The sequence below is a fragment of the Clarias gariepinus genome, chromosome 8, assembly GCF_024256425.1.
Source record: "Clarias gariepinus isolate MV-2021 ecotype Netherlands chromosome 8, CGAR_prim_01v2, whole genome shotgun sequence".
Taxonomy (NCBI): domain Eukaryota; kingdom Metazoa; phylum Chordata; class Actinopteri; order Siluriformes; family Clariidae; genus Clarias; species Clarias gariepinus.
The window spans coordinates 32351568-32639925 of record NC_071107.1 but is presented as its reverse complement, the minus strand read 5'-3'; the positions used below and the strand labels follow the sequence as shown (position 1 = coordinate 32639925).

General features: G+C 40.0%; 1 protein-coding gene across 2 annotated transcripts; it reads right to left on the bottom strand.

Moving 5' to 3' along the window:
- Nucleotides 1-65359: 65359 nt before the first annotated feature.
- On the bottom strand, nt 65360-265428 carry LOC128528989 (MAM domain-containing glycosylphosphatidylinositol anchor protein 1). 2 transcript variants are annotated; one of them, XM_053502259.1, is made up of 18 exons: nt 265344-265428; nt 264576-264665; nt 214910-215049; nt 190235-190409; nt 157611-157807; nt 155336-155468; nt 134381-134650; nt 133516-133845; nt 129486-129782; nt 124021-124287; nt 120850-120998; nt 103975-104149; nt 101782-101805; nt 100880-101032; nt 98804-98965; nt 86910-87040; nt 74499-74604; nt 65360-67102 (listed from the first exon to the last, which is right to left on the bottom strand). In XM_053502259.1, the coding sequence occupies exons 2-18, from the start codon at nt 264640-264642 to the stop codon at nt 67005-67007; spliced, it is 2874 nt and encodes a 957-aa protein (XP_053358234.1). In that variant the 5' UTR covers nt 264643-264665; nt 265344-265428; the 3' UTR covers nt 65360-67004. The 2 variants fall into 2 exon arrangements, with proteins under 2 accessions (XP_053358234.1, XP_053358235.1); XM_053502260.1 differs by lacking the exon at nt 265344-265428 and having other exon boundaries at nt 264576-264717.
- Nucleotides 265429-288358: the final 22930 nt, after the last annotated feature.

Here is a 288358-nt window from a genome sequence, read left to right as displayed (position 1 = left end):
ATCAGAGCGCAATGAGTGCAAATGAGTCATGTTTGAGGAATCGGTGATAATAGAGTCATTATGCAGACCACTAGGCATGAGAAACAATGTCATGAAAGTGAAGTAAGGAAAGAATAAAGCACCTGAGAGTGCTGTTATAGGAAATAACAGCGGTAGGGTGAAGTTACTGTTACTACCCCAAAGTTTATTAATCTATAATTAGCACAAGGTGTTTTTTTTCCTCCTTTTATACAGCAGTTCGCTCACCTTTTGGTGATTTTCCAGTAAGTATATTATATCCCAATTTACAGCCTTCATTATTTCATTGCTGATGTTTCATGTGTTTGATAAAATAATTCCTGATCATCCACTGCCTGAATAAACGGCACACAATTCATCAGGGAAGTAAAACTCCATAGTTGTGATACCCTGGTCATTCAGTACTTTCAGTTCGTCAGCTGACTTGATTTTATTGCCTCATAAGGTTGCTGAGTCCACACCTGAGCAACTAAAGCAACCCCAGATCATAACACTGCCTCCAGAGGTGTGAACAGTGGCCACTACTCTTGATGAATGCATCTCTTCATGTGCTTTTTTTCTCACCCTGATGCATTAGTTGCTCTGGATTATGTGGTTTCTTTCATCAGACAACATGACCATTTTTTTGGTCACCTGAAAAATCCTAATGTGAGATGCTGTCTCAGAGTTGCCACTAGGGGTGCTATAGCTTGAAGCAACATGAGAAAGCCGGCCCCTTCTTTCTGGGTTAACATCCTTAACTCTGATCACAGTTGTTCATTACATTTGTCTTCACAGTCGTCTGACTTCTTAAGAAAGGACAACATCTGAACCATAGATTTAAAGAACTTAAAGAATCAAAAGTCACATTTTAATATATAAAAGGAATATTTCTTATCTGGAGGGTGTTTTGAAAAGAATTCGTACTAACCTAGTTTTAAATCACTGTATGTCACATTGGCAGTTAAGGCAGGATGCAACTACAGTTGGAGCTTTAAATTGAGTTTTACCATTATAAACACAAATGCTAAAAGTAAACCTGAAAATGAAAACTATATATTTGTTTGTACATGTTTATTTTTACTGATTTTTATGAAAAGGGAAATCCTATTGCTATTGATTCACTTTTAGAGCCTGCCTAGTGGTCATTATGAGGAACTGCACATTTTGGCACCTCTGCATTGGATTAATTTTCCGAAGGACGTGAGTGATGAAGTGCATACTGGGAACTGATATCTGGGACAAGTTCCCACATAAGAGTCCTAATGAACACAGAAGGCAAAAACAAAAATCCGGCACGATCATGACAGACACTATTAGTTTTGGGTGAGTTGTAACAGTGTGACCAATTAAAATGATACCATTTATTACTTAAGTTGTTTCCTGTGTGGAAAACGGCATAAACATAGCACAAACGCTGAGTGTTTTAAGTGTGATGGATGTGTTTTTGCATCAACATTTGTATTACAAATTTACTTTGATATTAACATAATTCACTGGGATACTGTGACTCCATTCAGCTCCTTTATCTAACTCTGGATTAGCAATTGTTATAAACATAATTTATGTCCATGTTGTATATAATATACATCCAATCATTTTATATTGAACCTTTAAATAATGATTATCATATAATCATCATGGTAATAATCATCATATAAAGGTTCGATATAAAATCAGCATATATTTGGTTTTTGCACCAGCCTGATGTCGCAGCCCACAATTTTGGGAGAAATTTGATTTTATTTTCATCTTGCATCATGTGTATTGCATCACACATCTATCTCCCAAGGGTATCCTCTTCCACCACAGAAATGTCAATGAACAGTACAGTCTACACTTTCGCTGCCCTACTTAAAATTACAGGCCATATTTATCCAGTTTTGCTCATTTACAATTCCTTTATTAATAACTTTTCTTGTACAATCTGTCTTCTTCTTTCTCTCTTACTGTCCTGAGTGTCCTGTCAAACTCTCACAGTTGCTATGTGTTCATAAAGAAAACACTTTATGCAAGTAAACGAAAAGAAACAAAAAGAAATACCAGTTTGTCTTTTTTTAGGTTGTGTTCAAATATTAAATTTGTAATCATTGTATTAAATTGTCCTTGTTGTCCTGTTTCAGGTTTTTTTTTTATGTAAGGCACTGGTGTGTTATGGTCCTAATTAGTGCGTGCATGTACAGTACGAACACATTTCTAATTATAATTAACAGGCAGATAAAATAAATGTTTTCAGGCATAAGCATTAATTGAGAATCAATTAATTTACACTGTGGACACACTTTCTGGGAATAAGAGGATCAGATCAACACAAAAAACATTAAGGTATATATTTGATATAATGTGACTGCAAAAAATAAAGAGCTCTATATCTTTACACCAGCAATATTACTCAGGAGTCAGGAAATTACTTTTGACTTTGGCTCACTTCTGAATTGAGCTTAGCAGATGAGAGTTAATGGTCTTCCTCACCAGGCACTAGTAGGATATGAACTCACAACCTTGCAATCAGAGCTCCAGGATTCTAATCGCTAATTTACCACTTACAGTAGGTAGCAGATACTGAATAACAAATCAAATCTGCCCTGATGGTGCGGTGGGGTCAGTCAGCTGGTTCATCTGGAAGATATGAGGTAAATTTAAAATCTAGTTTCGAAAATAAACTATTTAAATAAATGCATTTTAAAAATATGGGTAAAGATATGGGATCAAGTGTGGGATAAGTGTGAATGCCTGATATAGTTTTAGCTATAGCAATGTTACCTGCTTGATACTGAAAAGACATTTAAATATAAATATCCAGACTATGATCCATAATTTATAATATATAAATATATAATCCCATTTGAACCTACATTAATTTAATTTTGAATTACAACCCTACCTAACCCGATTCCATTCTTACGGTATGACCGCAACCCGACCTGTCATGACCCTCCCTGACCTTACAGTCCTACCATACCCAACCTGAATCATACCTGACTACATTTTTTATGTATTGGGTTTTACATCGAACTTGTATCTTCCATTTTTTTTCCCTTTTTTTGGGTTGGATAGTTACTTTAGTAATATCACACGAGAGGGAGTGCTGTTGTGCTCATTATCAGCATACAGTAGATGTGATGAGGCATGAGGGAGCAGCCAGAGTGCAGAAGATATCACACCTGTGCTGATATCTATCACAACAGCACAACCTCAAGTGTGATATTGCTTTTATTCAAACACTATTTAAAATCAACAGATTATTATTTATTTTATTTAATTCTTTAACTCATTGTTTATTAACAGGGGTGAAAATCCTGTTATTTAAATTCTTAGCGGTACCATGTAACCAAAAGATGAGGAGAATAAACCACGGAGGTGGTAGACAGTCCTGTAAGACAGTCTTGTATGTTTCTCTTTATACAATATTTCCACCTATTCCCTTTAGAATATGTTAATTTCCAGGTTCTGGAGTTAAATCCCAAATACCGTTAAATGGATTTGAGATTCAGCCTTGTTTTAAAAGCTAGTTAGTTTTGTAGGTCACCGTAAGCATGAATGAAACAACCTAAAGCCAATTCGGAACGACTGACCAGCAATTACTTTGGAGACAAAGTGTTGCTTAAGATGCCATAACGGTATCAGATGTGTTTTCCTGCTAAAAGTGCTTCTTCCATGACTAGTTTTAAATGTGCAGTTGCTCTCTCCTTAGTACTGCAAACTGTACCGACCTACTTTCCTCCATGCTGCAACTGACAGTTAGTGTAATTAATGATTGGAAAACTCCTGAGACGTGATACATATAGTTAAATGCCCCTTTTCCTATAAGATCACTTTATCAGAACTGACCGTTGTATAAACTGCTTTAACACACATATTACGGTCATCTCCACCAGAAGAGGATGTATCCCCTTTTCAGTCTAGTTCCTCTAAATTTCTTTATGTGGTCACTTACACAGTCTTTAATAAAATCATCATAACTCATAACATACGATGTGAAAGCTGGGTGTGGCAGAGAAAGTTTAAGGATTAAGACTGTGGGCTTCTAACAAGCCAGACAAGAGTTTAAATCCCAGCACTACCATCCTGCCACAATTTATTAAGATCAGGTTTAAACTTTAAATAAAAAAAAAAAGTTACTGAATATTCTCTGGTGTGTCTGCCTAGTTTGTAATTTCTACTAGTTTGACAGTAAGTATTATGTAGGGAGAGCGCTGTGAGAATTTGGGCAGGATGAAACAGAGTCACTGGCCAAAACAGACTGAGAACCTCTGCACTACACGTCTCTTTGCTTGTAGACAGAGTTGCCAGGTCTGAGCTAAATTTACACGCCCAACTACCAGTAAAAAAACACACACTACATTGTTTTTAGACAAACAGATGGCGGAACTAGATTTGGGGGTTTCTGATGGACACTGGTTGGTTTTTGCTTATTGGAGCGACACACTAAGAGCTACACACTTTACATATGTATATGATTTGTTAACCAAGCTAGAGGGGTTTTATTATCATGGGTGGACAATAAACGAGTGCTTCACTACTATAATTACAATATTATTTGTGTATTTTACTTTACTTAAGCATTACTGAAATAAAATATTTGTGTTTCTTGAGAAAGCTGATTAGACAAGCAATGGAAGGCACTAAGTGCTTTTACCTTAATCATGAGGCTACTGTCAATCATGGACTATTCTCTATAGCTAACCACAGCTCGTGCAAGCGTAAGCCCCCCCCACCCCACCCCCCCCACACACACACACACAAAAAAAGACTTTATAATATTTATAATAGAATTGTGTTATATTACTCATATTTTAAATCATATCTCATTAAAAAGCACAAAGGTTTGAACTTCTTCCCCCAACCAGCGAATAACTATGCTCCAGGCCTGTAATGGTAAAAAAAAAAAAAGAGAGGGGAAAACTATGAATTATGTGATCAAGGTAAGGCAGACCATGACATACCTACTGTACAGTATAATTTCTTTTTAGGAATATTACTTGGTAAAATAAAAAAAAATTCAATGAATTGAATCTGAAATGTACAGTATTGTTAAACAACAGCATAAGGAATAAACATAGCCCAAGACTAGTTATCAATCACCATTAAGAGCATAAAACAATGAAAGATAGTATGGAAGACTTTTTAACACCATGCAAATTCAAATTTTATTTGTCACATACACAGTCATACACAGTACGATATGCAGTGAAATGCTTATACGACTGCCAGTGACCTTAAAAAAAATAGTAAAAGCTTATACATAAGAAATAATAGGAATAAAAAAAATACTTAAAAAAATAAAATTAACTAGTAAAATATACTGTAATAAGAGAAATACGTTAGAAAAATAACGTTGGAAAAATAATTTGCGCCATTCAAAGAACTATACAATCCATCATACACTCCAATAAAATATTTTAAATAATATAAATCACAGCACTACCTGGTTAGCTCTATAATAATATAAAAGATTATTTAAAACATGCTTATGTTGTTGTTGTTGTTTTTTTGACAGCTACTGGGCCCCCAACTGTGATGAGACCAACCGTTACCATAGCATTTTTATGGGCCCTTGGAATCATCCTTACTTTTCCTCTCAGTGGCACCCTGGTTCAAGGTCTTTTACTGACATTTTTAGAATGAGCCAGACTCTGGGTTCGATTCCCATCTTTGTGTGCATGGAGTTTGCATGTTCTCCCTGTGCTTGGTGGGCTTCCACCGGGTACTCCGCTTTCCTCTCACAGACTTGTAGGATAGGTTAATTGGCATTTCCAAATTGCCCGTTAAGTGTAAATGAGTGTAGGTATATGTGTATGCCCTGTCCATGGTATACCCCGCCTCGTGCCCTAAGTCTCCTAGGTCCGTGACCCTGAATACAGGATTAAGCGGTATACAGTACAATAGATGATAAGTGAGTGAGTGAGTGAGTGATTGAGCGGTAGGATATCTTCAGATATCCATGTCAAATTTTAACTGATCAACTGGCTGACACAAGAGATGACGTACTGTAATTAGTCACAGTAGACAATCGGGTTCCATAAATGCTGATCAAGCAGCACGATATACTGTAGAACACACAACGGTTTCATCTCACAAAACAATATGATTAACTTGAGTTGTTGAGTGCACATACTAGAAACAAATTAAGCAAGTCAGAGGTGTGTAGATGCTAGTCAGAGGTGTAAAATTGATATTTTAGAAATTTAGGCGGTGCATTATGAATGTTTATGTGCATTTAGCCTTTAGCTAACAGTTAATATTAGGGCTAAATCATGTTTTCAGGCAAAACAGTGACTTAAAAACTTTTTTTAAGTTAAAAAAAATACTTTTCCATGTGTGATTCACATTTCGTACATTTTTTTTAGTTCACCTTTTGTTCACCTTCAATCAAGTTGAATTTTTTAAGTATAATTTCGCATTCTGGTTTTAGATCCCAAGTTAGTCGCCAAATTAGATCCTTTTACCTTAAAATTTTTTCAGTGTTCTCTTACGAACATCATTTACACCTAGAATGTATGGCTTGTAGTTTTTAAGTTTCTCATCACAGCACTAGTCTCAAAGCTATCAAGACATTCACTGTACACGTTACAAGATGCAAATGCTTAATTAGTTACATTAGGATTCATTTTCATTTAGCCTATTTTCAGCTAAAGTGTATGTACGTTTCTTATATAGAGTTTTGAATGTAAGACTACTTTTTAGATTATTGCTGGGAGTTCAACCAAAACAAAAATAATAATAATGCAAAGTATTCGAGAAAAAAAACAACTTTTGAGTGGCAGTGTATAAATGTGTCTAGACAAAACTAATAGGCACCTGTGTGTGCCCACTTAGGCATGCATTTAGGAGTGTAAACTAATTTCTGTGTGTGTGAGCATATATCTCGACAGGTAGTAAAGCAAGTTTTATTTTATTGGTGTGTCTGTGTCTTTGTGTTGGAGCATGCTATTATGTTTTAAGTTACCACAGCTAGGCTCAAGCAGACAGCTTGAGACTCAGTCATCCAGGTGAATTAATGACACACACACACACACGCACGCACAAACACACATGCACATCCATCTGCCCCTTGCATCAGAGGGAGGCCAGTGGACAGTGGAAGGGGCTGTGAGGTGCTAACAAGGTGCTAATAAGGTGTGAACATGATATGCCTCTTGTCAATGTTAGGGGTGCTCGTGCAGGAGGTGGTAGAACATGCTGAATCCTGAATGTGATATTTTCTGACAGAAATCAGAACCAGCACAGTAAGCTAGGATGTTTTCAGGAAAAAAAAAAAAAAAAAAGAGTCAGTCGAAAAAAAAAATGTATACGCTTCAGGAAAAGAAAAAATTGCATACCTATTTAATACTAGGTTTATTGCTATACATGACATATTGGCATAAATGATAAAATAATGAGAATAATATGATACCATTAATTATATTATATTAATATAATATACATCATACTATTTTATATAAAATTTAGGTATAGAATATAGTGTTAATGTTATTATTTTTTAAAATTACATAGCACAAAATCAAAATCATTAAGGGAATATTTAATCCCGGTTTGACTTGAACAGGCCCGCATATATGTACATGTAACAGTAATTAATGAAACAAACTCAGTATTTGGTGTGACCATGCTTTAAGGACCCTTTAGTCCAAGGTCTAAGGTACAATTTGTGCAGTTTTATAAGATAATTAGCTATTGCACCCTTTTTTTTTGCATGCAAACCCAGCAGCTTGCTTTTTTTTTTTTTTTAATTGTATCACTTCAACTTTACTTAAGCATTACTGAAATTAAAATATTTGTGTTTTTAGAGAGAGCTGATTGGACAAGCAATGGAAGGCACTTAGGCTACGTTTACACGGTTAAAACGGAGGAGGAGAAAAAAACGGCATAATTGCAGCCTGCGCAAATGCGTCATACACCAAATACTGATTTCTTAATTTTATTTAGCCCTAATAAGCATTAAACAAAAAAGCGGGGGACGGGGCTTTTCCCTTTCCATGTCACCTGCGATGTTATAATTCCACACCGGAGAATAACGTTACGTCATTAAAACGCGAAAAAGTCGCAGTTTTAATGACGTACAGAACGCAATGACTCAGGAAATCCGATCTGTCCGTTTACACGACAATCACATTAGCACATATCTGATTTACTGTATATCTGATTTATTTCCACATATGAAGGAGGCCTGAAACCGATCGTGAAATATCGGAATGCATGCGTTTTTTTCCTGTTTACACGGACATAGAACATATCCGATATGTGTCACATATGAGCAAAAAATCAGAATTGGGTCACATTTACCTGACAGTGTAAACGTAGCCTTAGTGCTTTTACATCAATCATGAGTCTACAGCCAATCACGCACCAATCTCCACAGCTAATCACAGCTTGTGCAAGTGTAAGGAGAGCATATCGTTGTTCACCGAGTGGGTTATGCTGCTCTCTACCTCCCATAAAAAAAAAAATTTTGGTAATATTTATAATATGTAGATATGTCACTTATATAATATGCTGCTTTCTTTTCTGGCTTATAAATGTTTTTCTGCAACTTTTAATTTTGTTGTGAAAGACTGATGTTTGAAAATCATAGAAACCGTATTAAACAACCCAGTTAAACCGGGTCTAATACACACAAACTGTGACGGAGACGTCCTTTTACATGCTGTAAGTGTATTTTGGCATGTTATCATACCTTAGTAGGAGGTGTAGTTTTGTGTGTACATATACTATCAGTTAGCTGCAATAATAATTATGTCAATGTAAGACAAACGTGTATGTGTGTGCGCGAAACCCAGCTATGGTTCTCACACTATGCTTCAGTGCTCTGGGCCTCTGTAGGGTCTTTCCACACTCACAAACCATCCATCATCACCACAACAACACAAGAATACACAAAAGCCTCAGCCCAGAGGGATCAGAAGAGCATTATTACATTAAATATACATCAAGGCAAGCACTTGCTTTACTCCAAAAACATGGAACAAAACAAGCACAGATCTTCCCGTAAATGGATGACTTTAATACAGATGCCCGAATGGAAGAATTGCGTTTTTAATATCTGGGATGACTGTTATTGCGAAAGCAATACAGGCACGGTTATGAAAAGATGCCATATCTTTAGACAATGTCACTCCTAAATGAAGCCTTGAAAGTGTTTCCAAGATTATTTTGTCGTGTTCAAAGAGATGTCATTCGTCTCATCTGGAGATCAAAGATGGTGGAGGATGATTGTATAGCCTGTTTGTACTTCATTATGTGTATGGTGCAGAAACACCCAAGCTGATTTTGAAAAGCAAAAAAAAAATGTTTTTTTTGTTATTTTTGCAAGAAAAAATATGAAAGGTTTAAAAGGATGTAGCATTAATTAAAGCATAAATGCACTGTAATGTAGCAACAGACAAAATGTGCAATCGATCAAGGCAAACCATTTTTCTTTTAGAAATATTGGATCGCACCATATCATAGAGTTTTTTATTCCGCTTTTTGGAACATTATTATTATTATATATTATTATATAGGGATTATACATCACCTTTCACTGAGTAAAATATGTTTTACATCTTTCGTGCATCACATTCAGCTTATCACACAACGCAAAGACCTCTTCTTTCTTAACTTCATGTTTCAATTGTCACTTTAGATGCTCTGTTATATTACCCTGGCGGGGTCAGCATCTGGGGATAAGGATGAAAAGGGGTTGAAGCAAAAAGCAAGAAAGTGAACCAGACTCTTGTCAGAGACAGACACATTAAAGGCCACTTCTCTCCCTGGTGTCACTTACCTGATTGTTGGAGGGAAAAAGAAGAACTGCTCTCAGACTTCAATTGTATATGACAACATCTAGTATGAGTGCTTCAGGGAAATAGGCTATGCGTACTTTAGAAACACGGAAATATCTTTTTTTCTTTTCTTTTTTAAAAGGGGTGACTGCAGTTTTGCTAGAATGATAAGGTGTCACCCTCTGAGACTCACCAACCCTGCTTTACTCCGCATACATATATTTTCCATAAAGTGATCTTGCACAGTTTTAACTGATACATTTAAAACTTATACATTTAATAATTCAACTTATATATTTAAAACACTATTTTAGTACATTTGTCAGTGAAACTATGAGAAAATTTACAATTACTAGCTTAATTTCCCTCATATTAGTTGAGTCATTAGTTTGCAAAGTTTTACGAAAAACACAATGTTTTATTTATTACAAAAGACCTTCAGTGGAAAATTTCTTTCTCTCTCTCTCTTTCTCTCTCTCTATGTATGATTTTTTTTAGATAGTAGAACCTTGGATTGCGAGTATAATTTGTTCCGGAATCGTGCTTGTATATCAAACCACTCGTATATCAAAACGAATTTCCCCCATAAGAAATATGATTCGTTCCACAACCTAATAATATTCATATAAAAATAATAATATAAAATATAAAGTAAAAATAAAACAAATTAATCTGCAATTTACTTTTAAAAAATCCGGACAGAGTAGTTTCCATGTGTGAAGTAAGACGAGAGAGAAAAAGGGCTGCTGTGTAGGACGACTTACACACACACACACACAAACACACACACACACAACACTGTTCTGTCGAGAAACTTCTTTAACAAGGATCCTTGGACTGTGAGCATTTTGTAAAACGAGCACATTTTTAAAAAAAATAAATAAATAATGCTTATGGAACATCACAAGGTGGCGGAGTACCATCTATCCCAGTGTAACATGAGAGATAACAAGGCAAGACAAAGTTTGAAACTTTACATTTACATTAGGTTTACATTAGGATTATCCAGGACATATAATTTTCATTATGGGGCCAATGAACAGGCAGTGAAAGTCATCATGGGAACATCAGGAATAGTAACACAGGTAAGGGTACCAAATCTGAGCATATGTCATAAATCTAAATTCTGAATAGAATAAATTAGGACTTTTTTAAACAATTTTATTAAATTTTAATTGTATAGAGTTTTTTACAATTGTCAGCATCATTTACGCTCCCAGAGTGCATGGACTTATGGAATTTCAATGTAGCATTATTGTGGCTCTAAGGTACAATAGTCTAATATGCCCAATGAACCATGTCCAAGTCCAGTAGAAATAATAAAAAAAATAATAATAATAATAATTCATAATTCAAATTACATTCAGATGTTAAACTATCTATCCCAGGTCAAAAAAACCTACATTCAACGACATGGAACAAAAAAATGTTACATGTTACATGCACACAATGTGTTACATTTACAAAACGTGTTGCACAATTGCAAAGTATATACATTTTGCACTATTTTAGCCTTTCTGTTTTGTGCACAATATTTGTGACATTTTTTTTTTTCCAAACAAACAAACACAAACCAAGTGATGACTCCACCCACAGCAAAGGGCTCAACATTTTTGCTCATTTTATCATGAACAAAATAGAACAGACCACAAGACCTTCAGACTCCTCATGTGACACTTTTCAGTGTGAACTGTCAGGACCTAGCCAAATTCAAATCTAACACTGATGGGCCGTATGGCTGAGCTGGCAGATGTCTTCACCAGATGTGTCATAGGCTACTGTCCCTAAATGTTTCAATACCGTATCAGTGCCAATAAAAATAACAGTCAAAAAACCAATGACTTTTGGGCCAATTGTTCACATCCAAATTGTCAAGAAGTGCTCTGAAAAACTGGTACAGGCACATTATACAATAAAAGCACCATGCCAGAAACCCTGGACAAATACACTACAGACATACCAAATAACCAAAACAAATCTGCAGAGGATGATCTTAAGATAATCTCAAGGAAGATGGTCTCCAATCTCCAATACCTAGGCTTCCACCAGTATCTCAGTTGGTGCATCTTGTACTTTCTATCTGTCAGAAACATGCCACTCATTCTTTCTTAAACTTAACAGCAGTGCCTCTAATGGCTATTACGTCCTGTACTAACATTTCCCACATGACTGCATTCCTGAAAACAACACAAACACAACTATAGAACAATTGAAAATATACAGATGATACAACCATGATAGGATCTGTTTGTCACCTTCTATATAGAAAGATAGCACACTCACCTACTTCATCAGCACATCTGGAATATCAGCTGCACTGTCACAGAGAGACATGCCATGCAGCACATGTGCAGTACTGTATGTGCACTTTATTTTGTCTTGTACTGTCTTGTATAATACTTATATAGTGTTTTGTTTGCTCTCATTGGATCCTTTGTGGGCTGTAGAATGTGAGATTGGGGGTCTGTTGGCTCAAGCATGTTTGTCTGGAGAATCCCATGGGTGCTTGATTAGATTGGGACCTTGGGAGTTTGACGGGACCAGGTTGGCAGTCTTGGGCCTTTCTACTCCACAGGCAGTTCCCATGCATATAGCATGTTTTATAGTATGTTTTCTTATTCACTTCATTAGCCTGAATTGACATGTGTTAAATGTTTCTGCTGAATAAAAATCACCTTGTATTTATTTGCAGTCTTTTTCACTTGAACCGAATACTGTACCAGTGTACAAAAAAAGAAGAAAACAAGATCTCCAAAGCCTCTTCTTTTACTCTGATAACAGCTCAAACATATCCACTTGCTGTGATTGGACAGGTTTGTGTCACCTCCATCACCGTTGCCCATCTGTCAGCACTAATTCCTCCTTCTCACTTCACCCCGTTTCTCCTGCCTTTACACAAGCTTTGCTGTCAGTGGGGACTTGTAAAAAGAAACGATCTTCTATCTCTATCTCAGCTGGTGACAGCACTCCCAGACTGGAGCTTTGACAGGTGTTACCATGGAAGCCTCACAACCGAGCAGTGTGAGAAGCCCCACCTCCCGGCCTGTGATTGGCAGGCTGGAATCAGTCCACTTTCACAGACCACACAAGTCTATTTTTTACCCACCATAACCTCTCTTACGGGACATATTAGTAAAATCCTTCGAGATGTCACTGATGTCGATTAATTTGGTTAAGCAAGAAAGTGTACAGCTGCATTCTCAGGTCCTCTTGGGAGGTTCAGTAAGGAGTAAGTTACAGAGGTCAAATCTTGAGATGACCAAGGACTGAAACATCTACAGTAAATGGCCTTGGCGGAGACAAATCTCCAAGTTACAGCAAGTGGCAATGCCGCCACACAGCTCCTGGAACTGTTGATTGATCCTGCGCTAGGGGTACTATGTTTGGGCATTTTGTATATTGTACCTGGATTTTGTGTGCCCTACAATGTCCTGGGATAAACTCTGGATCCACTGGGACATGACCATGATAACAAGGTTACTGAGGATAAATGAATGTCTTCAGGGGGCTGTTGCTGATTCCTGCACTCTGTATTGCCAGAGGTATATTTCACTAAATAAAAAGGGCAGAGGAAACAAGAAGGCCAGCAGTTTACACAATCACTGATCTGTTTGTTCTCACAAATTCACCCTGCCCAAGAGCAGTCATGTGGGAAATTGTTGTGGGTTTATTCAAATATGTATTTGTGTTTGTATCACAATACAGAGTTGTTTGTGGACAATGAACAGCACCAGAATTTGCAAATTAGCCTCCACGTAATGTATAATATGAGATCATTTGCTTGCCCTGCCACAGGATCATCATATGATAGTATGGAACCATATTTAGAACATTAATTGCATCAAATTTATAATGAAGCACCTTGTGGCCTTCAAGAGGAGGTGATGGTTACCAAACTGTAACACACCCTATCAAATTAGAAAAAAGAAATATTTTATTAAGCAGCACTTAAACATAAGCCATAACATTAACACCACTGCCAGGTTAATTGAATATTATCAATGATAATGGACCATCTACGCCCACAAGGACCAACGTCCTCTCAATGCCAAAGGCCTCCCAATCACTAATCCCATGGAAAAATCCAATGCAGCATAAACTGCCAAAATAAGTCAATGCTGGCCATAAGAGAAAGGTTTCACAATACCCAGTGCAACATAGCAAAGAGTTCAAGGCTGCCGACCCGACCTCCAAACTCCTCAGATTCCAATTCAATTGAAAATCTATGCGATGCACCAGAAAAACAAGTCTAATCCACTAAAGCCCCACCTTGCAACCCAAAGCACCCAAACGTTCCACTACTAATGTCTGAGTGCCAGACACCAGGAGGTTGGCTGTGGAGCCATGCCCTGAGGAGCCAGCTCTGCCCGAAGCACAAGGGAAACCTAAAGCCTAGATGGTTTTAATGTTAACGGTCTTAAAGTGATGGCTGATTTGTGTTAACGAAAGTAAAGTTTTACAAGATTAGCTGTTTGCCTGAAGTCATCCTGAGATTATTACCTGCATGTGAAGGAATAACAGTGTTCGGAGGTGAATTAAAAGATCAGCCCTGTTTTAAATAACTAGCAGAAGCAAGATAACTTATGATATCTTTAAAAAAAAGCTGTTTTAGGCAGGAGAACATAGGAAGCATATGTTGGGTATTATGACAGATGTGAAGACCAGACTAGGGAAAATGTTCAAGTTCTGCAAGTAACTCCTGCCTAATAAAATGCTTTTTGTATTCACTCCTCAAACCACCAATGATGATTAAAGGTATGCACTGTGGAATCTGACTGTTTCAGGTAATTAGAACAGCCCTACATCCTGAGGTGGTGTTGGTTCACTAATTAGTTTCCTCTGAGAGCAGTTGACTCAAAGGCAAGACAGTTCACTCAAACACCCTAACACCAGGGCTGTAGGTATTTGGGAAAGCACTTCTTTGTTTTGTACACTACCATAGTGGATTTCTGATGAAGCAATGAATATGAGCTCAAAGTGAAGACTATCAGCTTTAATTTACTGAATAGTAGCAAACTCATGACGTGTTTTAACCCAGATGGTGTGAGCAAAGATTTATAGATGTACATACGCATGGTGTACTGTATGTGGTCACAGAGTCAGATCATAATCACTTATAATTATGAATATGAACTGTCATAATATGCAAATCTGATATGAGCAAAAAAGCTAAATTAAGCAATATGGTTTGTAATGTGAATGTAGCTTATGTTCAGATTTTTTTAATGCAACATTTACTTACTCACAACAATCGCCCTGCTAATATGATAAAGGGTTGTGGGTTTAATTTACCCAGACAGTATCTAATTTATTACTGACTTACCACTATGCATAATAATTTTTCACCATATTAAAGCCATATCTCATATAGCCTGACCTAACATATTTTATAGAGGTTTGTTTGCTAACAAAGAGACTTTCATTGCCAAGACCCTTTAAAGTTTCCCAATTTTTATTTTTGACACTCATCTTAAAAAAACGTATAAAAAGAAAATTCCCTCATCTTACACACAATACTCCACAATGAAAAACTAGTTAATTTATTTAAAAAAATAAAGTCTGAAATATCCAATTTCCAGACTTAAAGTATACAGACCCATGTTATGACACTTGCAATTGTGTTCTGGCACATCCTGCTCCTATCAGTGGTCCTCCTTCTGCAACTTTTTTAGAGACTATTTGTGCCTAATTGACTTCATTGGGCATAATTAGGAAAGGCACGCTCCTGTCTATAAAAGGTCTCACAGTAGATGGTGTATACCAGAGTGAAATAAATCCAAGAGGTTGAGAGAATTATCTGTAGACCTGCGAGACAGGATTGTGTCAAGACACTGGTCTGGAATAGAATACAAGAACTTTCTGCAGCATAGAAACACCCAAAACCACGATAGCCTGAAATTTTTTTTTTTAAACCAACAGTTTTTTCCGAGCTGGCTGCCCAGCCAAACTGAGTAATCAGATATAAAGGGCCTTGGTCAGACAGGTAACCAAGAACCCAAGGGTCTCTACACTGTAAATGATATCCTGAATTCCCTAGTGAAGATAGTAGAAACTGTCCGTATGAAACAGTGACCAGAAAGAAGCCATTTCTCAGTTAAAGAGACCTGACAGCCTGCCTGGGGTTTGCCAAAAAGCATCTGATGGACTCTCAGACTATAAGAAATAAAATATTCTGGTCTGATGACACAAAGATTAAAATACATTACCTTATTAAAACCATCCTCACAGTCAAACAGGGTAGTGCAGCATCATGTTGTGGAGATGTTTGTCAGTGACTGAGTCTGGGAGATTAGTCAGTACAGAGGGAAAAATTTATGCAGACAAAATAGAGAAGAGCTATCCTGAGAGAAAAACTTTTTCAGGATCTCAGACTGGGAGTTCAACAAAACCATGACGTAAAGCAGAGATTGGACCTGAACCCCATAGTAGATCTCTGAAGGCCTTGAAAATGGCTGGGCACTAAATCTGCTTGTTTTAACCTGGATGAGCGTGAAAGACTCCTTGTTTTGCATGGAAGAAACTTCCAAAAAATAAAAGTCTTCCAAGCTTATAGCATCATTTACAAGAAGACTTACAGGCCGTCATTGATGCCAACAACATGGGTGTTCCTGTAACTGTAAGAACTGATGTGATGCTAGTGTGGTTTAAATAGTGCCAGTGTGGTCAGGAATTATTTAAATGCATTATAATACTTTACAATATACATACGAAAGGCAAAAGTTGTGTTTCAGATAATGGCGACTATAACATCTCGCCAACCTGTGAATGTGGAAGATCTCAATAATGAGAAAATGACCTTTCAGTTTAAGGTTTTTCATAAATCCTGCAGGTTTTAGGAGATTGCTTTTAAATAATGCTTAGAACAGATATTGTGTATGTAAACGCAGTGTTAAATTGCTGTTCAGCAATCCCACTGCATAAATAAAAGAACAGCATTCAAGTGCTTTTACACTGATTGTGCATGTGCTTCGGAGACCACCCTGCTCCCAAAACAATACACCCAAAGGAAATTATCAACAATTACAAATAAAAGTAAGGTTAATGGGCTGTAATGAGCCACTCTGTAACTTTAAGGAATGCACACAGAATCATAAAGGCCTTTTTTAAACAAGTGTAGGCATAAGAGCTAATTATAAAAATGCCAGCTTGAATAACCAATAATTATTATATGCTTTTAAATGCATCTATATTAATTTTTGATTTATTCACCCACATCATCATTTTATAAATAGTCAATATTGCTGGTCCAAAAGTCTTTTAAACTCCTTTAATATGGTGATAATGTACACAATTTATGAGGGCCGTTCAATTCAAACCAAGACAAAAATATTTGCTCGCCTATACCTGCACATGCATATGAATTTGAGTAACATACTTAATCCATAGGGTTTAATATAATGTTGGCCCACCCTTTATAGCTATAACAGCTTCAACTCTTCTGGGAAGACTTTCCACAGGGTTTAGGAGTGTGTTTATGGGACTTTTTGACCATTCTTCCAGATGCACATCAGACACTGATGATGGACAAGAAGGCCTGGCTCGCAGTCTTCAGGCTAATTCATCCCAAAGGTGTTCTATCTGGTTTAGGTCAGGACTCTGTGCTTTGTGCACTGGTACGCAGTCACGTTGGACCAAGAAGGGGACATCCCCAAACTGTTCCCACAAACTTAAGAGCGTGAAATGCCCAGTTATGCTGAGGCATTAGAAGTTCCTTTAACTGTTAGGGGCCAAGCTCAACACCTGCAAAACAACCCCCGCATCATAAATTCCCTCAGCAAACTTCAGACTCGGCACAATGAAGTAACCTGTCCATCAGATTAAACCCAAGCTTGTCCATCAGATTGCCAGACAGAGAAGTGTGATTCTTCACTCCAGAGAACATGTCTTTACTGCTCTAGAGACCAGTGGCAGCGTGCTCTACATCACAGCATCTGATGCTTTGCATTGCACTTGGTGATGTTCGGCTTGGATGCCGCTGCTCGGGCATTGAAACCAATTCCATGAATTTCTCTACACACTATTCTTGAGCTAATCTAAAGTTTGGAGGTCTGTAGCTATTGACACTTCAGAAAGTTGGTGACCTCTGTGCACTATGCATCTCTCATGCATACCACTTTGTAAGGTGTTGAGTCATTCCCAATCGCTTCTACTTTGTTGTAATACTACTAAAAGTTGACTGTGGAATATTTAGTAGCAAGGACATTTGACGACTAGCCTTATTGCACAGGTGGCATCCTATCACGGTACCGTTTCACTAATGTTTGGATACCATCAGGGTAGAAAGTTTTCTCAGAATGCTAGAGCCATAATCAGAATGCCTCCTTCACATCTACAGTAAAACGCTGGCCTCCCAAGAACCTTTTTACACCTTCATTCAAAAACTTCTACAAATCTTAGTTTTTTGCATTATTTTGAACATCCCATGTTTGCTGTATTGAGAAATCTGCTTTGAAAAAACCAACTCACATCAAGTAAGATTTGATAAATTCATGCAGTTACGTTAGTGACATCATGCACTGTGACTAATTGCTTCTCATAGAAGACAGAAGCTAAAAGGTGTCTAATTGGAGGGAAAGAGGCCATAAAGTGGCAAATTAGAGGGCATAATTACCCACTTCAGCTCCCTCAAGCATCTTTGAACATGACTGTTTATTTTACAAGCCAAGCAGAGTTGACTCGACATTTTCAGTACATATTCAGTACATATTCCACAAGGGCATCAATTCAGTTTTATTTGTATAGCATTTTTTTATAGCACACAGCTGCACTATAATCTGGATAAACTGTGGATTTAGATCGCTAACCGACAAACCAGAGGAAGCAAGGAAAAAATTTCGGCCTGAGATGACGAGTGGAAGAAACACACCAGATAGGCTGACACGAGATTGTGATATTATACATCAGAACAGTTTTAGAACTGGAGAGATAAAAAATCAGAAGCGCAGGATGGTCTATATGATTACATCCACAGTTCCCAGGTACCAATCAAGAGTGCGCGAATGAGATCAACCACTGAGGCACTCAGACTCTTTACAGCTTGTGTGTGTATGTAAGTGTGTGTGTGTGTGTGTGTGTGTGTGTGCGATTAGAAATTACTTGAAATACAGACTAAAATCAAATGGGCATAAATGCAGCAGATATCAGATATAGCTCCAATTATGACAAAACTGTAGAAAAGATGTAGTGCCGTCATCCCAGCCATCTGTTCTGAGATCTGTTCAGCTGTATTGCTAACACAGGTATTTGTGCAGATAATACATTCCAACCACCCAAAACTAATAACAGTATTACCAATTTCCAATACTTGAATCATATTTTTGCAAATTAAAACAAAGACAAGTAAATAGAGTAAAATCTGAAATAAGTAGACGTTAAACCTCACTTAACCTTAAATTATGATTTTTCTTGGCAGCAGCTGCTTTAAAAATTGAACTGAAGGTGTCCCTCTTTTCTTCTTGCTACCGTCCTTGCCAACATTCCTGGGACTATTGGTGCTATGTCTTCACTAAATCTTGCACAAAAAGCAAAAAATCCACAGTTTTTTTTTTTTTTACTTGCTTCGCTTGGCTTTCCACTGATGCAAACAAGTTTTGTGCGGCTTCCAGACATACACGCAACTTAGCCAGCTGAAGTGTAGCGTACAACTACTGACACTGATATACTGAAACTATGGTTTTACATTACCGTCAGTCAAACTTTGCCTCTAAATTTGTGACAGGAAAAGTCATGCATTCATCTTCAAATTGAGCTTTGAGAGTGTAGGGGATGCTGACTGATGTCTCCGCTCCTTTGATTGGTCACTATAAATGCCCATAATCTTCTCCCTCTGATCCCTTGTTTGGCGGCAGAATCGTCAACAAGACTGAGACGTAACGTTAAGATGATAACTACTTATGTCGAATCTTACATATTAATGTTTTTTAAAAGATCATAATTTTATATTGTTAAAAGGTACTGATACGGTTTGCCACATGCACACAATTATATGTAATACACAACAAAATATGGCTACTTGCGAAAAAGTACAATAATAAACCGAACAGAAAGAACAAACCAGGAAAAATCTAAGAAGCACCAGATCAGATAACCCCGGCCTATTTAGTAACTCTTTCTACTGTGAACTAAATGTACATGTGTAGTCTTGCGCATCACTGTATAAAAAAAAGGCAAAAAAGAAGAGGGGATAAATTTACAGTAAACCCACTCTCCAGGCTTGGCTCCACCACTGACTGCATGCATTACAATGCTGCCATTTGATGGGTTGATTGGATACTTGGCATAAATTCACAGTAATAACATCAACCTGAGACAAGGAGTGTTGGTAGAGCAAAAGAAAAAGTACCAGTTGAGGCTCATTTAAGAGCTTAGTGTAAAGATAAGACAGTGACTCAGCTTCAGCAGTTTCTATAGCCAGGGGGAGTTTATTCCATCTCCTGGTTGTCAGTGCAGAAAAAAAGTCTTGAAACATATCTTCCTTGAGGCTGTATGCTGCCTAGTTGGAGAACGAATCTCTACTTCCAAGACCTTTCTGTTTAAAGCACTGGACATCACCTTGATTGGTGATTTTTGATTGCATTTCTTTCCCCAGTATAACCATATAAAAGGATCTGCATGGGTGTTTTTGTTTTCTCTACCTTAAGCGAGATGAGTTAAGGTAGAGTGGTGATTGTGGACAGCCAGAGGAGCAAGTCAATGAATAAGATGAGTCAATCTGACAGAGAGGCACGGAAACGAAGAAAGGTAATGGTGGTCTCTGGAGAGCACAGCATTCCGCTTTCACCGCAGTTTTCTGCCTTGCTGTTTAACTTGCAGCTCGCCTCTGTCTCACTGAGATCAGATTTCTTCATAATCAAAAGAGATTCCTGGGGTTCATTGATTTTGGAGAAGTGGAGTGCACCATCCCATTCTTTGCTACTTGGACACTAGAAAGCGCCCTTTTACGTGTTTTCGAAAAACGTGTCTACTGCCATGATTGAACCATCAACCACCCAAAGGCTTAGACAGAAGCATTTCTAACGCCCTTTTTTGGTTTCCATGAAAACAAATGATACAACTATTTGAACAAGTAGTCAAGAAGAAAAATAGCGAACAATTAGAAGGAAAAGGTTACAATTAAAGAGCTTGAGTAATGAGATTCGGTTACATTTTAAACAGATAGAAGAAGTCCTCATCACAGTTTGCAGTAACATTGATCTAAAATAGGATTTTGTGAGACAGGAGTAAGTACAAGTCTGTTTGTCAGCATGCCCGCCTGGAGTTAGTGTTCAGTTAAGCGCTTGGCATTGACGTGAGACTTCAGATGCTCTTTGAAGACAGTCAGGGCCTGCTTGGACAGCCAGGAAAAGTTCACCACCTGGGTGCCATTACAAAGAAAAGCCTCGAGGCATGTCTTCCTTTTACCTTAAGAGAACGCTGAGCATTGTGGTGTTCGAAGGGAACAAAGTGTCTGCTTCGACAAGTGCTTTTGGGTAGGTGGTCCGAGTGAGTGTGAATGTGTGTCACAAAGTTTTTTATTGGTCTGATCAATGTTGTGCAAATTTTGATTTCAAATCAATGCCTTTTTTAAATCCCGAGCATGTTTATGGCCAGAAACAAGAATGTAAATTGGCTGTACTCTCTGGTTGAGAAGGATAGCATCCTGTCTTTCTTAGCCAATCACAGCGAAACTAGGCAATCATGGGTGAGTGAGAGCTCGTGCATAAGAAAGAGGGTAGTTAGCGCTTTCCTCCGAATGTGTTATGCTGCCCTGTGGTGCAGCACAAGAAGCACTTGCCTCATTTCACGTGTCTGGAGGAAGCGCGTTAGCCTTTACCATCTCCAGTTGGTAGCAGTTGTATGATAAAGGAAAGCTGCCTGCTGAGTGGCACCAGACACGGACGACCAATTTGGGAAGGAAATGTGACGGGGGAAATAGTAATCATTATCATAAAAAGCATGTTGACACCCCAACCTTAACTGGTACTTATCCTGTACTTGTTGTTATGGTTACAGTACATGGTACCTCGGCATACGACGCCCCCCACCACATTTTTGCCTTAAAGCAATTTCTCCATTTGAGCCGAACTGAAACTCGGCTTGATTGTGCATAAACGTAAGTTGTGCATACCCGGGAACCGTTTAAAACTTGTTTGCGTCTGTGGAAAGCCAAGTTAAGCGAGTTTAAATATTTAAGTTTTTTTTTTTTTTTTTGCATTTTGTGCAGGAACTAAGGACAGTTTCATTTCGTTTTTAAAGCAGCAGGTGCCAAGATGAATCATAAATTAAGCCTAAGTGAGGGTTAATGTTTATTTATTTCAGATTTTACCTTATTTACTTGTCTTTGCTAAAATCTGTATGCTGAGGTTCCACCATGCATTCAACCAGCTCTAGTTTTAAAGAAAAGTCTTAGCTCGCCTGCCAAACCCCTCAGAAATAAGCAGCCACACTTCACAAACAGAACGTTCCTTTTGTAGAATGACCCTTTCTTTTTTGGCACGCATCGCTTTCTGTTTGTGTGGATTCACTCCAGGCATATGCAGACATCCTGGCCCTGTCAGAAATTATGCAGTTAGCAGCTTGCTCTTTATTCATTTAAACAGGAAGAAGGCAGCTGAAGGGTCTTCTCTTGTGGCAACACACATTTCTGTTTAGTCTGGCCATGCGAGTGTAAAGAAGAATGGTTTAATATCCACTTGGCATAACGAGTAAGAGCAATTTAGAGATTAATAAATACGCTCGGAACACGGATGCCGAGCAGGAAGGCATATCTCCGCGCTGGGTCGCACTGTCAGCTTGAGTAATTATCACCAGTGAAGACTGCCAGACTGGAGAGGCTCACCGAAGCAGAGCAGTGTGTCAGAGAGAGAGAGAGACAGAGAGAGAGACAGAGAGAGAGAGAGAGAGTAGACTGGATAGAAAGTACTTAATCTATCTGATCTCGTTTTGTAAAATCTCTAACCTGATTTTGGACTTTTAGAAATAGATTTTTATTTATATTTACACGCCTGGGTAACGATTTAAAACACTAAGCAAATTATAGTTTATACATTTCCCCCCCCCCCCCCCCCGTGAATGCCTGGGAGAGGAAAAGATAACTTGATAGCACATGTTTTCAGAAGAGGATTTAATATCGACTAAAAACAGCTTAACTCTACTGACAGAAATTCATGAAACAAGTGTAGTATCAAGATCTTAAAGCAATATCATGAAGCGGGACAAATCCCGATTTAAACCCAATATCATTCCTCCTTTATCACTGCCTCATCATCTCTGCCTGCCACAATGTAAGGGTCCCGAACGCACAAACACACGAGGTCATTCCTTTGCAGAAATTATACTATTGACCATCATTAGTTAATATCTCTTAAAAGAAGTATTTTAAACATCGGGAAAGGAAACGTGGGATTAAAAAATAAATAAGATCTGTACGTCAATAGTCTATGTGCACCATGATGATGGCTGTGTCCCAAATAAAAGCTGAAAAGAAACACTCTAAACAAGTGGGTGCTGTCAACTTTGAAGTGTGAACAGTATTTACAAGACGTGTTCAGGTTAAACCAGGAGTTCTAACTGATCACAGTTATGAGAGTAAAAACTCCCTTTATTTCTCTACATGATCCCCTGCGACACTAATGCACTTATCCCAGTGTTTCACTGGTGCTTGCTTACCATCAAGGTAGAAATATTCCTCGGTACGCCAGAGATATGATCGGACTGCCTGCTTCACATCTAAAACGCCGGCCTCCCGGGAATTCCTTTAATGGCCCAAATATGTGGAAATGGCTTGGTCAGGACCGGGTGTTGACGAGTTCCTGTGATGTCCAAATGGTGTTGTCCCACTAAAGTCCGATTTGGATTTGAACACTCTCATAATAAACACACATTTTATCCTTATGCAGAAAATGTATTTCTGACCATGTATATAAAGATGACATCTTTAGCTACTGACTAAGTGTGTGTGTATGTGTGTGTGTGTGTGTGTGTGTGTGTGTGTGAGAGAGGAAGGAAGAGGGACAGAAAAAGAGAGAGACTTGAGACACCAATAACTTGTATAGCACAGCATGATTCTTCAACACACTTCACAGGTTTGGACTTATTCGTTATTTGAATAGAGGTTCCCTACTATGATAAAAAAAAAAAAAAACAGATGAAAGGAATAAACTAAAGAAAGAAAAAAGAAGCAGGAAATAAGAGCGTAGGAGGACATTGTGTTCTTGAATAAGCACGCCATTCCATATACTGTAAATGACCCCAGTGTTAATGTCAAACACAAAGCCAATGCATTAGACAGTATATAAAAATAATGAAAAAAAAAACAAAAAAGTAAAATATGTGCAGTTCATTCACTGGTTACTATTTAAATATTTTGTTTTATATCAACACTTCATGTGTCCTCAGCTGTGGAAATGAAATGCATAACTACTGTATGCATGCTATGAAAGACTGCTTATTATTCAGGACGCTTAAATGATAATTATAACCTGATCTACAGTACATCATAATTTAAATCTAAATCTGATTCACTAGATTTAATTCGTGCTGGTAATATGGTCCAATATTAAAGATATGTATATATAAAAGCTTAATGATATATGAAATGATAATGCTATAATGGTGGAGACTTTTATGTTTCATTGTTGTAATATAGACTACTGTGTATTCTGAATACAAAAGTACTCTAGGTGGAAATCTTATCACCATATCCATACAGTATGTTGTTCACCATCAAATATAGCACGAGTCTTGGTTTACGAGCACAGAGTATCACGTATTATGTATGCGCTTCTTGTTTTGACGCAGAGTGTCCTGTTTATTATAACGTGTGTGTGCGCGTGTAAAGCAAAATAAAGTCTCGTTACTGAGGTTAAAGATCTATTTTCTCTCTTCCTCTCTGTATCAGCCTGCACTTTGTCACTGGACGCACACACCACCACTCACCTTCACGCACACACCCCTCCTCCCCTCACTTTCACACACACACACACTCTCTCTCTCTAATAGAAACACTGCTCTGTCATGATTCTTTGCAAAGGTAAAGTGCAGGTTAATTTGTTTTATTTTTACTTCACAGCAGTGATTCGGTCAGTAAGACCGCTCACGCAAATGTCATTAATGATGTTCCTTGTTAATTTTTCCAATAAAACAGTCTTTCCGTTAATATGTGTGTGAAAAACTCAAATAAGAGAGGAAGAAGGTTTACTGTGTAAGATAAAAAAAAGGGGAAGGGGGGTCTAAATCCTCCTATCCTCTTACTTTAACTTCACACACACACACACACACACACACACATACACACACACACACACACACACACACACACAGCGCCTGCGCGCATAAACGGAAACACTTATCTGTCTGTCTTATCTGTCACTTATCTGTTTTTTTTTTTTTTGGTCTGTGGAACAAATAATTTGAGTTTTCATTATTTTTTATGGGAAATTCGCTTTGGTTTAATGCTAAAATACAAGCCCACTTCCGGAACGAATTATGCTCGTAATCCAAGGTGTCACTTTTAATGACTTTGTGTGCTGTAGCATTGCAGTTTTCCCTTCCTTGAAGTAAGAGACTTGGTTCCTGGAAACACGTGTTCCTGGTCAAGGTTTTCCAGTGATGGAGTGGAGGAACTCCAGTGAACTGAGCACCTTTGGAATTAACTGGAATTATGCACCCCAGGCCCTTTCGTCTGACATCAGTGCCTGATCTTACAGCCGCTTTTTGTTTGTTTTTGGCTGAATTAGCCCATCTAGTATAGAGCCTTCCCAGAAGAGTGGACATTATTATGACGAAGTGGGACTAAATCTGAAATTCAACAAAGACATAACGGTGTCTTTCCCCCCCGATCCTCCAACACTATTTGACAGATTGAAGAAGACATGCATCCCTTCTAGACTGTTTTCTGTTCTAGCACCAACAGTGTTTGACTGATGGTACTTACAGTAGTTAGTAACCAGTGTAAGGATCTATCGAATGCAAGAAGCTTTAAAGCACTTTTGTAATTCGCTCTGGATAAGAGTCTTCCAAATGGCTAAATATAAATGTAAAAGTGATTGTAACAAATTTAAATGTCTACAAATGATTTGTTCATATAGTGCAACACATTCATCCAGAATGATTAGGCATAATATATGCTTTTTATTTTCACTCGTCCCATGCTGATGGGTTGTCCTTGAAACCTTTTTTTTTTTTTTTGTGAGAAACTAGGCCTCTACATTGAATCGTTAATGCTTCTGAAGAATCCTCTAGAGTGATAAATGGACCATTTTTGTACTATACTATTATATGAACTATATTAGATACACTTTCCAGGTCATTTAAAAGTCTCTCTCTCTCTCTCTCTCTCTCTCTCTCAACCTCCTTAATACACTGCTTGTTCCACATCCATTTACATTTGTACGGTTTAATTTTCTTGGCGCCCTGCTCCGACTTTGCTTGTTGTTTTGTGTTGCTTCAGTGTTAATGGTTTGTGACAAGGCGCTAGGGTGCCGAGTGGAAGGAATTTCAATGGGGAGAGAGAGAGAGAGGTAAAGGAAAGGCAAACCTTTTAGTGATGGAGATCTCTGTGGTGCATCTGTCTACAAAAAGGAAGAGTGCTTTTGTGCATAATAGTGTCTTGGTCATTTTTTCCTATAAAGTCTGCTTTAATACATCATTATAACTATGAATCAATTTCTTCCTAATGCGCTTACAATAAGTCATGATCTTGAGTCAGCCAACACCGACGTAGCTGAATCCAGAGGAGTCATCCTGATAACATGTTATGAATAAGATTAATGCGCAAAGCAATTTTGTTTGACATGTACATTACTCCGATCAGCCATAACATCTAACCACCTGTTTAGTATTGTGTAGATTCTCTGGTGCTGCCGGAACAGCTTTGAACTGTCAGGACATGAATTTCACAAGACCTCACGTTGGTGCTATTTGACACGAGACATTATCTGCAGATCCTTCAAATCCTGTAAGTTGCAAGATGGGGCTTCCACTGATCTGGCGTGCTTGTCCAGCACATCCCAGAGATGCTTGAGTGGATGGAGATCTGGGGAATTTTCAGGCCACGTCAACACCCTGAAATCTTTTTTGTGTTCTTTAAAATCACTGTTCCTAACCATTTTTTGTAGCATAGTAGGTAGCATTCTCTTGTTGAACAAGGCCACTGCTATTGTGAAATAGTGCAATGAAGGGCTATACGTGGTCTGCAACAGTGTTTAAGTAGATGATACTGTACATGCCAGAGTAACATCCACATAAATGGCAGGACCTATGGATCCAGAACATTGCTTGGAGAATCACGTCACTTCTGCCGGCTTACTTTCATTTCATGGTGTATTCTGGTGCCATCTCTTTCCCAGGTGATTGATGTACACATACTATGCTATACTCATGATTCACTTTGAGGCATGCTTCACTTTGTCAGCCAGATTATATTTAATTGATTTTTTGATTCAACAGGTCTGTCAGTAATTAGGTGAGAGAAATTTGTTTCTGATTTCATTAACAATTTAGCAGGGGGTGGAGGGGCGTTTACTTTTTCACATAGCGCCAGGCAGGTTTGGACAGCTTTTTCCCCTTAATACAGTAAATAAAATCATGATTTAAAAATGCATTGTGTATTTACTAAGGTTATCTTTGTATAATATTAAAATTTGGTATATTAAAACTCAATTATTTAAGTGTTACAAATATGCAAAAAAAATCAGGCACTGTAAATGGTTCAGTTCAGATGCTAAAGTGCTCTTTATAGGTGCTTTCAGCAATGGACAAGGTTCAGAATGGGCACCTTTATATAGCATAGCATGTGCTGTAGCTCTTCACTGGGATTGGACCAGACAAGATAGCCTTCACTCTCCAGGCAGATCAATGATTCATAGGCACCCATGAACCTACTGCCAGTTCACTAGTTGTCCTTCCTTGCTCCACTTTTGATAGGTACTAACTACGAGTACCCTACAAGACCTGATGTTTTGATATCTGCCCATTTTAATACATGCCACCCTCTGCCACTTGCCCATGTAACAGGATAATCACTGATAATTCACTTCACCTGTCAGTGGTTCTAATGCTAAGGCTGATTGGGTGTATATAATGAGCTAGGCTAAATATGTGGTTATAAGATAAGAATAAGCAACTGTTAGGCAGTTCTGCAAAGACAAACCCCTTAAAGAATGTCCCTGCCATTTGGTAAGGCCTTGGACAATCATGTGTGCAAAGTCCTGCAGCCATCCGTGTTTTACAACTGTAGTGTGAGCAAATGTTCTACAGAAGGTTATAAAGGGTATGCGAGAAAAGTGATGAAGTAGAGAAGAAAAAGAAAGGACAAAGATATCGCAGTGATGGATTCGTTGAGGGGGCTCTGTCTTTCACGTTGTTCCTTAATTACCTTGTGACGGATACTGTTTTTGTAGGGAAAAGTAAGGGATGGAAAAGGACAGGAAGTGGCAAGAGACTGATGTTGGCTAATAGGTGTCTGGGAAATCAGCAGCAAGTCATCTGTTATCTACAGTATGTCCCACTCAGTCCTGACTCGCATTTAAATTGCTCAGAGACTCGCGAGTTTCTCAGCTCGCGTTCTCACCTGGGACATGAATCTACCTCTGCTTTAACTCTCACCGACTATTTAAGTCTATCCACTTTATTCTTTCTAAACCTAAAAGTGGAACACCACAAACCTCATTTGTCCAATGCAAAGCTCTAAACAGTCCTCCTCTCTAAACTCAAATTGGGTATTAAACAGAAACCGAAGCTCAAACTAGCTTTATAGAGCTTAACTGTGAATTGATTTATTAACAAAGCCAGAGAAAGTTTGTGCTTCTCAACAAACCCAAACAGACCCATGCTTGGAAGACAGTACAACCAAAATATATTCCAATTAAAATGCAAAAACTTTTTTTTTTTTTTGTTAAGTACAGTACTTCACCATGGACATCCCTGATTAAGGTAGGTCTGCTATACTTCAAGTAAATTTCATTATACTGTATATTTCCCTGTGCATCATAGGATAAATATGATTACAATTCAATTATTTGTCACATATCCAAGTTAGGAAGCTGAGGTCAAAGCACAGGGTCAGTCAGGAAAATTGGGATCTGGAGAGTTTTAAGACTGGGTCCCGTGTGCAGCAGGCTGTGGTGCACTGCGGGTTCGGATGCCTTTCGATCATGGCCCCACAAATTGTGCTGCATTGGCCTTCCTGTGGAATTTGGTTCCCCCGGTTCCCTGTGGCATGAATAAGTCATGGTTGTCCATGATTCTGTCCCCATTTACTGTTAAAGTTGTGGCTGATAGGTGTATTTCGATGTTGAAGTTATGACTGATCGGTTATGGCCAAGGTTTTATTTTGTACAACAGAATTGTGTTGTAGTACTGCCAAATAAAAATGAAAATTGGAACCCAAATGCAACACTCTTACCCTTTTACACACCATTTATTTCATTAGAAATGTAATTAGTTATTTATTCTTGCAATTTTCCAATAATCTCTATGCAGTTTAGTGCATAAAATCAGATAAGCAGTTCAGGAGCTTCAATAAAGATTCACACCAAACACTTTTTTTTATTATTTTAACAGTCATATACAGTAGTTGCTGGGGCTAACCAGGATGCTGCAAATATTTTAGAGTCCTTGGAATTGTGCAAACAGCAGCAGAAAAAACAACATTCAGTAAGAAGGAGAATAGAAAGTCAGAAAGAAATGGCTAGAGTGAAAAGACTAAGGTAACTCCATAAAACTCTACAACTTTGCAGAAGGCACAACATGAGGCGGATGGGCCCCAACAGCAGTCGGCCATATTGTGGAATCCTTAACACAAAGAACTGTACTTTGTAAACACAATATATGGTTGTGCTCTTTGTATATTGTCTTGTCGATATTTTCAACAGCATTGCAATACTTGGAGTCGTTCGTGCTTTTGACCAAAGTAAGTGCAGAAGAAGAAATATTGAAGACCGCTTTAGGAGGATTTTAAATTACTTTCTATTTCTCACCCTGTTCTTCAGCGCGCCCCGAGTGCTCTCTGTTACACGAGCTCTGAGCTTTCCACATCTCTCCTCTTATAAAACTTTCACCATGGATAATGATAGGAGTTTTGCATATTAAACAAAAAACGTAGGAGGAAAAATAATCTGCATGCAGTGTGTGTGTGTGCAACATGATCCGATGTTCAATATCATTACACACTCAAGTTAACATGTCAATAATAACATCTCTGATAACACAAGTTTGACAAGAGAATTCGGGCCCAAACTTCTAGCAAATTACCCATGTCAACCGCTCCTGCTCCGGAGGGAGTCTCTAGGGCTTTGCGAGGCCAAGTGCCTGAATGAGGAAGTTGAAACTAGAGCTCTGTTTTTTATTGCTGCTAATTTATTTATGACAGCTTTACTTATTTATGCTTTCCTGCTCAAGAGATCATGTGCTCTATTTTCCAGACTCCGAAAAGTCTATTGGCTGTAACGTGATGATTTTTTCAAATGTACATTTGTCATTGCTGTGCATTATGTAACAGAGAGAGGAGGTTTAGCCCAACAAAGTAAACAGGATGTTAAGCCTTCACGAAGCAGTGTGTCACAAGTAAAGAACACCATCAGTGTTCTCATGCTGGAATAAAACTTATGAACCATTTAAAACAGGTGGTTTGCTTTATATTACATGCATTTAATACTAAACACATAAGTATATGTTATCATAACATCGTGAACATTGCGGTTTATTTCAAAGGAAACCTTATTAAGTGTTGATTTTGATATGAATGAGCTTCATGTCCAGATTTCACTAAATAACTTGATACCAATTTAATAATAGTTGGTAGCAGCTGGTGCTCATTACAAGGCTACAACCTAGGAACACCTAATTGGTTTGCGGACTCAGACACTTAACTAGGAAGTTTGGAAAAATATAATTGCAAATATACCTAAAGTACTACAAAAAACATTTTTCTCTACTGATTACTAAGAGACAACATAGTCAAGACTGCCTTTGTCTAGGACCAGGACAAGCTTAGATTATATCATGATCAAGTCTTAGGGAGGTCAAGGCAAAGACGAGATTGAATAAGAATACCGTCATTCTTTTTAAGGCCAGTCCTTTACGGATCTACAGCCCCTTTATGGATCGCTGCCTTGTCATGGTAAAGGGGCTTGCGTAGTTCAATGAAGCTAGGGCTACCCAAGACGGACAGGTCATAGCAGAGAGCTCTGACAAAATGTGATCCACTGGAGAAGGAAATGGCAACCCACTCCAGTATCTTTGCCATGAAAACTCCATGAACAGTACCAAAAGGCAAAAAGATATGACGCTGGATTGGATGATGAGCCCCTCAGGTCAGAAGGTGTCCAATATGCTACTGGGGAAGAGCAGAAGACTAGTACTAGTAGCGCCAGAAAGAATGAAGCGACTGGGCCAAAGCCGAAAGGACGCTCAGCTGTGGATGTATCTGGTGGTAAAAGGAAAGTCTGATGCTGTAAAGAGTTTTACTCCATAGGAACCTGGAATGTAAGATCCATGAATCAAGGCAAGCTGGACGTGGTCAAACAAGAGATGACAAGACTGAACATCGACATCTTAGGAATCAGCGAACTAAAATGGACAGGAATGGGTGAATTTAATTCAGATGATCATCGGGTATACTACTGTGGGCAAGAACCCCTCTGAAGAAATGCAGTAGCCTTCATAGTCAATAAAAGAGTAGGAAAATGTCAAGAACTAACCTGAGATGACCAGAAGACGTAGCTTTAGCGGTTAGCCCTTTGTAGCGTGAATGGTAAACCCAAACGCGGATGAAACACGAGTAGGCAGGATAATCACGCTTTTAGTCTAAGGACTCTCACAGATGGGGAGTAAGGGAAAGACACAATCTAACCCGCGTCCTATAAATACACACTCGATCAGGAATGGAAACCAGAAAGGTGAGTACTCACAGTTGTGAGTACTCACAGAAGCAGGAATCAGACGTGGCATCGGCAAAACTCAATGACTGAGCGAGGTGCTATGGTTTGTTTACCTCTTTTATACTTCCTGGTTTGCGACCGCTTAACTTCCGGGTCCTAGTGCCGGTCGCGTTCCGAGTGTGCATGACAGTACCCCCCTGTCCAGGACCGGCTCCAGACGGTCCTGAGGTGGAGGATACCCTGTGACGGTAGTCCCGGATGAGCTCAGGATTGAGGATGAACCGTGCTGGGACCCAAGATCGCTCCTCGGGGCCGTAGCCTTCCCAATCGACCAGGTACTGGGTGCCCCTGCCCCGAGGTCGCGAATCGAGGATTCGTCGCACGGTGTAAGCGGGACCGCCGTCAATGATTCGGGGAGGAGGAGCAGGGGGGGTGGGTGGAACCAGAGGTGAAGTGATGAAGGGTTTTAGCTGTGATGTATGGAAGACTGGGTGGATCCGGAGCGCCGCAGGCAGCTGGAGCCGGTAGGTGACAGGGTTAATCCGTAACGTGATGCGGTATGGTCCGATGAACCTTGGTGATAGTTTTCTTGATTCGGTGTGCAGATGGAGGTTTTTTGTTGATAGCCATACCTTGTCACCTACGTGGTACAACCATCCCGGTGGGTGTCGGCGGCGATGCTGGGCGACGTAGCTGGTGTTGGCTTGCTGGATGGTGCGATTCGCTTGATTCCATATCCGCCGACACCTGCGGACCAACTGTTGGGCCGATGGTACGTCAACCTCCGGTTCTTGATGGTCGAACATGGGAGGATGGAAACCATGGCACACCTCAAATGGGCTCAGGTTGGTGGCTGAGGAGACGTGTATGTTGTGTGACAGTTCGGCCCATTTGAGGTAGCGGGACCAGGAGCGCTGGCGATCGGACACGAAACATCTCAGGTAGCGCTCCAGTTGTTGGTTGGTCCGTTCCGTCTGACCATTAGTCTGGGGATGGTAACCGGACGACAGACTACAGGTGAAATTGATCAGACGGCAGAAGGCCTTCCAGAACCGGGCTGTGAACTGGGGCCCTCTGTCCGAGACGATGTCCTTTGGGAACCCATGCAGTCGGACTACGTGTTCCAAAATCAATTCTGCGGTGTCTTTAGCTGATGGGAGTCCGGCTAGGGCCACCAGGTGCACGGCCTTGGAGAACCGATCAACGATGGTTAAAATGGTGTCCTTACCCTCTGAAACCGGCAGGCCCGTGATGAAATCCAGGGCGATGTGCGTCCAGGGCCGTCGAGGAACTGGGAGTGGTTGGAGTTCTCCTGGAGTTGGTTGGTTTGTGTCTTTTGCCCTGGCGCACACCGGGCACGCCTGAACGAACTCGAGGACGTCTCTCCTCAAGGAGGGCCACCAGAACGCTCGTTGGATAAATGATAAGGTTCGTCGCGCCCCAGAATGTCCGGCGATGGTGGACGAATGCCCCCATTGGAGAACCTCTGCTCGCAGCTGTTGGGGTACGTAGAGTCGTCCAGGCGGCACACCTGCCGGTTCGGTCTCCGCCGCCTGTGCCTGGCGGACCCTGGTCTCCAAATCCAGTGGAGGGGTGCGAGGATTCGGGATGGGTGGATGACAGGCACGGGTTCCGCCCGGGGGAGGTCGTCCTCATACTGGCGTGATAGGGCGTCGGCTTTGGTGTTCTTCGACCCCGGACGGTAAGAAAGATGGAAATTATATTGTTCGAAAAATAGTGCCCACCGTGCCTGTCGTGGATTGAGCTGCTTGAGGTTCTTGATGGTGATCAGGTTTTGGTGATCGGTCCAGACGATAAATGGCTCACTGGCGCCCTGGAGCCAGTGACGCCATTCCTCCAAAGCCCACTTTATGCCCAACAGCTCGCGGTCCCCTACCCCGTATCGCTGCTGAGTGGGGTCAAATTTTTTGGAGAAGAAACTGCAAGGGTGCAGTTTCTGGTCTGGACCTCGCTGGGAGAGAACCGCGCCGGCGCCCACATCCGACGCGTCCACCTCCACAACGAAGGGTTTATTGGCATCCGGATGAAGAAGAATCGGGGCGGTGGTGAAGCGATGGCAGAGTTCCTTGAAGGCTGAGATGGCGGTAGGATTGAGCTGAAATGGGTGAGGTGAGGGCCTGGTCAATGTGGTCAATGGTGCTGCAACTGTACTGTAGCCCCGGATAAAGCGACGATAGAAGTTCGCAAACCCGAGAAACCGCTGAAGCTGTTTGAGTGTCCTGGGTAGGGGCCAGTGACGTACAGCTTCTAGCTTCTGCGGGTCCATGGCCACACCCTGGGGCGAGATGACAAAACCCAGGAACGTGGCGGAGTGCTGGTGAAAAGCACATTTTTCCAGCTTGCAGTACAGTTGGTGAGCGAGCAATCTCTTTAAAACTGCACGTACGTGTTGGGTATGTTCTTCCAGGTGGCGGGAGTAGATGAGGATGTCGTCCAGGTAGACGAACACCCATCGCCCCAGCATGTCTCGGAGGACGTCATTTATGAATTGTTGGAAGGCCGAGGGTGCGTTGCAGAGTCCAAATGGTATGACCAGGCTCTCATAATGTCCGGTGGGTGTGATGAATGCCGTCTTCCACTCATCACCCTCTCTGATGCGCACCAAGTTGTAGGCGCTCCGGAGGTCCAACTTGGTGAATATGGTGGCACCAGAGAGGGCGTCCAGGGCTGAGTTGGTGAGTGGTAGTGGATGTCTGTTCTTAATGGTGATGTTGTTTAGCCCCCGATAGTCGACACATGGGCGAAGTTCGCCCCCTTTCTTCTTGACGAAGAAGAACCCCGCGGCGGCAGGCGAGGTGGAGGGCCGGATGGTTCCCTGACGGAGGGCGTTGGTGACGTATTCCTCCATCGCCTGCGTCTCCGAGGTGGATAGTGAATAGAGATGGCCGCGGGGAGGGACGGAGCCCGGTTGAAGTTCTATCGCCAGGTCGTAAGGGCGATGAGGCGGGAGATGGGTGGCTCGTTTCTTACAAAAAACTTCAGCCAGGTCTCGATAGGCGATAGGGATGGCGTTGGTGTCGACGTCGGGGGCCTCGGACTCCCTGGAACACGTCCCAGTCCGTGCCTGTAGGCAGAGTTCGGTGCAGGTCGGCCCCCACTGGAGAATCCGGTTCCGGGTCCACGAAATGATCGGGTCATGCTGTAACAGCCAGGGATAGCCGAGGATGATGGGCGGTGATGAGATGGTGGTAAGGTGAAATTGGATCTGCTCCTGGTGTTGGTCTATGGCGAGCGTGATGGGTTGGGTCTGATGGGTGATAGGGCTGGATGATAAGGGCCGACCGTCGACCGAAGTGATGTTTATTGGCTGGGATAACGCCTCAGTCCTCACCCCCAAATCTTTGGCATAATTAGAGTCAATGAAGTTACCCGCGGCACCGGAGTCGATGAACGCGGCGCTTCGAACTCGTTTGTGGCCAATTTGGAGGTTTACCTGAACCGTGAAACGTGAGATGGTGGCGTCGATTGTGGAGGAGAGGTGGAGGGGGCCCGGTGAGTCTCTCCTTCCACTCACCGGGGCTGCGCGTTTCCCGGGCGAATTGGACAAACAGCTCGGTGGTGCGCCGCCGACCCACAGTAGGCACACAGCCCCTCTCGATACCGTCGTTCGCGTTCTGCCACGGTCAGGGAGGCGCGTCCTAATTGCATGGGTTCCCCGGCTCCGGTGTCAACCACGGCAGGAGGTGGAGATCCGACAGGTCCAGTAGTGGAGGTGGTGAGAGCAGTAGGTGGTCGTGGCGTGGTGTAGGAGAAGGTGGGTGCAGGCGGCAGGGTCCTAGGGGCTGGCTTCGGGCGAGAGAGGATGCGTTGATCGATACGGAGGGAGAGCTGGATCATCCCCTCCAGGGTAGCAGGAAGCTCTCGCCCGGCGAGCTCGTCTTTGATACGTGGAGCCAGTCCCTCGTAGAAGGATGTCCGGAGCGCGGCATCTCCCCAGTCGGTCTGCAAAGCGAGGGTCCGGAACTCTGCAGCGTACCGGCTCACGGACGATCCTCCCTGCCGCAGATGGTAGAGCTTGGTGTCGGTCTCCACCTCGCCCGCTGGGTGTTCGAATGTGAGTCTGAGTTGGCGGGTGAACTCGTTATATGAGTGCGCGGTGTCTGAATCCGCCCGGAGAACTGCCGTGGCCCACTCAGCTGCCTGCCCGGATAGCAACGAGACCAGAAGCGCGATGCGTAGCCGATCGGTGGAGTACCTGGTGGCATTGAACTCAAACACCAGATCAAGCGCTGTTAGAAACACATTACACTTCCCGTCCGTGCCGTCCCATTTATCCGGAAGTGCCAAAAATACATCAGAAGGAGGGGGGGGGGGGTGGGGGGGATTGTGCGGCGCCGCAGCCGCCGCGACGGGAGACCGGCTAGCCGCGCTATCCACAGCCGCCCGGAGATCCGCGTTCTCCCGCCGGAGCTCCGCGACCTCGCGGCGCAAGGCCGCGACGTCTTGGAGGTCCCGGCGCAGATTAGCGATCTCCCCGGTTAGCGTGTTGATGAGCTTGGCATGCTGATCAACCACATCGCAGAGGTGCGCGTAATCCGCTGGGTTCACCGCGGAAGGCTCAGTCATTCTGTCAAGAACTAACCTGAGATGACCAGAAGACGTAGCTTTAGCGGTTAGCCCTTTGTAGCGTGAATGGTAAACCCAAACGCGGATGAAACACGAGTAGGCAGGATAATCACGCTTTTAGTCTAAGGACTCTCACAGATGGGGAGTAAGGGAAAGACACAATCTAACCCGCGTCCTATAAATACACACTCGATCAGGAATGGAAACCAAAAAGGTGAGTACTCACAGTTAGAAGCAGGAATCAGACGTGGCATCGGCAAAACTCAATGACTGAGCGAGGTGCTATGGTTTGTTTACCTCTTTTATACTTTCTGGTTTGCGACCGCTTAACTTCCGGGTCCTAGTGCCGGTCGCGTTCCGAGTGTGCATGACAGAAAAGGAGTACAAAATGAAGGCCTTGGAGTACAAAATGAAGCAGGGCACAGGCTGGTAGAATTTTGTAAAGAGAATAGGATGGTCTTAGCAAACACTCTTTTCCAACAACCCAAGAGACGACTCTACACATGGACAACTCCAGACGGTCAACACAGGAATCAGATTGACTATGTGCTCTGCAGCCAAAGATGGAGAAGCTCTATACAGTCAGTAAAAACAAGACCAGGAGCTGACTGTGGCTTAGATCATAAACTTCTCATTGCAAAATTTAGGCTTAAACTGAAGAAAGTAGGGAAAAGCACTAGGCCACTCAGGTATGAACTAAATCATATCCCTGATAAATATACAGTAAAGGTGGCAAATAGATTTAAGGAATTAGATCTGATAGACAAAGTGCCTGAAGAATTATGGACGGAGGTTCGCAACATTGTACAAAAGGTAGCAACTAAAACCATACCTAAGAAAAAGAAATGCAAAAAAAGCAAAATGGCTGTCTAAGGAAGCTTTACAAATAGTTGAGGATAGAAGGGAAGCAAAAGGCAAGGGAGAAAGAGAAAGATACACCCAATTGAATGCAGAACTCCAGAGACTAGCTAAAAGACATAAGAATGCCTTCTAAAATGAACAGTGCAAACAAATAGAAGAAAACAATAGAATAGGGAGGACCAGAGATCCCTTCAAGAAAATTGGAGATATGAAGGGAACGTTTTATGCAAAGGTGGGCATGATAAAGGACCAAAATGGCAGGGACCTAACAGAGGCAGAAGACATTAAGAAGAGGTGGAAAAATTATACAGAAGAACTCTACAAGAATGAGCTTAACATCCCTGATAACCACAATGGGGTGGTCACTGACCTAGAGCCAGACATCCTGGAATGTGAAGTCAAATGGGCCTTAGGAAGTCTAAGCAACAAGGCTAGTGGAGGTGACAGTATTCTGCCTGAACTATTTAAAATCTTAAAAGATGATGCAAGCTAGACTCCAGCAATATGTGGACCGAGAACTTCCAGAAGTACAGGCAGGATTTTGAAGAGGCAGAGGAACTAGAGATCAAATTGCCAACATACGCTGGATCATGGAGAAAGGTAGGGACTTCCAGAAAAACATCTATTTCTGCTTCATTGACTATGCCAAAGCCCTTGATTGTGTGGATCACAACAAATTGTGGCAAGTTCTTTAAGAGATGGGAATACCAGACCATCCTATTTGTCTCTTGAGAAACCTATATGCGGGTCAAGAAGCAACAGTGAGAACTGGACACGGAATTACAACATTGGTCCAAAATTGAGAAAGGAGTTCGGCAAGGCTGTATACTGTCCCCTTGCCTATTTAACTTATATGCAGAGCACATCATGAGAAAGGTGGAGCTAGATAAATCACAAATTGGAATTAAGATTGCAGGGAGAAATGTCAACAACCTTAAATATGCAGATGATACCACTCTAATGGCAGAAAATAAAGAGGAACTAAAGAGCCTCTTGATGCGGGTTAAGGAGGAGAGTGCAAAAGTTGGTTTGAAACTCAACATTAAGAAAACTAAGATCATGGCATTCAGCCCTCTTAATTCTTGGCAAATAGATGGGGAATAAATGGAGGTAGTGACAGGTTTTCTTTTCCTGGGCTCCAAGATCACTGCAGATGGGGACTGCAGCCAAGAAATTAAAAGACGTTTCCTCCTGGGGAGGAAAGCGATGGCAAATCTAGACAGCACACTAAAAAGCAGAGAGATCACCCTGCCAACAAAAGTGCGTATAGTCAAGGCTATGGTTTTCCCTGTTGCAATGTCTTCTTTGTCTTTCGGCTGTTCCCTTTCAGGGGTCGCCACAGCGAATCATCTGCCTCCATCTAACCCTATGCTCTGCATCCTCTTCTCTCACACCAACTAACTTCATGTCCTCTCTCACTGCATCCATAAATCTCCTCTTTGGTCTTCCTCTAGACCTCCTGGCAGTTCCAACCTCAGCATCCTTCTACCGATATATTCACAATCTCTCCTCTGAACATGCCCAAACCACCTCAATCTGGCCTTTCTGACTTTATCTCCAAAACATCTAACGTGGGTTGTCCCTCTGATAAACTCATTCTTAATCCTATCCATCCTTGTCACTCCCAAAGAGAACCTCAACATCTTCAGCTCTGCTACCTCGAACTCTGCCTCCTGTCTTTTCTTCAGCGCCACTGTCTCTAAGCCGTAGAGCATCGCTGGTCTCACCACTGTCCTGTACACCTTTCCTTTAATTCTCGCTGATACTCTTTTATCGCACAACACACCTGACACTTTTCTCCACCCATTCCAACCTGCCTGTACCCGCCTCTTCACCTCCTTTTCACACTCTCCGTTGCTCTGGACCGTTGACCCTAAGTACTTAAAATCCTGCACCTTCTTTACCTCTGCTCCCTGTAGCCTCACCGATCCTCCTGGGTCCCTCTCATTTACACACATGTATTCCGTCTTGCTGCGGCTAACCTTCATTCCTCTGCTTTCCAGAGCATACCTCCACCTCTCCAAATTTTCCTCCACCTGTTCCCTGCTCTCGCTACAGAGCACAATGTCATCTGCAAACATCATAGTCCATGGGGACTCCTGTCTTACCTCATCTGTCATCCTGTCCATCACCAGAGCAAACAAAAAGGGGCTTAGAGCCGATCCTTGATGCAGACCCACCTCCACCTTAAACTCTTCTGTCACACCTACAGCACATCTTACCACTGTCTTACAGCTCTCATACATGTCCTGCACCACTCTAACATACTTCTCTGCCACTCCAGACTTCCTCATACAATACCACAGCTCCTCTCTTGGCACCCTGTCATACGCTTTCTCTAAATCTAAAAAGACACAATGCAACTCCCTGTTACCTTCTCTGTACTTCTCCGCCAGCATCCTCAAAGCAAATACTGCATCTGATGTACTCTTTCTAGGCATAAAACCATATTGCTGCTCACAAATGCTCACGTCTGCCCTTAACCTAGCTTCCACTACTCTTTCCCACAGCTTCATTGTCTGGCTCATTAGCTTTATACCTCTATAATTGCCACAGCTTTGCACATCTCCCTTGTTCTTAAAAATTGGCACCAATACACTTCTCCTCCATTCCTCTGGAATCCTCTCACTCTCCAAGATCTTGTTAAACAAACTTGTTAAAAACTCTACTGCCACCTCTCCTAAGCACTTCCATACCTCCACCGGTATGTCATCAGGACCAACAGCCTTTCCACTCTTCATCCTCTTCAATGCCCTTCTCACCTCACTTCTACCAATATTTGCTACTTCCTGTTCCACAACAGTCACCTCTTCTACTCTTTTTTCTCTTTCGTTTTCCTCATTCATCAACTCCTTAAAGTACTCCTTCCATCTTCCCATCACCCTCCTGGCATCTGTCAGTACATTTCCATCTCTATCTTTAATCACTCTAACCTGCTGCACATCCTTCCCATCTCTATCTCTCTGCCTTGCCAACCTGTACAGATCCACCTCTCCCTCCTTACTGTCAAGCCTAGCATACAAGTCCTCGTATGCTCTTTGTTTGGCCTTTGCCACCTCTACCTTCACCTTACTCTGCATCTCCCTGTACTTCTGTCTACTCTCTTCAGTCCTCTCAGTGTCCCACTTCTTCTTAGCTAGCCTCTTTCCCTGTATACACTCCTGGACTTCCTCATTCCACCACCAAGTCTCCTTGTCCACTTTCCCCTTACCTGATGATACACCAAGTACCCTCCTACCTGTCTCCCTGATCACATTGGCTGTAGTTGTCCAGTCAACTGAAAGCACCTCCTGACCACCCATAGCCTGTCTCAACTCCTCCCTAAAGACTTCACAATATTCTTCCTTTCTCAGCTTCCACCACTTTGTCCTCTGCTCTGCCTTTGTCCTCTTCGCCTTCCTCACCACCAGGGTTATTTTACACACCACCATTCTGTGTTGTCTGGCTACACTCTCCCCTACCAACACTTTGCAGTCACTGATCTCTTTCAGGTTACAACGTCGACACAAGATGTAGTCGACCTGAGTGCTTCTGCCTCCACTCTTATATGTCACCCTATGTTCCTGCCTCTTCTGGAAGAAAGTATTTACTACTGCCATTTCCATCCTCTTTGCAAAGTCCACCACCATCTGTCCTTCTACATTCCTGTCCTGAAGACCAAACCTGCCCATCACATTTTCATCACCTCTGTTCCCTTCCCCAACATGTCCATTGAAGTCTGCACCAATCACCACTCTCTCACCTCTGGGGATGCTCTGCATTACTTCATCTAACTCAATCCAGAATTTCTCCTTCTCTTTTAACTCACATTTCCCTGTTGCAATGTATGGCTGTGAAAGTTGGACCATAAGAAAGGCTGAGCGCCAAAAAATTGAGGCCTTTGAACTCTGGTGCTGGAGAAAACTCCTGCGAGTCCCTTGGACTGCAAAGAGATCAAACCGGTCAGTGCTAAAGGAGATCAACCCCAACTGCTCTTTAGAGGGTCAGATTCTGAAGATGAAACTTAAATACTTTGGCCACCAAATGAGAAGGAATGACTCACTGGAGAAGAGCCTAATGCTTGGAAAGATTGAGGGTAAAAGAAGAAGAGGACGACAGAGAATGAGGTGGCTGGATGGAGTCTCTAAAGCAGTCGGTGTGAGTTTAAATGGACTCCGGGGGATGGTAGAGGACAGGAAGGCCTGGAGGAACATGGTCCATGGGGTCGCGATGGGTTGAACACGACTTCGCAAACTAACATAACATTACATCGACTAATTGCCAGTAGCTGCTTTGACTATTTGTTTAGGCTGTTTTCCATGAGAAGGAATTACTTAATGCCACACTTTGTGCATTGAAAAGAACTTAACACACAGTACATTATTTTTCAAACCACCTATTATTGTGTAGGTCCCTTTTTTGCCACCAAAACAGCTCTGGCTGTTGAAGCACTGACTGCAGAAGACCTCTGATGGTGGTATCTTTCACTAAGCAGACGTTAACAGCAGATCCCCAAAATCCTGTGAAGTGTGAGTTGGGGAGTCCATGGATTGGACTGGTTTGTCCAGCACATCTCACAGATGCTTGATTAGATGGAGATCTGAGAATTCAGAGGCCAAAACAACCCTTTGATCTTTTTCCTGGACAGTGCGTAAGGGCAGATAATTCTGCTGAAAGAGGCCACTGCTACAGTATTAAAAAACACTACTGCCATGAAGTGGTGTATAGCTTGGTCTGCAACAATGTATAGATAGGTGGTACATTTCAGAGTAACATTCACATGAATGCCAGAACGCGAGGTTTCCAGGCAGAACATTGCCTAGAGCATAAACCAGCTCGCCATCGCATATTTTTTAATGTTTTAGCTGATATATGTAACAAGACCAATGCCCAAGACCAAGAAAAGTACAAAAAGCATTAAGTCCAAAACAAGTTCAAATCAATACAGTCTCAAGTTCAAAATCAAGTCTAACAGCAACATGAACAGAACTGGAACCAGTCTGTTGGCTCTCATTTTCAGTCCAGCCCCTGTACCTAAGCAGATTCAGTTGTTTCCAGGCTGTGAACATTATTTTAGCTCTCCTTTCTACAAGAGTTATGAAGTTTGATGGCCACAGGAATGAAAGACCCCCTGTGGCATTCTGTAGTGCTTCTCAGTGGTCTAAATCTATGAAATAGGAATTTATTATAAAGAAATGAGACATGCACAGTAATTAAATTCAATTAAATTCTACTTATGTGGCGCTTTTAACAATGGTCATTGTCTCAAAGCAGCTTCACAAAAATGAAAGAATTTTTTTTTTTTAAGAAAATTTTTGGAAGTGTGTTTGTGTAAGACAAATGTGTCTAAATAATAATGAGATGAATGAATGAATAATGAATGAAATGTCTCTGATGAGCAAGCCAAGGGTGACGACGACAGTGGCAAGGAAAAACTCCCTGAGATGTCAATAGAAAGAAACCTTGAGAGGAACCAGACTTAACAGGCAACCCATCCTCATTTGGGTGATAACAGATAGAAATGATATAACATCTAGTTCAGCATAGGGATGAGTCAGTAGTTGCAGAGGGCAGATGGGTCTGAATCATTGGAAACACAGGGGCAGCATGTGTAGCTCCAACCATCATAAAGCAGAATCCAGCTGGAGTTGGTCCTTCTCTGGATGCCTCAGGATCCTCGCAGGGCCAGCCTTTGTCTACTGAAGCTGGTACAATCTCCAGATGCCTGGATGGGTAGAAAAATGCAGAACAGATGGAGAGAATTAGCGTAGTTGCCATTCAGGTTAGGTGTACAGGAGTATGAGGTTATGGGATGCGTATGCCAGATTAAAGAGATGCGTCTTGAGTCTACTTTTAAACTGGAAAACTGTGTCTGAGCCCCAAACACTGCCTGAAAGGCTATTCCAAAGCTTTGGAGCTAAATATGAAAACGCCCTACCCCCTTTTGTAGATTTTTAAATTTTGGGAACTACCAGAAGTCCAGAGTTTTGTGATCTTAAGGAGCATGGTGAATTATAGCGTATCAGAAGGCTGGTTAGGTATGTGAGAGCTAAACCATTTAACTAATTGTATGCAAGTAATACCTTTTTGTAATTAATTCTAAACTGAACAGGTAGCCAGTGCAGGGATGATAAAATTGGGGTTATATGATCATATTTTCTGGATCTAGTGAGAACCCTGGCGGCTGCATTTTGGACTAACTGCAGCTTGTTTAATAAGGATGCAGGACAACCACCTAGTAATGCATTACAATAGTCCAGTCTGGAGGTCATGAATGCATGAACTAGCTTTTCTGCATCAGATACGGATAAGATGCTCATAAGCTTGGCAATATTTCTAAGATGTAAAAAGGCTGTTTTTGTGATACTGGAAATATGATTTTCAGGACAAGTTACTGTATAATATTACAGTACGCTCAGGTCTTTTACTGTCGAGCTAGTAGTAACAGTACATGCTTTTGAATGCAGGCTAATTTGTGAAAGCTGTTGTGTGCTGGTTTTTGGGACGATAAGTAATATCTCTGTCTTATCTAAGTTTATTAAAAGAAAGTTATTAATCATCCGATCTTTTATGTCCTGGACACGTTTAGTTAATCTGGACTACATAGGTATTTCGTCTGGTTTAGTTAAGATATACAGTATAACGATATTACTGTATCAGCATAACAATGGAAACTAATCCGATGTGTTCTAATGATGTTACCAAAGTAAAGCATGTATATTAAGAACAGCAGAGGTTCTAAAACTGACCCTTGTGGGACCCCATATTTCACTGGCATTACATAATACACCATACCATTTAGATCTACAAAATGGTATCGACTAGACAAGTATGATCTAAACCATTTTAATGCCTGTCCCTAAATACCCATGTGATTTTGTAAGCGATCTATGAGAATATTATGATCTGTAGTGTCGAATGCAGAACTAAGATCAAGTACAGTTAAACTAGTATTGAGATGTATATAAGTAATGTATGTATATAAGAAGAGGAATATAAATATGTATATATCTCAATATTAGATACAGCTTCATGACAAATGAAATGAGGTTGATGACATGAAAAAATATTAATCACCATGGATTAAATTTCTATGCACGTTCCACTTTTAACAAAGACATTTAATGCATTGCTCTTAAAGGTGACTTCTTGATAAATTTGTCTCTAACACATCCAACCTAACGAATCAATATATAATATGATGGAAAGGCAAGGGAAGAACACACTTTTGCATAAATAACACTGATATTGCATTTCTTTCTCTAATGCTTGCTGCGACTTACACACTCCGCCCCTACATCAGGTGCTCTCCTTGACACTCCACGGGAGCTCATGATGAAAACAGATGCAATCACATACCAGCGATTCATTAAATGTGTGGATCCAGCCTGAAGGAGCAAAAACAAGTCAGTGTGACAATCTACAACACTTCTTTGTTTTTATTAGGACAGTTTAGTGCCTCACTTTTTTGCCCCACTTGCAAGACCAAATCCATTCACAGATAATTCAGTCATTGCTGTGTAATGGCCTTAAGCATTTAGAGAATAGAAGAGTCGTGTCTGTCACACCTAATGTGGTGTACACAGAGTGTCACACCCACACAGACACCATGACAGCCAGCAGACAAGAAAAACAGGAGGCAAATGTAGACACTAATGACTGAAGGTGTTGAATGGGTGCAAATAAGACCAGCATGCACATGTTACTTTCGTGATTACGAGTGTTTTTATACTCCGTATCTACAGTTTTGTGACTTCTGAGGCATCGTGCTGTACCTGAAAACATTAAAATATCACACATGCTGCATAGATTGTGTGTAAAAAAACAAAACATTATGCTGTTTTATTTATATCGTTTTAATTACTTGGTTCAGTCCTTATGTTATTGTATGAATGCTGTATAAAGTACCAAATGTCATATCAGTGTCATTTGCCTTAGTCATATTAGTGTCATGTTACATAACACGTTTTAAATTAATGTTTTTTTTTTTTTTATCTGTACTATACACCAATCAGCAATAACATTAACACCTCATAAAATTAACATGACCGAGATCATCAAAATTTCAATAATAATAATAAAAGCAAACTAGTTACCCACGCCGCAGGGACCAAGGCCAGTCCTTCTGGTCTGATCCCACAGAAAGTCAATCCTGGCCATGATAGAAAGGCACCAGAACACCCAGTACACCACAGCCCTTTGTACAAAGGGACCAGCATAGAGGCCAAGGCTGGCAACCGGGCCTCCAAACTCCAACTGAGTGTCCATGGACCACCAAAGCTTTTTTTAAAAACTTATTATAAGTTTTAATATGTGTAGTACATGATATTCTCCAATTCTCCCCATGCCATAAAGGTTTAACCCCTACAACCCAGAGCATTTTTAGCCATTTCTATATGTTTATTAATATAGGAGTCAGGGTTGCACAATATAAAGTGACGTACTGTATCCTTTTGTCAGCACAATCTAGGCAATATGGTTAAATACTGTAGATTTCATTTCATTTAGACAACAGTGTTCAAAAAAGTGACCTTGACAATGAGCGCAGATGCAATATATTATATATATATATAACCCATTTTTTTTAAGGGTTGTTTCCAGTTGTTTTGTCAATTATACATCATTAAAACGTCATATACATTTTAAAATTAATGCTATCTTTGGTTTTACATGACATATCCAACACACTAGAAGAATTAGCATATACAGTGGAACCTTGGATTACGAGTAACGCGGTTTACGAGTTTGTCTCTCTTTGGCGCTGCGGGTATTTATCTCCCCTGCTGGATCTTAGTGCTCGTCTCTTACTGGTATAATCAAGATCCGTGTGTGTGTGTGCCCAATCTTGTGTTTCCCGCACAAATCCGTTCCCATTGTGTTTAAAGTTTTTCATTTTCTATGGTTATAGAAGCAAGGAACATTTTTGCTTTTTTTTTTTTTACTATTTAGTCCTTAAAAAAAGACATTCTTTAGCACTGTTGTTCATAAAAAAGTTTCTAATTAACTTTTTATTTTAAAATGTGCAGAGGATCTTACTGGCCCTGGAAACATGTGATAAAAATAACTTAGGGTGGTTATCTTTCTTAAGCTCTTCCGAACAATTCTTGAATCACAGATTCTCTAAACAAAGACCATGGTCAAGGAAATAAGTCCATTGTCCACTTAAATCAAAGACATTGAGGTCCGAAACAGTATTGAGATGCATGCTTACTGCAGATGTTGAATGCAATTTCTATTTGAACTCGATTTCACCAGTTCCGTGTCACAAAAGATCACTAGGGAGCATGTGGGATCACTAAGGAGGATGCAGGACTCTTGACCTTTGTCTCTGCCTCTGGCACTGCCTCTTCAACACCCACCATATTTAATACTGAGAGTGACTGAGTACACATCACCTCCTGCTTATATAAGTCAAACACTGTGTACAGAGTTTATAATGTGAAAAAACTTTTTCTTTAAAGAAAAGCATGTATGTGCGCTAGGTAAACAATAGGTGTAGTGGAGATTATATAACATTTTTACTTTCAGAAATTTGTTCTGTTCCCGGTTTGCCTTGAACACATTCTTGTCTATCTGTCTGTCTGTTCAATGCGTTCTCGGTCTATGATGGTATATAATGTTTGATCGGCATGTGAATGCTCAACAACTGTTTTATAGGCCTGGAATCCTGGCTTCTTTCAGGCAATGATTTTGAATCTATTTATAATCCAGTATCATTGCCGAATGAAACTGAAGGGTATTATTGTGTGCGGCATTGATTACACATGAACCAGGAAAATATATGAGTGTTGTATGAGAGAGACCTGGAGGGGAGCGGAGAATCGATCAACGACTTTTGTGTAATTAAAGCCGTCCTTCTCAGCTGCCTGTGCATTTCACTGCATATATAAAATAGAAGTGCTATTTTAGTGAAACCTTGGCAGACAAGTCAGTCCCTTTGTTATGGTTCCTAGCCATTTGGATGGTATAGGGCCGGAACATTGCCAGCGTAGTCTGTGGATTTTGGCTCTGATGGTTCCTCTACTTCACCCTGACTAGGCAGTTCAAGACAAACTGGGACTTGTGGTTAAATTACCTTGTGAATGAAGGTGTAAAAGCGATTTCTTCACAGCAGACTTCAAGCTTAGTACAGTGATAAGACTCTTTAATTTTTTTAGTTTCAAAAAAAGATTATACATCCATGAATCATGATCCTTTGGCTCTGAGCCCACGGTCGTTCCCATTAACATTTAGTTAGTGGAACGCCTGATCCTTGAAAATCAATGTATAACCTGTCATTAACTTATGGGAGATAGTCTGTGGAAACTGTACACACAATCATTCACCAACATCCTGTACAGTACAGGAACTCAGCTTGCCACACCCCCCTCACCTGTCCCGACCTCACTCCAAGCCATTTCCACATGTTCAGGCCATTAAAGGAGTTCCTGGGAGGCCAGCATTTCAGATGTGAAGCAGGCAGTCTAATCAGTGATCCAGCATATTGAGAAAACTTTCTACCCTGATAGTATTTAAGCTATAGTAAAATTCTGGGATAAGTGCACTATTGTAGCAGGGGATTATATAGAGAAATAAATGAAGCTTTTCATCATACAGCTGTGTTCTGCACAATTAAAGGTCCCAGTTTGACTTGAACGCCATATAGGTTCATATATGAGCATTTTTGAAAACACATTATAATATTTAATTAATTGTGAAAAAATATCATTTGCTTACATAGCTACTGCAGTTAATTGTTCTGCATAGCTAAAATTATTATTTTTTTAAACTTATTAGCGTTAGAAAAGGTCCATCAGAAATACATGGTTAAACGTTTCTATTTCCATCATAATGTAACCCGGTTATTTCGGAGAGACAATAGCAATCCAGCGTCTTTTGAAATAGAGTTCGTATTGAAACTCGAAGCTTAGCTGAATAAATCCCATCGACAAATCATGGGAAAGTCATTTAAGCTCTAACGCAAAACCTCTTGGCCAATCTAGGAAGCTGTGATGAAAATACCAAATCATTAATTAACCAAAGTTATCTCAGCATTGATTTTGGAATAAGTGCTAATATAGTCCTGAAAGCAATTAAGCGACTCTGTGATGGTAAAACAAATCATAACAGAAGGTTAATTGGAAGGGAATTAAAAGAAAGATTATGCTGATTAGACTGCCGTATGGTCAGAGAGCGATGAAGTGCGGAAATGTGCGAAATATAGAAAGTCGTATGGCGACAGAAAAATAACAGGGAATATGAAGATAATAAAGTCTGTTCTAAAAGACTGGGGTTAAAGAATGTTAAATGCACGTTCATGCCAAAGCTTTAGAATAAAGCGTATTTTAATAGTGTCAGTTGTTTGCTCTGGAAAGTGTACAAAATATTTTCTATTCACTCTGGTCCCAATGTCGGGAACTTATGCTTGTTATATGTTCTCTATTTCCAAATGTACCTCTAGCCCAAGTGTTAAACAGATAGAGAGGGCATCACCATATCAACCATTCTGCATTTTCTGATTAGGTACTGATCGTAGAAAAAGTAGTGAAGCTTTGACGTGATTCCATTCAATAGGAGTCTTCAGTGTCAGTGCTTTGGAGGTTTTCCACCATGGGAAAGTCTTCACGATACAGTAGGTAAAAGTTTGCGCTTTTTGAATTCAAGGTAACGTGACAAGCCGTGTGGTTTTATTCATCCTATTTGGGTCGAGAGACTGTTGAAAGCATGGCTGGTCAAACATGATTAGAGCTAATGTGTCTCAGACATTACAAAGGTTTAAACTGCTCTATTAGCACTTCATCTTGTCATTGATTATTTCCCCACAGCTGGCCTGTTTTCATGCACATACATGAGAAAAAAGCTTTTCTTCAAACACCCTGCTACGGGTTTATGACATCATTATTTTCAGCGGAGCAGTAAATTCTAAAACGCCCGATGTATTTTGAGTTTAAAAGGCTTTCCATGTTAAATAAATGCAATATGCACTTGCTGAGCAAGTCTGTAAAGTGCTATTATTCCAAAGTCATTCCCTAATTAAAGGACTAATTACACGTGCACCTGAAGAGCATGATTAGTAATTATATAAAGTCTGCGTTCTATTTAATTGGCCCTAAAATTATTAAGTAAAGCGTTTAATGTTTCCTAGGAAACATTGGTATCCAAGGACTAGTGAATTGCCGGGATTAGTGCAGGGGATAGAGAGAAAGAGGGTTTTACTTCCATAACTGCTCTGATATTCTGCACAATCAAAAGTCCCGGTTTGACCAGAACGCCTCATATCATACAGTCTCCTTATTACTATGACTTTTAATAAACTTCTTGACCTTTAAACTAAACTTGACCTTTATTACACCTCTGCCCAAGACACTAATCTGATGACGTTTCCCTCTGTTTATTCTTCCATTTAAAATAATACAGTTGCTGTTTCCCATGTAAATCTGCATGTAATCTCTTTAATATCCTGAGGTTGTTTTTTTTTTTTATCCTCATGTGTCTGATTGTTGTAACACAACCTGGGACATTCTGCACATACATTATTCTACAATTCGAACAGCTTAGCAAAGTGCAGATGCTCTTGTGGAAACGCACGGAGGAAACTTGCTGTAATACCTGCAGGTTTTAAGAATCTGCCCGAGCCAGTTGGTTGGTACGAGTGGGTAAGGTTAGTGCCAGGGCAGGATCTGCAGCTATAGCTGTATGCAACCCAGTGAAATTGCTCATTAGAAATCCAATGAATTTTGCATGAGAGCAGGTTTATAGAAGAGCTGCCCTGCAACACCGGGAAAACATGTCCATTGAAGCATCTAAAATACAGAAATAGATATTTGCTAGTCAAGCTTATTATACACATTTGTGTATAAAAATCTGTTATAGCGTGCACGGGGTTTTTCAAGCATGCTACTCTTTGTGATGTAGTTGCATGCATTGTTACTGTACCTGTCTGCAAGCATAGTTATATATTCCATATTGCACAAACATTCTGTTCTCATTTAATCAAATCATTAGGGATAACACCACAAAATTCACGTTTTATGTGTGTACAGTATTATAAAATATTATCCTCATTAGAAGACTTTCCCTTGGCACTACAGACACACAATTTACATAAAGCGATGCATGTGACAGGCGGTGACCTTTTGACCCACCCCTATGTAAGACGACACACACACACACACACACACACACACACACACCACATGCATATAGAGGTGCTCTGTGCTGAACACACTGCTGTGATTTTGGTGTTATGAGTTCCAGTGCGGCGTCTCTGTTGCTCCGACCCTGCAGAGCTGGCACCTGTGTCTGGGAAAAGGGTGCCAACCTTTCCTGCTCCAAATCCCTAACCTGCTCTTTTCCTGTTTTGCACTAGCACTCTTCTACTGTATATGCAGGTTAGCCATGATTGTGTTTAACATTTAGGAAGCTGTGGAAAGGAATTAGAAAATAAACAATGATTAGGACCGTTTCTGATGAATTTTCTTTATTACACATAATGTAAAAGCGCTATCCATCACCTTAACCATAGTCGAACATTCACTGTGTGATAAATCGAGTTGAAACTGTTTCTTTCACAAAGAGCAAACCCCCACATACAGTACTGTACAGAAGTCTCGAGCCACTCATTTCTTCATAATACATTTAATTTCTAAAATACAATATAAAAAATTGGTTGTTTATATAACAACTTCAGCAGCAACCTCATCTGTTCCAAGAACTCAGCCTCCAGCATCGCCAGGATACTAATCACCTGATCATCTGATCATCTGTCCTTAACTTGTTTTTCACTGGCTCATACCTTAAGTTAGATCTTTTTTAATGCTTGAACTATTCCACAAGACTACATTAAACATACAAGAAAGCCTGGCTTTTTCGAAGAGTGGCTCGAGACTTTTGCACAGTGCCGTACAGTATATGGGTTTCTCATTATGTAGTAAAAATGCTTTATACCCATAAGTGGGTAAATATTGGGTTACTATATAATTATTCTAAAAAAACAAACAAAAAAAGTCTTAATATTTATATAATGTTAAGATTTTTGAATTATCCAGTACAAAATGCATTTCTCTCATTAGTAAGTTTAAAATGTAAAAAGTACTTAGAGCATATCATATGCTTTATCACTACAATGCCTTTTTGTGAAACACATTTAAATAGAGAATCGTTTTCTTTTTATCAAGTAGCACAAAGAAAACCAATTTTGTTCCTAATGTAATCTATTCTTAATGTACCTTGTCTTTCTTGTCTTTTCCTGTGTAAGTGCATTTGCCTGTAGGCACGTCTACATAAAAAGTAAGTAACATAATAACATTCATTATAATACACTAATTATTCATATTTTCAATTCAACTATTCAATTTAGACCATTCCTGAGAACGAATATAGCACCTCATGTGAGATCACACAATCTTTCCAAGCTTTTTCATTATTGAGTCTCACAGTAGGTGAGATTGGTTCTCAGAATCAGCCTGGGTAGTTAAACTGGAAATTATTATGGCCATGATACTACAACATGGTGAAAATTACTTCCCTTCTATCCATCTAGGGTCCTCTGTTGTCAGACCAGGGACTGTGGGGGCCAATGTTTACTGTATTTGTTCTTATGCTGTACATCTGTGGTAGAACCTCCAGGCAACATTCACACTCCAACCAGGCTAATCTGCATGTCTCTGGACTGTATGAGGAAACCAGAGAAACCGGAGGAACCCATTAAGCACCCATTGTGCACAACATGCAAACTCCATGCACACGGACCTGACGTCGGAATCGAACCCAGGACCTGAAAACCGCTTAACCACTAAGCCACTAATCATTAAATTACAGTGACACTTCAGTGAATAACTAATTGCTAAGAATTATCACTCCAGAATTATTACTGCTATTATTTATACCATATAATGGTGTGAAACATTTATGGTATATAATTCATGGATATCTATCTAGAAAAGATGACTGATAAGTCCAGTAATCTTTAAAATTACCAGTTACCCAGTAAATATTATAATCTATCCTTGACCGCTGTGAATTTCTGTAAATAAGTGTGGCATGTAGAGCTCGGCGATTTAATCGATTATGCAGTGTGATCAATGTTTGCTTAATCAGTCAGTTTTTGATTCAAAATCAAATCACATTTTTTAAATCATTTAGATAAACTTAAATATACTAAATGGACAAAAGTACTTGGCCAAAGCTGCAATGACATTGTACCCAAACACACATCCTTCCCCAAGATCCACAAGATTTTGGAGTGTTTGTGTGCGAATTTGTTCCTACTCATTCTGTGGAGCGTTTTTGAGCTCAGGCGCTGATGTTGGATGAGAAGGTCAGGCCCGCAATCTCCGTTCCAGTTTATCCCAAAAGAGCTCGATGGGGTTGAGGTCAGGGTTCTGTGTTAGGGCCAGTCAAGTTCTTCCACCCTGACATTATCAAACCATGTCTTTACTGCATAGCTGGGGCCCAGTCATGTTGGAATAGAAAAGGGTCTTTTCGAAACTGTTGCCACAAATAAGCATAGCATTGTCCAAGATGTCTTGGTATGCTAAAGCATTAAGATTGCCCTTCATTGGGTATAAGGGGCCTGATTGATTGAAACACCTGAAATCAGTTATTAACAGGTTTGCCCAATACTTTTGTACATAAAGTGCATGTTTAACGGACAAAATCTTTTGCAGAAAATACCAACCACTTTCATCTTTCATCTATACCCACATCTTGCAAACATGTCATTATCTTTTAAGTTTAGAGGCATTTGGTGCTTTACTGACACCTAATGGTCTGGAGTGTAGTGCACGCGATTGGCAAGGAAAAGAAGCAGCGCTTTGTACGAGACATAACAATCAACACAGATTACACAGCATTTCAGTGCATATCAGAAATATATCCACTTGAGACAAATCAGTAATCAGCAGACATTAGTGCTATTGAATGTAATTGACAGTCTACAGTACCTGTGATTTACAGCTCTAGTGGCATGGTCGTCGATGTCAGATTTTATTGCTGATGGACGACGTCAGACAAGAATACGTGCCTGGTTTGAGAAGACAGAACAGCTACAGTAACTCAAGATCAGAAGATGACATCGGGTTTTCGTCCCGTCAGCCAAGAACAGGGAGTCAAGGCTACAATGGGCACAGAATGGCCATAACTGGATAAATAAATATAGGGAAAAGACTAGGTCATGTTTTTTCCGATCTTGGCAAACCTGTGCTCACTTTATCCTATCCTGTTAATGATGCTGATGCGTGTAAAATTCTCATAAATATTTAAATACCTGGGAGAACTGTTAGCAGTCATTAGGCATCAGGAGGGTTTTAATGAGAGCCTTGAAAGACACTTGAATCCTTTTCATTCCAGCTTCTGTAGTCATTATCACTCGTGATTATAAAGAGAAGAAATGGCAATTAAAGGCTTTTGAACAGAACAACCATAACGATGGAGAAAAAATGATGGAAAGTATTGCATGTTTCAATTACACACATTAAATTGCACAGATTTTTTATGCGTCAGTTTTGTTTTTTACAAAAATAAAAACAAGAAAACCATGATATTGTGACAATCATATGTATGAATAATTATGACTGGGTATTTTTTTTTCATTATATTTTGTTCTGATTAGTATTTTTGTATATACTGTATATACTGTACATATATGCATACTGTATGGTAAGGGTCACTAAGGCTTTGCCGCCATCAGGGGGATTTCACTTAGCAAACTGATGAAGCATGGATGGATTAAATGCAAATTACTGTAGTATGGGATATGTAATACAGAGTAGTGGTTGATTAGATGGTGAATGTTGTAGTTATGTATGAACACCGTCCGTTCATAGAGGAGAACATGGGGGGGGGGGGGGATGAGAAGAAGAGGAGGAGCAAGATGAAGGTCACCTGAGACTACTGAGATTAATTGTATTTTTGCAATCACTTGATGGGAAGGCAGTCCTCAGAGAACTCAAACAAAAAAGGGGGCTGCTTAATCTTTTAATGCATTAACTTTCCCTTTAAAAAAAAAAAATCTTTTGTTAAAATTAATCGATTTCAGTAATTCAGTGCATAATAAAAAAAGCAGTGTTGGCAGACATGTTTATCAAAAACGTGACAAGGACACCACTTGGATTTTCTGACTCATATTAAAATATGATAGTTTGGATTTGGAAAATTTCAGCCATACAATCACTGGTCACTTTATTAGGAACATCTGTGCATTTGCTCACCTGTGGTTGCTGGTGCCAGATCGTTGGTTGGAGTTTTTCAGTAATGCCTGATCATCTGAGGTTGGCACACTCTCTATCCAATTGGATCTTACAAGACACAACATTATACTGTAAGTGAATCTTGAGGTGGATGGACTGCAAGAGCAGAAGACCTCATCAGACGTTCACTCCTGGCAACCAAGAAAGGGAATCTGAGAATCGGCACAAGTTTCTCTGAACTTTACTGTGTACTGGACAAACCCTCTCTGACATCACACATGAGTTTTCTGAAGCTCAACTGTGGGAGCTCTGATCATCTTGGCATGAGCTACACCACCTAAAACCATAAATGGGAAAATTGGTTGGAACAATGTACTGTAGTAGCTAGTTTAGCCTTAGTTTAGCTAAAGGACTAAGTTGGCTAATATTAACTTATATTATATAAAGATTATTTGAATTGGATTGAACTCTGTCAGGGCGGCACTGTGATGCACTGTTGCTTTGCACCTCAAGGGTCCAGGTTCGATTCCCATCCAGGCTCGATTCCTGTCTCTGTGTGCATGGAGTTTGCGTGTTCTCCCTGTGCTTGGAGGGTTTTCTCCGGGTACTCCGGTTTCCTCCCACAGTCCAAAGATATGCAGGTTAAGCTAACTGACGTTCCCAAATTGCCCATAGTGTGTGAACAAGTGTGTATGTGTGTGTGCCCTGCGATGGATTGGCACCCTGTCCAGGGTGTATCCTGCGTCGTGCCCTAAGCCTCCTGGAAAAGGCTCCAGGTCCAGCGACCCTGAATACAGGATAAAGTGGTGTAGAAGACGAGTGAGTGAGTGAGTGAGTGAGTAAGTGAACTCTGTCATCCACAGCCTACACGTTGTTCTATGTCAAGTCCTACCCTTCCTGTGGTGAGTGCAACTACAGTACAATGATTTCAGTTAGCTGATTAGCCAAAGTGATGTATGGCAGACAGCTAACAGTTTGTCACCTTCAATGCAGCTGTCACTCAAATCAGCCACATGCCTTATTATGCATATCTCATGGCTTAATATAATATAATATAATATAATATAATATAATATAATATAATATAATATAATATAATATAATATAATATAATATAATATATAATATAATATAATCATATTAATGATATGATAAATTACATAAAAATCCCCCTTTCATAATTGTTATGAATGGAGGCCATTGGTAGCTCAATGGTAAGTCTGTCGCCTGCCAAGGAGAATTCCTGGGTTTAATTCCCACCGCATGCCCAAACCCCAGGCACTGGATGCAGCGCCAGTCCCAAGCCTGGATAAAATGGGAGGGTTGCGTCAGGAAGGGCATCTGGCATAAAACCTGTGCCAAGTTGTTGTGCAAATCAACAATAGTTGTTATGAAAAGAAAATCTAGCTATTAAGACCAAAACCTCGTAAATTTATACCAACAGACTGGAAACATATATTTCTGTTGTATAGTTGGGTATTTTGACATGACGCACTATAGAGATTAACTCACATGTGGAGTCTGTGCTCTTTAAAACAGCCACTTGTCCTGCACTAATACCCATGTCAAGTCACAGAGATATACAGTATTTTTCCCCATTGTGATGTTCGATGTGAAGAGAAACATAAGAGACACTTTTATTCTGTATCTGAATTATTTTATGTTTTGCATCTTTTACAGATGACGGGCTGATATGATGATAATTGCTATTGAGTGTATAATTAGATGCATGTTGTTGCTAATTTAAAATATTTTTACGTACACAGTATTTTCTCACATAAATGCCTAAGCTAGCTGGAGAATTATGATGTTATATTATAATATTCTATTGTAATAATGTTGAATTGCCTGACAGTGCTTATGTTCTGTTCAGACAATCTTATAATCAAAGACCGTATACAGAACAGATGAAAAGGTGGCATCACTTTAACTGAATCATTTTCAAACAGAAAAAAGATCGCTACAACTTGGCCGTGCACACTTATGAAGTGAATTGCAATATGGACTAAAATTACTTCACAGTTATGTCATTTTTGTCACACTTTTGCACAAACAGATTTCTGATTTAAAAGCAGAACAACAATGTACCACTTTAAATGCAATTAAACCTACCAAGTCAAGAAATATCAGAGTTTGTATTGCAACACAAACCGTCTAGACGAAATGCAATCCGGTAAAAGACAGAGTGAGATTGTTAAAGTTACCAAATAAGGTATACGGCGCAGTGAGAAATTAGCAAGAGCAGGACCAACAGTTTTGCTCGGCATGAAAATCTACTGTAACTGAGGGGGGAGAAAAGCAAACGCGACAACAGAGAATGTTCCAGACAGATTCATTTCTAATCTCTGCTGCGTGTGAAGCTCTCTTGAGAAGAACCGAGAGCAATTTAGATCGGGGTGGTGGGCCACACAGGGTTTTAATGGTTGTGTTTTTAAAATAGCTTGTCAATGCTGGACAGAGCTCCGGAGTCTTGTTAGAAACTCAATTGCTCTTCAATTTGGGTGCGCGACTGGCCGGGTGAGCCAAACCGCGTGGCGTTTAGAGGCATTCGCTTTGTGAAAATTGAGCTGTAGCGTGGGTGGTTAAGGTGTGAAGCAGGACAGACAGAGCAAATCTCTGTTAATAAAGTGAGAACAGAGCTGTGCAATGAGTTTGTACACTATTACGCCAATACAAGTGTAAATTACAAAAAGAGAAGTTAGCCCAGGAGGATTTTTTTTAACTTATTTATTATATATTAGTTATTATAGTTATGGTTATTATAACTTCTATAAATTCAACTGCCATCACCAACATATACGTGTTCGGTACTAGGGTGCAAGGGGCGTTCAAGTCAAACTAGGACCTGCGATAGAAATTTCTCATGTATTCAAGACTGTATATCCATTAATGTTGATCCTGGCTGATGTGGCTCGGAGCTCACTGCAACGAGAGGAACGACTGATCCTTTAAAATCTACATATAACTTGCAAAGAGACGCAGCAGTCTGTAAACACAATCATTCACCAACACCACCTGAAATTATTGCCACATCCCCCATACAGTCCTAACTTACAGTCCTGATCATTTCCACATATTTGCGCCATTAATGGAGTTCCTGGGAGGCCAGAATTTCAGACCTGAAGCAGGCAGTCCCATCATGCTTTCCACCTTGATGGTATCCAAGCACTAGTGAGATGCTGGGATAAGTGCATTAGTGTAGTAGGGGATTACTGTTTATAGAGGAATAAAGGACGTTTTGATGCCCATAACTATGTTTTGTCATGCTGTGCATTTAAAAGTCCCAGTTTGACTTGTATTCCTAAGACATTTCCTACTTTTGTCTGCAAACACTTTGTCTATTATATTTCTCAAGGTAAAATATAACCTTTTATAGTTAAGTTAAAATAAAGTTGACAAATTACCTATGCAACCTGATGTCATGCTTTTCATATATTATGCTACAGTATTTTGCTTACAACCTAATGACGTGCAGAAATTAATTATTTTGATACATGTGGTAAAACCTGCTGCATAATCACTAGGGGGAAGATGAACTTATTTAAAAGTCTTGGGATTCCCATTAGGGAAATTCAGCTTGTTAGGGAAACGCTTTTGAGCTGTCATTTATCACGGACGGCACAAGAAGGAATGAGAGCGTAGGCTGTTAAAACGGTAAGACATTAAAATATGCACAAGAACACAGCACAGGAGAATAAAACAGTACTTGGGTAGAAATAGGCACGTGGCTGCAGCTACAAATACTGGACTATATCCATGTATTAAACTATAGGAGATATGAGACCAGGCCTTTTCTACACTCCTAAGAGCCTATGCTTCGAGTTGGAGAGCACTGGATAACCTGGAGGAAACCAAGAGGCCATCAGGTAACAACTGCTACTTGGATTTGTTTTTTAATGATAAACCAATCAGGATGGGAAGAAGAACTGATTAAAATCATTAAACATAATTTGATAAAACTTTGTGGTTGGTGAGAAAGTAAGTCTTTGCATGTTCATCATAAGGCTACTGGGGGGTATATATATTATTGCTGTGCATACAAATCAGTTAGGAACAGATAGCGGACCAGTCAGCCATGGCTAGAACCACAGCTCGTGAATTTCCCTACAAAAGCAGTCATTAGTGCACTCATGTTCATCATGCATTTCTGAGAGCATAACGACAGAGCTTGAGATAATCGCCTAATTAAAGTTTTCAATCACAACTCAATCAGGCAGAACTAGAAAAGTCTAATTAGTGTTGAGTCTGAGCGAGAGGCACTTACAGCTGAAGCTGTGTGCAGCTATTTCTTCTTCTAAAGCAAGAAAAGTCATTGATGCTTTTAAAAACAGCTGTAGATTCGAAGGATTTCTGAGATGGAATCAGTGGAAGCGGGTTCCAAAATTAAAATCGGCAGCAAAGCGCTGAAAAGGGTTTGGCAAGGTGGAAGGAGAGGTTTTCACCAGTAGCAACTCAAGACATTTAAATGAAACTTTATGTCATTTTGTAGCTTTAAGAAGCCCAAGCAGGACGGTGGTGGTGGTGGTGGTGGTGGTGGTATCCACCACTGCTCTTCCTAATGGTCAGAATATCCAACTTGGAGGAGAAGTCGTATTTTATATCTCGCTCTTCAGTCTGAAGGACCAACAGAGGACTCGGACCTTGTCCAGGCAACACTGCTGACTGCAAAAGTCTCTAGCGCATAAGCCTTAAGGATGCTGTTCACTTCATTCACTAGAACCTCTTCACTGCCGGCTTCTTGATTCTTCTTCAGAGACATAAAATCCCCATCAAGTCCCAACATGCCAGCCATCTCAGCACCATAGGTGGTATTTCTCAAGGGACTCATAGGCTTGTTGCCACATTTCTAAAATGAACACGGCACCTGCATCCATCACAAACAAACATTAGGGGGTTTGTAGAGCCTCCTGCTTGAGCTGGATTCCCCTAAGGGCCCCACCTATGCAGGATGCCAAATTAAAATGGATAACGTTGAAAATTGTGTTTCACTCTGGCATGTAGTATTTGTCTTGAAGACACTGGTTTTTCAAACAGGGATTTCTCACCAGGGTCATTTCACTCGACTTTGCGAACTGATATTACATCTTATAATGAGCAGGAGCCTGTGGAATGTTCCCGTCTGTGAACGGTACGGGCCCTGTGGTGCTATTTTTGACCGAATGGCAGCTATACTAACTTCAGATCAACTGTCCATCCGCCAACAAGGAAAGCCACATGTGGTGGCCTTTGTCTATATAAAGGTTTGTGGGTGGACTTCATCACCTCGGCCTGTAGCTGGGCATGACATCCAGCCCCTGTTCTGACATGACACTCTACAAGAAGCATCTCTTCCTCCCACACCAAGTTCTCAAAATTTTATTTATCCATCTATTTATTTATTTATTTATTACTATTATTATTATTATTTTGGAACGTTATAGCAAAAGCCATTACATTTAACCAAAGCATAAAAACAAAGAAATATAATCTGACTAGTATTATACAGATGTAAGGGTTTAGGCAAGAGTTAAAACAGGAATTATTGTGTCCTCCTCGAAACTGTTCAGGACTTCCACCCCCTCCTAGGGTTGCTTTCTGCTTCTTTCTTTTTTCAGTTCCCATGTGGTGAAGTTGTGCAAATTGGAAACCCTAGGCATTCAAGGAACACCTGATGGCACAGGATTAAACAAAGCACACGGCCACAGTGGTTGATGTAGTACTATTTCATGTGATGTGAAATGAGACTTATTAAAGAATATTACTATGCTCGGCAATTAGTAAACATTATATAAAGGAAATTTTCAGACGAATGTTCAACTGATAATGAAAATGTACATCGGCCAAAACATGCTATTGGTGCTTAAAAGTGTCTCACCTACTGTAGGTGAGGGTGAATTTTCAGATAGGATTATAATGCATATTTTTTCATAATACAAGTATATCCAGATCCATGCTTTGTTTTTTATTGTAAATATGCATACACATTTATATTTGTATTAGATAAAAAGAAACACATTTGCTAAATACAATTTTATGCCATAGACTTTATGGATTTAAATCTTTAATTGATTTTAATTGTCATTTAGTTGAAAGTTGGCCAATTTTTAAGCTTTTTTTTTTTTTTTTTTACCAAAAAACAATTTATGCAAAACAATTTATGGGCTAAAAGTTTACACCAATTTTAGCAGCAATACTTATATATATAATAAATAAGTATAAAAATGTTTACATGTGAGACAGTGTAATGCTGAAAAATTGCCATTTTTGGGGAAAAATTCAATAATCTCTTCAAAACAGCTCAAGTTAACAACTTTAAATTTTTAGGAAAGCAGGATTGGTCACTTAAACGTTGCATAAACTTCAGAAGGAGCTACTTTGGCACACGCATGTTCTGTATTATACATATAACGTAAATAAAAAAATAAAACATACAGTAAAAAAATCTGCACCAATACTGTGTTTTGGTCAATTGTGTATGTTAACACAGCTTTAAAAATGTGAAGATTTTTGTTGCCTTCTGCTTTTGCATCTGCAGTTAATACAAGGACTGTACCAAAAGTAATGCAAAATAAGCATATTTGCAAGATTTGCATCATTGTTAACTCATTTTAAAAAATGGCCTTTTTCACAGTTGATGGCGCAAATGCATGGCTTGTGATGGAGACTATGCTGAGTAGTATCTTCAGATAGAGGAAGAATTACATAACCAATATCTGAACAACGTGTATTTGTTTATTTAAAAAAAGTGTTGCACTACTTTTGGTACAGTATCTGAATGCATAACATCTGAATGCATAACATGCATAGTAAGATATATTTTTTTAAATACTGTTTTTGTTTTCACCACACTAGCACTTGTAATTCTTTTTTAAAAGGTCCCTATTCATCTTGTTAATGAAACTTTTTTTGAAATTTAGAACTGTTTTCTTTTTAACTGATCCAGACTAGTAGTACTGGAACTGGGTAAAACAACCCAGAAGATGGTGCTGAACTGTCAACTTTGTGGAAGAAATACGGTCGAAAAAAAGTTATGAATGGAGACTAATTAAACTCTTGATGTTGCATGGTAAAAACAGAATCAACAGTAAAAACTAATAGCTATGTTGCCGTACGCACACTATGTGGACATGAGTACATTATCAAATTTTGATGCACAAAGCAAGATTAAAGTGCATTTTCTGTGCTGAATTCAATTGCATTACAAAAAAAAAAAAAAAAGACTTTACCTGTTAGTGTGCGCTGAGACAGGTTTGTGGCAGCAATTACAGACAGTTCTTACCAGCTTCATAAACACAAGCATTTAAGAAATGATTTTCCGTTGCTAACTGCTCATGGCATGTGTTTCTTCAACTTGTTTTTAAAGTCAGCGTTAATAATGTCAAAGCAGGGTGTGAATTAGGCAGCGATTAACAAATGCAGTGTGAACCCATGGGATTCCGTGTTTGTGCTTCATTTATTTATTCTGATTGTTTTCTCGTTTATTTGTGTGTGATACTTGATTGTAATGACATTACCGAATACCAAAGCTGTATTTGGAGAAAAGGAGATGATAAGAAATGAGCTAATGCGATGTTGTTTTGCTGCATATGACTGAAGTGGGGAAAAAGGCGAAAAAGCGTTTGCTCTTTTATGATTATTTATTTATTATTTGGGTTCATATTTCAAATATATTTGCTTCTAAAATAGTTTATTACATGACAGAGAATATACAACGGCCAGCACTACAAGCTTCTCAAGCACTTGTGCACCGGAACATCTTTAAAAAAATAAAAAAAGAAGACAATAACCAAAAGAAAATATCATTCTCACTCAGGCTCTGAGACACACTCTGACCAATCTAATATAAGGACATACGGTACAACCATGGTGTGATTGCTTCATTTTCATGTGTGTGAAGAACCAGGAAGTTTCACTACAGGATTTCACAGATTTTTTTTTATTTTTCTTTCTTTCTTTCTTTGTCTTTTTTGCGGTTGACACAATGAGCATGGCCATGATCTGAAATGTTTTTTCAGCACTCACAGTACAAAAATGGATGAAAGTCACAAAGGATGTGACAGCCTGTGTATGTTAATTTAAAATGTGTTTTTTCGCTCTGTTTCTTTTGCAAATTTTAATTTATGATGCAAATGACAAACTGTGACTTTTTTTTTTAATTATTATTACTAATATTATTTTAGGGCTCTACACTAGGACATGATGAACATAATGAAATTAAACAAACTACTGAACGGATACGGCATGTTTCAGATATACACTAACAGTCCATTTTAGACTTTACATTCAGGAACGCATCCTTATCATATCCTTACCTAAAGCGGTGCAATGCATAAAATCGTTCTGACATACAGTTCTGTGCAAAAGTCTTAAGCACCGTGTTATTTTTTAAACCATTTTTTGTTTTATATATATATATATATATATATATATATATATATATATATATATATATATATATATATATATATATATTCATAATTTCTTCATTAGTATGTAGACATGATCAGCCTTTAGATAAAAACCAAAAAACCTAATGTAGGCTCATGGGTTTTACATGAAAATAGAAAGAAGCAATTGTGAAGGTCTCTGGAATATTCTCCATGCCTTGATGATTCACAAATTTCAAATTATGAGCAGAATTTAAGTAACCATGCTTTACAACTGTGAGGAGCAGAAAAGCATCTCAAAAAATGAAACTCTGCAGCACATGGGCTACTGTACATTAGCTGAAGACCAAATCACGTTGCACACAGAACAGGAATCTGAGGCTACAGTGGGCACGGCCTCCCCAAAATGGACAGCTGAACAAGAGAAAAAGACTAAGCATTGTTTTATGTAAATATTAATATGAAACACTTGACCTGTATCTGCATGATTTTATGCACTGCACTGCTGTCACATCATTGGCTGATTGTGCATGCGTACTGGTGTTTCCAAGTAAAAAAAAAAAAAAAAAAAAAAAAAGCCAAGTCTAATGCTTGTTTGTCAATAAAATTGTCATTTTTATACAATTTTTTTTAACAACCACCAACTGAAGTTGTGTTTCAAAAAAGGTGCATGTTGATGCCTTTTAAAACACGCTCACAACTGTTCCAATGCAAAGATGTAGAGTAGGCTGCAGACTGTACCATTGTGTGTCTGCGAAATAACCAAAATAATTCAACTTTTCAGGTAGTGTGTGGATCAAACGGCTCTGTGTTTGTAACAGGAAATCGATCTCAGCTTGGAAGTGCAAGTCGTAAAAAACACCCAATCATTTAAAGGGAGTTTGTCAGTGCTGATTTTTCAGATTTTACATGACTTAAGGTCATTTAGAGGTTGTGTGCGTACATTTTTGTGCGTTTGCTGTACAAAGCGAAACTCATTCTCCATACTCCATGCAACAGCCATTTGAGGGCGAATGACGGTGCATTTTTCCGAGCCCCATTTACTCATTTACCTCAATGGGACAAAATTGACCTTCTGTAACCATGAGAGACGTTTCAGTAGGAGGGGAAGAACCGATGCAAAACAGAAATGCAGATAAAAGAAAGGAAAGTGCAATTAGCAATGAACCAAGGATAAGATACAGTACACTCTCTCTAACCCACTTATCCAACTCTTTACAGTGGTGTAATGATCATTTCCACCCCTTGTTATTTTAATGCACCAGCCTCAAAGATGTATTTCTTTCTCACACATGCACACACCGTGTTACGACGTGATGTGACATGACATGCAATCATTGCACATGCACAGAGTTCCTCGAATACAGCATGACGATATGAATAATAATCATACACAAATACAAACTGAATGTTAACCTATGTAAAATCTTGAGATAAAAAGGATGTGTTAATGTATTCCTTCACTTTAATACACATTATATGTGTAATCTGGACTCTCAGTGCTAGCCTAACATCTACTGAGGTACATGAAATGTCTAGATGATGCTTGGTATAAGCTTTACATGAAGCGGTTGATATTTGGAATGCATGAAAAATGAGTATTGGAAAAATACTGTAAATTAATAAGCAGTACAAACACAACTCAGAGCGCAAACCCGGAGCACTCTGGGTCAGCGGTGAAGATCTAAGGAAAAGACGGGTGAGGAATCGAAATTCCATTGCAAAAAGTGAGAGGGGTGACTTATATTTGGTTATTAACTAGACTTTAGGACTTCTTTCATTCTCTTAATAGCCACTAATGACAAACGGTATGCCACCTGAATTTATTTGAAAGGAATTTATTTATATGTGAAAAACTGGCTTATTGGCTTCATACGTTTAAAGAATATTATTTAAGATTTGAATTCTTATACACTTAAATTAACTGCAAAATTTGGACTCCTGCATAATCTTTAACATTACTTTAAGCTACTTTATTTTTGTGATATTATTGGCTAGTACTGATTAATATTAAGTCATTTTTTTCTGAACAGAAAAATTTAAAAGCAACACTTGCAGGGCATCCAAATTATCCCAAATTTTCTAATATTTAGTTTAGATTTATTTATTTTATTTTTTTTTACATCACAGAGTAATCCAGCACAAATCCTTTTAATCATTTTCTTTTTCAAGTCCAGTTATTCTGCTCCAGAAGCGTTTCATTTATTAAGATTAATGGCCGAGAGTAAGCACGAATAGTAACACACATGCCTAAAAACCTGTGACGTTCAGTCGGCCGAACCAGAAGCAAAAGAGAAATCTCAAAGGCTCTGTACTTGCTACGTAATTGTAAAAATAAAATAATAATAATAATAAAAAAAACAATGACCTGAGATGCGAGTCAACACCTTAACCGGAATGTAGCAGATATAAGAAATACAGCATCTTAAGATAAATATGCATTGATTGAATATGAGTGTGAGCGAATTTTACAAGCAAAGGCTGAAGAATGAGGAAATCCATGTGACGAAACATGTCGTCAAAAATCTAATCTCACGCTAGAAGCTCAGTGATTAGACACTGCGTAATGATCATGAATAATACTGGGTCAAAAAATAAATGAATATATGATTGTTTCATAGCATATAATATAATGATGACCAGTTTGCCCATAATGTGTATACTCTGACAGAGGCACACCTGGTTTTTATCATGTGTGTGTGTATTTTATATATATATATATATATATATATATATATATATATATATATATATATATATATATATTTGTGCTCCTTAAAAAGTCCACAAAAATCGGCATTCATGGTCATTTGATTAATAAATTGTGAGTAAATGCCATTCACAGAGGACCAAATAGAGAACCCTGATGCACTCCCTGGGACCTTAGACTTGACAAATCAGAAGAAATGGTTCACAGTTAAAGTTTGAAATGTACGAGTTGTCGGAATAAGCATATGATACATTTGACTCAAAGCGTAAACTACGATGGCACATTTCGCTAAACATGTGCTCAGCTTCAAAGAATCATTATTATGCTGTATTGCTTAATATGAAATGTGGATGTGCATTATTTATTAATGTCTAGTTCCTTTGTGCCAAAACTAGATGTCTCCTCGCTTGCTGGCAGCATGGTCCGCTTCCTTTTTGAATGTCCGCACTTTAAGGTGTAAAGTCGGAAAATGGCACTCATTTTCAGCAGCTCTTTAAATGCCTGGATGGACCTTCATTACAGAGATCCTGTTCCACAACTTGGCTTATTCTCTGAAGGATCGTCAGGTCAGACATACGGAGTGCGGAGACCTTCTGGGAAGGCTGCATTTGGAGTTCTTATGGACGTAATCCTCCTGGGGAAATCAGTTGATTCTGATGTCCGTTAGTCCGTCACTGATTGGCCAATGCTCAGGCATGCGGTTTAAATGTGTAGATAATACGGGTTTGCCGTTGTCTTGGAGGATAGTTGTCTTGGAGGATAGTTGGACAAGGGGTAGACATGTCCAGTATAGGGTTACTGATAAGAAGTTCAGTCCACCATTCTGATCAGCAGCAAGGCAGGAAATGTCATTTATAATAAGGGACAAGGCATACAGCAAATTTGTAGCTGGACAAAATACCACATGGGGAAACCAAAGTGATTAAAAAAAGCATATAAATTTGTGCTTCTTTAGTTTAGTTTAACTTTATCATAGTCTGAGTCGTCATTAGTCTCAGAAGTAATAGTCACTGTCCATGTGTTGATACTTAGGTAATATATCATATACACTGTACAGGTTCTTTTCTATTCAGCTTATCCAAATAGACAGCATGAGGTTAAGTCTCGTTTCATTTGGCCATCCTCGCTTTCACTTTCTCCACCCTACATTCTGCTAATCCATCACGAGAATCACATTTCTGCGCAGGACAGTCTTAGGGGTGAGAGACAGGCATTCACAAGGGCATTTGAACCCAGGTTTGCTCCCGAACTTCGCCTCGTCTGAAGAACCGCCATCATCTTTGGTAGCATAATTGACACTTTGGTGTGTCAGCAACACAGAGAGGGTGGAGAGGAAGGGAAGGGAAGGGAAGGGAAGGGAGGAAAGAAATAACGAACACACATATACGTGAACATTCATTGATGCGTTGTAAATGTTAGGAATATTATGAATGTGGTTTCGACTTGTAGCAGTCGTAGCAAAGGGGTTGAGGTATGATGGTAAGCCATTGAGAATGCAGGGCTAAATTTAGAGACTGCACAGGGAGACAATGGCAAGTGCAGGAGAAGCGTAGTCAGGCCAAGCATGATGAAATATGGCCAGGTGAGGAAGAGCAAGGGAAGTATGAAAGGAAAGGAGGGAAGAGGGAAGGAACATATCTGGGCAGTGTTGGTTGATGCCACAAGGGAGGGGGTGGCGGTGGGAGCGAGGGGATGAATTGATGTATCGTCCATCATCTGGAGAAGAGCAGGACGTAGAGGCACATAGAGCTAACTAGCAGCTCGGTCAGTGTAACAGGCTGAAGGCTTCGGGCTGTTCCTGGAAGCACCGCTGCAGAGAGGGGGACAAAAAAAGAGAATAAGTCATTTCAGCATGTTCTAGTTAACGTAAAAAAAATAATCTAAGTAAATTTCTTAAAAAACTATAGATTCCAGGAACAAACCTTGTTAAAACTGATAATCAGACATTACCGTAAAATGTACTGGACACTGCAGATTGCCGTTGAGATCATACAGATTAAATAAGACTGCAAAGCACTGATTATTATAAAAAAGTGGTCTTCAGCCTGGTGGTGCAAAGATTCATACTACCCCTAGATCTGGTGTTGCCATGCATGAATTATTAAACTCTTGATACTTCATGACAATATGTCACTTTTTAAAAGCAATACATAAATGAAATTGAAGTTAATTGATTATACTGTATGGTAATTTAAATGCCTTTTTTTAAAGCCAAAAAGCAGCTTTCTGTTCAAGCTTTTCAAGGAATCTATATTAAAACTATTGATTTTCCTTTTTGGTTTGTTTGTTTGTAGTGTTCGTTTAATTCGCAGTAGTCAGATTTGACTGCAGTCAGGCATTTAGCAAGATTTTGTTTGTTCAGATTAAGACACAGTGAACTCGACTCATTAAAGTATTGATTTAATAATCTGTTATATGAACTATAATTACTGTATATCGTATCACTGGTATAGAAAAACACTGTAAATAAGTGATATACTGTATTTTTCTCCGGGGGGGGGGGAGGTTTAAATGCTTAAATGTTATCCGGTAGGACAAACATTACAGTTATTATTATTATAATTATCATTGTTATCAATGTATGCTTATATAAGAGCGAGCGAGTGCGAGAGAATTTGAGCAAAATGCTAACTTAAATTGTGTACAATTTTTTACTTTGTCCCAAGTACATATAACGGTATACAGTAGTAGTAAAATTATATATTTCACACTATAATGGTTAAACATACATTATATATGCAATAACACCACATTTATATACTGTATGCAATAACACCACATGTGCACCACATGTGCATTAATTCACGGATCAACTATGATCCATTTGACCATAAAATTTAAAATTTTTTACATCCATTCTTATTCCTGTGCTGTTATGACTCCTTCATTTCCCGATCTAGAATAAAGCCTTTCTAAAGTACTCCACTACACTATAACCTTAATCATTCACTAAATGACCTATTTTTAGGTAATGCATGAAAGGAGACAAAGGTTTTTAAGTGTATAACATATATCGTCTTGACTTTGATCAGGAAATATGAACTTAATTTGGAGATTGAATAAAAGAAGAGAAACTCTGCTTCCTCAATTGTACTTGTGTCGCATAGCTAAAAGCGTACTGTATATACTGTATGTACTGTATGACCTTATTGATTAAAAGTGTCACAGGAGAAAAACTGAAAATTAATACACCCTACATCATATGTTCTGTTGAGTAACGTTACATAAAACTCACACTAGCTCTACATGATGTACTATACAAACAAAGCACTAACGTATGTTGGTACTGAAATATAAGTTAAGCATGCGCACAAACGCACACCAAGTGCATTATGCATGCATGCCACCAACAAAACAGGTTTAATACATAAAGAGCAGCTTTCTATTGAAGAGATCAATATTATTTATATAAAAGGTTTTCTAGTGCTGGCAGTAAATCAATACATTTTTAATAATGTTCCTTATTCTTCCGTTTCACTGAAGTACGACTGAAACGCCTGTCGCTTCTCAAGGACTTTTGAAGGAGTTGGCAAGTTTCGAGAAGCGGGTCAGTAATGGAAGAGCACTTTAAGTGTGTTTTCTGGACGTGTGCCGTGTTCTAGCTAACTATAAGTGCACGTGTGTACACGCAGGCCGATCCTGGGCCTGTCAGAATGAACTTAATATTCAATTAGACCTTTCACGAAGATGATGTGTTTGAGAAAGGAAATCGGATTTCTTGAATGTTTCATTACAGTCCTGTGACACAAATGCCTACTCCCCATGTCTATTCACTTTGTGGCAGTGCAAAACAAAACAAAACAAAAAAAGATTCTCATTACTATTCGAATGCATTAACATACTGAATGCTTTCACTAATTAAAATGTAAATGGAAAATATTAAGACGTCTTAGAGCCGCGATCCACCCTGGGATTTAAAAGCAGGCAAAAGCAATATGGTTGCTCTTATGACAAAGGAAATATCTACTGTTTGAAATATACAAGCCTTAGAAGATCAAATCTTTCCACTCTCTTCTGTCTTAGGGGGAGAAACGTATTCCTCAAACACAACAAAAAGGCAAAAGCACAAAAAAAACAAGAGACGTATAGAACATGAGCGTAAGTAAATAGTGCCCTACATCCGAGATGAGGATCAAAGCAGAAGCACCACACCCACATACACACACGCGCACACACACACACACACACACACACACACACACACACACACACACCCAAACACGCGCACACACACACAATTCTGCCACTGCTACCAGTTATTTTTCATCTCACAGAGTACAGGGGGGAAAAGACACAAGCCATCGGCAGCTCCTGATATGATTGCCACCCACGGAGAGGCGACTAGAGAAAAGTGACACAGCAAATAAAACAAGAAATAAAAACAGAGGAAATAAAATGGGCCTAGGAGGAGGTGGGGAGAATAGAACAGAATAGAACGATATATAGTGAACTAGAAATAAAACAGAACATAATGGAAAAAAGAATAGACTGTAATAAAACCGACTTGGGCAGAATATAATCGAAAAAAAAAATAAAGACACATGGAAAAGATACATCTGTGTAGAACTGGCACGAGGCTGAATATACCCGGTGTATCGCAGAGCACGTGCACTCACACACTACGATTAGCCTAATCTGCATGTCAGCGGAAACCCAGTGTTATCGGGGGCGGGGCTTGTATGACAACTTTCACACACACTCACACACTACGATTACACTAACAGATTGGAAATGACTGCTGTCTGGCTCACAGATTACATAAATTGTCCAAATAAAGAATTACACTTTTGAAAAAAAAAAACACTAAATAACTGAGTACTTTAATGGCGGATCAAACCCGGAACCTGGAGGTGCAAGGTTTCAGTGCTAACCACTAAGCCAAAGAGTAGTGCTAAGACTAAAACATTTTGAAAGGTAAATGTTTGTTCATTTATGCAACATAAAAGCTTTTGGTGGGACACTGCCTTTGCAGATCGCTTCACTTTTATATCAAGAAATAAATAAAAAGAAGATTAAAACCAAACAGTAACATAAATTAATTAATTAATTAACTATTAAGAATGTGATGTTTTAACCCCCACACTGTTACTAAAATGGACATTATTTCATTATTTTAGACATTATTTTAAGTATCAACAATCTGCAACAGTTCCCAGAGTCTCTCTTTAGCTTTAGACTTGAGTGGCTTTAAAAAAAAAAAAAAAAAAAACTTCTAATAAACGTGGGTTTAGATTTCCATCTCTGATTGATTTGAGGTCACAGACTTTACTACAAGCAATAAATAAAGACTCGTACAGTAAAAAATGCATTTGGCTAATAATCTAAACGTTTGCTATTCCCCAGGTTCCTGTCTGGATTGCATTTAAGTGCTTATAATGTATTGTACAAAATATCTCTAATAGCACTTAGGTATTATTAAAATTAAAAGTTGAATTAAAATCATTGTTGATTATTAAAATTTTATTGTATTTATCAAATAATAGTTTGCAGTTCACCCCTCCTAAAAAAATAAATATTAGCAAATAAGGACAAAAAAGATGACTCAAAAACAGTAAATAAACAGGAGATTTCATTGACCTCCAATTGAGGTTCACAATGTGGAGGCAAATCTATGTAGGAAAGTGTTTCCTCATGCTCCTCACTCTAGGGCGGTGGTAGCACAAAGGGCTTGGGCACTGAGCGAGTGATCAGAAGGGCGGCGGTTCGAGCCTCCACTGTGTTGCCACTGTTGGGCCCTTGAGCGAGGCCCCTAAACTCTATCTGCCCCTGGGGCGCTGCATCCTGGCTGAGTCTGCGCTCTGACCCCAATTAAGAAGGAAAATACGAAGAAAGAACTTCACTGTGCAGTAATTTATATGTGAAAGTCTACTAAAATTAATTCTTGTACAGAATAAATCCTGAAATATGCCTCTTTATATGTGATAAACTGTTTATTCAGTAATTTAGGTCATCAGATTTATTGCCACATAACATTACTGAGCTTAGACCTGATCAGCTGAAGCAACAGCAGTTTACACTCCAGCTGTTTAGTCCCAATCCTGTGAGTTCTTTACCCAAGTCCAGTCATTTCAAATCCTCTTAACTGGTTTGAGTGCTTAATAATTTGGCCTTTCTGAAAAGGAGACTTTTTTCTCGCCAGGCAATGGAAAATATTTCTCTGAGTGTGGATTCTTTTGATTTAATTAACATTTAAATCAATATGTGGTAAATAAAATCTAAGTTTGACTTTTTTTTTTGTAGTATCTGCCTGATGAGATCTTTTAAAAAACTTACAGAATATTATAACAAATAAGTAAAACTTCATGTAAAAATTATTCATGTAATTGAATCTTAATTGATTCATGTAATTGGGCAAAATATATTTTATCATAATAAACATAATTTTTTTTAAATTTGAGATGCCAGTATATAGGTATGAAAGCAACTGTAGTCAAAAGCACATTTTTTCTGGAGACATTGCCATTCGACATGTTTTTTAAGAATCCTAGATATATACGATTTATACAAACAAAACCAGGACTTGAAATGAAATTTGGGTTGAATGAAGGCAAAAGACTGATTGATATTTAAAATACTTTAAACGCAGTAAGACTCTTAGCCGTAGTAAAATATTTAAATGGTGCAAACGTTTTTAAAAAGGCGATTACGTCTTTAAATGCTGATTATATAGAGAAATCAAACGAGTTATAACTGTTCTGTTTAAAAAAGATCTGGTTTGATTTAAACACTGGTTTTGTATGAACACAAGCGGTACATTTAATGAAAAAAGCTTAATTCTGTCCCTTTAACAGCCACATGGCAGCACTGTGATCTATTTCCACTGGCAGCTCGATTTCATGTCAATGCTAACAGGCAGTGGGTTAAAGATATCACCATCAGGCTCATTCAAAAATCCAAAGACATAAAGAAGAAAGCAGGCAAAAGGTCAATGATGAATATAGACAGAATGATGGAGGACACGTCTACAGTATCAATACTGTACAAACACTTCGCTCCACAGGTACAAGCTGTATATTGATTTTAAACTACACATCATCCACAGTGAGAGGGGGATGAGCTGAATGGATTTCGACAGCGCGTATATTCTGCTCACGCATCCAAGTCAAGACACTTGATGCAAACAAATCCTGCAAAGACGGGGGTTACCTTTTTTCCGCATGTCTCCCTGAGCTCCCTAAGCCAATGAAAGTTCTGTCTGATGTTAAAACAGGATCTTGGAAACAAACTAAAGATAGAGAAGCAGATACTTTAACTTACTAAAAAAAAAAAAAAATGGGGGGGGTGGATGGGGGTAGATAAATTTTACAACAGTGGAGTGTTTTGCTGATGCTGGTCTTTGACAGCAAAATATTCTGTGTTCGTGTATGGACAGATAAAAAAAAATGTATGCTTAGAACTATAGATACATTCTAAGGAATAAATTCATGTTGCTTGTCATGCTACCGCTTTGTTCCTCACTGATGTGGCTGAATTTATAATCTGCATTAAAATTTAAAACGCAACTTTTATTCCAAATGCAACTTTGTGATGTAACCAGAAAAGATTCCCTTTTGATTCGGGTTTCTCTCTAAATAGTATTTTAGAACACAAGATCAAATCTAAAGGTGCTATACAAATGTAAATGCGATTAATATAATAATAAAAAAAAAAATGAAATTATTCCTAATAGTGTGCATGCAAAACTTTGGACAATTTGAGCCTTTTGAAGGCCCAGTGGATCAATGCAAGTCCATTTATCTCCGCACATTAATGTGCATTTACTGTATATCATCTTCATCTCAGCTTCGTATGAGGAGCATAACAGGAGACAATGGCGATCTGGACTGTCGCCTGCCTTCTTTCAGCGTTTTGGCGCAGGATTTTTCCTGTCACGCTGCCCGTATATGCTCAGGACGGGCACTCGTCCTCCGCTGTGCCACAGGAGCATAACTGGAAGGAAGGAAAGGACAGAGACAAGAGTGCTGCGCCAGGCTTGAGCGCTGGTAGTTTCCACTGGATTGGCTGGCACAGACATGGGCACAGATTTTTTCCCAAAAGAAGAATTTCCTGGAAAGAAGTTTTGGTCTCTTTAGACCACTTAATTCTGTCTGTCATCAAAAGCCAGTCCTGTGATGTTCCAACTTAGGAACCAGTAGGACAAGTAGGAAAAGTTTAGAGTTACTTTGATTTAATGTCCTCAAGTCTTGTTTTAAATACCATCTCTGGTTTACTTAATATACTAAATGTGCTGTCACTGTTGTTCTAGCCCTCATCTAATCCTTTCTAATTGAGGGCTAGCAAAACTCTGAATACTTTAAAAACAGTTTAGAAAAAGGCCTGCTGGGAAATGGATCCAAGTATTCACTTAATGATATATATATATATGTGCATAATATCATTAAGGATATAAATATTCCAATTCATCACACGAACACAGTTTCATCGGAGAGAGTACAGGGGAAAAACCATACCCGCACTGCAGTCAAAAGTCTGGACACACCTTTTAATTCCATGGTCTTTCCTGATTTTTATTTCTTCCTACACTGTAAAACAATACTGAAGGCGTCCAAAATATGCAATAACCTCCTTTGAACAGTAGATATTGAGATGTATCTGCTACTTCTGCTCTGTAAAGCCTTCGTAACAGCTTTAATCCAAGGTGCTGGTTGTTAATTGGTGGTTTCTGAGGCTGGTGACTCTAAATGAACTTCTCCTCTGCAGCAGAGGTAGGTTTTGGTCTCGCTTTCCTGGGAAGGTCTTCATGAGAGACAGTTTCATCATGGTGCTTAATGGGTTTTACAAATGGACTTGACACAAACCATAAAGGTAATGCCATATAGGAATTACAGCCATTTTTATATCCGCCATTTTTGGTGGTTTTAACACAATGGAACAAGGCAGCTGATGGTCAGGTGAAAGCCAGGTGTAGCCTGTTCCCTCGTTCCCCTATAACTGATGAAGCAGATGAAAGGCCTGGTTGTGTTTCTGAGTGTAACATTCGCATTTGGTAGCTGTTTACTCAAACCCTTAACATAAGGTCCAACGAATTAAGTTTGGCAACATTAATAACTACGAGTTTGATAAGTTTACAGTTTTAATTAACGTTACTTTTATAAAGAGCTTACACGGGAAGCTCATGAATTTTTAGAGCTTTCGCAAAAAAAAGGATGTATATTTTACTAACTCTATGAGCAACGAATTATAATCTCACTGGCTGCTGGACCAACCTGTGGCAGGTGGCATCTCTTGCTTGCATTTCCCTTTTGTGACGGAGACATCATCAATGGCGATGTCGCCCTCGAACCCATCGCCTCGGATGCCCTCAAACACCACCTGGGAAAAATAAAAATAAAAATAATAATAATTATTATGTATATATTGAAAAGTTTTTAATTTTTTGTAGTGACAATTTTGCATTTCTAATTAATTATTCAGGGGAAAAAATTATTCAATGTTACACCTGCTTTAGAGAAACATGGTTACAGAAGTTTGTTGAAATGATATTTATTTATTATTCATTCATACAGTAAATATACCATGTATTTTTATTAAAATTGTTTTGTGTAATGCATAAAATCTATTTTTTTTTTTTTACATTTCTTTTAATCAGGGATATGAATAGATGTTTCTTCATTATAATATAATAATCATTTTGTCCAAAACGAGCTTAAAAATACGTTTTTTAAAAACACTTTTAGCTTCGCGCGCTCCCTTCGCTCAACTGTCTGTCGCTCTGTCATCAATTTTCTCTCCTCTTCTACGCACGTTGAACACGTTACGACTCTTTACACGGCAAGCACATACACACACACACACACACACGCAGCTTTGGCTTTGACTGACAGCTTAATTATGTTCGCACTGAAGCTGCCTATACACACCTAATCGCACACCTAATCACACACACACATACACAGGCCTAATTCGGTTCCACGCTAACACACTGCATTACTCACTAGCTGGATGCTCGTGCAAAACAAATGAATCGATAAAAAAGGAAAGACAGCTTTGTACACTTTCGATTAACCCGAGACAGTTTATCAGTGGAATTACATCCGTTCGCTACTTAAGATCCTGTGACGGTTTTAGTGCTGAGGAGATAGCGCCGAGCGTTGTTAACAAGAATTACTAAAACTCTTTCTGTCTCGCATCATGTCTTATTATATTTCTGTCCGAGTCTTCACTAGTATAAATGATGATAATGATAAATATTAACCTATTTACTCTTATCTTTACGTGGAAGCACAAACAACGTTAGCCGGAGATGCAATCTTAAAACACTGGTGCAGGAAGTTACTGGGCCGAAACCTAACACAGGCTACACAAGAATAAAAGATGCTCGTATTTAAAACATTACCACTAACGAATAAAAAGAAGCTTAAAGTTAATGAAACAAAAACAGGACAAACTGAAGCAGTTTTAAACTAAACGATACGACGATAAAGTCCTCAGTACTGAATGCATTACAGTATGAGCATGGCGGCGCGGCGGCTTAGGGGTTAGCACCTTAGCCTCGCACCTCTAGGGTTAAGGGTTCGATTCCCATCACAGGTCTGTGTGCATGTTCTCCCTGTTTTTGGTGGGTTTCCTCTGGGTAAGCAGGGTCCCATGTAATTAGGGTCCTAGATTTCCCGGGTCCTTTACTCCCTCGGTCTATGTATCATATAACAAAAACCAGAAAATGATGTTCCCCAGCTCTCCGTTTGCTTAATTATTATTCGGGTTATTGTGGGAACACACTGAAGCCAGCGCCTTCTTAAAGAAATACAAGATAATTTAAAGCTAAAGATGAGGTTTTAGGACGTTTTTGACTGATGAGATTCATTCTAGAGACCTCGAAAGCACATAACCACTGATACTAATTAGTTCGGTCATGTTTAAATAGTTTTAAAGCCTTGTTCCAATAAGATAAACCGGATAATATTCAAGGAGAATTTTATCGTGAAATAGATCACGTTTGTCTCGACCAGAACAGGAAGGCTAATGTGTGTGTTAACAGAAAAAAAAAACTAGGGCCATAGGACCCTGGGGACACGGGGACACACTCACGCTTGGGTTACTGTGCAGGGTGTTGTGTGTTTCTCACATGTCCCTGTGGGTCTCCTCTGGTCAAATCCCTGCTATCGAAAACAAACTGGCGGGTGGTTTAACTACTCTAAAGTGTCTTGGAATGGGTGGTGTGTGTGTGTGTGTGTGTGCTGACTGACTGCTCTCCTGTCTGCACCTACTGTCACTGGGAGAGTCTGCAGATGCCAAAGAAAAGGTTGTGGCTAAAAATGACTACTATTATTATGATTATTATTTTGATTATTATTATTATTATTTTATTATCAACTTAAAACCTCGACTTGGACATTTGATAATTAAGATTATTAAGTTCTTGCTTGTCTTTTTATAATAATATTAATAATAATAATAATAATAATAGTAATAATAATAGTAATAATAATAATAATCACGTTTTCAGTACGTCTACAAAGGAAATTTGTTGGATTTTTGATATATTTGTATTCATAAGACAAAGTGAACTGTCAGGCTGTTTGAGACTTTGTGTTGTTAAGAGCTCTTCATGCCAGACAGAGAAAGAGAAACAAGTGCAAGGTCAAGCCTCCTGACTACAGGAAACTCTCAACCAAAACACTTTGACTTCTGATTTACCCAGCCAGTCCAATTAAACACACACACACACACACACACACACACACACACACACACACACACAATATTATTCTGACCCTTAACTTAATCCTTGCCTAAGTCTCTTTGAACAGGATGATGTTGTGGATAAGTGAGGGAGAAGAATATCGAATGAGGGAGAGAGAGAACCTCGTACCTCTAATTCTAATTCATGAGCTCGGCAATAGACTCCTCTGCTCATTTCTAAGGTGGGCTAATTTGATTTCTATTGCTAGCATGTCTGTGGCACTAATCCTAACCCTCTCTCACTTTCTTTTTCTCTTTCTTTTCTCTGTACTAATTGGCTACCGGGTCACAGGAAAAGGATGAGAGACAGGAACATGGGTATAATGTCGAACACAAATGTAATGTCACCTGATGTTAGAAGAGCGTTTTGTTTTTTTCTTCTCGCTATTTCTTTTTTTCTCACATCCACAGACACTATTCTCAAGATTGCTTTCTGTACAACTGTTTGCTATAAATGTCATCTAAACCTGGTTGGCTTGTTAAATCAGGCGGCACGGTGGCTTAGTCGTTAGCACTGTGACCTCGCACCTCCAGAGTCGAGGGTACGACTCCCACCCCAGGGTCTGTGTGTGTTGAGTTCGCATGTTGTCCCAGTGCTCGGTGGGTTTCTTTCGGGTACTCCAGTTTCCTCCCACAGTCCAAAGACATAAAGATTAGGCTAGCTTATCCTGACCCATAGTTTTCCAGGCTGTCCAGGGACACCCTGTGACCGTGTGCAGGATAAGTGGGATAAAAGACGAATGAATGAATGAACAAAACATATCAATACATACCCCGATCAGCCCCCGTTAAGTCTGGCCACTGACAAGTCAACTAAACACCAATTATACACCAGTGAACTTATAACAGGATCACAGGACCAAGGGACGCCGTGAAATGTTCCCACCAGTGTACCACAGATTGCCCAAAAAAGACAAAAAGACAACGCTGGCTTTGATGTAATGGTACCAGAATACCCAGTTCACCACAGCCCACTCCAGAAGGAAAAGAGCCCAGTGTTGCTGACTGAGCACCCCAGATCCTGTTCTGATCGAGCGACCATGGAATTTATCGGACAAACACGTCTGATTCACAAAGGCTCCAAAGGACCCAAAGAAACTCCTGCCAACATCCTGGTACAGGACACCACGGAACTGGGAACTCCCAGGGGCCAGCGCTATCTCGATGGCACAAAGAAGAACCTTATGGGAATGCCTATCATGCCTGTGTGCTGCCTATCACAACTGAACATCGATAATTCACATTACTAAATATAAGCTACTGACCAATAAAGTATAAAGATACTTATGCCAAGGTATAAAGGTACCTTGGCATAATCATTCCGCACGCGAGTTCTTAAAGTGAAATTTCCTATTTCGAAAATATTGTAAATCCAGACAATCTGTTCCAGCCACCTGATATTACCAATTTCCAACACTACAATCATACTTTTCGCATCAAAAACATAAAAAACATACGTGAATAAAGTAACATACAATTTAACTTAACCGAAATTCATTTTTCATTTGCTTGATAACATGCAGCGGAGCCTCATCATGGTTTTTTACATGGCGTTGTATAATCTATAATCTGTTTGCATATGAGGTTTTGCCTCATGTTTTGGTTCCACGTTTTTACTCTTGCGAGACCTCCTCTCCAATTCCAAACCAGGTGATGCAAGGGGGTCATCTGACCGTGTTTAAAGGGAAGCGGCATATTACGCCAGGAGGCCAGCGCTCCACTGTTTATACAACGTGCGACAGGATTGAGCTCCCGGATTGAGTCATAAAGTCTGTGAAGCTGATACAATACTCCAGCATTCCAACACACACACACACACACACAAACTCACACTGTATATAGGACTTGGGACTTTGTGGTATTTTGTGCACTACAGTGTCTGTTTTGTATAATACACATTTGGGTTTTGTATACTGAGTGTTGTGTGTGTGTGTCTTTAGTGTTCTTGGGTTTTGTTAACACCAGCAGACGAAAGGTTAATTAATACGAGCCTTACAAACATTCTTGAGACTCATGGTGCTGTGTTTTTTACTAAATCTTGCACAAAACACAGAAAAAAAAGCCACAAAAAAAATGTAAACTTGCTTCGCTTGACTTGACACAATCAAGTTTTGACCGGATCCCCGAAGGACGAGCAAACCAGATGTACATGTGCTGCCAATGCAATTTACTTGCAAAACGTACGTTCTTAAGGCAGAAACTCTCAAGGCGGGGCCGTTCGTACGCCGAGGTACCACTGTAATGCGTACTATAGTGTGTATGGGTTACCTGCTATGAACAGCTTGATTTTATACACTCATATACAATACTAGCAACTGGTGTTCACTTTTCTCCTTGGATGGACGTATTCTCTCCTGACAATGAACATAGCGTGCATTAGTGCCGTGTTCCTCATTACATTCACTCTCCATACCCGCCTTCAAGGCTAAAGCTTAAAAAGCCGTGATTCTCAGCATTCAAGCACGCTGCATTTACAGAAGTACATGCATTGCCATTTTTAATAGGATCACTCCTGAGCTTGCTCTTTCGTGTGTGTGTGTGTGTGTGTGTGATTGTGTGCAAGACACAAAGAGAGACATTAATTAGCGCATGTGGCTGCTGAAGGTTACGAGAGAGTCGTGGAAATGCTGGAAGTCCCTTTTTGCGCTCCGACCACCACGGAAAGAAAGAAACACGAAATAAAATAAAGACAGGACACAAAGAAAAGAGAAAAAAAAACAGCAAAGAGACTAGTGGGAAGGAATAAATGACCAGACGAGAGAGATTGAGAGGGCGAGAAAGAGGTTAATGGATAAAGCGCATATGAAAAGCTCACAGGGACTCAGAGCTGAAAAACAGCCAGTTTTACAAAAAACACGACGGAGAAGAGTGAGAGAGATATGAAGAAGCGGAAGATGAAGGTCAACGTATTACAAATAAAATCATCATTAAGCTAGGCTAATTATCACGTATCCCTTCTAGAGGACACATGTCTGCTCTGTAGTGCTTTTACTTTAGAGATGATAAAAAAACTGCGGCCAACACTGGAGCCATAGAGACACAGCAGAGAACTGTGAGTAAAAGTTAAAGCCATATTAGCGACCGCCATAATAATGGGAATAAGTTTTAAGTAAGCACACTGGCAACTGAATTTAACAATAATATTGAAAAGTGTTTTTTTTGTTTAGAAAATTATCTGCATGGATTATTTGGGTCTAACCCGTCAATGAATATCGATTGTATATTATATATTTAAAAAATGATTAAATGGTTCAGTAAGCTCAGTTTTGCAATACAGTGGAACCTCGGATTATGAGCGTAATCCGTTCCGGAAGTGGGCTCGTATTCCAAAACACTCGTAAACCAAATTTTATTTTCTCATAAGAAATAATGGAAACTTAAATTATTCGTTCTACAGCCCCAAAAAATAAATACATAAAAATAATTAATACAAAATATAAAGTACAAATAAAACAAATTTACCTGCACTTTACCTTTCAAAAAAGTTAAAAATAAATCCCGGCAGATAAGTGTTTCCCTTTTGTGCACGCAGGCGCTGTTTGTGTGTGTGTGAGGCTAGAATAAGTGGAAACTCTTGCTTTCAGCCCCTTCTGTCTCCCCCTTCTCATCTTACACATTAAAACTTTCTCCTCTCGTTTAAACACACACATTAAAAGAAAGACTGTTGTTCTCTTCTAAATTTTTAAAGCTTCTTCGCTTTATTTTAATGTTGCTCGCGACAGCGTAACAGTCCGTTAATTCATGCTGGTGTAATGATGAGATGGACAAACTGGTCGATGCCCGGTCTTTTATTTTCTGCATTGTCAGGTTATATTACAAACTTTGGGGTGGATCCTGCTCTTAAATCCGACAAAAAAAACTCTATATCCTAGCTTACATCTCGCATTCGCGTTCACACACACCAGACTGCATTACCCACAATGCATCTCCCTCACTGAACTACACTTCTGTAAACATCGGTCATAAATCAACGTCTCTCTCCTGCTACACAGTTTTATCTGAAGGTTGGCAATAAACATCACTAATGACACTCGTGTGAGCGCAAACTAACAGAATCACTGCTGTAAAGTAAAACAAACAAACAAATGAACCAGCACCTTACCTCTGAAAAGATTTGCGAGTTCCTTCGGAGAGCAGAGTGTGTGTTTCTCGCCTTAATTTCTGTGTGTGTTTATGAAGGGGGCTTCACTCACACACACACACAGGGTTAGTATGTGCCATAGTCGGCACAGTGTCAAATTACACACATACACACACACACATACACACACACACACCGCGATGAGGAAAAAAATAGATTTTTAACCTCTGTATTGAGAATTTATTTTGCTTGACTCGCGCGCACACACGTGTGTTATAAGAAACAGTACACACGCTGTACACACTTGCTTCCAAACACAAAATAAAATATGTTTTAAAACACACACGGGGTCACAGTGTTATAGTAAACAGTACACGCGTGCACGGGTGTTGATTATACCAGTAAGAGACGAGCACTAGGACCCAGCAGGGGAGACAATTCCGCAGTGCAAGAGAAAGAAAAACCGTTGGCACAGTTGTGATCACATGACACTCTGTGTCAAAACAAGAAGCGCATGCGTGAAACATGAAACTCGTAAACCAAAACAATGCTCGTTTTTTAAGTCAAAATTTATTAAAAATCTTTGCTCGTCTTGCGGAACACACGTAAACCACGTTACTCGTAATCCGAGGTTCCACTGTAGTTGCCATAATTGTGCAATGTACCTGGAATGAATTTCTGCATTAGGCCAAGTGTCCTTGATGTGCCAATCCATTGTTGAATTATCTGTATATTCTTTAATAAAAATAATTGTAAAAACTATTAAAAAATTCTGAACAACCATATGCAATAAAAAAAAAAAAAATCATCATCCGTTGTCTTTGACTAAATTTGTTTCTAGTTTTTTTTTAAGGTATTGTTGCATCATTGATGCTGTGCATGTTGGTTTTTCCACTATGCCCAGTCACAACAGAAAATATTTTGCATGCCTTCAGAAGGTGTGCCCAAACCTTCCCAATTTTTTTTTTTTGCTATATTGTAAAATAATGTTAAAGGCATCCAATATTTTTAATATTACCTTAAATATCCACTAACTTTTACAAGAGGCTATAAAGAGTCCAACTTCGTAAACCTCACAACAATAAAAGATTTCTGAGTTTTGAGGGACTCAAATAGTATATTCAGTACATTTATAATAAAGATGAAAGGTAGAGAATGTCTGGAAAAATGAAATGCATGAAAGACGTACTGTATGTAAGTATGTGGCAAAAGTGTATAATTCTCCTTTTATCCATTTATTGTCCAACACGGCGCTATAATTTAGGAATAGAAGAGAAAATGTTCTTTTCTTTTTTTTATTCTTATATACACATATAAGGTACAGTATATACACAACTAAAATAACACAAAAAAAGTGAATACTGTATCTCATACTACTGCATTATAATATCCACTGTGATGTAATTATACATGATGGACTGAACTGCTAGTACGAAAAAAAAGGCTGCCAGAAGGCATAACCGAAAATCAAGCACTTGCTGAAAAATATAGCTTTAATACACATGCACATTAAAGTAAATATATTCCATGGTTTCCTTTGGGGGAAAAAAAATAATTGCCCTTAATTTACTGTTTCATATTCAAAACCTGTTTCTATACCACAGCAAGCTCTTAAGAGAAAAAGATCTGACATGGAGATAATTGAATATTTCTCTCCTGCATAATCAAGTGTGATATGTATATTTTAGAATGTATGCATATATTTATCTATGTATGTATGTATGTATGTATGTACTATAGGTATGCATGTATGTATGTATGTTTGTATGCATGTACAGTATGTATGTACTTATGTACTGTATGTATTTATGTATGCATGCATGCATGTACTGTTTATACTGTATGCATGTATATACGTATGTATGTATGAATCTATGTATGTATGTATATTATGTATGTATGTATGTATGTACGTCCCCTTTGTGCTACTAAAAGAGTTTTGTCGGTCCGATACATTATCTGTGGGCTGTGCTAGTATGATCCACTTGCAACTTTTTCTAACTGCTGTGGCAATATTGTTAATAGGAACCATCATTGTGCAGATGTTCCACAACATTACATATGTCTATAAACAATAATACCCCAAGTACAATGAAAGATTATGGTACTTAATTAACATATAATTATAATCTTTAGCAAATGGCTGCAGTATAAAACTAACATTTTGTGACATGCTATTATTGAAAAATAATCAATACTGCTTGTCACTAGGTCACATCATAGCACCCTCTCGATGATTACTTCCTATAAAAACCCAATCTAAGTGTTTCATTTCTAATAAACATTATTACAAATTTTATTTTTAATTATTACGTTTATTACAAAGAATACTTTTTGATTGCCATATCATGATATCTTATTTTACTGGTAAACCATCCCAACCATAACCAGTTCCCTTCTGGCACTGATATGCTGAAAGGCGGAAAACATAACTGGAGTCTGTATTCGATTACTGTAACACAGCAAGAAATCAGCGAACAGAGAGAAACAAACAGATGGGATGGACAGAGGGGGAGAGATGGCTGGATTAAACTGGCTGGCCGGCTGTTCTTATCAGGAGGAGTCCGGATCAGACTTTCATCATTGATCCCGTGGTCTTAGTAAAAAGCTTAAAAATGGACCATTATTTTAGCTTGGATTTCAGGAAAAGGAATAATCTTTGTTCATAGATGGACAAAATAAAAATAGAAGAACATTCCTTTTCTTTTTTTGCAGGTTCTTTATTGTAGTCAGTGTTGTAACTGGATGCATGACTGGTTTATTGTGTTCGCATGCTGGATACTTTGTATTACTGAGCCCAAAGGTTTATTAAAAGCTGGTGAGCCCTCATTAAGTACTCCAAAGTTAATTGCCCTGCACTAACAATTCAATGGCTTAACCACTGGTAGCACTTTATTTATGGTGCGATTTAAAAAAAAAATCTCCCCTAAAATGCATGTTTTAAATGTCAGTTGTGGTTTATGGCCTTTCATTATGATTGTTTCCTAAATTTAAACTGAGATGTTAAAAAAGAAAAAAGGCATAGAGTTACACTAAATTTGGAAAAACTCCAACAGAGGATAAAGGTTTTATAAAAGGGTGGAATGTGTTACAGCGACTGCATAGTGTAGATACGAAGTTATTGCAGTCATGCTGCCTAATTTAGTTCTCTTTACATCTTTATTAAAAAAAAGGCTTTAATTTTATGTGAAATTCATTTTTTACGAGTGAAATAGAGAATATTTATTTCTCATTAGAACGTATTAAGACTTTAGTTGAATTCTGGGATAGTATTTTGTTTATTATATTTGTGTAGCAGTTAGCTAGTGTTTAGCTATACTCGAGCTAAAAGAGCATAAAGATCGTCACTTTGTAGCGAGACTGCTTTCTCAAGAAAACGTTATAGAAATCAGTGCTTATCTCAAGTAACTGTGATCCAGGTTACACTCTTTGAATCGTTGTGTTATAAGTATGATAAATGTTGTTGCATTTATAATAATGTTTTATTTTCCAGTTTCACCATAATAACTGATGTAAAGTGTAACATTCGATAATCACAAATATACAATTTCTAGTACTTAAGAAATGGAATGCAATTTTATGTTGTACCATAATACTAATAGTATACTATGAATTTCATGAGGCTGCACGGTGGCTAAGTGGTTAGCACTGTCGCCTTGCACCTCCAGGGTTCAGGTTCAATTCCCGCCTCTGTGAGCATGGAGTTTGTATGTTCTCCTCGAGCATGGTGGGTTTCCTCTGGGTGCTCCGGTTTCCTCCCACAGTCCAAAGACATACAGGTTAGGCTAACTGGCGTTTCCAAATTGCCTGTTGTAATGTGTAAATGAGTGTGTATGTGTAAGTGTGTATGTGCCCTGCGATAGATTGGCACCCCGTCCAGGGTGTACCCCGCCTTGTGCCCTCAGTCTCCTGTGATAGGCTCCAGGCTCCCTGCGACCCTGAATACAGGATTAAGCGGTATAGACGATAAGTGAGTGACTGACTGACATGTGAACTATTTACTGTTACATTGCTGCCATCTTAGCAAAGGCTGTCCTGTAAAAGAGATTAACAGCTCAATATTCAACTTGATTAAGTATTGATTAAGTAAAGGACAAAACACTTCAGGTCATGCCATCACAGGAAAAATTAAGCAATGATAAGCTGGCGTGATACACCCTAACATATAGGGGAGATTCTGTTATCACGTAAAAAGTGTTTTCTCCTCTCCAGTCATTAACGGTACGTTCTGACCAATTCCACAGCACTGCTGTGTGACATAAAATAATTAAAAGCATTCATCTAGTTATCATACATATGAAGCGTATCTGTTGTATTGCAGCAGACTAGATATTTGATTTTCCGAAGCGCCAGGCTTGTGCATCAAACTAATGCACAATGTCAAGATAATGATGAGCGAGACCTTGAGTACAGCATGAAGACTCTACAGGAAATTAAAGTGACTGAAGAAAGAACGGGAAAAAAAAAGAGACAAGAAAGTTTGGCATATGAGAAGTTCCTGTCTACCCGTCGTTCTCGTTTGCCTTACCACAACATATGCTGCAGTGAATACATGATGAGGTACGCAAGGAGCCATCGCTCTCTCTCTCTCTCTCTCTCTCTCACATCTTTAAACACTCTAGGAATGGCAGGCGAAGGGAGTGGTGAAGCAAAGGAAGAAAGAGAAGGGCAGGAGGAGAGAAAGAAACTTGGCTCCCTCTCAACTGTCATCTCGACTTTATTGTTAATTTTCTTCATTAAACTGGAAAAAGCTTTTAGCCGAGAGGCAAAAGTCAGACACAAGAGCAACCAGACCAATAGGAAACTTTTAGTTTTCTTATATCCTGTATATACGCCATACTGGATGTATATATATATATATATATATATATATATATATATATATATATATATATATATATATTTTTTTTTTTTTTTTTTGTGACAAGCTAAATTTGGGTCTTAAAAAAAACCCAACTTGAGACTGCCAACGAATCTAACCTTCAGGTCGACTGATGTTTTTTACGCTGTCTGAGTTAGGAAGCTACTGTATCTGCATCTGATCAGACAATTTTTTATATACAATTATTTTCCTAACAGCAATGCCAGTACAGTATGTTTCAAATAAAATAGCTTAAAACATGTAATGCGAGGAGCAACAAATACTACAATAAAAGGGCGTATCCAGATGTGTTTTTTCTGCAACAATTTGACCAAATATACTAATTCAATTTAAAAAGTCATTCCTTTTCATAAGTTCATTAACAAAACATGTCTTACTAGAGACGGGGGAAAACTGATTCAGGGATGTATGGCATTTCTTTTCATACAATACATGTATTGCAGACAGAGTGCAAAATCGATCTTTATTATTTATAGTATAATGTTGTCATTCCTCTATAATCCTGTAGGTGGCGCGATCTAAAAATCAAAATCAACTAAATCAAATCGAGATATTTATAAAATCATGCTACTGACAGAATCACACGACCTACTACAGTGGGTTTTGTGATCTTATTGAATCCGCTAATCCCTGGTGATTCTCGTCCCTATTTCTTACTACCGCTTTCATTATACTGTGTAAGCTATAAACCACCGTCTTGTTTTTTTTTCTCTTTTACAGCTTTAACTTTCACTGTACAAATCGAAGCACTGCGACTCCTACTAAACTATTAATACCGGAGCATTAAAACAACGCTTGCAGCTTCTGTTGTTATAGAAAAATGAATCAACAACTTCTGTAGTAAAATGTAACCGTTATTGTGTGAAACAGCATGACTCAGCATTTTTTTCAGATCATTACCTCACTGATCTCTGCCCAAGATGGCGGACACAAACAAAAAGAAACTCAGTCAGATGTGTGGAGATAGAGTACCTGGAATGGCCCACTGGGATACACCACGACGTTAGCCTTCTTCCAGCTTGGACCTTGGTGGCCTGAGAGCGTCCATGCTAAAGAATCCACCGTGGCAATGCTCTTCACACGCAGGAGCACATTCAGAGTTCCTGCAACGAAAGAGAAAAGTAGAGGTAGAGCTTTGGTTAAACTTTATGTCATACATCAGAATGAGGAACAAATATCACATTTGACATGGACAAAGTTCTCAGGAACTTTGTCCATGGCATGGCTTTTGGTTTAAATATTTAAGAAATTTATGATTGATTAGGAATCTTGAGGCCTTCATAACTAAGTTTTCCCGAAAATTCAAGTGTGCATGGGTGTAAATTGATTACTGGTGGTAAAATGTCTTAAAACAAGTTCATGTCCAGTAAACCATTAATTTGAGCTCCTGTCTGGTGATAGGGAAGTGACCTGTGATTTTCAGTGTAAATTAGAAATATGAAAAATGGCCAACTAAAAACAGTTCCTTAGAAACTCGTCAGTCTATACTCATCTTGAGAAACGAGGGCTATTTTTTTAAGATATAGCCAAGAAATTGGACATTTCTTTGAAGTCTACACCAGAGACGTACTGCAACTGGATTCAATCAGGACAGGAGACACAGTTAAAGCCCAAGTACCTATCTTCTCAAAAAGACAAGTACTTAGGAGTGTCGTCCTTGAGAAACAGATGCCTCACTGCTCATGAATTGGTTCCATCATTGAATAAAACAAGAGAGAACCTGGTGTGCATAGTTACTGTGTGTAAGAGACTCAGGTCAGCCAGCCTCATGAGCAGAGTTGCCAACAAAAAAAATCGCAAATGGGAAGAAAAGATTACAGTGGACTTGAACGGTTCAATGACTGGAACCAAGGTGTGTGCACTCAAGAGTCCAAGTTTGGAGTGTTTGGATCCAAGACAAGACCATACGGTATATCACACTCAGAGCTCATGAAAAGGTGATGGATGCCTATGTAACACTACCAGTGAAGCACAGAAGTGGAAATGTGATGATCTGCGGTTTCTTTGGCAATGGGAGAGCCTGTGATCTGCATCGCGTGTAAGGCACTCACTCAGCATGGATATTACTCGGCATGCCATTCCAGCAAAACAACGATTCCAAGCATTTATCCCTGCTCGTGTTTGAATCATATGGAGAAGGAAGTAGCTGCTGGAATGTTCTCAGAAAACTCTTGGCCAACTCAATCACCAGAACTGAACCCCATCAAGCTGGTGTGGGAGAAGCTGGACCGAAGAGTTCGAGAAACACTAGCCAACCAACATAGCAGACTTTTGGGAAGTGCTGCAGAAGGCCCGGGAGGAATTCACACCTGAATTTCTGCAAGATCGGATTAGCAGAATGACACAGATGCAAATTTATTATTATTATTTTTTTTCATGCAAGTAAAGTTTGGGAGAAGTGGCGGCTGAAACCATTAAATCTCCGGGTTACTGATCAAAAGGTTTGAAGGTTCAAACCTCAGCACTGCCAAGCTGCCACTGTTGAGGTCTGGAGCACGGCTCTTAACCGGACAGTATCTGCTCCAGAGGCGCTATATCCTTTGCTCTGTCACCAGTTTCCTGACTGGGTTATGTGATTTTATTATTATTATTTTTAAAGGTGCTGTAAAGGACATCTTCAAAATAAAGATGTTTTACATGTAAAAGTTTAATATGCAAATTAAGTTCATTTATTTATTCTGTACGCAAACGTATGCTTATAAATGTTCAATTTGTTGTGTTTTGTGGTTAAATAAAACCGACAAAAGAGTGTGTGTAGGTGTTTTTGAACTTTTTCCTTGCCACCATACAGTATGTGCTACAGTATGTGTAAAATAAAAACAGTAGTGAGATAGATACAGTATGATAACTACAAATAATAACTTAAATTTAATAACAAATAAAAAATGTATAAAAATAAAAGGCTCCATGAGCCGAGAGTTAAAAGGGGGAAAAAATGGCTACAATAAAGATCCAACATATTATTGTGCACATTTAAATAATGTTTTTTTTTTATATATATATATATATATATATATATATTGTATTTTTTTTATATATATAGATGGCTTTATAGGATCCCTTGCTGTAAAAGCACTGAGACAATACTAACAGATAACAGTACTATATTACTGAAATCAAGGTATTACGTGATGGTGGTTCCATATCTGTACAGAGATGACAACCAATTACCTTCCACTCCATCATTATTATTGCTTTGTTTTCATATTTATGGGTTTGTGGGCACTTCTAAATTGCTTTACTCCATAATACAAGAAGATGCAATCTTCTTTTAACAGCTAATTTGACACAGAGTGGGTGTGCAGACTATAAATATTCCTTTTCTGTAAACGTATGTCTTATCATTCACTTAAAAAAACGCAAAACAAGCACCACACACATACAAAAATGGATAGATGGAAACGAGGACAAGTGCCACCTGTACAGCTCATAAAGTACATTATCCTTCCTATTTAGTGCTTAAGGGGAGTCAATATATATCTCAGCTCAGAATAGGGACAAAAGCCCTGCAGACACGACTCAAAGAAGTAGCAGGAGAGAAGAAGCAGTCCAGTGTTGCATTCATAAAGCATATTTGCATATTTATATACCGAATATAAGATAATAATGGAAAGAGGAAAAAAACCTGGCGTGCACTTACAAGCATCGCACAAAAATCAGCCTGACAGAAGCGATCTAGCCTCGAAGGAAGCACGACGACCTTCATCCTTTTAATAAATGCGTATCAAGTTAGATCAAATAGGCTTCTGTCTGAAAGGTCCTGCCACATTTGGTTAGTGCACTCCTGCTGATAAAGGTACTCGCCATACATAACCCCGGTCACGCACAGCAGACATGAAGAGTACAGAGAGGTAGAAATATGAGAGAGTATGAGGTGTCATATGGATCATCATTCAAACAATAGCTCTCTCTCTCTCACACACACACACACACAAAAAAAGATCCACAATGTACTCCCTTGCCCCTCACACACACCAAAAGGAGTAGTTTGTCATTCCGTCAAATCTCGCCGTCAAGCCCATTACTGTCGGACCAACTATTGTTAAACTCAGCTTGTCGTCACTACTACTAGTACGTTATGCTGAGAGTTGATTGGAATTAATGTCCTTTTAATAGCCCTTAGACGCACATATATTTCTGACACCATAAATATATATACACTCCCTCAAAATGAAAGTACTACTACTGTACAAAACTACTATCAAGGGATAGTAGTCCTGGGATTTTCCAGTCAAACTGGGACTTGTGACAAAATTTCTTGTCCATAAAGGCGTAAAAAAAATCACTCATGAGACTCTCAAGCGCAGTAAAACATTTGAATGGTGCGCAAACGTTTTTGCCGTAATTGGCGATCCTAGCCGAGGTGGCTCAGTCCAAACTGCAGTCGTTCCCGTGAACATTCACAGAGTGTGACACATAATTCAAGAAAATCGACAGTTAACTTGCAGAGGAGACAGGTCCGTCTGCGGTAACTGTACACACGATCATTCACCAACACCACTTGCACATTACAGGAACTCGTCTGGGAGTTATTACATTACATTAACCTTAAAGAAGTTCCTGGGAGGCCAGCGTTTCAGGCGTGAAGCAGGCAGTCCGATCATGGCTCCATCAGACTGAGAAAAGAAGGAAGTTTTAACTCTCGTAACTGTGTTCTGTTATTCTGCACAATCAAAAGTCCCAGTTTGACTTGAATGCCCTACCAGCTGTTGAATTCTTTGCTATAAAAGCAGCCATGTCAGTAGTCCCGGCTGTAAGAGTTATACTAGGGCCCTTCTTCTAACACATTATCCCTTCTATTGAAAGTTGTACATGGACACTCTTATGGTGGACAGGCCACAAAAATCATTGTACTGTAATTGATGTTTTATTAAGGTTTCCTACATACAACTGTCCGAAACATCAATCAGGGCTCTGCTGTTTATTGGGAACGTGATGCACAACCAGCATTAACCTTTTTATCAATATGATCTACACTAGCTCTTCTATTGGACTGGACTCCATGGACCAGCCTTCATTCCCAGTGAGTCTTTCATTCCTTAGATTCCTTTTGGTATGTCTTGACAACTGCAGACCAGTAACATCCCACAAGAGTTGCAGTTGCTCCAACACCATCGCAACTGGCACTGTTTTGGTGGGGACCTACTCAATATGAGATAATCATAATGTTATGGCTGATCGGTACAGTATACAGTATATGCTATGGGCGGCACAGTGGCTTGGTGGTTATCACCGTCACCTTTGAGGGCTCGAGTCCTATCTTGGGGTCTGTGTGCATGGAGTTTGCATGTTCTTTCTGTGCTTGGTGGGTTCCTGCCGGGTACTTCAGTTTCCTCTCACAGTTTAAAGATATGCAGATTCGACTTACTGGTGTCCCCAAATTGTCCACAGTGTGTGAATGTGTGTGTGAACATGACTGGAGGTCCTACCATGGTTGTGGAAATAAATACAATGGTCATCACTGGCCTCCACGTACCATAGTTGGACTACAAAGGTTCCAACAGATGGATGAATGGATGAATGGATGGATGGATGCTATAAAGTCAGTCTTTCCGTTTCAGCTAAGGCTTAAGATTAAGTAGACAACATGGAAAATTTCTGTACATTACAGCTGAAAATACATATGTTAAAAAGCCTACATGGAATTATTTGTCATTCGCTGATTATGTATGCACTGTATCTTATTTATAAATACACATAATATTGCTATAATAAAGAGGTTGAAACAATGAGGAATGTGGAAAAGTTTAAACGTATGGAAGCCACTGTAAATTATATAACAATATACTGTACAGCCTTTTGCACCGCAGTTTTTACCCAACAAAAAGAAGGATTTTGTTAATAACAGAAAAGCCTTCGGTTTTAAAATGTGAGTCATTCTTTTCAGTGATCTCAGGGGATCGACTTAGGATTTCACCCTGAACGATGGCAACAAAACAAAACAGGACAGCTTATTAGTGAGGATAAAGGAAAGCCAGGAGGGACATCTGGGATTTTGGCAATTGGACCAAGCTTATTAAAAGGCGTTCGCTCCTTTTCCCAATCAAAATAAATGAGAGACTTAGCATTTATCAGACATACGTGGTGTGACTTTTACGTGCTTTCTCATGCACATTCGTATTGTCTTTTTGACCGACTCGTGTGACAGTCAGGCACAGGGGTAAGTCTTGACTTGACTATTACGCGCCATTACTGCCTAAGCCGTTACTTCCGCTGTAAATCCAATAGTTCTGGCTTACAAAAATGAAAAGAATAAGAATACCAATAAGAACACAAACAAATCAGTAGTCGTGGTACGGTCCTACAGTAGGTAGACTTAGCATAATTTAGAAGATTCAAAATTTCAGCAGGAACCTGGAAACTCTGTTCTCATAAATTATTTCTAGTTTAGCTGCTGTCGTGCCCCGGATCAGCAATGCGTGTGATTCTGTTCACTGAGAGCAATAATCAAACATTTAGTACACTAGAACATTCATAAAGTACATGAAGAGCTCTAGTTCAGTTTTTATTTTTATTTATTAAAACTACCAAGTTCGTCATGCAGAATTTGGCGCAGGCATCACAGATGAAAGACCATGAGCTTGCCTAATTCCCGATTGAGTTGTGTTTCTGATCCACAGAGTTCTTAATGTATGAAGAAGTGGACCCAAGTCTTAGTACTGTAGGGATGATGTGCATTTCCCCAGGCGCATGATTGAAAAAAAAAAAAACGAATTAGGTGCGAACAACAGCCAAGGATTACAGGTGTGTACATGCAGGTTGGAATGGGTGGAGGAGAGTGTGTTTAGTTATGTGACAAAAGAGTATCAGCGAGAATGGACGGAAAGATGCACAAGACAGTGGTGAGACCAGCGATGCTCTACGGCTTAGAGACAGCGGCACTAAAGAAAAGACAGGAGGTAGCAGAGCTGAAGATCTTGAGGTTCTCCTTGGGAGTGACAAGGATGGATAGGATCAAGAATGAGTTCATCAGAGGGACAACCCACGTTAGATGTTTTGGAGATAAAGTCAGAGAGGCCAGATTGAGGTGGTTTGGACATGTTCAGAGGAGAGATTGTGAGTATATCGGTAGAAGGATGCTGAGGTTGGAACTGCCAGGCAGGAGGTCTAGAGGAAGACCAAAGAGGAGATTTATGGATGCAGTGAGAGGGGACATGAAGTTAGTTGGTGTAAGAAAAGAGGATGAAGAGGATAGAGTTAGATGGAGGCAAATGATTCGCTGTGGCGACTCCTAAAAGGGAACAGCCGAAAGACAAAAAAGAAGAGCTAAGGACTAAAAAACAAATCCAGAAACGCTGACCAACTTGGCTTGGCCACATTTGTAGAATAAGACTCAGCCTTGAAAAGGACAGAATAATAGCCACGCCCGGCGAACAATTTATCAGTTTAATGTGAAGTAACTGAAAAAAAAAAAATAAACATCTGGGCTTTGTGGCCTTTTTAAAAAATGTCATATTTTTTCCCCCTTTTCGTCGTCTTAGATCCGCTGGCATTCCTCCTGAAATTCTCAGAGGCTGTTGTCTTAGATTTAAGGTATCATCAGCCATGCACAACCGTTTCTCACTGTGCTAATTTAGGACATTGTTAATGTTAGCCTCGCATGAATGGCGCACCTTTGAGACCTTTGCTTGCTAACAGGGATGCCTGATTCTCTGTGGGAAGCCCTGAGCAACGAGGGCTCAGACAGCCTTGCTTCGCTCTCAAGTCTGGAGTCTGTGCTCACTGAGCTGCCCACATGCCAACGCTTAAGCTAATCATTAGCAGATTATGTACACAGCGCTGGCCATGAGCCAACACCAGGCTTAAGCACAGATGATGGCACTTCTCAGTGTGATTAGCGATGCTAATGGAGATTTGACGCTCGGTAAAGAGGATGCTTATGACAGCAGTGCACAAAGGGGGAGTTGCTTGGGCAAGAATTTGGGGTTAAATGGTGGATCAGGTTTTTCCCCTTCCACACCTTGAACATATCTGAGGGGCAGTGGATTGCTTTATAATAAAAATGAACTCTTTTTAAAAATAAGAGCAGTCAGAGAACCTTGCACACAACCTCATTGAGGCAAAATATTAGGTCTTTTTATTTTATCACTATAATGATGCATGCCAGTGGTGTGTGTGTGTGTGTGTGTGTGTGTGTGTGTGTTTAAGTGCATGTATGTCCATGTGTGGCGTATGTGAAATGAGCACCCTCGGGTGATTCTGATTGTGATTAACGTGCCTCTTCTTTCGATTATAATTTTCATTAAGGATGTGCTGTCTCTTTTCAGTCTCTTAAATAGTAATGGAATTAATAAAACATATGCTTTGAAATCAGCAGCGGTGCAGGCCCCGAGGAGAAAGTGTGACCGTTTTTCATAAGGCTGAGAGAATCTGAGGGATGTCTCTGCCGAATGTGGAGCAAATGGCAGATAATTATAGCGCAGGATCTCGAAATAAAGAGGAAAGCATCGGGAAGAGAAATCAAAGCAGTGATTCCGGGTACAAAGCAGTGAAATGAATGAAAGCTTACTTTTTCACCTTTCAACAGTGCACACACACTTTGATGTTTCAATGGAGGTTCGCAAATTCGTTCATTCATATTACAAGCACTTGATTTTCCACTTTTGAGACGATAAAGATGTTGCTTGAGAACATTGCAACCCAACTTACAGTAGTGATTAGCACCGTCGCCTCGCACCTCCAGGGTCTAGGTTCGATTCCCGCCTCGGGGTCTGTGTACATAGAGTTTGCATGTCCTGTACTTGGTGGGTTTCCTCCAGGTACTCTGGTATCCTCCCATGCAGTTTAGACTAATTGGTGTGCACAAATTGCCTGGAGTGTGTGAAAGCATTTGTGACCTTCATGTTGACTGGAGGTTCCTCCAGGTTCCTAAATACAATGGTCACCATTGGCCTCTCTAGTTGGTCTACAGAGGTTCCTAGATGGATGGTTGGATGGATCCATGTTTAGATGTGTTACCTTACTGTATGTTCGCTTAGTCGCAAACCCTGATCCTAGCGGTTCTCTGATTGATTGGCGCCAATCGGAATCAGACGATGTTCACTTATTTTTTACAGATCGGTTGACCCTCAGCAGGGCGATCACATGAACTGATATTGTGATGATGTAAAATATACGAGTCGACAACCGCATCAACATCTCGTCACCAGTCTGGGAATATTACCAAGTCTCTAAAAGTCGTCAAATTTGCAAAATGCGAAGTTTTTTCTTTTTATTGGCAGACATGGGCGTAAATGTCTGCCAAAAAAACATATTCGGCACTTAAGAACGCAGCATATAATATTTCAAGAATGAAAATTATATCCACAAAGGCAGCAGTTAGATCTTGTAAATCACCCCTCGGCTTGAGCCTACAGTAACTCTGCATAGTGTAAAAGACTAAAACCATCATCACAAAAATAATAATGACGAGAGCTCTGGCCGAGGCAGCCCGGGTTTACCTTACGTCTCCACCGACGGGGGCCGACGGAGAGCGACTATACAGCATGGCTGCACCCATTCCGGATGATAAGAGGACATAAAAATGCAGAAATTGCAATATTTATAAAGGAATGCCCGTCCTCGTTGCTTATTAATGAGAAGCCATGATTGGCTCGCCAAAAACAAAGTGACTGATGTTTGTGTTTATTTAAAAACGTTTGGTTTAGATTAGAGTAGATCTAATTAGATGGTTCAGTTTTGTTAATCATTGTTTCAGCTTTGTTGTAACGTGTGCTGCACGTTATAAAGTGTGTGTATATCAGGCCTCTTGATTACGCTCTTTAGTCGGGCAGAGGCGATTCTATTTGTTTCAGGTTCTTCATAATATACATGAAATAATAAGAGACGAGATTTGAACCCTCAACCCTGGAGACATAAGGTGACAGATAACCACTAAAAAAGGCAACAAATTGTATTCGTTTATGTTTCTAAAAAGCGATAGGGGAAAAAATAATTATATTTAAATTGTTAACTACTACAGGACAATAGTGCTCAATATGTGCGATTTTGTGTTGTTACCTTAAACAGGAAATCCAACCGGCCAATAGACGTTTTTTCTTTATTTCTAATCAGTTGTATTGGATCACAGGGTTAAAAGTTAATTACATGTAGAACGTGGTAAAGAGCTGAATGTGTTTGAAGGAAGAGAGAAAAAGTTTTTAAATGCTTGCAAAAAAAAGTTTCATCTAGATTTAGTGTACTTTAGTGTAAAAAAAAAAAAAAAGGACTTCTTGAATTCACCACATGCATTATGCTTGGTGGGATGGAGGAGATTGTAGATCATAGGCATATGACTTCAAAGCCCATCCATAAATCAGTCACCGTGTGTGTACGCGTGCGTGTGTGTTTTGACATGGATGGAAGATCTGTTTGCTGGATATAGCACTCTGATGGAGAACCGTGTGATGAAGGGTCTACAGAGTGACTGATAGCGCCCTCGCATCGCCGTAAATCAGACACCGGCCTGGTGTGACCCTGCCGTCAAACAGGACGCACGCACACACTCGGTCGCACGCAGAAACAAATCTCTCTCTCTTTCACACACACACACACAAACAAACGCCGCTAACTAAAACACCGCAACGTACACATGGACAATTCTTAATTTGTCAACTGACAGCTGGCAGAGCGATCATTAAACATAGAGTGTAATCACACACAAACACACACGGGGAGAATCTGTCAGTGCAACTCAAGTGACTCGAGGATAATTAGCGATACGCGGGAAAACACACTCGGATGCACTGCTAAACAAAACAAAAGCCAGACAGAAGAATGACAGAAATCTGTATTTATACACACATTCCTGAAGGTTTTATCTCGTTTCATGCAAACAGTGATCCGTGTCATTTAAACGTCAAATATTTGTTGTTCTTTCGTTGCGACTCAGAGTTAGCGAGATAACTGGTGTTAATGTTTGGAAAAGGAAGGTTACTCGCGTTTAAAGTTGGGTTCGGAGGGATCATAAAGGGACAAGTTTGGGTTTTTCGAACAACCCTCGTTCCATGTAAAAATGAGTTCCACGGTTCAGCTGAGCTTCTTTTTCAAACTCATTTCGAACCCATACTGCTAGTTTTGGAGAAACAAAAACGTGTAAATTTGTACTAAATACACCGTAACTCTGTAAGACACCAACTCGATGTAGCTCGGAGGGACTGCAAAAGCTTCAGGTGAGTCTCAGCTAAACTTGCTTTGTTCTCTGATAACTTGTGACTGCAGTCGCTTAATAATTCAGTTTTGTAACTGAGGCTCAAATATGAACTTAAACTCCTCTCCTATTATACTGAGCTTTCAGCCTCCTAACTCACAGTATGACTGCAGATCAATCCCTGCTTTCAGTCATCACCCAGATGAGGATGGGTTCCCTGTAGAGTCTGGTTCCTCTCAAGGTTCTTCTCTATTCCCATCCCAGGGAGTTCGGCTGTCGGTGAGGACTCTCAGTCATCCAGGTGAGGACTTCTTTCTATTCTAGTTAGGAATTTACGTTTCATTAGTCATCCAAGTAGCTTCTTCAGTCCAAGGTTAAGTTGGGACGTTCCTCATATTTGAGTCTGAAGAGGATCGTTATGGGAACAGTGGAGAAGGTGGGAGCAGGAGGGCAGGGGTGGGAGATCAGGAATAATCTCATCATTCTGATTTATGCATACATCCTCACACTTTTCATACCCATTTCCATGTTTTTTTGTTGCTTTTTTTTTTTTTTCGCAGCGCAGCGTTCACACATCCGACGCTGCCAGGTTTTTCTTGAGTAGGAGCGTTTGAGCCAGCGGCTAAACCTTGCCTTTAAGCACAATCACTTGCCTTTAAGCCCTTTAAGCCTTGAATCATGTTTTGCTGCTTTGCCGTCAAATGTAATACGATAAAAACATGATATATGAGAAGAAGAAGAAGGTGGCAAGGATTAAAATAAATCACTACACTTATAAATATTTAGCAGTTTATTATTATTTTTCCGCGCATGTGCGGACCTTTAACTGCCGACTTACAGTAATGACATCACGAGATACTAAACCGAGGTCAGGGTGTGCTCAGGATTTGGGATATTCTACACATCAGTTTTGTAAAGGTGCAGTGCTCAAGGGCGAAGGCATTCCTTTAAAGGGAAAGAAAGTCAGGCTACACTTAGAACACACACACATTTACAGACATAACATCACTAACAGACTGATGGATAATGAGACGGATAATGGGACATATGTCCCCAAATAAAACGACACCGACATCGAACACCTTCCCATAGGCTGTAACACACCTACACACTGGTTATATGAGGCTGCACCATACTCCTTAATATAGACTTTTTATATAAACACCTCCAGACACACAAACACACACACACACACACCCTTGATGTGACAGAACAGGCAGGGTTGATAATTTGACAGGGGCACAAGGATGTACCAACTGCAACAGCGACAAACGTTTTTTTTTTTTCTTCTCTCCACTTTTCTTCCAAGCACCAACTGTGTGAGTGTGTGTGTGTGTGTGTGTGTGTGTATATACGTATGTGTGTTTGCCTCACACATCTGCAAGCACAACATTAGTGTGACAGAACGGTGACAGATGTCCTCCTCCTCGATGGATTCGTCTCTGGAAAGGTTCCAAACAGCAAAAAAGACAATTGCGCATATACACACACAAACACACACACACACACACACACACACACACACACACACACACCTAGCTATCGTAGACCACTAGGGCCAAATAGATGTCATTTTAACTTACAGCTCAATGTTTTTACACTCAAAATAAGTTATCCATCTCGTTCACTGTCTCTCAGGCAAGACACACACACAGAGAGACAGACACAGAGAGACAGACACACACACACACACACACACTCCTCTCTGTCTTCCTCTGTGCAGTGATGTGGTACTGACCGATGTGTTTTCCGTTCATGTGGTAAAAGAAGGAGACGCAGTACGGGACTCTGCTGGAGCCCGAGGGACCTCGAGCCGCCGTGACGTTGTAAAGCGGAGACAGGAGACGTGCGTTATCTCCTTTCAGACGTGGCCGTGATGTCTCTATGTACATGTAATAACCTGTTAGAAGGACACACAGACGGTACCAGTTGGAATGAATGTTTTTCGAACTTTCCTCTTCCTCCGGTGTCAGTTAAACTAATCTCAGCTTGACGTTTCCTCTTTTCTTTGATCTACTGTAGCTCCGATTAAAGGGAAAGACTTTGAGACAAATTCAAATTCACAAATCTTTCACCTGCTAATCCACTTAAGCATCTTATTGTTTTGTGATTCAAAGGCTCGATAATAAACACAGCACTAAATGCAATACATTTGGAAGGGCTGGGATTTTGGGCGTTTGAATCATCAAACACCAGATGAGGGACAGAAAATGTCTTTTTCTCATAAATCTACCTTTTTTTCCCTCAAAATCCTGATTTTAATCTATAAATTCATACTTTAAACCCGGATTCTAACTTTAAACTCGCAATTCTGACTTTAATCTTAGAATTCTGCCTTTTTTTCAGCCTTAAACGCAAGCATTTTAAAAGTGAGGGACAGAAAACGTGGACTGAAAAGTCAAATAAAGCTGCGTCCACTTTACCAGCCTAAAGACACTCAAATGATTTTTATTTTTTTTTACCCTACTCTTGTCTGATTCATTTTTTTCCTTTTTTTTTTTTTTTTTTTTTTTAGGGCTGTCTGAACACACAAATCAGATGCTATTCAGTTCGGATCTTTCGTATGGAAGAGGATTAGGGCCACCAGTACAAAATATAGATTTGAGTTTTGCCAGCAATCGCAAAGTTTGGAATTCGAACTTAATTTAAATTCCGAATTTAATCTCAAAATACTATTGTTTTTTTTTTTTTTTTCTTTCCAGAAATCTGCCTTCTTCCACAGAATTCCGACTTTAAACTTGGAATTCTGACTTTTTCTTATAAATCTAACTTTAATCTATGAATTCTGCCTTTAAACCCCAGATTCCGACCTCATGCTCACAGTTCTGACTTCACTTTCAGAATTCTGCCATTTTTGCTTTAGAATTCCGACTTGAGATTCTGACTTTAATCTCAGAATTGAGAGAAAAAAGTATAATTGAGATAATTTCACGGAAGCGAGTTCAGAACTAAATCGCTGCTCCTGCTCCATCCGAGACGTTCAGAAGCTTCGAATAGAATGAACAAACTAATACATTTTCTCCATACGATATAAAATTAAGTAGAGCTTTTCTTTTTGTTATAGTACGAAGCCCCTAGATGGACAAAGGAGGAGAAAAAAGTCATGCCAAAAACTTTGGGTTATAATGCAAAACATTCTGCCGTTTTTTCCCTCTTCGTTTGTCCCCTTAGAGACTCTGTAGTAGGTTTTCTCAGTTGAATATGAAAAAAAGATACCGCTGATTATCAACGCGGGAATGAATGGCGCATTGTCCAAGTGCAAGTTGATCTTGGAGCTAAACTATTTGCTCTTGGTGAAAGCGCCATCTAGTCAAATGACCGCTGAACCGCGTTATAAGTAGGTGACACTGGCGCGGCGCTTCTAGTGTTAAAGTCACTCTTCCTTACTTTCGTACATGGTCCTATATCGGATGTATATCTGAAACATGGAAACATGCATGCGTCTCGTTTCAGAGGACAGATGCGTCCACGTGTCTCGTTTCAGAGGACAGATGCGTCCACATTAGAGTCAGATCAAATTTATTTAATAATTAGTTATGAATTACTATCACAACATGCAAATCTGTTCTAATTAAGAAAAAATCGATAAGGGACATCGTGGCTTGTAATGTGAACGTAGCATTGCTGACAACTTGCTCAAGCCAATGAGATCATCATATTGAAACAAACGGACAGAAATGTTCGTAAATGACACAGATTTTTGTTTTCAGGAATCTCCTCAGTTCATGCATTTATCTCCTCCCTAGAGTACTCCCTTCCGTGTGCATGTAGCCTTGATTTCTCTATATAGCGCATACACCACCAGAGTGTTTACCTTCTTTGGTCCCACTTCTGTCAGTGTCAGGCCCTGTGTTGACCGAGCGCTTGGGGTTTTGACTCAAATGATTTTGTCTGGTCCAGTCAAACACGTCACTGCGATCCTGGGAGAAGCCACAAATGCGCACATCCTCGAAACCACACACGTGATCTAATGGAAAGACAAAGAGGAAGGGAGATGAGAAACTCATGTGGGTGGTAAAATATAAACGTGGGCGTATTAAAGATTTAAAAAAGCAGATGATGACCTGCGGCTCTTTAGGAAGGATGATAGAGATAGAAGGAAATAGAAAAATGAGTGTGTGAGAGTTGGGAGAGGACAGGGATATCCACTCTTGTACGATTCCCATTTAAATGCAGCGTTAAACATGATTAGCATGCAATGTCAGATCCATGCGGGAGAAGAAATATTTTCCCACAGGCGCTTTTACAAAATCTTAAATAGAGTTCTCATGTTCCTGTGTTAAGCGTGACTCCGCTTCTTAAAATCCATGCGAGGGAAGAAAAGAAGTTATGTACCTAATTCCACTAAGTGTTCACTGATTCCCTGCGTAGCTGTTTATATTCCTTTTTAAAATTGGTTCGTTTTTTTTTTTTTTTTTTTTCTCGTGTGTGCGTGCGGTTTGACATAATACACAGCGATCCGCATCCTGCCGTGCTCTCCAAATTGCTCCACTTGTCCTCCAATCTGTTTTAGTCTATGTTTTTATAATTGTAGCACTTTGGCAAAGCTCTGGCAGCGGGCTGGCAGCCGAGCCATGTTGAATTTAATTAAACAGAACTAAAGAGAGAGAGAGAGAGAGAGAGAGAGAGAGAGAGAGAGAGAGAGAGAGAGAGAGAGAGAGAGGGAGGGAGGACAATAGAGAGGGCAACAAAAAGAGGAAGAGAAGTCTGTCTTACCTGAAGGTCTTGGATAAGTATAGGCTGTAAAGAATGAGAAAATACAATGAAATTCTCAGAAACTACCAATAACTGTAAGACTCATCGCATTAAACATTGATCTAAACTTCAACCTAAAAAAGTTTTACAGTAACAGTATATCATCCACTTAAAATAGGAATTATAAAGAGACTTCATAAGAGATTTGAGGAATTCTTAAAGACATTAGACAACTCCTAGACAAAGGAAATTCACTCCATTGGACGCGTACCACCAGTGAGCCAAATTATAGGAGGTGCGTTCAAGTCAAACCGGGACTATTGACTGTGCAGAAGAACAAAGTATGAAAAGAAAAATCCTTATAATCCCCTGCTGCACTAATGCACTTATCCCAGAGTTTCTATCTCGTGCTTGGACACCATCGAGGTAGAAAGTTCTCTCAGTACGCCAGAGCCGGGATCAGACTCCTAACATGTGGATCCGGCTCAGAGCGAGGTCAGGACCGTACGGGGGACGTGGGCGATAACTCCCGGACGAATTCCTGTAATGTCCAAGTGGTGCTGGTGAATGATTGCCACATAGAGATGCGTCTCTTCCACAATTTGAAGAAACCAAATTCACGTCTTCATTCACAAGACATTTCATCCTAAGTCCCGGTTTGACTTGAACACCCCTCGTAGTAAGAGTTCCCGGTAAAATTAGTAGATCGTCCATCTTTTATTTACGGGTTGAAAACTTGAAAATGCTAATATTGCCACTAATGTTGATCTCATCTTCCTCGGTACGAGTACTGGGCAGAGGGGAGAGCAGCTGCCTGACAAAACCCACATTCACCGGAGCACTTTTTTTTTTCAGCAAGAAAACACATCTGATTATGGCATCGTAAACATCACATTTAGCCTCCGTGGTAACTGCTTCCAACACAAGCTATAACGCTAACTAGCCTTTAGCATGAGGCTGAGTCCCAAACCTCTTTCTAAGCGTATGGGTTGGTGAGTAGTACAACCATCAGAGTGCACTAGCCTTCCATTTACTGTAACTGTACATCGTTTTAGAAGGAGTGCTTGATTACAAAGCGTTGATCATACATCGACTGATCATACATAGAATGAGATGATGCTCAAATTATATTCCTGGTTCCAGCTTGTATCTGAGGACAGCAAGACTTCACCAACGTCCTACAGTACCAGGCAAATTTCTGCGTCTTGACTTATTTAGATGCTGCGTATTAGTGTTATTTAGCAGATCATTCTTTGTATTCTCTGAACTCTCTACATTCTCCTATAATTACCAACACATCATTTCTCCTCCGGAGAACAGCTCTCAACGCGTCACTTTACAACTATTAATTCAAGCTCACAAGTGTGTGGGAGGCCTGTTTGCAATTTTAATTACCACCGCAACGCATAGTAGCGTTTATATTTATGAGTAGGCTTTAAAGAGAGAAACATTCACCCTTATTTATACCAGCCTTGGGTGGAAATTAAGAAACGCCTGGATTAGACGGTAACAAATTACATGCTGTTAACTGGAGCACTCGCATTCTTCCACACTGTTGCTTTGCACGGCTCCGTGCGTGGTGTCTACTGTTCGGAACTAATGAGCTGAACTTACAGTCAGCAAATGTGAGGAGGATAGACCCATGTTTTTCAATAGCAGGAGGAGTTTAAAAAAACATTTTAATACCAACATGTGCATGGATCCAGATGTTTAATACAAGTAAAGATTATTTAAATATTTTAATTATTTGCCCTGATGATAGATGTTTTCACCACACTACTGTATGAATTTTTTTATTTTAATTTTTAATTTTTCTTTTTTAAATTTTTCTATTTAATTATTATTATTTTTTTTTTTAAGTTTTCTATTTTTTTATTTTTCTTTTTCATTTAATTTTTCAATTGTTCTTTTTAAATTTTTCTATTTTTTAATTTTTCTAATTTTTCTATGTAATTTTTCTATCGTATTTATTTTATTCATATTTATTTCTTATTATAAGCTTTAATTCTCTAAGGTCACTGGCGGTCGTATAAGCATTTCACTACATTTCGTACTGTGTATGTGACAAATAAAATTTAAATTTGAATAAAGTATCCACCATACAAGTGCAAGACGTTAATATAGAAATATATACTGTAGTCTCCAGTGCTTCCTCTCCATACTAGCAATATCACACATTTGTTTTTGTCTCATGAACATGTTGTGAGGACTTACGCTCAGAGTACTGGATGGTCCGGGTGACGGTATCTCCAGTACCAAAGGCGGTGATGGGCGTGAGACCCACCTCGTAAGACACGGGGATGCGCAAGTCTGTGATGGTGTATGACATCAGCACACCTTTTACTGGCTCTCTGGTGTTGATCTGCTTGGACATCACCTTTTGACCCATCTACGCATATACACACACATCCCAAAGAAAATGCTGATATTAATATAACCAGTCTGTGAAAAGGCACAATTTACACAAATCACTTTGAATATTTATTTTAAAACAGCAAAAAAAGTTCCAGTTGTACCACTTCAAAAGATCTGAGCAGATGTTTATCTCTTTCTCAAAACATCCTATTAACTTCATTGTTAGGGTCCACATCCTGTAAAGTATATCCAATATGTACAGTAAATGATCATCATAAATGTTACAAATAATACCAATCATTTAAAAAAAAAAAAACTCCATCACAGTACAGAGGAACGCACAACCACTTCAGGAAGCAGCATTTAATCGAACACTTGATTAACACTGCTGTGATTAACGATGTCAGCTCAGAGATGCTGTTAACACCATCTTGGAAAGTCATGTTTAATGGAAATTTGTCAGTGGTGTAAGCTGTCACTGGTGTAATGGCCTGTGCTTATGACATCACTAACAATTAATCACTCCTGCGACTTAAAGTAATGACACATCATAAAAAATAAAGAAATTAAGACATTTGGCTGGTCAGGAACTCGTATTTTGGCGTATTTGGAGAATGATCCAAATGGCGACAAGTTTCTATTATAGCTATTTTGTCCACTATCATGCATTAGCATAATTCACCAGGTTTAAAAGTCTGTAAAACCATGTGCTTAATCAAATAAATAAATAAATAAATAAATACAAATCTAAAAGTGTTATAAAACTTGGACTTTAGCAACTTTAGACGAAACTTTTTTTTTTCAAATAGCTGTTTAAATAGCTAATTTTTTTCCTCTATTCTAAGCATAAAAAAGTGCTTGCTTTATTCCCATAAACAACTCTCTGGTCTTCATGGTGGTTTATTCTTTTTAACAAGAAATGCAGACTATAAGGGTGAAACTCTTGGCTCCATCCTCCAGACGTGTGGACTAGGAATGGAAATACAGGGGACCATGGATATTCAGTTTGTATTGTGACTCTGTTAGTATGACGATTTTATAAATATCACAATTTTTTTTTTAAGATTTCAATCATTTCAATTCTAAATACCTTCAGTAAATAGTCTGCTCCTACCACAGAGGATTATACACGCCACCTGTAGGATTATAGAGGAACTGCAACACATACAAACTCTCATACTGTCACCCCCTAGTTTTAGAATTCATTTTTAATTAATAACAAATTTTAAACACATTATTTTAGAGTCAGTATAGTGATAAATGAATCGAGTAAAAAAAAAAGAGTACATAACAGAATAGATTTTTTTCCCACTATCTCGAGAGTAGAAATTCAAATATAACTAATATGTCTATAGTTTTTAGCAATTATGTAAATTTCTGTAACAGAAACAACAATTGGGCAAAAAATAAATCTGCCACTGCTTCTGCTTTTGTTCAAATGTACAGGGGAAAAAAATATTGACCTGGAGCCAGTTTCTCTATAACGCACACTATTTGCGAGTTAAGAAGACTCTAAAGATATATCTTACGTAAAGTAATAACTTTTCTAAGTGTATTTCTCGAACTGTCCCTTAGGAGTCTTCTTAAGTCACTGTCTCATACGTCCCTCGTTACAAGGTGCTGTCTACAGTGAAGGTCCTGAATTAGCTGACATCGGTTGCTCAGGAATCGATTTTTGACTCCTTTTGCATGACAGCGTTAAGAAAGACGGCACTTTCTATGCAAATTAAACATTGCACTAAATTCTTATACATGTGTGTAAATGAGAGGGACCCAGGAGGATCAGTGAGGCTACAGGGAGCAGAGGTAAAGAAGGTGCAGGATTTTAAGTACTTGGGGTCAACGGTCCAGAGCAACGGAAAGTGTGGAAAGAAGGTGAAGAGGCGGGTACAGGCTGGAACGGGTGGAGAAAAGTGTCAGGTTAGTTGTGTGATAGAGTGTGATCAGCAAGAATGAAAGGAAAAGTGTACAAGACCTTGGTGAGACGAGCGATGCTCTACGGCTTAAAGACAGTGGCACTGAAGAAAAGACAGGAGGCAGAGTTGGAGGTAGCAGAGCTGAAGATGTTGAGGTTCTCTTTGGGAGTGTCAAGGATGGATAGGATCAAGAATGAGTTCATCAGAGGGACAACCCACGTTAGATGTTTTGGAGATAAAGTCAGAGAGGCCAGATTGGACATGTTCAGAGGAGAGATGGTGAATATACCGGTAGAAGGATGCTGAGGTTGGAACTGCCAGGCAGGAGGTCTAGAGGAAGACCAAAGAGGAGATTAACAGTATGGATGCAGTGAGAGAGGACATGAAGTTAGTTGGTGTGAGAGAAGAGGATGGGGTTAGATGGAGGCAGATGATTCACTGTGGAAAAGAAGAAGATATATTATGATTGTAGGGCTTGAGGTCAGGACCGTACGGGATGTGACAATAAGCACCTGCAATGTACAAGCGATGTTGGGGAATGATTGCGTGTGCAACTCCGACAGACAGATGCGTCTCTTCTGCAAGCTGACGACAAGTTCTCCATCAGCTTTTAAGGCATTTCACTCGCTCAATGTTCATGCAGTGGGCTCCGAGCCACCTCGCAGACATACGGACTCAGTATGCCAAAAAAGCACCATTTGGATAGTTTGTAGATCACCGTACTGAGCTTGAAGTCTTCTGTAAATGTCAAGTACAGATCTGGAATACGTCTCCAATATGTTTTGAAGAGGCAGTATTGATAACACAATAAAATGTCTCGGTGAATCTTTCGGAATATTAATAGTACATATCAACAGCCGTGCACAGCACCCAGTGTAAAGAGTGTTCACCATTACCCGACTATGAGTAACGTGTACTTACGGTAACAGATTACTGAAACCATTCAGGAAGCTGTTTTCAGTATTCGACCATCAATAGTTGCTACATCAATGGTGTATTCCTTCCAGCCGTGTCAATACATCACTCTACATTGTGTATTTATAAGTGCATTTGCTTAAAGGAGCCAGGCTCAGACAGTTCCATTAAAACCTGGTGAATTATTAACCAACATTATCATTACTTAACGGCAGTGAAAGGTGACACAGCACCGAGGAGGCGAGGACCCGCAGCGCCCACAGCTAGACGGGAGAAATGTCTTCTTTCTTTTCCTTCAGATAAAGCGTGCAGGTATAATACTTTGATGCAGGTGGCAGCTTCTTTATTCAGGATTAAACTGGCTGTTATGGTTTATGATATAAATTATGATTATGATAGCGCTGGGGGAAGCAGGAAACAAAGGAAGCATTAAATATGACTGGACAGGAAGGCATCACGGAGTACATGCACACTGTAGATTGGGATCATAAATTGTGTTTATAAAAGCGCTATAAATTCCTTATTCGGCGATGATTTCTTGGGAGGAATTAAGGACTCAAAAAAAAAAAAAAAAAACCTCTTGAGGCATGATTGATCAACTGAAGGTGTTTTTTTTTTTTTTTTCTTCACACCTTAAATCAGTTTGTCGCGGCTCGCTCACTAGGAATGGGAAAAGAATGGGTGGGAAATTTCAACAAAAAAAAAAGTAATGAGGGGAAACAAGAGAATGAGAACTGGGTGCCTATGAAACGAGGAACCAGGGAGACATGGGTAGTAAAGATTAGATGATTAGTAGACGAGAATTCTGGGGCATAAATGAGCTAGGAAGTGGGTCACTAAGAGGAACTAGGTGGTTATGAAACGAGACACGGGAAGAGGAGAGAAGAACCTGGAGCCACGTTATACAGAAATCAGTAGCAAAAAAGATGAAATAAAGATCATTTTAGTCTTCATCACATGCTTACACACTTATATACCTGACTCCCAAAGGATCGGTAACTGCTGATGTGTGGGTGTCTTTATATGAATATTTTCTAACATCACTTACCATAAGAAGATGCATATATAATGCTTTTTAATACAAAGAAGTTCTCCTGGAAAAATGGTACATCTACTAACAAAGAGCGAACAGAACAGAAGGATTAAAGTAAAAATAACGACATCAGGAAATGAGGTGGGTGTAATGGGTATATTCGGACGACGCCTCCCTCTGCGGCTCCAGACAGTAATTACAGGACAGCTCGCGAGTGTCGTGCCAAAGTGGCATCACTACGAGCTCATTAGAGGGTTCAGGTCTGACAGAAAGAACCCCTGCACTCTTTCTATCGCTCTTCCCTCTTATTTCTCCCTCTGTCGCCAAAGGCAGAGAGGACCGAGAGTGTGTTTGTGCTGTTAACCTCGCCGTTGTGCATCAACTCTATTTGTTATGTGACTAATTAGGTCTCGCCGAGAAAGTAGGCCAGTATAGGACCTTATGAGCAGTACATGTGTACCGTATGTGGGTGTGGGTGTAGGTGTGTGTGTGGGTGTGTGCAAGTGTTGGGGCTGGGGGATGGGGATGGGGGTCTTGCAAACCACTGCAGTAAAGCTGCCACAGCCCACTCAGGAGCAGGTAAGAAGTCACAAAGGTAGATGCGTGCACACATGCTTGAGTAATTTTGCATTCATTTTGTTCCACGTTTTTTGGCAATATTCTTTCATTAAGATTCAAATTCTCATCCTCACCTCCTACGACTCGACGAATAACACCTGTCCGTATTTCCACCCACACTAACTCGCAGCATTCTTTTCTCTTTTTTCTCTCCGTCGTCATCTCAAACATTGCAAAAACCTTCTGTTTTTAGGCCGAGCTTATATTGAAAAAAAAAAAATAGGAAAAGAACAAGAGAAGTTCGAGAGAAGAGGAGAGAGAAAGAGAAATCTAAACACACCTTGAGGGTAATGAGGGTGCAACGCTGCTGCCATAGTTTACTTGAGAAAAGAAGTTGACAATATCAACTACAAAAAAAACAAAACAATGGAATTTCCCCTAATGTGACCTCATACAAGAAGATCCTGTTCTAGGAACCTCTGGAGTCCATCTAGGGACCATGGAGGCTACTGACATGGCACATTTGGATAAGTAGTGAAATAGAGGGTGTTTAAGGTAAAAAAAAAAAAAGCATTATTTGAGGGGTATTTCAGCTGGGGCATTAACCCTTTGGGGGGGGGGGGTCACTGAGACTGGTGATAATGGGACCTTTCTTTATGATATGAACATCAAGGTGGTTCCCATTTGCAAACCATTATAAGTAGAACCTGTTTAAAAAGCTAAAACTATTAAACATACTTCCTTTAAAAGTGAGTAAGTTGCACAACCTTTTAACGTACTTCTGTGTACTGAAAATAAGAAGAAGAATACTGGAACTATAGAGTCGTGTTTAACGCTGTCAACAAATCGTAAGCATACTATTCATAGTATTTCTATTCATTCTTGAGACTTTATAAACAGAATAAATATTTATATAATTATTATTTATAAGAGACGGGGACTAGAGTGGTGATTAAAAGTTTGTAGACCCTTTAAAGATTTATACTTTGATTTAAACCATCATTAGATACTGTAATAATAAAGGCCTTTGGTTGAGCAGTAACAATAACAAAACACAAGTTATTCATGGATCTTCAAGGAGAAGGCGCTCTACCTGCTGAACGCTCACATGATTGACAGCATTATGTGGCTTATGTTTCCTCAGCTGTGATCGTCAGTCATGGATGTCAGGCCTTCCTCAAGGCGTTTGCACGAGTGAAACACTGAAATAAGTGCTTTAATGTAGCAGGGAATTATATAGCGTTTACACTCATATCTGTGTTCTGGTATTATTTTTGTTATCATCATCACCACATTTGAGTCTCATCACCGTCCTGTGCTTGAAGACTTCTGTAAATGTCAATCACATGCATTAACACATGCATTCACAAGTCCGGGTTTGACCTGAACAGCCTTCAGAGCAATAAAAAAATAAATGGTCTTGTTTAACCTTTAGTGCGTCAAAACAACAACAAAAAAATAAATGATGCACAACATTTTTCCCTAAAATACAGGCAAATATAATTACGCTTCTATAAATTACTTCTAAAATCTGATTTGAGCTTTAAATCAAGTTTTAAATCAATTGAACATCACATGCTTTACATGAGACATTTCAAAGTTTAATTATGATAATTATAAGTTTTTAAAAAATACCCTGGAGTACTCCAAAATATTCCATATGAATCCAAAATCATGGGAATTTACCATTTTTTTAATTTTTACATTTACCATTACCATTGACATTACTTACACATACTTCTCTTTGTTTTTTGCAATTGATACATTTGTGGCAAAAACAAACCTTGAAGCGTATCTACAGTATACCCTGAGATCCTGCTGTGTGTCATGCACAGATACAAATACATAGATTTTATAACATGCAATGCGTAATGATCCCTTTTTCATTATTATTTATTTATATATTTGTGTCCCAAGGCCATGACGGCTCTATCGTACATTCCCCCTTTTGTCACCTATTTAACCGTATACGTGTTTATCGTAGGGAAAAGTAATCAAACCTTGAGATTTTTTTTCCCTTCACTCGATTTCTTCTGCATTTGTTTCATCATACCGCTTTTATGGTTTTCAGTTCTTTCTTTTCAGAACTGAAAATCTTGTCGGTGGTAATCACAATCACACCTAGACACACGCACACACAAACACAGAAAACAAATGCACTGGATGCTGAAAAACCTTGGAGTATTGCTTTAAGTTGCTCCTTCTTACATTTCATACCCAGGTCTATCTATTACACTTTCCTTTTGTTTCCAAATGTAAATGAAATTTCATCAGATTGCAATGCCTTGTGGGCAAGGCTCTGCTTCTGAAGTCGAACAAACTTTATATGCGGTAATAAACTGTTTAAATGGTGGCGTGGATGTTCCGCGAGAAGGCGCGAGGGTTTGTTTTATATACAGTGCACTCGTATACATAAAACATGTCACGGTCCTCCTGTGTGTTAGAAATTGTTCTGTTTATCTCCACAAAACTGTATGAATATTTATGAACGGGTGTTTGATGATGAATTATAAGAACCTTTGATTTGTGTGCATGAGACTCGGGCTATTTGTATGCTTAGAAAAAAATGTGACATATTAATATGAGCTGTGAGTTTATATTTGGGACGACGTCTATAAATCATTGCATGCGCATGGAAATAACAAGCAAGGATTACATATTTAAGTTTGATTATTTATACGCCTGCACGCGCACACATGTCTGTTATGACATCTTTGTCTACTGGTTTCATGAGACATTAAATAAAAATGCTGGGGTGTTTGTAATATGTTTACAGTGGGGCGAAAAAGTATTTAGTCGGCCTGTAATTTGCATTATTATATTTACGGTGCAAAATGAAAGAAAATGTAAGAAATGCTTAATAAAGTGTAATAAAATAAGTGCATTTTCTGCTTTTGAAGAGGAATCCAGCAGACCAGCATGGCGCAACCCAACGTGATACTGTTACATGATTGACGTTAGTGTATCACTCCCTACGTTGCTAGGTTACCAGAGAGCGCGTGCCTTTGTTAATGCAACAGTCACGGGCAACCGGAAGCGGACCAGAAGACTAGCAGTTATCTCTTGTAGCATGGACGGTAAATCCAAACGCGGAAATAGCGCGAACAGGCAGGATAACCACACGAGTCATTGTAAGAACTTTCTCACGCCGAGAGAAAGAGTTCACAAAATTATACCCGCTGTTGCGGGAGAGAGGCTGATTTTACAGCAGCTGTTTACGGGAGTGTAGTCCAGTGCGGGCAATGCTTTGTGGGTAATGCAGTCCAATGTGCGTAAACGCGGAAATATGAGATGAGCTGGAATATAGAGCCTGAACTTGTTTACTTTTAGTAGTTTTTGGTTTGATTTAAGTACGGAATCCACCTGGAAGTTTGTAATATCGCCTGACAACGCAGAAAATAAAAGAATGGACATGTATCGACTCGTTTGTCTTTCCCATCAGCGCCATCTTGTCTCCTTTTATACTCCCTAAATCGCGACCGTACTACTTCAGGGTCCTAGTGCCGGTCGCGGAGCGAGTGCGCATGAAAGCAACCAAACAAGCTTCGCGACCTCGGTTTTCTTCCGACAAAAAATAAAAACTATCGAACGTTTTATCAAACACATTTTTTATTGATATCGATCACGTGTCTATCGCGATACATATCGTTTTTGTTTTTTTTTGCCCAGCCCTATGTAATGCAGCTTGACACAAATTAAATTTGAGATGAAAAGTTCTCCACAAGAAATCTGAAGGTTTACTGTAGTTTCTGGCCCCAAGATAAGCAGAACATTTGAGTCCTTAAAGTTGAGATGTGAAGCTTCCATGTATCAGATTTACTGAACATCCTGTAGACAATCAATCGGACTGAAGATCTGAGCTCAACAGACCTCATTTTCACGTTCCTCAAACTGTTCCTCAACTATTTTTGCATTGTGCTAAGGTCCATGTTCCTGCTGAAAGTTGTCATGCAGGGGTTACTTGGTCTGCAACAATGTTTACATAGGTGGTACTTTTCATGTCAAAGTAACATCCACATAAATGCCAGGTCTCAAAGCTTCCCAGCAGAACATTGCCCAGGGCATCATCACACTGTCTCTTCTGGCTCACCGTCTTCCCATAGTGCATCCTGGTGCCATTCCTTCCCCAGGTAAGTGACACACATGCACTCAGCCGTCCATCTGATGTAAAAGAAAACGTGATTGGACCAGGTCCCCACTTTCCATTGCTCCGTGGTTCAGTTCTGATGCTCAACTGCCCATTCTAGGGACTTGTGGTGGAGAATATGGGCCAGCATGGGCACCCTGACCAATCTGCAGCTATAGAATATTTACATTTAGGCACTTGGCAAACGTCCTTATCCAAGGCGACTAACATTTGTGTTTCATTACACATCTGAGCAGTTGAGGGTTAAGGGCCTTGCTCAAGGGCCCAACAGGGACAACTTCTAAGTCATGGGATTTGAAAACTTCTCAGTCACCTGGGACCTTCCGAACCGTAGTCTTAGAACTGTAGTCCAATGCCTTAACCACTTAACTACCGCTTTACCAAGCAACAATGGTACCAGGATGCTAGTGCATCCTGGTACCATCTCTTTCCAGCTAAGTGACAACCCTGCTATGACTGGCATGGAGCTGAGATGGACTGAGTATTCTGACGCTTGTAAACCAGAACCAACATTCACTTTTGCAGCAATCACAGCTACACTAGATATTTTGTGGGATCAAACCAGATGAGCTTTACTTTCTTCCCACATGTATGAGTGATCCGTGGCCGCCCATGACCCTGTTGCTACCGGTTTTTCTATTCTTGGACCGCTTAGATACTTGGATATTAATCTCTTAAAACGCTACTAAAACCTTACAAGACCTACCTATTAAAATTTGGCCCTTAACAAAGTTGCACTTACGTTGGAGGTTTCTTTTGGGTTTTTTTGCATTTCCAACACATCACATTCAAGAACTGACTGTTCCCATGCTGCTTATTATATCTCACCCCCAACCCTAGTGCTCTTACTGTGTAAAACAACAAGCGTTTAAGTGGTGTAGCCATGTACAATCAATGAGCAAAAAGTCCTGTTGGATTTGGAGAAGAAGAGAGAAACAGAATAAGAAAGTGATCATGAATGAAATCAAACGAAAAGATTTACTGGAAGAGTAAAAGGAATAATAACAGAATTGTACAGTAGAACAAGTATGAAAGTGTTAAACAGATAGACGGATGAAAAGCGAGAGAAAGCGAGAGTAAGAGAGAAACAAAGCAAGCACAAGTAAGCCAGGAAAAAATGGAGAGCAAAACAAAAACACAAATGGAAGAAGCAAGCACAAAAGAGAGAAGGAAAAAAGAAAGATGTAGTGATATAGACAGTACGACAGTGAAACAAATGCATAAGGACAGCAAGGCAGAAAAAAACAAGAGAGTGAAAGAACGAGTGAGAATGAAAGATAAAATATTACAGAATGTGGACAAAAATGTCAGAGGAGGGTGACGGAGAACGGGAAATGAAAAGAGAGAAAATGACAGGACCCAAAGCTAGACAGAGTAATACGGTGTACGAAAATGAGTGCAGAGATAGAACAAGCAAAAACGAGACGCGTGGAACAATGAGGAGACCGTGATGGAGACAGCCTGAAGAGATGGCGAGAGATGACATATTACACATTCGCTGCTACTTGTTTCAATACCGACTCTGGATTCGGTTCATTAAAGGTGTGATAATTAGCACTGCCGCTTAATCAGGTGAGTGTTAGAAGGAAAACACCGACATGTGAAGAGGAGAAGAGGAGTGCTATGTGGCTTATGTTTGAAGCTGCAATCGTGTATTTGACCGTAGAGAGTATGTACTGGATACTACTTTATTACGAGGGGCGTTCAAGTCAAACCAGGACTTTTGATTGTGTAGAATAACAGTAGAACAGGTATGAGAGTAACTCCATATAATCCAGTGCTACACTAATGCACTTATCCCAGCGTTTCAATCCCAGCATTAGAAAGGTTTCTCAGGACTGGAGAGCTTTGATCGGCCTGTCTGCTTCACATCTGGCCTAAACATGTGGAAATGGATCAAGGCAAGGTCAGGACTATTGTGAGCGGTGTTCGTGCATGATGTACAGTGTGTACAGTTCCCACAGACAGATGAGTCTCTTCCACTAGTTGGCGACAAGCTATCTGTCAATCAAGGATTACGCGATCCACTCGCTGAATGTCATTCAAGGTTTACATCGTTCAAATGTTTTACTACGGCTAAGAGTCTTATTCCTATTCTGGTTTTAAATCCCTTGCTCAAAATTTGCGCCATTGTACTCAGCCGGACTGCAAGAAGAAATATTCCTTACCTACAGTATAACCTCATCGCAGACGTCAACGTCTGAAGCAAGCAAAACAACCAGCGGCATTTTGGAAACAACTGCAACGGACAGGTCGATATAAATCGACACTCATTTGGTGATTGGAGACAAAAATGGAGCAGCATTTGCTGACAAGGACACGTTACCAACTGGTATGGATGGAGGGTTTTGTGTTACGCTTTGGGGTTGTGTATGAGCAGAACAGAATACATTTCACATGTAGATGTAAGAATGGGTTCCAGTAAATATACGAAACCGAAGCTGGAAAGAGACTCGCATCTACAATAGGGAAATGTTCCAGAACAAAACTCAAAATCCACCATGAACTACTTAAAAAGAAGCTGAATATTTTGGATTGCAGAAGATTTGACTGAAAATATGCAGGTAGGTCTTGAACGTGCTGTGCATGCATGATAGTCCGAGAATCTCTTAGAACTAAGTGTTCTGTGGGGGAAAGTGGGGAAAATTCAATATTAAAATAAAATAATAAAAAAGAGACAAATGCCTCTATCTCGTTAAAAAAAAAATCCAACAGTATTAGGCAGCAAGTAAACATTGTGTATGTGTAAACTGGGCAAGCAGAGGGTTTAGCGTGAATTATACAAAAAGCCAAATTATAAATAGTAACTCCAAAAATTTACCTCCTGTGGGAAGTTTACAGCCTGCAATAATCAGGACCTTCCAAAAGTGTCCCAATGAAGGAAAACTGGCGAACCAACGACAGGGTCATGGACGGCCAAGGCACACTGATGCACATGTGGAGTAAAGGCTGGTCTGTGTAGTCCAATCCAAATAGGGGAGCTATTACTTATAGCTGAAACTTGTTCCCATGCTAACCCGTGTCCACTACAATGGGCAAGTGAGCATCAGAACTCGGACCACAGAGCAATGGAGAAGAGAAGGTGGCCTGGTCCGATGGTCTGACTGCATTTTATTTTATATCATATGGATGGCCACGATGCACTATGGGAAAAAGTCGTGCCAGTGAGGACAGAGTGATGTTCTGGACAATGTTCTGCAGGGAAACCTTGAGTGGAAACAACTCTGATTTATCCAAGTCAAACTTTAAACGTTAGAGGTCTAGTGGAGTCCTGGCCTCGATACAGTTAGTCAGGGCTGTTTTGGCAGCGAAAAGGGGACACGCTCAATATTAGGCAGGTGGTCATAATATTATGGCTGTTCAGTACTGTATATGAAACTGCGCATTAATATTTACAAGAAATTAGCAGGAAATACTTCTTTCCACTTCAAAAAGCAACACATTTCCACAAATGTATACAACATATACAGAAAATACCATGTTTACATTTATAGAATCACATTTAATTCCCTAATGTCACACGCTTTTTACTACAGATAGATTTTACGGGGACGATGATGAACTGTTCATGCCACCGAAGACAAGTTGCTAATCACTTCTCTTGTTTAAAACCCGGCCACCTGCTGTAATCCATCACCTTCTCCCTTTGTTCCACTCTGGGACACGTTCTTAGGCATGGATTATTACAATGTTGGATGAGAAATTCAACAAAACAAAAACAAACAAACTAAAAACTTTCAGGTGTGTTCAATAAGGTCTTTTAGATATGCTTAGATTCCTCAAGGTTTTCAATTTGTTCCTTCCTTTTTTTGTACACAGGATAATAAAAAAAATGGTCTTCTGCATTACTGCATGTCTAATAACTAATAACCCAGTGTGTGTGTGTGTGTGTGTGTGTGTGTGTGTGTGTGTGTGTGTGTGTGTGTGCACGTGTATGGTGTACATGTGTGGGTGTGCGTGTTATGACTATATTACCATATTCTATCTGCTACAATGGGGTCAGCATTGGCCTAACGAATAGAGTAACACAACATTACCAAGCTGCTAATAAATACAATAAACCACACAGGCTGATTAAAAAAAAAAAAAAACTCCAGCAGAAGGTATTCATGGCGTTTCAGGATGGAATAAACCCGAGTTAAAATAGGAATTTCAGCAGAGCTTTATACAGAAGAGAATTAGGACCATTGTAAAAAAAAAAGAATTTTAAGAATTTTAAGTAAAAATTTTAAGAAAAAAGTCTAAATTTTATTTTTTTAATTTTTTAAATCTGAATTTTGAAAAAAAAAAAATCTGAAATTTGAGATGAAAGTCGAAATACTGAGAAAAGAGAGGGAAAAAGATACTTCAGCAGAGCTACATACATTATTATTATATTATTTTGGAAAAAAAAAGAAAGAATTCTGAGAATAAAAGGTAGAATAAAAAAATTAATTAAGAGAAAAAAAAGTCAGTACTATATTTGTGACCATAACAGCCATGGTCATATTAAAGTGGACAATCAAACATGACGAAACAAACATTCCACAACATCACATTTAGCTATTAATAAATAAAACAACATGACTGATTCATGATGATTTCATATACTAGCAATAGCCTTTTAAGTGGACAGCACTTACTCTGGGGATGAAACTCTGATACATACGAGACTTTTACAAGAATGATCTCTCATCATGCTTGGATAAAGATAAGCTCTTCTCTCGAGAAAGAAAAGCTCTTTAAGGTCCAGGTAATTTGGTGACACCTGAGAACTGAAATATCACAGACGTCTTGAGAGAAGCATCATATTAACTTTCTAAAGCCGACCGAGCCTTTCTCACAGGAATATGGTGCTACAGTATACGTGACCATAATATACAGCGTGGAGTCACCAGAGATATCATACAGTACGGACCCTTTTCCTGAAAAGGACTTTGCGATTGGGATAAAATACCATGAATGTACACACACACACTCACACACACACAGTCAATAAATTACAGATTATATACTGTACAATACGGTAAAGCATAAGCTCAGACGAGGAAGCGTCCTTTAAACACGGCCTAGGAATCTCACAGTTATGAACAGGATGGATGGAACTAAACACTGAACAGTTCCAGTTGAAGAACAAAGTGAAATTCTTCAAAAGACATGAGACTGGGGTAGAGGTCGAGCTTCTGACTGAACATTGATTTTGAGCAAACTGGTGATTAGAATGGCTGGAACATGATACAAACAAGAGGGGAAATGAGGTTGCTGCTGGTTTTGTTACATAAACAACACATTTTCAGTCCAAAAACATGCAGATTAGGCTGACTGGTGTCCCCCAGATTGGCTGTAGTGTTTGAAAGAGCATGTGTGTGTGTGCCCTGTGATGGATTGACTCCAGGGGTTTCCCGAGATGTACCCTGCTTTGAGCGACCCCCGCGATAGGTTCCAAGTGGTAGAGAAGATGAGATTATATTTTAAGGCACTTGGCAGCAAAACATTTAGTCCCGTTTTTTTTATTGAATATGAAAAAATTATATTTGAAAAATACTTTTGCACAGTACTGTTACACCCATGTGGTTAAAACCAACATCCCTAAAGTGAGTATAAGAATGGCCAACTCAAAGCTCAAACCTCCATCTGAATAAGAATCCTTGGCTGTTTTTGAATGAACCCAAAAGGGTTTAAGCTCTATAGCGACGTTAGCTGATGGATGTAAACTAAGCCCATTTCAGTTCCAGTTAAAAAATATGGAGAATATCAAAGGGTGTGAATACTTACGCAAGGCACCACATACATACCGTAGCTTGCATTTCTATTTAGAAGTGTTTAGCAACTGTACAGTGTTAGGGGTGCTTAAGAATAAAAATAAATAAATAAATAAATAAAACAGATTTTTTATTCTAGGAATATAATCTTTAATCACAGATTACTATTTTAATCTTCTAGTGAGGATTATTGATTCATTTTGGAGAAATATTAGTTTTTCTCCAAACCCAGACATTTATTATTTCCGCCCCCTCCCAACACCCCCCCCCCCCTTTGCCCCCCATACCCTCCCACCCGCTGTTTGCAGAGTTGACTGAACATTCAGTACTCTGAAGGCGGTGTGAGCGAGTTATTTTCTTATAGTGTCTCCGTTCTTGTGATATTCCCTCAGATGAGACCTATATTAAGTCCAGCGGTGGAGACGCATCAATATGTGTCCAGGTACTTTTTGGTATTTCATTAAACCTCCTTAGTGTTACGCAATCGCAAAGGCCAGCATAGTCTGCTTTATGCAATGTCATAAAAGAAATATATTTTATATAATTAATCTTAAAATACATTCAGGTCAGTGATTTGTTTTATCACATGCTATCATGTTGTATCAGACGCTGGTATTAAAGCAGACATTAGAGCAAATATACCATTTACTAGTACTGGTGTCAATGCCTCCTTAGTTTTTTCATCCTGAAATGCATTATATAGTCATAAAACCTAGGCAACAATTTTTATTGTATACATGTTGAATATACAATTAAAGCGTTCGAGTCAAACCAGGACTAGTAATGACATTTCTTGTGTATGAAGGTTCTGAAACCTGATTGATATTTTCAGAAGACTTCAAGCACAGTACAGTGATGAAATGCTTAGCTGCAGTAAGACATTTGAATGGTGCAATCGTTTTTAAAGAAGGCTGCGCGTCCGTTAATGATGCATCATTGCATTTGTTCCCGTGAACATTCAGCAAGTGAAACGCCTGATTCTTGAAACTTGCGGATTGACACGCATCTGTACGTGGGAATTGTACACACATTTATTTACCAACAGCACATCACAGGAACTCTGTCTCGACATCGCGTCAAGCCATTTTCACATGTTTGGGCCATTTGAGGAGTTCCTGGGAGGCCAGCGTATCAGCCATGAAGCAGGCAGTCTGATAACTGCTCTGACATATTGAGAAATATTTCTACCCTGATGGTGTCCAAGCACTAGTGAAATGCTGGGATAAGTGCATAAGTGTATCAGGGGATTATATAGAGAAATAAAGGGAGCTTTTACTCTTATAGCTGTGTTCTGTTATTCTGCACAATCAAAAGTCCTAGTTTAATTTGAACATAGGTTGTACAAACACAGCATCATGACACGTTTTAATGCACAATTACAAATAAGCTGGTAACAGTCTAAATAATAGACTAGTTTCCATTTTATGGAGGATAAAAAACACCCACTGTATATATGATCTAAAAGTACAAATATGGCTGGTAATTTTTCTCTTCTTTCTTTTGCTGAAAACACTTTTTTTTTTCTTTATAGAATATCCACTATAAAGATTTCCCGCATTATCAGCATCAGACGGAGTATTTTTTTATTTTTTTTAAATCGTGAATGACAGGCAGAGAACGAGAAAGTGAAAAAAGCAAAAGAAGAGGGTGACAAAAGTGTCACAGGCAAGGCAGAGGGGAGACAAAAGTAAGATGTGGAAAGTGTCAGATTTGGAAGACAGACGGATAGAGAGCAAAGAGCGAAAGAAAGAAGGCCAGAAAGCGGAGAACACAGACGTGAGTGAGTGAGAAAGAGAATATAGGGCAGTAGGGGAGAGAAGGCGTGCGACGATAAAAAAAAAAAAAAAAAAAAAAAGACGGATGGATCTTCCTGGTGAACGATGAACGGGGGAACGGGTGGGAAAAACTGAGCAAGCTGATTCAAGTGTGTGTCTTTTCAAAGTGTTGCTAATGCGGCACAAGCTCTGATCGATCGGCTCTCTGCCTCGCTCGTGCTATTCCCTCGACTCCTATTATAAACAAACATTTGTTCAGCTTACTTATTCACTCGTAGCCACACTCAACAGCTAGCAAGCCAAGGCGGAAGGAAGGAAAAAGAAGAAGAAAAGACAGAGGACGAAATGTCTGGACCTTCTTACTCAGCGGGTCACACGGCCGCGCAAACCTATTTCAGCTGAACTGAAAAGAACATGCGTGTTTATTTTGGGAAATTTCAATAGCTGTATATAGACATGAATATGTCAGGCATGTGGATAGAAATGAATGAAGCTCATGGGCGCGCAAAAAAAAGAGTATTTATAATGTATAATGCGTTTCCTGGTTGCAATGGTTTTATTTAAAGCCACTATGGAATTCGGGTTTAAATCTCAACCCAGATACAGTCATGAATATTTGGACGTAACATGAACAGCCATCGTGCCGCACCTGTTGCACGCTGATCCCATAGCCGATGACTCGGTCCGTGACGTTCGGTTCTCTCTGCGTCCACTGCAAGTTATAGGAGTAGTTGCTGCCCTTCAGGATGCGGATGGGGTTCGGCGTGTCGTAGTAAAACTCAGCCACATACGGTCGAGCTGGGGTCGGTTTAGAGAGAGAGAGAGAGAATACAAACATTAAAGCAGTGTATGAGTGATGTCTCATTCTGATTACTGTTAGGAAACATAATCCGCCTCATTAGGAGAGTTCACGTCTTTATTACTCCAAAGTCTAGTTTATGTTACTGTACGACTGAAGCAAGGAAAATATGATTGATGAGGTTAATTATAACAATCAGAAGGATATTCATATGGTGACCCTGTCACACTGACAAAACAAAAGGACATTTCCTGAAACGCAGAAACAATTTACAAAACAGACAAACATTTTCACCATCTCATGCAATCAAAAAATATTTTCAATGAAAAAATATCAATGAGGTTTCACTAAACACAACCACATTTCCTGCAACACAAAACATGAATTCAACACAAAATTCAGTTGTAACGTAGTTGTGTTTCGGAAATTGTTTTTGTGAAATGTTTGTGTTTAATAAAAACTGTATTTCGTGAAACGTGATTATGTTTTGTTGTTTTATAAAATGTTTATGTTTTGCGAGATCTCGCTGTGGTTTTGCGAGATCTCGCTGTGGTTTTGAGAAACGTCATAGTGTTCTGTAAAAATGTTGTTGTGTTTCGGAATTCAGGGCCACCATACATTCTGGGTCAAAGCTAAAAGAATCTATATTCAATATCCTTAACTTCCTGCATGTGCAGGGTTCGATGAGCATTAATGACGACATTTAGATTTTCATCCAACTACACTAAGCAGAACCAAGTAAAAATACAGCCAGTGTTAAGAAGAGGCAGGGCTGATTTCTTTCCTGAACACACTGTAGATTCATGCCTTAAAGTGCTTGTAAAACAGTTGTGTTGGTTTTACCCACGATCTAGAACAATTTTAAAACAGGAAATAATCACTGGCCAATTTATTAGGAATTCCTGTAGACCTGGTCGCTCATGCAGCTGTGTGAGGCATAAATCGCAAGCAAATGGCAAAATCTACAGCGTGAATTATGAACGAACAGCCAGACGGGTTCAAGCCGACTGGAAGGACATGACAGGAACTCGCACAACCCTCGGTGGTGGATTAACAGGTAATGCTCTGGGTGAGCATGACCCTTGACCCTGTCTGCTCCAGGCAAGTACATCATAGCTGACCCTCTGCTCTCGGTCTTACCTGAGCTTCCAGACAAGCTGAGATATGAAAAAAAAAAAAACACATTTTGTTCTGTAATGTATATGTGAGAAATAAGGGTGTTTTTTTTAAAGGGTCCCCAACATCCTATAGTGACTATACAAGATCAGAGTGTGGAATAATATAGAGCCGGTCTCTGAATTAAAAGACTGGATATATGGACTGTTATGATATGAGACAATTATGCTACAGGCAACATACAGTGTTTGCTGTGTTCAGGGAATCACTGACGATGTCCTCTAGTCTGCAAAAAACTAATCTTGAGCTCATTTCACCAGCCGGTGCATGTGAACACGGACGGGTCAGCAAGCAATTTATTCCTTAGAAGTCGTCTATAACCGAATGCGTCTCTAACACGGAAAACAATGTGGCTTCTGTGACTGTATCTGGTTCACAGAGAGGGAAAATGGATTGTTACAGCTTGTAATTTTGAAGAAAAAAAAAAAAAAGATATCACTGAGTTGTTGTTTTTTTTAAGAGGGATACCGAGACGGAGAATGACTGTGAGCAGTGGTTAGATGGAGCTAGATGATAGCAATATCACGGGTTTAGTTGCCACACTGAGAATGATGTCTTGCTGAGACTGAGATAAGCTTTTCGCTCTATAAGGGAAAATCCTACAAGTGGACAAAAGGCGTTTAGCACCTCTGTTAAAATCATACGCATGCCAATAGGAGTCTCCTTTATAATGTACAACAAACAGAGTTATAATAATAATAATAAATAAATAAATAATGAAACAAAATGTCTAATAAATATCGAATAATCGGAAATAAAGAAAAATAAAGAAAATCTCCATAGATGTGATACCCTGGTCAGGCAGTACATTCCGTACATAACGCTGCTGAGTCTGGACCTGACCCACTGGACCTGACCCACTGGACCTGACCCACAGATACCGTAACATCACCTCCATGAGGACTGCACTACTTCATGCGCTCCTCTTCTTCCACATGACCGTCGTCCATTCGACTTTATGCTCCCTAGCAAAGTAAAGTCTTTCTTTTCTGATCAGTCTCGCCAACAAGTGGTTTTCTTACGACCACACGGATGTTTAGTCCCTTATTGTACCTTCACTGTTAAACACAGCTCTGATTCCCATACTGTCAAATATTGACGTTTTTTTTTTTTTTCTGGACACATTTCTTTTACTAAGCTGACGGTTCAGCATTATCCTTGCAGGTTTTAATAATGTATTAAACTCTCATACAATATTAACCCAGTTCCAGTGATGTTAATGTGTCCTTTATGCATGTACTGTACAGTATACACAGGGTGCACAAAAGTCTGGATCCATTGAGAAACGCCTTAGAATTCAATTTCTCTATGTAAAGAACCAGTTCTGTTATTAGTTTTAAAGACATATTTGGGTTAAACAGTAAAAGAAAAATATAGAAAAACTGTTTTATAGAATATAGAATATAAAGATATTTGTCTTCTAAGTGTTTTGCCTAAAAGAGGGTCATGACAGAAGCTACTGTAGCAAAGTGAAGAAACATTTCGAACAAGAAATCTATCCAACAGGGCGAAGTTAAACAAATCAGTGATTATCCCCCAAATAATGCAAGATTGTTCGAATGAGGAGTTACTGCTGATAATCAGATCGGTATATCATTTCAACTTATATGGTAATTAAACTGGAATTAAAAATATAATTGTGCTTAAAAGTGTTCATTTTAAAGATAATTAAATTCTAAAATGATTTTATTTTTTCTTCCCTGATGGCACAACCATATTTTAGAAATCAGACAACCTTTTTTTTTTTTTTTTTTTAAACACATGAATTAAATCAATCAAATAAAATCCTTTTTTTTTTGTTTTTTGTTTTTTTGCCCCAGGCAGTATTTATTGATTTTTATTTACCTGAGACGACGAAAGTGCAAGTAGAGGTTCCGACGCCGTTGCTGACTTTACACTCATACGTGCCGTTGTTGGTGGGATCGAGGATGAAGCGGAGCTGCGGGACGTCCTGAGGGTCCACAGGAGGAGTGCGGATGGGAATGGTGTTCCGATACCAGCGTGCGCTAGCTATACGGTTGGGATTGGACTTGAGGACCAGGCAGCGCAAAATGACCGTCTTGTAGTTTGGAGAGCGGACATCCTGGGACACCGGGTCCACCACAGGAGGGTCTGAGAAGAAGATAAAAATAATATTTATGTATAAACCTCGTTCATTTCCTCTTTCTGCGTTTCCTCTTCTCGCCTCTCAGTTTAAACTTATTGCGCAATGACTTGCCTTGGAGCATTTTATAAACACAATGAAGGGGTCTATTCCTACAATAAAGGCAGGAAAGCTTCACTTTTAAATGATTTTAAATGAACTAATTGTTGAATGTGTGAGTCTGAGTCGACTCATTTTCTACAAGCAGTGACTCAGATGTATTGCGATTCCGAAGCAGTAATACTGTATTGTACAGTACCAGTCAAAAGTGTGGACACACCATCTACAGTACATCAATGTTTCTGATTTAGTGATTTATTTTCTACATTTTAGAATAAAACTGGAGATTTTGGCATATAAATAAGTAACAACAATAGTCAGTTGTTACTTTAAGACATGAAGGTTGGGTTCTGGAACAGTTCAACACCATGATGAAAGTGGCTCTCATGAACAGTGTTGGGAGACGTTACTTTTTAAAGTAACTAATTACACTACAGAATGTATTAAAAACTAATTACATTAAGAATGTCATTAAAAACTAATCAGTTACATTACAGCGTTACTTTCTGATAAAAGTAACTAGTTCGAGTACTTTTCCATTTCAGAAAATGAAAACTAAAATGTTATTATAAAGACCTTTATAAATATTCTACCATCATCACTCGGCGAAGTTTGGCCCATAATCTGTTAGCTACTAATACCCCTATCTCACCTACTAATACCCCTATCTCACCTACTAATACCCCTATCTCACCTACGCAGTTTCGCGCGGTGGCCGTAAGTATGGTTCATCATGATTCACAGCGAGTTTTGGCGCTGTGTAGGTTTCCATCTTTCCGCGCGTCGGTCCTCACATAGTCAAACCGCATAGGAGGGATAGGGGTATAACAGCAGGAATAACAGAGGGAGGCGGGTTATCGGGGGCGGGGCTTGTAGGACGACTTTCACACAGACACACACACACACACTAACGGATGGGGAATGCCTGCTGTCTGGCTCACTGATTACATAAATTGTCTAAATAACGGATTACATTTTTGAAAAAAATAACTAAATAACTGAGTACTTAAAGGGCGGACCTAACGCGTCAGAGTACTTAGGTTACTTTTTTGATGTAACGAGTAATCTAACGCTTATAAACTTTAATGCGTTACACCCAACACTGCTCAAGACCAGGCCAAAACGTATCTCTGCTGCAGAAAAGAAGTTCATTTAGAGTTACAGTACCAGCCTCAGTTAACCAACAGAGCATCAGATTAGAGCTGCGATGAAGCCTTTACAGAGCATACATACAGTCACAGACACATCTCAATATCAACTGTTCAAAGGAGATTATTGGACGCCTTCAGTACTGTTTTACAATGTAGAAAGAAATAAAAATGATTACATTTTGTTTTTGGAAGCTTGTGAAACAAACATAGTTCTTGTTATAAAGCATACAGTATTTCAGTGCCTGATGTAACTGCTCTTGTTCCTTCCACTGATGTGTAATTAGCATAAAGGCAATCGACCAAATCATTAAAAAAGACTTCGATACTGGGTGTTGTAATTGCACATAATGAATTTTTTTTTTTTATTACACACTATCGATTCCGGCTTGTTATATTTAAAAATAAGCACCGATGAAGAACTTAAACGCGACCTTGAATTAGATGAATTCGAGTCATCAACCGATACGTAATTATTTTATTAAGATGAAATGAACCAGGACCAAAAGCTCCTCGCTCACAGATTTTCAAGCCCACTCTTCATTACGAATGTGTTTACAAACTCCCAGAGATGTTCATATTTCCACACACATAATCCTCCATGCATTCTCCTCCGATCACTCACCAGCTTCCCTGCCAACTCTTACACTTGCTTCTCCTACAGTATAAACGCGATCCTTGTATACAAGATGGCAAAGCCCCATGGGGGGACCACCATGCTGGCAAACACTAAGTGGGAATTATGAGTTAAAGCCAACTGTCTCTGTGGGAAGTGTCTCCTGTGCCAGGGAAGGAAGTTTGCAGGGAATAGCGGAGCCAGAAACATCTCTTTATTTAAAAAAAAAAAGTCTGTCTTTTGAAACAACCAATGAGTTTTGTTTAACCTACGACCTCAGGCAATATAGATTCTAAAATAAAGAAAAAAAAAAAAAAAAAATCTTAATTAGATTTAATGTAGCTCCACTGGGACAACCCCTGGGATAACTTACAACAAATTTACTCCTTACAACCAATACTGCACAGTGCCTTTTTGTGCCTTTACCATGTTTAACACAATGATCATACAGTGTACTGTTAAAATTAACCCATGCTGCGGAATTGAATTTTATGGAGCAATACATTAAATTAAGAAAAACAAACAAACTTCCCTTATAATAAAGACACCACCCCAGCGACACAGGATTTACTACCAAAAAAGAAAAAGGAGAGAACAGTTCCCAGCCAAAACCTACATTAAATATAAATCACGGAAGCAACTTTAGCAAGAAAACACATCTAACAACGTCGAGTTATATTGAACGATATTTTGTCTCCTTAGTCATTCTGAATTCCCTCTGTCCGTGTTTTGTTAAAGATGAGCGCGATCGACTATGCTAACTAGCTTCTAGCACAAAGCTGAATCACAAATCCCTGTCTAACCCCTGATCAAGGGCACTGCCTGTAGTCATGGAAGAATAGACTGAACACATTAGTGCACTAGCTTTCCATTTAATGCAGTTTGGAATTCAACCATGGAACCTCAGAAGTTAGTAGTGATGGGAAGTTCGAATCATTTTAGTGACTCAGTTCTTCGAATCTCGTTCATCAAAATGAACGAATCTTTTTTTGAGTCGTTTAGTTCATTTCGTTCTTTTGATCAGAAATAAAATAAAATAAAAACAAACTTTGGCTATAGTTCCAGTAATGAAAATATTATAATGCAGCTATGGACATATTATAATAAACAGTATGAGTAGCTCATCTCTTATATCTTCTGATCTGAGTCGTTCGTTCTTGCGAATCTATTGCACCGCATAGCGTCTATGGAGTCACGTGACAAAAGAACGAACGACTCGAAGTAGACGAGTCACTGAAAAAGAATGGCTCAATTCTGTTTCCTGTACATAACCTACGGTGGTATTGTGATGATTCGCACATGCGCGCCCAGTAGAAAATGAACGAATCACTCCCGGAGACGACTCGTTCTTCTGAGTCACGTTAAAGATTTGATCAAAAAGAATGAATCGTTCAAGAAGGACCCATCACTAATAGTTAGCTAATAGCATGTTGTCCCCATGCTTTATGCACTTTTTCTGGGTTTTCCAGCTTCCTCCCACAGTCCAAAGAACATGCAGATTAGGCTGATGAGCATTCTTCCTATAATGTGTGACTGAGCATGTACTCTGCAATGCATTTACCCCTCCTCATGCCCCAAGTCTCCTGGTATAGGCTCCAGGCCCCGCCACCACCCTGTACACAGTGCTAAGCGCTACAGACGATGAGTGAGCGAATGAGAGCATGGCTGTGATGTATTTGTGACTCGCGCTGCGCCCCCGTGCCCATGTCTGCATCACAGCCGTGCTGATGTTCAGTAAACTGCTTAAATAAATAATACTTGTTGATAGCTTCTGCGCTTTGAAATCACACAATATGTCAAGATAAGTAGAACTTGAAATTGAAATAATACAATATGTCAAGACAAATAGAAACTTTAGCATCAGCGCTCCTGTATGACTGCAGTAAATTGTAAATATTGCTGAACTTCTGCGCATAAGTCGCCCAGCCCATGTGTTAACGCCATCACGCAATAACTCCCTCAAGCACAACGTCTCCGTGAGTCATACTGTATGTGCAGCATACGTATTTCCGCAACGCGCTCAAAAGGTTATAGTGCACAAACACTGATCAATGTGGGAGTGGCTGGGAGGAGAAAAGGGAGGATGTGAAAGAGAAACTAAGACGTGCAAAAAGGAGATAAAAGATAAGCTGATGAAAGAGAGATCGTCATGATAATTACAGGGCTGCCACCAAAGAACGATGGTCGTTTAGTATGTTGTTAACTCAAAGAAAATAATGCAGAATGGAGGGAGCAGGACACCCATAATCACAGTGAATGACTGGAAGTACACGAAACACACAGCAAGTAAATACCGTCACACTTAAAAGTAGTTGTGACTCTACTGCGTACAATATTATTCACAATGTAATTTATACCCTTAAAGAAACAGATTTTTCAAAAGACCAGAGTCAAAATAAATCAGTAGGACTGGAAGGGGGTTGTGGACGCTCATATCCGAAGACCAACGGTAATAAAGACATCTTTACAATCAGACAATCCATGCAAGATGAATAAATCGACTCGATAAAAGAGACTACATTTGCATCCAAGAATTATGTGTCCATATGTCTTCCATTCACAATGAAACTTGTTTACGTGGCTCTGGTCTGGCTCAGACGCCATTCAAATTTGTCACAAACCCTTTTTCTCCGTGTTCATCCTTGTGCATAACACTCAGAGAGGATCAGTTCTGCAAGACCAAGTTCAATACATAACTTGTGTTATTAAGGCGTAGTACATCGCTTTGGGCTTAATGGCCGCATGAGAAAAGGACTGAAGAGCATTGAATGATATGAAGTTATTCTCGACGCTAATGAACTCTGAGCCTCTTTAGCTTGGGCTCTTAGGAAACGCGCTTTCAGCAGGCATCATAATGGACGCGTTATTGAGAGTGTAAATGCATTAACGCATGAGCTGCTTCCAAAAGGCTGCATTTAAATACAATGATAATAGGCATCCGCTAGGAGTGTTTTAATGGAATATGCGTTTGTGTGTGTGTGTGTGGTTGTTGGACGTGTCCCGAGGGATGTCACTCAAAGCACTGTGTTAAAGCTCAGATTAACAGCACTTTAGAACAAGCTTCATCAAACCAGATCACAGCGTTTATCGTGATAAAACTCCAGAGTCTTCATTGCTGTGGGTTTTTTAATAGCATTTCACATCTTGCCATCAATTTATGTAATAGGTCTGTGGAAATCAGGTCGTGTTCTAAAAGCTGGGAAATCCAGAGCGAGTGGAGGAATGTGGTTATTTCTCCAGGTGGATTCAACACTAAGATGGTGTGACGGGATATTAACCATAATATATACGGTACAAGTCTCAGAGTTTTGATATTTGCACTAAAATTTGATAGAGTACTCACACTCCACGTTGAGCTGCACATGCCCCAGCCTGCGTTTGATGTTGAGGCCGTTGTACGGTGCCGTTTGGCATCGGTAAGCCCCTGCCATATCCCGTGTGACGTTGGTGAGACGCAAGCGTCCATCGCGCGTTTCCGTCATCCAGTCGCCTGACGGCATGGTCATGTCTTTGTTAGCCCGGGACCAGAGGACTGGTGGGCGTGGCTTACCCTCAACCAAACACACCAGGTCTGCAGTCCCACCTTCGCTCACGTTGACCACACTTCCACCCACAGGTACGGTCAGGACTGGAGGAATTACTAAAAAGAAAGAAAAAAAGAGGAACATTAAAGCCTGAGGCTTTTGGGGGAAATAGGGGAACTGATAAAAATAAAGCATTTTAAGAAATATAAACGAAATTACGAGAAAAAAACTGAAAGCAAAAAACAGTAAATAAGTTACGTATTAAATAATAATAATAATAATAATAATAATAATAATTTAAATTAGGGCTTCCAGAAAATCTATTTAAGCATCTGTTCAATCCTGTTCTAATTTTATGTTTGGAAATCTAGAAGTCTACAACCAAAACTTATATCAAAAAAGAGCACGTCAAAGCACTGTTTGTAAAATAAATTGGAACATAATTATAAGTACTGTAAATGCAATTTAAAATAATATGCAGTGAATTGCTGTAGTTGCTAAGACAACCCCTGGCACGATGGGTTTATATGTGTAGGTTTAATCATGTGCATCATTAGTAATCATCAATAAAGTATACTGTTACAAAAAGTAACTAAATCCTGTGTCCATGTGGTATTTTAACACTGCAGATTAGATGACTTTGATCTCTGTAGAATCCTACACACTTACACCCAGGTCATGTCATTTTTAGACGCTCCCTAACTAACCGACTTCATTACTACTGTATAAAGCGCCGTACCTGCATAACCCAGGGATTAGATTCAAAAGGTTTTATTAGAGAAAATGTTTTTTGTTTTTTTTTTCAGTTGGACTCCATTTTCTGTCCTCTCCAGAATAAAAAAAAACACACACTTTGTCCTTTTTTTGTATTTATTTTCTAAGGCTTTTGTAACCAAAATATCTCCATCTCTCACCCAGGGCTCGCTCTCTCTTTGCTGCTGCCTTCTCTTCAAGCCTATTTTTTTAACAAAATAAAAATGCCGTCTCTACTGCTGCTCCGATTCATTTAAAGCTTCCTGTGGCTCATGTTCAAAAAAACAGTCGGGGTTTTTTCCCCCTCACAATGTCTCACACACATCAGTGCTTAAAGAGACAGAGCCCTACAGGTCAGATCAAACAGACATACGCGTAGGAAAAGTATTGATTATGTAAAAATGTTGGTATAGTGCTGCTGTATTATATACACACACTAATACCTACATACATACATTCCTTATATTATGTTCTGACGGCAGGCTGACAGCCATCTAAAAATGCTTCTCACTCCCAGTTCTCACACAGAGTAACCAATGGGTGGATGCCGTTCTACCTGCAAGAGCCTTTTAAATGAGAAGGGGGCAGGGCTCACTAATGCACCTGGGCTTGAAGACCATTCAAAGCAGCCAAAGCACTGCTGGTCTCACCTGGTTCATCGAAAAACATTGCACATGACCAATAAAGGTCCACCCTTTATGTCAAAACTAATGTTTGATGCATCAGTAGGGCACTTTAACCAGACATTCTGCAGCAGGTCGTGGACAAGGGCAGTCGAAACTGGGACCAGCTGATTCCACACATGCTGCAATGGATGTTTGAACATGCTCCAATGGATGCAAGGACTGCTTGACATCGCCAAGGAAGCTTGGGAGGAGCAGCCCTACCCATTCCAGTTGGTAATTAATACATAAACGACTACATAATATACAGTAAATAAAGTATTGCCTATTGTCAAACAGCACATGCAAAAAGGACAGAGAGCAAAAATGCGCCAACAACCGCAGCCACGCGATTCTGCACTCTAGCTGTCGCTCATGCAGAATCAGGGGCTGAGTAAACTGGTGGAAGAGTTCCTGGATTTCCAGGTTCGTCACCGGACCGGGGCTCAAGCACTTGGTACGCCACGACAAAGACGCCGCCCGTCAGCTCCATCGTCCGTTAGCACCCAAGACGGAAGTCCGCCATTGTGCCATAAATGCTGAAATTGAAAGCATGCTTCGACATGGCATCGTTGAGGACTCAACAAGACCCTGGTCAAGTCCCATAGTGACAGTGCCCAAGCCTTATAGGTCGATCCACTGAACGCCATCTCAACCTTCGTCCATACCTGCTTCCACGTGTGGATGATCTAGTGGACTGACTGAGGCCAGCTGGTATGGAGGTAGAATTGTACTCCAGCAGAAAGGTTGACCAAACCCAACCTCTCCTGGGACGGCCCAGTTCATTTCCACTCCAGATCTGACCAAGAGCTACTGCCAGGTGGCTCTCACCCCAGGAGCCAAGGAGAAGATCACCATTACGACTGACCAGTGTGTGTGTGTGTATGTGTGTGTGTGTATAAATATATTTACAATATGCGCTGTGTATAAGTTTATTAACTAGCTGCTCAAGTCAGGCGATGATCTGGGACTAAACATGTGACGAGAAACAAACATAAAGCATAATTAAGTAAAGTTGAATATGTTTGATCAGAGTTGAGCATAAAAAGGGGAAAAATTACCAATGATCGAAAACTGATATGCAAATGACATTTTTAACAGAAATATGCAGATGGATGATACTAATGATATAATATCTATTACTTTACAGTATAAAGCTGTGACATTGCTGTGGTCAAAGAAGGAAATGCATGTACTGTATGTGGTGTGAATTCCGCAGAGAGGAAATTACTGTGAAAGAAAGTAGAGGAGATTGATCATGGTGGGGAGTAGAGCCAAAAAAATGCCACTGTAACACCTAGAGAAGGTCAAAAGTTTTAAAAGAAGTAGGAACAAAGAAAGTAAGCCAAAGGTCCTTTCTAAGAAGAGAGAACATGAGATTACAGCGGCGGCACAGGGAATCCCAGCATGCACAGCTGTTTCCCAAGGGAAATACCAATTGGTGAATAAAGGTGGCTTTTTTATGTGCCATAGCGATCTCCAAAGGAAAGTCCAAGGCTAAATTTAACAAGCACAATGTAAAAGTCCTTCCTAAGTATTTTCCCATCCTAAGTGGCATCCAAAAAGCCGTGGTTATTTGAAATACGGTTTGATTTACCTGGAGGGGTTTGGCAATGCTCATGTAGTGTAAGTGGCAACAACTCACGAGAGCTGTCAACTGCCTGTGCAATCAACTCCCACTTGCTTCAATAGGGACGAATGGAATTTTTGATAATCCATATCCAAAGACATTTTCAACCCAGTAATAAATTACCCCAGGGCTTGATTTTAAGGAGTGTAGGGTAGGGTAGGCTTTCCATGAGATTGAAACTGCAGCACCAACATCCTGTCAAGATGCCTCACTGGTGCCAATTAGCACTATGTGTGAGGTTTCCAACCAGCCGTGTTTGAAAATGCTATGGAGATAGAATTGTACTCCAGCAGAAACCCCTCCTGTCAGCCGACTCCTGTTTTGAAATAAAGACTGCTTCATACCCGACTGCCCCCTCAGTGGATGAGAGGGAATAAAGCTTTGTACTGGACTGTCGGATTCTGCAAAGACTCCATACATAAGTGTTTAATTTGCTGTAACTTCAAAATCTGACAATTAAGCAATATCACACAATATCAATGAGTGCTGTTGTGAAGAATATCAGCATGGCTGCAATGCGCAGCAGAACAGCTGGCCACCGACAGTTAGTGTAATTCACAGGGGTGACAGTAGTTTTAAATTCTTACCAAAAACAGTGCATAAAGCTAAAGTAGCCTTAAGCAGGCACCCGAGAAAAGTGTTTCCCAATCCTGGTACTAAAGGTACTGTTTTAGTGGCTGCATTTCTGAGCATAAACTTCAATCATATAAAACACTTATTATAGTTCCTATTACCAAATAACAACTGGAGACAAAAGGAGGTAAAGAGAAGAGACAGGGAATGAGATCGATTACATATGCTCACCGCTGCTTTGTGTGATATTGACGTCCACTCGGAGTTCGGGAACGTTACTTCCAGGGAAGTTGGCCACGCAGCTGTAGGTGGCTTGATCTCTGAACTTCATGTCCACAATCTCCAGGCTGCTGGTGCCGGCGGGCATGTCCGGGTCACTGCGTAGCACGATGAGACTGTCTGATGGGGACACCGGGGCAGCGTTCTTGTACCAGGTGTAGTTGACTTTATCCTGGGGCTGAGCGTCCACGTGGCACGACAGCTTGAGGTCACGACCCATTTGGATGCTCTCGCCGTCCTTGTTCGAATCAGGGGTGATCTGGAATGTCAGGTTTTTCATTGCTGGGTGGAACCAGAGAAAGAACAGGATAAGAGAAAAGAACAGCAAATGAAAGAATGAAAGAATATAACAAATGGTGATTCTCACTTCATTTAATATAAATTAGCAAATTGCATTTCATTCCAGTTTATATGAATATATGATAACATATGAAAGAATTGACCATAGTCCAGCAACTTGAGCTTTCCAAAAAACAGAAACCAGATTCTCTCCAGTAGAAGATCTTCTATGGCAGACAATCTAATCACATGCAATTATCCAACGACTAAGATATCTCATTACTTCAGAAGTTGCTTGTCTAACAGCACTATTAAGCGCTATCAAAAAGTCTTTAATGGCTGAGAATCAAAAAGTAAATGTTGCCATGTAGTCATGTTAGATGTTTGTCCTGGACCTAGAAATTACAGCCTAGTAAACAAGTCAAATACAGGACTGAAACACCCACTAAACCCCAACAAGAATAAATATCTGGCAAAACATTCACTCTGAACCACAAATATATGTATGCATTATGGTCAATATAAGTCGTACACATACTTCTAACAACAAGGTTGACGTTTCTCCTGGCCGGGTTCCCCACGTTGTTGACAGCGGTGCAGTTGTAGAAACCCGACTCAGCTGGAGTGACGGAGCGCAGCGTTAGAGACCCACCACGGATGGTGGCACGGCGTGGCAGGGGGCCGGGGTACCTCGCCCACGTCACAGTAGGCATGGGGAAACCGGCTGTAACCTCACACGACATGGTGACATCCTGGCCTGGGTCCACCACATACGTCTCGTTGACCGAGAGCTTCAAGGCTGGTGGCGCTGGAAGAAGATAAGAGGATGGTTTATGTACTGGTTTATGTCCTGTGCCCAACCCGTGACTTTGCATAACAGTTTTTAAAAAACTATTGAGTTTAAAAACAATATACATGTTTGAACTTTGGTACCCAGTACCAATTAAATGATATAGATTAAATTAAATAAATGGAAACAAATGGCTGACTTTGACAGGCTGTGGGCCCAGAAATATAAGGAAATGAGGGGTGTCTCAAAATCTATTTATTTAATCTATTTAATTATTTTTATAGAACTGCACATAACCTCATCACCTTGTATTCTTCTTTATTTATTAACAGCAATTAAACCACATATTGGAAAAACAAATAAAATGTATCTCTCCACAAAAAAAAATGCAAAATTCAAAGGAAAGAAAACTTTTACATAATAATCATGTAAAAAAAAACGGGCTTAAAAACATCTGCTCCTTAAAACATCTCTTTTAAACAGTTCCAACTAATTTATCATCAAGGTTCTCCGATAATGTTGAAATCTCCCAACAATGCAGAAAAGAAGTGCAAAATCCACGGCCACGAGGTCATGCTGGTTATTTTTTCAACTGTATTTTATGGACTAAAATAGTTTTGTCAGCGCAAAAGCGTGGCCTAATTAAATTAGTTGTGTTTTTTCTTTTTTTGTATTAGTTATAATACATGTATACAAAGGAGAACAGCAAAAAAGAAATGGCAAAAACTGCATGATTCGAAATAAAACTTACTTTTGAATATGCTCTCATGTTCCGCTCAATAGGAACCGTATCTGGTTGAAGGCCTTTACTTCTTGAGAACCTTTTCATGGCACATGAAAGAGTTTTTTTTTCTTTCTTCTTTGAGTTGTGTTTATAATACAGACTACTGTAGGAGGAGAGATGGGCAAAAAGCACCATTTTTCTGAAAAAGTGGATTATGTCACCACCTACAGCCAGATATTCAAGTTTATATATATATATAAGATGTGATGATGATGATGTGGTACGGTTTTGAACTCATTGACCCATATGAGCTGTAAAATCAATAGCCTTTATCAATCCAGCTAATCAACCTGCAGAAACAGTACAGTGCAATGTAAATTGTTGACCACCTTTGTATATTTTATGCAAAACCATCTGATATTCCTTATTAAACTCCCAGATTGCTTTTATCCACACTCGGCTAATTTATACACGTACTGTACAGTCTTCTTTATTTCGTCATATGCGAGAATATATGACTAGGATATAAAGATATACAGTATGCAAGAATAGTCATATACTTGTGGTTATGTATTATGTGCATGGCTTCACCTGTGATTTGTACTATTAATACAGATAATGAGTATTTAATAAGCTTTAATTCTAACTTTACGTTGCCTTTTTAGCTAGCAGTTGATGCAATGCTAGCTTGTGATATAGTGCTGACAGATTCAGGTAAGACATGTTGCATTGACTTTACACAAGACAGCCGTAAATTAAACTAGAGAGCTCACAAGCTGGAGAACAATCCTGAATATACTGTACAGTATGTGGAAATGTTCCACTTTCTACAAGCTATTTGTATCAGCTGTTAATGGTGACTATGTTGACAACACGCCATTCCAAGACATATGCAGAATACAGAAGAAACCGTAACCTGTGTTAAAAAAAAGTCACAAATGTAAAGTACAATCAAAGTATAATGAGAAAAGAAAATGAATTGGTTTCTGTGCTTAAAAATGCCACATTTTGTATTTTAGTTGTTGTTGTTCAAGTCCAATAATCATCCATCTATCCATCCATCATTTATACCACTTATCTTGTATTGGGTCATGGGCGGGCCTGAAACCTCTCTCAGGAAACCTAGGGTACTATATGAGAAATTTGGAGAAACCAATCAGCCTAGACTTCATGTCTTTAGACTGTGTGCATCGAGCCATACATTCTTGCACTTTTAATGTGGTCTTAAAGAATATATCTACATGCTTTCTTTTTCCCTAGAGGAAACCCAAACACGGGGAGAAGACGCAAGAACATGCAAGATACCCCTAGTACTAGAAGTGCAAGACATGTACATTAGGGATGGTGGTGGTGGATGAACAGGGTGATGTAGACAGCATTTTTTATTTAATCACCAGACACCCTTGTAATTTCCCAGAAACTAGCATCTAGGACTTTTAAACTTAAGCTGTCACACTAACTGCTGCTTTTCACTTGTTCGGTACAAGAGAAGAAAACACGTTCTGTTCCTGGCATGCGTTACAAACTTGTTACTCCTCTATTACATGACTTTTCTGCTCATGTGAAATGATTACGTCTGTCAGACGCTGACTACAAATGACGGATTATCCCACCATAAAAAAATATTAAATACATTATTTAAATAACAAATTTTAAAGGCCGACTTAGAAATAGATTTCACGCATGAACCCGGGGGCAGTGTGACCTGAAATGTCATTGACAATAGACAGTGAGAGATGAACAGAAAAAAGAAAAAGAAAAGAAAATCAGAAAGAGAAAGAGACAATAGCCCCCATTTAATTTGCGCGCCTCCATCAGATCCGATCCTAAAACAAGGACATGCAATTTCAAAGTCATTTTCGGTTTCAGCCAGTAAGTAGATTATATGGTGTGATCCCAATATGATGCATTTTTTCAATACAGCTAAAGTAAGCTTTGAACACACAGGTGACTTCGGTTTTTGCTTTTAACTGATTAAACAGTAAACGTTATAATGGTATGAAAATTAAAATATAAAAAGTTTAAGGGATCCTTTCAGATTCCCCTGAAAATCATATAATAAAACATAAATTGATCATTAGGGTATGAGATGTTAAAATGTCACTAATGTAGTCTGGCCATTAAAACTACAGTACTCTGGTGTGCAGGGTTGCCAGGTCTTAGCAACATTTCCACCCATGCATTTTTATTTTTATATAATTTTTTTTAAACAACACAACACTGCACCCGAACTAGCCTGATAATTCAGGCACAAGTTTGATTTCTTTAAGTTAAACTCTGTATCTCCTTTCGGCATATTTCTTCCGATCTCAGAATCCTTTTGCGAGCCTTGCCATAATGTGACTCCTTATCAAGCACCAGCTGATGCATAGTGCGGGTCAGGTCGTGGCTCGTTGTGATGTCAGGCAGGTGGCGGAGATAACCACGTTATACCAGATTGTTGAAATATTCAACATTGAAAGTAGGAGACGGACAACGTGTGCATATCAGTGCAAAGCGATAGAGAAGGTTTCTGAACAAAAAGAAAGAAAGAGAGAGGGGGGGCGATGGAGCGTGAGGCTGTGTCAGGGCCAGGACCAAAAAGGGCAAACACCAGAGACACATTAATCTTCTGAGTTTAGGCCTGAAGATAAACAGGGAGGATGAAATTGAAAAGCCAGAATCGCATCAACAAAACAACACTGACATTAAATTAAATACACAGAGGACCTCGATCAAACTACTATTATGCAAAAAAATAATAATAGTGTTTTTGGTACTTTTTTTTCTGTAATTTATGTGAGTATACAGTATGCATACAATATTATAATAATTTTATTAGTAGTAATAGTAGTATAAAAAGTGGATAAAATTACTCAAAGGAGATAAAATGTAAAGTAATTATAATATATTAAAAAAAAAAAAACATATTAAACCATAGCCATTTCTAAATATGTATATGTTAATGTTCAGTAGTGCCCTCCCCCACAATGACATCATATTTTGCTTCCAGTCTTATATTTTTAATGTAGTCTTAAAGAATAGTTCTATTGTCTTTTGTTTGTTAAGCCACACATAGACCTACTGTATGATTCATTCAAGCAGTAGAAAGCACCTCATTTAAGGCATGACCCAGTGAGAAACGGGTGCAGATGTTGGCAGATGATCAGGCCGGTGCAGTGGTTTGTGTACAGTACATCTACATCTACATCTAGGCATTTGGCAGACGCTCTTATCCAGAGCGACTTACATTTTTATCTCATTACACATCTGAGCAGTTGAGGGTTAAGGGCCTTGCTCAAGGGCCCAACAGTGGCAACTTGGTGGTTGTGGTTTGAACCTGGGATCTTCTGAACCATAGTCCAATGCCTTAACCACTGAGCTACCCCTGACTCCACAGTACTGCTGACGCTGAATGCTGAGCGGTTGGAACAGACGAGAGGGGAAATGAGGTCGCTGCGGAGCTTCTTACAAAAACAACCTATTTGCAGCAGTAAAAGCAGTGGAAAAAAAAAAAGTTCCCATTTCTTTCACAAACATTTCATTAAAATTAATAAGACGAAATGAGGCGCGGTCCAGGACTTTTTTCGCGGTTCTGTATATTTTTGTTTCTCTGTGTAAATTAGTCAATAAAAATAAGTAAAATACAAATTAGAAGAAAAAAAAACTTCATGATTTTGTAGTTTTTTTAATTTGTTTTGTTCCACATGAAGATAGATTCACTCGAACTGAATTAATTAAAATAAATTGCTAACTAAATAGGATATGAAATAAAATACATGCTACATGCTCATCTTTTTTTTTTCTTTTTGGTGCTGCACCCCAGCCCACATCCGAGGTTCTACGTTTTAGGATTTGTATTTTTTCCTTTTAAGTTTCTTTGAATAAACTGTCATCTGATCTAAAACGTATGGCGACGGCAGATAAAAGCATGAGCACGCGCAGGTGTGTGTGCGGGAGGTAAGAGGTGCTTTGAAAGCTTTAAAAAGCGAACAGCTAGACCATTAACTTTTCTCTAATTTACTGATGAGAGAGCGAGAAGCTGAACTGAGTGATCACAAAGCCAGCGCACTCAATCCGTTTCAATACACTATTTCAGTCCCGGTGTTGGATTTAACGCTCCACATAACCCTCGACCCGACGTAATCCCCTATCTGCAAATATTTTAAAAGCAATGGGACATTCTTTAAAGCGCAATCAGCTTTCCAGTTCTCCAGACTTTAATCACTCCAATGGGAAAGGAGGATACTTACTCACATGGTGTAGAGGAAACCAGAGAGAGGGAGAGAGAGACATGAGAGAGAGAGGGAGAGAGGGAGACATAAGAGAGAGAGAGGGAGAGAGACACGAGAGAGAGAGAGAGACAAGAGAGAGAGACACGAGAGAGAGAGAGACAAGAGAGAGAGAGAGAGAGAGACACGAGAGAGAGAGAGAGAGAGAGAGAGGGAGACACAAGAGAGAGAGAGAGAGAGACATGCGAGAGAGAGAGAGAGGGAGACATAGAGAGAGCGAGAGGGAGAGAGGGAGACATGAGAGAGCGAGAGGGAGATAGGGAGAGAGAGAGGGAGACATAAGAGAGAGAGAGAGAGACACGAGAGAGAGAGAGAGAGAGAGGGAGACATAAGAGAGAGAGAGAGAGAGAGAGAGAGAGGGAGACAGAGAGAGAGGGAGAGAGAGAGGGAGACATAGAGAGAGAGAGAGAGACATGAGAGAAAGAGAGAGAGAGAGGGAGACAGAGAGAGAGAGGGAGAGAGAGACATGAGAGAGAGAGAGAGGGAGAGAGAGACATGAGAGAGAGAGAGAGAGGGACAGAGGGAGACAGAGAGAGAAAGGGAGAGAGAGAGAGAGACATGAGAGACACGAGAGAGAGAGAGAGAAAGAGAGAGACATAAGAGAGAGAGAGAGAGAGAGAGAGAGACACGAGAGAGAGAGAGAGAGAGAGAGAGAGGGAGACATAAGAGAGAGGGAGAGAGACATGAGAGAGAGAGAGGGAGAGAGGGAGACATAGAGAGAGAGAGGGAGAGAGAGAGAAAAAGGGAGAGATAGAGACAAGAGAAAGAGAGAGTGACGAGAAAAAGAGAGACAGAGAGAGAGAGGGAGAGAGGCGAGAGAAAGAGATGAGAGACAAGAGAGAGAGACGATTGAGAGAGAGAAAGGGAGAAAGAGAGCAGGAGAAAGAGAGAGCTGTGATGTTGCGTCTGTATGTTCTAGTGATTGATATTATAATTCACTTAAATAAGTCAATAGTATAACACTATCTGTTTCAGTGAATCAAATGATGTAACAGTAGAGAGAAGTGGGAAAAGAAAAGAAAACATCCCACAGCAAAATGATGTGACAAACAGAGCAGGAGATAAACTGCAAATAGAGAGAGAGTGAAAGAGATAAGAAAAGGAAGAGACAGCGAGGGGATACACTGATCGAGACAGTGAGAGAAAAACAGTGAGAGAGAGTGAGCGATGCAGAGAGAGAAAGAGATATACTGAGAAATACAGAAAGCAACACAGCGAGAGATACACAAAGAGAGACAGGAAGGAAGATAGGACGCAGATAAGAACAGTCAGGGACACACCGAGATAGACAGTGAGGGGGTAGACGAAGAAAAACCATGTGGAGGGGATAGAGCGAGAGAGACCGTAAGGGATACACAGAGAGAGAGAGAGAGTGAGGGATACACAGAGAGAGAGACAGTGAGGGAGAGACAGTGAGAGAGAGACAGTGAGGGATACAGAGAGAGAGAGAGACAGTGAGGGATACACAGAGAGAGAGACAGTGAGGGAGAGACAGTGAGAGAGAGACAGTGAGGGATACAGAGAGAGAGAGAGAGTGAGGGAGAGACAGTGAGGGATACACAGAGAGAGAGAGACAGTGAGGGATACAGAGAGAGAGTGAGGGAGAGACAGTGAGAGAGAGACAGTGAGGGATACAGAGAGAGAGAGAGACAGTGAGAGAGAGACAGTGAGGGATACACAGAAAGAGAGAGAGACAGTGGGGGAGAGACAGTGGGGGATACAGAGAGAGAGAGAGAGAGAGAGAGAGAGAGAGAGAGAGAGAGACAGTGAGGGAGAGACAGTGGGGGATACACAGAGAGAGAGACAGTGAGGGATACAGAGAGAGAGAGACAGTGAGGGATACACAGAGAGAGAGAGAGAGAGAGAGAGAGAGAGAGAGAGAGACAGTGAGGGAGAGACAGTGGGGGATACACAGAGAGAGAGACAGTGAGGGATACAGAGAGAGAGAGACAGTGGGGGATACACAGAGAGAGAGACAGTGAGGGATACAGAGAGAGAGAGAGACAGTGAGGGATACAGAGAGAGAGAGACAGTGAGGGAGAGACAGTGGGGGATACAGAGAGAGAGAGACAATGGCAGATAGAGGGGAAAAGAGAGAGGTGGAAATACAGTGACCGAGAGAGGGAGAGGGAGAGAGAGAGAGAGAGATAGAGAAAGAGAGAGAGAGAGAGAGAGTTAGAGATAATGAAAGGGGCCGTGAGGAACACACACTGACAGGCAGTCAGGGCTACGCAGAGAGACAGCGAGGAATAAACAGAGATACAGACAGAGAAAAAATTGAGAGAGACAGAGAGGGTGAGAGAAACATATATAATAGAAGCTCTGAGGAGACTGAGTAGAAACGAAAATGAGAAAGACAGACACAAAGAAAGACAGAGAACACGACACACAATAAAACAAGAGATAAATAGAAGATTGAAAAGAAGAGACAGGGAGAACCAGAAAAAAAGAGAAATGGAAAAAAGAAAATACACAGACAGGGAGAGACAGAAAGAGAGACACGGATCAGAATAAAAGAAATAAAAAGAAAACAACAGAAACAGATAAAGAGAGACAAAGAGAGACAGGAGAAGTGTAATCTGTTGTTGGGTAACGTTAAAGGTTTTGGAGAAAGTGAAAATGAAAAAAATGATAAAGAAGGGGAATGAAGTTATTGATGATGCCTCTGCTTAGCGGTTTGTGATGATGTCATCGTGTTTGTTGTTGGACATTTTCAGTGCAAAAAGAATGGAAAAAAGAAAGAAAAAGTGCTTTAGCTTTCCATTAGCTAGGAGTGTGGGAGCGATGATGAGTCAGACGTCTAAAGCAGGGGTCTGTAAACAGTTCCTGAAAAACTGAAACCTAAATTAAATCATTAGGCTCATTATGTTAATGTGAGTCTCTCATGGCGCTTCCTAAGCTGTTTAAAGAAACTTTGAGTCTTTCATTTTTCCAGACCCCGGTCCCTTTGGGTCCCTGAACCCCACAAATTGTGGTTATACAGAAAGCACAGGAATCTTTGTGATGCGTTTCCTTTTCTTTCTTTTTTTTTGCAACGTGTACAAAAATACTCTCATCACTAAAACGTTCCACTTGATGCCATGGCGGCTGGAATCTAAGAAGCAAATAGTTGTTAATGATAAAAAAATGATTTCTCCTCCTCCTCCAGTGGCGGAGCTGATTGCTTCATTGTTCCTCAGACACTCGGAGACTGGCTCAGATTCCTGGATGCCTCAAGACTCATATTTGTACAGCAAATAAAACAGAGATCACTAGAGAGAGGTGGCGGAGATTGCAGGGGCAAAAAATTTATCGTTTCAATTTTCCGAGATATTGGGAGGAAGACGCTAGCAGATCCCTCCCTGGCTGTCCCACGGTAACGCCGGTGATGCGTTTTACAGAACTTTTTGTCGGCCTCGTGACAAGACGGAGAGAGAAACACGGATGGAGACGGAGATGAAGCAAGAGTCGCCTCCTCACCGTGGAAAAGAAAGGGGAAATGAGGTGAGAGGAGAAGTGAACGATGAGACCCAAGTGCCTGATTTAATGCTGAGAAAAGCTCGGTGTCGAAATGTGGAAGCCAACCCGGAGAGTGAAGAAGTGCCACGACTTTATTTTCATTAAAACTTTCTGCCGTAAACAGGCAACATTTCAAAGAAATAAAAAGCAGAAATGGTTATTAATATCAAACATAATGATCGCTTGCAAACAACCGGAGCTCCTGTAACGCGTCTCTTGGACGTTCTGTTCCCGGTAATGTCTCCGTGGTGCCGCATTTTCTCCATGGTAGTTTTTATTAGTTTTTAATTGTTGTCCTAATAAACCAAATGTCAAAAATGACTTTTATGAAAAGATTATACACAAATCTGTAGTGTGCACCGTATAGATGTTAATTTTATGCCCAATTATAGAAAGTTATCCATCTTAGTTTATTATACAGTATGTATTCCACGTTATAAGTTTTTCTTTTCCTGAAACGTGTGTATAATTTTTTATTTTGGCTGACTTTGTGAACAAGCCTTAAATATAAAAAGTATAACTCATCAATATACCACACGGCGATACGAGTTCATAAGCGTCTGAAATGCAAATCACTGCAACTCACTCTTCTCATAACCTTGTCCCGTCTATGATCGTTCAATCAAAGCCTCTCTCATATTGAACTCCGTACAAACAACGGTTGGCATTAACCGCGACGCTGCTCAGCAACAGACAGATAGTAATTAGAGCTCCGCGATGTCAGACACGACAACGCCATCGTTAAGGCAATTTATGGTCGCTGACTTAATGACACCAGCTCAATTAGCGATATTGAATTATGTTCGTGCCACCCTTATTTTCCCGGGTCCTCTTCTGTAGTCTGCCAAATACCAGTCAAAAGTTTGGACACACCTTTGTTCTCTTTTGTTCTTGGACAAACAGCTCTAACATAGGGGTCAGTTTGGGGTCATGGTCCTGTTGGAAAACAAATGAGGGTCTCACCAAGTGCAAAACACATGGGAGAGCATGCCGCTGCAAAATGCAGTGGTAGCCATGCTGGTTAAGTGTGTCCTCAACAATGTCCCCAGCAAAGCTTTTCCACACCATCACACGCCCTCCTCCAGGCTTCACACTGGGAACTTCCAGACCCGTCTGTTTACCCTCGCTACGTGTAACAAAGACATGGAGATTAGAGCCAAAAATCTTACTTTTACAGTATGTGGGCTTTAATCCGAGGTGCTGCAAATCAGGATTTTCTGAAGCTGGTCATTATAATAAACTTATCCTCTGCAGCAGAGGTAGCTCTTGGTCTTCCCGTCCTGGGACGGACCTCATTAGAGCCAGTTTTATCACTCTGTTTGAAGGTTTTGGCAACCTCACTTGGGGAAACGTGGATGATTTGGTATCGGGCCGCAAAGAGAAGAATGAAAAATGTTTTCGTCTGAAAAATGATCAGATCGTCTTCCATGCGCTTCTGTCTGCACATTACAACGTGTGATTCAGATGCTCCAAGCCAGCTTTCTCTAATAAATGCGGCCTTAAAAGTGTTTTTAAAGCAACTTTAACTCTGCTGACGTTCTACAATCAAGGCGGAATATCTCCAAGTCTCCACAAAAGCATCAATAAACCTGCTTCCATTTCCAACAAGCCAGCATTGTGAGACGGGGTTGTCCGCAGCGACATCATCGGAAATGAAATTACGGAGCAGACTGGACATGAGGAATACACTAGATGTACAGTATACATTATGCTTTACAGTATATTATGCTTTGTTATGAGTGCGGTCAGCGGAAGACTGTCTTACATAAAGACAGTTGGTCCGTGGAGACCACTGGTCTAAAGCACATTGAGAAGGCGAGAAATGTCACTGATTAACTCTTGACAAGGCACACCTGTGAATTCCTCATGAACCTGATGAGAGAGTACCATGAGTGCGCCAAGCTGTCGAATGTAACCACTTTTAACAATCGAAAAAGGGAAGAAAAAAAATCTGGATTGTAAAACATATTATGGGTTGACGTACAGTAATTCCATACGTGTTATTTTAAGGTTTTGGACGTATTCACTATTAATGTGCAATTTTGAAAATAATAAAAATAAAGTAAAATCACAAGTGTCAAGGCTTTTGACTGGCTTTGTGTGTGTGTATATATATATATACTGTATATATATATTCATGCATGTATGTCACTTATTTCCCTTCATCTAACTCGATTATAAAACCTGCTCTCGCATATGTACTTTAGCAAATTGCTATAGTCCATTTCAGCAAAATCATTACACAGCGAAAGAGGGATTCAGTACATGCCCTTTCCCAAGGGGAAACACTGTGTACACGCACTCACTCACACACACACACACACACACTCTCTAATCACATGTGCACATTCATTCTCATTACCTGCAGTATGATGGTGTATTAGTAGTCAGTGGATGATGTATTAAGGATAAAGAATAGCACCTCTGTGTAGGTATAATGGAGGCAGGCTGATCAATACAGCATATAACCCGAGTCTGTTTTTTTGTCCTATAGGTTACAAATCTGCTGTTTTTTTTTTTTTTTTAAATCAGGATCTTGATTCAAAAGGCCACTTCCACAGAGCTAATGAGCATCTCTCGAATGGCTAGTGTTAAGCGCATGTCTGCCTCATGTAGAACAATTATCCATTTTGAAGGAATGATTTTCAAAAAATGCACTGCTGTGTATAAGACATGGAAGAAATGGTATGGCCACCCCATGCCACCCCACGCCACCCCACGCCAGCACCTCTGCAGCCCAACTTTTTCCTCCAATAAAGAATTTAAGCATATTTGTGTCTGAATTTCATATTCATATAATATGATCAAATATTATTAGGCATGTAGCGTGCGGATATCCGTTAATAATCCCAACAACACGAAATCCATGTTTTGTTTCTGTATTCCGATTTTGTTTCGAAAAATAGTCCATGCAGGTGTTGAAGCCAAACACTAGAGAAGCTGATTAGGGGGCTGTTTGCTCATCAATTTCTGCACTCAAGTGAAGGCAACATTACATGTTAAGTCGTACATTCCCAAAAACTCTTCTGCTGGCATGAAAGTTTTCAAAAGTAGCGTTTTAAACTCACTTCCTGTATTCCAGCTAGATCACTTCGAAGGAATTAAATATTTACACATGGAGTGAATCCGAATGAGGTTGCGCATTAAAACAAAGGCTGTTTCCAGCAAGCAGGTGCAGTCAAATTAAACCTGCAATGTCAACACCAGTTTCAATACCTCCCTGACCCTTCACTAACTAAATGCTGAAGAGGGACAGAGGTGAGCATTTGATGCCTAAACCTTCCAGATGTGTACCAGTGGTAATGGACCAACATCACCCCCTCTCCAAAAATAGTTCCAACATCCCGACTACCAACCCACCACACCCTCTTCATCCTTTCCCATTCTCATACTGTTAAAACTGAGGGTGTGATATTGTATTGTGACACAAGGGGTAACCAAAATCAGGCATCTGGATCTCTTTCAGCTTGGCACATGTGGCTGCTGGGAGAATCTTGTGATCTCCGTGGGTGACTCTCTGATCTCACATCAGACCTTGGTCACAGCATGCAACCTTGGTTTAAGCATGGAGTCTTTTTCCTCTCACACTGATAATCTGACAAACACGAATGTAGATTTCTCTTTCACAACATTATAAAAAATCATCCATTTGACTTCTGCAACTAGGTCCAGACCATAGCTGCATGACCTGCTTATAATGTTCCTAAATTCTCCAACACCACCCCACTGCTTTGCTCTGCATCCACTGGTTAAATGCTTGCCCACAAAGCCAAACACAAACCAGCTCCCACTGGACCACACTCCCACTTATCCCAAAACACATCGCTCATGGTGCAAGAAAGGCCCGGTCCTGGTGCCTAGGTGCCATTTATTGATGGAGACCTCAAGTCACTTTTGCAAGTCACTCCAGACAAGGGAGGGCAGCCAAATGTCTTAAATGAAAATCCCATATTTCTCCAGTTCCTCTTAGCATGCGAAGCCATTAAGACCATTCTAACCCATTCAGGTTCCCAATTCCATCTGAGAAAGAGCATGCTGTACTGAGGGGAGTGATGTCCTCAAGGTGACGAGCGTATGGTTTCCTCCGCATAGAAATGTTGTGCCAGATTCGACTATTGGTAAAGTCCAAACAGGTTATTATGTATTATATACAGTATGTTAGGATATTATGTACTGAACGTAACACAACAGTTGGTGTAATTTTTTTGGTAACTGACATACTGTAAGTCGTGCACGTTGTTAGAGTAAGTGTTCCTCTATACAAGTGTACTACACAAGTCGTACAATTGTTGAATCCAACTCTCGAACCCTTGTTGAAAATGCCCTTTGAACAGAGATGACAACAGCAATGTGCACGGAAGGGTGAAGTTTAAAAAACAGGAACCCAGCATAGAAGATAAACCATGCAGTTAGAATCATGCACGATGGCACAAACATGTCACTTGTGATGAGACTATGTTACATCTTTGTATAAGGAAATACTTAGGAAATGTGAACAGGCTATGTGACTTAATAAAAAGTGTACGCCTACTTTTGCATTATACCTTTTTTGGAGTATCCATCTCATGAACACTCAATGATCAGCTCTCAAAAAGGTGCAACAGAGAAGCATTCGCCTCCGCGTCTGAAGATTGCGAGTCTGAATCCGCGGTGATGCTTCAGCCATCTTTAGTTATGGGTTTAGAAAACAGAATTGGCCATGCTCAGGGGTGTTAGGCCGCCCCCTAACGTTGTGGTCGGGTGGTACAGTACAGTAGTTATCACCTTGTGTCACAATACAATATTACACCCTCAGATGGGTGAGACTTGTACTGTATATGACTTCATTTGGGGAGAAATTTGCCTTTGAGTTAAAAATAATAGGGTATTTTAAGACGTGTAACCCAAACTGAGTCCATTTAACTTCCAGGTTATAATACTACACAACGTGATACAAGATCAAAGAGAATGAATACAAAGTCAAATATTTCATGCGCTCAGCTTAGTTTCTGTAACAGACATGAAAATAGATCAGCAGATTTGTGAATACGTGTGAATACACTGTAGTCTAAAAATTACCGATTCCAATCCATATCTCATTGCAGTTTTCATTTACACTCTCACTCCATCATGAGAATACCGAGATCTGTGAAGCTTTTCGCCCGTCTATAATTAATCTCTATGTTGAAAGGAATATTGGACTTTTTTTTCTTTTTTTTTGAAGAACTCTATTGCTATAAAGATTTCAGTTATAGAGATTATTTGCAAAAAGCAGAGCAGCAGTAAGTCAAGGTAATTGGCCTTAATATTAAAATGGCACAGATCTCATCTCAGGGGATTCATCATTTCATTTTATCGTTCTCATAAATAGGGAAAAATTCACCCGTATTTACAATTCTGTCTACTGTATAACTCAAACAAGAGCATTAGGGCCAGATTACACTCATGACGTCTGGAAGTGTGAGATATCAATCTGTGGGTGTAGGTTGTGCCTGATTGAGCTGTGGAACATTTATTAGGCCTCATCCTTAAAGCTGAACAGGAGCGTACTGCTTCATATGATGTACGCAGGGATGTTACGACAAGAATCATCAACGTTTTAACTTGAGATCGCTTAAGTTTGTGTGAATTTATCGTAACGTTTATTATTATCATATTATTTTTTTCTTATTATAATAATCCTACTGTATGACCGCCCTTCGTACTGTGTGCCTATGGTGGTGTTTATAAAAGTCAACAAACCCTTAGGAATATCTCCTGCTGGAACCATTCACACACTATTTGTTTATATATAAAGATATACACTGTATATATGTATTTTTAAAATCATCCATAAGCTCCGTTGCCATAAGTATTTTGGTGCTGCACAAATCCAGACGGCTAGGGCGGTCTCGGTTGAGTGAGTGAATGAGAATAAGACAAAGCGAGACAGATTGAGACGCTGAAGAGAGTCCTGAATGTCATTTTCCGCCTCTGGAAGGAGGATGTGGCGTAGCCTCTCAGGCAGGCAGCGCGGGAAAAAAAAGTGAACATTGCTATATAAAAATCCATCATGTGTTTATGTGTGTACTCTGTGTGTGTGTGTGTGTGTGTGTGTGTGTGTGTGTGTGTGTGTGTGTAAGAACGAGTGTCTGACTGTCTGCTTGTGCCCTGACCTACTTGAGGAAGAGTATAATCCTGAAGCCATTCATGCCACAAGGACAGTGAAGAAAATTGCCTCTATATCCTTTTGACATGTAAACCTACAACTATATGGGCAGTGAATTACTGGTGCACACACACACACACACACACACGAACAGGCACGCACACACATACTCGAACACATTTGTGAGAATATACATGCTTGTTACAGTGTCTTAACCGTATAATCTACTTGTCTACAGTGTTTCCCGTGAAATAGATTTAGAACACTCCTTAATCTGATTCGTCAGAACGTGTGATTTCCCCAAACATAAGCTCTCAATGCACTCCGTCTAATCCCTATGGCGAGGTTTTCTCTAAGAGGGCATGGATTGAGTCTCGAGCGTGTCAAGGTTTAGGTTTTGCCTTTTTATCTTATATTAAAAACAGCAAAAAGAGCTGTATATATTTCTCCATATAATCCCCTGTTACACTAATGCACTTAATCCTGCTTTACATCTGAAACGCCGGCCTCCCAGGAACTCCTTTAAAGGCCCTAGCGTAAGGACATAGATCAGAGCGAGGGCAGGACTCTACAGCGGGACGTGGCAATAACTCCCGGCTGAGTTCCTGTAATGTCCAAGTGGAGTCCGGAAGTTGGCCCGACGTTATCCGTTGATTTTAAACAATCAGGTGATCCGCACGCGGTAACTACTTTAAAACGTTTGCACTGTTCAAATGTTTTACTGCGGCTAAGAGTCTCCTCATCGCATAAGGTCTCGTTAAACCGGTTTTGTGCTTCATTCACCAGAAATTTCGTCACAAGTCCCGTTTTGACTTGAACGGCCCTTGACTTGAACTTAGTAGTTATGCCCCGTCTGTTAAAGCTTATATATACACTTCTATTTTAACTGTCTATCAGTTTTAATGTCAATAAACGTCTGTGTCCGATTGGTTGAGTAGAACAAAACAGGATGAAATGGAGCGTTATTGCAGGTCGATAGTTTTGGTTTTAAAAATGTCATGGAATTTTAGCTGTTATGTAAGAAAAGTTTGTTCTAAAATGGCTTTTAGCATATTTGCGTGCGTGTGTGTGAGTGTATTTGTGTCTGTGTAAGGTGTAACCACAAAAGAGGTGCAAGTTGCTCGAGTAGACATCATACTCCCTAAGACTGAGGCAAGAGTGCCATACATAATGTGTAGATACGCAAGTCTGTGTGTGTGGGTGTGTGTGGGTATGTGTGTGTTGGCAGGGGAACAAATCCTGCCAGGGGCAACGATCGTGGCCTGCATGCTCACATGCCCTGAAATGATGTGTGTGTGTGGCTGCAGGTCTTCCTCTGATTAGCTATGCAGGTAAGAGAGAGTGTGTGTGAGTGTGTGTGTGTGTGTGTGTGTGTGTGTAACCACCACTCGCTGGCTGACTGATATCAGGACCAGTGGCTTGCAGAATTGATGCGGCTGTAACAGAAACCCAGTATCGATGGAGTGAGAGCGCTGTATCAGCTGCAGAGCACCATTTTCTAAAACTTTCTTTGACTTTCTCTGTTGTTGGGTGTAATTTTCTCTCTTCTCTTTTAATTTCCTCCCATCGTTTCCCTTCAGCAGCAGCTCTTATAGTAACAAGTCATATCTCTGGTCTTTCTTAGACACCATACACAATAGCAGCACATTATTCTGCGGTAATAACGCTGACTGGTGCGATATCAGACTGGCTGGGAAAAGAATAGTGATAAGGAAAATGTAAATGTCTGTGCATATAAGATGCCATGATTGGATAAGATATAGCTAAGGCTAAATAGCTAAAGTGTCCTTCACCTTTAATCCGTGAGCATTTTTTTTTTAGAAAAACTGAACGTAAAACCTACAAAAAACTCCTTTTCCCACCACCTATAATCAAACTTTACCTTGAAAGCATGAAAGTGCTTGAATAAGCTACGATTTTGCATTAGTGTTTTGCATGGAACAGATTCATCCTTTCTTTACAGGCTACATTTTAGATCCACAACATAACCCTGAACCTATCCACCCCTGTGCAACATTTATTATGATAAAGTCAAGGTGGTTGCATCATCTGAACTTCCTGACAAGTACGTTCTTTTGTTTCTTCTTCTTAATGTTAAATGATTTCATGATCTTGAATGCTAAGTTCAAATAAAAAGCTGTAAAAAAAAAGCAACCTGTGTCATTTTAATTAAACAGGAGTAATTAAGGATAATCCTTGGACTAACTTTTAGTCTTTTACTGTTGGTGTATGATAACTTTGCCACCCTGATTAGAGCTTCGCTAAGTTTTTAGCATGGTGTTTACCAGTGTTGGGGGACGTTACTTTTGAAGTAACTAATAACATTATAAAATTACTGTCTTTAAAAAGTAATCAGTTACATTACAGCGTTACTTTCTGATAAAAGTAACTAGTTCGAGTACTTTTCCATTGCAGAAAATAAAAACTCCTTTGTGATTCCTCATGCATGTTGTTTTAGTCAAGACCTTTATAATTATTCTACCATCATCACTCAGCAAAGTTTGGCCCATAATCTGGTAACTACTAATACCCCTATTTCACCTACGTGGTTCCGCCCAGTGGCCGTGAGTACGGTTCATCATGATTTACCGCGATTTTTGGCGCTGTGATGAGGTTTCCATCTTTCCAGCTTTCCTTGTCGGACCTCATATAGTCAAACCGCATAGGTGAGACAGGGGTATAACAGCAGGAATAACAGAGGGGGGCGGGGCTTGTAGGATGACTTTCACTCACACACACACACACACTGGATGGGGTATGCCTGCTGTCTGGCTCACTGATTACATAAATTGTCTGAATAACAGATTACATTTTTGAAAATAAAACTAAATATCTGAGTCTTTAAATGGCGGACCTAACACGTTAATTACTCGTTATGTCCAAAAAAATAATCCAGGTACTCTAACGCGTTCCACCCAACACTGGTGTTCACACACTATCCAAATCACAAGGTCTTGTTTCACAGAACATACAGTACTACTATTCATACTCCATTAATACTCTGGTTACAACAATGGCAGTTTTTCTTGGCTTCAACATTCTCCAAAACCCATTTCGTTCAGCTTTAAATTTTACTGATCACATGACCAAAAGAAGCAATGTGGTTGGCTTGTTTGAACAAGTCGGCTTTTGTCAAAAATTTCTCCCAAACATGGAAGTTCGACGTTTCGAAAATAAGGTGGAGATAGCAGTTTTCTAATTGTTTTGTTATAAACAACATTGTGCTCCAGAATATGTGCGGAAATGTGTAAAAAAAAAAATTAAGGTGTTTATCTCAGATAATCTCTAAGAGTTCCCTTTTGGTGGCCTCAATTATCAAGGTAAAAGTGAAATTTAAGGATTTTATGACATTCTCAAATGTTTTAAAATAATGACATTCACTTTTATTTTTTTTTCATTTTATGCAATAAAATTGCTCTACAACAATCACTTTTTGGTATGAAGTCCTTTAATTTTTCAGAACCTGCTGGAGTCAAACACACATCTGCAGTACTCTGGTGTCACTCGTTTAATCCATGTCTGCTTGATTGCTTTCTGAAGATCATACACAGAAATGTGGCAAGGAAGTTCGCACTTCAATTAAAAATTCCCTATTTTTTTTGACGTTTATATGCAACCCTAAGATCTAACACTAAGGGCGATCTGTCTACGGGCGAGAGGGAAAATATGGCGGGGGATTAGACCAAAAAATGAAATGTTAAGCATTAAAGTGTGAAAATGTGGCTCAGGAGAGCATCTGACAGGTAACGATGGCGCGAAGCTGAAAGGCTGTGGACTGCAGTCACAAGCTTATCAGTCGCGTGTCCACTTTGAGTGCTGAGAGGTCGATCACTGTGAGGCCAAGGGATCAAAGCTGTGGCAAGCTGGCAAGACTGGCATGAAACAGAGGTGGCGATCGCAAGTTACCTGTTGAAAGCCAGAAAGCGGGTTGCAGTTCGATGGTAGAGACGGCAGGACATGGCAGTCCAGAAGCACCAGCAGCAGGCCAGCATTTAAGGCGTAGTAGCCAATCAGCAGCAGCGGTGACGGGGTATCCAGATTCTCAGAATTATGGCTGTAGCATTTCTGCTGCTGAAGTCCAGAACTGGGGCTTGAAGTCAAGGCAGCGGCCGATACCCTTACGGCTTGGCCACAGTAACTAAAGCAAAAGTGCCGGGGCAGCGAATATAGTCCATTAGTGACTGACCCTTGTCAAGCTGCTCAGTGCCCAAAAGGGCACACACCATGGCACTCACAGCACGCCATTTCTAACCCAGCACTTTACTGATTTTTCTTCTCAAGGCTAAACTGATCCTCTTGCTTCCTTTTATAGAGGAGAGAAAGTCCAAGGCCTTCAGCCCTAATGCAGTGGCCGTGTTGTGTCTAGCAACCCGCCCCTTTACATTCCTGCTGATGGGGGGCAGCGATGCCAGATGAGCGTTTCAGTTTCAGAGCGAGCGAAGAGCGAAAAACTTTGAGCACGTGAATCACATGACCGAAAGAAGCAATACGATTGGCTTGTTTAAACAAGCTGGTTTTTGGTGGTAAAAGCAGCCAAAAAATACGTAGTATAAATATAGTATTTTTTTATGTTTTGTTATATACAACATTCTGTGCTGTAAAAAAAAAAAAAAAAAAAAAAAAATTTTAAAATGCCGTTTATCATGATTTCTTTTATTTTTCTTCCAGATGCTCTCTAAGAATGCTTTTTAACAAAAGAATTTCCCCTAAGTATCTAGGTTGAAAATAAATGACTAAATTATGCAGTTTCCTCATGCCTTAAGGCTGAATGCTTTTGCACATCTTTGCCAAATTATAATAAATAAATAAATAAATAAATAACTCCACCTAGACACCCATTTAAAAATACATTTAAAATTCATCAAACTGCGCTTCCCCCATTAAGTTACCCGGAAATTCTTTTTAATTCTTATTCTTAATTCAAAAAAATGATTTTCAATACATTCTTACAAGTTTAGAAATCAGGTGACTGAAATCATGTTTCACACTCAACACCATCAGTGTGAGCTGAATAACATGTTTAAATCGAGGGTGTCTGCTTTATATTAAAAGTTCAGAAGATCTGGTCCTGGAATTCCACTTCATTTTACCAGTAATATAAAACCGCATGCACTTCCAGTCTGCAAATCCAGAGCTTCCTTTAGACACAAGCACTCAAAACTGGTTTCTTTCCTTAAAATTGTACAAATATAGAAACCGACGGTCCTGCAGCGAGCCTCGTGCGTGTTGTTCTTTTTCCTCATCCAATGCACACAATCGCTGTGTTTTTGTTACTCGGAGAAAAAAAAGGGATGAAAAGTGAAAAGAAAAACAAATCAGTCCTTCAGTGCTGGAGTTACTCACGTACGCCCTGCATTTTGAGCTGCGCGGAAAAACAAATTGGAATTTCTACACCACAAAAAAGTGTAGTTTTTTCCTTTGCTCCTCTGTGCACTTATATCACAAAGCATTTTTATACATAACAGATGTATACGTGTGTGTGTGTGTGTGTGTGTGTGTGTGTGTGTGTGTGAGTTGTAGTGAAGGGAATAGCTACTATAATCTCAATCCAAATTGAACACAGTACAGCACTTTCAAAAAACCATGAAGAATTCTGTTTTACGTGCTTACACAATACATTTACATGAATACTGGAGAGTTGTAGAGAAAACAACAACAACCAGGCAGGTTTTAATGCTAAGTGTCAAGTTAAAGCCCAAAAACACTAAAAAAGAATGAATAAATAAATGAATAAATCCTGTTTTGATCACACTAATGCAGTAAAACTTCTTCCGAAAGCTGATTGGCTGCTGGTGGTTATGTATGTTAGGTAACTCAGGTATAATAAGAAATACACACACCCTTTATCAACTAAAAAATCTGTATTACAAAAAAATAACTATAATATGCTATGCCAAGTTTGTAGACGGTTTCAGAATAAACGTTAAAACTTTATGCATGTCATGGCAAAAAAAATTTTTTACACACTTAAGCTCTGCCCTGTAAGGTTTTTGGCCAAACTGTTTAGACACATCAGCACTTTTGAGTATGAGACAGATTTGATGAATGCAAAGCAAAGAGCTATTAAGAAAAGCAAAACTCACTGGTGGCGTTGGTTAAGCGGAAAGTGACCGACGTGTCCGGTATGTCGCAGACGTTACGGACAGACACCTGACACGTGTAGTTCGCAAAGTCCTGAGGTCTAAGGTTCTTCAGCTTTAGCACTTTGGTCTCACCCTGTAAACACAAACACACACACACATACTGTAATGTACATGATTATCTGACGATGCAATACACAAATAGTCCTGTAGGAAAAAATACATTGTGTAAACTAATATATACAGTATATATATATATATATACACACACATCTTTCTCCACCCTTTTGGACTTTTTTACACTATGTAGATTGCAACATCAAAGAATCATCACAAAAAAGCACCGAGTTAGTTTTAAACAAGTAATCTGATTCCACGAGTGCTGATATACAGCATAACAGCACTGGGATGTTTAACAGCTGCCTGCCAAAACTTACATTCAAACTAAGTCACGGATGCACTTTCAGCAAGGAAACACATCTAATAGCATCTGAAACAACAATTATCCTTTATATCCAGTATACTGTGCTGATATTCAGTACAACAGCACTTCCTCTTACGAGATATTGCTTAATTCCTCACAAACCTCGGACCAATTAGTCATTGTGTTTATATAATATTATTATGATTATAAGTTGCTGTTGTGGCGGTTGTCCGTCAAAGTAAAATCAGAAATCAAAGAGCACTCCAGGTGTGGTCTAAACATCACATGATGTTAATTATGAGCTGGTAATTAAGTTTAAGCTGCTCATTTGACACACTAATAGAATGATATTGTTGCTTCTTCTTCTTCTTTTGCCTGCTAATGTTGGTCGACACATTTTGGATTTAGATTTACTTCTTACGCCGGACGCCCTTCCTGATACAACCCAGACTTGGGCGCGGCACTAAGGGGTTCACCTCCAGTGGCTGTGTGTGGTGCACTGGCTGGGAAACAATGTACATCATCATCATTTTACCTAATTAAAAAACAAAACAAAAAAAATACATTTCTAAGCAAAAAACAATACAAACTAAAACACGCACAGACTGAGGCTTTGTGAATATTCGCCCAGAATGAATATCTCCATATGAATGACTGTCATTAAAATGATGTATTACAGAGCCATCAATTCTCGGTCTCTCTCCTCCCACCTCCTCCTTGCAGTGCAAACAGATCTTTAATAAATTTCAGATTTCAGATCACAAGTTCATAATTCATTTTCTCAAGTTTCCTCGCTGCAGAGACCACACTGCTTCAGCATACACTCACCATCGCTAATACAAATCCAGCGTCTCGGTGGCTTTTGATTCAGTAAATAAACACTAAACAGAGCTACATATCACTTCTTTGTTAGAATGATCGAGAGGGGAATTACTACCGAATGAACCATAATTTCCCTGATTGTGGCAGTCCGATTTTAAAAACGAGCGATGCTGGTATTTTATAGTACACAGACTGTTTACTCGGTGTTAAGAATGAGCTTGATTGCGCTCTAATACAGTACGTTAAATAACAAAGTAGACATTTTTGACCGGCAACAATGGCAGGTTATAATACTGCTTCTTAAATTGAAAGAAATGACACATCCTGATATGTGTACGTATGTTTTATTACAAGATTATAAGCAGAAGGGCGGGCTTGCCTGGTGAACGAGATGACCTTTTTGTATTTTCGCAAAGCCAGACGTTCAGTCATTTATATATATATGAATACATCTTTAGCATTTGCTTTATCCTCTGGGTTTTGGTGAAGCCGCAGTCTGTTCCATGCTTTAAGGACATAAAACCTAAGAATCCAAAGGAAGCCCTTGAGGACAAGGGAGGACAAGTGAAGTTCAGCACGGAGAGCAACCCAAGCTCAGGGTCACACGATCTCATCTTTTAGTAGATTATGCTATTTTGTTTTTTGTTTTCCACTCGAAGAACCAAGTGTTCTCATAGGAACGCTCCAAAAAAAAACGTCTTGTCTCGCTTTTGTCTCCGTTTACGATTGCGATACTGTCGTAAATCTTGGTGTGCATCTCTCTTTTCATGAAGATGAATCAACAGCGTCTGCCTCCGATACCCGTGTAGCTGTCGTGCAGCATTGCGCGATTAGACATCGGAAAAAATGATGTAACTGGATTCTCAGAGATGGTGGACTAGCAGTAGCGAGAGACTATCAGCTCATCCAAATATCATAAACATCTTTCTTATTTTCCTCTTTGTATATTTGTTCTTAAGAAATGATGAAAGGAACAAATCAAAGATGAGAATTCTGCCTGAAGTGTTGCGCTTTCATGTGGGTGCCGTGTACCTGCGTGTATAACGGCTCGTAGATGTCCACGCCGTTGTCTTTGCTCTGTTCGATGGGAACGTTGGCTCGTTTCCAGATGAAGCGAGCTGGAGGGTTGGAGTTGACGGTGCAGCGGAGAAACACCGTCTTCTCCTGGTAGTAGTTGCCTCTGACATCACTGATCGTCTGGTGTACCGTGAGCATGGGCTTATCCAAGTCTACAACGTACACACACATACAGAATAAACAGTTTATCATTAATACTCTAGAATATTACTTATAAGCATCATAGGATGATAAAGGAAATATCACACTGACCATGTGTAAGTTTTTTTTTATGAGGTTATTTTTATGGTTATTATGAGAACAACGTCAAGAAGTCATGGACCTTTATATTAAGTACGCTTTGCACATGTAAATAATTCATTCAAATAAACTGCACCTTGTTCAAAATGTAATTTACATGCTGTAACGTTCATAAATTACCCAGCTCTGACCTCCAGATGTAAATACCCTCACCTCCTATTCTATTCCCCCTCAGTTCCTCATTTCTCAGGGCTTTATTTTTCGCCCTGAGGTTACGAACAACGGTTAACGCTTGTTGATTATTTAAGACTATTTGATCCGATGAGGATCCTGGGATCTGCTGAAATCAATAAGAGCTAAAGGCTTTTACAAGGAGGTTTGTGCGTGCAGCGATGTACATAGTTCTTGAATCTTGATCAGAAGCAATTAAACGTCTGTCTCATGTTGTTTAGGTCAAACTTGTGCCATCCAAACAGCTCTGACCCACTGGGCGCAGACTCCACGAGACCTCTTCTGAAGGTGTGCCGTGGTATCCGGCAAAAGGACGTTACCAGTAGATTGTTTAAGAAGTGTAAGCTGCGTGTTGTTTGTCCGTGCATCCCATGGACAGATGATCAGGTTGAGATCTGGGAGCAAAGTCAACACCTTGACGTCCGTCATGTTCCACCAAACATTCCCGAACGGTATGCTCCTGAAAATGGCACTGCCGTTAGTACTGTAAATACCATTTTTATGAAGGAGTGCACAATGTTTAGGTTAATGGTATGTGTCAAAATAACGTTGATATGACCCAAGGTTTCCCAGCAGAACATCCCCCAGATCATCTCAATGTCTTCTAGTTCGATTCAATTCACTTTTTATTTATACAGTATAGCGCATTTAACAATGGACACTGTCACGAGGTAGCTTTACAGAATCGAAATACAAAATAGGGAAAGAGTACCAAATTGTTAAGGATGTATGTATAAATCAAAATGATCAGATTGTCCCCTGATGGAGCAAACCAAGGGCAATGATGACGAGGGAAAAACTCCCGGAGATGGAAGTACAGTAGGAAGAAACCTTGAGAGGAACCAGACTCAACAGGAAACCCATCCTCATTTGAATAATAACAAATAGCAGGGCTTGATCTGCAGTCATACTGTGTGTTAGAAAACCGGAAGTTAAGTATAACATGTACGGGGTATTCAAGTTAATATGGTTTCCAGTTTCAGTCCTGAACTATTGAGTTATTGCTGTCACGAGACGTCAGAGAACAGTTGTCTGCATCAGAGGAGTCCAAGACCATGTTCATGGTCAAGTGAACTAGTCTCCAGTCACCCCACGCATCGGAGGCAGGGAACTCAGGGCCTCCTTGCCACGAGATCTTCAACCAAAAGTTGGGCACCAGAACTAATCAGACAATCAGAAGCCAGGGAAACTCAATCAATGCATAGCTTGATGTGGTGGCACCATCTCTTCCCAATGCCAACTTCCTAGACCAGTTCATAGACACTCTGATCAGTCTGCACTAACTGTACACCGCCCCATAAACATCAAGCTAAGCTGACAATGTGACTCGCTTGGACCCGGCTATAACTTTTTCAGCCAATTGTGCTGCAGTAGATCTTCTGCGGGATCGGTCCAGACAGGCTAGACTTTGCTGCCCATATTTTTCCGTGAGACTTGGACGCCCATGTCCCTACCATCAGTTCACTGGTTTTAGTAGGTAATAACCACAAGACCTGCTGGTCTAGAGATGCTCTAATTCAAGACTTCTTTTAGACTCCTACCCATCACAGGCCAATACAATACTCTTGCTGATATATCTTGCTTCCAACAAATCAACTTGAAGAAGTGACTGTTCACTTGTTGCCTAACGCTGGACAGTCCCCACTTTAACAAGATAATCAATGTTATTCCCTTCAGTGGTTTTAACGTTATGGCAGATTGATGCATGTTAATCAGTCCAGATGACAAATGTTCAAATAATTCAAGCCAAACCGTTAAAGAGAACATTTTAGAGAACTCCTGCTCCCATATGCTGTGCTTATGAAAAAATGTATTTTTGTAGCTTTACTGCTTGATGATCTAAACATAATTACCATCTGGAAATTTTCCTTTGCTGTTTTTATTAGGTCTTAACCATAAAAAAAATGTAATTATATAATGTCAGTAATCAGACAGATAATTGACCAATCACACCATGGCTTACTGACATATATTCAGCCATGCACACACACACACACACACACACACACACACAGAACTAGAGCCGGCCAGAGTAATCTCAATATCACAACGGCTACAAAGTGGTAGAGAGAGTGAGACAATCAAGCGATGCGGTGATAAAGTGCGTAGAGAATGATTAAGAGATGGAGAAGGTGTGTGTGCATGTGCACGTGTGTGCATGTGTGCATACACATATGTGTGGGTAGCCACGAGTGTTGGAACATGTGTATCCACGCTCATGCTCTTTAGAGCATGTGTGTAATTAATCAGAAAAAAAAAAGTGTAGGCGGAAAGAAACGTGCAATGAAGAGTTGTTCAAGCGCATGCGAAGATCTCAAAGGAAAAACCCACGAAATGGAGCGAGAGAAGCGAAGTATAAATATAAGGAGGAGTAAAAAACATTATAACATCCTAAACAATGACCCAAACTGCTTATCCAAACTGGCTGATTTTTATTCAAGTCACACACATTGGGTGGCAGGAAAAAAAAAGAAAGAAAAAAACCCTGAACAGGTCAGTGGGGTGAGTGTGAATGATATACGGCTTCTGTTAATATTAATATTCACGCCACATACTCTTACACTACAGTACTACACTGACCAAATCAACTGATCCGTAAATCACGGTAGACGGCTCGGAGAAAAACCTAATAAAAAAATCCCAGGTGAGCGGTGTGACTGACAGGCCGACAGTGATGCACATGGAGATAGATTGATCTCCTGAGTTTGAAAGATCACGCCCTGGGGCGGTTAAAGCGCCACGATCACGTGACCCGAGCGAGCTCAGGAATGACCTGTTGAGTAGGTGATAGGCCAGGACTTGTCTGTGTTACGTAAGAGACACTGGCCTCCCAGGAATTCCCTTAATGGCCTAAACATGTTGAAATGGACTGTGAGGTGTGATGTCGTGTTGGTAAATGATTGTGTGTATGTTCCCAAAGACAGATGTGGACGACAAGGTATCCGTTGATTTTTTCAAGGATAAGGCGTTTGACTTGCTGAACTTTCACGGACGTGCGGCTTTCTTTACCACCGTTCAAATGTTTTATTTTTATTTATACCGTTCAAATTTTAGTGTACTAATAAATATCAATCCATTTTACACCTTCCTTTATAAGGAATTTTATCAGACGTCCCAGTTTGACTCGAACGCCCACCATGACGGAATTCTTGAAACTGATTGGTACTGCTGTTCTACTGTCAGGTGACAGGTAGTTCTGGCTCCAACAGAAACGCCAGGCTTGTTTCAGTACATTAGTGTTGCTATGGTAATGACTAGTACACAAGGACTTGTAAGGTGGAGAAGCCTCATACATTAAAGACTAAAACAAAGTTTGAAAAAATGGTTGCACACGTTGTACTTTCTGAAATGATTTAATGTGTTTACATCAGAAGAATTGGCTCAGATGAAGATCCTACAATGATATATACATCAAAGGTCTGGAGAAACCTTCTAATGGGATTCCATGGTCTTTCCTGATTTTTATTTCTTTCTTCATTATAAAACACAATGCTAAATATCGTCCAAAATACACAATCTCCTTTGAACAGCTGATATTGAGATCTATCGGCTACTCATGATCTGTAAAGCCCTTATAACAGCTCTAAGCTGACGTGCTTGTTTTGGTCTTGTTTTCTTGGCCTGGTCTTCATGAGAGCCAGTTCCATCCTATCCAGTGCAACTTACAACCATCTCATTATACACCTGAGGGTTAAAAGCCTTGCTCAAGGGCTCATCAGCGGTAGCTTGGTGGTGTTGGGGTTTAAACCCATGACCTCTGGTGTCTGAGCTACCCCTGCCCAGCTACACAATGGGTGAGAACTTGAACTTGTCTTTTTGGCTTTTACAAACATTACATCCAACTATAAACCCTTAAAACAACTCATATATTCTGCAATTTATATGCAAAATGATAACTCAGCTGACATTTTTCATGTTAATGCTTACAGCACACATCCTGGAAGGTCACATCCATAAACAGCTCAGCAAACCAGCCTCCCATGGACAGAGAAGGCTTTGCGTTACATCCACTGCACCGTCCAGGAGGCTTTTCCACTGTGGTCAATTTGCAACCTCAGAATCGTCCAAAAGGAAGTCGGAATGGGCATCTGGGTGCTGGCACGCGCCGCTAACTGGCAGTGAACACGCTCGTTCACAAGGCATCGGTCGCGATGGAATCCACTCTGCCAGAGAGCAAGGATTTTATTTCAAATCAAAATGATAATGCTTCAATAAAGCACTTAAAAAAAAGACACACCGAGGTTTTCCGAAACAACCTGCTGCTGGACGCAGAGAACTATTTTAGTACATGAAGCCATTTTTAACCCACCTAGTGGAAATCTCCACCAACCACTAGTGAACGTTTAAGACGACTAGTTCACGCAATCCCTAATTCACATGCGCACACAAAATTCTATGCGCTGGGGAACCCAAGCTGAAGCAGGCCATGCTTTTGATCCAGTCCGCAGCGTGTCAATTATTCATGACTCCACACAGGGCAGGATTTAATCCCATACAGGAAAGAAAAGATTTTTCACCTTATTTGCAATCATTAATTTTTTCAGGTTCAGCAGATGTTTTGGGGATTAGTTCCTTTAATCTATTAATACTCTTATTATATTGCTTAATAGGCATCACTACGTTCATGATTGTATTTAAAATATGCTTAGACAAAAGCAGGTGGATTTTATTCTCATGCACAAATTATGATGCTTTTAAAGGTACAGCGTATTTAGTACAAATGCAAATTTTTCATTCATGTTGTTGATGGCGTAAATTAAAAAAGGTGAAAAATAACGCCTGACACGACAAGTGAAATAGTTGCCCAGTGGCTCCATTCGACCCTACACCGTACTTACACTACGTACTCTCTACTGCCTGAGCTGAGGTGACGCCAGTTCAGTAAACTTCTCCTCCTCCATTTGGAACATCTGTAACGTCACTGACACACAAACCACCGCCACTATGTGTTACCCTGGCACCTTAAACACCTAGGATACCTGCTGCTGCTACTGCTGCTGTGTGATTTTAATCACTTATAAAAATTAAAGAGATCACTATTATGCAGATTAACTAAAGATTATTATTTTATGCAGGATTAATGATTTATTGATTAAATATATGTGGTTGATTTACAATTTATTATTATTTATTATTATTATTATGTAATAATACTCCGTCATCCCTGATATTTAAGCAACATAAACAGTGTTTGTGCAACGGTTGTATAAAAGCAATACACACTCGAGGTCGTGCTGTTGTACTGAATATCAGCACGGCTGTGATGCGGTCGTAGCCATGAGGGTGCAGCCGTGCTGATATTCAGTACAACAGCACGACCTCGAGTGTGATATTGTTTTCATACTGTATAACCAACACACAAACACCATTTATTGTCAACAGAATATGATTTATTTATTTTTTGCTCCACCAACACATATCCTTCTGTCACTATCAGAACTAGCGTTAGGATTCCTACCGATACTGCTGTACTGTATGTAGCCAACCCTCTTTCCAGTACAGTGGACCTACTTCCACCCACACTGTTGAGCAACAGTTAGTGTACAGTAATTAACACCTGTGACATAAAATGTATATAGTAGTTAAACATCCCAGTGCTGTTATGCTCTATATCAGCACTCGTGGCATGCCTCTCGTCCAATCAGATTACTCAGGCGGAACTAACTGTCATATAATAATAAATAGTGCATGAAATTAAGGGGATTTTTTTTTTTAGCAGTACCATTTTAGGGGACTTACAGTGCATAGGATGGAAGCTCAAACTTACTGTACACGGTCTGTAATAAAAGAAACAGGATGTTTACGAGCACACGCATAAATATGGCACGTGTCCAAGTCAGAGTGTAAAACAGATCCTTTTATGGCTCCATCACCTTCATCACCTTATAACGTGGTTAATAAGTGCTGCCTGGGAAACAGTCAATTCGCTTTTATCAATTAGTCCGATTTGCCCCTCAGCGCTTGCTTCTAATGTGCTCCGGATCCATAATGTATTTAAATGATGCCTTCAGGTGATGGAATACTCAAATAGCAATGAAGTCTCTTTCTCTCTCTCTCTCTCTCTCTTCTCTTTAAAATTTTTTTAAATTAGATTCATTATGCAGCTGAGAATGTTATTGATCCAGGAGATAACGAATCTGAGTATAGGAGGAATTTTAATATAACGTGACCTTATCACGTGCGTAGGTGTCAAAGTTCAGCACACATGGCTTCATTAGGATTTAAGAGAAGTTCCATTTACACTGTTCACTTTCTGCATTAAAGAGCGACCGGCTGTGGAGCCTAAAGATATCAGGTTTAAGTGATCGATTGGTTCTTTTAAATACAATGTTCAGCCGCAAATCAATAGTTTAAGCTTTATAGTGACGGGGAATTTATTATATTTTATCGTTACATTGGTGGATGTGTCTGGTAATCAATCCCTAAACATGTTAATGTTTTTTTTTTTTCAAAGACAGACTCAAAAGACGATTTTTGCGTTACCATTCTGATGAAAATGGGTTTTATTTACAGCATATGTGTTGAATAACACTTTTGTTTCTGTTTTCTCTAATGCCTAATTACCTTTAAATAATGAGCTACGATCATTACTGTGTTTAGAATTTAAATATCATTCTCAACTCCCATTAAAGTGTACTTGAAATATCTAGTGCAGGCTCAATGTTTAAAGCTTAGAGTTGGTGTTCAGAAGGTTATAAGGTCAAATCCCAGCGCGGCTAGGCTAGCATTGCTGGGTTCTCGAGCAATGCCCTCAACCCGTAACCTCCTCACCTCTATCCTGATGCCTGTGCTGGGAAATGACGCTTTCCACAGACAGAGCGAGAACACAATTCTTCCTTTATACAGCATCAGGTGCTTCGTCATCACTCAAAGACACGTAAAAGGCTGCCGTTAATCTTTCTCTAATCCGTCACTCTGGCTTCGTGTTCAAGAAGTAAACATGTCGCCATACAGTATAGAATCACATGACAGCTGAGGGGGCAGTTTACGAGGATGTAAAAGCCAACTGGAAGAAACGAGTTTCTACTTTTTAGCAGCCAAGCCTTCACATCAGCTTTACTGCCAAGGTCAAGATCAAAGTCACTGCTTAGTTATTAAAGTCAAACTAAAATTTATTAGCCTTTCAAGGATGGCATGTGTCACCTATACACTGAATAGGTGACTTCTAAAAATGAAGTACGGTGGTACATCGGCATATGAACGCCTCGACTCGCGAAATTTTCAACTCAAGAACTATAATTTTGTAAGAAATTTGTCTCGGCATACATACTGTAGCGCCCTCAGCATACAGTAGGAGCCATTCGAAGCTTGTTTGCATCAGTGGAAAGCCAAGTGAAGCTAATTTTTAGTTTTGTGCAAGATTTATTAAAGACGCATCACTGTGGATCCTAGGGAAGTTAGCAAGGGCGGTACCCCTGGTACCAAGAGGGATCATAAATTAGGGTTTAATGTCTATTCATTTTATATATTACTTCATTGACATGTCTTTTTTAAGGGTTCTGATTGTTTTTATATGCCAAAGTGTGATTATAAAGTTGTTAATATACGTGAGTGGCTGAAACGGATTATCTGCATTTACATTATTTCCTATAGAAAAATGTGTTTTGCAATCTGAAATTTTGCTTTAAGAACTCGCCTCTAGAACAAATTAAATTGATTGGTAGAACTGTAGCTAATGCACATGTACACATCCCAATAAAGGTTTAATGAAAATATGGTCCCATGAATGGTTTAGGAGGAGGTGAGAATGGCGGAAAAGTCTGACGGACTTATAACGGACAATGCTGAATACAATGAACAAGCTAGTGCGCATCTACAGTATCAAACACTGTCTGAGAATGAGTTCAGCGTGGAAGCTAATCAGAGCGCCATCATAGCAAAACAACTTGTGCTGAACATACATTCGGCTGTACAACAAAAATAAAGTGCTACCTTGGTATCACTGGGCATAGCCACTTTAGCGGACCCCCGATTGTTCCAGGTTATTGGACGACATTAGTGTCAGGGAAACCTCCTGGAGGGTGTGCTGCATCCTGGGACCTTAAGAGTTTTTATATACCTCTGAGACTTTTCTGTTGACACCCAGTGTTCACTAGTGATGGGAAGTTTGGGTCATTTTAGTGACTCGGTTCTTTGAATCTCGTTCATCAAAATGTTCATTGATTCTTTTTTTTGACTCATTTAGTTTATTTTGTTCTTTTAAACAGAAATAAAATTAAACAGACCCCCAGCACGTCTACATACACAGATTTTGGCTATAGTTCCAGTAATAAAAATATCATAATGCAGCTACGGACATATTATGACACACAGAATAAGCAGCTCATCTCTCATATCTTCTGGTTCGAATCGTTCGTTTTGTCATGTGACCCTCATAGACGCTATGCAGTGCATTACACAGGAGACAGAATTGAATTTCTCATGAGTTTTCTAGTCCACATCGTTCATTCTTTCGAATCCATTGTACTGCATAGCACCTATGGGAGTCAAGTGACAAAAGACCGAACAACTCAGACTAGAAGACTCTTCGAGGAGAATCGCTCAATTCTATTTCCAGTGTGACGCACTGCATTAGGACCAAGAGACTTGATGGTAACTACTCATTTCTGTTTCCTGTACATAACCTACGGAGGTTTAGCGATGCTTTGCGCAAGTGCGGCTAGTAAAAAATTAACGAATCTTTCATGAACGACCCATCACTAGTGGTCACCCATGTCTGTTTCTAAATGTCTTCACCGCTTTTGGTAATCAAAGTTAATCAGTATAGTTATTTAAGCTTTATGTAACGTCTAGTACCTCGTCTTGCATCAGATCTGACCCTACCCTTTTCTGTATATTTGTTTGTGTGTTTTTTTGGTCGAATTCCTATTAGTGGTTTAGGCGGCGTTACGGATAGAAGAAGTGATGAGGATACACAGACGCCACAGACGATGGCGCAAACACTTTCTAAAATCTTAAAAATGTGATTTATAGTATTGAACTCAAATCCCATAACAATTTCCTGCGTTAGTTTTGCACCACTTGAAAACACCACTTTCTCCTTTTTTTTTTGTTTTTTTTATAGTGGCTGGAAACAAAGTCAAGTTAACGCAGTTAGCCTACTTCGCTTTGTGTTCCTCCAGGACCTTTGCAGGCTGTGCTATTCTGTTCGTTCTTATTATTCAAGGCAGGTTAATGTGCAGCGGAAGCAGCTTCTAGCTCACTCTCGGTTTATTGGACTAATTTTAAACAGTTCTCGCTTGCAATAAACACACATTTGCTCAATACCACCATATTTCACACTGATTCAAACCTTAGGGTCTTTTTAATTAAAGCTACAGCCAGTGCTTGGAAATCACGCTGCTTAGCTCAAGAGGGGGTTAAAGGTGAGCCAAGTGTTTCCAAGGTCAACACTTACTACAAAGTTAAAGTGTTCGGGGGGGGGGGGGGAAAGTCCAAGCGGTTTGCCAATGGAGCAACAATAGAAAGGTTATATAATTGCTTGTATTTCTACTTAGGTCTGTTAATTGGCCTAGATTTTTTGGATTTTGTCACACAGGCATGCAAACGCTCTCTCCTTCTCTCTCTCTCTCTCTCTTTCTCTCTCTCTCACACGCACACATGCACGACTCAGGCTGTCAGCTACAGATGGTAGGTGGTAATGCTGTTTTTAATTGGCCTTTAAGAGTAATGGTTACTGTTAAACGATGCCTATTTTTCTAAAAACATTCACTGCCGAGCGCATCTGGTTGCCATGTCATCTGTCTCACTGAACAAGCTATCGACCCGAACAGGAAACTTCAGGCGTTCAATAATGAAATGCACACTGATAGACTCCATATCCAATACTATTAACTCTATAGATTGAAGCCCCCCCCCCCCAACCCCCCAAGGCAACGAGCAGTATGCAACATTATACTGCGTGTAAACCTTGTATCACGTCAATAGGTCAGGAGGACAAAAAAAAAAACCATGACATAACATCCATAAATGTTGATCGCAGCCTACAAATCATCTAAACAACTAAATAGAAACTGTACAAGATTTTCACATTTTGTTTCAGATTATATAATAAAAAAAGGTTTCATGATTTTATGAAAAAAAAATGTAAACACATATAAATAGCACATCTCAAATAAAAGGCAAAGTAAACAGGATTTACTCATTTGGCTGACAGTTATCCAATGTGATCTAGGATGACGGCTGTATTTAAGCATTTAATGATTGAGCTCCCAACCACGGCAATTTAGCAGGGCTGAAATTTGACCTAATTTGAACCCATAAGGTGTAACTACTGAACCCATATCTCCTGACAGGTCAATGAGGTGTGGATGTGATGTGGTGATGTGGTGTGTTTACTGTTTTCCACTGATTATTATTATTCTTGTTAGTATTGTCGTTGCTGAGATTGATAAATGTAAGCCATTATTAAAATGTGGTTTGTGTTATAGGATAAAAAAAAAGGGTGATATGATGCTTTTTCCACAGTTTACCACTTTTATATACTTAAGTACGATTTGGGTGGATGGTTGAGTGGGTGGATGAATAATGGTATGGACGAATGGACGAGTAGATGGATGAATGGATGGATGGATGGAAATATGGAAGGATAAATAAAAGGATGCATGAGTGGATGAGTGAAGAGATGAATGGATTTATACAGTGTAAATGGATGGATAAATGAATAGGTGAAGAAAAGGATGGATGGATGGATGGATGGATGGATGGATGGATGGAAAGATGGGTAAATAAATAGATATATTAATTAATGAAAAACTAAATGGTTAGGGAATTGGATGGATGAAGGGGTGAGTGGATGGATAGAATGATGGATGGATGGATAGATAACTGGGTGAGTGGATGGATGGATGGATGGATGGATGGATGGATAAATTAACAAATCGAGTGGGGGGAAATGACCACATACAGTAAGACATTAAACATACTCTACATTACTGCATTTCCTGATTTGTAAATAATACAAACACTTCTTCATTAAGGGTAAAAGCCCCACCCTATCCGGACCTGTTTGTATTGATTTATTTATCTGTTCATGTTCCTCTGGCCCAGTTACACTGCGACACAGTCTACAGCTACATGTCTGAGCTTCTCCAAACCCCGAGAGAGAAATAACCAGGCAGGCTTGTGTTAACTCCCAGCCGAAGCACAAGAGACCGGATCCGACAGAGCACGGCAACATCCTATAGCTCTATTTACTGGGAAAATGCAGAGGTGAGACACGGTGATCCGAGCAGCAGAGGAGAAGGAGATGTGAAGACGTGCTTCTTATTGGAAACTAATTCACGGTGCTGCTATTTCACACTGTTGTCTCGACACACGGAATATTCTGCCAGCCATAATGAAAACTGGTGACTTTTCTAAATAATGATCCCATGCTGTTACTGTGGTGAAGAACTTGACTGTTTTGCAGAGCTGTAAAGAATCTCGTCAAGTTTGAATAGCTTTGATGCTGTTGAGTTGTTTTCCTAAAATGTCTTCAAATAGGCATATATAGATCAATAATCTATCTATCTATCTATCTATCTATCTATCTATCTATCTATCTATCTATCTATCTATCTATCTATCCATCTTTATCTATCTATCTATGAGCATATTTAATGTAAGCTGGCTCAGTTGAGAATAGGAGCTTTTCTGGCATGAAAATATGAAAAAATCCATACAATAATCCCCCGATTAACAGCTGCTATTCATGAACCATTACATCATTGAACAAAAAAACATTTTAGTCAAGGACAGGATGAAAAATAATACGAAAATCAAAAAGTCTGATGAGTTGATTGCTTGCGTGCTCTGTGCTATGGGTGGATTTTTAGAAAGACAATAGGAGCAAATCACAGTGTCACACCACAGATGTTCAACAACCTCCTTTTTTTCCTGAGCAATTGTTCAATTTCCCATAAGATATTGTTCGGAATATGCATAACAACATTGCAGCACAGAGTGAAGCTGTTCGTATAAAAGGTAGCGCTGACTCTCATTACTGATACTCTCTCATGGTTAGGTGTTGTTCGAGAACACACTCTCACACTTTAGTGCTTTCGTCGGCTTTAACCTGACTGATTGCACTCCGAGCAGTTTAGATCAAACCGAGATGAACTGAATTCCCGCGTGACAAAGCTGGCGGTTGTGTTTCTGTGCTAGAATATTTTTACCTTTCAGCTTGCTTCATGCCTTAAACACATTTCACCGGTCACTTCATTAGGTACACCTATTCAGCTACTGGTTAGCGCAAATATCTAATCAGCCAATCACATGGCAGAACCTCAATGGATGTACTGTAACCTGTCTCGTATCAACGGTTCAGACTGGTGGCGATGGTGTAATGGTGTGGGGGAATATCTTCTTGCCACCCTTTGAGCCCCTTAGTACCATTTGGGCACCATGTGAATGCCACAGCGTACCTGAATATTGTCACATCCATCCCTGTATGGCAACAGAATATCGTGGTATATTAGAAAGCTAAAATTATCTTCTTGAACACGACAATGAGTTCGCTGTACTCCACAGTCACCAGATCTCAATCCAATAGAGCATCCTAGGATGTGGTGGAACAGGAGATCCTCATCATGGGTGTGCAGCCGGTGAGGAATGCAAAGTATCTTCGATCACACAACACACCAAACCCTCTATACACCGACATCTAAAATTTTATACTCATCCAAGGCAAAGAAAATAAAGTCACTCAATAGTGCAGTCTATTCATATGAACATAAGGAACAGAAAGCCGTTCGGTGAAAATCTAAATCTAGACCTTGGATGTGTCTGCTGCTTATGATCCTTTTCTTTATAGTTTATTTCCATTCTTTTTTTTTTTATATTATTGTCGTCCTCGAGGATCTTGTTTACTACCAGTGGCTTCGCTCCAAGCTGGGTCTGTATAATACATAAACTTCTCCACCTTACACAACCCCCAACACAATCCCCCACAAACTCCATCCCCCCCCCCGCTAAACCCCCCCACCACCCACTCAGTGTCTCTGTCTCGTCCCTCTACCCGTCCACAATCCCTTAATTCTTCAAGGGTAAAACACTCTTTCTCGCCGAGTGTGAAAACTGTGTAATAAACCACCTAAGGCTTTATAGATGTGGTAAAAACAGGAAGTCGGAAATGTTAAGAGGTGTCTGAAATGCCAAAGACGACCACAAAGTAGTTGTTTTTTGCTACGAAAAAAATAAAAATAATAATAATGCATTGGAAAATTATGGAAAAACAGTAGACTGTTATTTTCTACTGATAACTGCTATTTGTACGTGTTCAGTGCTGAGTATATCTGCACTCCGAATAGGCGTGTCCCTCCCCCCCCCCCCCCCAGTCATTTGCTGTTACCAGTAAAGAATATCTGGACCAACCAGTGGCTCTAGAGAGTTAACAGTAAATAATTACTGCCTGATTCCTGATTACACTAAGAGATTTAAATTAAAATACATATAAGTATGATTAGAATAAAATAATAATGTAAACACTCAGGTCAGGTCAGGCATGAGACGACTCTTACACACGACAGAGAGAGCAGCCAGATGAAAAGGTTTAACCATTAACGATAAAAGGAAAGGAAATGCTTCCCAATAGTAAAGTGGAACGTACAGTATAGCCCTACCACTGCACTTAGGTGTATAAGGAATAAGAGCAATGAAAAGCTACATGCGAGTCTGAGGGGCGAAAAAAAGAGGAGAATTATATTTCCCATTACCCTTGTGTCAGGTGCCGTATTGGCCAGAAAAGCGATCTTATAAGGAGCGAGTGTCACGGCAACAAAGCTCTGAAGTTGTGGAAATAAAAAAGGAAAACCGAGTATATTCGCTTAGAGCTGTTCAAAAATCGATTTTAAAGACACCAATCAGGTAGAACATTAAAGCACTAAGACCACCTACTGTAGGTTTTGGGTTCCCCTTGACCTTGTAGCGTGGCTCGGCAGAACCTTTGGGGTTGTGCTGTGCTGTGGCAAGAGAGCTCCTAACTAAGCCTAAAAGGTCCTAGCTGGAAGTCCTAAACTAAAAGTGATTTAGGAAACTTCTCAGAGCAACTCTCAGTAAAGGAGGTGAGGAGGTGTACTTGACCCCTTATTTGTGAGCTACTGTATGATTTCTAATGTGTTTAGGTTTCCCAAAATCATTCTAACTATATTTTAACAGTCATCAACGCTAGGCCTTCTGCTGGGATCCTGTTGTGATCTTCACTTAAGGAGGAGGGCTTACGGAGACAGTCACAACAGAATAAAACGGGGGGAAGACGAAAAGAAAGATCAGAGCGACTGCATGTTATTTGACGAGCCTCGACCTTTGTGTTTCCAGGTGTTCGAACGGAACAGGTTTAAAAACTGGAGGAGTGACATGCGGGGCTCGGGCGAACTCGTGCCCCCCCCGCTGGCAAGGTGTTAAATTTATCCAGCCTGAATTTTTTTTATGTCTTTCCCTTTAACAAAAGCGAAAAAAGGTCAAGCCAAGCTCGACTCTGTGCCGCGTTGCATTAAATAACCTTCGTTGAGAGAAAGGGGGCCTACAGGGAGATGGTAGAACACATTTAAGATAAAGCCTTGCCCAGTGTGAAGACACGTGGGCAGATTTGATCAGCTCTTAACCCATGGCCAGATTGACTCATCCACTTACTGTATACAGTATGCCCCCTGCATCAGGCCACACCGATGTTTTAATCAGACTCCACTTGCACCCATGTTGGAATATAGAACCATTTCACACACTTGGTTTACATACACATTATACGGTGCGTGAGTAACTGCTATTGGCATCCACTGACATTCGTGTCAACCTCCATCAGTGTGGATGTCTCTGACCGAACTGGAGGTCTGTTGTCTTAATTACCACCCAGTGCTCATGGATCATCTGCATCCCTGACCAGCTGTTACAGAAAATGATATTGATGACTGATTGAGGATGGATGATTCGATTTCCATTTGAATGCAAACAGAAATTACAGACCAAACAAAGCTGTTGTCAATTTTTTTTTTTCATATACTGATCAGAGGTTTATATTGTCTCCAACACTGCAGGCAGGCACAAGCATGCATCCTAAAAGGCTGCAAACTGCATGTCCATAGTGTACGTCCAGCACAAGCTGACCAAGTGCAGAGAGGCAAATTCTTTTTCATTTTATTTTATCATTATTTCCAGTTGTGAACAAATTCATTTTTGTACTATGCAGAAATACTTGAAATTTTTTATGCATACTTGAATTTCCGCAACCATACAGTATATTCCTCACACATTCCCTATGCAAGCTTGACCAAGGCAATTAACAGAAGGCGATCCTATTCCCTGGAATGCCTTAAGGACCGTCTTGAGGCTAAAAGTTGGTGTCTGGGGAGTCACTCTGTGCAAAGAATGGTTCCTTCTAGGACCGTCAAAACTCACATTCAAGATCTAAATAAATTGGTGCTGGCAGAAGTCATGAACATGAAACCCAAATATATTTCTGTAAAATTTCAGAATCGGACGGCTCACGCACTTGGGGACCATTTTGGCTAGTTTTCTTTGTGTTTTATCTGATCCACCCGAACCCTACAAGGGTTTGTTTCAAATGAACTAAGATGCAACTGCTCTGATGTTAAGTTCCAGGACAAAGCAACAAATAGTGCGATTGAACTGGTCACGGTCCATTTTATTTAATGGTTTCAAAATGGCGTACTTTGGGCTACAGTTAAAACTAAATGCAACTACTATAAATGTGAAATTCTGTGCAGTGAAATGTATACAACTGTGTTATTGTTTTTGTTATTGTAGGAAAATAAATAAAGACACTGTTTAGGTAGCATCTCAAAGTTGATTGCACTGCAATTTTAATAATCAAAATCATATTTTATCCATTTATACTTACACTGTGCTTTACCACTTTATAAAATGACGCGCTGGTAACGTTAACTAATACTGATATTTCAAGCTTTGAGTTAAATCCCGAATAGCATTACTGTGCACTGTTCAGGAAGTTCAATCCCTTGTTCCAAACACAAAGTAGCACCTTTGTTCAGGGGTTAGAGAGGGGTTTATGATTGAGCCTTGTGTTAGACATTACAGCGAGTAGCATATATTTTGGTGTCTGTTTCATTTCACGTCTGTAGTTTTATCGATAAATCTGCTCATATCTGCGCACGCTTTATCAGCCTTTTGATCAAAAAGCCGCACGCGCAACTCACTTTCACTTTGCAAAAGGCAGTGTTTACTGTTTAGTGTATATTTAACGCGCATAAACACAATAAAATAATATTGTTAAGGCTAACTTTTGTATTCTTTATTGTACTTCGTCTTTTTGTACACGCGCGGGTGCGTTACAATTATAATAAGTATAACAACAATAATAATAAATTCGGGGCACTACTTCTACTAATAATAATACTGAATGGAGAAAGCGCTTTTAAAGAAGTATCATCATTGAAAGAGAGAAGAAAATGAAGAATAAATACATATTAGTATTTACAGTTTGAGCTTGACACGTTTATGAGCACTGTCGCGTGCTGTCAATGGGCGCCTAAGAGAGAGAACACATTTTCGGCTTCAGTAGACACACAATACTTCAGACTGAACCACGACTGCCCCCTACAGGTAATGAAGGGCATTTTCACAGCTAGCCGCGGCAAGTCGCAGGATCCCTTTTCTCGAAACATGTGTTCTTTAAGGCCAGATCTGTAAGTAGCACTGTAGCTCGCATTAGCCGGGATTAGAACACGGACGGTTCAGAGGCGAAATACTAACGAGACAGTGTTGCTTAAGGTAACAATGATATCAGGTGTGTTCTTTTTCGCTAAAATGACTTCTATGTTAGTAGTTTTTTTACTAAATGTTCTTGCAAACCAGAAGAACTTCCCTTATAGAAAAATTAAGTCAGAAAGTATATTAAACTGCGAATCGTGAGTGCCCTATTAGTACTGCGGGAGTATCTCTGCATGTTTTGCGGATGATGGGATTCCCCGATAGGAAACCTCAGCACAGAGGGTGTACAAGTCAGTACTGATTCCAAACCTTGATAAAATGCAGAGAGTTTCAGGAAGGACATCAGGCATAAAACTTGTGCCAAATCTAAATATCTAGATTGGATAATCCATTGTTGCTGCTTCTGACAGGAGGATTCCACAGACCACAACCTACAACAAGCTAAAACTTTTGTGAGTGACTCAAGCTTTGGTTCCATGGAATATAAACCTATTCGAATCGAGAAGGCATCCGGAGTTAGCAGCGCACAAAATGAGCAAAGGTATTTGACAAGTTGTGTCATGCTTCAAGTATATTAGATGTTTATTTAAAATTGGCAAAAATTCGCTCTGGATACACATCACCTGCTGCCACACTGTACTTGCAACCACATCTACCTTCACATCCACACATGCATGCACCTTGTCACTCCGTGTCACTCCTGCCCACTTGAGAAACCAGTGCTCTATTCTTGCAGGAGCACTCAGCTGAAATGATGCACGTACAGTACTGTAGCACGGCACATAGATGGGATGGTGTCTCGGGTCTCTGGCTCCTTTGTGGTGAGTACTTCTCAAAATAACTTCAAGGTCACTTCTTTTGGCACTGTGAGTCTCTCATGAGCTCAGCGCTAATTAGCCACGATGTAATAATAATAATAATTAAAAAATGGGATGGGAGTTACAATGCTATATATACAGTAGACTCTGTTAAGTAGGAACGGTTTCATTCACGCAATTAGGTAACTAGCAATTTTAAAAGTAACAATTTTATTGTTACTGTTAAAACTGTTTAAGGTTTAATTCATGGTGTTATTCACTTTATACTATTGCTTTTACGCAATATACTGTATAAACGTCCCAATAATTCTGGACCATAATTTCTCTGTCTCACACACACACACACACACTCCCTGTTTGTGCAACTTCAGAGGAAAAGCCGATACACCAAACTGCGGCCTCGAAAAGTCCAATTTTAAAAGCAATCAATTTCTCGTTATAATCCACGGCTACACATCTCTGTCTCACTTAGGATGAAGATTAGGGGACAAAGGGGCCGAAGTCACAAACTGCATGGTCAATATATTGGGAAAGGACACATTTACAGCCAATTTGAGGCTCATCCTTGCATCATTAAGCACACATGCAATTCTGTACATGAGCAGAAGCGCATCTATCCTGGATTTACTATACTGCCTCCGTGATGTTATCCCGCTGCTGAGATACAGTAGGCAAAAGCATTTAATATAAAATACATTACATCTATAACAACACAATTTATAGCCTGATATATGTAATGTTAATTACGACATATTAGTGAAGTATGAAGCAATTCATATCTATAATTATACAGTACTGTGCAACAATCTTGAGTCTCCCCTTATTTCTTCACATTCATAAGCTTTCAAAGAGACAGACTTTCTTGTATTTTTAACATAGTCTCGAACAATTCTCCAGGCTTCCTGAAGGACTTTTTTGCCTCTCATTTTCACTCCAGTCCCTGTATCTGAGCGGTTTCAGAGGAATGTTTTTTTGTGAATAATTCAAGCCCAAAAAAAAAAAAAAAAAACTGTTACTTAAGGCATGAACCAGTGAGAAACAGGTGCAGATGATGGCAGATGATCAGGCCGGTGACTAGTATGAATGGTGATGCTGAATGCTGAGTGGTTGATGAGGGGGCAAGAGGGGAAATGAGGTTGCTGCTGAGATATGACCGAGATCTCTTATTAATGCATATGGGGAGCGAAGCCTAGACCATCTGATCTGATACCACAGATTCCTGAGAAAAAACACAGTGTATCACAGCAGAACACACAGCAGCAGACCAGTCGCCATGCCCATTCTGACCTCTGGTCACCACCAAAACGTCCTACAATGGGAATGTGCCAATTAGAACCGGACCATGCCGCAGTGGGCAAAGGTGTTCCTGTCTGATAAATTACTGCAATGTGCTGGACCGCATAAAAAAATTCTCCACAATATTCAGCAATCTCATCTTTCTGGTCAACCAAGCACTGCCCATGAGTCTTGACCCTTAGGTCTAGTAGGTTTATCATCCATAAGCTCTTGTTTCTAATAAAACGCTCTCATCTGCTGTAAAAGTTCTACAATTTAACATATTTTGTTATTTAATTAATTTTTTACTGGAAATGTTAAGTTCTGAAAGAAATAAAAATGCACCAAGGTATGCATCATTGAAAGGCAGCATGAAAGAGCATGAAAGAAATTAGTGGATACAAGGTAAGCTTATTACCTCGAGCATGCAACTCCCCAAGTCTCAAGTTACTGAAAGCGGGTAGGCAGATTTCAAAGACACTCACTTCAATTCAATTTCACGGATAGGACAACCTTTAAGGATAGAGGCAGCTCACCCCTTTACAAAGTTTATGGTACCCCCCTCCCACAAAAAAAATAAAATCCATCCACAATGTTGAGGTGTGCTGTGGTAATGGTCATGTAAACCTTCAAATGGAGACTTGCTGAAATGACCTGCTAAAACTTATCTTAAAAACGCCATGGCCTACTTGCAAATGTCTGGACCGCCTTCCCATCGCTGAAAAAGAGAAAAAGGCAGCAGAGCGGATCGTGTTAAGGCCCAGATCCCAGCCGGGAAAGCCGCCCAGCTTAAAGAAAGGACTCCGGTCTGTGGCCACGCCCAGAGAGAGAGCTTGGGACCGTCCTAAGACCTTAAGCATGGTCAGCAGAAGAGGTCGTCATCATGGGAGTCTGCATACGCGCTTCATCTGTGTGCTCCAGTGTGCCACTTTGTCCGAGGTCTTCCCGTAAGACCTCGTCTCGTGTCTGTGTGTCTGTGGTGCCACCCGTGCAAAAAGACCCAACCCGTGAGAAGCATACAGACTGCTTTCAACTCTAATTACACCAAGTAGGCACCTGCTCCCTTTACGACTGGCACATCTCCATAACTTGTGTGGGAGACATCTGTGGTGGAGATCATTCTCCTCCAGTGGGAATCAGCATAGGTTTGATGAACAAGCTGAGTATTTTGCATGCTAAGTGTTTAAAGCCTTTTATGGTAGGTCGTACAGTGGGTAGAGCCATCCAATTACCTCCAGAGTCGGCATTCGATCTTGAGGTCAGGTTGCTGTCTGTTTGGGGTTTATGCCGGACTGCCTGATTCCCTCTCACCTCCCAAGGCATTGTCTATACACAGTGACAATGTGCAGTATAGAGGCAATGTTAAACTACTCCTGGTTGTTCTGTAAACCTGCATCCTGCCCTGCAATGGACTGTGTGTTGTCCACATTTAATGCCCAAATAAAGTAATAACTGAAGATGATTGAACAAATAAATATTCATTGAAAATATAAATCAGCATCTTTAAGAATTTCTTTTTTTTCATTTAATATTAAAAAGAGGTTATGATTTAGTGCATGGCCTGCCTTATAACCTTACACATTTTTTTATCATATAAGCTTTAGAAGAAAAAAAAAGATATTAGGCATTCCATGAGACACTTATTATTCATAATCTAGACCCATGATGATTTTTTTTTTTTAACTAGATTGGTGTCAATGGTGTCTCAGGGGTTAACAATCACGATAATGTTATTTTAGTTCAAATCCTGGGACCGTCCTAAGACCTTAAGCATGGCCCTTAACCCTCAGCTGCTCGGCCGCACTCTTAGATTGTATCCTACTTGCATAAAAGAGAATAAATGAATAAATATAAATGTAAATCCAGCTCAGAGGTTAAAGTTCCGTGTAAGTTTAAATCCCAGCTCTGCAACAGACTTACCATTGGATCCTTAAAATGGCTTAAATTTCGGCTTTGACTGCATCATGCCTTCCTCATTGGCTTTAAAGTGAATTAACATGGATTTAAATGACACATTCCAAACGTCCCCTGTTAAGTTAACAATATGTAAGGAGTAACACACAACAGATTGCAATCGACAATGTGTGGTGTGACACGGTTCGATTTACTCTCACGACCCCACAGTGGGCCGTTTCCTAAAAACTCAACCTGTGTTATTTCTCTTAAAAGACAGCGATTTGGCAATAAATACAATTTTCTATTTTATTTATAAATAAAATGTCTCACTTAGGGACCGTTTTTTTATGTTAGGGAACATTTTCAGGAAATGCTAATTCCTTTTATGGTTTATATTATAGCAGATAGAAACAGACGGTCTTTTACAAGCCTCTATTTTGTGTCAAGGTTAATAAAATATCACGATACCCAGGTGATTTAATTTGTATTGCGATTTTATAAAGATCCTGATGTGATAATTTATTTTTTGCAGATTTTGTTACAATTCTAAACAAAGTGGGCAAATGACCTGTTTTAACCAAAGAGGATGCTGTGCTGTGTGAATACTTTGCGTGCGCCACCTGTAGGATATCAGAGGAACAGCGACAATTTACCAATTGATATTCAAACACAAAAATTAAAAGCAAAAAAAAAAAAAAAAAACTTAAAAATCAAAACTTAATTCCAAAAGCCTTTTTAAAAAAAAAATCCCCAATGAAAATCACAATACGTACCCTAATCTGTTATTGCCCTATTTCTAGAAACTACCACGTCGATAAATGCTTTTCTCGCCAAAAAACACATTTTTTTTTACAAATCTGTTTATTATTAGACCCGACTATTAGCCGTTCATAAATGGATAATCTGCAATGCAAAGTCCCTGTGAATGAGCTGTATTGTACTGCATTATATACTATTATATTGCATTGTATGAGCAATAACGTTTTAGAAAGAATGCATCCATTTAAAACCACTTACGATACCGAGTCCTATTTTTCAGTGCAGTTACAGAAAATTAATCCACACATTCTGATTCGAGCAGTGTTGTGTAAATGTGGTGAAAAATCCTTTTGTGCACGGCGCAGTAATTTGTTAGCTGTTGAAACTTTTCATGCACTGGGCTTCAAAACACAGTAAATATTGTTACGTGGAAATGGGAGACCATTGTCAATTTTATACTGTACACTTAAAAGATTAGAAAAAGGGAAAATGTGCTACATTACGGCTTGTCCTAGAGATGGATAGTGAACGTTTAATGTTCGTCTGGTGGAGAGGGAGGGAGGAACATTTACGAATGGTCTTTAAAGTAATTGCGGCTTAAATTACACACAAGGACAGAAGCAATGAAGATGAGGATGGGAGAATTACTGATTCGTTCAAATTACTCCGAGTAAAGACATCCACAATATTAGTCTTGCTCAAAAAAGTATACATAATTAATAACTCGCGCTGATTATCGAACTAAATACACACATGCAGTACACTACATACCGTATATATAAATACATACTGTGCATGTGCCTCCATGAACATTATTATAACCAATACGGTTATCTATGCTAACAGTCTTTATCGGATTCCACGGAAAACCCGGCCCCTATTTTCAACGAGGCTTTGTTCTGCTGCAAAGCCTAGAGATATTTATTAGATGTCCATGAAATTTTCATACAGTGTAAAACATTCCCTTTCATCCTGCAGCCCGAGCTGCGGCCCGGGCAGGAAGCGGTGTCTGGAAGCTCCACAGGAGAAGAGCTGTGAGGATGAAAGGAAAGAGACAAGGAGAAATCTGGCCCGTGCCTTTAGGCGACATCAGTTAAAAAAAAATAATAATAAATAACGAGGCCACCACCTTTCACCAGTAACTCGAAACTCTCTCAACTTTTCTACCCATCAAATCTGCATACTGTATATGGTGGGAAAATTAACCTCCTGAATTATCGGCAACATGCAGGAAAACGTCTGGACATTCACGCAATTATCCAATCAGCATGATCCATAGAGTGATGTCAAGAGACGAGAGATGTCTCAGTGTGATCTCAGGAACTTTGGCATAGTTGTTGGGTTGGTTTAAGTATTTCAGGAATAGATAATCTTCTGGGGTTTAGAACACACAACTAGGGTCGGGTACCGAAAACCGGTGCCAATACGGCACCGGTACCTATAAAGCCGGTATGTACGCGAATTTAGCTGCGTCATTTCAGTGCCACTTAAATGCCTGAACTGTCGATTGAAATATTTGTTTTCTGGATTCATATATTTTTGTAGATTGAAAGTTTATTAGATTAAATAAAAAAGTTAAAAGCACGAATCATCAGGAAATGAGAGACCATCCAGGATGCGCGTGAATGCAGCAACTAACGTTACACTCGCTTTGACGGCAGCAGGTGATTAAACTTGCGTTAAAATGCCTAAAACTAAACAGTCGAAAGTGTGGCTATATTTCACAAGAAAGGATTCCGACACCAGCAAATGTTTTACAGCAAGAAAAAAAAAGAGGAAAACACGTCGAATCTAATGAAACATTTGAGGATACACGGAATAAACTTAAAAGCAGCGGGATGCACCGTGATTGACAGCTTGTGGACAACAGCTGGCACTATTTCGGTGTGGGTGAACCCCAGCCTCAGTCATACCAACAGTAGCAAAAAGGAGTCCGCCGATGATGATGCAGGCTTTCCGCAGGTTAGTCGTAGGCGAATGTAATGTTAATTACAAAATGCTAATCTTGCATTCATGGTCAAACGAATGGTCAAACGATTTGAATTGAAAAGAGAATATGGCAATATGTATGAAGTGTAAGAAAATGTGGATGAATCAAAATGACGTCGCGGGTGACGGTGGCGAGAAAAAGCTCCCTAGGAACTGATGGGAATCTCCAGTACTGAGATTACAGGTCATCATATCTTTTAAGAGCAAGATCTGCAAGCTTTCATTTATATGAAGAGTGCCAAAATTTTTGCAGGAAACTGTGACTACAGTATTTGAAAATGAGATGAGCTATCTTCTCAATATCACTCCCAACATTTAGCTTTATTAATGACTAGATGTGCCTGTGACTTCATTCACGCGGGATTTAATTACACACTCATAAGCACGTTTTTAAAAAAATGTACAGCGGCATCTGTTAAATTTTGGAATGAAGTAACATTTTTACGTGTTACAGTAAAGTGCATGGAATGAAGGTGTGAGTTTATTAAGCAGATTTTAATTGCTTACTCATAAGCGCGTATTAAATGTACAGCGCCATCTGTTGAATTTGGAGATTTTTTCAAGGCTGATTTTTTTTTTTTATAATATAAATGTCAAAGTAGCATATCTTCTCTTCCCGTGGGTCGACTGCGATGAAACAGAACCTATATGTTACCTCAAGCTCAGCCAAAAACACCTGTGAAAACCCTATTAAAATTCGTTCGGTAGTTTTTACATGATGCATGAACAAACAAACAGACGAGAATTTCCTATAACCGTCTTTATGTGTTCTATCATTCATCTCACGTTTCCCCAAATTATTTTTCCGGGAATATATTTAATGCACACACACACGCCGAATTTTACGGTTTTATTATATGTATAGATCAGAAATGCATAAATTATAAATATAAAACGCTGTCTCTTTCGACTTGCCTCAAAGGTTAAGCTGATTGATTTAGTGCCATAATTTGGACTTTTCTAATTAGCAAAGAGGTATAAATTAAATTTTAAAAAATCAGTGTTTGAAAACCATCCATGCACTATAAATATGCGCAGTAAATTACATTTTAGTACTGTAGGTTCCAAATCGAAGTGTCACCTTTAAAACATAATCCAAATTGTAAGAGTATCAGGGTAGCCAGACACACGGCCTGCCACGCCTCCTGTCTCTCCACTAATTATTACCTAAAGCACAGCCTCTCACCAGTCTCTCTCTCTTTCCTTTTGATCTACATGTTATCAAGGATTTTTTTTTCTTTCTGCGCTAAACTACCTTGCTTTCCTCCAATATTCTTCAGAACTAAACGCTGTATGGTTTTCAGACTTTGATGGTCAAAAACAAAGACAGACGCAACATTAGAACACAAACATCCAAAAATCTTTCATGGTTTCGGGTCTGCCAATTAGTTCTCAAGGTTCTAATATTGTGCGCTTGTTTGCTGTCCTTGAATGTGTGAATGTGTGTGCGCTCTTGTTAAGCTCCTGACTGATCTCCAGTTCATTCTCATTCTCCCCCAGTGCATCTGCTCTGTGCCCGGCACAAGGGGCTCATTGTGGGCACTGCTGGCGCGCCATGTCCTTTGAGATGCACTCACCTCTCCTCTACGCGACTCGGCTTTCCTTCCCAGTATCATCGGACTAACCCACTAACAGCCAGAGCACGCCAACCCTAAACCCTCACAGCATCATTCAATTAATCTCGCACACCTAAAGCCTTGTTAGTATTATTGATAAACATGCAAAAAACATGCATGACTGCTTCTGATCCCAAAATCCAAACCCTATGCGTCCCAAGGACTTCAGCGGACCTGCCTATTCTTAAAAGCAAAGCTTAAGCTCCCTATAATCTCTAGGCCAGGACACACCGGATACATGTTGCCCGGGTTTGATTCTCAGCCGGTACCCAAACCCCCCAGCCACTGGATGCAGTGCCGGTCCCAAGCCCGATTAAAATGGGAGGGTTGCGTCAGAAAAGGCATCCGGCGTAAAACCTGTGCCAAGATGGTGGGGACCGGATATTCCCCTTGCAGGGAGCAGCTGAAAGACCAACACCACATAAAATATCAATACACTTTTTGCTTAATGTCCCACTGCATACATCATATTTAAGTTAAAAATGGGTTTGTAATTTTTTATTACTGTAACATTGTATAAAAAAGGATTTTGTGATCACTGGCTGGTAAAATTTAACCCCTTTAAAAGAACCCCATTGCTGACAAAATAATTTGTTTTTATACTTAACCATACACAAAATGCACCTGATCATGAAAGTAGGAAACCATTTCAAGAATCTATATACAAATACAATGTCAAATCCAAGTACAACAATCAGTCAAAACATTAAAACCACCATGGTTTAGGGTTCCCCTTCTTCCACTGGGGATGTGGCTCCACAAGGTCTCGGGGTGTGCTGTGTTGCCGGGCACTGACGCATTGGCAGCAGATTCTTTGAGTGCACTGGGTTGTAGCCTCTGTGAATCGGTAAATTATTTTAGGCACATACCATTGGTGCTTTAATGGAATGGGATCAGGAGAGTTTGAAGGCCAGGGCAGCAGTCTCAGGCTCTTACCCTGCTGGCTTTTTTGCTTTTCCATTTGTGCTACATTGGATATTCTGTAGGATTGGACCAAACAGGCTGTCCTTTGGTCTCTGTGGGCATGGATGAGCCTGGAGTGGCCGTGGTCCTGTTTCCAGTTTGTTGGTGTATAGTTGGTGATCACTGTTGTTTAGTTCACCTGGCAGTATTGTTAAGAACTTATTTATCACATATACTGCACAGCTAAATAATTTTCTTCGCATATCCCAATTTGGTAGGAAACTGGGGTCAGAGCAAATCAAATGATACAGCGCCCCCGGAGCAGACCAGGTTAAGGGCCTTGCTCAGGAGCTAAACATTAGCAGCTTGTGAAGCTGGGGCTTAAACCACCAGTACCGCTGCCCCAGGAACTTACAGCACCTGGTATTCCCAGGTGGTCTCCTATCCAAGTATTAACCAGGCCCAAGCATGCTAAGCTTCGACCCACTCCCATACTTTTTCTCCAGCTCCACATATGGTCTTTGATGAAAATAAGAAGGTAAACATGTCCTTATTGGTAGCTGAAACAGGTTACGAGGGCCGCTGCTAATCAATGGACTTCAATGGCCGCCTCTGTGTGTAGATGATCTTGATTTACAAAAGGAATTGAATATGTTTGATCTTGGGCACCAGGGCAACATTGTAGACAAACACAAAAGCTCCCTCTCTGGCATGCGAGTCATGCTGCTGCTTTCTGTGTAACTTGATTCATCTCTACTCCTAATCAATGCGCTAAGTACATGAACCTGTATCGGGTCTTACCTTGCAACAGACAAGAAGCTTTGTCTGAAAAGCCTTTGATTCGATCTAACTAATATTTCATGGGTACAATGTGGTGTTGAAAGGCAGCGTTATAAATATCCAGATGTGGGTTTGGATGCGTAGAAAACGAGACAGATGCACAAAGTGGAAGAAAAGAACTGGCTAAGACAAAAGAAAGAATTCCTGCAAGGTATCAAACTCAAAATGTGGTATAAATCATGTCTTAAAACATTAACAGTAAGAGCGTACATTGATCAGCCATAAAATTAACACTAGCAGACGTGAATAACATTGATCACTATAAACTATACACCAGCAAATTAGTGACAGGATCATAGGCACCCATGGATCACCCAATCAATCAATGGCTAGGCCGCCCAGTCCGATCCAAACAGGAAATTCAATGCAGCATAAATTACTGAATAAAAGTCAATGCTGGCCGTGGCAGAAATGCAACAGAACACCCAGTGCACTACAGCCCGCCTCACACGGGGACTAGCAGACAAAGAGTCCAAGGCTGCCAACCCGGCATCCAAACTCCCCAAATCCCAAGCAGATCAACAACCCATGGGACACGTTGAACAAAAAAGGCACCAGCACCCAAAGGATCTGCTGCCAACATCCTGGTCCTGGACACTACAGCAAACCTCCAGACGCCCTGCAATCCAACGCTGCGAGAGGCCAAAGCTTCCCCGGTGGCACAAGGCGAACCAAACTCCTAGGGAGTTTAAATGTTAAAGTCATGGCTGATCTATGTATTAGTAATAAGAAACCTGGAATGAGCACAAGACAGGTCTTTATGATTACAAAGGCAACGAACCTATAGTGTAAATTTCCATCTTTAAAAAAAAAAAAAAAAAAAAAGTCCTTGTGTCTAATGTCCTTTCAACTTCTCATTCTGGAGAAGCTAGGATATACGTGTACTATATTAGGTGGTATTAAAATGCAACGCATGCTTCCATAATTCACTGAAAAATTGGCACCCATTATCTTATTGATTCTGGCTCACCAAATATAGCCAATCAAGCTTTCAGTTGGAGGAAGAAAAAAAAAATTCAATGTCTCACTGGAAACCTGGCAGGCATTATCTATATCTATTGATTCCAGCACACTAAATATAGCCAATCGAGCTTTCATCTTTCCTCAGCTGTTAATGATGTCATCATAAGGATGTTAATCCATTTTGAGATGATTGGTTTAAACATAAATAAATAAATAAATAAATAAATAAATAGAGGATTCCCTTTGAAAATGGTCTAGCATTTGCACAATGCACGGATACTGACGTGAGACATTTCGACTGGTCCTGAAAAAACTCATGCTCTCATCCCACAGATCACCTGAGGCATGATCATTACGGATATCATCGCATTGTTAAAACAACTTTTACCTGCTGGATTTCTGCTTTCTTCCACTTCTTCTCCTGTGATGTATCTAAATCTCTCAGTAAGATATATGTTTTTGCCCCGAGTGAGCTTATTAAAACTGCATGCTGTTTATCGCCACCTGTAATGCCATTAGGATTAAAATATGCAGACACTCAGCGAACAAGCTGCATCCCGATATTGTACGGGAGCACACACTCGGGTAGCCCATGCGTGATCCTGATACATAAATACGCATCAGATATCAGACTACCAAATATTAGGGCAGTGCTGTTATGTACTGCGTTACCACCCTGCCTGAAGGTTTCTCTATGAAATACGACTTCTATTAGGTGTGTTTTTATAGATATTTTTAAGTTTAAAAACACTTCAAGCGCTACAAAAAAAAGAGAACAAAATCAATAAATGAAATAGCACACTTTATAGGCTACATACTCTTTTTACATAAGCGTTAAATATGAAAAGAATTCTGTTTAAGCATTATACTATACACTACTGTATATAGCATTTATATACCATTTATATATGGAGCATAATAAGTAATCTTTCCCTGTTTAATGTTTAAATCAGGATTATATTTTATTATGGAGAATATCCATTACTACTGAAGACAATATAACGTTATTTGGAAAAACACACACACACACAGCTAAAACGACATGGTCATAGGACATCTAACTTTCATCAGATGTGACAAACAGCTGAATGGAGTTTATCTGTCTGCACCATGTGATCAGTGTGAACGCAGGCTACCTGCTCCTTGAGGATATCAGAGTTTGTCAAATCTCAAACCGTGAACACATTAAACATTACCTCCTTTACAGCTTTAAAAATACAAATTACAGCCCTGGAGAAGATTCACCGACATTTTTTTGAAGATGCTTAACAGATCACCCCCAATTAAGTCCATTTCAGGTCTATGTTGTAGCTCAAGGAAGGTCATTACTTATGCACAGTGGCTTGCTTCCTAACCAAATGGCAACCTTCAGTTTTGAAAAATGAGTCCAATGCAAAAGTGGCAAAATGTGCAGTTCCTTTAATGACCACTAGGTTCCCAAAGTGAGTCAATATCCATAGAGCCACATGTTAGATGTTTTTTAACTTAAAGGGGCTTGAACCCGGATCCCAGAACATAAAAAAATAAAAATAAAAAAATCAACAACCGAGCCACCAGAGCCACCACTCCCACGTGTTACATCTAATATATTCTTGTAAAAATGGTTCCCCTTGAATGCGGCTCAAGCACAAAATTTTGGTTTTATCCAAATTTCCATCGAGAAGCTTTTTATAATGAAACTTGCTGTTGAGTCCAGCTGGTGATGTTTCCTCAGGCATCTTATTATCCGTGTTAAACGTGCCATTCTCACGTACGGCCGGGTAACCGCACTGCAAGTATAGGAAGCCACTGGGGTCAAAATTGTTTGCATGATTAAATAAAAAATAATATATATATATATATATATATATATATATATATATATATATATATATATATATATTAATGCCTTAAAATTTCTAGATTAAATCACGTGCATAAGTGCGTTAATACGGACAGCCACAGTTAGCATATACTGTAAATTAACGTTCAGCATTTTATCTAAGCTAAAGCTAAGCTAGAAAGCTTTTGGTTACTGAGATAAATAAACAGCATGACGAATCAACATCCAGGCTCCATTCAATACACCCATACGCCCATTTATGGATTGGGCGGAGTCAGCTCCTGCACCGAAGCCAACCAAAGCTTCATTAAAGGAATAACAAACTGACAATAATCCAGATCCTTTATCTTTATCAGGAGAGAAAAGCATCCTTACCTGAGTGGGGTTGGCTTTGAGTATAATGTGGGGGGGGGGGGGGGGGGATTGTGGGTCAGAGGGTGCATTGGAGGTTTCTGAACCAAGTCCATCCCTATTGTAGAGGCATGCTGCATCTCCAGCACTCAGTCACCTACTGTCTCACTGGCCAGAGTGCCTGGATCACAGTCAGGCCGATCCACATGCACACCTAACCACATCTCTGTGTGTGTGTGTGTGTGTGTACAGTTCATATGAGAACTGTATGTTTAAATGTTAGCTTGTGTGTATGAAATGGAATTGCAGGGTTTAGACTGCGGAAGCGTTGAAAGAGTGCTGATGACAAAACGAGTTTAAATGGTGTGTGTGTGTGTGTGTGTGTGCTGGCTGAGTAAATGTGAGGGAATTTAAAAGGGTAATGAGTTGTCAGATGTGTTTTGATCAAAATAAGGGTGTTTACAGGTTTTCACATTGATGTCGTTTCACTTAAACACTTCTGCGCCCTGTCTCTCCTTCTGTGTGTGTGTGTGTGTGTGTGTGTGTGTGTGTCGATCCTTCTCCCTCCCCGGCTTCCACTCCACCTCTCATTATAATTCTCCGCAGGTTTTCATGTTAAGCCTGCGAAAGCAGCAATTGTACGTAAAACAAAAACATGCTGGCGGATCACATCGAGACAACTCTCTCTCATTGAGCGACGGAGAAAAAGAAAAAAAGAAAACGAAGGCAGACAAATGCACTGACATTATGATACAGGCAGCATGAATGCCTGAAAGACAGAGGGTCAAGAGTTTTCTTTCCTCTTGTAGCTCCTATTAATCTACTCTACTATCGCACCGAGTGTTCCGAGAGACGAGAAAACGGTGCTCGGGTCAACGTGACTTATTCAGCTGCAAAAAAAAAAAACGGAGCGAAACCTCCCGGTGCTTAAAGTCTTAAGGAGCAAGCGTTCATGAAATGTTCCTTCCTTATAGGTCATGCTGTTTTATTGGAGTGCGTCTCTGTCTCGTTCTTGTATTGTGTCTGGCGATCTGTCTATGCTTGCTGGGGAAAGAAAGGAAAAAAAAAAAAAAAAGGTTATGCTGTCTGTCAGTACTAATTCATTAGCGAATCCTTTTTATTTGCTTGCTTGCTTCTTCCCCCTCGACACTCTCCGACTCGTTCTTCTCCTTCACCCCGCCCTCTGTGTCTCATCCAATAAAGGGCAGGAGACTAAAGCAGGACGGTATATGTATGTGTGTGTGTGTGTGTGTGTGTGTGCTGTAGAGAGAAGCCGTGCCTTGCTGCTTTGCCCTGGCTGACTCTAATTGCCGGTGCCTTGGTGCCACAGTCACCCTTGGAGCTGAGGGGAGCCGGCGGGGTAAAATTAAACAAGCATTGCGTGTCAGGAGTGTTTACTCTCAGCGCCGCTGTCAGCGTGCTCCTGTTTATCTGCTCCGCAATTACCCCGCGCCCCCGGGGGAGCCCGTGGGGCAGGACAGAGTGGGGAAGGGCTCCCTGTAATGCCAAACTAAAAAGCCATGGTAGTCCCTGTCACATTCCCTCCGTCTCTTGATTGCGCTGCCATCTGTGCGCACACGTCCGCCCATCGGGAGGATCCCGGCGTGTGGAAGGAAAAGGGGACAGTGTCTGTCTAATCGGCGTCGTCTTCATGTTTTGTATAATATCTTTTTTTGGCATAAGGATGTGATACGAGCGACTAAACGAGCGGTTACCAGTTTCCTACATTTCATACAGCCTTTGCTAAAGAGTGTGTCTCATTGGTGATTCTTATGTCAGTTCATTGTGCATGTAGTGGCTGTGACCTCTGACCTGACCCCTGGCTCAATGGGACAGTAGGTCAAAGATGACGGGCAGCACGGCAGATTGCCCCCCCCGCTCCATACATGCATACATATATACGTACATACACACAAAATGGGGCAACTCTGCCTGAACCAACACCAACAAAGACGATCCTCCCACTTTGCCCACTCTTTGTGACTTTCCAGGAGTATTTCTCATCCCATCTGTGCACACTATCGCAAAAGGAGGATGTCTATTACAACGTTAATTAGTCACAACAAAATCGCGTAATGCTGAACGCAACCCGCTACCCTCTTCACTTCCTCGGGATAAACATACTCCTGGAGAGCTCATTCCGTTCTGCACTCGTTCCATGGAGACGCATGGAATGATGGGAAGTGGAGGGATCATGGTCCTAGCACTTACATTGCACATCTACCCGGATGGACTTGATAGCAGCCACCCCAACCCCGTTTTCGGCCTTGCAGTAGTAGCGGCCTCCCTGCACCCTCTGGATGTTGTCGATGCGCAGGGTTTCATTGAAGATCGGAGTGTCTTGGAATTTGTCTGAAGCGCTTCCTGCTGTCTTGGTCCACCTGACCTAAAGAAAACGACACAAGAAGAAAAGGAAAAATATGAGGAATTTCATGCAAGCCAGATACTTAGCTATTGGTGCTTTTTAATTAGTCAGTACTGAAAGTAGTCACCAGGTGTTACTGACTGGCGTTATTAGAGATTGAGGAAAATAATAGTTCAGTCTTCCTCTTTGGTCTTTCTCTTTGGTCTTCCTCTAGACCTCCTGCCTGGCAGTTCCAACCTCAGCATCCTTCTACCGATATATTTACAATCTCTCCTCTGAACATGTCCAAACCACCTCAATCTGGCCTCCTTGACTTTATCTCCAAAACATCTAACGTGGGTTGTCCCTTTGATCCTATCCATCCTTGTCACTCCTAAGAAGAACCTCAACACCTTCAGCTTTCCTCCTTACAACTCTGCCTCCTGTCTTTTCTTCAGTGCTGCTGTCTCTAAGCCGTGGAGCATCGCTGGTCTCACCACTGTCCTGTACACCTTTCCTTTCACTCTCGCTGATACTCTTTTGTCACATAACACACCTGACACTTTTATCCACTTGTTCCAACCTGCCTGTACCCGCCTCTTCACCGTTGACCCTAAGTATTTAAAGTCCTGCACCCTCTTTCCCTCTGCTCCCTGTAGCCTTACTGTTCCCCTTAGGTTCCTTTCATTCGCACAAGGTTCAGTGATGTATCTCCAAAAACAAAATGTAATTATGGTGGTAAAATGTTGCAGTCCTTCTATAATCCAACACTCTAAACCATTCACACCATAGCAGGAGGCACAGCAAGAATTGTAATAAAATCTTAAAATGAATCTTACATTCCAATACGATCGCAGTACAGATTAAATCTGTACCCAAGTGTTGTTGGTCTTTCGGCTGCTCACTTGGCTCAGGTTCTACGCCGGATGCCTTTTCTGACGCAACCCTCACATTTTATCCGGAGAATCGAACCCGGGCCTTCCGCATGGCAGAGGAAACACCTACCACTGAGCCACCAGTGCCTATCGAATTGGTACCCAAGTATCGTGATAATATTGTATCGGTTTCCCCCTGGTGTTTCTTATCCCTAAGTCTTATTCTTCTATGACATATACAGGATTCACTGGGACACAAGGACAACACGTCACACTGAAAAGCAGAATCTTGATTGCATTCCGTTTCTGTTCCTTGATTCCTTTGGTCAGAAGTGATGTAATCCCCTGTTGCATCGCATCGCTCCAGTGCTACACTGAAATATACAATCACTGTCCTTTAAACACTCGTTACTAAATAGCTTCTTTATTCCAGCCACATCAAAAAAATTAATTATCAAGATTTTCTCAATTATCACTTAAAACATGACAAACATATTAACAGGAATAAAACCCCGGTAAGACCTTGAAGTCTCGGCGTTGAGCTCCCCTCCCCCGGCGCAATTACTCCTTCCTCGGAGAGGTGAGTCACAACTGAGTGACTACACTACATCCTGCTCTGAAAAGCTAATTACCAAGGTGTTTAAAAGTTTGCGTCTCCGCCAAACTGATGGAAACTACTAGAGCAAACAGCAAACGAGACAACAAGACTCTGATAAGCTGTTGCCGGTTAATTTTAAAGCAGAAAATTAAACAGTGTACGGGCGGGCAGAGCGTCGGAGGCTGAGGAGAAATGATAAGTGATGTGCCGTGCATGCAGAGAGGAAGATTTACGAGAAGGAAGCTGTCTGTCGGAGTTGCTTTCGATCGGTGCCGGCAAGTTCTTAAAGAAATGTGCAAAAAACTTTTCGTCAAGATTGTTTTCAAATGTATTTGTGGTGCTTTTTAGTGGAAGAGGAATGATCGTGATCCTGCCAGCTATTCAAATTAGTTTCTTACACAGATTAGGTCGTTTCCAAGACGGACGCAAAAGCGAACGTTCCTGAAGTACAAGCTTAGCCTTAACAATAAATAACACTTTATGGACATCATAAAAATCAGCGACTATAAAATGCTTGGAGTTTTTAGGAATGACACCGAAGTAAAGTTGCTGTAGTGAGTTTTGCGAGTCAAAATGTTGTAATAACATTAATTTGGCAACGTTATACATATTGGGACGCTATTGGTACAGTGGAACCTTGGTTTACGAGCATTATTCGTTCCTAAGTTCTGAACGTGACCGTGATTTGGTCTTATTGTTGACTGTACATGTGGTCGATTTAGTTTTTTTTCCCATAGTACACGTAAACATGTAAATACATGTACATAGAATTAATCCGTTCTCCATCACGATAAACTATGTGCATTCAACTTTCGGTTTATTTTGTTTACAAGTATAAAAGAAAGTATGAAAAACCTTAATTATACAAAATGATACACCACTATATTTACATTTAGCAGACGCTCTTATCCAGAGCGACTTATATTTTTATCTCATTATACATCTGAGCAGTTGAGGGTTAAGGGCCGCGCTCAAGGGCCCAACAGTGGCAACTTGGTGGTTGAACCTGGGATCTTCCGAACCGTAGTCCAATGCCTTAACCACTGAGCTACCCCTGGCCCCTAAATATGGAGAAAAAAAAATGGGGAGAGCGAACACTTAATGTTTTACGTGTACATGTTATTGTTCATGTATATTTCTAATAATAATAACAACATGGGGTAATTCTGCTTCAGGGGTTTTTTCTCTTTTTTGGTTCTTGGCCTCTTGGAAGTTGTTTTTACAATAAATCTATCCCAAGACATCCGTTTTTTCCTGCACTGCACACTTGTGCTAAAGTAAGACACCGCCTCATCGCTCATAAGGTTTAGCACTCTGTTCGCCACAGATTTGTTCGGATGAAACCAATCGGCAAAGGACGTCACTCCACTTTGCACAGATCACGTGTTATCACGTGACCGATGCCTTTGTTCAGCTGATAGCGGCAACTTGTGACAGTGATTTCCGGAGGGTGTTCCGAGGAGGGGTTCGTGTGCAGGGACTAATTTCAGGCGAAATTTTTCGGCATCAAATGATTTGTTTGTCCTTGTTCATGGACAGAGGTTTAAATACGATTTTAAAGCCCCTGTGTGGCACAGATCCGTGCCGGCAAAACACAGTGAAGGTCAATAACGATAAAAAAATAATGTGGAAGCCTTGTGTTAATGAGGAGGACAATTCGCTTAAACCAGAAAGGGTAGGTATAGTTCGCAACTTAAATTCTTATCGCTGATTGGACGAGACACCTGTCACTCAAAATACACAGGAAGTACTGCAGCCACACGGACATTTAGATGTATTTTTTATTTAGGGATTTATTTCAGTATTTAAGGATAATATATTAGTTTGGGCAACTAAGTTGTGTTAAATCGGCTTTAAAAATGATTCTGATTTCATCCAATCAGCAATAAGAATTTCACTCGCAAACTACTGTATACCTACCCTTTCTGGTTTGACTGAATTGTCGTTTAATTGAATTGTGTATCTGGATATGCAGTTGTGTTTTCTGATGTTATTTTGTTTTCGGTTTTGTCATTTTGTCTTGCACTTCTCGGCCACCGTACTACAGCAATCCTTGTTTTACTTTACATTGCATCCCCCAACTGAAAGTGAGCCCTGTAACACTCATGATGATAGTAATACTAGGGGTTTGTGTTGTTGCAGTCTTGGCACTGACAGCAGTGTGCACTAAACCCTGGGCCACCGGGAAACCTGCTGACGAGACAACTACATGCAAATATATAGTTTGCTCTACATAATAACTCTCTCCAGGTAAAACTGCGATTTACCAAAAAAAAATTAAAAAAATATCAGGAAGCGGCCCTAAGGCTTTGATTTATTAAATTTGTTCTAAGTTTCAAAAGCAACCTTGTCGCAATGAAGCCGCGTGGTACAAAATCAAGAATAGAAACGACAGCTATTGGTGTTTAACAATGTAAGTAACAGCCTTTCCATACACACACACACACATTGTGTATGCGATGCACCCATCATGCATAGTGCACTTGCTTCACTTGCTCAGGTCGAGGCTCAGCCGCATTTAGTGGCAATTAAATGAAGTCAGCTGACGAGCTGAATGTACCGAATGACCAGGCGATCACATCTATGGAGTTTTCCTCCTCTGGGAGCACGAGGAATCATTTTTACACATTAACTGGGCATCACACTGTGCAGTAATCACAGCTAAAGGTGACTGAATGAAGAGTAGTGTGAAATGAGTGTGTGTGTGTGTGTGTATATGGATATACAGAGCAGGGTTGGGAGGAGGTTAAAATGAAAAGAGCTCGGGTCAAACAGAGGGAGTCAACTTACCATCGCCCACATGATAATCTCAGAGTAATCACACTTTCATCAGTTCCAATCTTGTTCAAATCCTCATGCCATGTCGCATCCCTCCTAATGCTTTTAAACCTCTTCAGAGCGCGCGCCCGTCTCCCAGCTGCATCCATGACAAAGTGAAAGTGCAGCAAACAGCACAAAGCAAAGACTCTAATCTCAGCGGACCTCTATCCATGATTAAAGCTCCCCTGTTATAATCGGGGTCACCCCTGAACGTGGAGTCGCTCGGGCGAGCAGGCAGCGCGCGGAGTTGGCAGGGGGAAGGTTAGGACACGCACGCGAAGGATTATGGGATTAGGTAACCTGTAAAACGAGAGGCTTTGTGTTTATTCAGGCTTGTTTGCCCATGGATTTGGGACGCAGCTGTTCGCCATTGATCAGATAGACAAGGTGAGAAATTAATGGAGAGAGCAAGAAGGCGTAGAGTGGGGAGAAATCTGCTCACCGGGAGGTTTCATGGGCATTTTTCAAAGTGCGAGGTGCTTATATTGGGCTGGAACTCGAAAAAGTCACTTCTGAGATTTATGGTTTTCATACAATTTTCAATAAGCAGCAACATTACAAATCACAAACATTTTTTTTTTTGTTTGGCCAGTTCAGTTTGGGCAGAACTGTGCGGACGTTTCTCATCAGCCATGCATGTGGACGTGGAGGGCCATCCGGCTCCTTCTTGATAGCGAACGCGTGCAAATGCAGACCAGTATATAGTTAGAAATCGAACCAGTATAACAAGTTCACACCTGCACAGCAGTGACTGGGCAGACAGGAGCCTTAGATGGAAAGCACTGATAGGACAGTGTGGCACTAAGAACTTTTCATATAACTGGAGTGCGGATCATTTTTAACATAATACCACCAATGTTCCAACGTGCTAACTGCTGCTGTCGTGTTGTAGCTGCTTCCAAACATACTGCACCTTATGAGCTGTTGTTTCCTTACAAACAAATGATCTTCACATGTAAAGGAACTGGCGCTTACTAGACCCAATAAGACCTTTAATCAGGAGGATCGTGCCAGCCTTATTCACCAAGCAAACACTGGCGACGGTAATGAACCCAGGGTATGTGGTCGCACGCACACAATTAAATTATAGTATGAAGAAGATTAAAAAAATATTCCAGCACACGACTGTGTAAGACACGTTTCCAAACAGTGCAGCGTTTCACGTTTATATATTTATATATATATTTTTTTCTTCTTTTTTTTTCCTTCTTTTTAACGTTGACTAACAGTGCAAAACAGTGACTTACTTTACCAGCGGTCAGGGCCACTGTTATGCTTCCTTTTTTTTCTTTCTTTTTTTTTTTTTAAAGGGAAAAAAAATTGAAAAGCACATCTCTCAAAGCCGTATTTTTATGTATATAAATAAAGATCAGGGCTCGGCTGACCTGCTTCCATGTAGGATTTCATCCATGCTGTTGTTGTTGCACATGTCAGGAAAGGCCAAGCACCACATAGTGAAGAGAGGGGAAAAAAACACACAAAGACAAAACTCGCAAAGTCTAATCTGACTGGTCAGAGTGTTTCAGAAATCACCAGGTGAAAGTCTTCAGCATGGTTGTGGGTTTCTGGTCAATTCATAAGCTAACGTTTCACGATTGCCTCAATAACATTAACTGTAACTGATTAAAAAAAAATAATCAAATTAATGCAATGGAAATAAGAATATATTGACGCAGGCTTTTTTATTACACAGCTTCATGGTTTACTGGTTTGTTCGTATTTGTGTGTGTTTTTGTTTATTGGTTGATTTACTATGGTATGCCTGATATAAAAGTGTTCAAAGTGTGTGTGTGTGTGTGTGTGTGCAGTGCCTTGCTGTAGACAGTGTTCATCCAGATAGCGTTCGTGCAGATTCTCAACACACAGATGTGCGAGTTTCAGTACTGTAGATTTTGAGTCAACCAAAAAAAATGTATACGCATCTTAGGACTATTTTTTACAATAACATGCATTATACTATTTTCCTTTCCCTGAAGTGTGTATTCCAGTTTTTGCCTGACTTTGTGCAACTCAGTCTTGCCTATGATTGGTCAGGTGTTTTCCTAGATACTGTTTGAAATCCAAGCCGATCTGTGTCGCTACCGATCAGGAACAAAAGGGAAAAGTTACCTCCCGGACATCTGATGTTTGCAAACACACAGCACGCAGGAAAAAAAATATATATATTCCAGCAAGAAGGACGAAGTGTTCACATGGCTAATATTTACCCACTGAACCGATTATTAAAGTTTCACACCACCTCTCTCAGGCGGATTTGATCAGACTGTTCTGACTGTGGTGTTTGCATAACGCATTTTAATACAGATCGAGCAACAATTAATAGTAGAATGGTAGTGCTTTTTTTTTTTTTTTTACTTCTATTTATTGCTGTTAATAAAATCTTGGCACGATCAATCACTTTGTGCTATAACAGTACAACCTGTTGTGTCATACTTGCTTGCATGCAGTACTGTATGAACTTGGAACACATCCATGATAATAATAAGACGCGTATCCAAATATCATCATTCCCTTTTTTCTATTCTTCTTTATTAAATCCATGTTTCAAACTCTGACACACCGTAACAGGCGACAGTGTTACTTATAGGATAGAGCTGAAAAAAATTTAGGGGGAAACTCTTCACTGGTCAATATTCAAGATGCACAATTTTTAGGTCCAAGTTTAAGTGGAAGCAAATCTGCGGTATTGATCATGTACAAAAGGTCGAATATTCCACAAGTCTTTTGTCCATCCTGTAAAGTGCTAAGCATCTCTGAGATTTATGTCGATATTTTTCTGATTCTGCTTTTCACTTGAGCTGTTGCTGATATCAATTGTATTCAAAAATTGTAAAAATAAAAATTTTTTAAACAGAAGCATTTTTGTTAAAGCGCTCAAACAGATGGCAAGACACCACGCTGAGTGCGTATTGGTTCTGCCCGAGATCCTCCCAAAAAAAACGCTGGTGCTCATCATGAGCCACTCGTATACTCAAGCAGTTACAGTTACACTTGTACGGTTTGTACTTTACATAGATCTGTAGTAAGAGTGTGTAACACTGACCAGCTCTGGGCAGTAATCTTTAACAAAATACTTGCCACAGAGAGCCTTAAAAATGTACAAACATGGCCTCCGAGTGGCGCAGTGGTAAAGCGCTCGCCCTATCATCCGCGGATCGCTGGTTCGAACCCCGGGTGATGCTGTTTTCCTCTCACAGCCGGAGGTCTAGAGAGAGCTGATTGGCTGAGCTCTCTCAGGGGGGAGGGATGAGAGGTACTTGCGCTCCCACATTAATCACGGCTCTACGGCCAATCAGGGGCGTCTGTGAGCTCGCACACGCGAAAGGAGCGGCTAGCGCTGTCCTCCAAGTGTGCGAGTCTCCGCCCCTAATGGTGCATGAGCAAGCAGTTCGAAAAGATGCGGTCGGCTGACGTCACGCCGTTCGGTGGAAACACGTGATAGTCTTCGCCCTCCCGACTGAGTGGTAGTAGTAGCCTTAATGTGGGAGCCCCCTAGTGACGGGGAGGAATTGGCCACGACTAAATTAGGGAGAAAATTGGGAAAAAAAAAAAAATTTGCAAATATGAGATTTTCTTGTTTATACGTTTATAATACATTTAGATTTAAATTAAACTATACTCCAGACTTCCCTGGGATAAACAGGTAAACTAACAAACTAGCTATTTAATTAATTGGTTTTCGATTAATTTAATGCATGTGACCACTTACAATCGGACATGGGGAGTTTAAATACATTAGACTCTTTCTGACTCTTTTCTTTTCTTGCACTTTCTGAAATGATCATTATCAGCCTAACCCTTAAACAGCGCCCGAAACACAACATTGGTCAGTGAGCGATATACAGTGATCTCCTTATATGGACGTCCTGCCGGTGTGTGTGGATGGAGGAGGCTTCAGACATTAAACTGTGTGTTTCGATTTTTGGATATACGTCATGTACAACTAAAGTTATCCTTTCTTCAGGTAAAAATAAAAAAGGTAAATCAGTAAATTTGACTGATACCTGGAATTAGCGATGATGTGGGTCGTAGTACCGACCGGAAAACAAGCATAAAAACTGAGCCATCTATGTCCACGCTATTCCTTTGCCTACGTGATTTATTTTTTTATTTTATTAATTTTTTTTCAGTCATGTTCACATAATTGGTCAAAATGGAATTAAATTTAAATTTAATCGGGAGCATAAAGATTGGTTTTAGGTCATGTGGTCATGATGGGTCTAGAATGAGCCTACTTCAGAGCGAGTCAGGGGAAGAAGAGACGAACATAAAGTGATGCCCCATCATGCATAGTGCCCACTGTACAAGCCTCTGTAGTTGCTTCAGTCGCTCAGGTTCAGCAACATTTTGTGGCTATAAAATAAAGTCAGCTGACCACCGGATCGTACCGAATGACATAGCTATGGAGGTTCTCTTCCAAAATATGAAATATACTAACCCTCATGCATGCTTTCATACTCTTATATGCCTCAGGTACGTTATATCACCATCCAGCAGCCAGTGAGGAGAAAAGGCTGAAGCGTACAGTACAGCATCACCCCAGTACAGCATCACCCCAGTCCAGCATCACCCCAGTACAGCATCACCCCAGTCCAGCATCACCCCAGTACAGCATCACCCCAGTACAGCATCACCCCAGTACAGCTTTTCTTTTTTTTACAACTCAGAGTTGATTCCCTTTTTTTTATATAGAATTTATGTAAAATTTTAAATGTTAAATGCTCCAAATTGGCTAATGGCTTAAAAATATGAACGTTTTTTCCTTTCTTTAGAAAATTAAAACCCTGCGAAAATCTTGCGCAAATACGAAAGCATCAATTTTTCTTCTATTTTTGAGTGTACATGTGGTTGTTGCAATACCGCCACCTACTGGGCTGGAGTGCGGTACAGAAGGAGACAATTTAAATAAATGTAAAAAAAATTGCAATGCCCAAATATAAAATCGATTCGGATCGACAGTCTTTGTACGATTCACATCTCTACCCGGGTTTCCAGCTGAATACATTCGACTCAGACGGACGGATGTTTTTCGTGGTACAAATCAGGCATGTTTGAAGAACGGTTGCGAGTCTGTAAACTGATTTGTTTACCCTCTCAAAACATCCGGAGCGACACGCACTTCAAAAGTGATTGAAAATCATTTCTCTCAAAAAGGACAAATTAGGCGTACAAATCAGGCTGAACGTCCCGTCTTAAGAGGGCATAGCACATCCTGGAGTTACTGATGTTCCTACCATCAACTCCAAGCCGTTTACTAAGATGTAAGAGGATGTAAATAGAGCGGCGTGAGATCCCGGGAAGCTGTGGGATGTTTAATATACAATGCATCCTTCATGCAGAATGTCACAAATGCCATCCGATGAAAGCTGCAGACAATCTAATACCCGTGTGCATTTGCTGAATCAAAAACGCTTAGTCGTAAAGCTCCTGATGAAACCTTTAGATAAACGAGACCTGCTTTTTTATTGATGTGTGCCGAGGAATAAGTGAGTCACCGCTTTCTAAAATACTCGACAAGTGGATCCTCGGCTTCAAAATGTCATATTTGGATTCGATTTACTTAATCTGAGCAATTAAGTGGAAAAAAAAAAAGAAAAAAGCCAAACCCGGCTTCAGAACCAGATCAGGGAAAAATCCAATGAGATGAAGGAGAAGAGGAGGACGGGAACGATCGGAGAGGTGTCGGATTTCGCTGCTTCATCAATGTTTCCCAGGATGGTTTGTACCCGTGTCATTCGATTCGCCCAAATCAGGTTACATGCATTTTAACAGCGCTGGTGAGCAGTTCATCTTTCTGCACACAGTGGAACACTTCGGAACGTTAAGCTCAAAATTACAATTGGCACTTTTTTTTTCCTGTAAGGACATAATGAACAGAAAATCCATTTAAATGTTAGTTTAATTGTGTCAGAACGATTGGGACGTTTTAGCTTACATTTGAAAGACAGACAAAACGGTCAAGAATATTAATGAAAAAGCTAAAAGAGAAGAAGAACACAGGAAAATGAGAAGGGATGAAGTTCAAAAGCCAAAAGAGGAATGCTTTGACTCGAAAAATAATGAACAACGGCGTTACCCTCCATAACCTTATGAAATATCTATATTTTAATAGTACTGTACTTCCTTCATTTCTTAATATTTGGCAAACGGCGCATCTCTAACATGCAATATGCAGTAGGGTCCAAAAGGCTGTGTCCTTGAGTTACCAAGAAAGGCTTGGAGTTCAGGACTGATCTAAAACTGTTTTAAAAGTTTGACTCCCATGATACTTCTTATTCAAGAGCACAATTGTTTAAGACTCTCAAAGCTCCGTATATCTCGTGTGTGTGAATCAAAAGCAAACGCCTGGAGTGTTAACGATCTTTAAGAGTGATGAGTAAAAACATTAGGCTTTCTGATATTAAAAAAGGGACCTACTGTATGAGATGAAGAGCCTGGTAAAGCCAATGACACCATATAGAAGATCATATCCAGTAATGTACAGTATATATAGAAGCAAAACAGGATGAAACCTAATATAGGATGGATGAGCATCCTGACGACGATGATGATGATGATGATGATAATGACACCAATATTGACTGCAGCACTGGTGGAACTCTAGAAGAATCGATCCCGAGCCATCCGATCGCAACGTGGGTGAAACATAGCCTGGGAGCATTCCGAGGTTGACATGACCCTCTGGGAATTTCCCACAATGCTTTGCAAGCCAAACCTATCACTTGCAAACGTGATCACTCCTAAAAGATCCCAAGCTTTTCACTGTGAGTATGATCCTCCTCTCCCAGTGAAACCACCTATTTTTAGATATCAGTTATTTCCTTGTCTTAGAGATGAAATAGGTTCTTATTCATTTTGTTGTGGTTAGTTTATAATTCATGATTATAATTCTTTGTAGTAATTCTTTCATTAAAAAAAAAAAGTACTTTTCCATATTCATTAGTTAGATATAGATCAGTTGTCGTAATATAGCTGTAACATTTTGAATGAACAACTTAAACAATGCTGCAAATATAACCTCAAAACAACTGAACTTCAAACCACGTTAATGGTCCATCAAGTTCCTAACAGGGAACAGAATTCTTATCAAAGATCGAGACGGATGCAACAGCTTCCCGCACACAGCGAGTGCATCTTGTGTTACGCATCTCTCAGTGTTGTAACCGTGAGGGTTATCCCTAATTAGCTCCTGAATTACTCTACTGTAATACGGAACTTGTACAGCGGCACAGCGTTCAAATCGCATCACATCTGCTTTCACAAAACAGATCTCACACATTAAGCTGTTTTTTTCCCCCTGCTGTTTCTTGCCAGTCTGGTATTTTTTGTGACACTCATTATTATGCGTTTCTTGGTGGTCCAGAGTTAAACACCCTGCAGCAACCAGTAATGACGGGAATCTGACTCCCGCTCAGGCCTTGGGCTCACTATTAATATCGTTTTTGCGGCAGTGTCTTAGTTCAACTTTATTCCATCGTCTCGTAGCCAACATTGTTCCAAAATCATTTTATCAAACTTTTAACTAAAACTGAATTTGGTTATGTCTATAACATTCCCGAACTAACTTCGATTGCAACGTTTTGACAACCAGGGTCCCCGGTTTTGCAGGAAAAAAAAGCATTTGCCATATTGTTGGGTGAAAGCGTTATATACGCTTAACGTGTATGGAAATCAAAATGTATAGTTACATTTGCATGTCTGTTACTGTACATACAGCATATACTTTGGAGGAGCATATACTTTGCATATACTTTGGAGTGTCAACATGTGACTTTCTGAGTCTTGGGAGAAGCACTTGGAAATTAATGCATGATTTTGGATGTTAAGAAAACTCATACACACCAGATCAGAACTTACTTCACTCCGCACCTCTGCATTATGGTGTGTGTATATAAAATAAAGACATATTAAATAGTTCAGACTCGCCTATGTGCAGAAATGAAGCTCCCTCACTCACTCGTACTGGAGTTTTAAAAAGGAATAAAATAAAAACTCATTGCTATAAATAGAGTCCATGTAACTATGCGCAGATGGGTGAGTTTTCTACCGTTATAAAAAGCAGGGCACACTTCCATTACACTCTTTGTGGTCTTTTTCTTTCCCTCTCCTCATTTGAGGACAGCTCTTTTTCTTTTCTTTCCCTCTCAGATCTGAATGCTTTTTCTTCATTGCCTTGCTACTGCAAAATCAGCAGTTTCCTATACAATAAGATGTACACGAGGATAAGTAATGGGAAATGCACATGCCATCGAAATAAAAGAGAAGAATTTATCAGTCGCATTCAAACCAGCGCTCTTCCCTCCATGCCGTCCAACATTTCCGTGAACTTTCCTCCCCGAGTGGTCATTTCATTTCCAGCTTAGAAAATAATGACGAGCGTGTTAAGGAGCGTGGAGTGTGCATGGGACGGCTTTGAAATTCCGAGCACGCTGTAGATTTCCTGAAAAACACCAACCAACTGAGGTCCCAGAGGCAGAAGATGTGCCTACTGTACAACACCTACAAAGCTTTCAAAGCTTTCCATCTCCTTTTTCTGCGATTCCTAAATTTCTCTCCATTAACATGCACAATCTCCGTCTCGCAATTTTTTCGTCGCTCGCTCTCTCTCTCTCTCGCTCTCTTCCTCTCAGGGGTCACTCTATGACCTTGTTTGTGTCTCAGCTGAAAGGTGGTGAAGCTGCACTGCCACCTGATCTTCCTCGCTTTGGCGTCTCTATCGATCTCCCAGACTGCACTTTCCCAAGGACAGAAACCTAACCCGAACTATCCTTTCGTTTTTTCTCCCATCTTCATCCTCCTCCTCCTTTTTTTTTTAATCCAACCACTTCTCCCTGTCTCATCAATGCTGTTCTCTTATTTTTCCCCTCCTGTCCCATCCCCCCCCTTCCCCATCCCGTGCCCCTCCAGAGGTCCCAAGGTTGCAATGACCAGCAGTATGAATTAATAATGTAGGGTGCAGGATCACTTTCCCAAGGAAAAAAAAAAAAAAAACATTTAAGCTGCTATTGTGTTACTAACGGCTATGCATTTAGCTGGATGAGTCAATAAGGCAGAAACGCTATAGGATAGACAGAATCAGCTCATGCCCTGGAGTTATACATGTGCAGTGTGGTCCGGGTCCTCTAAATGACCTTATACGTCTCTCGCTTTCACAAAACACTCAGATCATTTTACTCATGGAAAACAAGATCTCCACAGCAATGTTCCTCTAAGTCAGGATCAGTCAAAAACCACCACCACAACCCTAACGTTTTCTGTTGGCATTGCAGTGGGTTGTGAGAATGTGATTACATTCAAGAGCTTCAGTTAATATTCAAATCAAATGTCCAGATCAGAGAGTCCTGATTGGCTGGTTTGAGCATTTCTTCCAAAAAAACAATCTTTCTGGAGTTTCACCCACATCAGCCTCTAGAGCTTCTGCAGAATGAAGTGAAAAAACAAAAAAATCATCCTGCAAACTTTGCTTCATCAGCGAGTGCGTAAAAGAGCCCTAGGTGCAATGAATTGCGCGCAATCTTCGCTGACGAGTCCAGGTTTTTCAGATCCACGCTCCTCAAAAGGCTCCTTGCTTCGAGGCACACATCAGCAGCAGCCGACATAAACAGATCTAAATAAAAACGTTCCATGATGTCTCCCGATTGATCGCTACTAAGTAGGTTACTCATTTCGGTATCAATATTCATGCACTTATACCCGGCTTGACTCGTTCGGAATAAGCATTCGCTACGCTCCCGTTTCAAAATCAATACGGAGCTGCGAGCGCTCCTTAAAAGTGAAGCTACAGCTTCTCAGCAGAGGCCCGGTTCTTCTTCTGATGTCCACCAGTACGAGTGCAGCTCAGCATCTCCTGCGGTGCCACTTAAAAACACGGGTATTTCAAAAGATCATTCATACAGGCAGTAGATCCGCAGCACACACAGGTTCACCTCAGAAAGCACCGTAACGTAGAATGGTGATGCATTTCTCTCTGATAGAGCTTCAGTCTAATGAGCTGTCCATGACTTTTACTGAAGACAATCATAAAGTGCTGGGATAACTGGAAAGGGGGACATGAGCCTCACTAAAGGAAAAAGATTACGCAAAATTCATCTTTTAGTCATTATTACATATTCATTTGTGTCTCCAGGTAATAATCGTTGTTGCATCATCATTTAACCCTTGGCACAGGTTTTACAGTATGTCCTTCCGGACACAACTGTCCCATTTTGTCTGAGCGTGTTATGAGCACTGCATCCAGTGGCTGGGGTTTGGGCATTGGCTGGGAATCGAACCCAGGCCTACCGCATGGCACATGCAGGCCTTGCACAATGCATAAATAATGAAATCCATGTTCTTTGAATGGGGTTTAAGCTATAAAACATGACTAATCTGAGGTACAGTATGGTCACTTGTTATCTGGCTAAATACGGGACCTTTAAGACATTGATAAAGATTCTGGATTCCATAACCCACGATTAAGACTCACCTGAACTCATGTGAAGACTTCGACTAAAAGAAACTCTTAGTTTGAAAACTTTCTGCTAATTTACAATTTGAAACAGAAAAAAAACCCGTAGTCTCAGACTTTTGTTGCTCGATGTACATGAACTTTGAGGATACTGATCAGTTTGGAGGTAACGTGCAAACTCGATGCGACTTGGCATCGTCAGGTAAGTCGTGTAAGGAGACCTGCGCAGCATATGGTGGCGCGTACGGGGGAAGACGGAGGTGGGAGTGCTAGACGGCGGCTGCTGTTGTTGTTTACGAGTCTGTCAGAGATCTGGTAAACGCCACCAGAGCGTCGCAGCTAGAACCCCCAAAACGGTGTGACAGCCTGTCGGAGTGTCTGGATGTTCTGGCTGTGGAGCTCCCAGTACCATTTACCAGATTTTATGAGTGTGAAGAGTGAGTGGGCAGAATGGGATGACACCAATGACACTGCCAGCCCATCTGCGCACTCTCTCGCTCTTCCCGACTATCCTAATCAGCTGCTATTGCATTTTAAAAAATACTAAATTATTATAAAAAAAAAAAAAAAAACCCTGACTCACTATTGCTGTATCCCCGCTGCTGGACATGTTCATGTTCAACTCTAATTATTAACCAATGATGAAATCATTATATTAAACGATCTGATGTACAATTTTAAAAGGCTACACATCTATTCGATTGTTTATTCACTTATCTATCTGTTTTCAGGAAGTACGCGCGTCAAGCTCATTGTGATTCGTCTCGGTTCTGTATGGACTGCAACCTCTTTCAATCCAATTTTCACGAACGATGGTAAACAATCAGTCTTGATAAAGGATCGGATAAATCCTCAATCAAACTCATTCTCTGTAAAGCAACCCTTCATTAGAAAGGCTCGCGCCCCAGATTGGATTGTCCCATCAGTTAGACACACGGCGAGCAAGAAAGAAGGAAGGAGAACAGGATAATTGCCTCCTTAAACGGTTCCCCCTACACCTTTTAATTCCGGTGTTTCGGGCCGCTTTAATCGGCCGATCCATGTGTCGATCATTCCGCCTTCGCTCATCCGTCTTGCTCAGTTCTGTAGCGAACTATCCAGAAAGTGTGTCCAAGTTTCTCGAAGCGTTCAACAAGACAAAAAAAATGAGCATCTTAGATTTTGGGATTAAAGAACAAACCAGAGAATTAAATTCATAAATCTCAGCCGCTGTAACATCCTTTAAATATTAAAAACATTGAACTGCATTGATCAGTTTGCAGAAAACTGGCTCTGGAAGCAACACACACCTGTCCCAACTAGGGTTGCGCGATATGCCCATTGTCATATCGTCCTATCGTCAGCCTGTAAGATCGCCGATACACGATAGTAGTCAAAGCCCAGGGATTCTGCGTGCTGTCGCGTTGTATTCAGAGAGTAGTACATATTTTTGTGGTTATTTTTTTTTTTCATTTCATGTCTGTTGTTTTATCGATAAATCTGCTCATATCTGCGCACGCGTTTATCAGCCTTTTGATCAAAAAGTTGCACGCGCAACTCACTTTCACTTTGCACAAGGCAGTGTTTATTGTTTAGTGTATATTTAAAGCGCATAAACACAATAAAACAATTGTTTTAGGCTAACATATCATACCTCATTGTAGTTTTTTTGCACACACGCGCGGGTGCGTTACAATAATAAGGAAAAATCACAATAATAAATTCGGAGCAGTACTACTAATAATAATTATACTGAATGAAGAAAGCGCCGTCGAAGAAGTATCATCATTGAAGGAGAGAAGAAAATGAAGAATTAATACTTATCAGTATTTACAGTTTGAGCTCGACATGTTTATGAGCTCTGTCGCTTGCTGTCAATGGGTGACTAGGAGAGAGAAGACATTTTCGGCTTCAGTAGACACACAATACTTCAGACTGAAACACGACTGCCCCATACAGGTAATGAAGGGCATTTTCACAGCTTGCCGTGCGCAGCCGTGGCAAGTCACGGGATTCCTTTTCTTGAAACGTGGGTTTTTAATGGCGACATCTGTATCGTCCATATAGCTGACTATCGTCGATAGACGAGACTATCGTCGATAGACAATAGTATCGTCTATCGGCACAACCCTAGTCCCAACCAGTCCTTACAGCACTGTATACTCCTTCTTAATATTCTAGTGCACTTTTCTTTATTAAACCGTCTAAAGACAAGTGGGTCACACCTCATTCCTCGCCCTGACAATGCCATAATAAACACGTCACGTGTAGACATAATAGTGTATTTAGTGCATGCCCTTGTGTAATCTTGTGCACTTCGGAGCCAGATCTCCTTGGCGACACATTCGCAGTCTGTGCCAAATCCTGAAACAGGGTCAGTATGGCCTGGTTCCAAACACAGTTCACACTCCTTCCCTCTCGCTGTTCATGTATCCGAGTGCAGGAGGATAAAGAAACACTTATTAGCCTTGTGTGAGTGTGAGTGTCTGCATGCATGTGTGCATTTTTCATTTCTAGCTCCCCGAGAAGCAAAACAAAATAAAAACCTTTATTACACACTAATGCACATCCTTGAAACTGATAATTAAAACAATTCCGAAATCATAACAGTGGTTTATGGAAACCGTGGAAAGTCTTAAGAGTTTCAGGTAAAAAGTGCATATTGGCTCGTCACGCCGCCTTTTTATCCCCGCTCCAACTGACTCCATCCGTATTTACCGACATGCATATGTGTGATGTGCGTAACTCTCTGAGGAGATTTAAATAGCTCCGCTTGCCAGAGCAGTCAATACTACCTTGTTATATCAGGTCTGTTTCTCTTCCACTCAGTGCTAGATGAACGAACACAAGCGCTGCTTTAATCAAACGCTTGGCTTAGCGCCTCACCAATCTGGTCAATAATACTGACCCTGTAATATTAATAAACATCTCAGCCGGGCTTCTGAGATCCTGGGAATCCCAGTAAATCCCAGTAATTAACAGTCCAAGCTCTAGTTACGTCACGTGCTGGGCCGACTCGCCGTTTCACGCCTTAAAATAGTACAAACGAAGACACCAAGTCGAAGACACCAAGTCAAAGACACCAAGTCAAAGACACCAAGTCAAAGACACCAAGTCAAAGACACCTTTTAGAGAAGCCGTTTTTGACCCGTTTGCAAAATGGGGTTATAAACACTTGGGGCAATAAACGATTGTGTTTTTTTCCCCGATTTTCTCCCAAATTTAGTCGTGTCCAGTTCCTCACTAGGGGGCTCCGACATTAAGGCTACTACTACCCTTCAATCAGGAGGGCGGGAGACCATCACGTGTTTCCTCCAAACCACTTGACGCCAGCCAACCAGCATCTTTTCGAACTGCTCGCTTACGCACCGTTGTCGGCGGCATAACACACTCGGAGGACAGCGCTATCCGACTTATCGATGAGAGGAAACACAAGACTATATTCAGACCTTATTTGAACTATTTGAAAGGCTACAGAAACTGAAATAATTCTTTTTTACAGCCATAGTGAGCAGCATCTTTTTGCAAAACTGTACAGTATGCATCACAAATATCTATATATTTATAAATCTAACGATTCGATATTACTGTTCTAGGCAAAAATGAGGAAGTCATTTGCGCCTACCACACAGGCCACAAACACACATAAGGGAGGGAAATTGCCAGATGCATACCTAGGTTTGGATTTTGCAAGCATCACAGCCTTATAAGTATCCAAATTCAATATAATTTTTGTTTAGAGTTCTAAACAAACTTAATAAATAATATTTTTTTAAATAATAAAAAATATTAATAAATGAAGTCAATGTGGCAAGGACATTATTTTACTTACATTCTAAGCATGTGGTTAAAACCCACAGAGCGAAACATCTAATTGCACAAACGTTTATCATTCATTCGGACTTCAACAGTAATAAGTAACTAGTGAACCCTGAACGTTCTGCGCTCCAGGCCACCGCCGCTCTGATTGTGCGTGTAATATTGTTATTATGGTTTTACATTCAGAGTGTTATTATTATTCTAGGTAATGAGTAAACCAGTCCCCAGAGGCGACGGAAAATTGGTGCTGTAATTTCCTCCTCTTTTTTTTTTTTTTTTGGGACTGAATATTTCCCCAGGTTCTGAGAAAAGCTTGCAGTTTCAGAGAAACATTCTCAATTTACCTGCGAGTAATCAGGACTAATGATGTCTGATCGAGAGCAGGTGAGATTTTATCCGACAAAATTGCAAAATTCGTGTCATATGGATGGGTCCTGAAAAACTGTTCGAAATTTGGATTTTGCATGTGTGGGTGTGTGTAACCGAGGCAGTCAGGGAAACAGATAAGGAGACAGAAAGCTGAATAAAATGAGCATGTAAGTATACAAATTAATGATGGCAGCTTGTCAATAGGACATGTTTTTGGTTGTTGTTGTTTTTTTTTTCTTCTTGCTCAACCAAGCAGTTTTGGAAGTTTTGGTCTATTCAAGAGCGAGTCAATGTCTAATTTACTTTAAATACCCCTTTAGACTTTACTGTCCGCCTACATGGGGTTCATATTTTATTGAAACATTTGTAATAAATAGCAAACTTGCCTTTATTATTATAAAAATAAAGATACTGCTTGGGAGTAATCGGGACCATTGGCACTTGCTACAGTGATAATACACCAAATTTGATTGCGGTATGTCAAACCAGTGCTGTGATATTCTCTCTCTCTCTCTCTGCTTTTGGTAGCCCTCATAGTGTGCAAATGAAACCAAAGCTAAAATGTTGCTAAACTTTCGACTTTCATAATTGGATACCATGATGCTCATTTCTCCCATTTTTGGATTTTTCTCTACTTTAGAAGAAGAAAAACATAATAGGGTGCTATGCCTATTAAGTGTTCATCTTTTTAAATCCTCAATTTACATGCCATTGACATTTCTATCAGTCCGGACCCTCTTCTAATGCCAAGTCGAACCATAGAAAAACCTGCTACAGATAAATACAGCTAGACTGCATCACTAAAATATACTGTAACTGCTAGACAATATTCCAAAAGGAATAAGTCCCAGAGTTTAAACTTGATTTAAAAGTGTAAAACATTTTATATAAAGTTAGTCCTCTACATATGAACATTCGAGTTACAAACTTTCGAAGATATTCGCGGAAGTTTGATCGGATCCAGTGTGTATCCTCCGCAAGTGCAGTACAAGCCCAGGATGTCCAGAAGCAAGCGTAAAAGCAGAAGAGATGAAGCTGGTACTGCTAAGAAGCAGCAAGCAATATCGATGGAGAGAAAAGTGAAAAATGGTTAGAGAATAGAGCGGGGTGAAACTTTTAACATGAATCGGCACGACTGTAAAGAACACTCTACTGTTATACACTTTGTATAGCCAGTTGCATTAGTATCCTAGTACCTACACAACGTTTGTTGGACTTACGATCTGTTTGTTCGTAAGAACGAGCTCCTGGAGCGGATCTGGTTTGTATGTAGAGGACTCATGCACAGCAAAGAACTAGAAGAGGAACTTTATAAACCAGAGGAGAAGATTGACATTTGCACTAAAGGCAAACATTTTGAATTTTTAACACATCACCCAACTACTGCATGATGTGTTATGCGCATACAGTACTTAGATTAACAGGAGACAATAGTGACAAGCTTGCCATAAATCCAAACACCACAGCGCATCAAATTTTCTGATCACTCTGCACTATATGACACACAGGCTTACGCAGGGGATTTGTCTTTCACAAGTGAGCGCACACAACCGAAGCGCGCTGGCAGCCATAAAGTTAAAGTCTGTTAAAAGGGAAATATCAGTGGTTTATATTACACTGTTAGACTTTCCTTGTTAATGTTCTCTTTTAAAACATTCATTGTACTTATGAACTAATTGCAACTGAAAACTACTAAATATGCATGCTCACTCAGCCAGTTTACAGTGTGCGCATGCATGCATGCAATTAGAAAATGTTCAGTAACGGGTTCACATGTCGTCACAGCAGGCTTGAAAAAGTTGTATATTCAATATCCAGCCTTCTTTGCTGTGTCTGGTAATAAATTCATTGTTGAGCGCTCAGGTCATGTGACACAGACATGAACATAGAATTCATTTTGAAGACATTGTGTGCCTCTTAACGTGCCATGTCACATGACCAGAGTGCTCTGAAATTAATTTATATAACATAATAAAAAAATGTATCTCTATAAAAATAACACTTGAGCGAAACTAAATTTTAAAACCCTAAAAAGAATACACACGTTAAACAAATCAACATTTCCGACACTGAAGTGACAAAAACAAAACAAATTCCTGCCTTGCTAAACAGAGGTTGGTACAGCGAGAGCAATGGGTACCCAACAGGAGGAGTACCACACCCAGTGTTTGTATTTTTTTTCCAATGGTAAGTGATCTCAATTTATTGCAAGCATTCATGTGATTATTTCCCCTAGCCTCAATGTATGTAGAACAAATGAGTTAATTAGACATAACTATCAAGTTAACAGATAAAGAACATAGTACTTGACGGATTAGATTTTAGAAAGAAAACCAAAAAAAAACAAATATAGGCTCCTGGTTTTGCATGAAAATAGTAGTCTTACTTGTGCACAATCCTGCAAGTACTCTAAAACAGCTGGTAGGTTTTACTGAGTGTGCTGGAGAATATTACCCGAGTTCTACTGGTAACTTTGTCAAAGACGACTTTGAAAACATTTCTACATAAAAAAAATTAAAAGTCATAAAAAAAAAGTCAGTATTTGATGTGAAAACATTTTGCTTAAAAATATTTAGTAGGGTTAAATACAGATTTGTGCAGTTTATTAACCAAAACAGCTGGTAGGTTTTACTGAGTGTGCTGGAGAATAAGCCAGAATTCTTCCAGTAACTTTGTCACACTCGCGCCTTTCTATTTTAATGCAAAACCCAGAAGCCGACATTAGGATTTCCGTTTGTTTCCGTCATGTAATAAGTGGATTTCTTTACTGATGTGCAAATACAGTACACCTTTGCAATGTTATGTCTTACTGCATTAAACAACATCTGTATTAAAAATGATATGATGCCTGAAACTTTTGCACAGTGACAGAATTTAACTACTAGTGGTGCCTTCCTGCAACCATCACTATATTATCCATAATTTGGCAAAATGTGAATAAATCTCAAAGAAACCACCTGACTTTCTTCACCTCCTACTGTAGGATCAGCAAGAGGATGTAATACATACGGCAAATTATATACTGTTTAGCCTGAAAACAAAAACCCATCACACATGCACATCATTCACGTGTTATGATCAGATCACATTCTAAAACATGATTGACAGGAGAGTGAGATCAATGTGCTTGTTAACGGAGCCATGTTGGATCTGGAATATACAGGAGTCGGGTTGCCAGTTCATCACAAATGCATCCAGAAATCGAAGAACCCCAACGAAATTTAAGGAACAAAACAGGTACCCTGGAGCTGTGCATTTTTAATTTTTGAGATTTTATTTTGCCCAAACTCCAGAGCTGTGGTGTTACTGTAGAACACTAAAGTCTTTAAAGCTATATGAAACTTCATTTTTTTAAAAATCCATAAAAACAAAAAAAATTATGGGATGCTCTTATAGTCTTTTTTCTTAAAGTTTTTTTCCGTAAAAACCTTTTCGCATGCTACACATTTTCTGAAGCCGATTTCACACCGTGTTACACGGGTGTTTTGTTTTTTTCTCCTTCTGAAAACCTGTGAGCTTCTCGTCACAGCATTTTTCTCAGCTGTTTGTGTTTCATACAGCACAATGCTAAAGAATGGAGAAAAAAGCTGCAAGCGAACACACACAGTCTGACAATCTAACCCAGTCTTCCTAGCCGGCGTGACATTACTGCAGGCTTTTTTGCTCTTCCTTTATTCTTTCTACGTTTGCTCTTGATTCAAGACGGCAAGAGAACAACCGTTTCCTCAAGTCTCCGTGTGATCGTTCCTTCTGTAAATCTTTCTGTAGTAAACACAGACACTCGACATTTCTCTCAGCCCAGACACACAGACACCATTTCATAATACATGCAGTTGCTGAAATACAAGAAATGACGCAAATTGAATTGCCTTTTCAATGTTTACATGACTTATGAATGACTTCACGTGTTAGGAATGAACAATTCACCCTCTTTAGTTTCTGTATTTAGTCCAAAACTGTGATTTACTTTACTAAAAAAAAAAAAAAAAAAAAAACACGAATGAATAATAGAAAATGCCAAGTGAGCTGGAAAGCTCCAAGTCAATCTTTTCATATACAGTAACTCTGGGTGCCAGGACCTCTAGCATTACTGCACACTTCTTCTCTCTCTCTGTATTAAGCAGTTGTGCAAGTTGTTATTCTGTTTTTACTGAATATCAGTACGACTTTATATTTCCATTTATTCCTCTTTGGAATATCAGTTTTATTATAACCTCTGGGGTCCGCCGTTAACTCCCAAATAGCATTAAATGGAAATGCAGTGGTAAAACGCTCGCTCTATCCGGATAGCGCTGTCCTGCGAGTATGTTACGACATCCCAAACGGCGCATGAGCGGGCAGTTCGAAAAGATGCAGTCGGCTGCCGTCACATAGTTCGGAGGAAATGTGATAGTCTTCGGCCGTCGCGGGTGAGTGGTAGTAGTAGCTTAATGTGGGGGCCCCCTAGTGACGGGGAGGAATTCGATCCGACTAAATTAGCTGTCGAAATAAAAATTATCATAGTTCAGCTGGCAACAAATTATTGAATGCTAACTGATGAAGTGAGAAGCTTCATATCCTGTTATCGTGGCAAAGATGCTTCTCTGTTACTCTGTTTCAGAAGAGTCAAATTATTGACCTCCATCAAGCAAAGAAAACAAGTAAGGAGATTGCTTAAACTACTAAAATTGGGTTAAGAACTATAAAACACACTATTATAACCAGGAAAGATGGGGGACCTAGGAAGAACAGTGATTAGAAAAACATCCTGAATGAGCATGATGGGAGATCACTCAAACACTTAGTGAAATCAAATCATAAACGACAACAGTAGAACTCACAGCTATGTTTGATGGTGAAAGTAAGAGCATGACCACACACACAATGCATAGAGAATTTAACGGATTGGGACTAAACAGCTGTTATACCCAACAGCGGCACGTAGCCTTAATGAAAAACAACTTAGAGAGACTACTTGGATAAAGGTTTCAATTTGCCAGGGAGCATAAAGAATGGACTGTGGACCTGGGGTTGCTTCTGTTGATCAGGTCTAGGTTCAGCAATGTGACATATGTGGCTAAAAAAAGCTCTTTCATCAATTAATTTTCCTTCCCTGATGGCACGGGCATATTCCATGATGACAATGCCAGGATTCATCAGGCTCAAACTGTGAGAGTGCGCTTTGGGGAGCATGAGACATCATTTTCACACATGGACTGGCCACCAGAGAGTCCAGAACTTAACCCTAGTTGGAATCTTCAGTATGCAATGGAGAAGACTTCATGCAGCAGGATGGGAAAAAAAAGGTTGTGACGTTGCACAAGCGTATCAAAACGATTCCACGGCTATAATAAAAGAAAAGGCGGTCCTATGAAATATTAGTGTGAGCACCTTTTTTTTGTTGTTTTTTTTGGGCCATCTAATGTAGAATCCCTTGTTCTGTACACCAAGTAGTGGCCTTGATCAGGGCTTTGATCAGATTTTAGATTCAGGCTGCGTTAGAAGCTAGTTAGCTTTGTAGCTCATGTTAGCCATGAACAGAAAAAAGACAGATGGTTCAGACTTAGGAGAGATTCTTAAGGAGACAAATTATACTTAATAATGAACTTTTGTGAGTGATGGTAACTATATAAAGGTCGTTGACCCTTGTGTGTACCTGTGGCCGCGGATGTCCCTTAACCAGGCACTGCAGCACGAGCGTGTCGCCTTCTCGAATGGTGTAGATCCTCTCGCTGATGTTATCCTCCTTCACCACACACGCCTGACCGGAGTGAACAATCTGTGCATTCGCAGGAGCTGAGAGAGAGAGAGAGAGAGAGAGAGAGAGAGATCACACAAGTTTACCCAACAGGTATTTGACTGATCCATTACCAAAAGTAAGCGCCTTTCAAAATAAAGATTTTATGTCCAGTATACTGATATAAAATTCTTACAGATAAACATTAGAACACTTTTCCTGCTTTTCTCATACAAAGCTGACGTCCTACCCAGTTCAACGCTCCTCTCAGGACTAAGACATACCAGTTACTCTGGTCATAACCCTGTTGTTCTTTTACGCATTTTAAGTATAAGGATTGTATTTGGATGATCACCGTCAGAAAAATGCAACCGAGCAACATGACACATTTAATTAGGCACATTCGGCGGGCACAAAGCAAAAGGTCTCCTAATACATGACACAAAAGGAAAATGTGCAACTTTAGGTAATGTCTGCAATCAGATCCCAGTCCACTGGTGTAATAAAAAACCTTAAGTATGGTTTCATCTTCTTTCGTCTTATATGATCTCTGATTAAACATGTAATGAGATATTAGAAAGCAAGGAAGGAAACAGCAGGAATCGATAAGTAGCTTGCTTCATTAAGCTGTTAGACCTCGGCATAACACATACAGAATAATAATAATAATAATAATAATAATAAAAATAATAAAAAGAAAAAATATTCCCAGATGAAATTCTTGGTTGTAAAAACGTTGCGGTGACGTTAATCTGGCAACATTAAAGACATACTTTGGTATTAGATTGTTTTTGAACGCGTGAAATTCTATGACTATATGACGACGGGATAACATTGAACGGATTTCTCAAACGCAGCGTTGCATAAATAATTTTAAAACCATACCCATCCGAGAACCTGAGCAGGAACTGAACTGAGAGCCAAGATGTACCTCATGGTGATATTTCATGGTAATATTATTTTATATAATGAAACAAGAGAGGTATCGTTACAGTTAGGTCTGTCAATATAAATTTGTTAACGCATGATTAATTTAGGAATCTTAACGGAATTCTGTAAGAAACTGAAGGGACCATGGATGTGGTCGGATGTTGGGAATGGAAACTATTCGACATAAATGCTTCAACTAAAGTTTTGAATTTCGCTACTTTAAGGTTGTAAACCTGCAACGTTGTATTTGGGTCACTCATTCACCGTTATCTCAAGGTCATTTTACAAAAGTCATTCTAACTTTCCTGTCCATCGCTACAACCAAACTACAACAGTTATCCGATAATAGGGTTCCTGCTGGGTTCTTCTTACCTGCATTAGTATTTAAGTTGTTTTCAGCAGTTACTACACAACAAGATACTCTAGCTTGTCACACTTAGTCATAAATTACTCTATTCATCAATTCATTTTTATCTGGCTTATCTTGTTCGATACGATAAGCCCGGAGACTTCAGGCACGAGGTGGGCCAATTTATAACAGGACAGTTATGCACACACTTATACACTCATGTACACACCTTATGGGCAAGTTGGGAATGCCTATTAGACTAGTCTGCATGTCTTTGGAATGTGGGAGAAAACTGGAGTACCTGGAGAAAACCCAGCAATCACACGGAGAACATGCAAACTCCTTTCACACAAATCCAAGGTGGGAATCAAACCCTAGTTCCTGGAGGCGCGAGGCCGCAATGCTACCCATCGCGCCATTTAAAAATTAATGTTTGAAAAAAAGAATGAAGGGAAAAAAACTGTCTGGGTATAAAACAAGGCGTCTCATTCTCGACAGTAAAACTGGAGGGTGGTCCGATTACACTGCGCTAATTAATTACCACCATTACTAGCAAAATGAGGCCCGCGTTACCTCTAACGCTTTATTGATGACTGGCAGAGCACAATGGATTTTTCTCACTTACTCAAAATCCTGAACTCAGCAGTTCACTCACCAGAAACTCCTTCAGCTCTGCTGCTGTATATTCTACTCGAATATGAAAATAAACCTGCTAAACATAGTAATAAAAAACTTTACTACATCTTTTTCCTTATTAGTGTGACCTCGCAAAAGTATCTTTAGTTATGCATGCATGATTCTGCATACCTTTGCGCACGGGTGATACAAAATCTGACACATTGAATATTAACCTGAAACCGCAATTAAAGACAAATTATTTCGCACCACTGCAAACCGAAAAAAAATAGTTTTAAAATCGCAATAGGGTTAATCCTGGCCTTTCTCTCAGTTTATGAATTCGCCTGGATCCGAAGTTCCTCTCAGCTGTGAATACTGCCTGCAGATGTGAAGAGAATTCTTGGCTTTGTATGTGTGTGTGTGAGAGAGAGTGAGAGTGAAAGAAAGCGAGAGAGTCTCAAGGGCAAGGCCTGTTATAACTTAGCAGTAGCAGTATGCACTGTTATAGGGCAGATTCTTCAAGTGTGTTCGAGGTGCGACTCCACAGAATGAGACGACTTAAAGCGAGTGTGTAAAGAATAGCTGATTCTCCGTAGCGCTGATATAATACGAATATTCAATAATATTTAGAACTAAGGATTAAAGATTATCAAACGTGAAAGTGCCAAATTACTCTGTGTGACTGGAAACAATACTACAGCATTATAAGTTGATTTCCAAAACCCTTAAGCAAGCACAAGACCCTAATATTAGATAAAAGGCCTGGTACAGTACATCCTCAGGGCTTACGAGTCAAAGCACTAAATGCTGGGGGGAGATTATTGCGATGAAACAGTTATTCCTATTTATCAAGGCTGACAATAATTACGCACGTTGTGTCTTTAATTACCGACTCCGTCTGCATGGACCATTTAACATGAACGACACCGAGACTGCAAAAATGGTGAGATTATATTCATGCAAATGAAAAATGAAGCAATTCGGTTGTGATCCTGCATTAAACCTGTCTGCGGATTTTTCACCCCGCGACACTAACTGCTCTGCGCCAGTCGCTAGTCGGGGTCGCTGTAAAAAAATCAGCGCGGCTAGCTACAAAGCAGATTTAGAAGTACACAACGCTGTATGTTTTAGAAGTCACACGCGCTATGTTGTGGTGGACTTTGCTCTTCCCAAACATGTGAAAACGAACGAAAGTCATAAGGATATTAATTTACAGAGGTTTTATTTGTATTTAGATTATGATAACATGATTACCTCAAACAGTGTACTAATATAAATACGGGGTGGGCCATTTTTATGGATACACCTTAAAATAGGAATGGTTGGTGATATTAACTTCCTGTTTGTGGCACATTAGTATATGTGAGGGGGAAACAAGTTTCTGACCACTTATAGAGCAGTTATTAGCAGTTTGCTAACTGTAGCATGGGAGATGGGTGGTCTCGTAGGGTGTCTTGCATTGAAATCTGCTGCAATGACCTGGTTACTACGTTCACCAGACATCAACACACAATTTCTATCCGCTCCTGACGTGTCATAACTGCTTTATAAGTGGTCAGAAACTTGTAAATAACTCATGAAAGAATAAAGTTACGTTAAATCCAAGCACACCATTGTTTTTCTTGTCGAATTCCCAATAAGTTTGATGTGTCACATGACCCCCTTCCTACTGAAAGAACAAAAGTTGGATCCAAAATGGCCGACTTTAAAATGGCCACCATGGTCACCACCCATCTTGAAAAGTTTTCCGCCTCACATATACTAATGTGCCACAAACAGGAAGTTAATATCACCAACCATTCCCATTTTATTAAGGTGTATCCATACAAATGGCCCACCCTGTATATATAAATGATTCCTTCTGGCTTTGGTGCCATTTGTTAGCTTAGTGTTATCTTAGTCAGTACTGTACTTATGTTGCTACATAAAACATGCAGGTAACATTAACTAATACTGACATTTCAAGCTTTCTAATTAATGGCCGGGGTTGAATCCCAAATATAGTTACATGTAAAACTAGCACCCTATATGGGGTGAGGATTCCCTTATTTTATACACCAAGTAGTGCCCTTGTTCAGGGGTTAGAGAGGGATTTAGGACTCAGCCTTGAGTTAGGAACTAGGTACTGTAGTTTGAATTTGGATCGACTTGAAAGCAATTTTCTATGAAGAGAAAAATGTTTGAGATTATATATCGTTATCAGATGTTTTTCTTTTCTTGCAGAAAGTGTATGCTTCAGATTGTGGGTTTTGGCATTGGCATCCGGTTAGTAAGTACTGTACTGCAAGTATGTTCCCTTTCACCCTTTAGTTTGTGAAACTGGATTTCTTGCTAAACTCTTAAGAGTCGTGTCAGACTTTTCAAACAGTTATTCAAACGCTATAGGAATACCAGGGTTTTTATGGTAGTTAAGCTGTCAAACACGGAGTTGCCGCATTTATCTATTCACCCAATCACACAGATTTGTGCACAACTCTCACCTCTCAAGCACGAGCTAAAAAAAAAAATAAAAAAAATAACAGTTTCCTTGAAAAGTATATAAATTGGGTAATTTCTAAACTGAGGCATTGAAAAAAAAAAAAAAAAAAAAAAAGACACTGTCGCCTTGCACCTCTAAGGTCCAGGTTCGATTCCCACTTCAGGGTCTGTGTGCATGGAGTGAGTAAATTTATGTCAATTAAAGACAATATGTGAATGCTATTAGAATTCACAAGGTGCTGCCAGGTTAAAGGCGATGGCACATCTGTTGCAGTTCCGACGCCGGCTCATATTTCTACATCTGTGTCGTTATATTCAGAACGTACGGTATTTTCGGGTATAAACTCAGAGTAGAGTACAACTCATCATCTCTGATGGATTTCGGTCTCGCTGCTCTGAGCGTCTTTCAGAGATCTCAGTGTGGTTCTCGAAAAACAAATAGCGCGTGCATTTAAATGCTGTTTGCTCTTACTACTTCATAAATCACCCACAATACACCCACGACCCGTGCACAGAATTCCATTTCTCATACAAAACTGTAGTCTTTATATGGGATTTAAGTAAATCAAAGCTTTGTCTTTCTGCCTCATTTATATAAACATACATACTGCGCAGGCACTGAATATGAAAATCCGCTTCTTTATAAGTAGTAAGCGGTAATTAATTTTGGTTAGTCTTAGAACCTAACTTGAGTTCATTGGAATGGAGAACCTAATATCCTAAATCTCATATCCACAGCTGGGCTAGAAAAAGACTATGTATGGAAATGAAGACATTTCCATAATGAGATCTTTAACATGGATATTTGATAACAAAACGGTTTTCATACTGTTATTCATAAAAATTAATATGTACTATAATACTATTATAATAATAATTATAATCTTTAGTCCTCAACCTCTTATTTCAGTCGTACAGCTCAATGATTCCTGTAGTTATTAGGAGAAGGGAGCGAATGAGCAATGTAGACCCTGTGTGTGTGTTTGTGTGTGTGTGTGTGTGTGTGTGTGTGTGTCCATCCTTAGGGCAGCTTGTGCCTCATTTGCATGATGAATAATGACTATTTCCCAGTGTGTTACAACTCCAGCCAGCAGTGAACACCCTCCGTCACCGTCTCTCTCTCTCTCTCTCTCTCATTCTTTACTCATCGTGTCTGTGTATCCAGCCACCTATCGAAGTCTGAAAATAAACACAGCTAGCTCTCTGTCTCTCCCTCTCTCTCTCCCTCTCTCTGCAAGTTATCACAGCCAGTCTAGTCACAGATCAGCAGAGTGAAACAGGGACGTCAGGGAGGAGCGAGGGAATAAAAAATAAAACGGAGAACAAAGCAGAACGCTGGACTGTTGACGTGACACACTGGGAAGTTTGCCGATGTCGGGAGAAAGAAACACAGCCAGAACAAGTTTCAGTTGCATTTTTAATCAGATGTTCTGCATAGAAAAAAAAGGGGAATGCAACTACAAAAAGTGATCAGGAACGCATGGAGTTATTGGGAAGTCCTAGGGATGTCTGGTGAAAAGCCAAAGTAGAGGAAATAACCAACCTTTGATTTTTAATATATAGTAATTAAACATAGAAAACTATATGAAAATATTTTTAGTGCTTTTCTTAACTAGGCATAATGCAAAGATGAGGTTTGGTGCAGTACGTAAGAAGCCAAAAGGAAACTCTCTATAAATGAAGTCATTTTTATTATGTTTTTTATATATATATATATATATATATATATATATATATATATATATTTTTTTTTTTTTTTTTTTTTTTTTTTTTTACAGTACAGCACACTATGCATGTCTGCACTCCAACATCCACCCAGAACAACAACGAGCTCCACCTGCACCTGGCTCCTCTGGGGATCACCGCACTCCGGCTCAAACCTTTTCCACCATTTTTTTTTTCTGGAGCACTCTGCCGTCCTCTTTCCTCGCTTTATCTCTCTCTCCTCTATCTGTCTCCAGTTTCCCTGACCTCCTTGGTGCCTCGGCATAAATCACGAAGTAAACTAGTGAGGAGCCTAAACGACTGTTTCACTTCATAAGAGAAACTCAGCCAATGTTAGAGAAAGAAAAACAACACCCAGATTGATTTCTTTCAATGAAAACCTGGAAAATGACGAAAATCACAATTAGGAAACGGCCGTAAGGCTTCAAGAGCCCACTTATCAGATTAGCGTTGACGAGCTGAAAGGTTTAATAAAGCGTTTAAGTCAATATAATTGACAAATTTATAGCGCATTTGGACTGGATGTGCGCATCAAAAGCGAAGTATTGCAGGATCCATCCAAAAAAGGGGTTTATTACTTTCAGTTAGACATTAATGGGCATACGGATATGAAACGCACAAGACAAAGAAAGGCCAGAGCAGTTTTTAAGCCTTCCCACCTACTAAGTTGCAGCGTCTATGGGAATAAACGCGCCGAACAAAACAGCTGCTCGTTGGCAGCGCTAGTAGGCGGCAAAGACAAAAGTGATTCATTTTTTTAGGCTGCAGTAATAAATTTTTCCACAGTGGGGTCAGGGACTGCGACCACAGCCAGTTACGGCAACAAGGCTGAAACGTAGACGTACTTATGACCGAAACCATAATTAGCCTGAATAATGTTATGGCCACAACCCAACGACACTGAATCAAGTTTCAGTCAGACTCTAGTCCATTCATAATTCGCCTAAACACCTGGTACATATTTTATTCATATAAAAGGCGATGTGCTTTAAATTATAAACAAAATTTGTAATTTAACCCACATCACCACCTAATATGAATAAAATATAGACCAGCTGTTAAGGTGAATAAGCAGAAGTGGAGGTCGAACTTCCTGTGGAAGTGGGTGGGACTCGTCAAAATTCGTTTGGTAAAGGGTAACAAAAAGTAAAAAAAAAAGTACAACTTTCTGCAGGAGTAGGTAGGATGATTTGGGAAAGGGGGAAATTAGTCTACATTTTTGCAGGAGATCATGTAACTGGTCAGATTTCCTTCGGGAAACTTTAAATTTGGTAAAATGGACTATGGGAGCAAGTGGGATTTGGTCAGTTTATTTGGGACAGGGTCAAACTTAAAGCTATAGGGATCGGTCAGAATTCTTTCTGGGATGATCAAATGTACCGGAGAGCATAATCAGGATTGGTCCTTTTGGTAGGTCAATCTGCAGGGGTGGGCAGGCTTGGTCAGAATTCCTTCTGTAGAAATTAGGATCTGTAAACCTTCTGGAGTAGTAGTTAGGATTTGGTCAGTTTTTCCCCTAAAGAGCGTGAGATAAGTTCAGATTATTGCAGGAGATTCTGCAACTAGTCAGATTTCCTTTGGGAAAGAGAGGGATTGGTAAAATTGTTGGTGGAAGTAGGTGAGATCATCAAATCTGCAGGGATGAATTAGTCCGAATTTTTTCGGGATTGGTCAGACAATCTAAAGGTGTGATGAGTTCCTTTGGGACAAGGTCAAACTTTTGGACTGGTTAGATTTTGCCTTTTTAGTTAAAGGTGAAATTTCTGCAGGAAATGGTACAATTAAACCAATTTTCTTTGGATAAGAGTGGAATTGGTAGAGCTTGGTCAAAATTCCACAGAGGGTAAGACCAGTAAGACTGCCTAGAGAGGCAGGAGGTGTGAGAAGTGCGAGTTCCCTCATTATTCAGCAAAATAAAGTTCACCATCATCCAGACTTTAAAAAAAAGCAGGCATCTGGGAGCACAAAACTGGCCGTGCTTGCTTGGTGATGGAAATGGCATACTCTTTCTCCCTGGTTAATTATACTAATATGGCCAATTGTGGCCACTTGTTTTCTGAGAGCTTGTGCTACACCACCAGAGAAAAAGAAAGAAAGAAAGAAAGAAAGAAAGAAAAAGAATTGGTGAGACTTTTTGCCTTTTTCCATAAAAAAAGGAAAAATTACTTTGAGAGAAAGTAAAACTCATTTTACCGGAGCAGGCCGGAAAAAAAAAAGAGAAAAATCTCAAGCAGACTGTCAGGGTATTAAGGCGAGCAGGATGCAATGCAGACTCTCTTTATTACGAGGTCAAAACAAACAAAAAACAATATTAAGCCTCAAGGCAGAACCAAAGTGAGAACACGAACGCTACCGCAGATACTAGACAAAGACCTGCTGCAAAACAGTACTAAAATAACGGTGCTTAGCAAGACGAGATGCGCAGGTTGACGTGCACATGGACATACGACTTGCTAAGGCTGATGGGTAATGTAGGGAAAGCCTTCTCCAGTGCTACCATGATACAGACCTCTAACTTGGACCAAGGCAATTTAATTCGATGCACTAAAAGTATTTCTAAACAGATTTTTGTCCCAAGGAACAGATTCCATTTTAACCGATATATCGTCCACACTGTATCGCTGTGTGAAAATTATAAAGCTGTAATTAAAATGATAAACTTTACTGATTGCTATGAAAAATACAGAATAGTTGGTAGCGTGTAACCAACCCAAGGTTTACTATTTAGACGTTCGTTAGACCCAGATGTTAAGTGGTTCTGATTAAACCTAATATATAGAGCACAGTTTAACTGGGAAAATCCTCTGCACTACTACATTAAACGCTGTGATGCTGAAGGACTGAAGGCAGTTTTGCTGAGTCGATACCTTTCACTATGATTCAATACGGATTGGCTGTCAGGTGAACACAGCTATTGGCATTAAACAGCCGAGTCAGTGACAGCCATCAACTCCACTTAGAGAGGCTCGCACTGACAGCTTCAGCTGCTGCTGGCTATTCCGAGACGACTTCATGTGCGCGCTCATGGGAATATCAAGGGTGGAAAAAACGCAGATTTTTTCCACTACGGCGTCCATCATTTATGCTCGTTCTCACGGAGGACTTTGCTAATTAAGTCAAAGGCAGGCATTAGTCATTAAGACGTGGCAACGATTAGCATTGAGTACTGAAGCATAGACGTGGCTCGGCCTGAAGAGCGAGGCAAAGTGATGACACCCATTTACAATATCTACGCTGTTCATCTCAAGGACCGGGTGTTTGACAGAGAAAATTGAACACCCAATTTAAATGCAGGTGCTTATGTAAGTGCTTTTAAAGGCCAAAACATTGCCACAACGTACAAAAAAGTTGGGACTTTTACAAATTGTGAATAAAAACAGAATGCAAGTTTCAAATTTTAATATTTTATTCAGAATAGAAAATAGATAACATATCAAATGTTTTGACATTTTAAAATGTCATGCCAATTTTGGGCTCATTTTGGATTTCATGAGATCTACACATTCCAAAAAAGTTAGAACAGGGAACAATAAGAGGCCGGAAAAGTTAAATGAACATACAAGAACCAGCTGGAGGACCAATTTGCAATTTATCCGGGTCGTGAAATGACCAGCCTGCAGTCCTGATCTTTCACCCATAGAAAACATGCGAGAAAGAAGACCTAAGACAGTTGAACAACTAGAAGCCTGTATTAGACAGGAATGGGACAACATTCCTATTCCTAAACGTGAGCACCTTGTCTGCTCAGTCCCCTGACGTTTGCAGTCTGTTATAAAAAAGAAGAGTCGATTTCACACAGTGCTAAACATGGGCTTGTCCCAACCTTTTCGAGTTGTGTTGATGCCATGAAATTTAAAATCAACAATCAATCATTTGAAATATTGAAATTTGAAACTTCATTATCACTGCATTCTGTTTTTATTCACAATTTGTCCCAACTTTTTTGGAATCGTGTTTGTACTTGGGCGAGAAAAAAAAAAAAATTCTAAAAAAAAAACCTCTTTTATAGAATTTTTCCAGATTATATCGCTATTTTAGTCGTACCGGTCATTAGGTCGCTCTCCCATCATGCCTACAACTACCAACCGAGGAGGACGAAGGCTCTCCCTCGTTTCCTACGAGACACCGTCAGCGCCATTCTCTCCTTCTGCTTGTGTGAACTCAGACACCCATGATTGATGTGAGAGCACTACCATACCCATCGACTCTCACCAGCTCCCACCTGCGAGACACATCACTCAGGAGTCGTAGCTGAGATTTAAAACCAGGCTGAGGCCCTCTTTCTTACCAGGTTTCACAAACATTCATTTAAATATTCTAAATAGAACAAAAAAATTTTTTTTTCTAAATAAAAATGAAATATTAACTGAATTTTCTCAGAAACTCCTTATAATTGAACTTGCACTCTCCATATCTCAGGAACCGGACATGATTTGCTAAAAGACATCGAATCCTAACAAAATTTATTTAAAATGGAATTTATTTTCAGGAATCTGAAATATAAAGTAGAGCTCTATTATGCAAAATTAATTTTTTTAATCAGATTCAGATAAAAACAAACAAAAAAAAAATTCCCTGCCTTTTGTCCTTTAATTCGTTCATGCATTGGTTTTGGACTTAAACATGCCATTTACGTAGTTTTCTCCCTCTACTGTGACCTCACATTAGTTGTCCTCCCCGGACCTGTTGCTTAGCTCTGTGGGTCTCTAAAGGGGCGTGGCTCAGCAGTTGCTCCTTTATACAGACACTAAAAGTATTCAGGAGGTGTAAAACAGAGGCAATAAAATGGAGAAATAAAAACTGCATTATCTGAGGGGTATTTCAGACGAAGCATTAACACACTTTGGTGGAGATCTGGGATAACTTGTTAAAGAAATAGTAAAATATGGGACCTTTAAGTTGGCAACTCGGTAACAAGCGAAAGACGGCAGGAAGAAACAGATTGGATTTCTTTTATCAGACGTGTAAGCGTGACTGATAAGGTCAGGTGCTTCATCAGGAGCATTCATGCATACAGATAACTAGCAGCTCCGACCATTATATCTAAATTGAATTTAAAATTAAGAGCGCAGGGAATTTTTTCCCCCCAGGAGTCGTTATCTCCTCGTATGCGGCTGTATTTTTGAGCTTTTTTAAAAGGTAGTGGATGTAATTCGTAAAGACAAATGATTATTGTTAAATGACTTCGTCGTCTAAGAGTAGGCATGGCATGAACAAATTTCACTCTTTAAGTGTATAGTGTGAACTGCATAGATTTAAAGAACAGATAACTCACACTCAACATATCTTATCTTTATAGACAATTTAGATAGCCGCTTTAATCTTACATTTCAACGTACGGGGCGAAAATCATTCTTGGTGGAAAAATAAATTTGCACTATAAAGATAATCATTAATGGAAAAGCAACGCTTCTGTCCAGTTCTATGTGGCAGGGGGGCATTTTTTAGTTGAGATCATTTGATGTGAAGAAGTTTGTCTTAATCAAGCAACAAGAAGAAATCCCCTTGGTTTTAGTGCCAGTGACTGAAACTGATTAAAGGATTTTAACAAATGATAAGAAAAGATAAGGACAAGGACTGTCATCTTGGAAGTGATGTTGCAGGGCTCCAGATGGCGACTGAACCGCCCGCCAATGCGCCTAACGCTTTTATTTTGCGACCAGTTTTATCCTGACGACCCGGCATAATTCCGGTAGTGGTAAAATTCACGATATAAAAGTAATGATACCTTTTGATGCTGATGGGTTGTCTGATGGGTGTTCAATTTAATTTAATGACGTTAAGAATTTCTTTTTCTCCTTTCCTATTCTTGGTAGCTTTCGAACAGTGCTTCTGAGTCGCTTACCTGGCTAGCTAGCAAAATTTCGACAAGGAAACTAAATCGACAAACAAAACAAAAAAATTTATAACTTATCCTCACTATATCAGGCGCTATCGATACACGGCAAAGTCAAGCAGTGAACGTTCTTAAGTAAATTAGTAATGCTGAATTTAACATCTGGGTTAACATCTGGCACATATACATTTGATTGGCCTCCCTAATATTTTGGGTTTAAGACTCCTAAAGACATGTGTTTATCTGAAGCTCTGCGTTTGCCAAATGAGAAGCAATCCTTCTTCCCCGTATCCTTGTTTTCATTTCCCAGAAACATAACCGAGGTCAATGGAGTGCCTTTGCTCCACGCCTATCGTACGCCAACGACCAAATCGAGGTCCAAGAAGATATATGGATTTAATTAAAAACACAAAATCAAGCTGGAATGGCACCGTACGTCTCGGATCGGACAGACATCCCATAAAGCAACACCTGACAAGAGAGCGGTCGCGTCCTGAGAGAGATGTAGCAAAATACACTTTGCTCATGGCACAGTCAAGCTACTGTACAATCCACATGCATGTACTGAATCCCTCTCTCTCTTTCTCTCTCTCTCTTTCTCTCGCTCTCTGTCCTACCTGGAGTAATCAGTTAAACGTTTTCGCTCATGAACGCATGAATAAGGAAATCAATCATTTAGTATGCTGTGTGATATCGTAATAATAAAATAAAGGAGACACAAATGCTCTGTGATTCATCTGTTCGCTCGGGGGATCGACGACTTTAATCCGAGTTTAATCAGACAGGAAACAGGCACATGTTAACTTCAGAGCTGCGCGTGTCCAGAAGCATACAGCACACACGCACACACACTCTGTGCAAACACAACGGTTTAATCACAAAACCACACACACACACACACAAAGCAATGCAGTCTGGTGGCCAAGTCTCAAACAGGCTGCGAGTAGACAGGATGAGGGTGAGTGGATCAGGACGAGCCTGTCCAAACAACACAGAGAGTACAGCCAAATCGGCCCCAAGGACAGAATGAGTGTGTGCACGAGTGTGTGTGTGTGTGAGACCGAGAGAAAGAAAAAAAATGAGGCAGTAAGAGAGAGAGTGATATAGAAAGTCACGGAGTATAGAAGACTTGCTTGACATGAATACAGACACGTCCCCCATTATTCTGGTTTTTTATATCATCTCTAGCAGCTAAAAAAAAAACCCTAACTGAAAGGCATCTATGTAACAAGGTGGAACTTTACAGCTTATACGCTGACATTTATCACCGTGAGAATCCAAATTACCGTTCGGCTCGTCAATAAGTCGCACTGTTCTGTTAGATCGTCGCCTCTCTATCGGCGGAGTCCTCATCTCCGAGTTAGGCTCGTTTTAAAACGTAATGCGTCCGGGAGCTGCGAGAGCGCTTTGAGGATTGTGAGTCAAGGGCAAATTAGTATGAAAGCAGCAGCTACGGTCTTACGCTGCCAAGGGCAGAATCCCTCAGTTCTTCTCCTCCTTTGTTACTCCGCTCTTATTTTTCCCAGGCGGTCCATCTCAAAGCAGCAGGACGTCCTAGAGGACTGAGACGCTTCTCCTCTCATACGTGCATGAAAGCTGGAAACTCAGAAACTTTGATCCATAGTAACAACAACAAAAAAAATGGATTCATTCCTGATTTTTTGCATGTCACACTCAGATCATCAAACAAATGTTTACGTTACACAGTGATAACCTTGAGTAATGCAAAATGCATTTTTTTTTAATGATGATTTAATTTAAGGAAGAAAAAAAAGCTGTCCAAACCCTATACGTACCTGACCCTATGTGAAAAAGTAATAGACCCCTAAATCAAATAACTGGTTGTGCCACCGTTGGCTGCAACAACTGCAATCAAGCGTCTTTCACAGCACCTCTTCGGCCCACTCTTTTTTTGTAGAATTGTTTCAATTCAGCCTCATTGGAGACCATTCAGAGGTGGACTGGCTAGTGTGTTTTAGATCATCATAACTTTGTCACAAACTGATGGCCATACTGTACATTCTCCTTTAGGATTTTCTGGTAGAGTGCAGAATTCATACTTCCATCACTTGCAAAGCAGCCCCAGACCATCACGCTACCACCACCATGTTTTACTGGTGAGATGATGTTCTTTTTATGACATACGCCACACATACACAAGATGTAACAGGACACAGATTTTCAACTTGAATCTCATCAATCCAAATAACATTTGCAAAATCAAAAGTCTTGAGGATAATCAAGATGCTTTTTTGGCAAATGTTGGACGAGCCTTTGTACAGTACTCTGGCTTGTGCCTTGGAACTCTCCCAGGGATCCCATTTTTGCCCCCAGTCTCTTACTGTTGAAATATGAATTTCTTTAGATCACAGCTTAATGTGTTGCTTTTCGAGATCCTTTAGCATGCATCAAGTCATCAGAGAGTGAGTTCTTGATTCAACAGGTCTGGGTTCAACAGTATTCAGGCCTGGGTGTGGCAAACTGCATGTTGTATTTACTCAGTCCATCTTTGTGTGTTTGATGATCTCAGTCATTTAAGCGTGCCAAAAACCCGGGAGAAAAAAATCAGGAAGGGGGAAATACCTTTTCACAGCACTGTATGCCTTAATATATAGCTAACAAGCTTCTAGGCATCATTAGGAAGACAACTAGACAAGGTTGGAAAGGAGACATTTAAATACATTTATGCTTTTTTTAAACACTGAGATGACAAAATCTTTCATCATTCCGGGCCACATTTCCCAGGCCACCACATACCTACCTTCCTACGTCTAATTTAGTCGTTGTCAGGTCTTAAGCTACTTATCGTATCTTCTAACCCGTTACGGCTCAGGGCTCATGCACCGAGCCCGACTCGGCATCTTATCAAACTGCTGCTCATGCGACGTCTCAGGGCAGATAAACCTAGAGGACAGGACTAACTGCCCTCTTCAGTGTACACCAGCTCACAGACTGCAGAGATTGACAGGGGAGATAGGTTGTCCAATTACGCTCTCTTGGACTCCTGGCCATGGTCGGCTAAGGTTCAGGCGGAATTTAAACTCGAGCCGGTAGGGAGAATGACCTCTGCTTGTTCTTTCAGCGTGTGCAGCATTATCTCGACCCCAGCGATCATAGTCCGCATCGAAACATAGGAAGGCAGCAATACACAAGGAATAAAATACAAGAGTGTGTGCTGTTTCAACTGGATTACAGCAGCTATAAACAACCGTTCCTAGTATAGAACAAACACTGCACATTAATAAGAGGGTGTTCAAGTGAAACCGGGACTTGTGCTTAACCCTCTCGTGAATAACGGTGTACTTACAGGAGATTTTGAACATATTAGCCGAAGTAAAAACGAATGATGCGAACTTTTAAAGTATGTACGTCTGTGAATAGCAATCTTAGCCGAGGTGGCTCGGAGCCCACTGCAGTCGTTCCCGTGAACATCCAGCGAGCAGAACGCCTGATCCTTAAAAAAACTAACGGATAACTTGTTGCCAACTTGCGGAAGAGACGCATTTGTGTTTGTGTTTCACACAACCATTCACCAACACCACTACCACTTACAGGAACTCGGCTGGGAGTTATCGCCGTGTCCCCGGTACAGTCCTGACCTCGCTCCAGGCCATTTCCACATGTTTGGGTCATTAATGGAGTTCCTGGGAGGCCAGGGTTTTAGACAGGCAGTTAGATAATGGCTCCGGCGTACTGGAAAAACTTTCTACCTTGATGGTATCCGAGCACTAGTGAGACGCTGGGATAGCGTCGCAGGAGAGAAATAAAGGAACTTCATAAGAGTTTCCTGTTTGTCCTGGTTTGATTTGAACACCAATTGTATAGTGAACTGAATAGATGTTTTTGGGACGAGCCTTTGTGTTCTGTTCGGTCAGCAGTGGCTTTTGCCTTGGAACTCACTCATGGATGCCATTTTTGCCCAGTCTCACACACACTGATTATGCATTTCTGTAGATCACACCTTGATGTGTTGCTTTCTGAAATATTTTTTTTAGAAAAACTGTGTCAAAACAAAACAAAACACAATACTTCTGACCAATCAGACCTGAGACTTAGAGATCGTGGGAGACAAAACAGAGAACGAGAACTAAAGCAATGGCAGATAGTGACTGTTACGCAGGGAACTTGCGAGTCGGGCTACACGGTCAGTTGAACCCCAGGACCAGAGACTAATCTTTGAGTGAGCTTAAAATTTTGAAGAGCTACAGTATATCACAGGCAGAGGATGCTCAACACAGTCAGAGACGCGCAGACCTGCCAGTTAGAGAGGAAGGCCTTGAATGCAAATCAATCTGTGTGTGTGAGAGAGAGAACAAGAAATGGTCAAACAGATAAAACTCCAGCCTTGGCTAAGATCTTGTTCTCAGATTGACAGCGCGAAAGAGAGAAAGAAAGAAAGAAAGAAAGAAATGTGTGCAGAAGAAAGAAAGAAAGAGCAAGCACCAGGCTACTGACGAGCATTCTGTTTGTGTTCGGCTTATTCAAAGAGCATGTCACGGATCATATCAAGTCCTACCAAGCTGACGGCATCGCTATGGAAACCGCTCTGACCGTGTGTGTCAATGTATCAGTGTGAGCGCACGCTGACGAGGGGAGGACCGACCCGTTTCTTGGACATTCGTCGACATTGTGACTATAAATGAATAAAAGAAAACAAACGAATAGAAAATAGCAAGGTGTGATCGTTGGCAAGTAAACGCTGATTACTTTTCTTTTAAAGCGCATCCTGCCATGCACGATCCCTTCCTCCAACAACACGCTGTTCATTTTGCGGTTTTATTTTTGTTTTGTCGTTTTTATTCACGTCGGTCGTTCTAAATTGAAAATTTGCATAAAAGCAAAGTGCTGCTCAGGAACAGAAAGCATCTGGGGTGCTAAACTTCAAGACGAGCTCCTTTGTGGGTGCACATGTGTGTGTGTGTGTGTGTGTGTGTGAGCATGAGAGAGAGAGAGATCTGTCTGTCAGGTAACATGCGAGTCATAATAACCGTAGCACCAGAGTCTCTTTGCGTCTCGGTAGAAAGACATTTCAATCCCAGGAGTGTGCATACGTGTGTGTGTGTGTGTGTGTGTGTCGCTCTACCAACCACACACCCACCCACAAACGCGCACACCTGCCTATGCTGCGCTACAACCGAGTTGTGAAAAGGTAAGCAGCTGTTGCAGGGTAAAATTAGAACTTTTTTTAACTCCATGTGTGTGTGTGTTTTTGTGCACGTGTGCATCTACACACACGACGTAGCGTTGAGCCTCACAAAGCAGCATATGTTCTCCGTTCGACTCAATCTTTCTCTCTTCAGGATGCTAATAGCCACGGCAAGGTGAGAATGGAGTCATGCAGGAGGAGAGGTGAGGGAGCGAGTGTGTGGAAAAAAAGATAGAAGTGTGAGAGAGAGAGAGAGAGAAAGAGAGAGAGATCAAAGTTCAAGAAGGTCAGGAAGTGAAACGAGACAGCTGTGAAAGCTTAGATAAACGAGCAGGATTCGGTGGACTTAATTAGAGTTTAATTAGACCTGGCCTGTGTTACGACGCTTCAACTGATCACTCGGGGATGGGGATCCTCCTGACCTTGCACTCGTGGGAATGGAGTGGGCGTGGTTGGAAACAACGGAGAAACATCACACCCTGGGTTTGGGACCAGACCCATGCAGGACGGACGAGTTCTACGGGAGTGGTGTGATCAGCTGAGCACATCATCTCCTCCGCACCGACCCCCCTGACAACGGACTGTTCTTTCTGTGGCAGTCAGGAAAGTGCTTGCGCTGAGGACGAGGTTCTACCCGCAGGATATTTGTGCCCTCAACCAGAACACCACAAAGGACAAACGCACGCGCGCACACACCTTACATTCCCGCTAACACATCAGTTTCATGATGGAGCACATTGCTCACTTCGTTGCACGTTTGCACTCCGCTCATACTATACTGTATGTAAGTACGTTACACATTTCTTGCTCTTCTTTGCACGTAGAACGATCTAATGGCGTTTTCACATCAGGGCTGGAGATTGTTTCCAAGAACACTTGACCTTAAAGTATGGTTTATTTTATATCAGTGAGAACAGAATTGCTCCGTCTGGGCACCGTGCCCAAGTCCCCTCGAAGAGGATGTTCTCGAGAACGATACAGCGTCCTCAGACACGGACTGGAGCTGATACGGAAGCCGATTGTACCTCCACATGGAAGCGGATCGCTGGTTAGATCAGGACGTCATCAGTGCCTCAGTCTCCTTCCGAATCCCAGATGTGCCCGTAGCACACGCCAGTCTGGGCCTTAGACCTACACAGCCATAGCTAATGAAGTAGGTAAGGAGTGTGTTACTCTTAACGTAAGCGTAACGGTCGTCTTTCTCATTCTCTTCTTCTCTCGTGTTTAATGGCTGCTCACAAACCAAGCAGGTCCACACTGCCACCTGCTGTATCGGAGAGTAAATATACGCATGTGTACCCTGAAAACAGAGAGCAAAAATCATTTAGTTGGAGTGGGGAAGGTGCAATCGTTCTTAGGCTAATCAATCGTGCCTACGGATGCACCGGAATGAAATTCTTGGCCGAAGCCAAATAATAATGAAATGCTCGGCCGAAGGCCGAATGCGGTGTTTCGCATTTTTTTCCATTTATTTTGCCAGTATATATTAATTATTTATTAAATAGTAAAAATTTGCTTTTTAATATTTTGTGCTGCTTTTCAGAAAAATAAATAAAATAACAAAAATACAATTTCAAAATATTTATTTAACACTGAACATTTTTTTAACATTCCAGCAGATATTATACAAACGAAGCACAATATAACTTAAAATAAATAAATTAGTCAAATAAAAAAATATTTTTATCTGGCCATCTTTGAAGCCCCCCTTCTTGAATAGCCTATGTTAGGGCTATAACTGACTGCTGAAAGAATGTAACTCTGTACGTCTACAACAACAAATGTGCATTAAATAGTGCAAAGAATGTGGATTCGCTGCTGCTGTTGCTGTAGCCGCCGCCGCCGCCGTGTCTTTCTCGTACTCTGCATGATGTTCGGGGTGTCTTGATTTTAAGTGATAAATGAAACTTAAAGTGCTGTACGTTTTTGCAGATGCACCCCCTCTGAACAATTCAGCAGAACAGTGTCTGCAAACGGCCGTTTTTGCCTCTTTCTCTGACACTTTAAAGTGCTTCCACACTGCTGACGTTTGCTGTATAAAGCGCGCGCCTCTCACTCTGCGCGGGTTACTATTTGATCACGTCATTAAAAACGTCATTGTTCGGCAAAATTTATTCTGCCTTTTTACTTATTATAATTTCGGTTGCCTAACATTCGGTGCATCCCTAATCGTGCCTAATGTGAAAACGCCCCAAGCGGACTCGGGCACGGACTCGGGCACGGACTCGGGCACGGACTCGGGCACGGTTTCCAAGAAGGGAACAAACATGTTCGCACTGATCAAAATGAACCAGACTTTGGGCTCAAGTGTTCTCCGAAACGATCCAGAGGCCCAATTGTAAAAATGCCCCGTTTTGGACTTTGGTTCCAGGAACACTTGCCGCTGACACACACACACACACACACACACACACACACACACACACACACACACACCTCATTTCATTCTATACTTTTCATACCACTCAATTTACAACCCCATTTACACATTCTGAAAGTCCTGAGTACCTTATATTATTATATTTTTCTTTTTTTTTTTATTCTATTTTATTCTGTAACTTTCATAAATTCATATATTTCAACCTACAGTATATTTCAATTTTTTTACATAAAAAAAATATATTTTTTTTTATTTTGTAGTGGAATCCATCTATTTTATTCTCTTTTCCTATTTAAGGTCCTGGCTGGTCGTATAAGCATCTCAGCGCATATCGCACCGTGTACAGTCGTGTACAGTCGTGTACGTGACGAAATATAAATGAATTTGAGCTCGAACCGAGGCTGTGTTCCCATATAACATTCCAAAGTTGTCATTAGTGAAGAGTCTGGATGGTTGAGTTCTGAGCAGCAGGTAAAGGTGCTTTTGTGTGTCTGCATGTGTGTGTGTGTGTGTGTGTGTGTGTGTGTGTGTGTGTCCTAACAGATGATGTTAAGAGATATAAAACATGATAAGGACAGGAGCGCTGCGCAGGGATCGCATGACACCAATGGTCGCTAAACACATCAAGATATCAATCCCTAACTCTCGCCCACACATCTCTCTCTCTCTCTCTCTCTCGCTCTCTCTCTCCCACACACACACCAACACACACCTCCTCTGCAGCAGAATTCTTAATCACAGTTTTTGATGAGTGTAAATGTAAAACGTGTGAGACCTCTACCACTTTAGCCTGAGTGTTATCAGCCCACTATACACATGGTGTCCTACACACACACACACACACACACACACACACACACACACACACACACACACTCCTAACCTTAACCTCAGTAACCAAAATGAAGCCCACAAAGACGTTTAATGTTTAATTAGCAATGTTTAAATGTTCTGTTTTGTTCTTCGAGCTGCCGTTAACACACCCTCCCGACACGCACGCAAAAACACACTCCGCTTCACGCTCGCTGACTCGTTAGTCCTCACAGTGGCATGACGTTCGACCGCAGCTTATATGTCACTGAGAGAGATGGAGAAAAGTCAAAAAAAGAGAGAGAGAGAGAGAATCACTTTCGTCATGACCAGCAAGACATTACTCACAACTCCGGGATAATTGGAAATGTCTCACAGTGTGTGTGTGTGTGTGTGTGTGTGTGTGTGTGGGGAGGGGGTCCTAACACAAATACTCCTTTTGTGCCTGCACAAAAACCAAGCCTGGACACATCACATAGCATTACACACTCCACACACACTCTGGCCGTTAATGAGGCAGTGCACAGGGCGTCGGGTCAAATCTCTCAAAGTCCGTCCTTAAGCTCTGAAATAAGGGAACAAGCGCACGCAGGCACGCTGGAAATGTTTCACACTCCCTCGTTTAAGTTAAAGCGATAAAACCCAGACAAAAGCACGATGCTCGTGCTCCTCTTACGGTTTGGAACTTATCACTTACACTACAGCAGCTGGAAAGGGCCATTCGTTCCCGAAGATAAAAATGATTAAATAATGATAATATAATAAAAAAATATGATAATTAATCAAATATGTCGTGAAAACTTTCCCATGATGGAAAATCTAGCTAAAGACTTTTAACTCCTTCCATAAAACCTGAAATATTACTGTCTCAACACACACACACACACTATACACACACAAGGTTTAACCTCATTTCGATGTGAACTGTCCATCAACCAAGCCCAAGTGTGTAAACCAAGATATTAGGCACATACGCATCCAAAATCCGACACATAAACGACTAAATAAATTCGAGCGTCAGAGATGTATCTGATACCACTAATATTTTAACGGAAGTGCATTTTTTTTTTCAAAATAAACAGTATTTCGAGTGTAAAAAAATTTGTTCTAATAGCTCTTGTATGTATGTTTTTGTGATCAACAAACAAATAAAACTGATCTGGGTTAGTAATGTCTTCAAAAAGCGGAGAAAAGACCACGATCGGGGGAAACAAAAAAGGACACCGGGGTGGAAGAAAGGAGGATTATCAAGTCAGAGAGAGAAAGAGAGAGAAAGAGGGAGAAAGAGGGAGAGCGCCTGCACTCATTAATTCACTTCCTCCACTGACCCCTTTCAAAGCTTGTGGCCCTGACAGACAAAGCCACTTTGGCTAAACACTGCCTTTTTGTTGGGTCTCTGAAGCTTCCGTCACCAACCAAAAAAAAAAAAAAAAAAGAAAAAGAAAGCGCGCACTCGCTCTCATGGCCCACAGGGTCCGTCTGCATGAGTGTGAATTAACACATGCCAGCAGCCACGGGTCAGAGTTGAAAAGCCCGGCAATTATAGATAGAGGACCGCTGGGCAGAATACATTACAGTAATATATGTGTGTGTGTGTGTGTGTGTGTGTGTGTGTGTGTGTGTGTGTAAGCGTGAGAGAAAGACAGCTAAAAAGAGAAAGAGAGAGAGAGAGATGAGGCCCTAGGAATGACAGGCAGAGATAAAGAAGGAGAACGATACGCGGAGAAATAGAGAGAGAGTCCCTGCAGTGAATCCAGTCTGGATTTATATCAGCTCTAGCGCTCCTTTACGGCCTCGTTCCTTCCGCGCTCCTTCATCCATTCGCACTCTCGGAGGACAAGAGAAGACTGAAGGCTGCTGCAGACGTTGCTCATATTCACCGTGCTCGTCTGCGCGTGTATACGACCATACCGCGCTGAGAAGCGCGAGAACGGACTGGACGCCGCGGAATACGAGACAAGGCCAATAAAAACGTGGCCTGCCGGCGTTATTTACGTTCACTCATGCGACATGCTACGTTTCCTATGTGAGAGTCGCTGGAGTATAAGACCAAGTTATGGTGCCAATGTAGTTGTTACAACTATACCAAATACGCCTGGTTGCATTTTCTACAACAGGACTTGTAACTCCTCAAAGTCAACTTTATGTTATGTATCTAGGTATTTAAGATCAGTAACATTATGGTCTACACAAACAGTCCATTAATAGTTCTTTTAAATATTATTTTTGATGTAATAAAAATAATGACATCACTTATCTGGTGACATCACTGTTTATATTAATGCACAACCTGGTGAACCATTTATTCTTGACAGAGTAAATATCGTTCTTTTCGCGCACCTTCCGATACATGAAGTTGCATGAAGGGTAGAGTCAACAATTATCTGCACTCCGGTTATATTAAAACTTTGTTTCTGCCACTTTCCTGGGATTCTCAAGGGCCAGTATTGAAAAAAGGTCCAAGAAATTACGTCCAATTTATAATATTTTAGTCTACAGTGTTGTAAACTATTTTAAGAAAACTCCCCAAATGAGCATCAGAAACCCATTAAGCACTTCGGCCAGGCAACTGCCGGCATGAAGTGCGACTTGTGGAATAATGCAAATACTCTACAGTGAGGAGTTAAAGCAGTGGACAGCATGCTAATTAAGACAGCATAAAAATTAAAATGTAAAAATAAAAATTTGATTTGTATAAAGAACAACTCTTTATACACCTGGAAAAGGTTGTTTCGTAGGATAAGCGGTTAAATTCGCATAAAACATAAGGTTTTCAGGGTCAACGGACGTTTCACTGTGACAATCCGCAAGGCCCTTTTTTTTGATAATTAAAACATTATTATATACTGTGTTTGCATAAATTGTATATTTTTATATATTTTCCAACAACCCTCTGGTCTGTTCCAGCCGCTCAGCATCCAGCATCACCGGTACCCTAATCACGGGCCTGATCATCGGTCATCATCTGCACCTGGTTCCCACTGGTTCTTGCCTCTAGTCACAGAGTGTGGCTTAAAAAACAAACAACATTAATCTGAAACTGGTCAGGAACAGGAACTGGACTGAAAATGAGAGGCAAAAAAGTCCGTCCTTCAGGACGCCTGGAGAACTGTTCCTCAAGACTACATTAAAAATACAAGACAATCTGACTCTTTGGGAGCAAAATATGCAGGAATAAAGGCTGGCTCAAGACTTCTACACAGTCCTGTCAGTCTGTAAGCATGGTTATAAATGTAATATCACTGGAAGCCATATGGAGGTCATATTTAATTCATATTTCAAGTTTTTTAAAAAAGAAATAAAAACAAATTTAATGAAACTGAGTCAGGAAATCATTACACTGCAAAGAATCGCCTCGAAAAAGTGGTTCTAATCAATAAAACTGCTCTTTTACACATAAAATGCGGACCACCTTGTACTTTGGAACATGGACAATAACGCTCGCTGACACACACACACATATACACACACACACACTTTCATTTCATACTTCATGTTTCAGTTATACCGCTGCTGTTTTCCAGAACCTAAGGCTAAATAAAAGTTATTCAACTCCTCAGCAACAATTAATAATTAACACAGAGATGACCGAGAATCTGAGTGTGAAAAGCCCCGAGAGCTCCAAGGATATGGATGTAAACTCTCAACTAATAACTGATAACTGCCCTAAGTGTAAGCCAGCGTTTGTTTTCCCCTCACGTTATACCGCTTCATGCATTACTCTTGTTCCAAAGTAAATTATGTAAATTAATAAAAAATAAAAAAGTTACCATACCTTGTAGACTTGCATTAACTACTGTATATACTGTGATTGTATGTACACCTTTTTCCGCCCAGATTTCCTTTATTCTGTCTGGTGCTGCGCTCCAGCATAGCTGTGCCTCCACTGACCTTGCCGACCTGTTACCCAACCCCTGCCATCGATAAGTGTCTCAATTGTTGAATAATGGATAAACCCTAATAAAAACACTGACCTTGTGATACGCATGCCAATAATCCTGATAATAAAGTGCTGACATCGGGCTGATGTTCATACCTTCATAAGTCTATGCGCTACCGAGAAACTTTAAAACCTCATTCCTGTTTATTTTCCCCTTTATTTTATCATTGTACATGCACTTATTCACAGTTACATATCACTTTAGCATCCTGGCCAATAGGCATATCTCATAAAGTCATTTTATAAGAAAAGAAGTCACCTGCAATATTCTAGGGTGTATGTTAATGGAAAAAGACCCCCACAGTACTGTAGTCCTGGTGTAACACCACCATACCACCATACCACACACATATTAGATAAACCAACCTTCAAGATCCTCAGTATTAGGAAAACAAACTGATACCCCATGACTGTCATTGCTGTAGCTAAAAAACTCAGATTTGCATAAAGGGCCGATCAAGTCAAACCAGGACTAATGATGAAGTTTCTTTATGCATGAGTGAAAGACCTTAAGGATAGTACGGTGATCTTACTTCTATCCGCAGTAAAACATTCCAATGGTGCAAACGTTTTGAAGGCGGCCATGAACGACGATCCCAGCCGAACTGGCTCAGAGCCCAGTGCAGTCGTTTCCGTGAACATTTAGCAACTGGAACGCTTGATCCTTGAAAATCAACATGTTTGGGGAAGTTCCTGGGAGGTTAGGGTTTCAGACATGATACAGGCACACCAATCATGGCTTCAGCGTACTGAAAAAACGTGTTGCCTTGATGGTGTACAAGCACTAGTGAAACACTGGGATGAGTGCATTAGTGTAGCAGGAGATTATAAAGAGGAATAAAGGGACTTTTTACTTTCATATTTGTGTTCTCTTATACTGCACAATCAAAAATCCCTGTTTGACTTGAACATCCCTCATTTTTCTTGATCGTTAGTGCTTATCTTTGCATCAGCATTGATCCAGCATGGATCCATCGATAGATGGGAATCTGCCCGACTTTATTTAAAAGTACAGTATAACCACATAAAGGCTGAAGGCCTTCAGGTTCATAGGTCACATGTACAGAAGCCCTTTTCACAGGCCATTAACCGCATTAGAGATGCAAAGCATATGGTGAATATCACACTGCAGTCATGTCATCATTTTCTGGACCTTTTCGCTTGTGTTTTGTCTTCAATTGGCAAAAACAGGCAGAAATGTAACACTGGCGTTTCAGCGGAATTAATTTGCACTTACGGGCAATATGACAATAACAGTACATGAATTTAATATCATGATACTTAAAGAATACCTTTCTATAATACACATTGATTGTGTAAAGCTGCTTTGTGATGATGTAAATCGTTAAAAGCGCTATACAAATAAAATTGAATTGAATTGAATTGAATGGGTGAAAGTAAAGTACATGGGTCTGCAGTACTGCAAGGAGGATATAGTACAAAATATAATACAATTAAACGATTCAATCTGTGATCAATAAATCGAATACAAATCACTAATACAAATGAATAAAAAAATTATAAAAAATGTAGTATATTAAAAAGATAAGTCTTGGCAACTCTACCAAGCATTGTTTTAAGATTAAATCCTGGTACTGATATAAGGGCCTGTCTAACCACTGATCTGGGACGCCGTGCTTTCCTTCTAACGCTATTTGGGATGCAACCCTAGCATAAAGCGCCAAAGTGAAACTGATGAGTCACGGGATTGTCCACCACATCTACGTTTTGTTTTCCTCTCCCTTTCCGTACATAGCACTCGCAAGAACCTAAAACTACTTCCATCCTGATGATAAACAACATATAATACACTGTACAATTGTGCCAAACAAACGGCTTAAAAAAAGCTAAATTTAGTGATCCCATATGTGACCATTTCTATAATGCAAAGTCTCACAGAGTACAGTATGTCAGCGAAATCTCCTGCTGAAATACCCCGGAGGCGATGCACTTATACCTCAAATTGTTTCAATCCTTTTCCAAACTCACTATTCGTCACATAGATTTTATAGCACAGGGAAATTCTTTTTTTGGCACATTCCAACTATGCTAGGGAGCTGTGTGCAGAGCGCGTGGTTAGCCATGATCACAGCATCCCTGGAGAGGAAGGGGTTAAGGGCCCTGTCTCAAGGGCCCAACAATGGCAGCTTGGTGGACCTGACCCTGACCTGACCCTAACCTGACCCTGACCTGAACCTGACCATCTTATTGGTAACCCAGATCCTGAGCTAACACTACTCCAATGTCAATGAGCTACGGGTGAGCTGAGCAGCAAGCTGGGGGGGGGCATCTACCTTTAATATATATGAGGTTACAATGGGGAGGGGAGGGGGGGTCTTAATGGCTAGCCAGACCAATACAAAAGTAAAAAAAGACAAAAAAGTAAGGATTTTTTTATTATTTTTTTTTTTACTAAAGTTATATCTGAATGTATAAAATGACCAAGAGTTACTTTTGCATATTGGGGTCCCCTTTAAAAAAAATATTTTAAAAAATTATTTAAAGCCACAATTTACAAAGTTATTACACATAATGTCAGATTTTTTTATTTTTTTTATTTCAACATATTTTTTTTCATTACACACCATGGTGCTGTCGAATTCCAGATTATAATTGGTTCGTTTAATTGATTATCGATTCATTTTCTAGAACAGCAGCTCAGAGTTCCAGCTACAAGTTTTATGGTGATGTGTTAGTTTCAAATACGCTATAATTTCTAGACCAACAACCTGCACAGGGTCAACAATCATGTGTAATAGTTGAAATAGTGGTTAGATTTGTTTATATCTAAGTAATGAGTCTCAAGTGTTAATGTTTTTGTAACAATCAGAAGCAAAGCTGTAACCAGCATGACAAGCTATACTGAACTTTTTTTTATTAACTTTGAGAGAGAGAGAGAGAGCCTACAGCTTTCAGTATACAGTAGCTAACAGCTGCTAAAACAAGTAATATCAGGACCTTCGTGAATGTTCAACATGAACGCAACTAAAGAAAATAAAAACTGACAGCAAACACCAGGCAAATTATATAATTTATATTATAATATAAATTATATAACCTGGTCATAATTTGGACCAATTTGTTTCTATATTTTTTTTACATTAAAAACTCCTCAAATTTATTATTTATTAAGATTCTGAGACCTAATCAAACTTTAATACAAAACTTTTATTGATTTATTATTTTCTCTACCTGTCTGACACACACACGCAGGTTCTCCTGTCATATCTAATATATTATGTAGTGTTGTGGTGTGAAGGCTGTGAAGTGTTGTTCGCGCCTTGTTTGAAGTTTTCTTTGTTGTTATCTCAGTACCTTTTTGATGTGCATCAGGTGCACGTACAGAAAAGACGGTAACAGATCTTGTGATGAGTCGTGAGAAAGGTTCGACACAAGAAACGCGAAGGCCCAATATGACATGCTCGGCTGGACTGTCAATCACACGATCAGAGAGAGAGATAGAAAGAGAGAGAGAGAGAGAGAGGCTAAATATTCAGCTGTGCCTCTTTCAAAGTTTCACACAAATGCGCGAAAGCATTCAATGCTTTCGCATTCTGACTCGCTCAGTGATCGAGTGAAAGGACGTGTGAGAAGTTGTTGCTTTGGTGCCACTCGGACTATCTTATTTGAATAAAGCTATAAAATACAATAAAGAAAGCCAAAACAAAAAAAAAAAATTATTTAATAAAGCTTTACTCCAAGCCAGTCTCTAAACAAAGAAATAAATAATTGGATATTGGCATGTCAGCAGCTGTACTGCCACCCGGGCTGTCACACAGCGCCGCAATATTAATTACAGCAGAGCAGCTGTTTAATTATTAACCGTGTCTATTTAACGTGCGTGAATAATTTAGACAAGGCAGGGGCATGCGCGTATATAATCTGATCAATACAAAGAGCCGATGAAAGAATAGCACCCTGCGAGTCTGTATTGGGTGTCCAGTGAGAGTGTACAGGATTTTATTCCATATATATTGTTATTGTAATATGCTATATATATATATATATATATATACACACACTATATCAAGGTTTCTAATGCAAAGTTTGTTAAATTAGATTACTGAAAGCAGTTAACTTAATAACGCAGAGTGTATAAAGAGCTGTACTGGGTCAGTATTAGATGTATGTGGGTTTGGTCACATTACCATAAGTATGTCAGGGCGCAGATTTCTTCTTCAAAACAATACAGAAACAATTTGTACTTTTTACTGGGCTAAAATCGTGCCAGCTTTATGTGATTTCCAAAAACACTCCGACCGCCACTTTTCCATCAGTTTATCGGATAGTTACTCTTTATTGAGAAATCAAATAATCCTGATCAATTTTGCTTCTAATGAACTGTCAAAATTCCCATAATGCATCCTGATTAATCTTCAACCTCTTATTCCTTTCTTCCCTCTTAAGACATCTCAGGAAAAAGATTATGCAGTTTTTTGATATTTCAAACGTTAACGTTTAACATATGTTAAATTAGAACCTCTCGAATGGGACCGGAACTGCATGCCGTGGCTGGGTACTATGGGGTGTGGAAACCCGCCGACGGTGGGGCTCGAGCCCACATTCTCAGATTCGAAAAATCAACAACCTAGAGCCTTGACCACCTGAGCCACCACTCCCACACTTTAACCTTTAATGTATTCTTGTATTATAGTTTCTCTTAAAGGTAACTCGAGTCCACAACTGGAGAGGTCTAAAACCGCTATCTGTAGAGAGCTCTAAAATCCACCCCGCTTAATTTTAAATTTTCTTCTGTGGAGCGAAGATTCCCTAATCTACTTAATCATGACAAGAACCTTCTGCGAATTCGAAAGGCTGTTAGAATAAGGAGATATATCTACATGTTCTGGACCAATATTTTTGAGACTTTTTTTTTTTAATAATTGGAGAGATAGTAGAGCCAACTCCATTTGTCGCATTGTTTGGTGTGCCTCCAGAAAATACCAGTTTTAACCAAAGTTAAATATTGGGCTTTTGTTTCCTTTTGGCTAGGAGATTAATCTTGACTTTATGGAAAGATTCTGATCCACCAACATTTAGCCACTGGATAAGGGAAGTGATGTACTGTCTTAAACTGGAGAAAATTAGGTAACCAGTTAGAGGGTCTACTGGCACATTTTATAGTATTTGGCAGCCTTTCTTAACTTTTGCTGAAGGCATGAACGCAGATAATATTTACTTTTAGGCATTTGGCAGACGCTCTTATCCAGAGCGACTTACATTTTTATCTCATTATACATCTGAGCAGTTGAGGGTTAAGGGCTTTGCTCAAGGGTCCAACAGTGGCAACTTGGTGGTTGTGGGGTTTGAACCTTGGAATTTCTGAACCATAGTCCAATGCCTTAACCACTGAGCTACCCCTGGCCCTGTATATTGTACCATAAAGGAAGTGTGTGTGAATATTACTTATTATTATTTTAATTTTTTCTGGACATCTGATTGGTATGGCATCCTTGTGTTTGTCTGGTGTTGGGGGGGATGGGGGGTTTGGTTTTGTGTTCTCTTTTGTTGTGTTTTATTGTGTGTTTTTTTGTAAAGTTTGAAAATAAATAATAAAAACAATCAAAATTGAGGGTTAAGGGCCTTGCTCAAGGGCCCGACAGTGGCCACTTGGTGGTTGTGGGGTTTAAACCTGAGATCTTCCAAACCATCCATTGCCTTAACCACTGAGCTACCCCTGGCCCACCATGCTTGACATCAGTACCACAGCCCGAAGTACGCCGATGTGTCTGAATGTGTCTGGCACAAATCCCTACGGCTCGAGGCTAACCATGCTGCAGACAATCATGTCAGGTGATTTCACAAAGCGACACGCCTCCCCTGGTGTTAATCTCCATCTGGGCTAATATTTCAGCGACGCTTCCATTGTGCATCATCAGTGGGCGTTACAGACTCATTGGTGGGTGTCATCCATTATGCATCTTTATTTATTCCTTTTTTTTTTCCTTTTTAAACAGGTTTGAGAGAGAAACCAAAAGTTGATGGATTGAGAACACTTGTCTAATCAAAGCAGATCTGGGTGAAAGGTCTCCGCTTGTTGCCATGGTTACATTTCAAAATGTCCATACAATGAAAAAACAGATGTTTACATTTATTTATTTTTTAAATCAATCATGTCTAATGTCTAATTAGGAGTTTTCAGATATATTTATGGATATCCATGGAAAGGTTTCCGAGTCTTTTCACATCAGTTTCCTCTCCGCGTGCGGCCGAGCAGAAAGTTTTTCAGCCCTCCTTCATTTCATCATCGATTTCTGATCCAGTGTGGCGAGTATAAATTCTACACAATGGAAGGAGATCCAAAGATTATACATAAATAACGCCGTTATATAAACCTCATATTCAGTGTAATCGAACAGTTACACGCTTTTCACTCGTGAGTACATTGTTGCAATGATTACGCTAATGTACAGTATGCCGCATGCACTGTAAATAATATTGTCCTTTGTGTTTGTGCGTGCTCGCCGCTTAGTTATTGTTGCAGCCTGCCAGCGTCCACACGATTAATCAGGCTGCAGCTGGAAAAATTGATGCACGCGGAAGAAAAAAGGTCTAATTCATAAGTAAATGGAGTCATAAATAAGAGTGTGTGTTTAAGACAGGGTCAGGGCTGTACGTTGGAGCCGAACGCGAAATTTACAGCCTCTGAAATGAAAGAAGGACGCCGGCAATAAATATGTATTACTGCAGAGGCAATAAGAGGAAAACAAACTTCAAGCAGAACTGAAATGCACCTTTGATACCACACACACACACACACACACACACACACACACACACACACACCACACTTATGCGTATCTATGCAATAATTCATATTATTAATTTTTGGTGTTTTTTGTCTTTACACAGTTACTTAAATGTTAGATTTGTAAAAATAAAAGCTCCTTTTTTAAGCTTAATGATAGTTATGAAATGATTAATAATTAGTTATGAAAATTATGTATTTTTTTAATATATTGAGCTTAAAGATACTTGATAGTTTCATCCATTTACATTAAATAGGTCCAATTATGCCATTTAAAAGGTTGCTAATATTGCTTAATGAGTCTCTTAAAACAGGTTTATATGCATGCAAGGTCAAAAAACACTTTAGTTTTCTCCAAAAATAGATTTAATTGTACCCCATTTCTAAATGATTCGTAAACGACTCGTGTGAAGCAGTTCGAAGATTCAGTCTGTCTAAACCCCTCCTTTTCTATGCGGTCACATTAGGAGAGAAGACCAGTTGGCTTGTTAGAGCCCTGGTCAATATAACAATTTAAAGAAAGGACACAAAGCAAGGTTTTTTTTTTCCCTTATGCTTGTACATGCACACTAGAGACACATTTAAATGTCTACAAATGACAACAAAAAAAGTACATTTCGCAAAATAAGAGTCTTTAACAGCTCTGTCTTTTTCTTTCTCCTTTCGAGTTAATAAGACAAAAGAAAGTTTTGTTACAGAAAAGTTTTTTAAAAAAGTTTTATATACATTTAATGGCTTTATAATAAAAAAAAAAAAAGATTTTAAGACAACCATGTTGTTGTTTTTTTTTTTTTATAAATCCAAAAAGCCACCTACAGTGAAATCAACATTTAGTGACAAGAAAATGGCTGAAATATACAGAACTGTGTAAGTCTTGAGTCACGCCTCGTTTCTTCATATTCAATTTAATTAAATTAAGTGGTAGAAAGAAATGGGGAAAAAGAGACTGTGACAGGCTGCAAAGTGCTTAAACATAGACTTCAAACACTGGTTGTTTATGTAACAGCCTCAGCAGCGACCTCATTTCCCCTCTCGTCTGTTCGAACCACTCAGCATTCAGCATCAGCAGTACTGTACACTCATCACCGGCCTGATCATCTGTCATCATCTGCACCCGTTTCTCACTGGGTCATGCCTTGTGGTTCAACCAAATATAAATAATCCTCTGGAACTGGTCAGGTATTGGAACTGGACTACAAATGAGAGGCGGAAAAAGTCCTTCAGGACGGCTGGAGAAGTTTTCCTCAAGACTAATACAAGAACGTCTGGCTCTTAGGATACAAAATATGAAGAAATAAGGGTTGGCTCAGGACTTTTGTGCAGGAATATACAGTATTACTTATACATTTCACTTACTTCCGTGTCGTCTGCTTCGGCTTTTGAATCACCGCATCAAAAAAATCCTCACACTCTAGTAGATCAGTCTAGAACAATCCATCCTATCACACTCCTGGTGCCAAAAACACCTGTTAGGCAAGGCTGCTTATGCGTGATCCGAGATAAAGAGTGGATCGGTAAAACATATTTCAAAAGATACTGCATATGCCCTGCAGGCAAAGCGTGAGACGGAAGTTGCTGGAGGGAATTACTGAACGATGGGCGTTATGTAAGATAATGCTGAGAGAACCTACAGCCTAGAGTAACATCCACTCGACAGCATCACCTGCCATTAGTTTGCATTATATACGTCATTAGTACAAAATGTACTTCATTTTAAGGTAACAAAAGGAAATGGTTACAATTTGACGCTTGGTTGTATGTAAAAGGACAGTCACAGTCATTCATGTACAGTATCTCGACATGGTACTGGACCATTAAGAGTTGATTTCACTTCATAATGCTGTAGTTAACTGGCAGGGTCTTCAGATCTAACCTAACCTAACCAAGTCTAACCTAATGAGTTCTCATTAGAAATATAATTTTATATTGAAATTAATCATCACAGATTTTTTTTCCATAGAAATGTTCAAACCAGTTTTAAGGAAATCATGAACCATGACACACAGTAAGCCATCCTGTGATGATTGTGTTTCGCCACATGCTTTACTGGACCCTTTGAGTCAGTCTGTAATGCAATCTGCTCAGTAACTGGAACTTCTCGTGGCAGGAAATTGCCCTGAAATTAAGGAAGCTCACCGAGACGGTGGGCTCGATTTTATTATCGACTCGCGTTAACCCTTCGGGATATGTTTTCATTTTCTATCCAACGTTAAAGTAAAAGCAAGACTGATTTTTAGACACTCACATGCTACCAAATTTCAGGCTATAAAACATGGACATTGAATTACAACCCTTACACCACAATAATAAACGCTGTTCTTACAATCCTTTTCAATCCGCTAATTGTCTGCTGTAGCTAACCGGAATCATTGTAGTGTGACATGTTGGGTTGAAGGGCTGTAGCTATCGAATCTTTTTAGTAACCGAGTATTCTAGCCAAAAGTAATCGAATCAAATGTACTTTTGCTTTATTAAACAGCAATGTAAAGTAAATAAGAGAAACAAAGATTAATTGAACTTGAAAAGAAAATCAACTTTTGTTTTTTAAATGCATACAGCATTTTATCAAAAATCAACATTGTGATTATTTACAATACAAAGAATAGCTTGAATTTGACTGAGATGAATTAAGTGCATTACAGTGCCATACATTCTTATTTTAAAGCCTTTTTCTCAGATGCAAAAACTAAAAATAAGGTATTTCAATAGACACATTAAAATAAATAATTATACAAAAACTCGCTGGCTCGCTGATATTTTTTAATCGCTCCCTTCCATTTTGCATCCCGCAACAGAACGCTCCTTCAGATCAATGCACAGCTAACTGTTTTAGCCTTTGGGTGACGTTTACTGGCGGCTTGCACCCGGAAGCGCGCTGTGGTCATAGACCAGCACTGGAGCGGCACTAAAGTGGGGAAATTTGATATAAAAAATAAACTGCCATTGCCAGAGCTTGCTCATGATAGCACTACATTTGTTGGTACTAAATTTGTTACGCCACACTTAGCATTCCAGCAGCCTCAATCTCAACTCATAACCAGAGAATATTCTAATGGCACGCGATCTTTGACCAAACACGGTATCACGAGCAGCTGGCTTGTTTTGGTTATACGGACGGTCCGTCTGAGAGCAAACAAACAAAACTGCCTTTTGTGTTTGTGTGTGTTCTGTTTACTCTGCCTCCAAAAAGTTTCCAAGAGTCTAAAGAAACTGGGCCAAGGCCTGGAGCAGGATGCGAGACTAATTAAGAAGTCAGAAATGGGAGGTGGAGAGAGAGAGAGAGAGAAAGAGAACGAGAAAGGGGAGACAGCGCGACACTCCGAGAGATGGAAAGGCAATAAAGAGGAGTACTAGAATGAGGGAACAAGTCCCCTGATCAGATGCAGAGTGCATTATTAAAATTAGAGGGAGGAAAGAAGAGGCTCCATGGAGCAGAACTGTAATTACCTGGAGCTTGGGAGGGGTGCTGTCTCCAACCCAAAGGCCCTAAACCTGGCGCAGAAGGGCTAAAAAAGTTATGCTGATGATCCGGAATAAGAGGTCACACTGAGCTGGAGATAGACGCTGCTTACGGTTTTCATCGATTTCTCATTCTTTGTTCCTCCACCTGCGATTTTCACAAGTGTGCGCAACCCATAAATCAGTTTTGTCATAAGGACAACATCTGTGGTATAAACAAAAGGAAATTTTGGCATCATTCAAACGCGTCTTCATCAGGGAAGGGTTGCGGTTTTCCAAGTAAATTCTTAACGGATTGAAGAAAACCTCCGCCATAAGACATATTTATTGTGGTTTTTGTCTGAGATGATTGTGATCATCAAACAAAAGATAACACGAGTAAATACAAAATGCATTTTAAAGGGATGATTTAATTTATTAAGGAAAAAAGCTGCCCAAACTCGATGTGAAAAGAGAAATGCCCAAATTTATTCAAATGATGAATAAAGCACATTTTTTCAAATAAACTGATACGTTTCACTTGACACATACAGGCCTGATTACTCCCAGTCTTGTTGAATCAAGACATCACTTAAACAGAACCTGTTTAACAAAGTGAAGCACATTAAAAGATCCAACACGATCTAAAGATATTCAAGAACAGATGAGAAACAAACTCATTTACATGGGTCAGTCTGGATGGGGTCACAAAGCCATTTCTTCCACAAATGAAGAAAATTTGGAGAAAAGTGGTGAACCTTCCAAGAACATCATCTACAGATACATCAACATCCTCACTTATTAAGTTAAGGTCAGCGTTCATGATTCAACAACTGGGCATCCATGGGAAAGTTCCAAAGCTGCTATGTGGTTCATCACAAAACCTCATCTCACATTTGCCAAAAAACATGTTGATTATTCCCAAGACGTTGGACAAATATTACGTGGTTTAATGAGACAAAAGATTTAACTATTTAGAAAATGTGCATCCCACTTCATCTGGCATGAAACTACAGTAACACCACACATCATACCAACAGTCGAACATGGTGGTGGTAGTATGATGGTCTAGGGCTTTGCAGCTTCATGACCTGAAAGAACCATGAAGCCTAAAGAAGAATGTTTGTCCATCAGTTTAGGATCTCACTTGGGTTATGATCCGAAACACACCAGCAAGTCCACTTCTCAATGGGGAAATAAATAGGAGTGAAATTAAAAGTGGCCTAGTCAAAGTGTGGACTTCTAATTCAAATTCTAGGCTCATTATGACAGCTTATCGACATTTTACACTTATTTGGGTTGTCTTTGTGTAATATTGAAATGTTTATAATGCCCTGAGTCAGTTAAGTGCGACAAATATGCAAGATACATTTTTAATCAGGAAGGGGCAAATACTTTTCACATCACTATTGTACACAATCAAAAAAAAAAAAAAGATGGTTCACATGTCCATGTTCATATAAGGCTTGTGCAATGTAACAATTTAATCGCTTCACAACCTTACAATGTTTAACTTACACTACGAGATTTGCACGTTTATCATTTCCCGCAGGAGCTCTGCAGGAGTACACTAGTACGAGTTATCACATAAAAATATGGCAAAAACAGCCATTTACACCTGCCCGTTTACGGGACATAAATGCATTCGGATCTTTCGCACTGTTTAAGACACCAAAATGCCTCCGGATTTCTAAACGTGCTCTCAGACCAGCTCGGTGTCGAGTCCTTTTTATCATGCACGAGCGATCGGCTCAGCTCTCGGCTTGCTCGCTGCTGTCTCTCTGACTTAATTAGCAGTGTGTGTGTGTCCCAGATGGCAGACCTGAGTGTTAACCAGTTTAAATGCAGCTAAAGCATAGAGAGGAGTTTAGAGAGAAAAACAGAGCATGATCGATGGAGACGTGCGACTGCAACTTGCTGACGATCTAATGCATGATCTGAAACGTAACGTCCGAGAAGCATTGCATGTCTGACGATATCGTAAGCGTGACGATAGCGTTAATGAATCCAAGCTAGACAGTACCAGGGACCGGTTATTACAATATAATACTGTATGTGCATGGTTTTATCATTTTATAATATACCTTTATTATATTATTAGTATAATACACAGGATGCTGTGTTGCCTATCAGTGTGTGAATAGTTTCGTGTGTATAAACTATTAGCCACCTGTAGGATTATAGAGGAACTGCAACATTAAATGCAACGTATATATACTTTTTTTTTAATGACTTTAAACAATTGATATCAACGCTGTGAGACTGAATTGCTACACAAAAGAATTGCGATCCATCACTGAATCACTGAATTCACTCCCCATCTCTACCAACCAGATACCCCAATATGGAGGCACCTTTCACAACTCATCATAGACCAGTGAGCCATTTGCTTCTGGTGTGAGAACGATTACTTTTTACGCAGTAATATCCAGTGAGAAGGGGGATCATGGGTAGACATGAGTTTTCCATTTATTATTTCCTGTCCAGGTTTTACACATTAGTTCTATTTTGCGGTAAGAAATGAAAACTTTGTCAATACAGTGCATGTTAAAATCAATATCTAGACCATTTGAAATGACTGCCTGTGCATGTTATTAAAAATCTCAGCCAGCCAGATAAGGATAGCGGCATAGCATGTGATGTCCTTCGGTGAAGCATCTGAAACAGGACCTGGAGCTGGTGCGGCATGGTGGCATAGCGGGTAGCGCCGTCCCCGTTTCGATCCTGAGCTCAGGTTACCGTCTCTACGGAGTTTGATATGATCTCTCTGTTTATGTGGGTTTCATCCTGCTACTTCAGTTTCCGCCCACTGCTAGATGGATTCGTGACTTAAAATTACCCGTAGATATGTGTACACGTGTGTGTGTGCGTGTGTGTGTGTGTGTGTGTCTACATACAACGCATTGCACCAAGTGTTCCCAAGATAGGATCTGGATTCACCGAGCCCAGGTTAAAGCTTTAACACCAATTTTACTTTCCACTTTAAGCCTTCCAAAGGCGCACACACACACACACATTCATCAAGCATAAATTACAACAAACAAAGCCTAATCAATAGGCAGGCCTTATTGATAAATGACTGTGAGGAAGGAGCTTGTATAGAGGAAGAAACAGCAAAAAGCAAGGACAAAGTGAGGGAAAAAAATTCAGGAGAGTGAATAAACACCCTTCAGACTTAAAGCCGAAACACCTGCACGGTGTGTGTGTGTCCACATGCGCATTTACCCTCCCACACACACGAAAAAGCACAAAAAACAAAACAAAAAAAAAAACACACACCACAGGATACAGTCAGCGATTTCAGGAATTGTCCACAGCGTGTCTGACTTCTCTATTTGATAAATTACAGATGTGGACTGAGGACTACTACGCTGCTCTGCTCAAGTTAAACGGGCTTTTACCCCCGCGCCTACTGTTAAACTAAAAACCGCTTGCCAGGTTGAGAGAAAATCCCAGCTGTTGGGAAGCAGAATTTATACTTGTCCCACCTTCAAAATAAGCCTTATGATAAAACATCAGCAGGGCCGTTACGTAATGCGCAACAAGACAGAGGCTTCGTTTCTAAATATTATCTCAAAAAATCTATCAATATTAGACATAGTGCAAAGGTTGACTTTCTCTTTTTGTTGTTTTAAATGTGGGCTTGCAAACTAAACAGGTGCATACTGCCACCTGCTGTATCGGAGAGAGTGTACGTAAATACACTAGAACAAAAATAAAGAGGGGGGGGGGTGGGGCTGGGGCGGAGCAATCATGCATGGGCATGGTACAAATCAATCGTGTTTAATGGAAAGCACCGTTAAATGAGAACTTCATGCATTTCGCGCTGTCCCGCTTTATCAAACAATACAAGTCAAGAAAGCCTTATTGTGCATGCTGTTGTCTTAACAAACGCTAGATTCACACGTCAGGTAGGAGCAATAAGAGACAGGCCAAGCAATTCCACTATAAAAGTATATGCATGATATTACTGTACTCACAATTCAATCACAGGATAACAACGCAAACTCGGACATCTATATTTCGGATCCCATTTAGATTAGATTGACTATAAATTAATTGCCAAATGAAGAACGTCAAGTGTTGTCTGCTCACGGTAAGCTTTGTCCTACTTTCTTAGTACGTTTTTAATCACTGTCTTACTCCATAGTAACAAAATTTTGTCACATAATCATTAAACATCAGGTCTAGAAATTGCCATGCGCGGCTAGTCGCGTCCGTACCTTCACCACATCTCACAGATAAGAGCTCGGAATCAATAGCATTTTTTTTCTTTCTTCACATTTTAATCTCCCAGTCACTCACATGGAGGTTTATCCTTATGGGATTCATCCATAAAAATATCCGTATCCACAGACTCTAACAGCTATGCTGCCTTTTACAATTTAAATGTCTTTATTTGCTAAAGAGAAATAAAATTATTAACTTTACATCAGGGCAATCTCAACCCACTACTCCACTTATTATGAATACTTTTAATACGTATTATTTATATATATATATATCTGTGTATAAACTCAGGGCGAGCACTGGGAGAACATGCAGCATAGGCTGGAGGCAAGTTTTGAGCATCTCTGACCATCTTCTCCATCTATAATTTCTGCATTCCAGTCATTTTAAGATGGGCTCTGTTTCATTCGCTATTGTTTGCAGCACTCACCAGACGGTGGCCAACAGACTCGGCACTGAGTCTAGTGATAGGAAACCGACGCCAACTAGTGGTAATACAGAGTAATACAGACACACGAGTTGCAGACTTGCACAGCCCATGGCATTGGTTTTGCGTAGACTTGACGCAGGAGCATAAATCAGGCTAACTTACGCCTCCATGGAAATTCTAGCAATGAGAAAATCTCTTGGGATCATCGGTTCCTGTAAGACTTAAAACCGGCCGGTCGGGGACCAATAAACTTGACATCACATACACCAGACACAGTATCCAAATCCTCTGGAAGCTCATAACCAATTAAAGTCTGTACTTCAGCGTCATATTAATTCTGAGTGTAATTGAGTCAACCACAGCCAAGAGCCCTGTCTGTGAGCACCCCGCTTCTTAGAGGGATTTTTCCCCTTCACATAAACGTACGCCATTACTCATTATTCATTACTCAAGGCGGGGTTTTATTCGCCTAGCCAGCTCAGACGTGAGCTCGATGCAGTGCTGGAGTGGAAACGGAGAGTACGTCTGACTCAGCAGCATGTAGGAGGGCATGAAAAGCAAAAGGCAGCTTTCACAAAAAATGGCAGGAAAGCATCCAATTTCATAAACATCAGTGCAATCAAAGGGGTACTGAAACCCATGATCTCGTCTGGTACTTCGAAAGCAATCGGGAATCTAACAAGCTACTCTGGCTCGGCGATTTCCAAGAAAACAGCCAATTTTGAGCACAAAAACTCATTCCGCTGTTTAAACCAAGAGCACTCTGGAGTACTCGGTGTTTGCAACCTCTAACATAAAACTTGCTCACGCTCCTATTAAAGAATTAAAGAGCATAACTGAAGACAAGCTACACACAAAGAAATAAAAAAGTGTCTCTCCGTTCCCTGGGCTCAGTAGGCAAATGTGGAAAAACTGAGCCTTGGAGGTTCTAAATGCGTGGACAATGAGTGCAGAACATCATTTACTGAGAGCGAGGACATAATGCAGAGGATGAGATGTTTCACTTTGTTTAAGAGTTCGTATTTTATATCAGAACCAAGTGTTAATACAGCTAAACACCGTGGCACATGAGCCCGAGTTATGATTATTAGTTATTCCCAAACACAGTACAGTCATAAAGCAACATATGTCGCGTGTTCCAGTTCTCGCTGTGCACAAACCAGTTGACGTCATTAATTTATTCTCGCCCATCTGGCTGAAGAGGTCGTTTTGGGAGAATTAGCTGGTTTACTTAATGGATGGAACAAATCCATGGCAGGACTTTTATTTTCTGAAGCCGAGGATTCCAAAGTGAATTGTGAACTTCAGTGGTGAATTTCTGTACATGATCTACAGGAAGCAATCAAGCAGGCATGGATTGAGCGAGGGACACCAGAGTACTGCAGACCTGTTTTTGACAGCCGGATCCAGCAGGTTATGAAGAATAGAGGACTTCATCATCATCATTACAGAATCCACAGTGTGAGTTAGCACATCATATACAATTAACAGAGATTTAGTTATAGCGTGGTAGGATTTCAGGGTTTGACCACCACCTATTTTAAGAAGGTCTTAGTCTGTACCACCTGTCTTCATAATAATAAAGTCACTGATGAAGTGATTAGAAAGACAAAATGAGACAAAAGTGATCACTAAATTGGTGTCTAAAGACAAGGACAGGAGTATGGTTTTAGGAATTCTCTAAACTGGACAATTGTTTTAATATATCGTATGTTCCATATTAGACATCAGACTATTATTATTTACACTTCATAAGACACAGATCTGCTTCATAACCACTTTATAGTCAACCACCCTGAGAAATACTAATCCCCTGTTTCTATAGGACACATGACCAAAATCAAGGACAAATAGACCATAAACTAAATGAAATCTTTTCCAAATAAGGATCCCAGGACTCACTGTCTCCGTGATGTCACTCGGTCATTCCCAGTGTGCTCTCTCAGCCAGGTTACTATTTTAAGAGCACCTTGTGTCTCATTATTCTCATGGATGTTAAAAATATCCTTACTGTATCTTTCCAACAAAGGCAGTGTTTTGCCATTTTTGGCAAGGCATGCTAGACGGACTAGTAACGGTCTTGACCTGGCTCACTTTATAGACACGGCACTGAGAGAATGTGCACAGCTGCTGCCCCAGTTTCCTGCTGCACTTCTTTTCAACTTACAGTATAACACCGTACCTGTCACTCACCCGTATAACAGGGGTGGAAAGGTAGAAACTGCATGTACTCTCGTTACAGTACTTCACGATTTATTGCATAAATTAATCATTGCATCTAAGTTATAGAGTAAAAATCATAGAATAACATGAATTTACCCCAGAAGACAGTATGCAAGGTAGAAGCAAGGTAATATAATGTAGTTTTCACTTTGCAGCAGGGTATGAGAGATTAGAAACAGATGAGCATCGCTGACATGATTTATCAATTATCTTCAAATTACACGAGGCAAAACCCACCGAGATATCGGCACCTCACCGCACAACCTGCGGAACCGTGTACCGGTGAGCCATTAGCTAGCTGAGTGATCCTTAGTGAGATTGTTTGATGTTTCACGGCATGAAAGCGCTGCATTCAGGGAGATTCCGGAGAAAGATTGTTAATAATTAACCTCAGCATCCAAATAAATATAGCCTCCTTTCGGTGCTCCTTCAGAAGAGAGAGGCACGGCAACTCCCAGCCGAGTTCCTGAAATGTGCAAGTGGTGTTTACGAATGATCGTGTGTACAATACCCACAGACAGATGCGAATCTTCTGCCAGTTGGCGACAAGCTATCCCCTGATTTCCAAAGATCAGGTCAGAGTTAAGAGGGGACTCGGGGCACGGAAACTAGACCACGTGCCAGTCCATCACAGGGCACAAACACATGGAAATGCCAGTTAGCCTATGCCGCAAAAAACCCAAAGGATACCCAAAGGAAACCCACCAAGCAGGGGTTGAACATGCTCCACGCGCACAGACCTGAGCTGGGGATCAAACCCCCCTAACCCTGGAGGTGCAAGGCCACAGTGCTAACCACTACACCACCTGTTTAGTTTGAGAAGCTGATGTTTCTGATCAGCTGACAGAAGAAGAGTTTTTTCCCAATCTGCCACACATACACACTTTCCTCAAATATATCATACAGCAGCGCGATCTTAGTTTCTACTCTTCTGCAAATCACACCCGAACGCCACTCGATTCCATATTTATTCACATGAACACCAGCTCGCAACTGGGAATTTGTGCAAAGCTTACAGGTTAAAGCTGCGACTGCAAGCTGGTTTCTCAACTGTGATGAAAATTCAATCTGAACCGGCGTTCGGCGCCTTCCTACGTCTGGTCTACTCCCGTGCCCCAGTTCTAGTCAAAAATGTGACAGAAACACATTAATAATGCAGACAGCCTTGGAACGGGTTGTGTTGATTCTGAATCGTGCAGAGAGACAAAACACAAGGAAAAGAAAGAAAGAAAGAAATGAAGGATCCAAAAGAGACATAGCGGGAAAGGAATACGACCGAGTCGTTTCATCCCAATCATTGCGTCATGTTTGACGTTCAGGGGTTGGTGGCTGGCTTCTACATTACCCAGTCTTTACCTGTCACATCCAAATATGTTTCCCATTTCTTTATATATTTTCTCTCTATATATATATATATATCTTTCTATCTATCTCTATCTATATATACGTATATGTAGATATATGTAGATATATAATAAAATCCATATGAAAAGTATGAATAATGCTCAATAATGTAAACAGCATTGGCATTATTAAGTAGAAAACATATCCCAGGAGATTGGAAACCTCCCTAGTGTGCTTCTCCCTATTGAACAGTGAAGTCTGCTTGCGGCGGAAACATATTAAAACACTCATTCAAAAACAACACCTCTCTCACACACTGTGTCGGATCGGTCATGTCTCACCTCACATGTTTGGGCTCGCTATATAACGATCATCTCTCAGTCTACAAACTTTACTAGACAGAATTAAGAAAATTTATTTGATCACACATCGATTGCTCATGTATTCAATTATACATCTTTTCATCAGACAAACAAGCTCCTCCCTTGTAGATTTACTGATGCCAAGTATGACAATTATGGCATAGCTGATTAACACTTAAAACTCCATAAAAGAGCTGAAAAAGATAATAATACTGATACCTTGCAATAATGCAGCTCGGCCACCGCGGCGCATCAGCTACTAGATACGAACACTTACTCTTGCTCTAAAACTTATTTCACCTTAAATAAATCCCAAGTCATCCTTGTCTTCATTTATGGATTTGTTTTTAATTGCTTTCTTTGCAGTCATTAACAAAATGAGTTTTTAAAAACATCATTAAATTGAAATAAATTCGACCACACCCCCAACCCCACCCTCGCCTAGTGGACCTTCCCTGTTTCTGTAGCAACCGTCCAAGATCAATGGTACTGACACTTTGGGCTTCAGCTCAGCTCGATATGTGCTTTGAAATACTGTAAGTAAGCAGTAAACCTAAAGGTCCTAAAGTTTTGCTCATACTTTTACTCAGGCACATTTTTCTGCGTACTTTGTCTAACCAGTTCTACATGGAAACATACAAAAGTCCCATTTTTACTACTTTCACTTATTTACTATTTCACCTAGCCAGCAGCTCTCTGCAAATAAAAAAGGGTTTATTGGGTTGGGAAACAGGAAATTAAAGGGTTGATAAAAAGGTCCTACATCTACATTCTTATACCAAAGTTAACATGTTTCATAGCCCCCCCCCAGAGAGTGTCTGTTTACGCTCTTGCTGAAATACACCACGAATATTATAATCCTTATAAACCAAATTTAGTTCGTTTCACTTCTTTTCCAATTGCGCCGTTTCAGTGTCTATGCTACTGCTGAGACACAGCAGAAATGAGCAGCAAGCACGAGGCGGGGTTCTTCTCATACGAGGTCTCATAGTAGGGGACAAAATCTCATTCATTCTCATTTGTATTAGATACAAGCTTTTATTTCACATCAGCTACAGTTTTGGTTGCATCGTTTCTTTTAAGCTTCCGCGAAATGCCAAAATGTTAATGTTTTAGCGGGACTACTATCCCCCAATAGTCCCCCCCCCCACCCCCACGTGACCCCTTTACATACCTCCAAATACCTTTATTTTACTAAGCCTTTAAAATGTGCTGTTACAGCGTCTACATATGTGAATGAGGTTCGCTGAGCCACGTCTCTCAGATAGCAATAAACCTAATGAACACATATGTTGTTGAGGTTCATATTACAAAAATGATGGAACAAAATTCTGAATGCATGAGCAAAAATGTATTTTCAAAGTATAAAATGCCGCAAATGCTCAAATTGACAACCGCTAACTTTGCATCACTTGGGGATTAAGATGAAGACTAGAATTTTGAACATTTCTTAATGTATCAGAACTGATGTTGTTCCATACAGAGACGATTCCGTCTTTTAGTGCAACGATTATTCTGGGCCGATTGCGAGACTACTGACTTCAGATGAACTCTGGAATGGGGGTGGAAGGAAAAAAACTAACTGAATAAGATCTGGTTCTATTCTATCTTTTAGTTTTAGTTTCAAAGCCATCTTGAATCTGAATTAAAAGGGGAAATATACATCACATTTTCATATAAAGGAACAATGCCTGTGGATCCAGACTTTTAATATTGCAGATGATGAGTCAATATTCAGTATAAAGGGCTGCATATGCACGGCATCATGAAATGCGGGAGCATCGTAAAACGGGTTTCTATTTTAATCTGCCAATCTATGCTGCAGTTATCGAGCAAAGCTGTGCGGAACAATCCAGAGCGGCGCTTCGGCACTGGTACGAGTGTTCCGGCTCATCAACTTTTCGTTGTTTTAAATTACCGAGAGTAATTGAAGCCTGGTGTAGTGGAAACCTGCTTCTGCGAGCCTACAGATGAGACGGCAGTGCAGTACTTCCCTATGGTTTTGGTCAATTATAAATCTATCCAAAAATATTATATCCCACCTGTGCTTGAGAATACAGCGAGCACATGCGGTCCTCTTCCTCCAGCAGAGTGAGAGGGAGATGACACAAACAAAATGGGGGGGAAAATACAATAAGATACGAGGGCAAGAGTAACGGAGTACGTAGAGGACGTAATTAAATGAAAACAAGCGAGCGACGAGGACACGAGATGAACGGCTGGGAAATAAGCATGAATAAGTGAGAAGGTGAGAGATAGGGATCCCTGTAAGGTTTATATTGCTATCTCATCCTCATGCATTAGTCATAACATGCCAACTGTTCTTGGACACAGCTCGTTTACACACACACACGCGCACAAACACACACACACACACACAACGCTGTTCCATTTCATAATGCCAACCGGCCTCACCACAAGAAAGGATTGGCTTTAACCAGAGTTCAGTGAAAAGGTCAGCACTTGTAGGTAACCACTCATCACTAGCTCAAACCTCAGCAGTGGCCTTTCTCCTGCTAAACTTCTTTTAAAAGGTTAGCCCGACTTGAAACACTCCTTGGATTTTCGTTCCGCCTTGAAAAGGAAGAAAGAGGGATGAGTGGACGATACGAATATAAACTGCACAGAAACTGATGCTTAAATCTGGACCACTCAGAGATAAATAAACCAGAGTCAGGCTACAAGGTTACGTGGCTACAACAGATCCAGCGTTCGTTCTTTTACCTCCTGATCAGTGGTGCTGTGGAGCCTATTCCAGGAAACCGCTACACGTCATGCAAGCATTCGCACCCATGGGAAATTTGGTCCCTAATTCACCTAATTACATGTTTTTCAAGGTGGCAGGAACCAAGATAACCCAAAGATAAACAACATCCAGACACATCATCCTGGGGAGCGTGGAGCCGTAAGGAAGCGAGGCGACCCGCGATGGCAAAGTGCCACCGCTCAACTGTATACAGCGGGTATCGTAAATTGAATTAAGAATTAGCACAGCATTCCCCAAAATGTGAGCCGAGGCCACCCAGTGGGCCAGAAAGGTACTGCAGGTGGGCTGTGCGAAATCATTTACAATGTTGTACCTGGTCTTTCAGCTGCTCCTGTCGAGGGGTCGCCACAGCAGACCATCTGATCGGCACACAACCTGGCACAGGTTTTACACCGTTTGCCCTTCCTGATGCAACCTTATCCTTTTTTTTTTTATCTATATTTGTACAGAAAATAATTTTTCATATTCGTACAGCTTGTTTTTTCTCATTTTTATTTTCCTTAAATTATATATTTTGTCTTATCTTATCTTTGGGCATATGGTGGGCAGGTGAAAAACCTACCATTGAACCATTAATTACAATAAAGAAAGAAAAAAAAGTTTTAGGTTTTAATAGTTGAAAATTATGATTAAATATTTGCATTTAAACAAATAAAAGAGTAAAAATTATTAAAACAATGCCAAAGGATTTAGATAGATAAGGAATTACCTGCCATGCCTTATCTATCCGCGATCCTGATCAACTCGTGCATGTGTACACTGGCGCTAAAGTAGAAAAAAAAAGTCATAGATAAAAAGTGGCCTCGGGTTGAGGAGGAAGTAAAAATACATAGCATTTTTAAAGATTATAAACAACCAAATTAAAAACCTCAACTGTGATAATTAGGACGTAAATATTGGCTGCCAACGGGAAAAAAAGGCATGTACACTTAAAGTCCTGTGATAAATGAAACCGCTGGCAAGTTTGAAAGGCCCTCGTAAAACCAACGTAAAAAGAGCATTAAAAGAAGAAAGAATTGTGAAACTTTTTGATTGTGGTTTTCTTTTCTTAATTATCTCCTCTGCCATTTTCTTTTCCACATTTTTTAAACTCGAATAGCTTTTGAGATTTTTCATGAAAAAAAATAAAATTTTAAGTTCACCGATGATTTAAACACAAAAAAAATCATATTAACATCAAGGCAAAAATTCTATCTTACAGCCTGTTACCTGCAAGTCAGCTCACTTCTGCCATCTTTAAAAAAAAGTTCTTATAAAGCGCTCAGTGACATGAAGGACAGAGAAGACTTTTAGATCCTGATGTATAAAACACCACCTTTCTTAGCATGAAAAATAATTAATAAATAAATAAGCCACAAATTCATCACGGTAATTAACCAAACAGTTAATACATCTGGGAAACGCGTCATTTACTGTAGAAGTGACTCTAAAATAAATCTCATTAGGTGAATATGGATTTTCCAAGTTCCTCCAGTCCTTATTGCCTCCCTACACTGAATTTTTCCTCAGAGGGATGACCGAAGAAGCCAAGAAAAGAAGTGAGAAAAAGAAATAAGGTGGTGCAATTACAAAGTTTTTGAGAGATGGGTGGAACCCGGAGGAAAGGCGTACACACAGACAGGGAGAATAAATAGTCCAGAGTCCAGAGCTTAGGATCGAACCCCATACCCTAGAGCTGTAAATGTACCAACTAGGGCACCGCTAAATATTGGATTTTTTCTTTTTTTAATAGAATTCTTGAGCTTCAGTAGTTCATAAGAACAACATAGAAATAAATGTGTCTTTGATTTTCTCCTGGTTTTAAAATCCATATCTTTGCAGGTATACCATTATGTTGGTTTTATTATTTTAGCCCACACTGTACAGTACACAACTCCGGACCTGAACTGGAGGAACGAGCAAGGCTCTTTCGAACTGTTTTCCTCTGTAACGTTCTGATGATGATGATGGGGTGGTGGTGAAGAGTGCTGTCTAAACCAACAACCCAAAATCCTCCATAGCTCTTAAACTGGGGTGAGGTCTGGTAAGAGTGAAGCCCACAGCATATGATTTATATCATCAAACCATGCAGTGAGCTGTTTGTCCCCTGTGAACTGGGGGCGGAGACATCCTGGAAGAGACGAGTCTCATCAGAAGAGAAGGATAAAGGTGATCAGGCTAAAGAACTTTGCATTGATCTCAAACCAAAGCAGCAAAATTTTCCCTTCAGCATGATACAACAGGCAGTCTGTCTCTCTCTCTCTCTCTCCCTCTCTTTCAGACAAGGACATTCAAGTTTGTCCCCAGGCTGATGGATGCATGACCTATCCATTTGGGAGCAGTAAAGCCCACTAGGCTCATTAGAGGGCAATTACTTGATTAATTAAGAAGCAATTTAAGGCGCAAGCCTAGAAGCACTTTATTAAGCTGAGCTGAGATTGCAACGGCTATTAACACTGTCCATCCTCTTTGACGTTCATAAAGCAACAGCAACGGTCAATTTAACGCCTGATCAACGGGACAAGATTAAAACATCCTTTACCAAAGCCCTTCCCACAGGATAAAATAAAACAGCTTACGCTCACAAATCATACTCAGAACCCATGAGTGTTCCAGATGACGCTTCAGCTCAGTTCACCAGCACTATGCTTTGATTTTGGGTTATCGACGCATTATAGTAGATTCATGGTTAATCAAGGAGTTTGAGCAAAGGTCAACATCACAGGTTACATTTTCGGATACCACTAAAAACATGTTATTGTCTATTACCGGCGATTCGCTCTTAATGGACTTACGAGAAAAACAAATATACCTCAGGTTCTCCTGGAAGTGGGTCGCACCCTAGTTTTTTCCTCAGTTTTTCTAGAACTATCCTAAAAAACATTCAGCAACCTGTCATGTATGGCTATCAAATGGAAAAACACATCATTACTAAAGCAGAACAAACAAGATCACAAAAATAACAATAAAATGTTGTACCAAGAAGCACTCAACATTGCATACATTTAGTTGAACTCTGTGCTTCCTTCTTTCTGAGACGAACCATGTGTCCAGATTTCTCAGCAAACGAGGACAGAATGCAAGATTTTTGCCGCTTCTGATTTTTTTTTTTCTTTTTTTGGTTGGGTTTATTTTAAATATAAAAAATATTTCTTTTAGCCAACCACTGTCTTCTGATATTGCCCAATCATGTGACTTTCAAAACCAATTATTTTAACAGAAGTTAGATTTTGTTTTTAACATAAAAGTATACTGTTTTTTTCAAACCACTCTTTGATTCTGTTTTAAATTTACAGTATTCTAAATCTTCTATAAAACATTAAAAATGTAAAAAGATACTTGTGCAACAAGTTTTGTTAAAGTTACACTTCAGTGCACTTTTTTTGTGCATTAAGGCAATTTATTTTTTCTTAGTCCAGAACCTCTCATCATTTTTACACACACCTCTCCAAACTTCTTACCCTCTATACCCATGTGCTGTGTATGCATTCTTTTATCAATACAGTTTTCTGAAGACAATACAAGTTTTGCTGTGCAATTTAACAAAGTGTAACGCGCCAGTGCTGAACTCGTGCCTAGTGTCAGTGATTGTTTACCTTAATTGGTTAATTAGGGAAACCGGCTCACGTGGTATTCCTGAGTCAAAGCTTATTAATATTATAAAAAAATATATTTTGTTATACACTGTTGCATGACAGGCATGCAGAAACGGTGTGCACGTACGCATGAACGTCCACCACGAGCCCTAAAGCAGGACCGTTACGATTAATTGACCTTAATCCGATCTAGTAATTCGTTTCTTGCATCCGATTCGCGCGTGCACGGAGCGGTGATCTCTTTCAAAGTTCTTACCGTAAACCCCCTGTGCTCGTGTGAAGCGCTGCAGGACGGAGAAGAATAAAATCCAGAAAAGCTCCATGTTCAGCCGCGTTGCCTCATCACCTGCGGAGAGCCACAAGCACAGCAGAGTGAGACGCGCGCGCCGGCAAATACCGGGTGCAGCTCGCGACGTCGAGTGATCCCCGGGGTTTTTTATCCGCAGAGCTTAAGGGCGGGATGGTCATATTAGAGTGCACGGACTATCCTTTTAAAAAATAAACATGATTACAGAGGCGGTGAGTGTAGATGAAATATGTGCACGGGTTCGAGCAGCGCGTGAAGTTGGCGCGTGGACAAAAATTCTAGTCTACATTAAATGCAGACATTTCTTTTGCACTTAGAAGTTTGCCTTCTGCAGCAAAAAAAGTCAATCAATGAAAGCATAAATATAAGAAGGTAGAGAGAGAGAGAAAGCAACGTTCAAAACTTCGAATACAGGGACGCGCGTGCGGTGTGCCGTATGTTCACGCGCGCTCGAACAGAACGCACGAGGACATAGTGATGCACATCGAGAGCGCGTGCATCACTGCCTTACGTTACATACAACATTCTTATTTCCTAACGATTTCTTTGATGTTGTGGTTCCTTGTTATGTGATGTTTGGTGGTTCATGCAGGCGCGTGGCGGGTTTGTTACAGTTTTCTGTATAACTTGAACAATAATATATATATATATATATATATATATATATATATATATATATTTTTTTTTTTTTTTTTTAAGCACATGCACATGTCGTACCTTTTCCCGGCGTGGAAGCTCCGCACGACGCCTCCAGTGTAATTTAATGTCCACCTCGGATTAAATAAAACGACGTACGGGGTAAAAAAATTTTTTTTAATTAATTAATTAATTAAAATAAAATAAATCCACTTTGGATAAGGCAAGCAGGGAAGAGTAAGTCAGATATCCTCCTGGCTCGTGCGCACTCTCCTAGGCACGCGCGCCGAAACGACATGAAGACATTTCTTTCCGGAAAGTTTTTTTTTTTCTATCATAATCTCCATAAAATCATGTCACATCCACATCAGAGCGGCTCCCAGGCGAGTTTGCTTTTTCTTATCTTTTCTTTAAAAAAAAATCCTTGGTGCTGATAATAATAACAAAAATAATAATAATGCACAGATTTGTTTCTTGACGGAACGCGCGCGCCGGTACGACTCGCTGGATATTAAGATTCTCTGGGAGTGTGATGAGAGAGCGACTGTGTTATACCGCTCCGCTGGCCACAGAGTGTCTGAGCATGTACGTGTGTGTGTGTGTGCGCGCGCGCACAGACTGAGTGAGTGCGCGAGGAAGGGGCGGACGCCAGAAACATCTCTTTTTTTTTTTTTTTTTTTTTTATGGAACAGGTTGCTGAAGTGGGAAAAAGCGTCACGTGACGGACCGTTTTCTTTACTTGAGTTTGCTGCCGTGTGTGTGTGTGCGCGCGCGCGTGTGCGTCCCTTTAAAAAAAAAAAAAAAAAGGCTGCGCGCGCGAGCTTTCGGTGATTTAATTGTTTGCCTGAGTTGAGCTCGAGAGCCAATTAAAGGCGCGCGGCTCTTGGAGGGCTCGCGCCGGATCCCCGAGGATCAATTAAATAAGAAAGTCGGTTGGTTACAAGAGCAGGGGAAAAATCACTATCTTTGACAGCCCTCCACTTTTCCTCTTCTCCATCCAAACTCCATCTCATCGATTTTTTTTTTTTTTGGAGTGTTGTCTTGGTTTAAAAAAAAAAAGGGGACAGAAAAACCATGCTCCGGTAGTGGCCACAAGGCGGCGTGTTTTAGCTAATCATTCTCAGGGACAAGAGACACGATTCTGTGACAGCCCAGGGCTGCCCTCTCTCCTGAACCTGCCTCAGGTGTGGGCCAAGTAGACTTCAGTGTAGTTAAAACCCAAAATGAAACATGGTTTTCTATAATACCAGTGTAAATATACCAAATAGCCAAATACACACTCCGTTCAGAAATCGGAGAGTGAATCACAGATAATAAATCTAAAAAGTAGATCCAATAATGATCCATTTTTGTCTTAAAACGACTCCAGCGTGTTAAAATTCACTAATACCACTTCAGCGCTGTTCATCAGTGAAAATATCAACTAATAATAAAGTTTACTAATCCAGTTAACTAATCCAGTTTAGCTTTTCTAATGAATATCTATTAGTGCAGGTGTTTGCTTAAAGTAAGTTAGTAGCTTATTAGTAGCCTTTTTTTAAAATAGATTATTAAATCCGCCATATAACTGTTCGTTAACAACACTATAGCCCAAGATTTTTAGTTCACTTACGGCACAGGTTGAATTTCAGGCAGATATCCAAGTACTGCAAAAGTTTCAGTAAATTCTGTCCAACCAGTTTTGCATTATGCAAAACTGACATACAGACAGATAACTGTCTCGACTGACGTACAGACAGAACATTTTTCTGAGGCCTCCAATGTGTGAAATGTAAAGATATCGAAAGCGTGAGTTCTGACCAATGTTCAGACAAAACATTTCTTTTATTAATATAGATATCTCCAGGTGACAAGGTGGCTCCATGGTTAGCCCTGTTTGCTCACACCTCCAGGGTCTCACCTCTGGTCTGCATGCATGGACTTTGCATAGTAGTGGAACCCCATACAGGATACCCCCACCAAAAAACTCATATTTCTCATATTTATATTCTCAGTATATATACAGCATATAACAGTGGTGACAGGTATGCAGTGCAGGTATAAAGTGCTGAGCTCTACCAGGGACACCGCTCAGCTAGTCAGTGTGATATTGATTATGTTGATTAAAAGGAGAATCTTCTAAACAATATCTTTAGGCGCAGCGTGCGGTTAAAATATTAAAGCGCTGCCACATCACTCCTTGGGTGAATGAGCATTTACGCTCATTTGTTGTACTCAGAAGTTTCATATGATTTTTTTCCCTTTTTCGTTTTTCTTCTGATCGAAATGTGTTCCAGAGCTTTCACTCCTGGATGCCCAAAGCAAGGTCATAGTTATACGGCTAGTCTCTGAGTCTGGATGATTTTTTTTGTGATAAGCACACAGAAGGGGTAAAAAAAAACAAGAATCAATATATACACTATATGGACAAAAGTATTTGGCCAAACCTGTTAATTATTGAATTCAGATGTTTCAATCATGGCCTCAATACTCAGTGAAGGGCAAACTAAATGCTTCAGCATACCAAGATATTTTGGCAATGCTATGCTTCTAACTTTGTGGCAACAATTTGAGAAAGACCATTTTCTATTTCAACATGACTGTCTCCCAGTTCACAAAGCAAGAACCATTAAGATATGGATTGATGAGTTCGGTGTGGAAGAACTTGACTGGCCCACACATGGCCCTGACCTCAACAACATTGAGCATCTTTGGGATGATCTGGAACGAAGATTGTAAGCCATGCCTTCTCATCAAACATTAGTGCCTGACCTCATGAATGCTGAATAAATGAGCACAAACTCCCACAGAAACACTGCAAAATCTAAGGCTAAGGCACTGAGTTACTGATCGGAAGATCAGCGGTTCGATCCCCAGCTCCACCAGATTGCCACTGTTGGGCCCTTGAGCAAGGCGCTTAACCCTATCTGCTCCAGGGGCGCTGTATTATGGCTGACCCCAATTACGCTGGGATATGCGAAGAAGGAATTTCACTGTGCTGTAATGTATATGTGACAAATAAAGGCTTAACTTAACTAAGTATTTGAATACAATGTCATTCCAGGTTTGGCCAGATAATTTTATCCATAAAGTCCGCATAGTTTATCTCTAGTTAAGAAAACTTGTTTTCACAAAGAAAACTTTGTGAAAACTTGAACTCATGTCATAGTGATCTATTCCTGTTAATAAAATCAGGCTGTAACCAATTAAAATTGTTATTAGTTATAGTTAGACCAAAAAAATAGTTAGGGATAGCTAGTCATAAATCAAATTTGCAATAAGTACATGATGGACAAGCATTAGTGATTACACAACTCCCCAAAACTATTTTAACATGGTCTCTAGGTTTTGTTTTTTTACCTTAAAAAAAAAAAAGCTGGATCCATTCTCATGTTAAAGGGTGTAGTCTTTGCAGGGAGTCGGGTGCAGCCATTATCACTTCAGAGAGAACCTGTGTTTAGCAATTACCATGACAACATCTCGAGATCGAAACCTCCACAGGTGCTCTTGTGTGATTCGTGAACTGGAGCAGAACCACACACCCTTTTGTGCATTGTACTGGCACAAATAACGTCCTGAAATGCATGACCTTGATACAAAACAGTAATAAAAAAAAGTATCTACACAATTACTCAGTCATGAACAATGATGGAATTTGAGGATATGTTTTTCATTAATCGTCAGAAAATATGTGGCAAATATAAAGGCACTCTCTCCATAATGCACCTTATCGGGTTCTGGAGCAGAGCCAGTTGCCTTTGCTTAAATAGCATCATGTGATCATTGTTGAGATGTTCATTTACAGCAAAAATGTGCTGGAGAGCAGCCACGCACACTCATGGGTCTCTCTCTCTCTCTCTCTCTCTCTCTCTCACTCTCTTATCCTCCCCTATGACCACTTGCTCATGGTGCCAAGTGGAACACATGAGCACCACATGCCTCTGGTTCTAATCATCTCAGCTGAATATATATATATATATATATATATATGTGTGTGTGTGTGTGTGTGTGTGTGTGTGTGTGTATTTTAGTGCTTGATTATCAGAGATAAATTCTCAGATACAAGTGGCTATATTTCGTTTCACAGTAGCGCTTAATCCAGTCTAAACAGTTGGGATTAACCTCTTATATCAAGTTTAAATGAAGAAAAAAAAGCTGTTCTACAGCTACATTTGCTCTTATTTATTTATTTATTTATTTATAACGTGACAACACGTAACACTCCTGACCCAACTTCACCATCCACTCCATGCTGCTTCCCCACTTAAATTAGAACCAGTCAGTTTTTGACAGTGTGGAAAACCAAAATAGAGCAGATGGCTGGAAAAACCTCACCACAGAAGAATAACAATCATAAGTGGTGGGGGGTAGAAAAGTTAGCATTTTGTTTATTTATTTTTTTCAACAAACGGTTTGGAAAGATTTAGAACTGAAGGTGTTTTTTTTTTTTTTTTTTTGCTATACACTGAAGACATTTGGGGTTAGGATGATTATCTGTCAATCTATCTAGCCAATATATACAGGTGTTGGACAATAAAACTGAAACGTCTGGTGTTAAACCACAATAATTCATTAGTATGGTGTAGGGCCTCCTTTTGTGGCCAATACATTATCAATTCATCTTGGGAATGTCAGATACAAGTCCTGCACAGTGGCCAGAGGGATTTTGAGTCATTCTTCTTGCAGAATAGTGGTCAGGTCACTATGTGATGCTGATGGAAAAAAACGTTTTCTGACTCGCTCCTCCAAAACACCCCAAAGTGGCTCAATAATATTTAGATCTGGTGACTGTGCAGGCCATGGGAGATGTTCAACTTCATGTTTAAATTTCTCGTTCATCAAACCACTCTGTCGCCAGTCTTGCTGTGTGTATTGGTGCATTATCATCCTGATACACGGCACCGCCTTCAGAGTACAATGTTTGAATCATTGGGTGCACATGGTCCTCCAGAATGGTTCAGTAGTCCTTGGCAGTGACGCGACCATCTAGCACAAGTATTGGGCCTAGGGAATGCCATGATATTGCAGCTCAAACCATCACTGATCTATCCCTATGCTTCACTCTGGGCATGCAACAGTCTGCGTTGTACGCTTCGTTGGGGCTTCTCCACACCGTAACTCACCCAGACGTGGGAAGGACAGTGAAGGTAGACTCATCAAAGAACAATACATGCTTTACAATGTCCATAGCCCAAGATTTTCAGCACCATTGAATCCAACGTTTGACATGGGCACAAGTGACCAAAGGTTTGGCTATAACAGCCCGGCCATGTACTGTACAGTACTCTGACCCTGTAAAGCTTCCAACAAACAGTTTTGGTGGAAACAGGACAGTTGAGGTGCACATTTAATTATGCAGTGAGGTTAGAATTCAATTCGGGTTAGCACCCGGACAACCCTTTAAGACAGCTTTCTTTTGCGTCCACAGTTACTCCTGTTGGATGTAGTTCGTCCTTCTTGGTGGTATGCTGACATTACCCTGAACCGTGGCGCTTGATACATCACAAAGACTTTAAAAGCTGTTTACTGTAGGTCACAGATGTGCCAGCGAGACGCGCACCAACAATTTGTCCTCTTTTGAACTCTAATTTGTCACTCAATGTTGTGTGCATTGCAATATTATAAGCAAAACTGTGCTATTACTCTGCTATTTAAACCATCACACTCTGAACCTACTGGTGGAATGTGAATCAATGAAGATTGGCCGCCAACAGGCTGGTCAAATTAAGCCATGAAACCTCCAACACTTCATTGTCCAACCCCTGTATATATTTTGACATTATTGTCAAAATAACTGGCAACAACAGTGAGTACACCCTAAGTGATAACAGCTGTACATCTTTAACCATCTAAATTCACATGTCCTATTCATCACATTTATGTGTTTGTTAGTGGCCGAGTGTGTCTCCAGACCTGAACCCGATTGAGCACCTTTGGGACATCCTCAAGTGGAAGGTTGCAAAGCGCCATGTGTCTAACATCCAGCAGCTCTGTGATGCGTGATGATATTATGCAGGAGTGGAAGAGAATCCCAGCAACTACTGTCCATGTGCAGCTCTGGTGAAGTCCATGCCCAGGAGGATTAAGGCCATGCTAGATAACAATGTTGCTCACACAAAATATTGACACTTTGCATACAGTTTTGACATGTTCACTTAGGGTGTACTCCTTTTTGTTGCCAGTTATTTATACAGTAAAGTCTGCATGTTGAGTTATTTTTAGAGGACAGTAAATCTGTACTGCTATACAAGCTGTACACTGGCTGCAAAGTATATCCAATTTGCATTTATGTAGTATTGTTTCTTGAGAACATATAAAAAAGTGCTTGCTAAAATGTGAAGGTGTACTTACTTTTGTGAGATACTGTATATACTTTACATCCTGATGTGTTAACGTGTTAACTTACACTGTCTGGCTGCAAGACATCACAATTTCAGAAGGGTCAGATTATTGTCCCCATTATTGTCCCCATTGGCTGTCCAACATGTTATGAAAGCCTGGAAGGATATTAAAAAAAATGAGGAATGACCGTGATCAGAGATCACTCAAACACTTGGGAATCACGGTTATGTTTAATAGTGAAAGTACTGTAGGAACATTTCCATATGGACGCAGTGAGATGAGAATTCATGGGATTGGGACTAAAAAGCTGTTCGACCACTCTTTCATGGGAAATATCATGGAAGAAAGGCTTCAGTTTCCTAGGAAGTATAATGACTGGTCTGTGGAACAATGGAAAAAGACCATGTGGTCTGATAACTCTATTCCAGAAGAATGGATGCGTCAGGGTAAGAAGGGAAGCGCATGAAGCGATGCACCCATCATGCATAGTGGCCACTGTTCAAGCCTCTGGAGACAGTGTTATAATCTGGGGTTGCTTCAGTTGCTCAGGTTTAGGCTCAGCAATGTTGTGTGGCAATAAAATGAAGTCAGCGGACGACCTGAATGAACAGGTTATTACATCTATGAGTTTTACTTCCCAGAAAATATTGCACTGCTCAAAAAATAAAAGTGTGGTTCCAGGATCATAAGGAAACCATAATCAAAGCATTTTCATCAAAACAAACTTTTTTTTTGTGTGTGTGATTCATTTCCAGTCTTGTACTGCAGCTTCCTACAGGTTTTTTTTTTCTTGGGTGGAGGTGAAGGTGTCTCTCATCAGGTTATAACTTCTGTCTAAAACCTTCTGCTCGTTTTTTTTTTCCCCCTGATGAAGTCCTTTGTTGTGTTGGCAGTGTGTTTTAGGTCATTGTCTTGCTGCAAGTTCTCCCTAATTCTTCCTAATATTTCTCAGTAGATTAGCAGACAGGCTATTATTGTACACTGAATTCATTCTGCTGCCACCGTCATGAGTTATCATCAATAAAGATTAGTGAGCCCGTTCCAGAAGCAGCCATGCAAGTCCAATCTTGACATCACCTCCACCAGGCTTTACTAACAGGCTTGTGTGTTTTCGATCATGAGCAGATATTTATTCTGTGATATTTATGCATATTACGCAGATATCCCTTTTTGGTGTAAATTGTTGGCATAATTATTGGCACCCTTCTAGAGAGTGACACAAGATTGGTGGCTGAAGGTAAGTTTTAAATATCACAAGGTGCTCATTCAAGGAGCTTCATAACATTGAAAATCGGTCAAGTCATAAAACTTCTTCGAGATTGCACCGAAAGTCCAGTCATCCTGAATCAATTGATTCTAATTAGCCTTATCAGTATGACCGTAAACATTTACAGTATTCACTGCTAAGTGATTGAATTTGTCAAATACATACCCAAATCGCTACCGTTTTTGAAACGATCAGGCACAGAGGTGAATAGAATAGTGTCTCGATTTCCTGTCTGATGTGTGTAGGTAATCTGTAAGGTGAGTACACTGAGATCCCCCTGGGAGCCAATACTTCATAAACTTCCTCACTGCTAATATCAGAAATCAGGAAATGTGCTGAGACAGGAAGTGTGTGTATGTGTGTGTAGGGGGGAATCGAGGAAGAGAGTCGGCATCATTACATGGAGAGATAATGGAAGCGTATCGATTGCTCTCAGCTGGAATTCCAATTTCATGTTTAAAACAGCACCAATCCTCATTAGGCAGGCAGCCATCAGGGCAAGGACAAAGCAGGAGATAAGAGTGGAGTGGAAAGACAGATGTATACGATGCCTGGTAATGGAGCCTGTATTTCAAGTTCGTCTACTTGACTTATAGGGCTTTATTATGCCTGTTCATTTAGTTCATCGGTCTTCAAAACTACAATGGGAGTAGGGTTTATGGCAGGCAATGCTGGGACAATACTCCTGCAAAGTAATGGATGCATCTATATTGTTTTTCCTGTGTGGGGTCACTGAGGGCATTGAGCCCATCCCAGGCAACTTGGGGCACAAGGCAAGATACACACTACAAACAAAAGTATTTCCTATATCCTGGAACATTTTATAGCCAGAGACCCCTAATTCTTTCCACTGACTCACTCAGTACAAATTAATTTCAACACCATTATTTAACCTTGTACAAAAATGTTACAAGGAAATAGAGCATGCGAATCCCTAACCATTTACTGAATGAAGACATTACGTGCAAGCTGGCATTTATGTATAGACCGACTCTGTTCTTTAATAAGGTTTGCATCCCCGATGCTTTCACTTTAAGAACCACTGCTATAGGCAACCTTAGCCTAGAAAATGATTGGAACAATTTTAACCCTTTCTATGGCACTTAAAATTGACTTTTTGGGATTTATTATTTAAAATTTATTCTTTGTTTTTTTATTTTTATGTTGTAAATCAAGGTCAGTGAACGCTTATTAATAATAAGTATATATATATATATATATATAATATTGAAAACGCGAATAAAGTTAATGTCACAATTATAGCTGGAATGGTACTCATAACTTTAGTTCCTTCTTTTCATCTCTTATTTCCTGTTCTTGATCATTTTGCACGTACCGTTGGTCAACCAGTTGGTGTAGAACGCAGCTTGAAGCATGACACTACACTAAGAACAAAAGAGTTTGGGGTCGAGCGAGAGATAATGACTAACTTGGCGCACCTGAGCGCTGTTGTCTTAATTGCATTTATGTGATTTCTCACTGTTTTTTCATCTTGCCCTAAGAAGTGAACTGAGCATGTGTGTTGCTGTGAGCCAAAGCTGCAAGGCCAAAGCTGTAAGGCCGAAGCTGAACAGAAAGAGGCGAATGAGAATAACAGCCACAACGTAATTTGTTTTGCAGGGAGTTTTGTTTTATTGTAAGATTACCATCCCAAGGACAGAAGTATGAATAAAGAAGCTCAGCTGTGCTGCCGAGTTCCCTGAGCAGCGCGCTGCCAAGATGCTTGCAGTCATAAAAAATAAGTTTAAGATCATGAAACAAAGAGAAGACATTCTTTACTCCTTAAAACATGATCACTCTGTTGCAAAGAAGATATGTTTTTATATGTAATCAGGCATTTTTTAAAATTAAAATTAAAATGTTATTTGTCACAACCATACACAGTATGATATATGATATGATATTCACAATTTGAATTCGTCACTACCACAGCCGTCTATGGCAATGCTGTCCAAGGGAGCAAACTCGATTGAAAATCTTTCAATTAGAGCAACTCCAGCCAATAATGCACATCTGTGAGCTCATGTATGCAGAAAATAGAGGATAAAGCTTTCCTCCAAACTTGAGCAGCGGTTCAAAAAGGATGCAGGTGGCTGGTTTCGCATGTCTTAGAGAAAGCATTTGATAGCCTTCAGCCTCCCTGGATAGTAGCTGACAAGGTATCTGGTTAAGACTGGAGGTGTACATTGGGGCAGCGATCTCATACAGAGCAAGAAAATGTTGCATGATGTTTTAACTTTCCTGCAAAGGCATGATTTAGCGAGAGAGAGAGAGAGAGAGAGAGAGAGAGATTGCTTTTTAAAAAAAAAAAAAAGATTTTACACCATTTCACTTTAATTACAGTTTGCTCTCATTTCACACAGGTTTCACAGCACGAACGTATTTAGAGACTTTTAATTACACTTGATTAAGGATATAAACATCTCCTATAATTTGGCTTCCAGATTGCCCAAATTGCAGAATGAAGTAGATGAGTTTGAAATAACATATAGATTAACCTGCATTTTGCCGACACTGTCTTTGTGGTAATGTTAAATTTATATTGTGGGCTGTGGTAGTGAATTATTGACAAGTGGGTGCATAGGTCACTGAAACCAACGCTACCAGTGTATCAGAAACAGTGTATTATCACCAGAATGCAGTGTGATCATAACCAAAATCTGACCGTTTACATCTGTCATGATAAAGCGCTGTTGTAATACAAGGGCAGAGGGGTGCCAAGAAATAAGTGCCGAGGTGATCTCTTAGTAAAAAACATTAAGCACCAAAAACATTAAAAAAAAGGTTTTTAAAAAACTGTTGGTCAAGTTTTCACTCCCCTCTCTAAAAAATTACTTATTTAGAGGTTTCACAACAATGAAAGCAAATACTTGTTTTTTTTTGTAAGTAATTAAGCAAACTATATTGATTTGCCCTCAAAGTCATTGCTATGGGGTATTTTGTGTAGTTTCAGGACATTAAACCCCAAATAAGCACAGCATTATGTAAAAAGTATTCAATATTTTGTATGCATTTGTACATATTTTGTACCCTTGCCCCTACCCGAAACCATGCCATTTTCATCAGTACCATGATGCAATATCAAAGTAAACACATGTATTTACAAAACAGCAGTGGGTTTCCTTTAGAAAGAAAAAAGCAGACATGATATCCAGCATCATGCGGTGAAAGATAATGAAGTGAATTTTATTTGTGACAATACAGAAACTTTTATGTCTATTATAAATCCTTGTTTATGAACAAGTTTCGTTTTTAAAACAGGTGAAATTGCCACCCTTTACCAGAGACATAAAGTAGGATCTAGAGTACTATTGGGAAAAAGCGTACTCTTTAAAAAAAGTTTGAATTTTAATAGAAATAAACCTTAAATTAACATACCATTGTTATATCATCTGACCTCACTCTGTTACCACCCCCAACTTCTTCTATCTTGCTGTCCCACCTCCATCTGACCACACCACATTGAAACTGTTTCCCACCCACAATTTGCCATTCCACAAATTTTTCTGTAAACCACCCCCAAATGACCACCCAGTGTAATCTGTAGTCAACCCAATAGGCCACACCCAATATTATCTCTGGGTCCCCAGTCAAGTTGGCCACCCCACATTGTATCCTTGTTTTACCCTCAGTTATCTCTGAGTTCCACCCTCAATTGGCCACTCTATATTATCTCTGTACCCCACCCCCAATTGGTTACCCCATATGATCTCTATGTTTCACCCCAATTGGCCACCCCACAGGACACCTGCATTCCTATCCAGTTGGCTATCCAAAATCATCTCTGTGTCCCACCCCACAACTGGCCACCCCACATTATCTCTGCGTCTCAACCCCAATTGGCCACTCCGCAATATATCTTTGTTCCACCCCAAGTTGGCCACTCGTCATTATCTCTGGGTCCCACCCCCAAATGGCCATTTTGTATTATGTAATAATGTCCTATTATGTGTTCCATCCCAACTTGCAACCATTTATTATCTTTGTCCCACCCCCAATTTGCCACCTTAAATTAAATTTTCCCTACCCTGAATTGGCTATCCCACATTATAGTTGTGTACCGCTCTCAATTGGCCACCCCACATTATGTGTCCCACTGCACATGGGGATCCTATGTTATGTCTGTGTCCCACCCCTAACAGATCACTACACATTTTCTCTTTGTCCCACCCCAAATCATTAATTGTTCGCCACTCTTGATTGGCCATCCCATATTATGTTTGCGTTCCACCCTCAACTGGCCACCCCATATTATCTGTGTCCCAACCCGAATCGGCCACGCCAGACTATTTCCGTGTTCCACCCCCAATTGGCCACCCCATACTATTTTCATGTTCCACCCCCAATCGACCACCTCACATTATTTTTGTGTCCAACCCCCAATTGGCTACACCACATTATGTGTTCCCTCCCTAATTGTCCAACCCACATTATCTTTGTGTCCAACCCCACCTTACGTTATCTTTCTTCTACTCTTTGGCAAACCCACTCAAAATTTTTGTTACATTTTTTTAAAGGAGTGCAATATTTGTTTCTTATTTAATTTAGAGCCTAAAATATCAAGAACCTTTTCCCATTTTCTCCAACATTCCAGGGTAGAACTTTTAAATCCCTTAAGTGCCTTTAGAGGCAACTGGGAGGACTCATGGGTAAAATTCTATAATCAGCGTTAAATTTGTGTTTCTCTCTTTTACTCTATCCATCTTTTCTCTTTTCTCCTCTCATTAGGAAGCAGGTGTTTGGTAGGTCAGCACGATATCGATCCAGCAGCCTCATCAAAGTAGAAGATGTGAGGCAGCATTCAAGGAGGCTGCAGTGGCAGCAGAGCGTGGACAACTCAATCTCTCTCTCTCTCTCTCTCTCTCTCTTTCTCACACACATGATCATGTGGCTGAAAACTCAGTATGACAACTTCAAATCTCTCACACACACACACACACACACACATGCACGCACACACACACACAACTACTTCACCTTATCCCTGCTCTGCTGTGGAAAATTCCATTTACACAAGACTCATCCACACAGTGTCAGACAAACACACACACACACAGTCACACACACTCATCCCTCCCTCCACTTCAGAGCTGTCCATGATGGTCCTGCTTTAAATAAGCTGAATAGAGAGGTCTTTGTGCATCACCAAGATAAGAGACAGCACTCTGAACCACAAGGATAAAAGAAGCTCTTAAAGAGATAATGTCAATACGGCTGGTCCTGGGACAGACACACCACCGACAATCTCACCTGAGGCCGGCCTTGCAAATGAATATGTCACTGATCTGAGATCTGAGAGCTTCATTTGGGGGTATCAACGTTACCCAGGGTATACAATAATGCTTGAAAGGGTGCAATTGTGGATAGAAATGTAAACAGACCCAACTATTGGTTGTGCTTGAAGTGTAAAGAGATGTTTATCTTATCTTTTTACAATAAAGAATGTGCTCCATTTCTTAAAATTCATTCTTCTGCAAAGCATACAGCATGAAAGCAGCAATTCCTTTTAAGATGACTCACTGGGTGTAATTTATCAATCTTTTAGCGAAGTTGAACATTTTGGAAATGCCAATGTTTTTCACACTTGTGTGCATGATGGTAAATGCCATTCAGGTCACAAAACAGCACTGCATGGAGTAAACCTTCCAATAATGCAGCTCAGCCATTACATACAAACACTAACTCTTTCTCTGGTCCTGTTTGAATAGCTAGTCATGCAGTATTTGTCTTCACTGTTGTACTGTATATGGTTTAATATAAAATAATAATCCATGCAGAACAAACAATCTTTTTTAAGCTGACCGATTGAGGTTCACATTAGTGAGTCTCTTCTTGCATAAATTTACACACACTTAGGAGCTCTTGTCATGAACCAAATTTCATTAATACCACATTTGTTTTTTTAAATACTACATGTGCACATAATAAGTTAGCCCATTCTTAAAGTTGTACATGCATATACATACAGTGTGCTCATTTATGTATACATTGATCAGCATAATGACCACCTGCATCACATGACCCTGTCACTGGTTCACTGCTTTTAGTTCTTTAAACAAAGTTAATAGGTTCTGATCCCATGGACTAAACTAATGAGATGTCAGATTTAAAAAGATGAAAAAAAAACTTTTTTTTTTTTCAAGGAAAACATGGCGTCTCAATGTGCTCCCTTTATAACTCGCTTTGTAAACAGTATTGGACACAATATTATATAATTTGCTGCAAAAACCTCAGGTTCATTGGAATCAATGAACTGCGACCATTTTTTTTTTCATCCTTTGATTAATTTTTTTTTTCTGCTACAGTACATCACAAGTTTTCTGTTTAATCAGCTGAAATACTTCATTTTATTCACGTCTAAACCGATGTCCGCCAGTTGGCGACCTCTACTCTACAATGTCTTTTGAGTTTTCTGAACATCTTTTTAAATTGTCCAAGTTTTAATAGTCTCTCACTGTAAGATCCTTTCTCCCATTTCTGTTGAAACCCTGAATTTGTCTGATTAATTTGCAAATCCATGGTCATTTAATTTAAGATTTCTTGTACAACAGATATGATGTCTGGAGCACAAGCGGGTCATGGCAAAACATCTACTGCTTTTCACTAGAATATGCTTTTCTGTTTTGTATCCATGTTTCCTTTTTTTTTTAAGTTTGGAATTATATTCTGTAGATAAATTGTACAGAAAGAAGTTTGTTCTGCATTCGAAAACCATGTACAATGCAAACGCTTGCACTCATCTCCATGATGCATACATACTGTATCTACTGGATATGATGCTGTTCAATGTCATTTTTGGTGAAATGAATTCTAAAAAGCTGTTTTATAACTTTTAACGCTCAGCAAGAGCACCCAAGCTCCAAAAATACACACTCTCTAAACGGTCCTCTTGACACTCCTGCTCTGGATCTAGCCTTTCAATTACTTTCCTTATCAGAACGCTCCCAGCCCTATTAGAGCATATACTGGAGTTAATTAGAGAACACAGCCTCGGAGGATTACAGAGGCATGGGTGTGAGTGTAATGAGTCTGTATGTGTGTCTACAGATGGTCACTACGCAGCCTGCTAATGAACACCCCATCAAACAGTGTGTACAGAGGGATTATACACATGAGCAAGTCCTCACGCTAGCTGAGCATAATGAAAAGTGTGTAAAGGGACAGGTACATAGGGACTTCTTTACAGACGTGTACAGCTTAGAATGAAGGACATCAAGGAAGATAGAAAACTTGCCCTGCATTTCTGTACTGTTTGCCTCAACAATTTTTCTCAGTTGCCATCTTTTGGGCCGTTCCAATACCTTATTAGCGGAATTTCATTAGGTAGCCTCTTACAGCTCTGAGAGGAATCATGCCAAAGTGATTGTACAGTAGCCAAGGCTGTCCAGATGGCATTGTGAACAGAGCCGAAATGGCAAAAGAATGCATATGAAACTGTTCATTACAATGATATATATACTGCCCAGCCAAAAAAAAAAAAAGAAAAAAGCCACACACTCTAAAATTTTGTTGGACCGTCTTTTGCTTTGATCATGCCATGCTTTCACTGCGGCATTGTTTCAATAAACTTGTGCAATGTCACAACATTTATTTCCATCCAAAGTCGCATAAATTTCTCTCCAAGATCTTGTTTTGATGACGGACCCCTGCGGAATGCCTTCTGCGGCATGTCCCAATGATTTTTTTTAGTGGAGTTAAGGTCTGGTCTCTGTGGTGGCCAATCCATGTGTGAAAATGACATCCTGGCATTGTTATCTTGGAATGTAGCCGTGCCTTTAGGGAAGGATTAAAAGAAATCTATTGATTGAAAAAACTGGTCATTCAATATATTCAGGTCGTCAGCTGACCTCATCTTTTGGGCACATACTGTAACATTACCATACCCAGACCTAATCAACGGAAGTAACCATAGATCATAACACTGCCCACACAGGGTTGTATGGTAAGCACTAGGCATGATGACTGCATCATTTCATCTGCCTCTCTCTTCTTACCCAGATGCACTCATCAAAAAAAACAAAAAACTTTTAGATCACATTTCTTCCTCGAAAATGATGGTTCACCACTTCAGGTTTTAATAATGCATTATACAGTTCTTAACTCAAATGTATGTACAATAATCTTTTTAGTTATTTTGTTTGCTTGATGCCCAATGACAGGTTTGCGCCTTAATCTTTTGTTACTCCTTGCTCTCTTCATAGGCTCACTAGGTAGGCGGCATCCTCCTTCTTCAGGGATGGGGCCGCTAGACCAGGCAGAGCTGGTAGATGATCATCTTCAATGGCTTTTTATGCTCTATAAAAACGACGTAGGGGGGTTTAGCTCGAGGTCTAAAGCCAAGAACTGAATTCATTGATCGCTGATTCAAGGACAGCCACCAAAAGACTTCGGCCAAAGAGGAAAAAGCCAGGGTGCACAAAGTTAAGACTCCCAGGCGGGAAAACCGGGAAAGCCCCTGGCTGCCGGATGTCAAGTCGGACACACCCAAGGAGAGCTGGGAGGAACCACTGGCCATGACAGCAAGAGGAGCTGCTTTAAAAAGCATGCAGGAGCCACTGCCAAAGCAGACCCACTCCGAAAAATCCTACAGGGCGAATAATGTTACCCTTCTGAAAGAAAGTGACATATTTGCCACAAACAGGAAGAAATGAGAAGCTGCATCAGTTAGAGTTAAATAACTTGTTTGCCAGATGAAAGATATAAATCACTGCAATAATTATCCAGTGGAAGTCTATTTGCATAGTTAAATCCTGGTAGTGACTTATTATTTATTTATTTTTTGGCTAGACAGTGTATTACAATATAATACAAGACAACTAGGAAGAAAGAAGCCTGCTATTACTCGTCTGTCACCAACAGAGACAGCAAGCCGCAGTCATCAATATTATCACCACAGGATTATCATTAAAAAAAAAAATCATTAAAAGTAAAAATAAAATAAAAGGAACTTGTCTTGCAGATGTTCCACAACATTAAATATAGATAAACACTTCAAAAGCTTGACATGATTTTTGATAATAAATGCTAAGAAGAGTATGGTTTAAAAATAGAAGGATTGTAACAGCAACCATGTTTTGCATCAGGCCACATCACATCACCACACCAAGTATTAGCATTTGCAACAAAATGGTACAAGCTTTTGTTGGACTTAATGTGTACCCTGTAGCCCTTTTAGTCGTTGTGGCTTCGCGTCGCTGCCGTAGTGAGATTTTGACTGGCCCATTAAATTAAAGAGGTCCTGTGCCTTATCTGAAAAGAAAACAGTGTTGTCTATGTGCTCTACTAAACTCACTGTTTACTCTTAAATGACTAGCCATTAACCGTCGGACCATCGGCCATCAGACAGAACATGAGGCAGAATATAATTAACTATTTTTTTCTGCAATTTTGTAATGTCCTATGGAAAGGTTTTGAACATTTTCAGCATGTTTACTTGCTATGTATTATTAGGAATAACTACCCACAGGCGCACAGATGTACTGGAACAAGTTTATGGCACTTAGTGCCAGTGAAAGGACATTTTAATGCTACATCACACAACACGTGTGCTTCCAACTTTGTGGCAGAGGTTTGGGGAAGACCCATATATGGGTCTGCTTTTGGCTATATAGCGTACAGCTGTGGTCAGATTGTTATGTACACTCACCATGAACATAAACATCATGGCAGTACTTGGCTTGAAATGATTTTCTGGGGCAAAATGATTATAAAACAGACATCTTTAATAAAAGAATTCAAGTGCACACGTTATAATTGGTTCAGGTTTTACAGAAATCAATACATGGTTAAAAATATATTCAAACAGCACACTCAGGAACATGGAGAGAGTTTTTGATCCTCTGATTTCAAGGGTCACCCATCAGTATGAACATTAATGAATAAAATATTGTCATTTAACTAACCACAAATAAAGTTGTAAATTGTTTTAAAAGAAAATTAAGTTTAGAAAGATAAACACGGTTATTTTAATACATTATTGAAGATATGGCTTCTTGTAAACTATTTTATGCAGCAGTATGATTTTGAATATCTAATATTTGGTCAAATTTCCCTCAGCAAGTTTTACTTTAAGCAGATGCATTTGGTAGCCATTAACAAGCTCAAGCACAATTCTGTCCATTTAACCACTCTTTATAGTGTTCAGTTAAGTTTTTTCGTTTCCTAGCATGGGCCTGATTTAAAGCACAGTCCACCATCAAAGTTAGCCTGCCTAATCCACAAACAACTTTATTGTGTGACTAGGGTAACTTCCATGTAGAAACAATCAATTTTGTGGAAGTTTTAGCCACCAATCTGATGTAAAGTTATGCTAAGGACTTCTGAGGTAGTTTGCCTTTTAATTTCTTTACATTCCCATTGTGCAATGTAATTCCACTACCATAATGCTACCACCACCATGCTTATCAGCTGGTACAGTGTTATTGGGGTTGAATGCCTCACCTTTACTCCTCCAAACACACCTTTGGTCAAAACGTTTTCTCCAGAAAGCTTTTTTCTCTGCCCACATGATCCAGTTTTGGTCCTTGGCAAAGTGGCTAAGCTTTCCAGTAATTTGCATTTGCGAACAATTGTTTGCTTGTGTTAAAAAATGCAACCAAAAAACATTCCTGTCTTGTGTAAATCTATCGCCCTCTTTCTTAGATCTGCACTGAGTTTCTTGGAATATCCGATTGTACTGTCAGTTCCAATGAGTGCTGTCAAACAAAGCATTTTTGTGTTGGCACAGAGAAGCTGTACCAGCCACCAGCTGTAGTCAATCAAGATTGCTAACAGGAATTTGAGAGGCAGTGGACTTGGCAAATGTGGGTGGGGAGTACTTTTATTTTAAATATTTTAATTTTACTTTTCTTTATTATCCAGTGTTTTTCTCTTTAAAGCATGGATCGATTATTAAATCCTGATCAGGAACTTATAAGCATGCTAAATGTTCAACCCACATGTAATGAATACATTATATTATTCAAAAATCTATTATGACTGACTTTATGATTAAATAACCACTGAAGCCAAAACATTGCCATTACCACAATGATCAAGTAGCATACAGCCTTACATTATTGACGACTAGTTGTATAGACCTGTGATGTAAATTAGACCAACGTATATATCCTATACTATACTTATACACCTCCATGGCCATCTCTTACACATTCAATACCATCTAATTGGTGCCTCATGTTTTCCCTTTCTCTAATCCATATCCTTATCCATCTATTCCCATCGCATTCTCCCATAATCTCTTAAGACTAGGGTGATTGCTTTTCCCTTCAGTGTTAGTGCTTCTCTTATGTGCTCTGTGCAACGATCCCCTTTGCTCACTCATCTATTTTTGTCTTTCTCAACCTGCTTATCCATATTATAACACTTCCTGACTCTATATATTGAATGTTATATGCTCATTTACAGTATACCTATTTTCTAATTAAGTCATTTCTTATCACATTATTTTGCAGTAGACCTTCCACCAGAGTGCAGCCAGTTAGTTAATGGTATATCTCTATATGTGGGCTCGCAGAAAACAAGCATTAGATACGAAGCTCGATTTAGCTTTAACAATGTATAACATAATGTTTTTGCATATTTAAATCTGATGAGAATATCCATTTATTATCTATACCATATCCCTATAGGGTGACGGGGGGCCTGAGAACATAGGGAAAAGGCAGGGTATACTCTGAAAAGAGTGCCAACTCATCAATGGGCAGTGTAGGAACATCATAAGTAAAAAAGATATAGCAAAAAAAAAATTGAGAGTTGCAAATAGTCTATAGAATGTTACATGAGGTAATAAATGACAATAATGGTCTCTGTAATGACACAGGTCTAACGAGGGGTTGAGGCTAGTGATGGGTCATTCATGAATGATTCGTTCTCCTTGAACGAGTCTTTAACGTGACTCAGAAGAACGGGTAGTGTCAAAGAGTAATTCATTCATATTTTACTGGGCGCGCATTCACAAAGCATCGCAAAACCTCCATGGCTTATGTACAGAAACTGAAATGAGTAGTTACCTTCAAGTCTTTTAGTCCGAATCGTTTGTTCTTTTTTCACGTTACTCCCAAGAACGAACGACTTGGACTAGAAGACTCATGAGAAGAAACGTTCAATTCAGTTTCCTGCATAGCGTCTCTTTATGTTCATTATAATAAGTCTTTAGCTACATTTTTCATATTTTTATTACTGGAACTATAGCCAAAATTCGTGTATGTAGAAGTGTTGGTGGTCTGTTATTAAAAATGTAACATTTTATTTTATTTCTGATCAAAAGAACCAAATGACTTGAAGAAAAAAAGATTTTTTCATTTTGATGAACGAGATTCATACTAAACATTCATTCACTAAACTAATCCAAACTTCCCAACAGTAGTTAAGGGATGGGGGTAGAATCACAAGGAAATGTGCTGTGTTCTTCCAAACAGGCAGGTCCACAGGCGGCTATCCTGCAGGGTTCTGAACAGGCGGATCCGCGGTCACCCTCAAGCATGGTTGCTAGGCAACACCACCTTGGGGGAAAATCAGCAGATCCTGGCTACGTGTCTATTTAAGCCCCCTTAAACCAGCACACGTGCAATTATTAGATAGCAGAGAACACTTCGCTCTGGTACTAAGGCCAAAGACAAAGACCAAAACAACTCAACATAAGAAGCCTGCATCAAAGAAAGGGAAAGAAAACCTATTAAAGGGATAACCTTGTCTCCAAGAGTTTATTTCACTTTTTAAAGCATCGCCCTGTCTCAAGGAGAAGGAAGGAGATTTGTGTTTCGAGTTCTGCTCGAAGTTATCTTTTCAGTTCCTTTTGAGTTTCAGTTAATAAACACATGTTATCTCCGAATGGAAAGGTCTTCCCGAGAGTGCACAACCAGACTCACACCCACTCACATTTGACTCACCCTCTGAAGCCCTGCATCAGGGCTCTCACATATACTATCACATCTGGATCATGTAAAAGTGATTTGGAAATAAATCCAATTTTAAACTATTTGAATATTTTAATTCTAATTTAAAATCTATCAAAGAAGATTTACAATACATAAATGTCCAACTAAAAATTCCAATTCTGAAATCCTGTTAATTTTTGCACCTAATATTTGGTCATAGCTCCATTACCATGAATCACTGCATCAATTTAAAAAGGACATTAAGACGATCAGCCTGTGGAACAGTGCAGGTTTCATTGAAGACTATGTTGCTTTGACAGCAGCTTTCAGCTCATCTGTTTTGTTGGGTCGGATGTTTCTCATCTTCCTCCTGACAATAACTCATAGATTCAACATGGCACAGGTCAGCAAATCAGTATGTGGTAGTTTTGGCACGGTGGGCAGGTGTTGGAAAAACAGAATCCATAAAGGCCAACCATAAAGCTTATCAGAATAGGAAAGCATGAAGTCCTCCACAATTTTATGGTAGACAGCTGCATTCATTTTGCACTTAATAAATCATTGGACCAATGCCTGCAGATGTCATGGGACTCAAATCACTTCCAACCGGGAAACTTCACAATGGACTTCAAGCAACTTGGATTCTGAGCTTTCCCACTCTACCTGCAGACTCTGCGACCTTGATTTCCAAATAAAAAGCAAAATTTACTTCTATCTGAAAAGAGGATTTTGGACCACTGAGCAACAGTCCAGTTTTTTTCTTCTTAGCTCAGGTAGGACGCTTCTGACGTTGTCTCTGGTTCAGGGATGGCTTGATACAAGAAATGGCACAGTTGTAGTTGTATTTTCTGAGGACATATGTGCATTGTGGCTCTTGATGCACTGACTCCAGCTTTATTACACTTCTTATGAAAATCTCCCAAAATCTTGAATTGGCTTTGCTTTAAAACCTGTGGTCATCCCGATTGCCTGTCCACTTTTACCTACCCCAATTTCCCCTCCCAGTCAATTTTCCATAAATATGCTATTGGTACAGCACTCTGCACACAAGCAACTCTTTCAGCGATGACTTTGGGTTCAGGCGACCCCTCCTTGTGGGAGTCAATGATTATTTTCTGGACAACTGTCAAATCTGCAGCCTTCCCCTTGAGCGTACTGATAAATGCACAGTATTTATGCTGCATGGATAGTAATTCACTCAAACTCAAAATTAAATAGTCCAACATTTTAAGGTCACTGATACTTTGCTGCACTGTCTAGTGAGAAAAAGTCCGTAAGCTATCAGGTCCGACTGACCTGTTCTGCTTCCATCAAAATGCAATGACTGAGCCTCATTGTTAAGTTGGCTTTTGTGAATTAATTTAAATAATTTCTTAGAAGGCTTAACAAAGAACTCTTATTTCTCTACGCTTACTCTAAGAGCCTGTTGTTCACAGACTTTATGCAACTAAAGTGGAGTTGGACTGTCTAGCTTCTGAAAAGCTCAGCAGATCAGACCGTGTTGCACTTGTGCTGTCTCTTATCAAAATTCACCTTCTGGCCTCCTGCATTAGATTTTCTGGACCACTGTTGCCAGGTTACAGAGGCTTCCCCCTGGAGGGTTCTACTTTTACATCACTAAAAAAGCATTTGGTGCACATTCAATACATGAACGCCTTTGTGTCCTGGACACGGTTTCAAACACTGGACCTTTTCAGAAAAGTTGTACTTTCATTTTGCCTACAAATAAATTCCTTTTTTAATAGTTTAACCATGAAAACTGTTTTTGGATGTGTTTGAGGAGAAAAAAAACCTGTAAAAAAGTCTGAAGGTCGATTTAAAAACAATTGCTCTGCCAGAAATAAAAACATATTTTTCTCAGTATGTGGTTTCCTTTTTAATTCAAAGCTGGGCATCTGCATTGCTACTACACAATGTGAGGACGTGTTATATCGACTGATTCTGATGAAAATTTTCTTTTACTTTTTTATTTCTTTTGCATCGCTCGCATTGCTCGCACTCCGGCTTGTTTTGGACAGCAGACTAACCCACAGTTTTCTCACGTTTCATTTTCTGATAACTATACACACGAGATTAACAGTTGCATTGGTGAATTAGGAGATGGTGACTTGCTATCAAGAAAAATCTAGCAAAAAATATTCTTACTTAACATCATACTGCTTTCCTTTTGCAATGTTAGTTTAGAGTAGTATTAATCAAGTAAGTAAAAAATGTATGTTATATATTAGTTATTCCTTTTATTTTCCTTTTTTGTGCTTGGTCTGACTGCTGCTTTAGGTAAGAAAGAGGACACTCAAACAAATCCTAAATGCAATTCCATTCATCCATCTAGGAACCTCCGTAGCCCAACTAGAACCCATGGAAGGCAATGGTGGTTACCACTTTATGTATCTATTGTACACATGCATTCACACATCTTTGGACTCTGGGATGAAACCAGAGTATCCAGAGGAAACCCACCAACCCCAGGGAGAACATGCAAACTCCATGCACACAGATCCTGAGACGGGAACCGAATTTAAATCACTGAGATGCAAGGCGACAAGGCTAATCACTAACCCACAATGTTGCCTAAAAAGCATTTAATCCTTTAATTAAAATCTTTTTAATTAAAAGCAAACAAGTCTTTT

Excerpts from the sequence above, each read along its gene's own strand:
- LOC128528989 (XM_053502259.1), bottom strand. The coding sequence starts at position 264,642 with ATGGAGCTTTTCTGGATTTTATTCTTCTCCGTCCTGCAGCGCTTCACA. Across the intron at positions 190,410-214,909 it reads AGGGACATCCGCGGCCACAG|GTCAGGTGGACCAAGACAGC; the intron begins GTACACACAAGG and ends CGTTTTCTTTAG. Across the intron at positions 67,103-74,498 it reads AGAGATGCCACCTGCCACAG|CGGTGCTTCCAGGAACAGCC; the intron begins GTTGGTCCAGCA and ends CCCTCTCTGCAG.